The 230,000-nt window shown below is 35.9% G+C and overlaps 13 protein-coding genes across 23 annotated transcripts in view; 7 read left to right on the plus strand and 6 right to left on the minus strand.

Moving 5' to 3' along the window:
- LOC144433251 (iron-sulfur clusters transporter ABCB7, mitochondrial-like) overlaps positions 1–6,445 on the plus strand; it is a 13,282-nt gene extending 6,837 nt beyond the window's left edge. The window contains exons 8-14 of the mRNA XM_078121560.1: positions 104–278; positions 822–979; positions 1,846–2,009; positions 2,660–2,789; positions 4,181–4,352; positions 5,512–5,615; positions 6,184–6,445. Of these exons, the coding sequence (XP_077977686.1) occupies positions 104–278; positions 822–979; positions 1,846–2,009; positions 2,660–2,789; positions 4,181–4,352; positions 5,512–5,615; positions 6,184–6,441 (1,161 nt within the window). The 3' untranslated portion in view covers positions 6,442–6,445. The remainder of the gene's footprint in view (positions 1–103; positions 279–821; positions 980–1,845; positions 2,010–2,659; positions 2,790–4,180; positions 4,353–5,511; positions 5,616–6,183) is intronic.
- An 8,152-nt stretch (positions 6,446–14,597) lies between these two features.
- On the plus strand, positions 14,598–93,255 carry LOC144433454 (phosphatidylinositol-binding clathrin assembly protein LAP-like). Of its 10 annotated transcripts, none has more exons than XM_078121776.1 (22): positions 14,598–14,839; positions 44,706–44,851; positions 45,129–45,204; positions 45,906–46,008; positions 46,388–46,427; positions 47,207–47,263; positions 47,858–47,969; positions 48,606–48,712; positions 52,869–52,910; positions 55,885–55,917; positions 59,163–59,236; positions 59,520–59,646; positions 62,401–62,596; positions 67,264–67,401; positions 72,828–72,875; positions 74,621–74,780; positions 77,039–77,147; positions 78,917–78,940; positions 82,388–82,417; positions 85,274–85,354; positions 87,777–87,974; positions 89,080–93,255. In XM_078121776.1, exons 1-22 carry the CDS (start codon positions 14,710–14,712, stop codon positions 89,089–89,091), a joined length of 2,043 nt encoding a protein of 680 aa, XP_077977902.1. In that variant the 5' UTR covers positions 14,598–14,709; the 3' UTR covers positions 89,092–93,255. The 10 variants fall into 10 exon arrangements, with proteins under 10 accessions (XP_077977902.1, XP_077977899.1, XP_077977900.1 ...); XM_078121773.1 differs by lacking the exon at positions 72,828–72,875 and adding an exon at positions 73,308–73,382; XM_078121774.1 differs by lacking the exon at positions 72,828–72,875 and adding an exon at positions 73,308–73,382 and having other exon boundaries at positions 45,129–45,195.
- Positions 93,256–94,548: 1,293 nt separating this feature from the next.
- On the plus strand, positions 94,549–107,996 carry LOC144433252 (mitochondrial tRNA methylthiotransferase CDK5RAP1-like). Its single transcript, XM_078121561.1, has 14 exons — positions 94,549–94,663; positions 95,704–95,766; positions 96,132–96,288; positions 97,620–97,837; positions 99,288–99,391; positions 101,708–101,843; positions 103,539–103,749; positions 104,176–104,296; positions 104,485–104,739; positions 104,998–105,095; positions 105,737–105,923; positions 106,500–106,649; positions 107,096–107,236; positions 107,650–107,996. The coding sequence occupies exons 1-14, from the start codon at positions 94,549–94,551 to the stop codon at positions 107,824–107,826; spliced, it is 2,133 nt and encodes a 710-aa protein (XP_077977687.1). The 3' UTR covers positions 107,827–107,996.
- Positions 107,997–109,263: 1,267 nt separating this feature from the next.
- Positions 109,264–120,391, minus strand: LOC144433253 (N-acylethanolamine-hydrolyzing acid amidase-like). Its single transcript, XM_078121562.1, has 9 exons — positions 120,210–120,391; positions 118,872–119,036; positions 116,777–116,903; positions 115,732–115,822; positions 115,420–115,508; positions 114,287–114,459; positions 113,469–113,531; positions 112,826–112,924; positions 109,264–111,893 (listed from the first exon to the last, which is right to left on the minus strand). Exons 1-9 carry the CDS (start codon positions 120,389–120,391, stop codon positions 111,815–111,817), a joined length of 1,068 nt encoding a protein of 355 aa, XP_077977688.1. The 3' UTR covers positions 109,264–111,814.
- A 1,230-nt stretch (positions 120,392–121,621) lies between these two features.
- On the minus strand, positions 121,622–124,295 carry LOC144433254 (uncharacterized). The gene is made up of 5 exons (XM_078121563.1): positions 124,253–124,295; positions 123,441–123,796; positions 123,104–123,174; positions 122,408–122,538; positions 121,622–121,868 (listed from the first exon to the last, which is right to left on the minus strand). The coding sequence occupies exons 2-5, from the start codon at positions 123,751–123,753 to the stop codon at positions 121,622–121,624; spliced, it is 762 nt and encodes a 253-aa protein (XP_077977689.1). The 5' UTR covers positions 123,754–123,796; positions 124,253–124,295.
- Positions 124,296–124,587: 292 nt separating this feature from the next.
- Positions 124,588–142,523, plus strand: LOC144432561 (translocation protein SEC63 homolog). Its single transcript, XM_078120801.1, has 20 exons — positions 124,588–124,727; positions 126,367–126,472; positions 127,619–127,733; positions 128,383–128,495; positions 128,721–128,782; positions 129,285–129,343; positions 129,967–130,017; positions 130,718–130,826; positions 131,145–131,239; positions 131,855–131,990; positions 133,056–133,148; positions 133,537–133,688; positions 134,672–134,819; positions 135,391–135,473; positions 136,433–136,492; positions 136,904–137,053; positions 137,481–137,774; positions 139,207–139,305; positions 139,754–139,858; positions 140,155–142,523. Exons 1-20 carry the CDS (start codon positions 124,604–124,606, stop codon positions 140,290–140,292), a joined length of 2,292 nt encoding a protein of 763 aa, XP_077976927.1. The 5' UTR covers positions 124,588–124,603; the 3' UTR covers positions 140,293–142,523.
- Positions 142,524–143,668: 1,145 nt separating this feature from the next.
- LOC144453890 (uncharacterized) lies at positions 143,669–155,082 on the minus strand. The gene is made up of 11 exons (XM_078145238.1): positions 154,899–155,082; positions 154,300–154,392; positions 153,158–153,525; positions 152,688–152,847; positions 151,985–152,181; positions 151,286–151,474; positions 150,803–150,905; positions 149,827–149,880; positions 148,948–149,073; positions 147,548–148,709; positions 143,669–145,548 (listed from the first exon to the last, which is right to left on the minus strand). Exons 2-11 carry the CDS (start codon positions 154,361–154,363, stop codon positions 145,524–145,526), a joined length of 2,448 nt encoding a protein of 815 aa, XP_078001364.1. The 5' UTR covers positions 154,364–154,392; positions 154,899–155,082; the 3' UTR covers positions 143,669–145,523.
- A 281-nt stretch (positions 155,083–155,363) lies between these two features.
- Positions 155,364–159,656, plus strand: LOC144432856 (ubiquinone biosynthesis O-methyltransferase, mitochondrial-like). The gene is made up of 5 exons (XM_078121154.1): positions 155,364–155,629; positions 156,187–156,460; positions 156,855–157,097; positions 157,943–158,099; positions 158,718–159,656. The coding sequence occupies exons 1-5, from the start codon at positions 155,502–155,504 to the stop codon at positions 158,906–158,908; spliced, it is 993 nt and encodes a 330-aa protein (XP_077977280.1). The 5' UTR covers positions 155,364–155,501; the 3' UTR covers positions 158,909–159,656.
- Positions 159,657–166,715: 7,059 nt separating this feature from the next.
- LOC144433401 (microtubule-associated tyrosine carboxypeptidase 1-like) lies at positions 166,716–173,262 on the minus strand. The gene is made up of 6 exons (XM_078121707.1): positions 173,206–173,262; positions 170,939–171,459; positions 170,128–170,278; positions 168,841–169,009; positions 167,729–167,896; positions 166,716–167,493 (listed from the first exon to the last, which is right to left on the minus strand). Exons 2-6 carry the CDS (start codon positions 171,385–171,387, stop codon positions 166,916–166,918), a joined length of 1,515 nt encoding a protein of 504 aa, XP_077977833.1. The 5' UTR covers positions 171,388–171,459; positions 173,206–173,262; the 3' UTR covers positions 166,716–166,915.
- Positions 173,263–173,327: 65 nt separating this feature from the next.
- On the plus strand, positions 173,328–177,370 carry LOC144432944 (EEF1A lysine methyltransferase 1-like). 2 transcript variants are annotated; one of them, XM_078121257.1, is made up of 5 exons: positions 173,328–173,422; positions 174,435–174,666; positions 175,360–175,442; positions 175,844–176,124; positions 177,234–177,370. In XM_078121257.1, exons 2-5 carry the CDS (start codon positions 174,511–174,513, stop codon positions 177,368–177,370), a joined length of 657 nt encoding a protein of 218 aa, XP_077977383.1. In that variant the 5' UTR covers positions 173,328–173,422; positions 174,435–174,510. The 2 variants fall into 2 exon arrangements, with proteins under 2 accessions (XP_077977383.1, XP_077977382.1); XM_078121256.1 differs by having other exon boundaries at positions 173,366–173,422; positions 174,350–174,666.
- A 4,673-nt stretch (positions 177,371–182,043) lies between these two features.
- Positions 182,044–188,108, minus strand: LOC144432908 (nucleoporin Nup43-like). The gene is made up of 8 exons (XM_078121210.1): positions 187,989–188,108; positions 186,973–187,104; positions 186,519–186,596; positions 185,864–186,029; positions 185,383–185,518; positions 184,253–184,404; positions 183,164–183,316; positions 182,044–182,480 (listed from the first exon to the last, which is right to left on the minus strand). Exons 1-8 carry the CDS (start codon positions 188,106–188,108, stop codon positions 182,218–182,220), a joined length of 1,200 nt encoding a protein of 399 aa, XP_077977336.1. The 3' UTR covers positions 182,044–182,217.
- Positions 188,109–197,559: 9,451 nt separating this feature from the next.
- On the plus strand, positions 197,560–201,178 carry LOC144432895 (NADH dehydrogenase [ubiquinone] 1 alpha subcomplex assembly factor 4-like). The gene is made up of 4 exons (XM_078121198.1): positions 197,560–197,700; positions 197,869–197,966; positions 199,092–199,265; positions 199,749–201,178. The coding sequence occupies exons 1-4, from the start codon at positions 197,565–197,567 to the stop codon at positions 199,884–199,886; spliced, it is 546 nt and encodes a 181-aa protein (XP_077977324.1). The 5' UTR covers positions 197,560–197,564; the 3' UTR covers positions 199,887–201,178.
- A 1,682-nt stretch (positions 201,179–202,860) lies between these two features.
- The window catches only part of LOC144432587 (uncharacterized), a 27,234-nt gene continuing 94 nt past the window's right edge, over positions 202,861–230,000 (minus strand). Inside the window, exons 1-6 of the mRNA XM_078120830.1 lie at positions 228,781–230,000; positions 217,373–217,505; positions 209,989–212,703; positions 206,273–206,443; positions 205,366–205,472; positions 202,861–204,662 (exon numbers count right to left, since the gene is read on the minus strand). The exon at positions 228,781–230,000 is cut by the window's right edge and continues 94 nt beyond it. Coding sequence (XP_077976956.1) covers positions 204,162–204,662; positions 205,366–205,472; positions 206,273–206,443; positions 209,989–212,703; positions 217,373–217,505; positions 228,781–229,188 — 4,035 coding nt within the window. The 5' untranslated portion in view covers positions 229,189–230,000 and the 3' untranslated portion in view covers positions 202,861–204,161. The remainder of the gene's footprint in view (positions 204,663–205,365; positions 205,473–206,272; positions 206,444–209,988; positions 212,704–217,372; positions 217,506–228,780) is intronic.

The following is a 230,000-nucleotide window of genomic DNA, read 5'->3' on the forward strand; positions in this document are numbered from 1 at the left end:
CTCTGGGAAAAAAAACCATGTTTTGACAAAATATACAGTGATGATTTTATCGCACGTTTTAAAATATCTTTGATATTGAGTTTTTTCTGACTTTTAATTCCAGTATTTCAACAATGAAAAATTTGAAGCTCAACGTTATGATAAAGTGTTGGCTTCGTATGAACAAGCATCATTGAAAACAACTACCAGTCTAGCACTTCTAAACTTTGGTCAGAATCTTATCTTTAGTACATCGTTAGCTGCTATTATGGTGCTAGCCAGTAAGGGAATCATAGCAGGTAGGAACATTAAAAAACTAAATTTCTGTTGATAACTGTGTACTTGTACTTATACTTGCTAACATTAGTGATTAAGGCACATGAAATTAACACGTTGAAGTCGCCGCAAATCAACAACAAATCAACAACAAATGGCGTACAATAATTAATCTCCTGCTGATTACTGTGTACTTGTACTAACTTGCTGGAAAATAATGGTTTAAGGGGAATACCACTCCTGGAAATTGTGGAATTTTTGTAAACTATGGGTTTGAGAAAGTCGTTTCATGATTTTACATCACCTACATTACATGCTATTTCAGAGAAGCAGCAAGGTGATCTTTGACACGATAGGGGCTTGTAGGAGTAAACACAATGGCTGATGCAAAACATTGACCTTTTGGCACAACAGGGATCATGGTACAAACCAATATGGCCTCTGTAAAACATTGACCTCTGACACAATAAGGGATTGTGGGAGAAACCAAGATGGCCACTGCAAAATATCGCTGTCATAATCATGAGCAACAACTGATGTCACTCTTTTTTACTCTTTCCTTTCAGGTAACATGACAGTAGGTGATTTAGTAATGGTGAATGGATTGTTATTTCAACTTTCACTACCTCTCAATTTCCTTGGAACTGTCTACAGAGAAATTAGACAGTCTTTGATAGATATGACTACCATGTTTAATTTATTGAAATTGGATGCACAAATTAAGGTAGGTATCAGGAAATGATGTATTCATTTTCTTTTAAAAAAATAAGTTTGTCTTTATTTCGGAAAAATGAAAATAAACAATTCACAATAAAAGAAGAAGAAGAAAATTTAATGCATTTAGTAAATTATTTATTCTGTATCCATATAAGGAAGAGAATCAGCCCCATAGAAAGATGCCATCAACATTTCTGTGATTTCACATTTCAAATTTGTTGAACTACAGAGATTGTTTTATTGGGGTGTGATTGGATATAATGGGATTTCTGATGTGCAAAGAAGTTGAAGATTAAGAACCTCTGTAAATAAAGAAGTACTGTAACACCATTGTCATGAGATTGATGTCGTAATTTTTAAAAAAAAATCAACAATTGCAAAGATATACAACAGAAAAAAAGACTGAAAAGCTTTAAGAATGTGACAAATTGCCCAGTGACATACATTTCAAAAATTGTGAATAGAAATACCTCAATGGACATCAAAAAGTGTATCTGGTGATATTTTTACCCCATCCTATCTCTGTCCCTCATGAGTCATATACTTGATAACTTACAGTAAAGTGAAAAACTTACGACATTACTTTTACGTAAGCATAATATTTGTCATGTATTAAGATTCTGTAAGCACTTTCTAATCAAGCAATGTGTTCAGCCATATTTCCACAGCCTCTGTTGTAGGCATGATTGTTGGCTTGGATATACTCAAGCTTGCAGGCTGTATGGAGAGTACGCTAACCTGATCAACCAAACAGCCTTCAACAGAGCTTATCCAGCCAAGGTTCAAACTAAAGAGCATGATGTTCAAGATCATTTTTAAGTTCTAAATTTCCTTTGAAACTAATACCACATCTTTACACATATTTCTCTTCAGGATTCGTTGAATTCACCTGCGTTACTGTGCAGCCCACAAGAGGCTAAGATAACATTTGAAAATGTGGGTTTTGGGTACACACAAGACAAGAAGATCCTTAATGACATGTCATTCACTATCCCTACTGGTAAAAAGATTGGTGTTGTTGGTGGAAGTGGATCAGGGTAAGTGTTACATTGTAATTTGCAATGTTATGTTGTAATGCGCAATGCGATGTTGTTGTGTGCTGTTATGTTATGCTGCCTTGTATTATGCGGTTTAATGTCAAATTGTGATCTGCATTGTTAATCGTTATGTGTTCATATGTTATGTTATGTTGCTTTGAATTATGGGTTTTAATGTCATGACATGTTGTGATATGCATTGTTATGTTATGTACTGTTATGTTACATTGTGTTGCCTTGTATATTGGGTTTAATGTTGAGTGTTATGTTGTGATATGCATTGTTATGTTGTTATGGGGTTATGTTATGTTATACTGCCTTGTATTATGGGGTCAACACTGAATAATTCTCAAAACCTTTACCAGTGCTGTCATTGAAATCCACCTAACAATGTTGAAAGTTAGCACACTGATACCAAAACAGCAAATTTGGTTTGCATTTTCTATTCTATTATTTTCACAAGTGCCTATAGTAATTCATTTGTAGCGTGCAGAGTGAAAGTCATGTCATGGTGTTGACAAGCAAAAAAAATTATCATAATTTGTATGTGGTAAATTTCGATCTCAACTAACAAGAATTATGCACATTTTAGGTTTGATGTCTTTCCTAAAAATCATGCAATAATCTTTATTTATTTCATTACTTGTCAGGAAATCTACAATTGTCAGACTGCTGTACAGGTTTTATGATCCAGAAGTTGGCAGAGTTTTGGTCAATGGACAGGACCTTAAAGATGTATCTGTAGACAGTGTGCGTAAATCTATCGGTGTAGTACCACAGGTAGGGACCTCAAAGATGTCTCTAATAGACATTGTTTGTAAAGCTATCGATGTAGTACCACAGGTAGGGACCTCAAAGATGTCTCTGTAGACAGTGTGCGTAAATCTATCGGTGTAGTACCACAGGTAGGGACCTCAAAGATGTCTCAGTAGACAGTGTTTGTAAAGCTATCGATGTAGTACCACAGGTAGGGACCTCAAAGATGTCTCTGTAGACAGTGTGCGTAAATCTATCGGTGTAGTACCACAGGTAGGGACCTCAAAGATGTCTCTGTAGACAGTGTGCGTAAATCTATCGGTGTAGTACCACAGGTAGGGACCTCAAAGATGTCTCAGTAGACATTGTTTGTAAAGCTATCGATGTAGTACCACAGGTAGGGACTTCAAAGATGTCTCAGTAGACAGTGTGCGTAAAGCTATTGGTGTAGTACCACAGGTAGGGCCCTCAAAGATGTCTCAGTAGACAGTGTGCGTAAAGCTATTGGTGTAGTACCACAGGTAGGGCCCTCAAAGATGTCTCAGTAGACAGTGTGCGTAAAGCTATCGATGTAGTACCACAGGTAGGGACCTCAAAGATGTCTCTGTAGACAGTGTGCGTAAATCTATCGGTGTAGTACCACAGGTAGGGACCTCAAAGATGTCTCTGTAGACAGTGTGCGTAAATCTATCGGTGTAGTACCACAGGTAGGGACCTCAAAGATGTCTCAGTAGACATTGTTTGTAAAGCTATCGATGTAGTACCACAGGTAGGGACTTCAAAGATGTCTCAGTAGACAGTGTGCGTAAATCTATCGGTGTAGTACCACAGGTAGGGACCTCAAAGATGTCTCAGTAGACATTGTTTGTAAAGCTATCGATGTAGTACCACAGGTAGGGACTTCAAAGATGTCTCAGTAGACAGTGTGCGTAAAGCTATTGGTGTAGTACCACAGGTAGGGACCTCAAAGATGTGTCTGTAGACAGTGTGCGTAAATCTATCGGTGTAGTACCACAGGTAGGGACCTCAAAGATGTCTCAGTAGACAGTGTGCGTAAAGCTATTGGTGTAGTACCACAGGTAGGGACCTCAAAGATGTGTCTGTAGACAGTGTGCGTAAAGCTATCGGTGTAGTACCACAGGTAGGGACCTCAAAGATGTCTCAGTAGACAGTGTGCGTAAAGCTATTGGTGTAGTACCACAGGTAGGGCCCTCAAAGATGTCTCAGTATAATGTTCCAAAGATAATGTTCCATAGATGTAATTTGAGCTGAAAATTCATCCCAGGATCCCCATCTACACCAGCAATACATTATTGAAATTTGACTTTTAGTATGATTTATTTTTCATTCAGTTCATTCAGATATCCCATAGACTCTTAGTAATTGAGTATGTATGTCTACTAATTAATTGACAGGACTCAGTACTGTTTCACAATACTATATTCTATAACCTTCAATATGGCAACCTAGAAGCCACAGCAGAAGAAGTATATGATGCAGCCAGGGCAGCTGATATACATGACAGTATTCTAAGAATGCCACATGGCTATGACACACAAGTAGGAGAAAGGGGGCTTAAACTTTCAGGTAAGTCAAAAATTAAGACCACAACACCACCCCCCCCCCCACCCCCCCCCCCCCACACACACACACACAACAAGAACTTTTCTCTATGAACCCCGGGCCAACAACAGCAACTTCTGTCTACCCCATACACCCACCATTACTTATATCTACCCATACACCCAAACAACAAATTGTATCTATCCCAAACAACCATCTGCCACTTACCAAGTATGACAAGTAAGTCAATCGGTTAGACCCCCCCCCCCCCCCTCCTTACCCTAGCAGCTACTAGCTACCCCTAGTACCACATTCATCTCTCTTAGTACAGTATGTTACATGAGCTGCTATCAGTTGATCAGTGTTTATGTAGTGCCTTAGTCCTAAACATTGTTTTAATGTTGACCCAAAAATCAATTTGATTGGATTTATTGCACCATACAGTGTGTACAGCTACATCAATATGTTTACTCATAGATGGTTCAATACTGTGCAGGGTTTTCGATAATACAAATTAGTTATTGTATCTAAGAAAACAGTTTCAAAATATGTTCGAGTTGCAGCCAGTGGAGCTTTATTAGGATGTGAAAATTTGTGGTTGTGTCGTGTTGTGTTGTGTTTTGGTGTGGTGTGGTGTGTTGTGGTGTGGTGTGGTGTGGTGTGTTGTGTTGTGGTGTGGTGTGGTGTTGTGTTGTGTTGTGTTGTGTTGTGGTGTGGTGTGTTGTGGTGTGGTGTGGTGTGGTGTGTTGTGTTGTGTTGTGTTGTGGTGTGGTGTGGTGTGGTGTGGTGTGGTGTGGTGGTGTTGTGTTGTGTTGTGTTGTGTTGTGGTGTGGTGTGGTGTGGTGTTGTGTTGTGTTGCGTTGCGTTGCGTTGCGGTGCGTTGCGTTGCGTTGTGGTGTGGTGTGGTGTGGTGTGTTGTGTTGTGTTGTGTTGTGTTGTGTTGTGTTGTGTTGTGTTGTGGTGTGGTGTGGTGTGGTGTGTTGTGTTGTGGTGTGGTGTGGTGTGGTGTGGTGTGTTGTGTTGTGTTGTGTTGTGTTGTGTTGTAATGTGTTGTGTTGCATTGTGTTGTGTTGCGTTGTGTTGTGTTGTGTTGTGTTGTGTTGTGTTGTGTTGTGTTGTGTTGTGTTGTGTTGTGTTGTGAATTCAAAGTTTTGATGACTGTCAATTGTTACCTTCCTTACAGGTGGTGAAAAGCAAAGAGTTGCCATTGCAAGGGCAATGTTGAAAAACCCAAACATTATTCTATTTGATGAAGCCACATCATCCCTGGATTCCATCACTGAACAGGTAAGCGTTAAAACACAAAGTACTGATCTTGCATATAAATAGCGCCATCTAGAGTCAATCACTGATCAGGAGGGTAAAATAATCCATTTACCAGTACAGACCATGCACATAGATAGCGCCATCTAGAGTTCATTCATGAACTGGTCAATATTTTAAAACTCTTATGAAAATACAGACCTTGCACATAAATAGTGCTATCAAGAGTCTTTTACTGATCAGGAATGTGAAAAACGCAAACTATTATCCATATACAGGCTCCCTCTTGAGTTATCACTGAACAGGTGAATGTAAAAAATAATTAACAGTACACACCCTACCCTGCACATGAATATCGCCCTCAAGTGATGCTAAATTATAAAAGTTTCTTAATCAATATTATGTGAATAGTACATTGGTGAACTTCTCTGATGTTAATAAATAACATTGGCTTCATTTTGAAAACAAATATAGAAATGCTTCAGACTTATCTTTGAAAATCCAATCTTTTGGAACAAGTTGCATTTGAATGACTTCTACAAAGAAATGAATTATGTAATCAATATTTATGTATTTTTGACTTCCCTTGCAGAATATTCTATCATCGTTAGAAAGTGTTACATCAGGGAGGACATCTCTATTTATAGCACATAGACTCTCTACTGTCATGGATTGTGATCAGATCTTTGTTCTAGATCAAGGTCGTGTTGCTGAACAAGGCACACATTATGAACTTCTCAGTAATACAAATAGTATATATTACAATCTATGGACCAATCAGAACAAAGCACTATTTACAGACTACGAGACTGATGCCGGCAATAACACTGAATTGGAAGATAAACAATAGGGAAACCACAGATGAGGGATTGATAGCCTGTCATGGAGTACAACTGCGCCCTCATAGTTCAAAACGAGAAATGTACCTAAGGATCATGGGTAACCTACCACCTGTACTCATCATATCTAGATGGAATTTCTCTACTACTGTGACCATGTCCAACCAGGATTTTTGTTGACAGGAATGTTAACATGCCAGAGAACTCATTTTTGTGGCAGCTTTGTGGCTTAATTTCTGCCACTTTATGATTCAAATATGCAACTATTGAAATAGAACCTGTGCAATCTGACTAGATTTTGAAACATATCAAGGACAGAAAAGGTAGCAGTCTCAATTTTTGGATGAGAATGTTGCCTTCCTTTACCACAAGTATACATTGTCTTGGAAAATTATGTGAATGGAAATTTCATTGCATACAAATACATGTAGTGTAACTTTCTAAATAATTACTACACAGCTTCCAATATGATGTGGGGTTTATTTGATTATGTTACCTAGGGAGCCTCAAGGCACCATGAATTGCCCCAAGTTGTTTTCGATTACTGCATGATGTTAAACTCAATCAATGTGCCATGTCAGTGCAGGGTAAGATTTGGGATCATCCTAATCTAGTAAACCTGGCTCAAAATGACAACAACACGTGAGTGGTTATTGTTAGCAGTTACAATAGAATTGTACTAGATCTTTGCTAGAGCTCTGTACAGGATCAAAACAATGCCCACTTCAGAAGTGTGTAAAATATTTTGTTAAGACAGACTAATTTATGGTACCTGTGAATCACAATTTAATTTCAATTATTTATGTGGCTCTTTGGTTCCCCAAGGCATAATGGTAACCCAAATATGTTCAGTTTTGTGACCCAAGGGCACCCGAAGTGAGTTACCCCAAGCCGAGACACCCCAGAGAGGATAATCAGGAGTGCCTAGGTCAAAGATCCTTGTCAAAATAACAATCACCAGCTGTGACTACCGTGGAAAACAGTCATTGTAAGAAGGAGCATTGACCAGAATTCTCTCTCTATAGTGTGTTGTTGAGGGCACCCCACTGTTGACTGCCAAGATTGACAAAGTGTTGTCATGGCAACCTCTTGAGAGGCTATGACCAGAACAGCTGAAAGCAATGTTGTACTGTGGTATGCATTGATGTGTTTTTCTTTTTATAACTTTGCAACTCACTCCCATCATTACATAAAATAGAGAAAACTGTCAACAGCCAATGTTTAGTCTTGCTTACTCAGACTTCCACCACCAGAATCAGAGAGACTGGGAGAATGCTGTATGTCATGAAACAAAATGGCTGCTTGGAGACCTGACCCATATGACCTCTGTAATAAATTCATACAATGACTACTCCTGGAGATAAGATGGTAGTTGCACAATTATCAAAAATTCTATTCCATGATTTCCGTGAGACGTAGAGAGAGTTGATGAAAATGACAATTATGAATCATCAGTTTGAAACTGACCAAGTTGAGTCACATTCACCATCTTACATGACAATCACTTATGCAGCATTCTCCAACACTGGGACAGAGGAAGTCAGAGAGGAATCTGGGTAACTGAGACTATCATTGCTTAGACTTGACAAATACTCAAATCATGTGAGAATCCTCAAACCAAGAACAGTTTTGATGCTGACAAAATTTTCACTGAAATAATACCTTGTAATGAAATGTTCAGGTTTTTTAGGTGCTGAGAAATTTTGAACTTTCAATAACCATCCATGTTGGCTGTGATATCATGATTCATAATACTAAAGAATTTTTTTTTAAAAATGTAAAAAACAAAACAAAACTATTGTACATGTCTATGAATGTTCTCAGTCATCCAGGTATGAAGTTAATATCAAAGTCATTACAATCTATCCTACTACTGGACTTGCTGTTGATTTGCATGGCAACAGTTTCATGCCCTATCCTGGACACTTCTCCAGGCCAACTGTTAAACAGTCCAGTAGGATAGATTGTAATTACATTGTTATTAACTATTGTACATGCATATCATTGCTCTTAAAGTAGCCAGTAAGTCTTTTTATGTATTTTATTTTCAAATACCCGTAAATGTTTCATTATATTTAATTTGAACATTGTTGCTTTACAAAATCTTTTAAATTACTGTAGATTTGGAAGATATATAATTGTTGGTGACACTCCTGTACTCTTTACTCCACTGTACTGATCACTCCATTGTGGAGAGTGTAGACTATAGTTGTACCACTGACTGTAGTTTAAATGGTAAAATTACCCTAAAGTCCTGTAATGGGAGAAAGTTCAGTTGTCAACATTCTTTCTTCTTTGTTGTTGTTACATATGAAGAATAATCATGTTACTATTACATATATACCAGTGATTACTTGCACCAGTGTGTATGTATTTGCAGTGCAGTGCAATACCGAAAGCAAATAATATGCAAATGAATGCACAATTATTCCCTGTACAGGAAATCATGTAATCGCACGGTATGCTTTTTTCCCGAAAATTTGCTGATTCGGATAAATGAATGTAATACATGAACTGCAACAATTCTAAAAATAGACATTGTCTAAACAAAATGACTGGGCGCTTGCCCGTGTGAGGGCGCTTACCCATGGAATTGCGGTAATAACAGAACCCTTTGCCATGTGAGTTCCAGTGTGGGTACTAGATTATAATCACTTGTCAAATGTCTGTTGTAGTGATTTTACAAGAAGACAGAATGCACTTATTTATCATTGGCTTCTGAGATGTTACTTTACTGCACATCAGATATCTGTCACTCAAATATGATTGAGCATCTTCTTTTTTCATTAATTTTGATTCATCAGGCTAGATAAGTCCTTTACACTGTTTGCCAGTGTCACCCGTAGGTCACTCACTTTGTAGGGTGGGTGGGTGGGCTTTGCCATCAAAAGATTTGCAAGTTGTATTTGTGTCATAGAGTAGTTGTATCAAGTTTGCTGAAATGGTTTGGTGATGAAGAACTACTTTGTAGATATGTAATTAATTTGGGTAATTAAATAATTAATTAATTCGAGTATTTTGCCCTCACTCCTTGTCATCAGACTTTTGCAGCAAACATAAATTGTAATCATGAAATCAAGAAGTGTACAAAAAAGAGGAATGATACTGCTGGAAATAAAGGCATTTTTGTAAACTTTTGGATTCAGGAGAGTTGTGTCATGATTTAGACCACTTACATTATATGTGATTGTTGAAAAATACTGAGTTGAAACTTTTTTCTCATTCATTGTTCAGTGGAGGTCATTGCTATGGAAATGCTTTATCTATGAGTCAGCAGTTTGTAAAATTGCCTTTATTGCCTGCAGTGGCATTCTGCTGTACCGAATGTATAAGAGGGGGGAATTACACAATTTTATTTTACTGTGATTTCATTAAGTACATTTCATATTTTCTAATGTTGAGCATCTGTCCATTAGTGATATCAGTGAAATCAATCCAAAAGTCCAGGTTGGTTTCTCATAGTTTTGTTAGTTATAATAATCATGTTCTGGTGAGAGTTTGTATAAAAATTAGATTTACATGAAAGTTAAGTTTGAAAACACTAACAGTGAAATAGAATATCACAGCTAACCATACATGTATAATAAGACAATTATGTTGATTATCTCAATTATGTTTAAGAGTGCAATTTTATATACACACACACACACATACATACATGCATACATACATACGTACGTACGTACACATGTACGTACATACATACGTACATACATACATACATACATACATACATACATACATACATACATACATACAGACAGACACACACAGACAGACATACATACATACATACACACACATACACACACACACACACACACTTGCAGTGACATTCACACATACATATGCAAACACATGTCATGAAGATCCCATAAAACTACACATAGATATAAGATATAGGTGCATTAGTCACAATCATCAGACGTGCCATGCATGTCACTGGTGAGTCTCTTAAGGAACAGCTGTTTCCCTGTAGGCTAAAGTTGTGAACTAAAAAAGCTTTCATATAAAATTACTTATTGTACATACTAGTATCTAGTTCTTTTTGCAACCATGTCTCTTGAAATGAGAAATAAAGACATGGTGTCCATGGATACATACCAGCTTTGACCCAACTCCCATTTCTGATGTTACATTGGTACTGAAATATTCATTTTACAGTCTTCATGTTCACCATACTACAATCATGACTTTGCTCATAACACATGGCTGATTTTCAGCCCTACCTTGATTCCAATGATCTTGAAGGATATACAAAAATAGATTTTCTGCATTATTAACAATTGGGTGTGTTTTTAGGGAAATAAAGTTGCCATATGGATGAGGATTGGATATTTACTACTTGAAAAATCAATGTGAAATAACATATTCCAAGTCCTTGTTTGTAACTCAATAAATTCAAAAGATTAATAAATGTGTAACATCTTTGTTATTGTACGTACAATAACAAACTTTTAACACATTTTTTTAGCTTTTAGCAGTGTATTGTCAGAGTTACAAACAAGGACTTGGAATATGTTATTTCACATTGATTTTTCATGTAGGACACCATGATAAAATTGTTTTATAAATTAAAAATCCCAAATAAATACCCAATCCTCATCCATATGGCTGCTTTAACCAAGTGTGAGAAAAAAATTAAGTGAATGCAACTATATGGGTGTTGAAATCAGGTATATATTCATTAAACACAGAAAATCTTCTATGGTTAAGGTTGTAGTCCACAATAATACAAGGATGTGTGTAGGGGTGGGGTGGGGTGGGGCCGGGGGTTGGTTGGTGGGGGTTCTCTCCCACTTGCTTTGTTTCAGAAAGTGGTGCCATGTTTGTGAAATGCTGACATCATTTTCTGAAATGAAATATAATTTTCTAAGATGAAATAATCATAGCTGAATTTTAAGCTGATTGAAGATAAGAGAGGTATGCCAGTATTTTTAAAGTGATACATTAAAATTCATATTTTTAAAATGCTGTGTGGTTGTAAAAAAAAAAAAAGACTGAATAAACATGAGGTGAAGTTTTATAATAAATATATTTGTTTCCTGTTCATTATTTTGCCAACTTGGTGTTTCAGTACATTACTTATGAAAAAGGATTTTCGGGTTAGATGAAGAGTTTGTTTCCTTTCATAATCAATTCATTTCTTGTCAAGCTGCACTAACTGTAACTGGAGTTATTTTTTTCGATCAGACAACCAACTGTATCTCGTGCATGGTGTGTAGCAACTTTTGTAGCGACCACGACATGACCCCCGTCGCTTATCCTATATTCATACGTTGCAACACCAAAATAACTTGAATATAAATTACGTCGAACCATGTCAACATTTACAACTTACAACCATCCAAGTGAAAGCAATACAGTACTATAGAAATATAGAAGACAACAAGACACATTTATCACGCCATGAAAAGAATTACAAGAACACAATTATCCTGGCTCATAGGTAGATAATTTAAACAAAATGAAAGAAGAATATGGAATTTTAAACATCAACAATACCACAAAGGAACACTTTTTGAACATTTGTATAGATTATTTACCAAGAAATGGACCGAAGACAATATAGACAAGACTAAAAATAGAGATAGAAAACAGGTTATGTAACATCTGCAATATGATAGAAGATGAAATACACCTCATCACAACATGCAACAACTATAACATTGAGAGACAACAAATGTATACCAGACTATGTACAATCAGTGGTCTAGGCAAATCACATATCACTTTAATGTGTCCAACTGCAAAGAAAAGGTCATTGACTCGAGATGGTGAGCATTTTTGAACTCTTTACTTAGAATTGGTTGAAAATAAAAATAAAATGTGCAGTGTAATGTCAGAAACCATTCATGCCTCAAAAAGGACGAAGAACACCGAGGGTGTTTTAGTATCTCTGTACTCAATGACTGTTTGGTCTATTCACAGGGCACTCAGGCTTAGTTAGTTCTGTTCACGAAAACAAACAAACATCTAAAATAAATAAATAAATAAATGAACCGGCAAACAATAAATAAATAAATAAATAAATACTAACAAGCATCAACAAGAATTACTATATGTTTTCCTATATGCGAAATTGTCACAATAGCACGTTACTTTATTGTTGATGGTTGTCAGCATTGATTGATTGATTGATTGATTGATTGATTGATTGATTAATTAATTTATTGTTTGTTTGTTTGTTTGTTCGTTCATTTGTCTGTCTGTCTGTCTGTATGTTTGTTTGTTTGTTTGTTTGTTTGTTTGTTTGTTTGTTTGTTTGTTTTAGTAAATACTACTAACTAAGCCTGAGTGCCCTGTGGTCTATTTAGTTTGCTCATTGCAAGTTTTCTGAAGCACTATTGGACAAAGTGAAGTTTCACTTTCCTGAATTCTTCAGTTATCAAATGTGATTGCTTATCACTAGGGTGGAGCATCACTGTTGGCAAGTAATACTAGAAGTGAACATTTCATTGGATTGGCTGGATCAGGAGCTGCTGGTGGGATACTAGGTGTAGGAGCCTGGGAGTTCAATGCTATCCTGCTACTGCATTTATTAGGATGGGTCTTTCTACCAGTTTGCATTGCCTGTGGGATATAAATATTCAATAATTTTGTTGTGGATTCAGTGAAATATAAGTTGTCAGTGAGTTAAGTTTCTAACACAAGATCTGGAAGGAGAGCTACCACTTGGAAATTAAAAATTTAAATAAACACATTCTGAGATTTTGTTATCCTGTATTCACCTTTGTAATCTAATGTCAAAACCAGTCCAATAATCAGGCTCTTACAAGGTAAATGTATTACCAGGTTCATTAAGATATACAATTACTATGATAATAGGGCCATCTTAATTATCATTACCACTAATATATATCACTTGATTCCTATTCTGTTAGATGAAATGTGGCTGCCATTTTTGAGTCATACATTTATTTTCTTTTGACATTATATTGAACTAATTTACATCAAACAAGAAGTTTTTTCAGTGTTATTTAGAGCAATTTGATTTCTTTTAGCACACATTTAGGAAACTGAACTGGAACAATACAGTATAAAACTCTCTTTAGATAACATGTGCATCACAATATTTGCAAATACAACTAAAATGACATTCAACTGTAACACTACTAGTATAATGTACTAATGCAATATTGAACAGAAAACAAAGACCCAGTTGGTCTGCTGATCATTTTACAAGAGTTATTCAAAGTGTGATTCATTTACAAGTATATGTTGTTTTTTGGAAAGGCAGTGCACTGGTTAACAACATTTTGTTTTAACTGGTGTTTGTGTATATATATACACACAATATACAAATTGATTATATATAATGGACAAAGTTGGTATTTAGTGTATTATGTACAGTTTTGTACTTGGTATGGAATGTTTTCGCACAGGAAGAGTATTCCAAAAAAAATTTATTCGGGTGGGGGGGGGTACTTGAAAATTTATTCGGGTAGGGGGGGGGTACTTGAAATATTTGGGGCTTTGGCGGGGGGGGGGGGGGGTACTTGAAAAAAAATTAGGGTTTACAAAAAATCTCCCGACCCCCACCCACACCCCCCCCCCAACAAGTTTTTGTGAAAGCAGCCTTAAAATGTAAAGTTTTTATCAGTCTTTGATACGAATGATGTAACAATTTCGAAGATATAGTTTGAGTCTGGAGTTCCAGGTCAAGCCGTCTACAAGCATTTACTATGGGGAGAGAGCATTACAAATTTGGTTGCTTTAAGCTAAAATAAATTACAAGTAGCCGTTTCTAAGTTGAAATTTTCACTACAACCAGCATCTTTGGTTTTTCAGCTCCAGCGATGGGTGGTATATAGTTGAAGTAACTCAAGTGTTGTATTTTTCTTGTCTGCAGAAACTTTAAAGGGCTTTTAAACAAGTGATTTATATGATTTATAAGTGTTCATGGCCTGGCACTTTTTGTTCTCTAAATGCTGTCATGGTTACGTGTCACCTGATAATAGACAGAAATAGCTAGGCTCGAAAATACTGAGTTTGAAGTGAAAGTATCATAATTTTTTTAATGTTTCATTTGATATTTATTTATTCCTTATGCATTTTCATTGCCTATAAAAATTTCACTGTAAAGTGTAATTTGTGAGAAATCATAAAAAAAACTGTCAACTTAGGGGGCGTTCTCCGGTCACGTGATCATTAGAGGTCGATCCGCCATCTTGTCCTATGAAGCACTAATCAATGGTGTTTTAGAGGTCTAAACGCCCAGATTTTTAAGGAAAAACTTGACACAACCAGCAAAGAAGAGGCGTTAGACCGTTTCCACTATGTCGGGACAAAGTGTGATGGACCGCGTTACTGCGGCAAAACATACAGTCACCGGGTCTGGGTTGGCAAAGTCTGTGTGCAAGGCGACAACTGCTGAAGTCATGGGGCCCAAGAAAAAACATTTAGATTGTGAGTACAATTTCATGACGTAATGTTCTGTTCTTGCACATTAATATAGCATTCTTTCCATTCATAAAAGTGTCAAAATGAAACATCAAATATACACGACGTAGATAGAAAAATGCGAACGTCCACCGAATGCTTTAGTACGAAGTAGTTAGGGGGCGTTTCACTAACCCTCTCACACAAGTAGTTGTACTCGCATACCAACACTAACAAAGTGTATATCGTATCGCACCGGTGTTTCACACGAAGAGCCACGTGGATATTTTCGGAAAATCCTATCTGTAATATCGCAAATCAATTTTAGTCACATAATCTGTCTGTGTTGCCCTTGTCTACAAACAGTAGAAATATTTGCTATTTCATATGTTTAGAATTTTACCATTGTAAGGATTTGTCATAAACCTAAATGTCAAATCTGCTGCCGTCAGAATTCATTGATTCGGTTTATAATGCGAATCACGTATTTATTTTATGTCATTCTGTATAATAGCAATGTTAAAATGAATTGGGATGTGTGTACTCAGACAGTGTGCATTAAATGTCATATATGTGCATCTTTTGTGGGAGTTGTTGTAGTGCTGTCAGTGTCACATACAAATTTCACAAAACAAACAAAAAAGATTTGATAATGATATTTTATAAATGCCAGAACGTATGAAGTAGAGTGGCAAGTTGATGACTGACTGTCCTTGGTTAATCGGATGTCTCAGAATGCAATAACAAGTTGTTTACACAAAAGAACAATACATTGTCATATGAAATGATATGTGTGGTTCAGCGCGAAGGCTAGGACCTCTCACCTTTCAGGGGAATGTGTACCATCAGGAAGTCTGCTCTAGGTTAGTACCATCACAGCATTGTACAGCAGAGTATCAACCTTAAACCTTCATTGATAGTTTGTTGCTGATAGTGGTCAGACATCCTGCTGTTCAAATCTCCTATGTAGAGACTTTATATAGTCAATTACTTTTTCTCATTACCCAGCCATTTGAAACAACAATACAATAGATGACACCCCTTTTGGCCTAGCAGTATATTTATTGATCTTTGTACTAAAAAGATGAAATGAAATATGTTCGTTTTCACTCCAATCAATGGACAAAAATATTACTAACCATACAAAAATGTAGTGATTATAAATATTTTATTTAGTACATATCCTGACAAAAAAATGATGTACATGTAATTCTGTTATTGTTTCTATGTTGATGAGTATTAAATAACTTTCCATTTGACTTCTGGGGACCATGTAGAACAATGTGCAGCCATTGAAGACAATACAAAAGAGGTTTGTGCCAGGGAGTCTAACCTATTTCTATCCCTAATCTAACACTAACCCTAACTCCCTATATTTAAATACAATGTGTACATTATGTATGCATTGTACTGCCAATCCGCTGCAGACCACTTCATGTCTGTCAAATTCAATGTCCTGAGGATAGCATGCGCTGTACTTGATACATGTAGGACATCATCATCACTTCTGGGAAGGGGTAGATTTACAGCAAGAAAATTTACATATCATACAGAATCATCATCTTCAGATAAAGAGAAGGACACCATAACTTCATATTACAAAATTATTACATCTGTATCTGAAAAAATTTTCAATCTAAAAAGTGTGACATTATGGGATTTATGCCTACATATTATATATTGTAAGAGTTTAACTTAATACAACACTGTATAGATTATGCTATACATGTATTTTCAAATTATAAAAACAAACAAATTTCACAAGATACTAAGAAGTGTGTGTTCTCCTATTACAAAGTAACATGGGTGCTAAGAGGGTTTTCTAAGTGCACTTACATTACAGTACATGTATATGTATAAGGAAAGTATCAAACAACTACAGAGTATCAAAACACCCACCATATAAGGATCCCCCCCCCCTTCTCGCCAGTGGCAGGTACAACATGTATATAAGGTACATGTAGCCATATTCTGAGCCTTCTTGTGATAAAAAAAATTGTTGGGAGCACACTTATCAGTCAGTATACTACATTATGTACACAGTGCTACATGTAGCATGGATTGCTATACCCAGAGAACAATTGAGTGAAACAGCTGACTTTGCTTGTAGGCAGAAGTTGTTTTAAACAGTTTACTTCCATATTTGGTTTAAAATATTGTAACTTTGCACCCTCCCTGTAGGCAATATACACTGTATACAGGGAGTAACACACAAATGTAGCATACTGAAGTGATATTTATGGATTCTGACCCACACAGAGTAACATGAATGTGACTGTGTATACCAAACTCAACTGAAACCAGTCTTTTTAATTACAAGCCTTTGAACTCGATATTGTACTTTGCTCTTTCCATTACGTTTGTAGCTCCACTTTGTGACCCCACCCATCACAACCTGTTAGACATCAGACAGTAATCAATCATATGTACATTGTATGTGATATCATAACACATATGTACAATGGTGTCTATACATAGCAAACAAATATATGTATACCAAGGATGAGAGTGGGTTGGGCAGAGGGAGGATAGGGGCAGCTTACAATATTTTTTTTGAATGGGCAATGCATGCCGTGACAATGCTTTTGCTAAGGTTTAAGAACCTTGTAACAAAGAATCTATTATAAAAATAAAAAATAAAATTAAAATGTATTTCTTCTTACAATTTTACTCTGGAGAAATCTACCATGTCAATTGTGTGTTTGCTTAAGTTTGACAACCCCCCCCCCTCCCATTAAGACAATGAATGGGGGTGGGGGTCTGGTTATTATAGTGCTAACCATGGCAACCGTATCTCAAGATCTCTCTTTGGAGTGATGAAATGATTCAATACCACAGGTGGATCTAGACTAGGGTCTGACTCTGGTAAAACTGGCATAGATTTCAATCCAGGTACATAGTAAATAAGATAATTTTGAACCCCGCTAAATTGCCAGGGTAAATCAGGTAGTTTATTTACCTATTTACTGCCCATAATAAAACAAATCTGTAAACTCCAATATTAACAATAATATGAGTAGAAGTAACTTGAATACTGGTTGGTCTTAGTTTGACTTGATTGCTGTCGATTAAATTTGCATAATTGGATTATAGTAATTAGTGAATTCATACATTTTAATAAGTGCACAGATGTACAGTTATGTAGTGTAACATTACGTATTTCTAAGGAGTGTTCTCTCTCAACATAATCTCTGCTGCCCAATATAGACTCTCCTCCTGTATGTCTGCCCAACCCTCATTGAGACTTTTTATAACATACTTGTGGTCTGGAATTTCCTGTTTGGTTTTCAAGTATTCATAATTTATAATCTTTTCATTCAGTCTTGTAAGAGGCCACTCTTTGCTCAAAGTGTAGTGTAGTATCTAGTCATGTGGAGACTCTTGCCATTCCCTACCCATCTAGCATTTCACTAACAGTCGTATATTCAAACATAAAATTAAGTTACGATTTCCCAGATCCCCACAGTGACTTTCAACACAGTGTCACCATTTAGGAAAAAAAAGAAGAAAAAGATTGTTTGGTTCCGGTTACCCGACCGACCCCCACCTTATTTTTCAACCCGACCCCAAACTTTTTTTTACGTATTTGAGAAAATAATAATAAAATCGCGAATATTGTGTGAAGTCTCGCAAGAAATAGTGGATGCAGAAACTGATATCAACTTGAAAAGACAATATAAAACTGTTCTTCCAATCTGTAATAGCTGTACATCTGGTGAGAAGAAACCAATAACACAGAGACCATATGGAACACTGCGGGAAACATAACTACCTGAACTAAACACCCGCATATGGAACGAAATAAAAAAATAAAATAATATATAAAAATCTACCTACCCCACATATTCTAAAATTGAGCGTAATCAGAGCCACACATTTTTTTATTAGGCCTAAGATGTCCATCATGAAATCTCTCTTTTTTGATAATTGACTATGGTCATGTGTACATTATATAGAGAGTAGGTTCTGATCACATGGTGACACTATAAACAGCATCTCATTCATCTCAATCTCTAAAAAGAAAAACAATAAGAATTTGCGCCTGCTTTGTTGAAATACTAGACAGGTAAGGAAAGGCAAGAGGCAAAAATCTCCACATGACTGGACTCTAGGCTACTACTGCGCTATATTTGTGTCTTTTATTTCAATCCCAGAGTGTATTATGCAGTTAATGGCAGCTAATAAGATTAGCAAGTGATGAAATTGACTGGTGACCTGTGTTTTTTCTCTGAGGTCTGTGAATCAGGTGATTAAAAATGAAGAGATTAGGTGAAATGTTTTGTGGAATTTTATAAAGTAGACTCAAAAGTTTGTGGTTGTTGGTGTTTCTGTTTACCATGTGTACACAATGGTGAGTCTTCAGTCTTTGTAAATTTTAGTAGAATCACTTCAAGAACCAGGAGGTGGCTATATATTTTAGATGTATGTGAAAGACCTCAAAAAGTAGGTGGAAATATACCTTACAAGACAGTGGAGAATTATTAAAAGTCGTTTGTAAATTGACGAAAGGTGAGGAAAAGGAGGTGGTTGGTTTTGCTGGCTCTAAATCTGGGTGTGATGAGCAGCAGGGCTTAAAGTTAGCAGTAGTCCAGGACACATTTACTTCGAAACGTTGTGTTTAGTCTACAAAATTTATAAGGTTGTAGTCTGTTACCAGGAACTCAATTGAGAAGTGAAACAGTTCACTTAACTATAAACATCTGACACCGTGTGTGTTAAATTTGAGCGGTGATGAGCCCTGTGATGTACATTCACTGTATACTCCCCTGAAAGCACTTCCAGAAAGTACGAAGAAGTTAGTGTTTTGCTAAGTACCACATATATATAATTTCAAGACAGAAGTGAATTCAATCTACACTATACATTTGTATGTGTATGTGAAATACAATAGATGTGACATGGATGAATAGTTTAGCACACATACGTGTACACAGAAGTTAATTTGTGGCTTTTTCTTGACTGTAGGGTGTGTTACTTTGTTTGATTAGGACTTTCCTTCCACTTGTGTCCTGTACTTCCTGTGCGTCAGTCCACAAAACTTGATTCTATTTATATCGTCAGGTCAGAAGGTCAAAGAAAACTTTGACCTTGCAACCCCATTGTTTAGGCTGTTAGTTCATAGCCTTGCATACATTCATATGCATAAAATGAAAGTGTACTATTGAGTTAGAGACACTATGTAGAATCTTATTGACAATGTAGCAGGCATGTATAATCATGACTATTTATATGTGAATCATGGTACAATTACATTTATGTTAGTGGGCCGAAAGAGGTATGTGTAATGTACCATGCATGCAGACATAGAAAGGATTTCCTTACCTCAATGGTAAAATAAACCTTATTATAATTCTAACATAAAGGTATTTAAACTGGACATGACATATCTTCAACGAACATGCACACACAGACACAGACATAAACATACATTACAGAGAGAACCACCAATGCTACCTTTCAGCAGGACGCCCTTTTAATTGAAAAGTAGGTGGGGACAGTGAGACACAACATGCATAACATACAAGTACATTAATTGAGTATTTATAGAATTACAATTGTTGTCTAGGTGTAACTAATACAAGAATGTCTTCAAATTAAAATTATATATTCTTATATTATGATACATATAGGTATTTAAAAAAAATGGTTTGTAACAGCCCTCCCAACATTCATCTCACCAGTACCAATACCACCTTTCAACAAAGCAGAACTATGTTACATGTACATACACTGTCACACTGTAAAAAGGAAGGGGCATAACATGTGTAACATACTTAGAACATTCAATATTTGTGCGTATTTGTTGTCTTGGTGATGCAACAAAAATGTCATCAAATTCAAATGAAATGTTCCATATTTTAATACTTTGACATATTACAAAGTGTTCTAGTTCTATTGCCCTACACATAATTAAAACTACAAAATGTAGTCAGAAATCAATTCTATGGTCAGTAATGTACACATACATGTAGATTCAATAAATGAAATGGAAAAATCAATACATTTGTACTGCTATATGGAATCTCCCATTGAACAGATTACAAAAATGTAGCTGAGAAAAAACCCAAAAAAACCTCGCTTTCAGTGTTTTTGCTAAGGTTTGCTTTATAGGAACCTCAGTAACAGGAAGGAAGGAGTGCAGATAAAATTTACATAGATTTTCCAAAGCTTGCACCATAATTGTGTAAGAGACCACCAAACATCATCGTAAAATTAGGTACTAGTCAGTGTGCCCTCTAATGATAGCGAAATTTTGTTGTTGTGGGTCAATATGATAAAAACTGGCTTTTCTTGTGAGTCACCACATAGTAAGAGATAGGGGAACACCAAATATTGGTGCATCACTAGAAATTGTGTGCGTCAGTGGTGTGTCAAATTGACTAAGAGGGCACACTGGTACTAGTACTACAATAAGGTTTTACCTATTCTAATAAGTGCTTACATGGGGTTTCAATCCCAGGTCATGACATTAGTGTAAGGATTAGATGGGATCATTCTTTTGTTGTGGACCATCTATTTCCATACATCATTACATGTACAAATGTACGTAACTGCCAGACAAATGGTTTTCACACCTATATCTTAATCCTAATCCAAATTCGGCCTTCAATAAAAACACTGATTTGATTTCTAGTATGTTCATGTCAGCTGTTCTCATGTTATATTGAACAGGTGTAACCGTGTCTGAAAATAACATCGTATTTATAGCTCTTCCTCAAAAGGTCCTATTAAAATTTAGGAAAGAACTAGATTGTGTTTATTTAAATATCTAAAAAATATCATTAAGATGGTCCATGGTAAAACTTACATTTAGGTAACTCAATAAGTACAAAACATGAAAATGGCTACCCAAAACATAGTCTAGTCCCTATACAGTATCGTTATGCTTTACACCTCTGCTCAGTTAGAGACCACACTGACATCCAAACTACGCAACACTCAGTTACTAGTAAAACTGTTTTTGCCAGCAATAGTGTTTGCTGTATCATTACTATTCTTAAAAAACAGAGAGAAATCTAGTGAACTTTGTGTAGATTTCCACAACATGTGCCATAATTTGGGTGATGGGGAGACTGTTTGGAGGGGGGGGGGGGGTGATCTGGTAAAATTTGCATAGATCTGAGCATCGTCATATCTTGTACCATATACATGTATGTAATTCAGATGATGGCTAGTCTTGATGCCAACGTTGTCTCTAACTGAGTGGAGGAGTAAATGGTAACTATCGGTACATGTATACTGTATAGAAACTAGACTAATGGTGGGGAATCCAAGTAAAACTAGGAACACAGAAATTTCACCCATTTTTGATAATAATATCACCCTTTAAAAACCATCAGAAATCACAACTATGTACACATATGCTGAGGTACATGTACTATGTAGCCATGTAAACAAACTTTGATATGTCTATTTTAATTTTCAGTATAACTGTTGCTTCAGGGATTGTTTGTATACAGAATCATTTCTTTCAATAATTAGCATTTTATACACACTCCAGTTTAGGATGAAAAAAATGTTGGCCCTCCCTTAAAATTTGAGTGTCTGATAACAAAATTTGTACAGTACATGTACCAGATAAGTAGCATAACGTACGTTCTCTGAGTTTGTCAAATATGGCTGCAAATTTGTCAATTCTGGCAACAAATTGAGGAGACAACAAACATACAATTACATGTACTTGAAAACTATGATTTGACATGCAGGCAAGTTTTGATTGCCTGTATTACTAGTAACACTGACAGTATTGCCACATACAAATGTCAGTATCACATGACCGAGAGTTCAATATTTTCACATACAATGTAACGTGACTGAGTGCCAGCATTGTCAGATATGAATGGCTTTATTATCGCATATATATATATATATATAGCTATCATTGATACTGTACTAGGTCAGATCTCAGCTGCATGAAGGCTATCAAATCCACTTGTCATACATTGTACTATTAATAACGCAAATTTCAAAGTATTAAAAATCATTCAGTGGCCATTTCAAAATTAAATGACAGACGTGTTCCAGAGAAATCCATACTCAGAGTTTTGTTGCAGGCAGTGAGGTTGATGCAACCTGTTTTCTCAGACAGAATGAGGCTAGCATTGTAGCAAATGAAGAACAGAATACACCATGTTTGACCAGGATAGTGAGTCAGTACAGGTACATTTGTACTAGTCTGTGCATCTGCATTGTACAATGTATTCTTGTTGTTCCTCCCCTTTGTGAGGTTGGGGATGATGAACTGGTCAGTTATTATGTTCGTTAATATAATTTGTAATGTAAATCAATAATGAAAGATACTAATTGTGGGTTACATGAGTTATGATTGGAAGTGATACATTGATGAAATTTCATTTGGTTCAATGTACAAATCAAGAACCCAAGGCTATCAAAATTACAATTTGTGCTGTTTCCAGTATTGACAAAAACTCTACATGATTTCAAGGAACAAAGGTCACTAGATGGGGTCAAAGGTCATTTAATTAAATAAGTATACAATATACAGGTCACCAATCAAGGACAACTTGTATGGTTTCCATGTTTGTTTTAAGAGTACTAGAAAACAGAGAAAATGTCTGATGACATGATCAAGGAATCCAGGTGTGTGTATCTGCCTTGCATGCTGAGGAGACTCTGTCTTATCTGCGTCCTCCTTGAAACCGTAGCAACATGTAGTTTCTGATATTTTTAGACAGATTTTAGAAAAATAGTGGCACTGTTCTTCAAAATTTGACATGTACCTAGATACCTAGGTAAGAAATGAAAACGTTATTTTTTGGAATATATTTTGGAGCCTTGGAGACTCTTAATATATTTTAGAAAAATATATGACCTTCAGTATTGAATTTGAATTTGAATTTCAAACCAAAACAGGGTACAAGGAAATGGAGATGTTTTAATTTGATGTCATTGAAGGTTTTTTTGTCCGATTATGTTTGATTATCGAAACATTTCATAACAAATTTTCCATTCAAGTTTGATTAGGGACAAGTATTGTCATTGCACTATGTAAATTTGGTCCATTGTATCAGATCAAAATATGATGGACAGGTATTTAAATTGAACCAAATTTAGTAACTAGTTTTAAAACATATTTGGAATACTGGTTTATTTTTGAACATTTTAAACTGATTCACGCCCAATACGTATTATTGACATGAAGCAAATATATTTCCTGGCAGTAATTAAATTTGGTTGGAATTTATTAGGGTGTGAAGTGGTTATACACACAAAAATTAAGGTACAAAGGAAATAAAGTAGGAACAAAATGTTTTCATGGCTTTTCAATTTTATTTGAATATATTTTGCATGTCAAACATTTCAAGAGAGCCATCAGAAAAGTAAACATTCTCAAAGTACACATGATTAGATATTATTTCCCAAACGTTTTTCTTTGCTGACCTAAGGGGCCTTGTCACTATGAGTCAAACATCCATAGTGACAAAATATTTAGTACATGTATTTTGTAGCTGTATCAGTGTATGAAAAAAAAGAGTAATAATGTCTGTTTATACTTGTGCAACAAGCATGATTTTAATATGAAAAATTAGGAAAAATAACAGTGATTTGGAATGTTTGACTTGGATTTCAAGTGCTATTAAACCAATAATATAGACACATTTTTTCATGACTTAAAAAACCAAGGTGTAGATCTCATAGTTTGCTGTTGGAAGAGTTCAACTTGGATTGTGTGTGGTATACACATAGACAAATAGTAACTGTAAATGTGTTCTAAAGTTAGACCAATGTTTATTTTGAGAATTATTCATCATTGCATAACAGGGTACTTTAGTTATCAGGTGATGGTAAAGTCTAGCTGTACCAATATTGTACTTTAACCCCAGTTGAGGTGGTTGACCTTTATGCCCAGATGTAAGACACTGTTTATACCTAAATGTACGGTATGCGTAAAATTCATCTAGTGTTGTTTGTATGCTGATACATGTGTGTCTTGAAGTCACAAGAAAATCTTTAAGTTTTATTTACATACCTTTTCCATGATCATGTTGTCAATAGCAATGTTTTTCTGCTCCCAATGATTACATCATTGAATTGGTCATTATTAGTCCTGCTTGCAAACAGGAGTTGGGACTCAAGTCTGACAATGTCCTTTAATACTGTCCTGAAGAAAACCCTACACAACATGCCCATTCAAAGCATGCAAGCAAAATGCTTAAAAATATGTAACAGTATTTCTTCATGTGAAACAAAAATAAGACAGAAAAACTCAGATGTGGATAAATGCCCCTTTAATTAATTAAAGGCCCAGTTCAGATTAGGATTAAAATGTAGGTTTGAAAATCCTTTGTCCCGTAGAGCTATGGAAAAACTTGTTCCAAAACAAAAGAATGATCCTGTGTAGTCCCTATAGCTCCAATGGTACACCATGTACTTGTAACAATATGAGAACCTGGGATTGAAATTCTGGCCTTTAAAGCCCACTTTGGATAAGATTAAAATTTAGGTGTAAAAATTGGTTGTTTGGCAGAGTTATAGAAAAATTTGGTCCGGAACAAAAGAATGATCCCATGTACATGTAATCCCTATTATTATATTCTTAAATTCTACCAAGGGGTATTTCAGTAATTTTATTAACACTATTTTAATCCAAAATTTGTTTGTATTTGTTTATACACAACCAACTACAAGTTGGGAAAAATAGTAATAATCTTAAGATAACATTAATGTGATGACCTGGGATTGAAACATTTCCCTTTAAGCCTTGTAATTTGTAAACCTGACAATTGAATTACTTGATGGCAAAGACAAGCTATACCAGTAGTGTACTTTAATCTCAGTGGAGTATGTTGACCTGTGTTTGTGATCTTCAAACAAAGTGTAGTCAAGGGGTCCAATCAATATGTTAGGAATGATAACAATATCTTCTAAACTTGATTTATGTAACGTTGGTATTTCAGTAATTCTATTACCACTCAATAAGTCTCAATTTAGTCCAAAATTTGTTTTGCTATGATAATGTAGAAATAGTTTACTAAATGTATTTTGCCAAGGAGCTGAATATATGGGCGCTATATACATTGGGTTTTAGTTTAAATGCTTAACCCCTCCAAGTTATCAAAAGTAAAAACTGCTATTTATTTTTGTCATACAATTAGAAATATCTGAATTCTACTAGGAACCCACTTAGACAGAAACTGACCTCTCCAGTATCAAACTTCAGCTACTTTTTTATCCTTATTTGTATAAAATTCCTGCACCCTTATGTCATGGTAGAATTCACTCTTATTAATGTTGGTTGAGGTCGTTCTTTAGATTAGAATCTAGCCGTTGGCTTTTGAATGAAGTGATCATTACCAACGGCTAGTGAAATCTGATTTTTTAGACACATATTTAGCTCTATGCAGAGAACATAGTGCATGTCAGTAGTAATTCATTTGACATTGACAGGCACTTAATTGTATTATTGGATCATGGTCATTGTGTTCAATCTATATCTTCCAGTTTGAGAAAGTCATATGTGGCTGCGATAACGATATCAGTTTATATTAATGCTCCAATTGCATGAAATGGTGGGTCACTAGAAATTGCATATTAAAGTGGTATATAAAAGTATCTTAGAGGGCACACTTGAGTCTTGGTGTATACCCATCCCCATCGTACCCCCACCTTATGAACACACCCCTCAGTACAGCCTACATGTACCAATGGTACATGATAGTGGTAGACCCCCTATGTTACTCATAATATTTGCCAAGGAATCCATAATTGATAGAAGAATCAACTAATTCATTTATTTGAAATGACATCAGATACAAACCACTTAAATGTCTCACTAGAATAGTATATAGATGCTATAAAATAAATTTTCTGTACATAAATTATCATGTGAAGATTTTTTTGCAAATAGAGGTATCACTCACAGCAGTAGATTTGATATGAAGAACATTGAACACAGTCGTTATCTCATTTCACCCGAAGGTGTTCTCATCAAAAAGGACTAGGGTAGACAGGAAATGTAGTGTTATCTTGTGTATAATATACATTTTATCTACCATGCAAGGTAGAAGAGATGCCCCAGGACTTAGTGTGTCACTGTCAGTCTCGTAAATAATTTAGAAAATATCGCAAGAATAAATGTGATGTATGAACCAGTAGTACAATGGAATGATATTGAAGGCTTCATATTGTTCCCAGCTCTAGATAGTTTTGAAAATGGTGAAAATATAACAGATGATGAATTATTACCTAATAATGGAAAGGTCATTAGAGTTCATTCGTATTGTATGGTTTTGAAAGGAAGGAATGATTTACTATAGCAATAGAATGTATTTTTTTTCAGATGGACAAATTATGCAAGTTTTATTATTTCATAGAAAATCATTACAAGTAAATACATACATTTTGTAAATTGATTTCTGAGGTTCGAAATAGTAAAATTATTAATTTGAACTGGTATGTCATAAAAAATGAAATATGATTCAATAAATATATCACTTTGATGTTCCCCAGGGTTTCCCCCAACAAAATGATAATACAATGTGTAAGTTTAATGGAAATCTATGTAATTGTGTGTGTATATTATCAATATCCACACATTATTTTGAACATGCTCTTTACATTTTGGCATAAATGTAATGAAAAGTCAATTTTCCACTTTGGAGCCAATTTTACACTGTGCAGGTTGAGAAATGTAGATTGAAATGGTATGTGTTTACTATAGTACAGTAACTCATTTTCTGTATAGTGGTGTGCATCACTTTTGTGGGTTCAATCATATCAATGTCATTTGTTGATTCGCACCTTTTTAAATAAACTTTTCTTTATCCCTCAATTGTTCTTTTAATACCTGTAATTACTCAAAACACACATTGGGTGAAAGAGGTAACAGTTTGCTTTGATTTACATGTAGGTTCCAAATCAATACAGCTAAAATATTGTGAAGCAAAAGTACTGTACATGTACATGTACACCTGGAAATTTTCGCTAACAACTTCTTTCTGCTTCTTTCACTGGAAAACAAAATAAGTAGTGACTAATATAACTGATCACAATTATACTAGTCTGGTAATTAGTGAAAATTAGTCTGAAAACTAGCTGAAGACTGTCAAAAATGCAAAATGTTCTAGTGGTGAAAGTATCTAGGTGTACAGTACTTTGCATTTATATACAAGCAGTATCTGTACTGTACACCTTGAATATGCTGAGTTGAAACTACCAGTAAAACAGCTGCACATGTTTGTATATTATATTACAAATACTGAATAACCCTGTAGTAACAGTTGGCATTATTTACATTGACAACATCTTTTGTTTAATCATGACCACTATATGCAAATTATTGTTTACATGTACAACACACACACAGAAGTTACTAAGGGTGACTGTGTGGTAACATACTACAGTACACTATATTCTACTGCTATCTGAAACCTGATAATTTCATGATTTCATATTTTACTGGCTGTCGTTAGGATCATATATAGATGTGTAGCATACCTCATACATATTTATATAAAGTACACATTTTCATTTTAAAAAACCACTGGTAGTGATATGTTGTTCATGAAGCTATAATATCAGGGTAATTAGATATTATTCCCCAGTCTTTTTCTTCGTTCAGCCAAGGAAAATACGAGTAACCTAAGGGGCCCTTGTCACTACCCGTCGTTAGACTCATAGTGACAACCCTTAGGTCATAAGTAATTTCCATCTGAATGAAGAAAGGGAATAAAATAATTATACCATTGCCAGTTTTTCAAAAAATCAGGAAAAGTACTGTTTTGGGTATTTTAACTCATATTTCGAACATGGCAGAACCAGTGATATAGACATGCCTTGTCGTGTCGTGTGTTGTCACGATGTAGAACAACCAGAGTATTATTTGTTGAACCTGGTTCATGCATGGTATAATGCTACATACATTAATTTTGTACTTCTAGTTCTATAGAACATGTGTAATAAGTAATAATATACATACAAATATAGCAATAGTTTAGAAAAAATAATGATTTGAATAAACAAATACATTTTGTATTCAGTTTTGAAATACACATTGATGATATTGAGTGTTGGTGGTAGTTCTTGTGATGGAAAGAAGTCACAATAGCTATTTTATGTTCTTTTCTGATGAAAATTAGAATGAATAAAGACACATACTTTCAGAATGAGATCGTCATGTCAGAGAGGGTTATGTGACGAGAAAGATGAATTACCTTGATTTCAAAATTCTGAACTTCATTTGTGAATGTTAAGATTATTCTCCCCACCAGACACAAAATTACTAGGTATGCCTTTCTGACACCTCATACCTCCATTGTGTAAAGATCAAAAAGCCCATTGCGTGTTTAGTTTACACCAAACCTATGAAAAATCCTGTGATCATTTCTGACTGCATACAATTTAGTGAACAGGCAGAGGTCGGTTTTGTATTACTCTTTCTCCTTTCATAACTCTCTCTGGCAGTGTCTCAATAGGTAAATTCTATAAGATAACAGTCAACATCTTGCATGCTTCCTTTTAAAATTACTGTTTTACTTTATTGTGACTACTAGTATTTTGAAATATTGACTTCCAAGTCTAGACATGCAAATGATGTTGTGGCTACTACACTACAAGTCACCAACTACTAAAAAGGAATATGTTTTTATTGTTACAGCTAAAACAGGGAATGTTTGCCAAAAGAGTCTGTGTTGAGCAATAAAAATGCTGTACAATGTAGCAAGTAAAACAGTAACTTGCTAAAATTATCAGCTTTGATCATGAAATATGTACATGTACAATCTACTGGCCAACATTTCCTGTTTTAGCCGTAAAAAGTAATCTGTATACTCAATACTGATGTAAAGCTTTACACTTTTATATCAATGAACCAATCAAGTAATTGATTGTATACAATGTAGCTATTAGACTCTAACATTTCAGGAACATAAAATTTGACCACGTATATACACCTACATTGTATTCTGAGTGAAATTTGACCAATTCAATAAAATTAGACCCTACATGTACATGTAGATATGTATGTGTGCATGTAATTTCATACATATTTTGTGTTCTCAATCAAGTAATTGACTTGTAGTTATACAATATACAGTTTACTATTTAATATTAGATGCTGATCAGCTTTTCATGAACGCGAAATTTGATGCTGTATTGTAGATGAAATTTGAACTATTGTATGAAATTTGGCACATTGTATGAACGTAATCCCACACATGTAGATTTTGTGTTGTCAATCAAACAAAATTGACTATACAATATAGGTATTAAACTCCATTTGACCATGTATGTTTTGAATGAAATTTGACCCAGTTTCTGAAATTTGACCCATTCTTAGAAACTTGACTCATTCTATGAAACTTGGCAGATTTGTGAAATTTAAGCCAGTGTGAAACTCTATGAAATTTGACTCTTTGTATAAACATACATGTACCCCCTCCCCCACCATACATTATTTTGTGATCTAAGTATACACGATTTCATAGCATTCAATGAACACACAATATTTGACCCAGTACATTATATGTACATGTATGTATGAAATTTTACCCGTTGTATGAAATTTTACTTTTTGTATGAACGTAATCCCAATCCCACCCATGCATCATTTTGTGTTCTCAGGATAAGCATAAAATATGTCAGTGTAAGCTTGCTGAGAATTGTAATGCCTGTCTTGTATCACATTCCATGTTGAGTCATAGTTTTTACTATTTTCTTGAACAGTAAATGCTACTAAATGTCAATCATGTAGTGAGTTATGATATTAGAACTTTATATATACACATGTACATTTGTACATGTAGCAATTATAGGTTGAACCTGTGGTACTACTGTTTAGCAGTGTCTGCTCTGATTGTGTGCAAGGGAGATCTGACTGTGTGCTCGTTTAAGTTCATACATTGTAATGAGACATCTGTTATTCTCTTAAATATTTTCCCCAAAATAGGCATGTACATTTGTATGTTTACACTGAAAGGATACATGTAGCTTAAAACCTTCAGGATTACAGTAGGCAAGATGATACAAGACAGACACACATACATGTACAGCGTCTAACCCTTTGATATTACCCTCAAAATAGACCGCGTCTATAGAACTGCATGCCTTCACTTCGAAATCTTTAGCATCAATAAATTGTTTACATGTACCCCTCTCTCATTGTGAGTGCAGTATGCTTCTTGGAACTGTTTGTAGACCCCCCCCCCCCCCTTCCCCATCTTGCATCAGCATGTGGCAGTGTGCATCCTACTTCTTCTTGGAAATCTTTAGCATCAATACATTGTTTGCACATGCAGCTTGCACCCCCCCCCCCCCTTATTGTGGGTGAAATGATGCAGCCTGCCTCCTCTCAAAATATTTAGCATCAATGAATCCCCCCCCCCCCCCTCCATTAGATGAGTGACAGAATGCAACCTGCACAATTTTGCAGTTTTCTTCCATCTGATCTCTGTCACATATTAGAAACTGAATTTGTTACATTGTACAATGTAGCAATACATGCAGATTCTTCCCTGAAGCAAATCGGTCAAATAATACATACATGTAGCTGATTATAGAACTGGCTGATTATATATTAGTATGAATGGTGATTTTTGATAACTTTATTTCATATTTATCATTGTATTTTTACTGAATTTTGTACCAAGCTGTCATGTTTTGGCATTATATCATGGGTGCTTGCTAAAATGTAATTTATTGGCGATATGAAAGATCTCGGCAGTAAATATATATCATGCATGTCAGTTGTAATTACATACTATGTGAAACATATGTTCAACATCTGGTTCTTTATAATTTTTGTATATCAAACTTCTTGAAATATAAGTGGGGATTGTACTAAATAATATCCACAATTAATTTATGATTTATGCATCTTTGAAATGTTGTGAGTGAGCAATGTTTGAACCAGTTTGCTTGTATTTGTTTTTATTTTGACATCCATTGAACTCAAGTCATTACGATTGCTGTCAGAATGATGTGATCCATCCTAAAATAGATGCACTTCTGCCTGATGTAAAGAATGAATGGTTACCGAAAGGTCATGTGGGGTCATCTGCCCAAGGGAGAAATGAAAATTCCATATCCACTCAATAGACATTTAGGATCTGGGAATCCTGGAATGTGTACATGTAAATTGTACATTGTATATTATTAGAGCAGTTAGAGTGAGAAAATTACACACTTTTATATTTTGAACACATGCAAATTTTCTAGTATAATCAGATCTGTACAGTCAGTGTTTCAATATTAACAGCTTGACGCCAGAAAAAATACACTAAAAATATCAATGCACAGTAGACAGTTACTGTGTGGATACCTTTTAATGTGTTCAATATATTGATATGTACATACAAATGTACAAATGTACATCAGTCTAGTCCTATATTGTACATGTACATTTTGCGTGCATTACAATCATCTCCACTGTATAGTCTAGTGGATGTCTCTAGCATGTAGAATTTTGTTTGTTTGCCAGGAACTATGCCGAGTAGTACATCAACAATGATACATGTAGTTTTAATATGATGTATAAATGTGATGTTATCATTTCCTCACATAACTTACATTCAAACCGGAAGTTGAGTTTGTAGCATGGACAAAGTAACCAGTTACATTCGGTCTGTCAGTGTGTGATGGATCTCTACTAACATATGATGTTCATTGTTTCCCTAGCAGGAGATTTAGCTAGATTTTCATTAGAATTACTGCTTTTGACTATATGTTAGAAAGAGATGAGATTGAGAGAGAATGAGTACACATACATTTTGTATAGTAACTAGACTAAGAAATTATGTGCTGACGTCTTGAAGGGTGTAAATCAAATTATTCAGTCATTTGTGTCATTGCTTGTTTTGAAATATCAGTCATTTAACCATGCACAAGCCAAGTTGAACAAAAATATCGAATATATTCTCTGATCGTTCTACGTCACAACAGTGCATGTCTATGTCACAACAAAATGATGCATACACACATACGTACGTGTGTGTAGCTCTGTGTAAAGATTTATGATATGATACAAAACAAAAACGTTGTTTCCTTGGAAATGGCGGTATGATAAATTAATATTTTTAGAGGCATGTCCCAACACCATCCCAACACAATTGTTACATACATTTGTACATGTACATGTAGTGTGTAATCGCAATTCTAAGCTAACATTGTTAGGTAGATACATGTACAATTTCATCATAACTTGTTATTATTCTGTTCAAAATATTTAGTTTCAATTTTTGTACGGTAGTGAATGGTGGTGGTAGTCACACGCTTCAAAGTTCATTTGTGATGTCAAAACTGATGACGTACATTGTGTCGTATAGCTGTCATCGACAGATGGTTAACACTGTAAGCTTTCCTGTGTTCAGTCACTGATACTACATACATTGTATTTCAATCTCAGGATTAGGATGTCAGTGTGCTTGTCATACATCATCCTTATCTGAAGAACAGTACTTCCTCCACACCTACAAGTACAAGTAGTCAGAGAAATAAATAGTCCATTTCCCCACAACGCAAAAAATTGTCACATATCTTGTGAAGTCATGATGGTCGAATGGTTAGCGTGACCGGCTTGGAATCTACAGGTTGAAGGGTCAAGCCCTGTTGCTGCCATTTGTTTCTGATTGACTTGGACAAGATTTGAACCACAATTGTGCCTCATCAACCGAGCTGTATAATTGGGTACCTGGTAGGATAGAGGTTGCAAAGCGAATGGTTTAATCCAATGCACTTAAATTATAGTAATATTATACGCTGCAATGGTTTGTACAGTGTATGCTCCCCCAAGGAGTTGAGGAAGTTATTATTTAGGGCTGTAATGCTGATCTACAATGTAGGTCCTGTGCCATGGGTAATACAATGTACATGTAACTGTGCAGTGCTATGATCATGACATCCTCTGTGGAAGGCCCTAACACCATTATTTGTATAATTATTTTTCAATGATGGTTGAATGTTTTACTGATATTACATGCGAAGAATCAAAAAGTTTAGAAATTGATTTGGAAATACAAACAAATGTACATACACTGACTTTAAATATGTTTTGAAATATATTATTTTCAAAGAATTAGAAAATCATGCAGCCTTTTGGCAGTTGAATGTTTTATTAGCATTGTTATTCCATTAGAATCAAAATTGACTTTGAAATACACACTGACAATGAGATTTTAGTATTTCGTATTTTCAAAACAATATTCAAACTGTTATAATATTATGTGTATCTTGGTAGTTGTTTTATCTAGCAACCCACTATTCCAGAAGAATAAAAAAAAAAAAATTATATTACATGTACATGTAAGTTTGAATAAGAATTAATTGATGATGGCAAGCGATCACAGAAATTGAATAATACAGTGACACATAATGGATCACCTTACATTACATATAATAATTAAATAGCATATCGCTGTGTAGCATGTGTATTACAACCAAGTAAGAACTCTACATGCATTCTAAAAAGTAGAATTTCGTCCACATACAATGTAGCAAACACGACCTATTGAAAAGATTGGGCAACATGTACATTTAATTACATGATTAGTAAAATCAATTTTTGACATAATTTGGGGGAAAATGTGTATTTGTTTTTCAAGGTTTTTCTCTGATTTCTCTTTTAGGAGGCTTTGGGAGGTAAGATAAACAAACTTTAAAAAGTCAATTTTGACATAATTTGGGGAAAAGTTCAGTGATTGTCTTTCACTCTAGGTTTTGTTCTGATTTCTGCCTAGTTCTTCAGCATTGAAAGTATGCCATTGTAGAAGACTATAGGCTATATGATAAACAAAGTCAATGTTGACTTTAATAATGTGGTCAAAAGTACTGTGATTGTTTTTTTCACTCAAGGTTTCAGAAGTTTCTCAAATTTCTCGCAAGTTCTTCAACATTGAAAACATAATCCTTTCTAAATACTGTGGGAGATGTGGTAAACAAAGTCAATGTTGACATACTTGGGGGGAGAAACCATGTGATTGTCTTTAGTGTGATGTGGTTTATCTCAGATTTCTGCCTGTAAGGTTTTCCCATTTCGACAAGAATGCAGGGTATGTAACATTGATTAGAAGTATAAGGTAAACACAGTTACTCCATGTACCAGTACCAGTATCAGTATCCACAATACAATAAGTGTGTTCACACTGCACACTTGAGGCTGACTGTAACCTAACTGAAAGTAGTGTGAACAGTTTCAGTCAGCCAAGAGTTAGGTTGTAGGCTAGTACTGTCCCAGTGTGAGAGGGCATTCGTACCAATTTCTCTACAAATCAAAGTTCTTAAATGATATCCAAACTTCGCCACATGGAAGCGTGCTTCTTGTCCTTTTGAAATAATAAAAGAAATTTGGGGTTTCACCTTCTTTGATGTTGTTTTCAAGCAAATTGATAAATTTTTATTTCCCATAGAGTTACCAAGTATTTGGTGGCCATATTGGATTCCAAAATGACTATAATTTGACAACATTTTGACCGCTCTTTCAAAAATTTGTACATTGACTGACTCCCAGATATTTATTCTTGATTTTAACATAATTGGTAGGAGGTTTCTTGAACTGAGTAACAGCAAATTTCAAAGAGTTTATTTTTCTGAGGCCAAACTTATTGAAATTACCACAATGTTATTTGCATGTCAGTCTATGTTTTACATGTTTTCTTACCAATTGGTTATCAAATATTTAAACTTGTATATATATATATATCGTAATCCAAAATTACTTACAAACTAATGTAAACATTTTAGACTAAAATATCAGCCAAATATCAATATCAAATATTAATTTGGTTCAAAATGTCAGCAAATCTGTCATGTACGTCTGAACCCAACCGTTTGTCTACATTTTCAATAAATACATGTATGTCTGCTACATCCTTCTACAAATTAATCCGAAATGTCTGCCAAACATCTTCATCCTAGCATTCACACAAAGATGTCGTAAATATTCTATTTTTAGATGATTTTGTAATTGTAAATTCCATATTGCAAGCAGATGAAATGATGTGATGGCATGGTTTCCTTCACAAAAAGCCCCCAAAGTGCATCAGTATATAATTACAGTATTCTCAATGAAAATGATTGCATCAAAGTAAAAGTAATATAGGCTAGATTCTTACAGTAGTCGTACATGTAGATCGTGTTCATATTTATTTGAAGATAAATGAAATTACATCTACTATATATGAAAGAATAGGAAATGTATGTAATTTAAAATAGATGCAGGAAATTGTAAGCATGTCTCAAAAGCTCCTGTTTGGCAATTGATTATGCCATTCCAAGACCACAGAACTGCTAGTATAAATCTTATTCTGGGGTTGTATTTTACATTAGCCGAGTCCCATTGTGAAAGTCAGAATCAGTCCAAAATCGAATTGAAGTCAGTTCTCCTGTCCTCACATGCTTAAAAAACATTTTGACCTGATTTAGTTTAAATAATTGGTTTGAAACCATATCAGGAAGTGTTCAAACCAATTCAAAGTAAATCAGTTTAAAACTGATGTAAACGCAAAAGTGAATTGATTCACATTCATTGATCAGTTTTCTTGTGTGACCAGAAACCAGTATTGTACTGATAACTGAATTGATTCAGTTTGAATCGGTTTTGGATCGATTGAGGTGGAGACAGGGCTACAGTCTACAGATATTGTGAGCTGTATGAGTTTGTAAGAGACTGTGCCTCTATCCTGGTTCATGCCATCCTAAGGGGTTGGCTGATGTGTGAGGGCACCCTGACATGGCATATTTACATGTATAGACAACATTTAGTTCAATGTATATGTATGCATAGAATTCCAGGTCATGAAATCCAAGAGTTTGGTGACCTTGTACAATTCATTGTGTCTGTACGTACATCTTATTCTGAGTTTGTGTTACAAGTATACATTGTCTAGTCGCATATTGTTTTATTGGGTGTATATAAGTTCAGTTTGTCTACTGATAATTTAGGGTGTATAAGGTCAGTGTACATCACATACATTTGTATACATACATGTAGGTATTGAAGAATTCCATGTCATGAAGTCCTACGCTCTGAGTCTGATGTCCTGAGTTGTAAACCCAGTACATGCATTATGAGTAATGAGTATGCATTAGATAAATGTCATGAAATGCAGAAGTGTTGTTCACCTCATGGTAACCTTTGCGTGCAGTTCACCACAGTCAAGAGTATGAATAGAAAAAAGTCCAACAGTACGCAGATGACATACATGTGGTTCACCTCATACAGGATTGTAACCTCTGCCTGCCTGCTCAGAATTTTTATGGCAACAAACTTCTCACAAGACATGGAACTTTAAAGTTTGGGTACAGTGTATTTGACAGTATGATATACTTGTACTCGAATTTTGAAAAATCAAACTGAGTATATATGAATTTAGTACAAGAGTCTTAGACCAACAGTATAGTTAAGCTCATTGTAATTATTATGTTTGTGTGCAGTCCATCGTAGCATGTTTATCACCAAACTTTCTCAATAATTGCACTTGGGTGGCAAAATTAAAGAAAATGACGCAATGAGTATGAAATAAATACATGTATGTAAGTTTGGGCAGCTGTCTTGTATACATTTGTAGTTCAACTTATTGTGACTTTTACATCCTGTGCTCTGTTTTATGATGCCAGACTTTTTACAACTAAATAACTAATAAATTTTTAGTATTATTCTTGTGCTGATACATTTTGTATCTCTTGACAATGTGGTATTTATGTGTCTAGAAAACTTGGGGTTCTAGAAAATTTGCAGACTTTTTCAATTTCAAATTCAGAAGATCATATCAAAATTCTGAGGTAAACATGAACAAAGTCAAGTAACCATTGTAGAATCACCATGACCTTGATGTGGACCTCTTTTCCAAACTTGTTATTATTATTAAACTTTATTTCGGAGCAAAGAAAAGAATGCAAAAACGTTCATAAACACCCCGTAGGTAAAAATACACACAAAAACATGTCTACCACCCCTCTTAAAATAATTGTGACTTCAAGTACTCTTCAAATTGAAATAGAAGAATTCCAAATGTTTACAAACGCAGCGGCTGTAGACAAATATTATGGTAAAGTCTGATAGGATTTACATTACATATACATGCAAACGTAGATGTACACCAAGTTATTTCAGACCAGTTTATAAGTTGTATTGTTACGAACAGCTTCTCGGTCTTACCCAATGTACGTGAATGACAGAAAACAGGGGACCGACCTGATATCATATTTGATGAAATTTTCACAAACATGTCCAATTTTAGCCAAATTATTTATCTTGAATCGATCAATGCCATTTCTTTGAATTCCAAGAATGGCAAGAGGTGAGGAAAATAAGAAGTTTGTTATCTGCATACTTCATCATAATTTGAGAATAAAAATGTTTGGCCCAGAAACGTGTCATTGTCTTATATTACATACATGTATCTTTAGTGTTAACAGCTAACAGTAATAACTCTCTGAGCTAAAAAAAAAATGTTTGTAGTAATGGCAATAAATGGAAATTAATCCTCTTTCTCCCTAGCGGGTATGTATTTGTATGCAACTAAGTGCATGTGCAAGTTGGGAGAAAAAGGGATATTGAAGCATTGAGATTAATTTAATCTTTAATAGTGAATTATACTTTTCAACTTGCCATATTCAAAATAAAATGATATTGGAAAAGGGTATTGTTTTGACTTCAATATAGAAAATGTTGCATTATTTATAAGTTTATTCATCAAATATCAACATTTCAAGATTGTTTTTCATTAGTCTTAAAATTTAACTGTAATTATTGAGTGATAATATGGCTCAGTGTAAGATTGAACACAATCATAGCACAATAATACAGCTCATCTCAAAATTGACACCAATCATAGCACAATAGTACAGCTCATCATGAAATTGATCACAATCATAGCACGGTAGTACAGCTCATCTCAAAATTGACCACAATCATAGCACGGTAGTACAGCTCATCTCAAAATTGACCACAATCATAGCACGGTAGTACAGCTCATCTCAAAATTGTCCACAATCATAGCACGGTAGTACAGCTCATTTCAAGATTGACCACAACCATAGCACAATAGTACAGCTCATCTCAAAATTGTCCACAATCATAGCACGATAGTACAGTTCAGCTCAAGATTGACCACAACCATAGCACAATAGTACAGCTCATCATGAAATTGACCACAATCATAGCACAATAGTACAGCTCATCTCAAAATTGTCCACAATCATAGCACGATAGTACAGCTCATCTCAAAATTGACACCAATCATAGCACGACAGTACAGCTCATCTCAAAATTGTCCACAATCATAGCACGATAGTACAGCTCATTGTGAAATTATCCACAATCATAGCACAGTAGTACAGCTCATCTCAAAATTGACACCAATCATAGCACAGTAGTACAGCTCATCTCAAAATTGACCACAATCATAGCACGTTAGTACAGCTCATCTCAAAATTGACCACAATCATAGCACGGTAGTACAGCTCATCTCAAAATTGTCTACAGTCATAGCACAATAGTACAGCTCACCTCAAAATTGTCCACAATCATAGTACAATAGTACAGCTCATCTCAAAATTGACCACAATCATAGCACAGTAGTACAGCTCATCTCAAAATTGACCACAATCATAGCACGATAGTACAGCTCATCTCAAAATTGTCCACAATAATAGCACGATAGTACAGCTCATCTCAAAATTGTCCACAATCATTGCACGATAGTAAATTTATTATGTTAGCGAGTCCATATATAATTGCATATGACGAGAAACATAGTTTGTCCTTTGTGACCTTTCAATGCAGTCTATTTCCATTAGGTCTAACTATCTTGGGATGCGATAGTCATCACAAATCCTTCCCATTAAGTGATCTTGGTGATTGAGTCAGTTATATTGTATGCTAGATTCCATTCCTGCGATAAAAGGAGCTTTCTTTCTTCCTCATAAAGTAGGTCTGTGTCGTCATTTTAGATTACTGATTTTACTCACCCAGTCAAAAGGAATATTTACAGTGGTGTTCTCTACAAGACTTCGTCAAAGTTTATTAATTTTATTTGCATATGAAATTATGAATACATTCTTTTGTTATGTTGTTTGAAATACCAAAATCATATTTTATGATAAAAATGAAAATATTCCCAGGCTTTCTGGACTTGTCAGCTCATCTGTAAATATATTATTTTTCCACTGTTATTTATTGTTGTATAGTCAAATGTATGCAAGTATTTTACTCAACTCTTCGATATACACAGTAATTTGATTGTAATGTGATTAATGTGAATGTCTACTTTTCTCTGTGGTTGCCTGAGTTCTCACGGGAATTTCCCACAGTATACTAAAAAAAAAGTATATAACAGTGTACATGCATTGTAATAATGCATCTTATTGTTAGGGAAATGGGTTTCAAACTGAGATGGCCTGAAGGAGAAATACTAAAGAGATGTCAAATATTTTTTGAGTGGTTTTCCAAGTCAGAAACGGTCGTTCTGTGTGATATCGCTTTTGTGTTATTTGTAATTTAGTTTGTATATTTGTGAATAATTTAATATTGTATATGTCTTCTTAATTGCATCACAGATGTGGACAAACTTATGACAGGGATAAGAATTGATGAAGCTTGTGGACAATAGATTTACGTATGATCTATTTATTATTAATTGGAATTTGAAATCCTGTGATGAGTAGTATTCAGTGATACAGTTATTGAATGTATGGGTGATGGATCATATGCTGTGATCCCGGGGAGGCTACTCCCCTTATTTGACTATTATACGTATATGTGCCATCCTTTGGGGTGCGTTTTCTAGCCCTTTGGCCTAAAATAGGGTCTGTTTTTTTCAAGCTGAGAGTCTAAACGGGATCCAGGCTGGTGATGTACATTTGTAATCATGTGTTCATCATAGCCAGTACTTGTATGTCATAATGCTATTTTTGCTAAAGTTGGGATGATTTCCTATGCAAGCTATCAGGATTTTGTGTGGAAACCCTGGTAATATAACTTACGCATGTTGTAATGCACAAACAGTTCAAAGTCTTTTTTGCAGTGAGCTTTCAATCTGTCTAGGTCAACTCATGATCCTCATCAGAATGACAAATTGAATAGTTACAGCTTACCACTAGCATGACTACATTGTAGGTGGTAAAATGACTTGGGAAGCCTTTTACCTACATTTGTAATTTGACTGCCTTTAGCAAAATTGTGTTCATCGTGGCCAATACTTGCATGTCAGTATGTTGGGTTTGTAATGATTCTATTTAATTCAATCATTCAATGGACATCTTGGTAAAATAGATTTTACCTATCTATCTACCTACATGTACTGATTTCAACAAAAAAGACTGGTGGGGAACCCCGGTTAAATAGTTAGGAACTTGAATGGATTTTGCCTACTTACTGTTTTCAACAAAACACTGGTTTGGAACCCTGGTGTTGCCACAGAGTTCATATAAAGTGCTTCAATCAGTATAAAAGAAAATGCATCTATCGGTTGAATCACACGAAAGGGGTAATAAATGAATGTTAAATGTTGATGTACGATGTATGTATAGCAATGTCTTGTCTCTAGAGTCAGTGGTGAATCATAAAATTGATGACTCACATGAGGGCACATTTCAACACTATACTGTTCTCTCCCAAAGATAATGGTAGAGTCACATGAAATTAGCATAACAAACAGACACATTGTTATGTTAATTTAGCCCTTACCGTAATCTATGAAGGCCTTGGGGAACTATGGAGTGTAGAACAGTAAAATAACGTGACCATGTCCATGTACAGTATAATATTCTTGCAAGGGGAAAACAAGATGTGTCCTTATAATTATACAAAAAATGTACATGTCTATATTATTATATATACATTGTTTCCCTGATATTTAGCCATATTTATTGAAAGGAACTCTGGTAAAAAAAATCTTGGAAATTGAATCACTTATATTCTGCAAAATAAATATGTGTACAAACCATACATGTAGATAAATGAAATGTCTTTCTATCCCATGATCATCATATCCCATCTGACTTTTAAATTCATGATATTTATGGGAATGCTTAATAATTTAGAATTATATATTTTTCATGCTGATTTCTTAGAAAGCAAAATCCCTCAGAGATTAGATTTATGCCATCAAAAGACTGTGTTGAAAGCTGATGTAATTGTGTTACTGTTAGTATATTTGAAAATAATGCTATATTCTTGTTATTTTTACCAAATTTTGTGGCCATTGAAAACACTGATATCACTTTACATGTAAAAGTAGAAGTCATTCTCCTGTATGTGCGTGTAGAGTGAAATTCATACCATCTCGTGATAGATGATGCACATTTCAAATATGGCATAGACTACATCTTGTAGTTCTGGATTATTGTTGAAACGGAACCAAAGCCAGGAAAGGTGTAGGGTGAGGTAATCTTGAATTCCAACAAAATAAAATGATTTATGGATGTTAGCTATTATAGCATGTCTGTGAAATGAAGTCCTATAACAGAATTGCCAACCATGTGTTATTTTATGATTTGTGTGCAGTGAAACGAAACAACTGGCAGAAAAGTCCGGGTACAGTGTAATCTTGAAGTCCAACAAAATAAAATGATTTACAGATGTTAGCTATTATAGCATGTCTGTGAAATGAAGTCCTAACAGAATTGCCAAGTATGGTATTTATAATTTATATACTGTGAAATGAAAACAAATTCAACAAAAGATAATGGTATTCTTGAATTCCAACGAAATAGAACATTTATGGATGTTAGATATTACAGTACAATATATATTTGTGAAATGAAATTAGATCGTAACTAAATTGTCAACAATGTGTTATTTAATTGTATGTAATGAAATGAAAACAAACCTAGAAAAGATAAAGGTAATTGTGAATTCCAAGAAAATAGAAAGATTTTACGGATGTTAACTTAGAATTAGATATTACAGTATGTTTTGTGAAATGAAATGATAACAGAATTGTCAACCATATAACTTTTCACTATGAAATGAAAAAAAAAACCCAGAAAAGATAAAGGTAATCTTGAAATCTGAAGGAATTAAAACGATTCATTGATATTACAGTGTACCATTGAAATGAAGTCGTCACTGAAAAGGCAACCATGTGTGTGATGTTATGTAAATGTATATATTACATACTAAGTGAAAACCGTATATTTAAACTAACCAGATACTGGTACATGTAATGCTAATCTTAGCTAAACCATGAATGTGAGGTCAATGTACACGTTTGACGTCATATAGAGTTGAGATGAATTGAAATGAATCTGTCGGAATAGGTAATGTACATGTACATGTAAAATAGACAGACTTACAGCAGTGATCATATTCTTATGCATTCTCGCAAACCAGAGCATATATTCTGAGATAAAATTCATCAAAATAAAGGGGATACTGATAACTTCTACTTTTCTGTGTAATTTGTTGAATAGAAGCCATTAAACGTACAAAGGGGAAAAAATAAAACCAATACACTGTAACACACATCAACAGCAATATAGTGTAATATTGTATTACATTTACAGTGCATACATTGTTGTGCACACTTACACTATAATACATGTGTGACCAGCTTCCTGTATCTAGGTTTCAGATATCAGATATGTCTCAATGCAAGTACATTTTGTATAGTTCACACACACACACACACACACACACACATAATGAATAATAATGTTGGTGTTTTATATAGCGCTTTCCAATTTTTACCCCTGGCACAGATCTTTAGTGGCACAATGGACCTTTATTCCTCCCTCATACAATCCACTGCAGCCTCTATTAGCACATAGGATTAAATCATTCACATTGCAACCTCTATCCTACCAGGTCCCCAATTATACAGCTTGGTTGTCTGGGGCACATTCGTGGTTCTAATCTTGCCCAAGGACTTTAGCCATTCAGAAACAAACAGCAGGGCTTGAACCTGCAACCTGCAGATTCCAAGATGATCACTCTAACCATTCGGCCCTCATCACATACACATCATGTACACCCATGCTTTACAAATGTACATTCAAGTACAATCAAACCCTTGTTTAACTTTAGTCACCACTGTACAAAAAATCTGTTCCCTAATACATTGTACATGTAGCTATCCCAGACGTTTTTTTGATGGAATGTAATTAGTATTCAGTCTTCTGTAACATAGGATAAGGAATGGCGTCACCATACTTTTTATGCTGTGTAGTCAATTTATTATAGGAAGGATGTGTGAGCAGCTTTCACTTTTATGTTTTGACACCATTGTTTTGCAGTTCTTTTACTAACGGACAATTGATACATTTCTGTCTGTGGCAAATACATATCATGTACTACATGTATATTGCGCTAGCCAAGTTGTACACATTGAAACAGAAAATGTTGAATTCAATACAATATACATGTGTACAAGCTTACATGGGGATAATTGTATTATTCTGCAATATTTTTCTTCATCCATCTTGGAAAATAATTGTGACCTAGGGTTTTGTCAATACTGGTATTTGACTCATAGTTACAAGGTCCCTTAAGTTATATATAATTAAGAGCCACTTAGATTTTAGGAGAGCTGTTGGTAGTAATTTCAAATTCAAAACAGATGTCTGTGCTTCCAAGGGCATAAACCTTGGCTTGATGTAGAGAGTTCTTGAGATAGTGACACCAAGACAAGTCTGTTGGCTTGGTGTAGAGAGCTTCTTGAGATAGTGACACCAAGACAAGTCTGTTGGCTTGGTGTAGAGAGCTTCTTGAGATAGTGACACCAAGACAAGTCTGTTGGCTTGGTGTAGAGAGCTTCTTGAGATAGTGACACCAAGACAAGCCTGTTGGCTTGGTGTAGAGAGCTTCTTGAGATAGTAACACTAGGCAAGTCTCTGGGCTTTGTGCAGAGAGCTTCTTGAGGTACATGTAGTAACACCAGGAAAGTCTCTGGGCTACATGAAACTTGTTTTGACAAAAATTTGTCTTTGTATGTTACAGATTTACTTCAGTGTACCAATGAGCCAAACGTGAACATTCTACAGTTAGGAGATTTACTGGTTGAGAGAACCGCTACAAGTACAAATTGGGTGGTTGTATTCAAAGCACTAATCACATCTCATCATCTTATGGTGTACGGCAATGAAGTAAGTCACAACTTTCATATAGTTTGTGTTTCAGTAGTCTTATAACAAGACCTCGGATCTGTGATCAGAAAGGTGAGGCTGGGTGTTAAACAGTAGCTTTTCAAAAAACAAAGGCACTGGGCCCTTGCCCATGTGAGGGCGCTGATGCAGCTCAGCGTGGTAGTAGTGGATGTACACAAATATACATGTAGTTACGTGAAAACAAAATGTTTGTCATTTATGTAATAATGTTATTACTCTGTGTTTAATATACCATTATCTTGTTCTTCTTTTACAGCGATTTGTACAGAACCTGGCCGCCAGGAATCATTTATTCAATTTGTCAAGTTTTCTTGATAAGACTGGTACGCAAGGTAATTTAATCTTCCTGGGAATTAAGTGGAATAACATTGAGTGTTTCTCTCACACAAACACACACACACACACACACACACACACACACACACACACACACACACACACACACACACACAAATAATCACTAAAACTGTATCCCTTTCACTATCAACTATCATCAAAAAAAAATCATAACACAATGAGAACACAATCAGTGAATTATGCTGTAATTGTCTTGTCCTAATAACTCCTAATTGCTTGCTACCTTCTATGTAAACTTCATAAATATTCATTGTTCAACCATTGCATATATATTTCTGCTGACTCCCATGATGCAATGTGGCCCACAGCAAAGATTCCCAAATGTGTGACAACTTCAACGTGATGTTTCCCTGAAATTGCGTGTAATGTTGAATAATGTAATAATATTGTATTGTATGTCCAAATTGTACAGTTTGTATTTGTCTCTTTTGTTTTGTACTATTTATATTTAGAGGGCCCCCAGGGGAGATTGGCCTTGGTCAATTGGGCTACCCTTTTTAAATAAAGTTTATAAATAAATAAATAAATAAATAAATAAATAAATCATGGAATGACTTTCCAGAACACTAAGTTTTATGAAATTGCCTTTATTTCCATGAGTGGTGGACCCCATTACAGGACAAAGGATATTTGTGTATTAAATCTACAATTTCATTTCATTTCATTGCTACTATAGGTTATGATATGTCAACATATATTCGTCGCTATTCTAAATATCTTAATGAGAAAGCCGCCTCCTACAGATCAGTAGCATTTGACTTCTGTCGAGCAAAAAGAGGGTAAGTTTACTTTTCATTTTTAAAAAACATGATTGATATTTCAAAAATGTTGTTCATGACTTTTGCAAGTAATTTGTACCATCATAGCTTGTCCATGGCACAAAAGTCATTTTGGTCAGCGACTCCTTTCCATGTTTGTGTTAGAAGCAGATTGCCAGACTTTGCCAACGCTGCTAACAGCCTTATATGTAGACAGTACAATATACAGTAGTTAATTAATTGCACTTCAAATATCTACCCATGTCTAGGAGTGAAATCAGTGACTATACAATGGTCCTGAATTTTAGAATGTACATATTTAGCCTTATATACACATGAAAGGGATACATTTGTAAGTGCTTTACAATTAGTTCTTATACTTGTAATTTATCTATTGTAGGAAAGAGGATGGACTTCTTAGAACAATGGGATCAGAGAAGGTAAGATAATTATACATATTATTCCCCAATATTTTTCCTCATTCAACCAAAGAAAATATTAACAAATAATTATACTTATGTAAGCATAATTTATGAAAAATTGAGAAAAAATAATCATGGTGATTTGGTACATTTCAACTCATATTTAAAAAAAAACACGCAGAATGAGTGACATCGATGTGAGTTGTTGTGACTTAGAATGAAAAAGATGGTTAAACCACTTGCCTCTTCCCACTCTGCAGGGTTTGAGCCCTTGTTTGGGTTTGATTGATTTTGATTAATTAAATAAAAAAAGAATGTCGTTCAGGTTGACTCTACTCAACAATGTAGGTTTTCCCTGGTCACTCCAGTCTCTTCCTGCACTAACACTGAACCCATAGCATGAGGAAAAGCTGCCCTCACTAGACTTCTTGGGAGAGAAACACTAAATTAAATAATATGCTTTAAGAAACCTATCTGAATAAAGATGAATAAAACCATACAGCTCTTTTCAGGACAACCAGGTCCTCATAAAAGAGAACTACCAAGACATAACCTTGAAGAGGAGAAAAGAAACCATATATATGGTGTAATTATTACTATTAGACAAACAATGGAATCAATGCAAACATATATAGTGTAGGTTAAAGCAGCTACGCTGTACTTCTGTGTTTCATGACCTGCCTGACTATATTTCTTGAATCTGACCACACCTTTTTGAGAAAAAAATAATGCCCTTTCACATGCCATGTTTTCTTCCGTAAGTAACTATATAAGTTTCTCTCTATATTGCAATACAGCTGTTGCAGACAATACCAGTTATACAAGTCCAATTGGATGCTCTACTAGACTTTGAAGTGAGTATAACTTTGTGTCACTGTTACCCATATTATCCTTTTTGATGTACGGTAGTGAGGATTCCATTTCCAAAGAATTTCCACTTTCTAAAAAGCTACCAGATCCTGAAAAGACCCTAAAAACCTAGCATGTAGTGTGAAAATGTTTATGTTAATCACTTCCTATATGCAGAGAAACTCCTGAAATGTCAAAGGACTCATGGAAGTGATTGACTCCTAGAAACTCCTTGAAAATAAATTAACTGATTGATCGATGTTACTGTCATCAAGTGTTGATTAGATAGGAAATAAACATGTATTTAAAAGTAGGTATGTTGACAAATAAAATGTAATTTTCTGGTTTACACTTGGAAAAAAACCAAAGTTGATCTGAATACTTAGGACTGCAAAACTGATAAAAAAAGCTCCTGGAAAGTTTTGATTTGACTTTAACTTAAGTGTATGAATGATGATTTAAATGCATCATAAGAAATACAGCCTTCATCTATTATATGTACTAGTTGATAGAATGAAATATATACATTTAGTGTCTTGCTTTCGCATGTCATGTGATGGGTGAATTAACAAATACTTGAATATTTTGATTTGTTTCAGTGTTCCACAAATGAATTAACCAATGGTGTCATAAACAGTGCTTTTCTTCTCCTCTTCAAAGATAGCATTAGACTTTTTGCTTGTTACAATGACGGCATTATTAATCTACTCGGTGAGTATACAATATATTTGCAATTCTGTGGATCAGACAGCAGTCATACTGTGTGGGAATGTGTTGGTAGTCATAAGTAAATGACTATGTTAGGCTGGAACAGAGCAGAAGGGACTGTCACGTGGTGTCAGGGATATTCTGTATTATCAACTATTCATCACAGCCTGAGAATAGCACACTGTACTATTACATGTAATCAAAGAGTATGAAGTCAATGTGTTCTTTGTGGTGTTAATTAAGGGCCTGCATTTACTTTGAGTGTGGGGATGCTTATGTCTGCATCAGTGGGATGTCTGTATATGTTGCTAGATGTATGTGTAAGTGTGTTGTGTGTGCAAATGGATAGATAGATGGATGGATGCATGGATGGATGGATATTGAGGAGAGGAAAGGAAAATGACATGTAAAAGTATTATGTACATGTGTGTATGCATGTATGTGCACAATGTATTTATAGTAAGTGTGTGTGTATGCATGTATGTGTGTATGTGTATGTGTGTGTGTGTGTGTGTGTGTGTGTGTGTGTGTGTGTGTGTGTGTGTGTGTGTGTGTGTGTGTTTACTCTGACAAGTATAACCACAACACCATGTGATCTACTTATATTTATGCTCTGATTTTATAACACTTTCATAATAGAAAAATATTTTGATATGGCCAAGAAGCAGTGCAAAGAAGGCCTGGACATTTACAAGAAGTTTTTGATCCGAATGGAAAGAATGTCAGAATTCCTGAAAGTTGCTGAGGTAGGTATTATAGCTAGAAAAACAATAATAATTATGTGACTATGATTCCTTGACATTAAGAATGTATGGTGACAATATACCAATGTGTATGATTATATATGACTTCACAATACGCTATATTCTGCTAACCCACCATAGTCATTTTCAAAAGCAACATCATGTTAGTGTGCCCCAGATTTGGGAGAATGATGATTAAAATATTCACCATTATGCCAAGTGCATGACGGTTCTTAGAAGGTATACACAAAATAGCTTTAAATTAGATTCATTTATACCTAAAACTTAAACAATTGAAAACTAAGGATCAGAACTATTTGAATTAACCAAGAATTGTTCTCTACATTGACCATGAAATGTTTGAAAGGTTGATTTTCAAAGTGTAACATAGTACTGAATGATTCCCATCAAAATCTGCTCTTTGTTTGGTATGATAATCTCCCAGAAGATCAGAGATAAAGCAAATTGTCATGGTAACCAATCCTCCTAGTAATTATAAGATTAGGGGTGTTATAGATTAGATACGAGGAGGAGAAGAATGGACAAGATGTCTTCATTCAGTCAGTAAAGAATGAATTACAGAGAAAAAACTAGCCAGGGAAGGAAAGGAAAAAAGTTTTATATCACCACAAAAATCAATCAATTGATCAATATCACAGAAAAAATTAGTTATATTTGACCACAAAAATTAATTATTCAATCAACCATTCAATCAAATAATCAATATATCGGTCATTCAATCGATCAATCAATTACATGCTCACTGCTCCCTGTGGTGGAACATCATCCCCTTACTGGCCAAACATATAATCATTTATTTCTCCACTAACTGGAATATGGCCTATTACAGATCGGTACACTTGTAGGACTGCTGGTCAAAAGATCCATTGTAATAATGCTGTCTTTTGACAGGGTTGATTGCTACCAGTTTATTGCATTGTATTGTATGAAATATGGAAACAAATGATAGCTTTCACATAGACATATACCGTTATTACAATGTCATTGCCGCAAGTTGTTTTTGTTGATGATCTTTTTAGTTGTCAGGGTTGATATTATCGACTCCTCTGAAACCAGTTTCATCTTGACTAAAACCATTCATAAGCTTAACTTACAAAGATGCAATATGACACACAATATAATAATATAATATAATTGAACTACCCAACATCTATGATCAGCTCATCATACCACCACCTAGAAGTCAGCTGTGGCTATAGAATTTGTCATATTGAATTGTATTGTAAACCAGGACAGAGTGAAAGAAAGCTACTAAGTTGAACTGTTTGTACATCATAACCTTTGTATTCCATTTTCAATGTGTGAATGCTCTAAGACTTTGCATAGTGGCAGTGCTCTAAGACTTTGTATAGTGGAAGTGCTCTAAGACTTTGCATGTTACACTAAGTGCACAGTTTACCTTTTATATTTTAATGACAATGACTGAGTATTTCCATTTTGTAAATCTTTATATTGTTAACATGAAAATGGGTAAAGATTGATTTGTTAAGGGACGATCGTACAATGTCTCACAATCTCAACAAATGAGGTCAAACTATGATGAAAACTGTAGCGGTCACACCATGATCAATGAAATGTAAAAAGACGATTGTAAACACATTAAAAAACTACCGTAAACCCAGTACCATATCTGATATTTTAGAAGTAAATTTTTATCAACTTATGATGTCAACATCTCAGTAGAAAATACAACAGCTGTTATCATTGAAGGAATGAAAGATTTCCATCGAAATTTGGGTTAGAAGTGTGAAAATGAAGTTCAGCAATCACATTGACACCAGACCCCCTCCCTCCTAAATGAACGAAGTTCGCTCATTGAGCTTGTATGACATTGCGCAATCATCACTAAGAGAAATGTGTGCAGTTAGATTTAATATTACATCTCAGAAACGTGAAATCGTATTTCTTGTGAACTGTATAATTTTATTACTTTCAGAAATCGGCAAGTAGAGTTATTATGCACTTTAGTGCTTCTTTGATAATTATTGAATTTCGTCTTCAAAAAAATATGTTCAAGAGTTTTTCAGTCCTTGTATATGTAGACAGTGCACCCGTATGTATTCCAAAGATGCCCCAAAAAAGTGAACAGACATCATAAAAATGTAGACAAAACAAAGTTTGACAAAATTTATTCAAATTTTTCTCCAAAACCCTTTGTTCTTCTAAATACATACAGCTACCGGTAAGTAGGGCATAGGCATTGTGTAGTTTTACATGGAAACCAGTGTTTGTATAAGCAGATAGTGATATGCATGCAGCCTTAGTCTGAAGTGTGTGTGAATAGTTGTTTGTATGTATGTATATAAGTACAGTGTCATTTGGTTATGACAAGTGTTACAAGTGTTGGTCATATTATTGTGTGCCTCACCAAATGGAGACATATGTTTAGATATTATGGTGTCTATAGGCCAAGGAAAATTGATGTTTCATCCATCTATAGTGTAGCCTTCATAACGTGCTGGATGGTTGACCCAGCATACAATCTCTTAACATAGTCTGCAGTAACAGTATGGAAACGCAGTAATTTGATATAAGCATCATGTGACTTATTCGGCCAATCAGGTTATGCAGATGATATCCATGCAAGCAACTGGATTTTCATTGTGGAGGTTGCAGGCTATGTGGAGAAAATGCTTGCAAGGTCAGGTCACCCATTCGGCCTAGTATGGAGGCTTTCTATACAATTGTGTCGAACACTCAAAGTTTATGACGGTTACAAACGTCATTAATTGTACAGAAACCTGTAAAAGAAAGTATTAAAACAGCAATTTACTTGGTCAAATTGATAGACACCATTTCGTATTTTGGACCAAATGTTGCCTTTGTAACTTACCTATGGTACTCCAAGTCTAAAATAGTACAGTAGTCCTATTGTGATACGATAAGTTACACTTGAACCATTAACAAATAACCAAGACATTACCCATATGCTGTGCTGTACCCTAGATTTACTGTTGATGTACCTGGATTTGTACACTGGTATATTTGAACTTTCCTCAGTGTCGTGTTTGATATAATACAGCAATGTATTTCTAGATCAGATGTAATAACCACTGAACATGACAACCAGTGACAGGCAAGCATTTACAAGTGAACTTGTTACAAACAGGGAAAGTAAATAAATGAGAATTGGGTAACGCTTGATGGTACAGCGTGTAGGAACTATATACAGAGACTTGTATTACATTTCATGGTTTGATATGAACAGTTTTTGGCCTCTTTATGTCTACTTGAAATGCCAAAGGAAATCGAAATTCATTTGGGAATGTGAGCTGTTATGTAAAACGGCAATAAAACTGTCCATGTGAAACCATTCCAACATACTGAGCCAAGTGTTATTAATCCAATTCATTTATTTACTTTCCCTGTTTGTAACAGATTCCACTTGTTAATGCTTGGCTGTCACTGGTTGTAGTTACCCCAGATATTCTAGACTGTAAGATATGTTGTGTTATTCCACCCCATGATCTGTTCTTACAGGGGTTGGCCAATGTGTTAGGGCACCCTCACATGGTGCACCTAACAGACAAGGGTTACATGTATTTCTGACTGTAGATTAGATAGTTTGTTAAGACTTCACTCAAGAAGTATTTTCTGCGTTTTTGTTTCAAAGGTGTTCATGCTTTTGAAACTGATTCATAATTCATATACTGATTAACATGCAAATATGACCCTGTCCTGTTCATACACTAACAATGTACATGCATGCAGTAACTGCATCTTTATTGTAATACATGCAATACATGCAAAAAGTCTATTGAAAAATGTTGATTTAGAGATATGACATGCAAAAAGTCTTGAAATTTGTAGATTTAGGGTACCTGATATGCAAAAAGTATATTGAAATATGTAGAACTGTAATATTCAAATGTGTACATTTAGGATACACAACCTGCAAAAGGTCTATTGAAATTATGCAGAACATGTATTATCACAGACTCTACATGGTATCTTGTTCAAACAGTTGACATTAATAATACACATTTTCTATTTATCCCTAAATACCAGACCCCCCCCCCCCGCCACCCCCACCCCCCCCCCCCCCCCCCCATGAACAAGAAATAACACCAGAATTTCTTTGTCCAGATTGATTGTGTCAAATTTGATGTTAACCTGTATTCATTTGTTTCGTCTACAGCAAGTAGGAATTGACAAAGGAGAAATTCCAGACTTGGCAAAGGTGAGTGGTATAGTTTTGAACTTTGAACTCTAACAGTTTAAGTAATGATACAGAAATGATAGGTACACCTGCGAGAAGTGGTCAAGATAAAAAATAATGCAAGATTTGAGACCGTCGAATATTCTGCATTGATAAGGAATCGTTATTGCCTACCTATTGCCTTCATTTATAGTATAATAACAAGTCATAAATGAATTCTAATTAGCCATGCAATGCAAGATTTGAGGCCATTGAATACTTTGAGCCTTAGCATGCAATATGCATACCAAAACACACTAATTAATATACATGAATTTGAAGCTGTATGTCCTGCATTATGTTCTTGGTTGATACAGTAAACTCTGTGAAAAAAAAACACTGTCAGATTGATTAGATTGCCACTCTTCCTTTGCTAGCAGTATTACAGTCAGTTGAAGGACCAGGAACTCATCCATTTAATAGCAAAATGTTAAAAATATTTATGACTCTAAGGGGTTGTCATTTGAATACATTTGCATAATTTATGTATCAAATATTAGCTTACACATACCAGACCACTTCTCTTGGTGCATACTGTTTTCACAAGGTTAATATTTCATAATAAATTAACTTGTCATCACTAATTATTCGTATCTAGTATATGTTACTCCATGCAACATTCAGCATTGTGTCCCACCTGATGCATGGTTGGATGGATAAATTATAAAAAGTTAAAGACAAAACTCTCTCCCTAACTTGGGGCATGAAAGAGATACAATACTTCATTTATAGGAAGAAATAAGTTTGAGATGTTTATTAATAATTAAATGTTTGGGTTGGGGGGAATTGGATGAACCCTTACTGAGGAAAGGCGAAATAAATACATATATTGTAACTTGTAAGTCTTTCGGTGTGAAATTTATCTAGTGGCTATGTGTAGCTTCAAATTGTAAGATCTCACTTCACAAGAGATTCAAAGCCATGGATAGCCTAGACGAGTATGAAATAGAGATACCATTCATTGCAGCAACTAGCCCTGTTAATTCTTCCTAAATATAACAATGTATTTGTTTAAAAAGGTAAAGAATTTTCAATCCTGACATTAGTATAAATATGCTCATATCATGATCATGTAAACAGCATGTCAACAAAGATGTAGAATTAAATCTTAACGTTTGCCGCAAACAAGCAACTGTACCAGTAAAGGAATATTAATGCATGTATGGATGTTTAAAAGGGAACACCACTCCAGGAAATAAAGGCATTTTCATGAACTTTGGCTTCTTGAGAGTCATTTCATGATTTTGTATCATTTACATTACATGCGATTGTTTTATATGAAGTGCTTATTTAACCGCCAAATAAAGACAGTCATGAATATACAAGTTCTGCAATTACTCACCCATGTCTGCTGACTCCCATAAGGCAATGCATGTCCATGGTGAGAACCTCTGCTGAACAATGAATGAGGAACAAGTTTCAGCTCGATGTTTCTCTGCAGTTGTGCATAATAATGTATGTGATTATGAAATGCCTCTCGTAAACCCAAGGTTTACAAATTAGTTTATTTCCTGTAGTGGCATGATTCCTCTTTACTTTCAAACCTACATTTGTTCTGTTGTGATCCTGTTGTGATTCCCCTATCACTATACAGCTATACACTCTTCTTTCATTTGACAAGCGAAATAAATTTAACAGAAGTGGACTAATATTGAAAAGCCAAACTTTTACCTCGTAATGTCAGCCTCAATATTGTCTTTGCTCTGTCCCCAACTTCTTGGTATTCCAAAGTGGTGAAATATGTATTGTCGATAAAGTATGCCCTCTAGAGTTGTAAAATAAACCAAAAAAAATGCCAGTGATTGCAAGTGTGTATTTTATCAATCGGAAGTGTAGACTGAAGGACTGATTATTGTTTACATTCACATGTTACAAACTTAGCTAAATGTTATAGGAGTGCTAAAAACGAATGAATTTTTCAGTGTACCTGAAGTATAACACCAATGATAGGTTAATATGTGTCTGAACATTGTGTAACATCCTTCACAGCACAATATACATGTCAGTGCTTTAATGTAACGTCTTCTTGCTTTCTATCTTGCTTACTGCTGTTACTCTTAGCTACCCAGTCTTAACTGTTTATGGCTTATTTGTATTTAAAAGTTAATGTTGTATGTGGCCCTGACATGACAAACCTTTGCTGTTACTTTGTTCAAGAAAAGCGCAGTTGAGAGTTACATGACTGCAGTTGTATATCACGAGTAGCAATCACATGATTAGTGGCGAATCACAAGACTAGCAAAAACATGACTGCTGTGGAAAATCACAAGACTAGTAATCACATGACGACTGCATAGAATCACATGATGAGTGGCGAATCATGTGACTGTAGTCATGACTCACACAGCTAGCAATCACATGATGAGTGCAGAATCAAAAGCTAGCAATCACATGACTGCTGCATAGAATCACATGACTATCAATCATATGACTGCTGCATAGAATCACATGACTCGCAATCATATGACTCCATCAAAGAAATGTAATGTTAGCATCATGAGAATAACTGCAAGCATCAAAATATTTCTGTAAATGGAAAGATGGCATCAAGAATCACATGACTGCTCCAAAATCACATGACTTCCATAGAATCACGTGATTATGCCAAAGAATCATGGCTAATGAAGAAGTTGAAATGAATCTCTGGTGTACTTTTTGTTTGTTGGTGTAGGAAGGAAATGGATATATTGCTAACTTTGCATTTCAAGAAGTTGAAGTGAATCTTCAAATTGTGTGCTGATGTAGGATTTAAGGAAACGTATATGTCACTAACTTTGCATACCAAGAAGTTGGTTGGAGCACTGATATTAATAGCTGTGCATGTGTTGGAGAACAATGCCATAGTTAAATGTCAATCTAACGAATGGGGTGTATATGCTGTATGTGTGTAGGGGAACACAGTAAAAAGTTACTGTTTGTGTGTCTGTTTGTTTGTTTTATTACTCCACAACTACAGGTAATCCAGCCAATACCAGACATGCAACCAGGTGTGAGTGTTTCATTTTACTCCGTTACAACATCATAGTGACTTCCTGACTTGAAAGTTATCGTTAATGAAATTACAAAATAAATTTCTTTACCCCTTAAATTTAAAGCATGCATGAATACAGTATAATTGCAAAGATCAAATTAGGGTAATGTCACCATTTTGCATCAGGAAAACAAAAGTATTAAAAACTTAAAATATGTATTTGGCATGACTTGAATTTTCTTTTTAATCTTTTGCCTGCCTGATTTTGTTCCTATGTCTTTCTTAGACCGATTCTAAAGTTCTACAAGTAAAGATAAAAATTGATGATCATAAAAACAATAAAAGTCACTATGTTGGTCTGTACGTTATTATTTTTTTGGGGGATAATTTTCCACATTTTTTCAGCTTCTCACTGGGAGCACTCACTAACCGTACTAAAGTCAGCCAGCACTTCTTGTTTGATTCAGACTTATCTGCATTGTCATTCTTCTTTCTTTCTGTCATTCTATCTTTACTTTCATTGATTTAACCCCAAATGCAAACTTAGCAGCAAAGCTGTAATGTGCTAATACCACACCTTGTCCCATGTCTGGTTTAGAAGGGTTTCATCTTAACATTGACTTGGTACAGTTGAGTTCTTAAATATTTCATGGAGTACAGGAAGATGCTATGTCATGAGAATTGTCAATTTTTCAATGTGAACACGTGAGGGCGCTGTCTCCAAGGGCAAAAGCGTAAGATACATGAACATGTGATTTCAAAAGCTTGAACCTGGTTTACACTACTTGTAGTATATCAAAGATAAATGAATTTAAGAGTGGTGTACAACCACATGTCTTGTATTGTCTTTTGTCATTTAGAAATTGTTAAATTCAGGTAATCTCGGTACACAAACCTTTCATTTTAAAATGTACAAAGATGCTATTGTCATTGGCAGACTGCAACTTGACAAACAGGTTTTACAGTTACTTACACTCATCAAGTAAAGTTTTGTTTTATTCTTATTACACCACCAAAAGTTATAGAGTGGTTCAAAGAACCTCTGAGTAAGACATCACCTTTTGTGATCGAGGGCTGTATGTCATTTGGTTTGTTTGTATATTTGTTTTGGCATGTGGTCGCACAGTCAGAATTATTAGACTATATGTCTTACCCACACCATAAGGAACATTGCAAGAATGTAAGTATCAAATGTGTTGTACAGTTAGAATATAGCTTTGTAATAATTCCAGTGCAGAATTTTATGTGTACACACATGATTGCTTTAAAGCTTATTTTTGATACTGTAATAATCAATACTTAACTGCTATGCCTATAGCTACATAACTGCTATAAAAGTTTTGAGAAGTTGCTGTTTTAGAGCCCCACTGCGTGAAAGAGTCCTAGAATTCAAATTCACTTCTATAATTGCAATGATATGCTTGATGACTTCATACACAATACAGTCATTTCTGTTGTGAATATACAGGTGGGAAAATGAGTAGTCGACATTAAGTTAGAATATTAAAACAACTAAATGGTATAGATGTCTACTAGTCTTAGATTATGATTATTCAAATGAGTCATTATGTAAATGAGCATATGCAAATGTGATGTACATTAGAGTTATCATAACGAAAATGTGTCGCCAGACTAACTTTCAAACGAGTCAATATGTAAATGGACATGTACAGATGTGATGTTCACAGGAGTCAGCATTAATGAAAGTGTGATAATTTACATTTAATTATGTAAATTGAACATATGGATACACTGGTAACAACTTTTTGGGTGTGTGGCTACCTATTAAACTTAGTATTTTGAAACCACATTGACTTGACAATCGGAGTCAGTCATTTAGTTCTGTAAACAGGCTATTGAGCTTGTCTACAATATAGCTATCAATTCAAATCATTATTTTCAAAACAAATAGATTGGTCCGTAAAAGATTATTGCATAGCTGTATGCAAATGAACATGTAATCATTCTATGTACAAGAACAAACAGTTGCATTTTTAAACAAAAAAATGCTGTTCTTGGTAAAATATATGTGGTAATAATAACATAAACCCAATGAAAAGGATGTGAGTGAGTATCAGTTTCAGTCTTGGAATATCTGCACTGTACTTGTGGTGTTTCTGCTACACTCTCACTTGCTACACCTGTGAATGTATGGCCAAAGAGAACATCACAATCACTTGTGTAAATACCCCGAGTACGGTACACTTAGACTTATGTGTGATGGGATTCTGTCATAGATTAAGTATAGGACAATCACACCATGTTTATGAAAGTGTCAACTGTACCAAGCCATTGAATGTGTACTTATGTTATATCTTTCTATTGCTAGACTATATTTCCATTGCAGTGCATTGGTGGTGGTGTTAGATACAGACAAATACTACTATTGAGTGTTATATCAGATGTGAAAGCCAAAATATTCATAAGACCATTTGAAATATCAACTGATTTAGTTGTGTACCGTGGGTGTTTGGAAGGAAGGGGGTTGTTGTGATGGAGTTATCTTATGTGTTTGTATGGTGATTTTATATCGCTTTGCATTACTTTGACATGTGTGATCCTTTCACTATTAAAAAAGCAAAAACCGCTTCTAATTCTCTCCTTCAAGCTCACAACATTATTAAACATACTAACACATTAGAGTTGAGTAAGTTGGCCTAATAGATGCCATAATTCTTATTCCCCCCCTCCCTTATGTGGAATGGACTGGCCCTACTGTAGAGAGTGACAGGGGCAGATCATACCACAAGGTCTGAGGGGTGGTAAAGTTAGGTTGCATATTAAAGCTACATGCTAAAGTACAACGAGTGTTCTCAAATCCTGTAGGTTTTGAAGAATCATATTTTATTGAATATCTTGGGGTTAAAAATTCAGCAACGTTGTTGCTAGATAGGCAATTTGATATTTCAAATATAATGACCTTCTTTAGTTATAGCAATGCCCACATTTGGATTGCATTTCCATCGCCATACTCAAAAGAAATTAAGATATACTAAGTCAAACTGAATGATTACAATTCTTACTTATGTGTGCACAACTGGTCTGATTGTGTACTCCATTGCTGGAATAAATATAGAATTGATATAATTCAATCCTCATTCCACTTGGATAAAATGAAAGTATAGGATTGTCATACTCATTATCTCATTGTCCACATACATAAATCCATTACATTGATAATATACATTGCTATAGAGTGACTGACATTGTCTTACAGTACATTGTATATATAGCATATCTTACTGTGTCTTCTTGATCTGCAGGCTCCAAGTAGTTTATTGGATGCATTGGAACAACATTTAGGATCACTGGAAGGGAAAAAGGCACCAAGTGCAAGGTAGGTTTGCTGTAAACATTACTTAGACCTGTAGTATTAGGAGAGAGAGAGAAATAGTATTAAAGGACATAGTCTGTAACATCATGGGTTTCAGAGATTGCTTTTGTCTCAAATTGAATTACTGTCAAGTTGTCTCCACAGAGCTATTGAAACAGTTTATCTTGAACAAATGTATTATCCTGTGTAATTTGTATGCTGTACTGATAAGATAACACTAACGTAAAAACCCAGGATAGAACCATGGGCCTTTAATTACTAACTTAATTTTCATTTGACATTTTAGGAATGTGAACATATCATCACAAGTTGCAGCATCCCTAACACAGACTAGTAATTCTCTAGCCAGCATTGAAGCAGAAGAAAAGAGGAAAGCACTGGAGGATGAGAAAAGAAGACTGCTACAGTTAAAGGTATGATTGAACAGAAAGAAACAACAGAGTGTATGCATTGAAGGAGATGAAAATGACTGTATTGATGGTGTTGGGGAGACAGCAGGTAGAATGACATACCTTCATTTGCTGTCAAATTTAAAGGCCCAAGTCGGTTAAGGATTGAAATTCAGGTGTGAAAAATAATTATCTGACAGCCGTGGACAAAGTTTCTCCAAAACAAAGGAATTATTCCCCAATATTTTTCTTCATTCAGCCAAGGAAAATATGAGTGACCTAAGGGGCCTTTGTCACTAGGCTCGCAGTATAAAGAATCCTTCGGTTAATATAGTCAGTATTGTTACAATAAAAGTTGTATGCACTTTTTACACGGATTTGAATGAAGAGATAGTGAGAATTGATGCTTACCCCCTTGCTAAGGTCATAGTTCATTGTTATGTCTACCAACACCAGTCAATACAGTCAGAGACATCTCCAGAGGTAATCAACTGGGAATAAAGGGCTTACAGGTTACAGCCCATGGTGTCCCGCATCAGTGCATCCATCCACTGTATCCCATGTCTGTTTGTCTGTTAATCAATCTTTCCATACCTGCACCATGTTGTTAATTTATCTAGTCACCCTTCCAAATGATAATGTAAAATCAACATCCTAAAGTGTTTTAGATTAAACTCCCAGGAAGTCCTATTCAGTGGTCATTTATAGATATGACAAATACAGACTGCAATAGGTTGACTGTGAGGGCGCTGTTCTTCCATCGGTGTGTCCCATTGGGGGTAATATCATTATGGTTGTAGTATTGAACCACATACGTAATGGTCATTAATAGGAGTTGTGAAGACAGGAAAGGTTTTGTAGCATGTGAATATTTACTGAAAACAGTTTGGTGTTATGGAGGTTACAACTTTAATAGTTAAGATGACAAGGTAAGAAAAGGTCAGCTATGGAAATTGTTGACATGGAATTACACAACAAAACGAAAAATTGTGAAACTTAAATAAAGTGTAGATAAAGTTTGAATTTCAAGTTATAATATTATATTATGAAGTATAACTTTAACTGTGCAGGTGAATAGTTACAGATAAATTTAAACTTTGTACTGTGGCAAAATATTTTGAAGTCATGCGTGCGTAAAACAACGTGTGACTTCACACCCCTGATGAGGACCTGAGGACTCTGGTTGAAAGCTAGAATTGTCCAAGTATGTTGGTGCAGTACAGAGTTTAAATTTATTTGTAAATTATATAACTTTGTTTTTAAAAAAGGGGAAATACTTATGAGATGACAAATTTTGACAAAATTGAATTTTGATTACAAGTAATCTTTCGACTGATTTTCACGTAATGTAAAATTTCACGTAATTTGATGCATCCTCATCGTTTGCAGTGATGATACCAATACGCATCATATCAAATGAATTGACTAAAATCTTCATCATGTCCTGCATCTTGTGTCCAATGTCTGCATGCTAAACTTACATGGTTGTTTAATATTAGTATCTGTTGCTAAAATAGGAAATCAGGAATAAAAATGGTCATGAATTATAACACAGTAATTGTAGGCAGCACTTCTTGTACCCTGTAAATCAATAGCATGGTGTAGTGATTGTAAATCCCAGAAGTTAAAGTTCAAAGGTGAGGTCACCAGGGTTAAAGGTTAGAGATCGGGTAGGTTAGATTTTTACGCAAATTATGATTCTTCGCAAGACTCAACAGCTAGACCAAGATAAAACCCAGTTACCCCTGGACTCGCCTGATGATGTGCTGACCAATCCACTGGAGTTTACTGCTTTTGATGATGTCGTTAACATTATTCAGGTACAAGGATTAATCTTTATTAAGATGTATTTCACAGGAAAAATGAAAACAACTTGGTTTTCCTTCTCTAGAGTTGACTTTCTCCTTGTGTCCCAATAGGATTTTTCATGAATTCCTACCCGCAATGTCGTTCTAATGCAGGGCTGCTGTAGAGATTAAGCAGTGCTGTAGCACTGAAATTCAGCACTGTGTATTCCTGCTGCAATGAAGAGCTGCTGTGGAGATAAAATGGCTCTGCAGCAGTACTGAAAGTCAGCATTGTGCACATTCATTGCTGTTGCAGTGAAGGGCTGCTGTAGAGATGCAATGGTTATGTAGTAGTACCGATTCAGCACTACACTGTAAACGTTGCTGCTGCAGTGAAGGGCTGCTGTAGATGTAAAGTAGCACCATAGCAGTACTGAAAGTTGGCATCTTACTTGTATATTGCTGCAGAACAGGACTGCTGTAGAGGTAAAGCTGCAATGAAGCAGTATTGAAAGTTATCACTGGACATTGCAGCTTTACTACAGGGCTGTAGAAATACAACAGCACAGTTACAGTAGCAGTAGGAAAAGTTACTTTTTATGGTGCAATGAATATTTATATTTATATATTTTGGTATTAATCAATGTATCATATATGATAGCTATTGCATCCTTGTAATTGGTAAGATCCTACTTAATTTGAACTTTTGGGTATTAAGCCCATGTAAAATACTACTAAAACCTAATTTATGTGCAGAATAGTTCAGACTTTACTGATCATAAACTACATGACTGTACTATTAGGTTGTACTCAGTAAGGAAGTGAAGATAAACCAATAAGTATTTATGTATTGCATTGTTGCATGCAATGTACACACACCTGTTTTTTTTTTTTTTTTTCGTCAACATGGATCAGTCATTGTGATTTTTTTGACAGCGATGAATGTTAAAAGAACTTGGTCAACACCTAATGTCACTGATTTTTTTCGCAGGAACAACGTTTGAAAGAGGCCAACCAACAACAAGTTCCAAGTCCACAGAGTTCACCCCAAACACAGCCAGCAGTGATCACAGCTCCACCTGCCACCAATCAAAACCTATTTTCCACAGCACCAGCTACCCCTCCACAACAGCCAGCACTGCAGGCTACACAGCAATCAGATCTCTTTGCCACATCACCACCTCCAGGTAGGGCTAGGGTCGATTTCATGCCACGAGAGGTCGCTACACTGTACAGTGGCCATTTTGAAAATAGCTAGTCATGATTTACCTTCGACACTCTGTTAACATGCCAACTGATGTTGTTTATAGAGTGAACAGTAGTCAGGTGTTTTTGGAAACCATTGAGTTGAGTTTTGTTGAGGCCATTTGTAACAAGTCCCTTTTTATGAAGGAAAGTTGAACTATCTCATTTAGATCAGTGAAAAGTGAATTATTGAGTAGGTTTGGGCAGGATAGGAAAAGTGAATTATTGAGTGGGTTTGGGCAGGATGGGAAAAGTGAATTATTGAGTAGGTCTGGGCAGGATGGGAAAAGTGAATTATTGAGTGGGTTTGGGCAGGATGGGAAAAGTGAATTATTGAGTGGGTCTGGGCAGGATGGGAAAAGTGAATTATTGAGTGGGTCTGAGCAGGATGGGAAAAGTGAATTATTGAGTAGGTTTGGGCAGGATAGGAAGAGTGAATTATTGAGTAGGTCTGAGCAGGATGAGAAAAGTGAATTATTGAGTGGGTTTGGGCAGGATAGGAGAAGTGAATTATTGAGTGGGTTTGGGCAGGATGGGAAAAGTGAATTATTGAGTGGGTTTGGGCAGGATGGGAAAAGTGAATTATTGAGTGGGTCTGAGCAGGATGGGAAAAGTGAATTATTGAGTGGGTCTGAGCAGGATGAGAAAAGTGAATTATTGAGTAGGTTTGGGCAGGATAGGAAAAGTGAATTATTGAGTGGGTTTGGGCAGGATAGGAAAAGTGAATTATTGAGTGGGTTTGGGCAGGATAGGAGAAGTGAATTATTGAGTGGGTTTGGGCAGGATAGGAAAAGTGAATTATTGAGTGGGTTTGGGCAGGATAGGAAAAGTGAATTATTGAGTGGGTTTGGGCAGGATAGGAAAAGTGAATTATTGAGTGGGTCTGGGCAGGATAAGAAGAGTGAATTATTGAGTGGGTTTGGGCAGGATAGGAGAAGTGAATTATTGAGTGGGTTTGGGCAGGATAGGAAAAGTGAATTATTGAGTGGGTTTGGGCAGGATAGGAGAAGTGAATTATTGAGTGGGTTTGGGCAGGATAGGAAAAGTGAATTATTGAGTGGGTTTGGGCAGGATAGGAAAAGTGAATTATTGAGTGGGTTTGGGCAGGATAGGAAAAGTGAATTATTGAGTGGGTCTGGGCAGGATAAGAAGAGTGAATTATTGAGTGGGTTTGGGCAGGATAGGAGAAGTGAATTATTGAGTGGGTTTGGGCAGGATAGGAAAAGTGAATTATTGAGTGGGTCTGGGCAGGATAGGAAGAGTGAATTATTGAGTGGGTTTGGGCAGGATAGGAGAAGTGAATTATTGAGTGGGTTTGGGCAGGATAGGAAAAGTGAATTATTGAGTGGGTTTGGGCAGGATAGGAGAAGTGAATTATTGAGTGGGTTTGGGCAGGATAGGAAAAGTGAATTATTGAGTGGGTTTGGGCAGGATAGGAAAAGTGAATTATTGAGTGGGTCTGAGCAGGATGGGAAAAGTGAATTATTGTGTGGGTCTGAGCAGGATGAGAAAAGTGAATTATTGAGTAGGTCTGGGCAGGATAGGAAAAGTGAATTATTGAGTGGGTTTGGGCAGGATAGGAGAAGTGAATTATTGAGTAGGTTTGGGCAGGATGGGAAAAGTGAATTATTGAGTGGGTTTGGGCAGGATAGGAAAAGTGAATTATTGAGTGGGTCTGAGCAGGATGAGAAAAGTGAATTATTGAGTAGGTCTGGGCAGGATAGGAAAAGTGAATTATTGAGTGGGTTTGGGCAGGATAGGAGAAGTGAATTATTGAGTAGGTTTGGGCAGGATAGGAGAAGTGAATTATTGTGTGGGTCTGGGCAGGATAGGAGAAGTGAATTATTGAGTGGGTCTGAGCAGGATGGGAAAAGTGAATTATTGAGTAGGTCTGAGCAGGATGAGAAAAGTGAATTATTGAGTGGGTCTGGGCAGGATAGGAAGAGTGAATTATTGAGTGGGTCTGAGCAGGATGAGAAAAGTGAATTATTGAGTGGGTCTGAGCAGGATGAGAAAAGTGAATTATTGAGTAGGTCTGAGCAGGATGAGAAAAGTGAATTATTGAGTGGGTCTGGGCAGGATGAGAAAAGTGAATTATTGAGTAGGTTTGGGCAGGATGAGAAAAGTGAATTATTGAGTAGGTTTGGGCAGGATAGGAAAAGTGAATTATTGAGTAGGTTTGGGCAGGATAGGAGAAGTGAATTATTGAGTGGGTCTGAGCAGGATGAGAAAAGTGAATTATTGTGTGGGTCTGAGCAGGATGAGAAAAGTGAATTATTGAGTAGGTCTGGGCAGGATAGGAAAAGTGAATTATTGAGTGGGTTTGGGCAGGATGGGAGAAGTGAATTATTGAGTGGGTCTGGGCAGGATAGGAAGAGTGAATTATTGAGTGGGTTTGGGCAGGATGGGAAAAGTGAATTATTGAGTGGGTCTGAGCAGGATAGGAAAAGTGAATTATTGTGTGGGTCTGAGCAGGATAGGAAAAGTGAATTATTGTGTGGGTCTGAGCAGGATGAGAAAAGTGAATTATTGAGTAGGTCTGAGCAGGATGAGAAAAGTGAATTATTGAGTAGGTCTGAGCAGGATGAGAAAAGTGAATTATTGAGTGGGTTTGGGCAGGATAGGAAGAGTGAATTATTGAGTGGGTCTGAGCAGGATGAGAAAAGTGAATTATTGAGTAGGTCTGAGCAGGATGAGAAAAGTGAATTATTGAGTGGGTCTGGGCAGGATAGGAAGAGTGAATTATTGAGTGGGTTTGGGCAGGATAGGAGAAGTGAATTATTGAGTGGGTTTGGGCAGGATAGGAAAAGTGAATTATTGAGTGGGTTTGGGCAGGATAGGAAGAGTGAATTATTGAGTGGGTTTGGGCAGGATAGGAAAAGTGAATTATTGAGTGGGTTTGGGCAGGATAGGAAAAGTGAATTATTGAGTGGGTTTGGGCAGGATAGGAGAAGTGAATTATTGAGTGGGTCTGAGCAGGATGGGAAAAGTGAATTATTGAGTGGGTCTGAGCAGGATGGGAAAAGTGAATTATTGAGTGGGTCTGAGCAGGATGGGAAAAGTGAATTATTGAGTGGGTCTGAGCAGGATGGGAAAAGTGAATTATTGAGTGGGTTTGGGCAGGATAGGAAGAGTGAATTATTGAGTGGGTTTGGGCAGGATAGGAGAAGTGAATTATTGAGTGGGTTTGGGCAGGATAGGAAAAGTGAATTATTGAGTGGGTCTGGGCAGGATAAGAAGAGTGAATTATTGAGTGGGTTTGGGCAGGATAGGAGAAGTGAATTATTGAGTGGGTTTGGGCAGGATAGGAAAAGTGAATTATTGAGTGGGTCTGGGCAGGATAGGAAGAGTGAATTATTGAGTGGGTTTGGGCAGGATAGGAGAAGTGAATTATTGAGTGGGTTTGGGCAGGATAGGAAAAGTGAATTATTGAGTGGGTCTGGGCAGGATAGGAAGAGTGAATTATTGAGTGGGTTTGGGCAGGATAGGAGAAGTGAATTATTGAGTGGGTTTGGGCAGGATAGGAAAAGTGAATTATTGAGTGGGTCTGGGCAGGATAGGAAGAGTGAATTATTGAGTGGGTTTGGGCAGGATAGGAGAAGTGAATTATTGAGTGGGTTTGGGCAGGATAGGAAAAGTGAATTATTGAGTGGGTTTGGGCAGGATAGGAAGAGTGAATTATTGAGTGGGTTTGGGCAGGATAGGAAAAGTGAATTATTGAGTGGGTTTGGGCAGGATAGGAAAAGTGAATTATTGAGTGGGTTTGGGCAGGATAGGAGAAGTGAATTATTGAGTGGGTCTGAGCAGGATGGGAAAAGTGAATTATTGAGTGGGTCTGAGCAGGATGGGAAAAGTGAATTATTGAGTGGGTTTGGGCAGGATGAGAAAAGTGAATTATTGAGTGGGTTTGGGCAGGATAGGAAGAGTGAATTATTGAGTGGGTTTGGGCAGGATAGGAAAAGTGAATTATTGAGTGGGTCTGGGCAGGATAGGAAGAGTGAATTATTGAGTGGGTTTGGGCAGGATAGGAGAAGTGAATTATTGAGTGGGTTTGGGCAGGATAGGAAAAGTGAATTATTGAGTGGGTCTGGGCAGGATAGGAAGAGTGAATTATTGAGTGGGTTTGGGCAGGATAGGAGAAGTGGGTTTGGGCAGGATAGGAAAAGTGAAGTATTGAGTGGGTTTGGGCAGGATAGGAAGAGTGAATTATTGAGTGGGTCTGAGCAGGATGGGAAAAGTGAATTATTGAGTGGGTCTGAGCAGGATGGGAAAAGTGAATTATTGAGTGGGTTTGGGCAGGATGAGAAAAGTGAATTATTGAGTGGGTCTGAGCAGGATGGGAAAAGTGAATTATTGAGTGGGTTTGGGCAGGATGAGAAAAGTGAATTATTGAGTGGGTTTGGGCAGGATAGGAAGAGTGAATTATTGAGTGGGTTTGGGCAGGATAGGAGAAGTGAATTATTGAGTGGGTTTGGGCAGGATAGGAAAAGTGAATTATTGAGTGGGTTTGGGCAGGATAGGAAAAGTGAATTATTTAGTGGGTCTGGGAAGGATGGGAGAAGTCTCAGGTTGAAGTGTTATATAAGTGTCATATTTCTGTTATCTCTAGTTCCAACCCAGTCCATTAAACTATCAGATGATCTCATGGCATTAACAAGTAATAACCCATTCGCACCAAACATACAGGCAGCAATGCAGCAACAAGCCATGCCTACAACAGCACCAAACGTCTGGGGTGCCCCAAATGGTAAGTATTACTTTGCAACAGTGTTGTCATATTTTATCTAATGTCCAATTTGAGTGTAGGATAATGAACATTGTTATGTTTGTTGAGGTGCTTCACTAATAATTTGTCTTATTCCAGTACAAAGTGAAACTCAATAAGTAATACATCAATATATTCTGTATCTACTTTTACATTTGTACTCAACAGTTTTAGCTGGATACAAATATCCCAGAACAATAACATTATTATGGGTAAATTTGAGTCAATTTAGTCCTGATACAACCCTGCTAAGTGTGGATCTACCACTTAAAAACTTCTCAAAAAAGCCTTTGACATGTGAAATTAACCTTAGATTCAAGCCATTTTAGTACTCCTTCACTAATGAGCGTGGATCTGACACTGACAGAGAAATACAACTGACACTTTGTTTTGTTCATCTTATGATTTCCCCTTCCTGCTGCTCAGAGTTTACCGGTGTCCAAACCAGCTCCACATCTCTACCAGCAGCTGTGTCATTATTTGACACCGACACTGAAGCCACGTCTGTCTTTTCACCACCACCCACTACTGATGGTACTAACTTTACACTCTTTGGTGTCAATACATATCGTCTATACATCTCTGTCAAACCTCCCTCCAACCCCCTTATTGTAGTGATTCAGTATTATCTGTTGTCTGTAAGAATTACTCCCATGTTGTTTCTCTATCACATTTTCTTTACCAAGGTAATATCAGTTTAACATCCCTACCCTTGTACTCACATTTGAGGTACTCATTATGGTGTGGTATTGAATACTAGTATTTTTTGTTACTGTGTCTTTGTCATTTTCCCCATGTGTTGTCTGAATTGGTTTACTAATGGTCTGGACTTACATAGCAGTAGCAAATAGTGAACTTGCTATGATACTTATTAAGTTGTCATTCTTGTGAGATATTCTGTAATCAGGTCACCACCTGCCCCAAATCACCCCCCATACCTATATAGTTAAGTCCATTCCCATTTTTGTAAGTGGAATGGATATCACCACCAACAGAAGTATAGGGAGGACAGCATGCCTTGCAGCACAACTGTAACTGTAACTACTGCAGGATTTGGTGGCAACACCTTTTTGTGATGATTTTGGAAAATTGAACAGTCTATGTGGAGGTGTAAAATATACTCAGGACAATTAGTTGAAAAGTTGTAAAGAGTACTGGGCAACTGAATATCAAACAGACCGAATCATGTCAGTGACTTAGTTGTTGAAAAATAGCATTTCATTTTATAACGTAGGTGTCACATTGGATGGTCTGTATATACTAATATATGTAAACTGTCCTTTGTCTCTTTGCTATGCCAAGTTTTGGATCCATTAGCACCAACTGCTTTGGCTGCAACAGCTTTGCCTGGCAGCACAACTGCAACTGTAACTGCTGCTGGAGGTGGTGGCAACACCTTTGGTGATGATTTTGGAAAATCGGAGACTGCAGCTGCATCAAGTATTGCATCACTGCTCAGAATAATTTGCATGTTTTATATATAAAGCTAGTGCATCAATGGCTGTAGGAGTTTGGCAATGTAGTAAATTGTTGTGAATAATACTATACCCCACCTGTACCACTTCTAATATCAAGTATTTTGTCCACATTCCCTGAATGAATTCCACATGTAGATCACCATGTTGGACTTTTATGTACAATGTGACTGTGTTGAGGTATAAAATGTTACTATTTGTGTTGAGGTGTAACATGTTCTTAGTACTCTTGTTTGCTATGAATGGTGTACAAGAAACAACATCACTTGGTGTTGACTTGTCAACACTGTAACTACCATCTCATTCATGCATGTCTAAAGTTCACAGTTTATGTCGTGGTGTACCAACAGTGCAGTTGTGAATCAGATTATGTACATTCAAGTGTGTAATCGTGTAGACAGAGGAAAAGTACATGTCTCCCACTTCATTTTAATACATGTCATCCCGTAGAAGTAGTGTGCAAACGTTGTAGATAACACAGTCCCTAAAATTAGTATTATCGTGGAAGTTAGTTGTTCTGTCGTGAGAAGTTGAGAACTAATATGAAGAATCCCTGATTTCCAAAACAGTAGCCAATCACAGATGTATAGATAATTGATAATTGTGTACTAACGCTTAGACCGTAAATGTAACAGTAGTCTAACAACATAGGTCGTTTAGGTTTGTGTAGTAACATAAAATACTTGTGAGTAGATTGCATGTAGCTAATGAAATTTCTTTACAGAACAATATAAGTACACAAGAAAGAAACAAAGGTTGTATCCAGTATGGTTTACATAATAGTATAGATGATTGTTTGTTGATATTAACTGTTATCATGCCTTAAAATACCATTTCTTGCCTGAAATATCTACTTTAGGTTTCTTATGAAGGGTTATTTCATTGAAGAGTGCATTTGTAGTTTGTTATGCACTAAATTACTATCAGGGCTGGAAATTGGCAGTAGTCCAGGGAATATAGACTTACTACTAAACAGCCTACCAAATTTATAAGGTGCATGTGAGTCTGGTAGACCAATGGAAATCAGTGGAAAATTGTAACTGAAACAATTCACTTGGCTAAATATAACCACCAAGTGTAGAAATTAAATTTAAATCTGAAGTCTATACAGCAGGTATTTTATGAGATGACATTCATAAAAAAAGATGTAATGTTGGGAAATTGTGATAAGATTTGCAATATGTAGTGTAATGTAGTAAAGTGTGAGTAGCATTGATATAAATGTGGTCTGTCTATAGTTTACCATGTTTGTGCAACAATTTGACTGTTGATTAATGCAGTATATTCCATTTCGAACTTTATCTGCTTGCTGCATGGATAGGCTTCGGCATCATTGCAAGCCCTAATTTAGGTGCTGCAGCACCAATGATTGCAATGCCTCAAGCTACAGCACCAATTGCTGCATTGCCTCAAGCTGCAGCACCAATGGTTGCACCAATGGCTGCAATGCCTCAAGCTGCAGCAGCTGCACCACCACCACCACCACCACCACCAATATTCAATCTGTTGGATGACAATGCTACAGCACCCAGTGTATTTGATACTGAAGATAAGGGCATAGAGCTGCAGACAGTCTTTGCACCACCACTGTCACCATCTACTGCAGCTAAATTTCCCAAGCCCACAGAAGACACACCAAGTATATCAAATCTTGTATTTAGAAGTTCCCTAATGGTTTATGTCCATTTGCAGTGATGCTTTGAAACATTCTTTCCCTAGAGTAGATATTCATTGTTTTGTTCTTTCCCTTTCTCCGGAGTGAATATCAAAATCTTTTATGTAGATGTTTCCTGGTGTGTATCTATGTCCGTTTGCAGTGATGCTTTGAAATATTCTTTCCGTAGACAATAGAAAACCTTCATTCTTTTGATTTTCCCTTTCTACTGAGTGAAGTTCCACTACTTCATCCATGCAGTCCACAATGTTGACTCCGTTTCGTGAAGTGAAGTGCTTCTTGCAGTAGTTTTATGAGTGTGTTACTAGATTTAGAATATGTTCCCACTGTTATCATCAATTACTTTTTACAAAGTGATTGTTATTACCTTTTCCTATATAACAAGCAACAGACACCTCTCCATAAGTTGATGTTCAATGATTGATGTTTGATGTCAACTCCTAGCTTTATGACTTCCCTTAGATTGTCCATAATATTTGCAACATTCATTCATTCCTCAATGCTACGGATTTGCCTGCCATACTTTCAGTAGCATTTCTACAGTTTGTGCCTCACATTGACTGCAATCTTCCTTTATTTGTATCCCTTCTACATAACAAGTGCAACACAACATACACAGCTCCACATGTTGAAATTACTTGGATTTCAACCTCCACTTCATCTACCCATCCTGTCCAGGGCACATACACATGTCCATATATTGAAATTCCTTAGCTTTCAATCTCAACTTCAGCTACTCCATTATGTACACATCCGTATACACACATTCACACATTGAATTGTGGTCCTGTTCAGTATATCAATGTATGTTCTCACCAATACACTGTATATTTTGATCAGTTATACACTTAATTTTCTCTCTACCCTTTGACTCTTGTGTTGTTACCGTTGTTGTTATTTTATCATATTTCTTATCAATTATTGTCTTTTGTCAAACATGATAATTTTGATTCAGTTTGATATAATATGAATCTTATTTGTTTGTCAGTTTGATGTTGTCTTCAATACAGAGTTATTACCTTGTTTCTCTCACCTTTAATAGATTCCCTGATGATTCTTAGTTGTCTTTAACATTATTATTCCCATTTAGTTTATCTTGAGTACTACTGATTATTCAAGCAACGTATATTGTTTGTCACAGTGATTTCTATGTCATCCCTATCTCCTTTCAAGCAGATTACCGTTATATATTTTTTTGATAAATAGATATATAATTTAGTGTCATTTTAATTTTGAATGATTTAAATTTCTTTGTAATATCACATATTTTTGTATTGCTAAGTGTTTGATAGTTCTTCTGTAATTGTGAATGACTATCTCTGTTTCACATTTATTGTAAGAAGTATTTTTTTGTTAACAAGTTGTTTTATGCTATATTTAATGACACTGTTTGAGCACATGTTAAGCAACAGGAAAAAAGGCATATTTAGTATTTCACTTATTTATGTTTAATACATGTAACTATTCATGCATAAAACAAATGAATGTATCTTGATTCTTATATCATTTCATAGTATTTGATGTGTTTTTAATATGCTTTGTAATCTGCTTGTTTCCTTCTAAGCTTTAGAACATAATGATTGCATTAAATAAGTACCTGGCTTGAATTGGCTGCTTCTCCTATAAAAGCTGATATTTACATATAGCAGACATAATTTGATTCTTTCATTTGAAACTTTCATTTGTTCCAAACTTTTGCTTTTTAATGTAGAATGCACCTTGGAAGTAAACTGTAAATTTGTTATTTTACTTTTTTCAAGAAAACTCAACCCATCCTCATTTCAAGTCAAGGAAAAAAATAACAGCTCTCCATACAAATATAGAGGTCAAAATGATAAAAAAAGAAGTCATTTTAGAATCCAATATGGCCACCGAATACTGTACAGTGTATTAACTCTATGGGAAAATGAAATATTGATGATTTCCTTGAAAACAAGATGGAGGACCCCAAATTCCTTTTACTATTTCGAAAGGTCCAGAAACAATCTTCCATATATGGCAAACTTTGGAGAGATTTTAAGAAGTTTGATTTTCAAGAAAATTGTTCACTGAGGCACATTCTACCATAATCTAGATTATTCCCACCAGCCTACCTACCTTGATTCCCACCATCCTACCTACTTTGATTCCCACCAGCCTACCTACCTTCTCTTTATAACTTCCCTTGTCGACCTATGTATGTGTATATTTTCTTTCCTGTTGTGTTGCTTTCTGTTTTTTCTTTGTTTTAACAGGACAACTCTATTATCCTTCTTCAGGTTTTCAAGCTAACTTTCCCACTGCTCAGCAACCAGCGTTGGGTAAAGGTAGTGGCTTATTACTAACCTTTGAATGATTGTGGGTGTCAAATGGATGATAACAGAATTTATGTACACTATTATTCACTTTGTCTAGAATAATTTCAACATTCGTCAAATAATTAATGCTTCCAACATTCTCGTAAGAAATTGGTCTTTTTACCCAACCAAAGCTTCTAATTACTTTCAGGTTATTGTTCAGGAGAAACCCAGAATCAAAATCCTGTTCTATTGTATTCTTTAGAACCTTATCAAAATATTTCCAATGAAAAATAATGGTCGTCAAAAGTTTCAGAAACAAGATGTTTTGAGACATAAAATAGTGTACATTGTTTGTGTTATCATTGATTTTCATATTTTAATATATTGAAATTTATGTGTTCATACAGAAAAGCCCTCCTTAAGTGTATTTGGCCCTCTACCTTCCTTTTCCCACCACAGGTTTTACAAATAATAATCAAATAGGGGCCGATTTTGAAAAAGCCTTTGGCACTCCTGTTGAACCAGTCAAAACAGGTAAGAGTGGCACTGAAATACAAAAAAAAATGAGCTTGCACGCCTGGGAAAAAAATCTTTGGGTATTGAATTTTAACTCTTCACTAATCTCAACGATTGATTCAAATGGTTTTGTTTTCTTCATATTTTTGAAAAACTTTGCATACTAATTTCTAATACATGATGTCTTTTTTGTACTGTTTTCTGGTTTACATATACTGATCATAGGACACAATGTTGTAACTGCTAACATTGTGACTATGCTGTTGATTAAACCTCAAACACAAACAATTTGCAATGTTATCACAACACTAAATGCACACCTTGAATCTGAACTGTTTGCACTCAGTCACAACTCCTTATTTGCCCTTTATTTCCCTTCCTTCATTCTGGTATTGCACATGTTTGTCTTATTTGCATATTGTACTATGTTGATGTATGTGTGGGTGTGCCAGTTCACGGATGCAGTTCACAGATGCAGTGTGAGTGAACACTTGTATTGTCTTTTGAGTTACTGAGTCTGAATTACCGAGTTCACAGGCTGTGTAGAGAGACAGTTGTCAAGTCGAACATCCAGCTTCTACCAAGGCTATGATAAAACAATAACATGAATGAAATAACTGCAGGTAGATCGGAAGGAACTTTATGGTCAGAAAATATACTGTCTGAGGCAAAAATGGTAATGCATGTAAGATAACAACAATCTTGGGTTTACATAGAGTTTACTGATAGTACAGGGCAGTGTATTGCATTGTATTGCATGAGAATATGTGGTTTGTTATTTATGGTGTCCATGAAGCTGCAATAGCAATATCTGGAGGTTTTTGTAGACAGTTTTGTTACACATAATGACTTAGTGGTGATGTTGTACACCCTGTAGGATGTTGAATCACATCATGCTTCAATTAAACCCAATGTCACTTTTAATGCAAAGTTTTGTATAATGTGTACAGCATCACATAAAAATTTACACCTGTAGACATTGTAATATGAGAGGGTGTATAACATTTAGTATGAAATTGAAATTGAAAACAAATTCAAAATCACATATCATGAAAAGTGAATAAAATATAACGATTTAAAACAAACAAACAAGTATTGGATAATAAGAGTCAGAAAATAGCTGTGCTAGTCACGTCTGAACCCTAGGAATTACCGAGTATTTGTTTCAAAACTGTCTTCCAAAATGATTCAGTTCAGCAATTTGCAGATTAAGAAATGTCTTTGGTAGACTAATTCATATTTTTGAATTGTTGTAGATGATGGTTTGGGTGATATTTTGACACCCATGAATAGTGCTGGATCTGTACAACAAGAAAAGAAAGCTGCAACCCTGGCAGATGCAGATAAAAAAGATTTAGACAGCACATTAGCTGAACTTGCTGGAAGTCTGGAGATGAACAGCAGGGCACCAAAGAAGTAAGATTGATAAACTCATTCTTTTTTTTCTTTTTTTTTTTTCATTTTTTTTTTTTCTTTTTTACAATAGAAGCAAATTCATTCAGGAGTGGGTATGTGGTCACCAGTTTGCAATCTAAGCTAATTTAACATTTGTGATACACCCAAATTTAGTGTTCTTCTATTCCATACAATGTAGTGTCTGTGCGCTTTCTAAGCCAATACTCTGTTATCAATTTTCTGACCATTTTGCAAGTAATAGTTGTGTGAGGGGACACCAGATTTGCCAAAATGAGGGCTAAAATTGGTCATTGCTCCTGATTGTATAGCAATATACAAAGCTGTGAACAATAATGTCTGCGAAAGAACCCATTTCAAGCATTACAGTAATATTTAGGCATGTTTTGATTACTGGTAGTCACTAATAAATCAGTACATGCTTTGACAACAACATAGATGGAATGAGTGGTAACTTCAAGTCTGCTATCTTTACGCTTGAGTATTAAACTATTCTGGCCTTCACTTGTGGCTCCAAACTGGCTTGAAAACAGCACTTCAAGTGGCCAAACCATGACATCTTTCATCTCTCTGATGACCGGAATATAGCGTATTGGACACACCACTGACACACAGCAATTTCTTGTGACATCAAAGTATGGTTTCCACTATCCCTTACTATATGGTTACTCAAACTGTTCATCAATTTGACCTACAACGAAAAAATCCTGTCTTTCATTTACAGGGCACACTGGTGGTCACATACTGCTGTAAACTCTGAATTCCAGTTGACTTTAATACTTGTAACATGCTTTAATGAATGATTTTTCCCCAAATATCAGATTTATGAAATATTGTATATAGACCAAGGACACATACTTGACTTGTGAATTTTACACATCATTGTTTGTCAACAAAAAACAAAATGTTAATGAAACTTTTAACAGTACTAACTAGCTATTTATATTTTTATCTCTCTATTTAATTTCTTTCATTTCATTTCACTTGCTACACATGATTCCCACTTTTCAGTATTGAGTTTGATTTCCAACTTGGTCCAGCAGACAGGATTAAGTATGTTTTTAGTCAGATATTGGTATTGAAAGAAAAACTGTTGTTTTGTGTCTGTGAAAGTTTATGAGTGTAGTTGTAGTATTGTTTCTGTTAGAGTGACACCCCATATGTCTTCTGTAGAAAGTTTCCTTCCAAGTGATTTGTAACAGAGAGTGTATCCCCCTGTTAACCATTTTGTGTATATTAAAGTGAACTAAGTGAGCAGGTTGTTCAAAGAGTGTAACCGCTTTTCTCCAACAGTGTTTTTATGTATCTTTAAAACATCCCAAGTGATCAAAGAGTGTATCCCTTGCTACCTACATCCTAAAAGTTTCTTTCTGAGTGATTTTATCACAGAGTACATCCCCTACAGTTTGTATTTTTGGAAAAGTTTTGTGTAGTGATTGTAATTGAGAGTGTATCCCCCTGTCTAATACAAGGTGTACTTTCAAAGTCCTTCTCATCTCAGATGATGTAGTGTAGTGTATCCCTGCATCTAATACAATATGTACCTTTCGACAAAGGGTGCACCCCCTGTTCCATACTTCTCATCCCCTGTCTAATAGAGTGTGTACCTTTCAACAGAGTTTATCCCCCTGTTCTATAAAATGTGTGCCCTTCAGAATTCTTATCAGATGATGTAGTGTAGTGATGTAGTGTGTGTCCTGGAGATCCATCCAAAGAGACATCAAAGGTCAAAGGTTATAAAGTCCTACTCTTGATTGCAGTTTTATCATAGTGTATTTTTACCAGGATAGAGGTGTGACTTGACAGCATGTTTTAGTTTATCGAAAAAAAAATATATATAAATATAGCAATCATTAAAAACTGAAACCAGATGAAGCACTAGATATTGCCCTTCACTCTATAAAAGGTCTAAGGTCATAAGTAAGAGCGAATCGGGCTAATAAAAGTTGTAACGAAAACATTTTGGGTACTGTAGTTTTATAAACATGATTAATGATGACATTTGGAATGGAGAAAGTAGTGTTTTCATCCTGTTTATCATGAGTACCTGTAGATGTACTTTAGGATGTACATTATCAAACATAAGCCGTTACTTGTTTATAAAAAAAGCGTCTCCCTAAATGTTCTGATTACTGCTGTTACAACTTTGATATGGTAGATGGTAATTACATGCAGAGTATGTAATTGGCTAACTTTATATTTGTATGACACATGGTGAGATGTGTAGAGGACTAAAATGTATGATGTTGGTTTTGTAACAGAACACAGCACCAGTGGACAAAAAGCAACACTCAAGTTCGGACAGGTGGTGCTCAGTGGACTCCAGCACAAAGTGTAACCACAACATCCACATGGCAGGCCCCATCAATGGTAAGATAGACAATGTATGCGTGGTGTAAGTATGGATGGTTGTCAGTGTGGGTCAGTTTTGAGGTCATGTTTATGACAGGCCACATTAGTAGTGTCAGTAAGATAGACAGGGTACACTTGATGTATGGATGGTTGTTTGAGTGAGGGTTAGTTTTGAGATCATGTTGATGCATGACAGCCACATTAATGGTAAGATAGTATATGTGTTTGTTGGTGTGGATGATCCAAGTTGTGAGGTGTTGTTGTTGGCAGGCACCACCACTAGTAAGGTATATAGTATATGCTGGCTGAAAGTATACATGTACATGGTTGTTGGTATGGATGATTAGAGTTGTCTGTGAGGTCTTGATAATGGCAAGCCCCAACAATGGTAAAATATATACATATAGTACATGTATATGTTGAATGTAAGTATGGATGGTTGTTGGTGTGGATGAGCAGAATTGTATGATTGAAGGCAGGTCTTATGAATGGTAAGATACACAGTACTGTAAATTATTATGGTTGGATAGGGTGAGGAGAGTTGATAGATCTGTGTTGTGTTCGTGGATTGAGTACAGGCAGTCATAGATATGCTATCTTGGGAGTTCACTTTTCACAAAACTATTGTCAGTTATAGTTGTTTGTTGACACATCACAAAGTGTGTTCAACCAGAGTAGTGAGATTTGTTGTTGGATTTCAATGTTAGTGTCTAATGTAAAGAGAGTTGGCTTGTACATGATAATTGATCTTGTTAACAAGGTTGGTGTTTTCAGTTTTATGTGTGCAGTGTAATGGATAAGGTAGCTGGAGAATTGTTGGTGGTAATGTTCTTGGCAACTTTTTTTTGGCTAGAGACCTGATTTTTGAGTATTAAAAAACAACTTGTTCTGAATATTTTGAAAATTGTTACGATTGTACATTTTATTGTAGACTTTGTTGATCGACTTTTGTGGGATATGTTATTTGTAACAATAAGGTAACAACATGACGTGGTGTCTGTCAGTTATTCATTTATATGTCTTCACAGGTCATTATTCTGATATACAATTGAAATCCCCAAACCTGAAACAAAAGGTTGTCTGGCTCAACAAAAATCTTACTAATACTGCTACATTTTATCGTCTGGCTCAACAAAAATCTTACCAACAGTGCTACATTTTATCGTCTGGCACAACACAACAAAAATCTTACCAACAGTGCTACATTTTATCGTCTGGCACAACACAACAAAAATCTTACCAACAGTGCTACATTTTATCGTCTGGCACAACACAACAAAAATCTTACCAACAGTACTACATTTTATCGTCTGGCACAACACAACAAAAATCTTACCAACAGTGCTACATTTTATCGTCTGGCACAACACAACAAAAATCTTACCAACACTGCTACATTTTATCATCTGGCACAACACAACAAAAATCTTACCAACACTGCTACATTTTATCGTCTGGTTCAACTAAAATCTTACCAACACTGCTACATTTTATCGTCTGGTTAAACAAAAATCTTACTAATACTGCTACATTTTATCGTCTGGTTAAACAAAAATCTTAAGAACAGTGCTACATTTATCATCTGGCTAAACAGAAATCTTGCCAACAGAATGTATTTTGAGCAAGATGACAAAATGTTGCTGTTTTAGTAAGATTTTTTTGAGCCAGACAATAAAATGTAGCAGTTTTTAGTTAGACTTTGTAAAGCCATATGACATTTGATTTCTGGTTTTATGATCTTAATTGTATACACACACAGTAAGCTAACTTATCTATTACTCTTGTAGGACCCAGAATACTCTTCATCCTATGTGAGTTGTATGCATGAATTTCAGACTTCTCTTATTTTTCACCCACTACTGTCAAGTGTTTTGTTGGGTTTTTTTCAGTCGCTAGAATGACTAACACAGGAAACACCTCTAAAATCAAAGACCTGAAACTGATCATATAGCTGTAGCCAAAAACCAGGCATGTTAGTTTCAAATAAAGGAAAAGAAATAACAAACAAATACCACATTCCATTGCGTTTCATTCACAGTTGCTACCAAATCATGCTGATTCACCTGTTGTAAATCTCACATAGGTTGTGTGAAGCCCTTGGAATAGTATTACCAGATGTGTGGTAATAGTGCAGGATCATCCTCCAGCTATCAGTATTTCTATGTGCTTCACACATGTACAGTCACACTATACAGTGAGAACCACTGTAGGTGTACTGAAAGTATTATAGTGTACATTCTGTATATTCATATCGTGAAAGGACTTTTGTACAAATGTTGTCATTCTTAGAGGTGTTTCCTACTTTACGGTTATGCTTGATTTTCTCATACTTGTACTTTTTTTGCAAGAATGGCTATGTCAGCTCATTTTGAGGGTTTCTTCGTCTTTTGTGTGAGTTTCAAGTTTCATCTTACCGGTAATGTTTGGGGTTTGGTCTTTTCCGTACAATTATGTGCAGTGTCTTGCCTTTTTCTTTGGTTTAGTGCTAGGTATGCCATCTTCACAAGTCTGATGTAACACAATTTTCTGTCAGATTGAAAGATTCATGGAGCTTCCATATCTTGATGTCACTTTCAGCACGACAACATGATATGGAGTGCCCACAATGAGTCATCAGTCTAAAATATCTCTGTGTATTCTTCCCAGTTTGTCATGTCTCATTTTGTGCCAAGTACATATTTGTTAAAGTTAGAAGTTAAGTTCCTGATTCAGGGTCAACCCAGTTATTTTACGATGTACTTTGGACTCTCAGTAGTTTGTGTAGAGGGTGGTTGGTTGTTGTTAAGGTAGTTGCTTCGTGGTTACTGGTATAATAATGTTGATAAGTGTACGTTGCAAAGGCATGGTGGTGGTTCATGTACATGGAGTTGCTTGGTTTTGGAATGTTGTAAGGTGCGTGGTCAGTTTGGATGGAGTACGGAAGGTTGCTTACATCCAAAACTTTAAAATTGGTGGTGGGAGCAAATGGCTGCCTGATTGAAGTGATGATCACATTGTGTGTGGCTTAGATACCCTGTATGGTGTGCAGTCAAGTTGGGATGTGGATTGTTGCTTGCATAAGATTTTTTTTTATAGTTTTAGGGGAGTTGAATGGCTGCCTGGGTGAGGCGGGATGTTATTGCTTGGTTGGTGTCTAGTTTTGGGGAGAGTAGTCAGAATGTGGGTTTAGGGATGGATGGTTGCTTGCTTTAGATATTTATAAGAGGTGTATGGCTGTCCTGGTTAAATGGTTATGTTAGAATTGGGGTTTGGGAATTGATGGTCACTTGTATTAAAACTTTATGGTTGTAGGGGTGAATGGCTGCCTTAGTGATTTCGTGTATTTATTGCTGCATGTATTATATCTGCAAATACTGTGCAACTTGCTCGGAGGAATGCTTAAAAGTTTGTTTTATGTGTGCTTGTCTATTTAATAAGAGCTTGATCAATTGATTGCTACATACAAATTCCCCATCGTTGTATTTAAGTGAGTACTTAGGTACTTCCATACCATCTAGTATTACCCCCACTGGTCCCTCAGTTCACAAATTTGTCTTGCTATAAGTTAAAATTTTCAATGATACTCTGCGAGGATTATTACACCAGTGTAGAGCTAATGGTAGGGGTGATGTACCTTTGATCTCACTACCCCTAGCTTTACACTGAACTATGTGGTATGATGCAAGCCTTGTAAGTCTAGATTCGTACCAGCAGCAGAGTCATGTATTTATACATCTGTGATGTTCTATACTAGAGTACCGTTACAAGAAGAGTTCATGAAAAGGAACTGTAAATCCACCCTTATATTTAATACACCGTGGGGAATTTGTAAATTTGCATGTCGATCAGTTGCATCAATACCTGCTTTTAGAGCAAATATTACTGCATCTTAGTATGTAGCTTGATATCCAGAATGATTGATTAAGAAAGTACTCTGCAGAGCAAAATGTATTCATGATATGAAATGATGAAAGCGTAATATGCTGCAGATATGAATGACAAGTATATGGTCATAATTCAACAATGTCCATTGTACCATACTCTACAATTACAATACAGTGTCTTTTACATTCTTTATCATTATCTCTGAAAAAACACACTTCATAACATTATACTGTCACCAACCTTTTACCCCTATGTCACGTGTGTTCTTTGTGTGTTCTTTCTCTGTATGTTACTCCTTGAATAACTTGAAATCATAGCTGAGCACATAGTAAGCATATTGCAGGACATCACAGCCAAAGGCCAAAATAAAATTAAACACAATGCCCAATCGTAATTGCTTACTACTACTACTACCACCAGACTTTTACATGTTGGTTGTCATCTCAGTGAAGTATGTGATGCTTTGATCTCCAGGCTTCAAAAATTACAAAATATTATTATATAATATGAACAGAGAAAAATTTTACAAAATAAATGATGGTGTACGTTTTTTCTGCACTTCACAACTTTTCTTATGCTTTTTGTTGTTCATTTCTGTTCCATTCAATGCAGATTTGGAACTTTGGAAAAAACAGTTGTACGATACTTGAGTGAAATCCAAAATAGTTGTAGTAAATTAATCTTCTGTCTTCTAAGGAGGTACATTTGTATTATTTGTACACTAGTAAATACTAGTTGGGCAAACAATGATTAAATAGCAAATGTAGGAGTCAAGAAATTTGTATGAAAATATGTTACATGTAATGAGAAAGAGTAAGATATGTGTGTTATAAGTTCACAAGACTCTTACTGTAGCAGACTATTGTAAAATGCTACATGCTGTCCAGTAATTTTGTTACATCGAATATTTAACTGTAGCAGACTATTGTAAAATGCTACATGCTGTCCAGTAATTTTGTTACATCGAATATTTAACTTTAGCAGACTATTGTAAAATGCTACATGCTGTCCAGTAATTTTGTTACATCGAATATTTAAAGATATTTATAAAGATAACAAATCTTTGAGTGGTCTTAGACTAATACCTTTGTATCGCATGTACACACAGTAGCTTTGAATTGGTGGGAAACCTTACAAAATGCCTGAGAAACTCCGATATATTTCATTCACCATCCTTCACAAAAACACTACCATCATGTACAAGTCTGGCTGTAGTATGTATGCCTAGTCCTTTAATACCACAAGCAATTAGTGGGTATCCCTTTCTTACCCATCCTCTGGGCGTAGTGTGTTAAGGTACTTACTGACTTGCCACAGAATAAAAGTTGCTGTACACTGACACGAGGCTGTGTGTTTTCTGTGCTTATCCATGTTTTGCCCTTCATTCTTTAAAGGAGTCCAGTAACCAGCAGAAACCCAAGTCGGTGAGTTTTCATCCCTCTCAAAATGCATTGTAGGTTTTAGATCCCATTATGAATGTCTTTGTGGAACCCAAAAGATGCAATATATGTAATATCCCCCTCGTACTCTAGATGTGAACACATGAACCCATAGTAGTGTATATCTGTGAAACCCAGAGTTTTGTATATACCCTGTGAACCCATCCTAAGAAACAAGAAGTTTTCATATACTCTGTGAGGCCAGAAATTGTGTACACCCAGTGAATCCCAAAATAATTGTTTATACCCTATGAACCCAGAAGTAACTACACATTGTATGCCCAGTGAACCCAGAAATTATGTATACCCATTGAACCTAGAAATTGTGTATACCCATTCAACCTATAAGTAGCTGTGTACATTGTATGCCCAGTGAACCCAGTAATTGTGTATGCCCATTAAACCCAGAAATCATGTATAACCATTGAACCCATAAATTGTGTATATTATATACCCATTGAACCCAGAAATTGTCATCTATCCTAAGATAGTTCAGTGTTAGGCCCATTGGATCAAAAAGCTGCCATGCTGTAGCAGGGCTAACACAGTGAACCTATAAATGACTGGTTGTACCCAGTGAACCCATTAATTGTGTATGCCCAGTGAACCCAGAAATAGCTGTCAATATTTTGTGAACCCAGGAAGTAGTTGTGTATACCCACAGTGGGACCAGAAATCGAAACAACATACCCTGATTGAATGAAATGGGCAAAATCATTGCAAGAATTTATGTCCACAGACTCCATGTTGTTTGTATGAATTAAAAAATCTGTACAAGTACTGTCTGTAGACATGTGCAATGATTATCAGTATTGCTTATATTTGCATATTCATGAGGACTGCGTTGGTTGCACCATCATCATACAAGTTGATTTTAGAGAACTGAGTTGAAACCTAAATTTCTATTGGGTTTCACATGCCATATCTTAGTCTGTCAAGCATTTACAGCCAATCAAAAAACCTAAAACAGCGAACAAGTCCTCAATGTGTCACCAACTATGCAAGACAATTTCTTTATTTTTAGCAAACTTCTGCAGATAATTATGCATAGTTTATATTGTATAGTTATCTCAGTAACGCTGAATCTTCTAAAAGAGAGCAAAACTCAAAAAAAATGTGCAGCCTGCTGTTTGTCATGAATATGCAAAGTGTTAAGACTTTATGAATTGTACACTGGGCTTCTCCTACTGTTGACTACCATACATAGTATGATGGATGCACGTGAACCCAGCATGTGACCCCTGAACCCAACTTGACCCCAAGTCACTACCATCATTACTTTCTGCACCTTTGGAATGTGAACTAATTATGCTGGTTATGGTGTTCTGGGATGCCTTTTCTTTGGTGGTTGTCTGTTCAGTCTATTGTGGGTAAATTCTGACTTTTTTGTTGAACTCGTATATCGTCTTTGCGCACATATAAAATCAAATGAAAACGCAGTCCTGCTAATCACAATGCATCATGGTCAGACTGTCTTTAGTTAATCAAGAATGAAGACAGAAGTAGTCGCGGTTACCCAGATTCTCGCCACTGGGGGCGCTACTATGACAGCACCCAGATGAGTCTGGGGAAACGTAATCCAAAATCACCTGCACTGAAAGTCAAACAGTACATTTCTTCGCATGAGAAATGGGCTTACGAGGCCTGCTCGATGTAATTAAGATGCATCAGTTGCTTCAGACATGATAATCTGTCGTCAACATACATGTACTTGGATCATTCAACCTGCAATGTTGGACGTGAAGCATTCCCCAGATTGCACTGCTCTGGGAAAGAGATCTGTGCAGGCGTTTTGTGGTTACATTTCTTCAGACTCTTGTCTGGGTGGTCTCATACCGGGGTAGTAGCACCCCCAGCGATGTGAGTCTGGTTAACCGAATCTAAGACAGAAGTGACCAGTGCAGCTGCAAAGCAGTGAAAAAAACTAACATTTTACATAGGTTTTTACATGTAAACAACAAACATACTAATTTAGAAAGCATATACAGAATCATAATCTACCCTTGAGAGCTAACTTTTCCCTTCATCCAATACTGCGCTTTTTCCCCAATAACAGCCCTTGTTTATATTTCCATCCCTTCCTATTTATACTGTTTTTTTCCCTATACCCCATTCCACTTTCTCTAGTAAAATCATAAAAGCACTTCTATGCAGCCTGTTCTTGAACTCTTTGAGGTCTAAGTTATATGTCAAATTTTTTGTGACGTCTTTCTCAGCATGTTTTCAAGGCTTTTTGATATACATTTTATTTTCCATGTTTCACATTATGCATTATTTTCGTATCTCCTTTCGGCTGTCCATGCACATTTTTTTCTCACACTGTTATAGCTTTAATACCGTATCAGATCTAGTCTTCTTCACAGGGCAATTGAAAAATGATGAATGTAATATGTCAAAATTTTAACAGAGATATGTAGCAGAATAGTATAATACTAGTGATATCAGATGATGTGTAAATATCCTTTTGTTTCACTTGGTTCCATCCCTTTTGCTAAGATGGCCTGTAATACAATCTGTGTGGCTAAATTTATCTATAAAATAGCCCCCTCCCCCTCCCTGCTTCATGTCATTTAAATATCATCCAATCACCTAGTCAGCATCCAAACTGGCCTGTGTAAAATTTACCAATATTTTCTCTATGCCATTAACATTACGCCAAAATCAACTTAACTTTTTATAACCACTTTAATCCAAAAATTACTATTATCTTTACTCTTTCAAAACTATCAGCTCCTAAATCCTATAATATTTTCCGTAATTTTTCAGTCATTTCTTCATTAGATCAAAGTTGTCATTTGTAGAAATGTGTGGTAATGTAGGGTTATTCCATTTCATTTCAAGGGTGGTCAAGCAGCAGATTGGAGGGGCAATGCATACTCAGGACATTTTGCAACCCAGCCAAACCCTTCAATACAACCCATGGTGAGCTCCCATATAGCTTTTCAGTCCACCAAATTCTAGTCAGCCAGACCCCCTCCAACTTTGTCCTCCCCAAAAATAAATGTGTAAAAATAATGAGAAAAAATTATATGCAGAGGTAGTAAGACAATGCATGGTATGCCCACCAAAGACTATCACATAATAGATAATTAAATTAAGTCAGCGTAAAAGGAATTGGAGTTTTAAAATTTCACTGTAGTTGTAAGGATTGGTAGCTGTAAGAATGATACATGCACTGAGATATGTCTGAATCAACGTAAAGTTTGCATGCTGCTGTAGACATAAATCTTTTATTTTTGAACGACTGAAATAAGAATGTGATCATGAGAAGGACAAAGTTAGAGGGTTCTGGCTGACAGTTCTTTTTCCATTTATTAGAGATATCTTTTAAGACGGTCTGGTTATGAAATTGGCAATATGAAAATGACATCATTAATATTCTCCCTAAGTTGCTTTTGTTTACCCAGCTTTTTTCCCCAATTCCCCACTGTTTTAGTTGTTTTTTGCATCAAACTTTCCCTAATAGTAATATGAATTGAATACATCGAAGGGTAACAATAGGTAATGTCAAAATGATATAACGAATATCTTATGCTACAAAAGTCTTGAATTGAAGAGGAAAAGATTTTGATAACAACACAAGAATTATGACAAGACAACTTCAAAGGGAAATACTACCTAGGAAATAAAGGCATTTTCATAAACTTTGGGTTCTGCAGGTTCATTTCATGGATTTTATATCACATGACTGTTTAATATGTGAATGCCAAGAAACACCGAATGGGGAATTTTTTTCATATTCGTTGTCCGAGCAGTGGTCCTATGTTGCCTCGTGGGTGACGGCAGACATGTGTATATGTATTAGATGAGCAATAAAGGTTTGTGACTCCTGAGTGCTTACTACTACCTTCAGTTGAATAGTCATGAATAGTAATTGTTCACCTAATAAATATACAAGTCTGCTAACTTCCATGTGGCAACACTGGACCAAGTTGTCAGAAGTGTGAGTGTGAAGCCAGTTTGAATTTGGCGTTTCTTGACAATTGCATGAAATATATGTGATGTGAAATCATGAAATGACTCTCTAGAAACCAAAGTTTATGACTGTGTGTCTCTTTCCTGGACGGCTGTTCCGCTTTAAGAGTCCACATTCTAAGGTCCTTGATTTGAAGTTTCAGAATTCATCTGCAGTTACTAATATGTTGTCAGATATCATCTAGTGCATGATCCAAGGTTGATTAGTAATTATCTATGTTAAATGATCAGTGATGCCATATGCAAATCTGATTATACTGATGAATCATTATCATTGAGGAATATTCATTGGCCTCAGATTGTTCACTACATACACAAGTGTGGTTACACTAGAATTGGATATACAGTGGACAAGCGGAGACCTATTGATATCTATTTATGATAATCATTGTTGCCATATGCAAATTTGATTCAATATCAATGGAAAATAATCCCTGCCCCCCGACTAGGCACTGTATAGACGAGAGGTTATGCAAGGATGTAGTGCACAATCTGAGGCCAATTGATATCTATGTATGATAATTGAATTAATAATTGTATCACTGACCTTACACTGTTACACAAGTGAGGTTATGCAAGGAGTGAGAAATATAGTGCACAATCTGACAATTGACGTTTCTTTATAAGTATGTTAATGAGTATCATTGATGTATGCAAATTTGATGATAATGATTCATAATTAATGATGAATATTCATTGACATTGACAAGAAAGAATGTTTTCAACCACATTTTGTTCTCTTTTTTAGAGAATTTTGCGGGTTTTTTTATGAAGGATTATTTTCGATCCGGTATTAGGTATTACAATCTGATGATTATTGGTGATGATTCATAGAAAAGTGATCTATGTTGACACTATCACAAACATGGACATTTCAAACCCTTCACCACATTTCAATTACATTGTTTCATTCCTGTGATTTGCATATTGTTAAATGACACCTGTGTTACCGCTTGGAAATTTGCATGATGTCAAATTATGAACACCTGTGACAGTACAAAGGTGTTTCTTGTAAGCTTTATGTCAACAGTTGAATGCAAGATGGTTAAGTAAACAGAGAAGGAAAGCTCTGTTATTGTGTATATTGCATGAATTGAATCACCCCCATTTCTCCTGAATATATGTTGTGTTCCTATTGTTCCTTATTATGTGTGGGGTATTCCACTGTGAATGGCACACATGTTTGGGGTAGGGAAGAGGGTATTACCAAATATTACAAAAACAGGATTGGGGGAGGGTATAAATAGGAAAAAGTGAATCGTTCTGTCTTACATTTGCAAGTTCCAATGTTTATTATTTCAGTTCCTTGTGTGTATTTGACGTAATAACTAGGTTGGGTTTTCCAAAACTTTTGTCATGTAATTTTCAGACGGGTACTGGTGGTGTGCGACCAACTGGTGTTATGGGCATGGGTATGCAAGGAGCACCTATGCCAGCTACAGGCATGTTTCCACAGCAACAGCCATTTGGTATGGCCAGCCAACCAGCAGCAGCACCAATGAATGCATTCGCACAGCAACCAATGATGGCACCTACAATGCAACCTACACAGCCCCCAGATCCTTTTGTAAGTCCAATTATTCTCTCATTTATTTCTAATACTCCATCAGTGGTTGTCAGGTACACATGTTTAGATGAAGTGTTTCTTGATCTTGTGTGTTGACAATCATGATACATTGTCATGATTGCAATGTAGGCCTAAGAGTTTCTCCAGTACAAGCTCTGACCACTTTTCTCAATTTGGCAGATTTGCATGACACCATACTTCACTTGGGGAACATCTTTCATAAATCATGCGATTTTTTGTCGAAATCAAATGTTTGTATGAGTGTCCTTAGTTACTGGTTTGATTTTCATAACATGGGACCCAGAGGTACTTGTACATGTGTGTGGATCGGATAACTGCTGATTTAATACAATAGCCTGCAGTGTAAGTCTGTATTGTAAGTCTTATTACTCTCACAGGAAGCATTCACATCAAAATTGATCAATGTCATTTGGTAAGTGGAGGTTGTTGGCTTGCTAGATAAGAGTACTTTTTCAGTAAAAGTGTTGCCATCCAGCAAGTAACACAACAACCTCAAGTTGCGAAATGAATGACTTTGATCACAAATGTATAGTCTTCTGATGAGCAGTTCCTGTTTTAGCTGTAGATATATCATATGCCTGTTTACCTACTCTGTTGCCATTTTCAATAAATATATCACATAAGGGCACTTAAGAATAGTGTTGTGGAATCAACTACGACCTCATTCAGCTGACTTGTGTCACTTGGCAGCCACACTTCACATTCTTGTATTCGCTTTGGCATGCTGGTTTCAATGGGAAGACATCCGTTATTCTTGCAGGGAAATCTATCCCTGGATCTACTCTGTGTGGAATCCTCTGTACTATCTGTATTCCTTAACATCTTATCTACTCTCGGCGAAGGTTTGGGTCAAATCTGAGGACAATCAATGAATTTACACGCCATTTCTTTGTTGTGCTTCCAACAGAAACATAGACTCAATGTTCTATGTTTAAGAAAATTAAGATTAGCAGACGTCTGTCCTGTGGTATCTCATCAAATCAAAATCTTGGCCGTGACTCTGGGTTTACGTTTCTTTACAATGAGGAAAGTTCTACAGATATATTCTTACTAACGATTATTTTTTCCTTTCTCTTATTTCTAGGGAAATTTGTGATATCCGGATTCTTAACAAAAAATTAACGAAAGTTATTCACAAGCTTTACAAGAAAATACAACCAATCCTTGTGAGATTGGAATACTGGTGATACACACAAAGAAGAAATTTTGAAGAGGGAAGAAAGAAAGATAACAAATCATGTAAATTCTGATCCTCCTAATGTCGTAACTAATAAATCTTTTTAACACCCAACATTGTATTTTTAAGATACAACTAAGCAATATCTGCATGGAAATTGATGATGAGTATAAAAAATGCAGAAAGAGAACGTCAAATTTCGAGAGAAAGAAAACAAACGTAATCTTAATATATTAATTACAGTGGCTTTATTTATAGTTATACCATTTATAACATTGTTATTCAATTAAACAGTGGCCAAAATTATGATTTTTTTTTTCCCAGTTTCATTTTTCGTGCATGCATAAAGTCAATATTTTTGTCTAGAGAATTTTCTCTAGTTTACGCAAACCATGCAACATGGTTGTGCAATGCAGTCGTTTACTTTTTTTGAGTGATTATGATGACGATGTTTTCATAGAAAAAAAAGGGACGAAACATTATGTATACTTTAAAGAACTGTCGCCTAATCTTTACAGGTGAATATGGATGCGACTTGTTTCATTCAGCTAGCAAAATTTCACTTCTGGCACAACTGAACTTCACTTGTGCTGCAGTGCCATTGGCAGTATTTTTGTTTGCAGGCGAAATAATAGTTGGCTATTGGCATTTTACCAACATAGCCTGCTGAGAATTCTCACGGGGCCTGACTATATTGGTACGTATTATATCACAAAACTATATCAAATTTTTCAAATAATACTTACAAATCATTGCCATGGAAATGACAAATTTATTGATTTTTGTGGTGGCAGTTTGTGCAGTTTCACAGGAAAATAGTTGCTCTCGGCTCCTCTATTTAAGTTTGCTAGTTGAATGAAATTAGTCAACGTGATGAAATATTTGACATATTGAAAGAGCTGCACCAACCAGCGCATTTATTTGTAATTTTAGTTGTACAATTGTATGATATGGGTAGTCATACCGGTACTGGCTACTGGTTTCATAGCATAATCTCAACTCTCAAACTTAATCTCTGTTATTATCTAATGATTAAGTCATTCATTTTAGTGTAGTTTGTGTTACTCCATGTTTTTTCATTTACCTTTGACATGTTCAGCATTTTCACCTGGTGTATTTTTGACAGCACACAACACGTGTGCACACGTAGATTCATTTATCCAGTAGAATGCAGTGATGAAATACATTTTAAAGTTCTATGGTAAGTTTCCTTCATATTATGAAATGTCCATGTGACATTCATCAAATGCGCATGTGATAGTCAGGAGATGTCCATGTAACAGTCATGAATGTGCATGTGATAGTCATGTGGTGTCCATGTGACAGTCCTGAATATGCATGTGACAGTCATGAGATGTCCATGTGACAGTTAAACAGTGTGCTACACCAATAGTACAGGGTGGAATTTTAAACCACACTAGATACATACCATGAGTGATTTGATATTTTAGAACGTGACATTTTCTTTTCAGAATATCAAATAATTTTCATGATTAAATTGTCCAATGGCATTCAAGATGTTGTGAGTACACATTTGTTTGTCTTTTTAGCCAAATGTTTTGAACTTGAAAACCCAATCAAGTTTGTAGGGTATTAGAAGTGAGATATTGCCCTTAAGTGCCATTACACTGGAATTTGAACAGATGTGTATATGTTCTTTCACTTTTCTGTACAAAAAAAAGATGAATGTGACGTACCGGTAGTAATAAACGTTTGGTCAATTATGTATTGATAAAGATATAGGGAGTTAAATAAACTTGTGAAATGCTATCAAAGCTGCCCAGCAGTGAGGATCAATGTGTGTGGGGAGGAAAAAGCACGTGAGAGTAACGTCATGATGCATTGTTCTCTGATTTAGTAAATATGGAATGTTTTAGGTCAATTTCACTGAGACAGTGTTTGCAATGAATGATGATTGAAATGGGACGATGTTTAAAACAAATATTGATTGTCTGACAACAGCCTACCAGAGGGATGGTTGTTTAGGGTTTAAAAAAATGTCAGCACACCTCACACTTTGAGCAGAGGATGAAGGAACGTTAAACTTCAATAATATGTGACTATTTGAAGAAAATTATACCAAGTGTGTGAAATTGTGAACGAATTGTGCTGTAATTTCATACAGGAGGTAATTTTGTGATTATGATGTGGTGTCTGAAATTGTTTTTTTTTTTCTGTGTAGAATACTTGAGTGTGTGTGTTGGGTCTCATATGAAATGTATTCATTTCTCTATCACAGTGTATGTTGCAATGTATCCAGGGTATTATATAAAGCAATCTTCATTTCTAAGGGTGATGCATGCACCAGTAGCATATGTAAGATGCTATAGAATAATGATGTACAATGTATCAACATTGTTGTACTGCATGTTGTCAACTGAATCTTTTACCCAGTTCACACATTCCTTTTGTTCAAATTTGTGAGTTAAGGCAAAAAAGACAAATGAAAAAGACCCAAGTGTAGTTGACTTAACTTATAGTGCACAATTTTGAAAGGAATTGAAACAAGGGAACAGACTTGATGCATTATGGAAAATTCAGACCCAAACACAGTGAATAGCAATATCATACCATATATAAAAGAGTAGGTTCATCTCCTCTAGCAGGATCTCAATCTCCAATGTTGAAGGATTTCATGTCAGAATCGATATTCTCTGAGATTTCCCCAACTGTTTGTTTTTTCAACCTTTGTGTGCATGTACACTAAGTCCTATTTGAACCTGATGTCAACATAATGGCTGCCCAGAGTAACAATTCTTGGTTGTTGTGTTTTTTTTTAGGCTACAGATGATTCATGAGATTATAACTTTATCTGTGTTGGAATTGGGATTCATTATCAGTCTGAATGTCAGTGTAAATGGGTGTGAAGTCTGTCTGTACAGTATTTTGCAGTGACTACATTTTGTATAGATTGACAACATATTGTCTAGTTTGTATGGCTATCTGTAGGACCCAAAAGATCCTACTTTAGAAATCAGTTATGTTGCGTCACTTTAGACTGCCGGTGGTCGTTGAGGGCGCTAAAAATGTTACAGCGCCATCAACGGCATGTACTCTCATGTTGCGTTTTATAGTACATGTATATGCTGCTGACATCGTGCATTCAGGGTACATTAAGAAGCATTACACTTAGTCTTCCTTTTGTGATCATTTCTTTCTGAACATGTATTTTATGTGAATTTTGAGAACTCTATACCCCAGAAAACTAGTTTGGACCAACTTTACTGAAAGAAAGAAAAATTGGGTTTGTAAAAAAAAAAAAGAGTGTTGGAACCTGTGAAGTGAAAATAAGTTTTACTAGCAGAACTATTTGGATAAAGTCACTGCTAAGTTTGGCAAAAAAAATCGACTCTTATTGAAGAAAGTACAATGTATACTTGAACATTTATGTTGTAATCCAAAATAGATGACTTGTCTCCAAGTGTGTGTTCAAACAGTAGAAGCAATGTTTGCTTCTCATTTAGACTAAGATGCAGCCGTTATTGGCGCTACCTCTGTTTTCACATCGTGTCCTCGCAATTCCCTAGACTCGCCGTTGGGAGCCCTATCCTAGTATCGCCGACTTTCAAGTTGCTTTGGTTGTCGTTAAACACCTGTGAGCCCTCAACGGCGAGGCTGTATATAAACAGACACTCTAAACGTGAAGTGATGGTAAACGAACCGCCAGAAACGATTGCATGCTAGTCTGTTTGCTACCGAAAAATGGGAGACGTCTGTCTATAAAGGGTAGCACACATTTATTTCTGAAAATCAGCGTGACATTTATGTAGAATTTAGAAGAATTGTAAGGCATATTCCGAATTGTTGGATGTCTGTGCTGTACATGTGTGTGTACATTGTAGAAATTGAACAAGTGGAGTACAAAATGATGGTTGTGTGATTGCCAAGTCCAAGATGTTTGGTTATATAAACGCTGTAATAACGCAGTCGATAGATCGTTGCTGTATGTATGGTGTTATTAACTTTTTCTTTTCATATCTTAGAAAGAATGACTTGATAAAACAGAGGTAATTTTTGTAGTAAATTCTGTTTAAAGGAGGAAACACAGGATGTGTTCCCGTGAATAAAGTATCTGTATCAGTAAATATCCAAAAAAATGTGTCGATTTTTTTTGTTGCTGTTTGTTGAGGAACCTCTGCTGAATAATGCTGGAAGTTCATCACAGCGCAGTCACCTTTAAGATTGGGAAACTGGTTAGTCTGTTTACCTCTGGCGACTCTTGCCGTTGATGACTCCACCCCTCCCCCTCCCCAGCAGCAGAGGGGTTGAGTCATCAACGGCAATTGTCTGGGTAACTGAGACATGGACCATAATAAGAACGAAATGTTTAGTACATGTACAACTGCCCTCAGATCGTCGTAAACCACACTCTTTTACGGCACATTTCGTTATTTTGCAGTGTCGCTGAAGAAATAACAGCTCTGGTTTGCGATAATGTTGCCCTCAGTGTATGACTCAGTAGAGATACGTTAAGAAATCAGCTGTGCAAACCATGGCGGTATGTAAGGGGAGGACTTATACCTCCACATGCAAACTGCGAACAATGTCTTTCTCTATGATGTGAGCTGTATAGTACTATCGGTCATTAAATTTGTATATTAACCTACACCTGCAATTAATACAAGGACAAATCCAAAGGGTAAAAATCATTGAGTACCTGACAACGTGTGATTTTCACAAAATTTGTGAAATATAGGAAAAGATTAAATTTCGACAAGTGGTCATTACAGAGAAACGAGAATCCAGGAAATGTTCGATTGCCATAGTATAACAGGTTAGGAATAGTGTACAATAATGGAAATGCATTATTTCCATGCATTTGCCGTGTATGCATTTGAACGCGGTCTTTCACATGCTGCACGCACCTTGCAGTGCACTAGCCTCTTTACGGCGCTTACGCCTTTTACGGTAAATCCCGTTTAATCTCCCAGTCCCATGTGACAAGCTAGGGTAGTAGACCTAGGTGTACACGTATATATGTATTTCGGTGGAGAGAGCTATTTGGTATATATATAGCTCTAGACTCTATAGAGTCATATTTAGAATATTATTCATCTTTAAATGTTCTTGAATTGGATTGAATTTGACAGTCTGTGAAAAGTGAGTTAGTAGCGTTACTATAGCAACGGTTTGTTTATATTCAAGCCCGGTGATATCATATCCACACCGGTGTTTCCCCTTTTCGTCACGCACGGGAGACTATTTATACATATTACCTTCTATATATGGGTCACTTTCACAATCGGCACCGAATGCAGCAGTTTGATAGAAAACAGTGTCTTATATGTAAGAACATCTTATAGGAAAAACAGAGCGTACCTTGTAAACAAAGCATCTGAATTTGTAAAGTATTAATATCTACAATTTACCGCCAATATGTTTTCAGTACGCTCTGTGACGGCGATGTTGATTTTCATGTACATGTACAGCAATATGATGTTACTGTGTTCAACTGCGTCAGAGCCTTCACCAAAGGATGCTGAGACAAACGGTAAGTATTTTATTCCAATTTGTCTATGATGTGGCCTCATTAGAACCCTGGTAATGCATTCACATTCGACAAAGGTGTTGAAAAAAATGGCTTTAATAAATTTAAAAGCCCGAAGTCACAATTTATTTCAACACTGCGTGTACGGGAAAGTCCCCGGCATTAGCAAACGTTTTATACCGGTTCGTGCGCCCTCTACGGCCTGGTACGGTGGGTTTTTTTTTAGGCGAGTGGTACATGGTGCATGTGAAAAAATAACTTCGGACATGCCAAGCTCACTCACGGAACTAAACAGAACAAACCGCGCGACTATCTTAGGAAGTAGATTTAAATAAAGAAATCGAGCCGAATTCACTATCAGATTTAATCAGAGAGAAATACCAATACTTTTATAAATGTCCATGGAAGCACAGGGGCGTGTAATATTTCATAGATTGTTGTTTTCCAGGTCTACAGACTAAATATGACAACCTTTTGATTATATATTCCCACATGTATTAAGGGGAAGGGACTATTTCTTGGCCTGGTAGTATAGAGATTGATACATTTGTAGCAGCAAGATTCGTACGATATTTTCCTAAGAAAACGGCATTCTAAGCAATAAGAAAACAACAATCTATGAAATATTACACGCCCCTGTGCATACATGGAAGAGGTACGTTATCGTCGATGTAAAGGACTGTACATGTAATATGGACGTGTTTTTTTTATTTAACCCTTGGGCAATATACATGTACAGTGAATTAGTCTTGACGGTGTACATCGACATATGTATAATATACAAATTTAAATCCAAATTGACCAATCTTGGGCCGGAATGAATAAAGTTTCATATTAATTAATTAATCATTAATATTGATACTTTATTTCATAACGGTCATCACACGATTCATTAACATGGAGAAAGCATACTGTTTAACTGAAGTACGGATATACTTGAAACCATCTATGCGTTGAACTGGTGTGTGTTGGCCAATCTATTGTACATAATGTGAACATATAAAGTGGTCAATATATAATACTACTAATGTGATTCGTTTCAGGATCAGCGATGAACGACACGGCAGAACGCAACAGACAGAACATAAATGATACCGCAACACAGGGTAGGTAAACAGACATTAAGTTGACAGTCACTTCACAGCAGTGTACTGTCATCAGCCATAGAATTTATTTATCATTATTGGATTATTCTCTTGCAATACCTCGTCGAGTCGTCCTCCTCGCTCTCCGATTTATCTTGTTATATTGTTGTATACATTTCCGCTTTGATATATTTTTATTGTTTTAATTTCTGACAATCGTAATGTAATTTGGTAACAATATACTTTAATGTTCTTGTGTAAAAATAAATAGTCTTCACCGACTTGTTTTGAAACTGATTTAATATTTATATTGTTAATCTTCATTAAATACTAGTCATCATACAGAATACATACTTCGGTCTTTAATTTCTTTTCCTTTCTTTCAGGAAACACATTGCCTATTAAGTTCGTCCTTTTCTTGGTATTAGGAGCAGGAGTTGTCCTCCTGTGTATGATTGGATTTGCATATTGCTCGGCGTATTTCTGTTTCAAGAAAAACAATAAAAACAGTGGCGAACAACGTGTTAACAACGAGGGTGTACCGTACGTGTGAACTCAGTGTGAACTTGATATCCGACGATCGAAATGCGCCCTCAACGGTACTTTCGACAGAGTGAACTACTAGTATTAGACACGTGATACAGAATCTTCTTTCACGTCACGTATATATCACGTGTAGAAAAAAAGCCCCGATGTCTAGAAACTGTTATTGCTACCGGCGTCTGTCGATTTCTTTGGAAACGATGTTAAAATGTAGACGTGGTAAAAAACTACTATTGAATGAGAATCCATGTAAAATAGTCAAACATACATTGAAGTTGACGTATTTACCATTATATCAGTCCTTTTTGTGCAAATTTCGAATATATCATTTTACATGTATATATCACTAGATGTAACTCTATATTCAATATTTATAACTAGACTAATATTCATAGGCAGTAATTATTCATGTCGATTGGTACTATATATATTTACAACCATTTCAGGAATATTAAAATATGCATACAGTTGAGAGAGAGAGAGAGAGAGAGAGAGAGAGAGAGAGAGAGAGAGAGAGAGAGAGAGAGAGAGAGAGAGAGAGAGAGAGAGAGAGAGAGAGAGAGAGAGAGAGAGAGAGAGAGAGAGAGAGAGAGGGGGGGGATTTGAGAGAATATGGTGTGTGTGTGTGTGTGTGTGTGTGTGTGTATTTGTGTGTGTTTGTGTGTGTGATCGACTACACATATTTGTATAGGCTACAGTGTGTTTTTTTTATTAATAAAACCTGTGACCACTGATGTCATATACAGTTGCATCTATTCTTCATGTGAATGCATACAAATGTAAATAGACGACAAAGTGGTACTCTTCTATGTGCAGACGACTAACAAGTGCTTGCATTACAATGTAATTGGCCTGGGCATAGTAAGCTTAATGCTGTTTTAAATCCCCTATAAAGTATAGCTAATTATAAGCTTACTACTAGACAGAAATCAGTAGTCAAAATGCAAAGTCATGCAAATATAAAGTTTGTTGTTGAATGCATATAAAATATATTTTTTTTCAACTAATGAATTCACGATTCTGGCAAAAACAAAAATGCATTTTCAGTCTGTAATATCTTCAGTGACAACCCACTTCGTCTTTTCGATATACCGAATTAATAATCACACACTGACACAGTACAATGTGACATTAGATTTCGGTCGTGTGATGGCGCCTTTCGTTGGGAAGGCTCGAAAGGAAATGGCGGCCTCCATGAGGTATTTTGCGAGGTCTCGTGCGAAAAGGACTTTTCTTTCTCCGAACAGGTTACAACCACCACATATACAATGTTCATCTAGAAATGAAACATTCAGGACTTACGTGACATGTTGTACATGTACAAATGTTAGAACAATTAGTGGACATGGTAGTCAGAGGTGGAATACTTTGTCGTCTGCAGCGAATGTTAAAACGAAAGATTTTGACAACAAACTGAGGACAGGACCATCGCTGCAATATTTTCTCGCCAATTCTAAAAATCAGGAGAAACCAGAAGAAATAGAAAATTTGAAACAAGAATATATACCATACGTTAGCAAGGGAACCATAGCAGGTCAAGGGAGAAAAGGTAAGGTCGTATCCCGAGGTCATGGTTAACTGGGTCATACATGTTGAAGGCATGTTCAAAGGCACCAAGGAATGACAGTATGACAATGTCCGTGTTTATTGTAATCGTGAACCCCGGGGTTCATATATTTATGTTATCTTTTATTAGATGTGATGGAAAACAAGAGAAGACTCTGAAGAGATGTTTGTGTTAACACCTTGAGGCTTGACCAAGTGGTAGTCGAGCATACTATTACTACCAGTGTATTTTCCTAGTAAAGTTTGAATTTGGAAATATTTTGGACTGAAATTAAAATGCAAAACTTTCATTAGCTCTTGCTGGCAGACATTGTCAGAATTGAGTCCTGACTAATTTACTCTGTCTAGTCTGCAAGCAGCACTAAAGTTTTATACATCGGTAGCTGATGATAGTTTAGATCTTGTTCTCAAAATACTAAAATATTGGATATGACATTGAAATTTAAAATTGTAATTTGTTAAATGATACAACTTTAACAATGAAACTTAAATCTCAATTTACTTTATAATAGTATACCAACAAACCTTGATTGCCATAATGTGTCTTTATACCATGATTGTGTGGCTAATATAACTGTGGTCATGGAAGCTTTGGTTTTCTAAGATAGACACAAACTAAAACTGTTGTCGCAACATGTTGATACATGAGTGATAAGCTATTGAATGCACATTGGTTGAATTATAGTTTCAGTAGAGCGACTCGCTGAAAGCTAGTTCCATAAACTTGCAGTGTACTGTTTTGGGACTTCCAATATTTACACTATCTAATATCTTGATCACAGGGTACACAACAGAGGAACTGCTATCACCCACTTGTTTAATCTACCACATTGAACAACAGTGGTTTTAGTTCGTGTCAGTTTTTAGTAAAATGAAACTGATTACCAGAGTTGTTAGACTGTAAGATACGTTGTGACGTTCCGCCCTCACCGCTGTCCTCTTGGGTTGGCCAATGTGTGAGGGCGCCCAGTCATTGCGTACCTTACAGACTGCAGAGTTGTATATACCATTTCAACTTCCACTACATAGCCCTAAAACACAAGTTGAAATAAATGTGTATTTCTCTTTCTTATGAATCAATGTATAATATACTTCTGGGGTGCTCATCAGACAAAAACTTTGTTCGGCCAGGACAAGCTGTCCCTTTTTTGGACAGTATTATACTTCTGTATTCTCAACTGTGAAATCTGAGTGACATCGCATTTAGGGCCAGCACAAGCAGTGAAATTGTACAACAGTAAAAGTCCCATTTTGGATTTGGGATTACATTTCTCCTAGACTCTCACTTGGCTGGTGTCACAGTAGCACCCCCAGTGGTGAGAGTCTGGGTAACCAAGACTAGACAACTAGTTAACTACAACAAAAATTGCAGTGACCTTTGACCCGATGCTATGCTAAAGTCTGGATTAATTGACTTTCTGTTTTTCTTTCAGTACATTTTGAAACATATGGTTGTCAGATGAATGAAAATGACACTGAGATTGCATGGTCTATCTTAAAAAATAGTGGATTCCAGAAAACAAACAGCATACAAGAGGTAGTGTATATGTATATTGTTGGATTTGATTTTATATTTCATTTCTGAGTAGCTGTTACCAGCAGTCAGCCATACCATTATATCAAAGGTGTGACTACCTCCACATTGAGGGACACCCTTTTGAGTTGACAGGATTATGCAGTATCATGTCACAGCTGAGTGAGATAATTGCTTCAGTTTTATCCAGTGTGTGAACTTAAGGGAAAATGACTACTGGTCATAAGGACCGACATGTAGCAAATACTGCTGGTCCTTAAGGAAAACTGCTGGTCCATACTCAATGCAGTTCACGACCTATATTTATATACCCTCCATTTACAGATTAAATGATTTTGAACTTTAATATGATACAACATATCTTTAGATATACTAAAGTAAAGGAGAGTACAACGAATTGTGCACTATCCACTATTATTTCATAAAATTTCCACTCACAGAGTCAACAAATAACTTGAAAGTAAATTTTGATTCACTACCAAGTAATATTTGACTCTATGAGTAGATATTTTCATTTGTAACTATGAACCCAGAGACTATGAATATTCATTCTCGCATAATCTATTCCTATAGACTATAGTGGTCTGAGACTGAATGTATTCATTACACCATAGAAATACATATCCATAGATTGTAGATAATATGGATGAATGAATCATTAAATATACATTATCTGCAATCTCTAAGAGATCACAGTCCTCTCCTTCCTCTCTGTACGATTCACTAAATTCTGAATCACATATCCAAAGTCAGATTCCTCGTCTGTGGCAACAGCTGATGTAGCTTTCCAACTCTTAGCGAACGTAGACCCACAAATTCATCATAGCAGAAAGTTTTGTCGCATAACTATCCCTCTTGAAAACTGTGTATTCACTTTATTTCAATTTCCATCCACAAAAGTGACACGGAGCGGTTTCGTCTGCCTTCAAATATGTACTGAAGCCCCCCCCCCCATAAAGCCCTACCCGTATACCATACAGTGGTGTATTGAGTATCGTCTCTGACTCGACTGTTTGTGTAAGAAATCTGACCATGATGAAGAGAACTATGGCTAAACATGTCTTACAATGCAAGTTTTTTTGACGTGGGAGCGTGATATGGTAACTGCACTGTAATGTGTCATCCACTATATGTACCCGTGTTTGGCATGATGCAGTAATTTTCCAGATACAACAATGGCAACAAATATGCAACATTTCTAAGTTTATAGGTTGATTACAAGACGACAGGACATACATTATCATATGCATCAAATTGAAAGCAATCAGACTGCATTTTTTTTTACTGTTTTACAAAAAGAAAACTATCGTACTGAAGATATTTTACGAAGTGTACCTGCCTTCTTTATTAGTTAAAACGCCATTTTCAGAGTAGTTTATATGTTTTCTGTCAGTTTGTTTTGATCATGGCCACACACATGGGGAACTCCGGTAAATTGATCGGGAAACCCGCTAACATTTACCGGCTTTTATCCCAGCCTTTAAAAAAACAGTGTCTGTTTAAATTCGTCTCCTTCTTCGGAAGCTCATTGCTGCCTTCTAAATATCGCCACATACTTTATAGATACAACGTGGAACTGTGTCTGTCTCAAACACATCAATTATCATGGTGGGAAAAGAGGCATGCGCTGAATGCGTAAAATGGGTCTGAATGTCAAAGACGTTCTGATTACTCAAGACACAAATAATTGGAGAAATTCGGTCAATCATGTGTTTGCTAACATAATTTCATAAAGTAAATGCTGTATGCTACGTCATATGTAGACATGATATCAACATTGACAACAACACGTAGCGAGCTAGCTCTGTGTAGCTTGACTTGAACGAGATGATGTCGAGAGTAAATAGGTAACACAAGATCAGATTCATGTAGGTAAAATTGGATATATATTTGAATAAATGTTATTATTTACTCCAAATTTCAGTCGGTCATAAGGACCGATACGTTGTTGTAATTCTGAAAAACTGTCGGTCCGAACGGAAATCTGTTGGTCTCGGGCCGAAGGACCGGCGTTAATTTCGCACGCTGGTTTTATCTGGATATATTAATATGTGATCACTTCCTACATGAATATGTATGTTTTTAATTCAAACTAAATCAGTAATGATGATTCATAAATTGGCTTTGTCGTGAATTTTTACCAAATATCTCTTTGATTGACTTTCAATAGACTAAAGCCTGACATCTGTATCCAAATCCAAATCTAAGTCACTTTACGCTTACTACTTGAATTGAACACTAGAGGGCGCTATAGTTCATAAAGATGTATGATCACAAACATTTCTGTAACTTTTAAATATTTTTACTTGTGTCATACAGGCAGATGTCATATTTGTAGTGACTTGTGCTATCAGAGAAAATGCAGAACATAAAGTATGGCAGAGACTAAATTATTTACAAGCAATGAAAAGAAAGAGAGGTAAATCACAACCACAGCTGAAAATTGGTGTTCTTGGTAAGTATATGAAATAATTTAGATAGTTAATAACTGTTCTTTTGATTGTTAAGTTTCTAAAGTACCAACCCCAATTACACCTTGGCATTGTATTGCTATAGGCAACATTTGTGTTTCGCCATCTTGAACGCCGCACGGGGTTGTGGGATTGCTCTCGCAATGCGCACCAGGAAATCTGGAGACGACCGAGGGGGTGTAATCAGTCGAAAGCCATCTTTACTATGGACAACACCATACGAATACCGCACATTGATTACCGAATTATTTTGAATTTCAGTAAAAGTTTGAAGCGACAGCCACTCCAGTAGCTCAATTTCATTGTCTTGAATGTACTAAGAAGTTTTTTTTCACTGTACGTCGTCATACAACTAAGGAATTAATCAACACGAGTACGGCTGTAAATGCTATTTGTAGCATCGCCGTATCATGTGTTCCGTTAATACGGCGTTATTACTTCTGGTAAATTAAGCACAATTTCGGTAATATTTCTTTGTCTACATGTATGTCATGATTTCAACATTTTACTGCTATATTTTGACGAAATATACGGAAGCGAACGATCACGCACGAAAACATGAGTGAGAGAAATTCCGATTCAATTCAATCATTGCATGGCTTCATTGTCAAATATACTAAAAAATAAATTTATATAATATATACATGTATAAATATTGTCTCACTATAGTTCATTGCACATTCATGTTGTAAAACACGTACAAATAGAGAGCAATACGACATCAGAATACTGATTGTAAGTCGAAAACGCGTCATAAAATGATGTAAACAGTATTCAATTACCGCTGACACAGTCGATCACAACACGTCCAAATCGCCGATCGTAAAAAAATGTCTTGAAATGACGACGTTCGGTGAAAAAAAAATCTTGGTACATTAAAAACGATAAAAAGAAGCTTATGGAATGGTTATCTCTTCAAACTCTCACGGAAATTCAAAATAATTCGGTAATCAATGTGCGGTATTCGTATGGTGTTGCCCATAGTAAAGATGGCTTTCGACCGATTACACCCCCTCGGTGGTCTTCAAATTTCCCGGTGCACATTGCGAGAGCAATCCCACAACCCTGTGCGGCGTTCAAGATGGCGAAACACAAATGTTGCCTATATTGAATTATCAAGGACCATTTTCCTTCATAAAAGTACCATGGAGATGCCAGGGAGATTGTAATGTTTGTAGCATGTCCACTTTGCCTATAGTTTCCATATGTTCTGTAACTTATTCACGAATAAGAAAGTTACTTTACACAGGCTACTTAGAGAAGAAGGGTACCTGTAGTGTTCAAGTGGATGCAGCTATCTTGAAGTGCATATTTGTTTCCTTTGATTCGAATGAAAATGTTTATCCAGATGTTGATAGATTACTAAGTATTTGTTTGTAAGTTTAATCCACATTTTCTAAAACAGTGATAGACATTGATGGAGTTATGATACAAATCTTTTAACATCAATCACAATAAGCAGGGGGCGGGACACAACAAACAGTAGCCGTTGTCCAGAAATACAAGTCAGATGAGTTTGTGTTGGTAAACGATATGACTGCTAGAATAGTATAGAAAGTCTACTCTGACCAAGTACGAAGAAATGAGATAGATAGAAAAGCAACAACAACAAGATTTGGTGTTTGTTGCCCCTTTTGCCGAAACACTGATTGAGTTATCAAACTTTGACATTTGTACAGGTTGTATGGCTGAGAGACTCAAACATGAAATCTTAGAGAAGAACAAAGCAGTGGATTTGATAGCAGGACCCGATGCTTACAGAGATTTACCCAGGATGTTAGCAGTGACAGAGTCTGGACAACCAGCTATCAATGTTATTCTATCCTTAGATGAAACATATGCAGATGTAATACCAGTCAGAATGAACACAGACTCACCATCAGCATTTGTGTAAGTATGCTCTCCCAGAGTAAAAAAAAAGTTATGAGACATAAATATGGTGTGTTGATATTTGAAACTGACTGGTGTGAGGTTGTTTCAGGTGTGGTCACATATATGCATTTCTTTGGAGGTGTACATTATGAAATCATGGATTGCTACTTCGGACAAGAATTTTCCTTCCATTATTCTTTGGAGATAACAGACTGGTTTTCATGTGCTATTTGTTACATGCAAATTATTTTTTGAGAGTGAATATAAGTAGTACTATAACATCTACTTTGCCAGATATGATTGCTGTTAGCAATATTTATCTCTGTTCATACCTCAACAGAACTAAAAATTCTGTTAAAAAAAAGTGTTTTTTCTCCACTGGCCCAATCAAAGTATTCAGAAGAATGTCTTCATTGTCAATAATTTGAACTCGTTTGTTTGTAGATCTATTATGAGGGGATGTGACAATATGTGTAGTTACTGTATTGTACCATTCACCAGAGGTAGAGAACGAAGTCGTCCTATCAGTTCTATTGTTGATGAGGTGAAAGCATTGTCAGATCAGGTCAGTTTGAAACATCTTTGTCTCTATTATGCCTCTAGCATTTCTCTGTGTTTTCTGTGTGTATGGATATGGATCTCTTTTTTAACAGTGTTGGTGTACTGCACTGCAGTGAAAATATCACTAGTATGCATGCGCTCCAGTGCAAGTAATCTCTGGTACATATTTAATAATATATGTTATGTTTACAGGGAGTAAGAGAAGTCACTTTACTAGGACAGAATGTGAATAGTTATAGAGACACTTCAGAAGTCATGTATTACAACGGTACCAGTAAGGAAGAACTTACAAGTAACATCACTAAGCTAAGTCGAGGATTTAAGACTATCTATAGAGCTAAGAAGGGTGGATTAAGATTTGCTGATTTATTGGATAAAGTGTCTCAAGTTGATCCAGAAATGAGAATCCGATTTACATCACCACATCCAAAGGACTTCCCTGATGAGGTAGGTATATTTAATAAGTGTTGTTAGTAATACAGTAAATATATGAGGTATGTATACTTATATGTGTTGTTAGTAATATAGTAAAGACAAAGTAATGGTTAAGGGCCTGGTATGGTGCAAGTCTTGGAGGGTATTGGCCTTCAAGCCCAAGCTTATACCGTACTCTTGAAAACACATTGCACTTTTTGAAATAATTCTGATACAAGTATGTTGTGCAGCAACAAATACAGTTAATTTATGAATGTTGTTTGTTTATAGGTTTTACAGGCAATCAAAGACAGACCTAATATCTGTAGACAAATACATCTACCAGCACAGAGTGGTAATTCAGAAATATTGAAGAGAATGAGAAGGGGGTAAGTTTTTGCTAGGAATGGCTCCCATTGATTATTACTAGTATATACAGTAAAACGCATATGGACACTCAATTCCATAGTTTTCCATTCAGGTTTGGGACTATGTAACAGTGTTATGTTGCACACTCACTATCACATAGAAGGCTTTCCCAGTCAGTTCACAGTCTATTCCAGAGTCACCCATGCCTGGCAACACATGCAATGTAACACCTGCAGGCTCTGTTTTGAGTAATCGTCCCCAACTACTCAAGTCATTACTTGCTATTACTATTCCTACCTCCAACCTTAACATAATCCGAACTCACTAGCTTTGATACAGATATGTGCAATTAGTCAACTGTTCTACATTCTTTGGTTTAGTTCATTTTAGCACAGTTTAAATAAAGTGTTTCACAAGACTTGCAAGAGTGCAAGGCTACACATTTTGCGGTATCCTAGCATGTGCCTTGTGTGTGTGTGTGTGTGTGTGTGTGTGTGTGTGTGGAAAAATGGTTGTTTCACTAATGACTATGACTGGAATAAAAAGCTCTATGTAAAGATGGCAATGATTTGATTGTTAGAAGTACAAAACTAGCAAACGGCATGATTAAACATTTTAACTTAATTCTCGTCAGTACTTACATTTATCTCTCTGTGTTTAGGTATACAAGGGAAGCCTATTTGGAACTAGTGGAACACATTAGAAGTGTTATACCAGACGTGTCATTATCCAGTGACTTTATATCAGGATTTTGTGGTGAAACTGAAGAAGCTCACCAAGATACATTGTCCCTTCTTAGACTTGTCAAATATGACTTTGTGTATGCATTTGCCTATAGCATGAGAAAGGTGAGTCAAGTTTTAATGCTTTACTAGTTTTAACTGGAGTACTATTTTTGCAATCAGTCAACCAACAATATATTCACTAAAAAATTATGAAAATACCAATAATTAGATATAATACATGTTAATTAGGGGTTGATTTTATAAACAAGTAGTGTAGTAACTAGTTGAAATTGACATCGCAGCCGGTGCTGATTTTAGGGTGCGGACCCAAAAATCAATTTGATTGGATTTATTATACCATATTATGTATACAGCAACACAAATGTACATTTACCCACAGGGTATACAGTACAGTCTTGGGTGTACAATGTTAAGATTAAGTCATGAAATCTAACAAAATATTTTCAAGAAAATTGTTGCAGGTAGTACAGCTTTAAATGTACGCTAAAAGATGTGTACTGGAAGTGTGTATACACAAATACCACTGCATTGGTTGGCTGATCCGTTGACATATTCATGTCAACTTGTCACATTGATTATTTAAGTTTGTTTCTGTCGTTATCCTGTTGAATGTGATCTTGTCAAAGTAATACATGAGTGTATCATTTTGAGTCTAATTTGCAATAATTTATACAACAGAAAACCCATGCTTATCACAAGATGGAGGACAATGTACCACATGATATAAAAATACAACGATTAACAGAAGTAGTGGATATATCTAGAGAAGAAATGGCTAGAACAAATAATACTAAGATGGGAACTCAGCAATTGGTGTTAATTGAAGGGGTAAGGATCATTATTTTTAGTTTAGTATATGGCATGTTCCATGTAAGCACTGCCTTGAGTAGGCCATAGTTATATGTCCTGTCTGTATAGATATGGTATGTCTGTATTCTGCCATATGTATGGTTGGCATGCATAGATGTTTTCTATACACATTTAAGTTAATGTATAATTGGACTTACTGTCAGGCATGTGTAGTTGTATTCCATGAAGATAAATGTTAATCAATAAACAGTACTGGGATGGTATCACTGTTATGTTCAATGGTGAGTGACATCCCACATACCCTGGCCCACACACTTCCACTTCAGCTGTTCTCAATATTAGAAATACTAGGATTTGCAAGGATTTAGTATTTTTGTAATTATTTTTTTTTTATTTTATGTAAACTTTATTTTACTTTAAGAGGTTTACCAGTCATGACACTGATAAATTTTAATCTTATTCAGCCAAGTAAGAAGTCTGCTGATGACCTAGCTGGCAGATGTGATGGTAACACCAAGGTCATTTTACCATATATGGACATACCATGTGATAGGGAATCATCCAATCATAGACCAATCAAAGTTGGAGACTATGTTGTAGTTTGTGTAAGTTGTGGATTAATTACCTGTTTGCTATCAAAGTTGTTTTGTACAATTTTTTTTCAAAATTTCATAATCTCTGTAGCATTTGTGTTTGTTTGTTTGCATAACAGAAAATCACTGGGAGCAATTCCCAGCACAAAAAATAATTTTTAAAAAAAGAAAAGAAAAGGAAAGTTGAGAAATACTCAAAACCTCATATATGTGTTGGAGTGTATGGACATCAGGATAAGAACTACTCCATACAAACCTAGAATTGAATTACATGAACTGTGTATCATACTATGACAGAACTCTATGGTGCACACTCGAGATATTTGCACGAGTGCTTGTGATGTTGTGTGTGGCTGCATCTTCTCCAGTATAGCAAACAAACTAATACACAGTTTGGTGACATCACATTTCCTTCTTCATTTCAGATACATGACACCAACTCCCAAGTGTTGAAAGGTATACCACTATACCACACATCATTACAGGACTATGCTAAACACAGAGAAACTCAACCATGTCTACAGAGACTTCGGAAATCTAACCTTCCATTTATGCATTATGCTTACTTACCTGGAGTACAGGACCCAGTCACTGATAGATGATAGTACATGAATGATGAAATGTAAACATGTCACTTTGTAAGACTTAACCAGGAATGAAGCAGTACATATGTTTGCCAAGAGACTGCAGTTTATGGCCAGTTTACAAAATTTCACACAATAATATTTTGACATGATAGACAAGCCGAAAATATACAGGTGCTAGCTACAGATTATTTACATGTTATACTTTCTGTAATATGTTGTGTACTTCTAGACTGTACTTGACATAACCCTCAAGATTTAAAAATGACACGCCTATGGACTTTCCATTACATTGCTGCAAAGATCTATTGCTATATGTATCTAGAATGTATTCCCACTTGTGGGAATATTCATTGGAATATTATGGGAATATCCATGCAGGTTTCACACAACATCAACCAGAATTTCTTTTCCTTTGGAAAGTTAAAAGATCGTTCTTGTGATTTACAGCAATTTTAGTATTTATAAATAGGAATCAACTAAAGATGTGTTTGTTAAATGACTTTTATTCTGATGATAGGGAAACATTTTGTACTGCCAAGGTATAAAAAACCAAAGTTCCTATTCAGTGACCATTGCAGGGACCTTGTCTTACAGCAAGCATACTTTTATTCAATTGACTTGATAAATGCTCTGTTCTGATTGAACTTCAAGTAAAATGCTGCCTATGTTGTGGAAAGAAGTTGTAAGGTCAACAAACTGCTCAAGCTCAATGGTTCACCAGAAAGGTCATGACAGGTCAAAGGTCAAAAGCTCTAATGAATTCTGATATGAAAGCTCACATGCAATCTGTAAAATGTTAGAACTCTTGCTATTGTGTGTATGCAAATGAAAGACCAAACAAATATGAGGGATGCATTGTATGTGTGGATTCAGACAGCATGCGGAAGGGATATCAGCATGAAAAGTACACACCAGTTGTGACGTACAATATACATAATGTGTGCTGGTAATTGACTACTGAAAATTACATCCATCACATCACATCTCAAAAAGCTCCATAATGTATATTTTGGATGTGGTTGTCAAACTATTTCTTCAAATATTTTGTTTTTTTAACTTCATTCAAGAATGATAGTCAGTGTAGTGGTATCTTTCTGCATGATTTTATCCAGAGAAGTGATTACTAAAGAAAAGTGGATCATCATATGAAAATAAATTTTAAAAAAGTTTGACATAATTATCTCTGCAGTTTGACCAATTGTTAGTTTAAGACCTAGTGACATGCAATGAGTCCACTATTAGGATGTGTGATATCTGTGAACATCAAAGATTATGGCTGCTATAAGTTAGGTTCATTTCTGACATTTCTCTGTGACTCTTAACTGAAATGTATCATTTCTTAAAATGTTGTTTATCTATGAAGAAGCAATTCCAAACAGGACTGTTGATGGTAAGTTTGAAGAAAAATCATAATTTAATTGATAAATAAAATTTACATTTCATGAATAAAATCAAAGTTTTCATAGTACTATTTTCTATGTAAGGAGCTAAAACATTTCTAGTTTTGAAATCTACAGGAACCAGCAGGGTTAACACATACAGTACTTGAGTGTTTTTACCTCTAATAACACAATTCAATGTGCTGTCTGCCAATAAGATGAACCAGTGATATACAGTACTTTCTTGTGACACACAAAACTTGTGTTCCCCTAGACTGAAAAAATCTGTTGTGTTATGGTTATGTAACCATTCAAAGCTTGTGGTTACATAAACAGACACAACAACAGATCTTCTAGGGTTCCCCCTTCCCATCTACAACAATGTGATGATTCTCTAGAAAACAATTTCTATCACTTTGACCCACACAAAAATTGACCCATCCAAAAACAGCACACTATGAAGTAGTCTAGAACTATACATGTGGGCTCCTCCGTGTGGGCTCCTCTACGCATATGATCTCTCTATTTGAACATAGTCAGATGGACAAATTCTACTGAAAACCTAGCTAAATCACCTGCTGGGAAAAGGGTGACCAGTGCATGTCAGAAGTACATGTAATCTATCACACACACTGACAGATGGTTGCAATTGGTTACTTTATGCAGTTATACCACAACACTCTAATAGCATTAAACTACTGCTGTCAGTAAGAATGGAATGTCGTACTTGAGAAAGCCATCTGACTATACAGTGGAGAGAGAGAGAGAACATAGATGAACCGATACATGTAGTTCTAGACATCAAAAGTATAAAGCACTGTGATGGCACTACTATTCATAATTCATAAAAGTGAAAAATTGCCACTGTCTTTACCTGATACATATGTATGTCGAAATGTAAGTAAAAAATCACCATGAGGTGTAAACGACATGTAAAAACACTGCTGTAAGACCCATTTAATAGTAAAATATTGAGTTGGGGTAAAAAATTTTAAATAGCAATGTGTGCATTCCAAAATAGATGTAAATAAAACAACACAATGGCACATTTTGTGTCAAAATCACAATATATGAACTTACAACCACTTTCATAGTTTTGTTTTGCCTGTGATCAGTTGTTTTATCATTGTGTTGGATGATTCTTGATACCTGCAATAGCATTTTACCTCATGGTAGAGGGTCAAAATAGAACAAGAAAGTTGACATATTCTCACGTGCACCTACAGTAATGTATGTGAAGTGCGGGGAGCAGAAGTTATGATGTCAACCAAGAAATCAAATGTTCATTTTTTTTTATGATGCGCCTAGGCAGTAATATTCTATTTCAGGTACCACTGTCATTGAAGGTGCCAGAAAATCTTCTCATCACATCATTAAACTACATTATAGCATACCCACATGGCCACAGCCCCATCAGTGCAGACTTGAATATTATGTGTTTAGTGTTCATATTTGTGTATGTTGTATCCTGCTGTGTGCTGCTGTGTCTTTGAGCAAATTGATATTACAATGTAGTCTTTGATAGTGTGATAAGGAGGAGACTTCATGGCACCTTCAAAGTCCAGTTTAATATTGTCAACCACTTATAAAATGACATTCTGACCACAGGCATTTCTACAAAACTCTGAAATTGGTTGAAATTCTTCTTTCTTGAATATTTTGAAGGTTTCTTTTTAAAGTTTTTCCTATTCGATAAGCAAAGTATTTTCTCCAAATTATCCATTGAGGAATTTCATAGTAAAATACAATGTACAACGGTCCACAATTATCTAGAAAACCTGATATTTTGAACTTTTCTAAAAATTAACATTCTATATCACTAACACTCTATATCACTACCTCTCCACTTGATTTTTTTCAAGCCAAGTGGCTTTGAAATATTTTCATTCAGGAAATTTAATATTTTCATTAAGGGACGTAATATGAAAAGTTACCTGAATTACCTGTGTATTTTAATATGACAGCACCAGCCAAATATTAACCATACATGCATGAAAAAAGTACATATGTATTTAATATGTAAAAGATTACCAAAATTTTCACCGCTCCCAAAATTACTGAATCTATACAAACTTTTACTATGTAACTTGCCTTTCACTAGATGTACTCTTTCAAGTTGTCAGTTTCCTACAATCCCATAGCAAAATCACTGAACGTTCAGAAATTGTGATCATGATCATCACGATATTATAATCATAGGTTGACCGTTTTGAATTCTCTGTTTCTCATTCTGTGTATGGACATGTTTGGGGATGCCTTCACATTCATACTTTTAACAGTCTGGATGTCTTAGAAATGACAAATAAAGTTAAAGAAAGGATATTGCAAACCATTTCCTTCAATAACAATCCCAAATTTCAGTAACAGACACTGCCATTGTTGGTGTCAGTAAAGTTGAGTTTTTTTCTGATCTGGCCACAGAGGGCGCTATTTTAAAAAAATGTTGGTCAGATTCAAGAAATGGTCGGTAAGAAACAGAGAAATAAATAGGGTCAATCTAACAGCACCACTGGCTTGAATATTAGTTGTTTCCATAGTTGAACCATAAGATAAGATATATGGTTGGTTATCAATTTCCCACTACATCATATCTCAGATATGTCACATCACATAGTGGTAGTTTATCAATCTACATCATATCTCACCATTGTGTTGTACATATCTGGTTCAGCTGCACTTATTGTTGTTGTATAAACAGTGTGACTGTAATAAAAAAATCAAAATATTGTACTTTGATTAGTCAGCTTTTACTTAAGTTGTAATATCACCAAGTCTCCAACAACATGTTAACACTGAATTTGAGGGTTTTTTTTGGCCAAGTGATGGGCACTACTGAGTTTGCAATCATAGTGTGACCAAGTGTCAGCCAACATTATGGTGTTTTTGTTAAAGGTGGTTGCAAAGGTATTTCATGATGTTTTCCATCAAATGAATGTTAGTTTTATAAGATTTCCCTTGCCTGTTACTAAGGTTCCCAGATCTTCATGAACACACATTGCACTAGACTAATTTTGGTCTAGTCACAGTGAATTTTCAATTATGTGCATAGCTTCTGGCAAAGTGTTTCAACGCTCTGTCATCGAAAACCCTCTAAATCAATCTAAGTTGATTACAGTTTTTGGCAGAGACCAAGTTTTTGTTGACTTTTAGCATATTCCCAGTATCACTTCCAAGGTAATACAATGGAATGTGTGTGTGTACAATGAACCAATGCAATAATGTTCCATATCATGCCCTGGGACTTTGTGCCCATACATGGCAAGTGACACGGTCGTTGATATCCATTCGCTCAGTGTTCTGTCTTTGGCTTCTTTCTGATTTTACATTTTTGTGCATTAAATAATGTTTCACTATCAATGTATGTGATTATGATTCAAATGATGGTTCCATGTCAATTTTATATTACTGGCATATGATGAAATCTTTACAGCTCAGATATGGGTTTTGCAGACTTCGGTAGTACTGCTTACAGGCCCTCTTAAAGTCAGTGCCTTAATTTTGCCATACAACCTTAGTCCGTAAAACCCATATCCAGGCTGTAAAGATTAATAGAGTGTATACTTGGTATCAGTATGCCCAGCTCCATACATGTCATAAGTTTGAGAGTCAAAGCAAATCAGTGTTCTATCACTCACCTAGCTAAAACTGGTTTCAGTGAGAAGACTTTGTTATACATGGTGGTAGCATTGACACCAGACTGAGTAAGTCCATTCATAGCTTTATTTGCAGGATCTCTGTAATGTTATCAACAGGGTTAAAATATGTCAGTAGAAAAGACATACAAATAGGTAAGAAATGATTGAAATACGATTATCAAATGTTTTTTAGAAATTTAATGTAATTTTATATGACTGTGTGTGTGTGTGTGTGTGTGTGTGTGTGTGTGTGTGTTAGGGGACATTGTTAGTATGTTGTGGGAGGAGTGTAATGCAGATGTGTAGGGATAAGTGTGGGGGAATGTATGTAGATACAGTATGGAGATGAAGTAATGAAGAGGCTTGTATGATAGATACAAATTAGGAGTGTAAATTGGTGTGCAAGGGTGGGTTGGGGGGTTAATGTATGTTATAAATGTATCTGGGAATGGAGAACTGAAAGGGTATTTGTGTTGGGTGGTGAATGGATGATACAGCAGGCTAACTGTGTTCTGTGTGAGGGGGAGGAAGGGTTGGAGAAGGGGATGTTTCATTGATTTGTTTTATAGATGCCCATTTTCCAATCACACCAATCACAAAATACAATATGTTGATATATAGAGCACATTTTCATGAGACATACCTTCTATCATCACTCTGTGGAGCTGGTTCCCAGTGATCATAGTTGGTTTCAACTAAAAACCACCTGTCAATAGAAATAAATATATAAAAAAAATTGTGTCATCGCACCACTTTAGACAGAATGTCCTGTCCAGAAAACAATTCTATCTTTTTGGCCTAATAGACTACAGGTTATTTTGGCCTAATAGACTACAGGTTATTTTGGCCTAATAGACTACAGGTTATTTTGGCCTAATAGACTACAGGTTATTTTGCCCTAATAGACTACAGGTTATTTTGGCCTAATAGACTACAGGTTATTTTGCCCTAATAGACTACAGGTTATTTTGCCCTAATAGACTACAGGTTATTTTGCCCTAATAGACTACAGGTTATTTTGCCCTAATAGACTACAGGTTATTTTGCCCTAATAGACTACAGGTTATTTTGCCCTAATAGACTACAGGTTATTTTGCCCTAATAGACTATAGGTTCATTACTTTAAAGGCTTATATTGGATAATGATTGAAATTTAGGTGAGAAACACTTGTCTGGCAGAGATATAGAACAAGTTGGCCTAGGATAATCCTACCTAATCCTCATGGCTTATAGGACTAATACAAGGGAATATGGGATTGAATCATTGGCCTTTAAACAAAAATGATGCATACATACCATTGGTAGTATTAAACAAGCATGCCACATTTGGTTGAAATTGGCTCAAGAATTTCATGGCTATATATATCATTATTTCAATAAAAATATTGATTTTTCTAGGTTTCACTTTTCATGAATAAAACATGATTTTTAAATCATAAGTTTCTGTTTCTGTTATTATACCTCTCATTACTGGAGTCCAGTTTCCAAACATCTTTAGATGCGAGTCTGTCTCTGGTGATGACAGCGCCCTCTCCAGGCTTCATTCCTCCTATGATGTAATACACTGGTGCTATAATTTGTTCTGTGCTCAACATGTGAACAGCTTCATCAAAGTTATTCATATTTGCAATTGCCTGCATAATATTTGACAAACACAAAAAATTAAGAAACACAAAAGAACTGAGAACATGCATCAAATTTGTAAACTGGTATAAACTTACTTTGTAATACCTTTTTTTTTTAATTATCATTTTTTTTTTTAGAAATATTAAAACCTACACTAGTTGTAATTGTATTAGTTTTTCAATCAGACAGTCAAAAATATATTTACTGAAATTTGTTAAGTACCAATAATTAGATATTGTACATGTTAATTAAAAGCTTGACTTTATCCATACATAGTACATTGAAACTGTGATTGTATCATGGTGCTGATTTTTGCACATGGACCCCAAAATCGCTTTGATTGGAAATATTGTACCATACTATGTGTACAGCTATACAAATATGTTTACCCACAGGTGGTTCAATATTGTGCAGTGTGAACGATATTGTGATTAATTCATTATATATGTGACATGACATCAAAATATCTCCCAATTGTAAGCTAGTATAGCTGTAAGAGTCACATGCTAATAATTCAAAAAATAACATTTTACTAATAGCATATTCTTATCAATATTTTGGAGCTCAGATATTATACTACAAGTCAATAAGTTTTGTTTTTTAGTGAATTTCAAGTTGTCTTTTTTTTTTTTTTTTTTTTGCAAATTAAGTTTGTGCCATACTATTGTCTACAAACGTTCAGGACATATTGTACTTTTAATAGTAATCAATAGTGAACGTCAAGTTTTTGGTTTTGGTTTTGATTTCTATGCAAATCAAGTTCGTGCTTTTTTTTTTTTTTCTTTTTTTTCTTTTCTCAGTATTGTAAAGCGCATTGAGGCTGTTGCGTAATGCGCTGATAAGAATTTATTATTATTATTATTATTATTACAACAATCAAAAGAATTCACTAGTATTTCCCCTCTCCCCATAAAAAAGAAAACACAATTATAATCAACAATAAACACCACAGTGGCGATATAACTTACATCCCTGATAAGGAAACTAACAAATGATGCTTGACCAGTTAGTAATGCATTTATCAATTCCAGCATATTTTCCCACTGCTTCCCTTGATCTGTAATCAAAAACAAAAACATTTTCAAACATCAAAATGTTCTTCCAGTAGTAATTTTGTTGTCAAATTGTTACAGATATAACAGCTCCATAATTTGGTGTTTTCTAGTTATTTTGACCAGCAATAAAAACTCTCCCTTATTAGCGGGCACACTTAATGAGTTTGACAGCATGAATATCAGGTTATTTGTGATAAGATACTGATTGATAAGGTTTCCTCTCACCTCTCTCGTCAGCGGATATTGAAAATGCTTTTGGTCTCATACCAGTCATTGCACCAATGTAACCAATAAATGTTGTTGCTGTATACACCGTCTAGAATAGGGGAAGCAAGTGAATCAATTTCACATTAGCAGTACTTATAATTTATGACTCCTAAGTGCTTATTACCTTCAGTGAAAACTTCAATAATATTTATTGTTGCATTTGTACCGACTCTCAATAGGCAATGTAGCCCACAGCAAAGACACCCTGTAAAGGAACTGGTATTTCTCTGAAAGTGTGCACATGTAACTTGTCGGTGATGTATAAAAATCACAAAATGACTACACAACACAGTTATGAAAATGCTTCTATTTACTCTTTATGATAAGTTAGACATGATAAACTAAAACTATTGTTGTTCAATGTGGTAGATTACACAAGTGGTTGACAGTGGGTGGTAGCTTCACCTTGGTTATAGGGATATATCTCTACCATCAAGATAGTGTAAACATCAAAATGTAAACTTTAGATAATAGAAGTTTATAAAAAAAATAAGCCCTGGAGAAAAACTGGCTACCTGAAATTCTGCCTTTAATAGTGTGAGTGTAATTACATCATCCTGTAATAGCTTAAAAGTGACCACATGGATGAGGGTGTGGATTTTTAATTCATAAAACTATTTTATCATGGCTTCCCACTTGAAAAATCAATGTGAAACTATATAGACCAAGTGTGTGTTTGTAACTCAATACAGTACATAAAGCTAAAAAAAACATGTACAAAGTTTGTTATTGTATGTACAATAACAAACATTTTATACATATATTAACCTTATGTAATTTATTGAGTTACAAACATGGACTTGGTCATTGTTGTTTCACATTGATTTTTTCAAGTGGGAAGCTATGATGAAATTGTTTTATAAATTAAAAATCAAAAATAAATACCAAATCTTCATATGGCCACTTTCATACTAGGACACCAACATGTTATTATTAATGTGTATCTTTACATTGCTTTAAACTGTCTTTCAGCAGCTGTAATACTTTGCATAGTAAAACTTACTGTTCCATTCCGCTGTGCATCATATATGAAGGTCATATCACGTAACATTTCGGTAAACGTATAATCCAAATTACGTCCATGCCATATTTGACCTTCACTATCCTCTGCCACAATACTTGTACAATATCTGAAAAAAAAATGAAACCAAGTTTTTTCAAGTATTGGTACTGCAAAATTTAAATATTTTGTCATTGATATATATTCAATTATTTCATGGTGGAAAGACATATGTACTGGTCATTAACATGTCTTTTGTAACCACATCATACAGTAAACTGACAAGAACATGCATAAATTATAGAAATTTAAACAGGGGGTGTCTATTTAGTACGCTGTCATATCATACAGTAAACTAACAAGAACATGCATAAATTATAGAAATTTAAACAGGGGGTGTCTATTTAGTACGCTGTCATATCATACAGTAAACTGACAAGAACATGCATAAGTTATAGAAATTTAAACGGGGTGTCTATTTAGTACGCTGTCATATCATACAGTAAACTGACAAGAACATGCATAAATTATAGAAATTTAAACAGGGGGTGTCTATTTAGTATGCTGTATTATCATACAGTACACTGACAAGAACATGCATAAATTATAGAAATTTAAACGGGGTGTCTATTTAGTACGCTGTCATATCATACAGTAAACTGACAAGAACATGCATAAGTTATAGAAATTTAAACGGGGTGTCTATTTAGTACGCTGTCATATCATACAGTAAACTGACAAGAACATGCATAAATTATAGAAATTTAAACAGGGGGTGTCTATTTAGTATGCTGTATTATCATACAGTACACTGACAAGAACATGCATAAATTATAGAAATTTAAACGGGGTGTCTATTTAGTACGCTGTCATATCATACAGTAAACTGACAAGAACATGCATAAATTATAGAAATTTAAACAGGGGGTGTCTATTTAGTATGCTGTATTATCATACAGTACACTGACAAGAACATGCATAAATTATAGAAATTTAAACAGGGGGTGTCTATTTAGTATGCTGTATTATCATACAGTAAACTGACAAGAACATGCATAAATTATAGAAATTTAAACGGGGTGTCTATTTAGTATGCTGTCATATCATACAGTAAACTGACAAGAACATGCATAAATTATAGAAATTTAAACAGGGGGTGTCTATTTAGTACGCTGTCATATCATACAGTAAACTGACAAGAACATGCATAAATTATAGAAATTTAAACAGGGGGTGTCTATTTAGTACGCTGTCATATCATACAGTACACTGACAAGAACATGCATAAATTATAGAAATTTAAACAGGGGGTGTCTATTTAGTACGCTGTATTATCATACAGTACACTGACAAGAACATGCACAAATTATAGAAATTTAAACAGGGGGTGTCTATTTAGTATGCTGTATTATCATACAGTAAATTAATCTTCTTTCTACCAGGGAGGTATTTGTTTGTACACAACAAACGATGCGTTGGGAAAAACAGGATTAATGGGATCGATAATATGAAATATAGAAACAGGGGGTGTCTACTTACACACAGACATCATAGAATAAATTGACAGGAACAACAACAACATAACATATATAATTTATAAACAGGGGTGTGTACTTATGCAGCGATATAATATGTACATTGACAGGAACGATCACATGAAATTAAGAAACAGGGGGTGCCTTCTCATTATGTTGTGATATCATAGAGTAAGTTGACCAGAACAATAACAAGATATAAAAACAGGGGGTGTCTACTTAGGCAGTGATAACATAGAGTAAATTGACCAGAACAATAACAAGATATAGAAACAGGGGGTGTCTACTTACGCAGTGATAACATAGAGTAAATTGACCAGAACAATAACAAGATATAGAAACAGGGGGTGTCTACTTACGCAGTGATATCATAGAGTAAATTGACCAGAACAATAACAAGATATAGAAACAGGGGGTGTCTACTTACGCAGTGATATCATAGAGTAAATTGACCAGAACAATAACAAGATATAGAAACAGGGGGTGTCTACTTACGCAGTGATATCATAGAGTAAATTGACCAGAACAATAACAAGATATAGAAACAGGGGGTGTCTACTTACGCAGTGATATCATAGAGTAAATTGACAAGGACTATATCACCAAGACTCATATTAAAAGCTTTAGCCATTCCCATCAGTTCACCACTGTATGGACTCGGAATATATTTATCAATATTCCCTCCAATCATTTGTACAACTGGAATTAATACCTCTGGAACTTCGGTCCTGTCAAGACAATAACACAATGCATGTTGGGTATTAGATACAACTTAGTTTGATGTGTATACCACATTGCATGTTGGGTATTAGATACAACTTAGTTTGATGCTTATAACACAATGCATGTTGGGTATTAGGTACAACTTACGTATAACACAATGCATGCTGGGTATTATATACATCTTAGTTTGATACTTATAAAAGTAGTCTTTTAGAACGCTATCCATAGTTTTGATTAATTCTCTTTGTTCTCTTTCGTCGTCTACTCAAATGGATGTAACAAAGTGACCAACACACCCCTACATGTATAAAGTACCTACATTAGTAAAAAAAATTGTGTGGTTCCGGTTACACTAAATTTTAGAATAGGTGGGGTAGGTAGATTTTTTTATTTTATTATATTTTTTTTCATGTGTGAGTGTCTAGTTCAGGTTTTCCATTGTTTTCCAAATGGTCTCTATGTTGTTTATTTCTTCCCATCAGATGTACAGCCATTACAGATTGGAAGAATAGTTTTACATGTATATTGTCTTCTTAAGTTGATGCATCCTCTATTGCTCGTAAAACTTCACACAATTTTTGCTATTTTATGATTTTTTTCTTGAATACGTAAAAAATAGCTTAGGGTTGGCAGTGGAAAGCTAGGTGGGGGTTGGGTAACCGGACCCGAATAATCATTTTTTTTAGGCCTATTAGGGAATATAAATTTTGGAGACTGCTTTGATTTTTAACAAGATGTATATACACTATATGGTCTGGTGGTCAACGTGGTATCAAATCACCTCTAAGATTGGATGCAGGATAGCACCCGGGCACTAGATTATCAGAATATACATGATATCACTCAAGGTCAAGGCTAGTATTGATAAAATTCAATAATATGCCAACCCATGTAATCCTTCCATTGTGGCAAATCATCGGATAATTTATAAATTTATTCCTGATCTGACACTGACAGTGATATCAATAAATCGGTGCAAAGTACACATTTAAAATTCTTGTCAAAATACAAAGTCTATTTTTTTTACCAACGATTTAATCTAGAAAATTACTATTTTTTTGACATGGGAAGTTCGCAAACATCTGTGCAATGGCTAACTGTAATAGATTGTTGGCATACTGAATCTATTTATATATTTATAATAATTGAAAGTGACGAGCGTCGCGAGTCCAACTTACTTGATAACAAACTGGAGGTTTTCCTGTAGCTTGGTAACATTCCAGTGTGCGACGATACTCTCCCATCGTTTCTCTGGTGGGAGATCTAAGTTGAGTACGTATCGTGGAGCTTTTTTGGCGATATGACATGAACATAATGAAAATACTGACAACAACAAAACGAATACCTTTACAACTTCCATGGTACTACTACTACTAGAATGCATAGCTCCGAGCGAGCAGTATCCCGGTCAGGTCACGGGGAGTAGTTTTGGTCATGTGACAATGAAAATCGAAAAACATACAAAACAGATTTGAACTGTGGGGGCGCTATTTAGAGAAAGGCAAACGTAGACCTGAACGTAGACATCACACAACACAGCTGACATATAAACTGTTTGTTTCACTCTTCCCATGGAAGTAGGTTCTACTTCCATGCTCTTCCCAATGACAACATTGTGTTTCCTTATTACAAGCCATTGACACTGAATATATAATGTTATATCATACAGGTACCTTTATTAATACTTCATATAAAATCATTAAAATATCAAAAGTCACACTCCAATATGAAGTTATTTATGTTATTTCATAATACTTCTGTGAGGTTATACAATTCAATTCTATATCATATGATCTAAAATTAATTTGACTGACACACATGATTTGTACCTATGCAATATTGTTTCTTTATATTATGTCCATAAACTCTGTAATACAATATTTTGTTATAGTACTATTTGATCCCTTAGTTATCCATATTGTTTTCTAGTATACTACAAAAAGCAAGCTATCAGCAAACTTTAGTAAAGATAGACATAAACTAAAACTTTAAGTACAACATGTTGACATAAGCTATCTCTGAACTTTGCTGTAATTACACTCACAGTAGGGTGGTGTCTCAGATGGCAAGGTTTTTTTTTTTATCAACCTCATTCACTTGTTTACACTATCTTGATTACAGGGTGATTATATCCACATAACCATGGCATCACTATCATTCACTTGTGTTATCTACCACATAACAATAGTTCTACATATGCTTGTCTTCTTTATAATTTGATATGCTGTATAACTTGATTTCATTAGTGTAGACCATCCTAGTTGACATCATCTCAAATCTCAAAAAAAAGGTAATGAGGTAGTTTTTACTTTAATATCGAATAAAATAATAAGAACAATCCCTGAGAAAAATTTCATTCAAACTTGTACTCTTTTTAGTTTTAATGTGAAAAACAAAGATACACGTACTCTATACTGTATTTTGAAGTTAAAAATTCTGGTTTTTGACTGAACCCTCCCTTGTGAAAGTTTATGTACTTGTCACTTGTGCTCATGTGACATCACAGAAGGTCATCCAGGGTCAAATTCACTTCATAAAAGGTCATGTGACCCTGAGTCAAATCTACTTCATACGCCACCCAGGGTGGTATTTACTTCTTTCCTTGTCTCTTAGCAACTCTGACAGCACCTCTTTCATAATCTTCCTTAGTAAGTCTATACCCCCAATGTTGTAGTGTTTGTCTGACAACTGGTGAAATAGCAGGGTTATCAAAGGCACATTTACTATTGTACACTTTGGTGATAAGATTGTTTCTCCACCGTCCTGTCAGACTAGCACATCGACACCAACGTCCTATCTGCCTTTCATCATCTTCTGTTCTTCTGCCTTCGTAGAATCTGACAAATTTTGAAAAAAATACAAAATGACAAAATGTGTTTTTTTGAGTAAATACATAAGTGATACTAAAGGGAAAAATAAGGTATAGAACTATAACCCAATGTTAATTCACATTTCATATGAAGCCATATTGTGAAATATTCTGTATAGAGAGCATGGGTTAAATATTTAGCAGAAAATATATCTGCCCAATGTATTATGCCCTCTAGTGGTGACATAGTGCAGTGATAGAAATTGGTGAAAAGACTAGTCAGAAGACATTTTCTTTAATTATTCCCTTCTGGTGTAAAGTATAGTAGTGGATTAATTGTTAAAAACCCTAACGACAATGTAACCCCCCCCCCCCCCCCCTCCCATCCCATCGGATGATCCATACAATCTTGCTCAATCAATAATTTATTAAACCAGTGGTCTTCTATGTTTATTGACAACCTCCTTCATGCTAAAGCCTTCTGGTGCCAAATTAACCACATGTACATGAATCCTGCTTCCATTGCGTTCCAAAGTTACCCCTCCAACATCTAACACCCCCTCTTACCTGCAATACCACATAAACCATCCATACGGGTCCTGTTTGTCAATCCAACCACTGCTTTCCCACATTTCCAGACTTCCACCACATTTCACTTTATAAGCATTCACTTCTGGTCTGTACGCTGATGAGGATACCTGGATATCACAGAAAAAAAGTCAGACAACTCAGTCACTGCCATGGCAACACTGATAATTTACATTCAAAAATTACATTTCACATTTTAAAATTACACAAATTTACTCTGTATAATTAAGACATCACAAAGCATGTATTTCCAAAGTAGTCATCCAAAGTTTATATTACCGATTGATTTGTTAATGAATAATAAGTAATGCTGAAATCAATGTTGTCCATTTCTCACCAAGATGAGATGAGCCTCTGTAGAAGGTTGGATAGTTGCAGTGTTTTTGCTAAGGTTGGGGAACCCTGGTAACAGAAATGGAGTAAAAATGGCAGTGTTTCCCAGGTATATGATATGGGAACCCCGTAGATTTTACCTACTTACCGCCCTTAGCAAAAACATTGGGTTGACCCAGTAAGCATTTTCTCAAAAAGTGTAAAAGTTGATTGGATGAAATAAGTGACATGGTAGCTGCTTACCAGGTTGATAATGTACCTGCTCTGTACATAGTGGCTAGTAAAATGTACCAACATATTGTACATATACCAAATCTAAAATATTGAATTTTCCTTTCTTACCTGTTTGCTTACTTCAAGTCCCTCCAACCAATCTTTAGGAAGCTCCTTCCATACACCAGAGTATTTCTCACCTGTGTGGTGGTTAGAAATAAATTTATCAAATAAACATGTACTGATTACAAGTTGGAAAGGTAACACATTTGAAGATGACTGAGAAAATGTAAAGAAACGATAGCAATATAACACTATGGAATGGATTAGTGGATTACAAGTAGTATCACAAGTACATCCATAGTATTAACACTAACTGAGCTCACTTCACTTGGAAGAAAACAATGCATTTGCACATCTGTTCCTGCAGATCGGAGGGGTGGGTTCACATATATGACGTCATTACCTGTGACTCCTGACTTGATTGGTCTGAAGTATGTTCCTCCAAAACTGCCTGCCTGTAGAACTTCTTTTGGTGAAAGATTTGGTCTAAACATGGGATAATCAGGAAAACAAATTTCTCCTTTTTTATTTCTTCCGATGTGATTTACGAGCAATTTGGCATCTGGTGGTTTAATGGAGTACACTTTCTTTTGTTTCTTAGCAACTGAAGGCGTGGTATCTGACTCAGATTTCCTCTTAACTCCCTTTGGTTCCACTGGTGTTTTCTTCTTGGCATTAGATTTGGTTTTAGTTTTAGTGGTTGCATTCTTCGGCATGGTGAAGTTATGGCTGGTTTCAACAATTACTGAAGAAAAAAATCTGAAAGTACAAAATGATAAAAATGTTGAATTATGTATTTACAAAGTCTCGTTGTTTTCTGAAACAAACTCCTCTTCTGACCAGTTTGTTTGTTTTTAATTTGTTGTTTTTACATTTTTGGTTGATGAGTAGAGTACTCGAAAAGTCAACACTCAATATTTTATTGTCAAATATTGTCTGTCATCGGAGTGGACCAAAGTGATCGTCATCGGAGGTTACCGGTACCGTCCCAAGGGATTACACTATATAACGCGAGATGACGCATGGGTGTTATGAAACGTACGACGCTTACGTTGGTTTATACATGTTATACCCGTTATAACATCGAAAAGTGGACTGTGAACTGTAAATTACTCTCTGGCATTGCAAAATAAGGTATCAAGAAGACAACAAAATATGACGGATACTAAGTGTTGATCGAAAAATTATATCAATTTCAAAGAAAATCAAACTTACCGCGTTATCTCTACGTGCTCTGTGGACGGCAGTGCAAAGTTGAACATGAGAAGTTGTGTAATGAATAGAAGTTGACCTGTGAGAGGCACCCTCTAGAGGCAGGTCAAAGAACAAAACGAAAGTAGCAAGTAAACTTTAGTATTTGTATTCGTCAAAAAACATCTCTTTATTTGTTATCCGTAATTTGTTTGGTTATAAAACCATGTACAATGTATATGTATCAATATTATTTTTTTATTTACATAATATATTTAGACATAATAAAGATAAAATACTTCTTATGAAGCACAGTCGTATTCTGTACTGTGAAAGAATGCTATCGATTTTCACCCGGATAAGCGTGGATAAAAAATGGCTCGGGCCCAGTTCGTATACGACGAATCTGGCGGAGCATTTCTATATTTTGTAGTGTCCGTATATGCGTTAGTTCTTATACCATTGACGTATCTAATATGGCCGTCTAAAGAAAAGAAAGGTAAGAAAAATCTACGACAACCGTCCTCATATCTCTCCGTTGCGAAACATATTGCGTCTATTTTGAACCGTAAACATATTAGGATCAGGATACGTGTGTCTGATCTTACAAAAAACTGTGGTCCCGGTATATTCCAGAATTATCCGTGGACAGCAACATTTGGAATTTCAGATTTAGTGATTTTATTTTGAATATGATAGTCGTGGTCGACAATTTCAGACCCCAATAACATGAGGAATTTTAAAATTAAAAAACAAACAAATTAATGTAAGGTCAGGACGTGTACAATGTTTGCTTGGTCTTTTAATAGTAATACTAAGTAATAGTTTGATAAATATTTCATTGGTATTAAAACTAAGCTATTTTCTTTGTAACATTGGTTATAAAGTGTCAGACACAATTAGCAGAATAGCAGATTTTAATTGCTAATTTTTAAATATGAAATTTTAGTAACTTGTTGCATCGTACTTTAAAGGCAGATCTGACCATTTTGTGTACTGCTGGTTAGTTTAATAGTTATGTCTCATGTGAAAAATTACACGTAATGTTTCACTTACTGAAAAGTATATGGGGGGGGGGGGAATCCTTTACATCACATTCAAGGTTGTCAGTTGCAGATTACATGTAAGTTTTGTCATATTCCTAAAAAAAACTTCTGAAGTATGTTTTAACTTCTATTTAAATACTAATTGTGTACAAATACATAACCTATAACATACAATCTAATAGTCAGCATGTACAATCCAAATACAGAATGCTCACTACTCACTGAGTAGTCGAACACACAAAATATAGTCTTGACTTCATGGAATGTCCAACGCACACCCATGTTATGTTTAATTCTATTAATTTCAATGACAATAGTATTAAAGATAAATTACAAAAAAAGTCTAGACAACTGTTGACAGTCTAGGTTGTCAGGTGTGGACATCGAGAGAGGATGTACATTAATTAACACACACACACACACACTGACACAAACATATGTGTGAATCAGAATGTAGACTTGCAGTTCTTTTAGTGAGGTGAGGCACAGTCACTTGTGTGCTGAGGATCAGTTCTGCAATATTGATACTTTGAATTTTGAGTATTACAACAGATCCTCAGTGCACAAGTGACTGTGGATGAAAGCTGTACAGTACAGTTTGGGTAAATAGTACAAACCATTTATTTCTTTAGTTAGTTGATCTCCAGCATACAGATTAGTCTGTAAGGTATGCTGTGACGGGGCACCCTAACACATCAGCCAACCCCTACCAGAGGAGAGAGGAGGCCGGTGAGGGCGAAACGTCACAACGTATCTTACAGTCTACATAGAGATTACTGTGGTGAAAAGCTCTAGTGTGGACAGATAGTGAAGACCGTGTACCTACCTGTACAATATACCTTTTAACAAATTTACAAATTTGTGGAATGTAGATAGAATTTGGTCACTCGTGATACCAGCATACTTTTACAGAAGCTCAAATAAGTCAAAAATACGCACACAAGTAATGAAAAAACTAATTCCTGTCATGTGCAGCAGGTATGGTTGTATTAGAGTGAACATTTTTTTTCTGTATGAGAGATTATGATGTCACCACACATCTACAAATTTGATGTGAAATGTAACTTAATTTTTTTAATTTTTTTTCTCCAGAGGATCCAGACAAATTGAGTAAGCAATGTCATTGTGAACCATGTGAAAATAAAAGGGGACGGCTTAAAAATAAAGATCCTAGAGCCCACTTCAAAGTCAAATTCAGGTACAGTTATATTATATTGTGTACTAAGTACTATGCAACTTTTTAGTCACCAATAGCAAGAACTTGTTGAGATCATGGCACTACTGCAGGAAAATCCTATTGTCAGTCCATCTGCCTGTACATGTATACTTGTACATGTATGCATTAGACATTGCAACGTAAACCAAACCTGGCATAGTTGTCCTATACTATCAAGGACATTTGAGTTTTATATTGTATTTAATGATATAGTGGTGTATCTGCAAGCTAGACTGTTATCAGTATATCAGTATGGCTAAAATTGGTTTCAGCTAGACTGCAAGATACTGGGTATGTTACATGTTATTGGTCTTTGAGAAGGCAAGGTTACTAAGGGTGTCCCAATATTGTATACTAGCATACCAGGGTTCAGGGTGTGTCCTTTATATTATTCAGTTAAAGTGTACTAAAGGCAGAAACACAAAATGTAAGTCTGACTTGCTGGATTTTTCCTTTCATAGAAATTATACAAGATTTGACATGTTTTATCTTTTTTTAGTACATGTAGTTGTACAACAAAAGTTAGATTCAATATTAAATGAAAATAATTCTGTACAAATAAAGTGACAGACTGTGTCCCTTTAAACATCTGTTCAGACTTGTTTTCCTGTGGAATTGCTATTGTGTGGTCCCCACTCGTGAATTGGGATATTGGGTGAATTGTTGGAAGTGTATAAACTTTTCTGTTGACATTACTGTCTTTGATGTAGCTACTAGCTGTGTTAGTAAACTAGGATAATTGTGCAACTTGTAGAAGGGTAGATATCATCCACTTCTTACTTGTGCATTCTTGTAGTCAGGTCACTGACAGACAGTTTATCAGTTGGCTGTGGTGCATGGTGGGAAAGCTAAGTTCTTACCACATTTGCTTGACTGTACTGAGTGACACAAACTTTTCCAGCATAATTGAAGGATATTGACAACTTTCCCTACTGAAGTGAGTGCATGTGATATTCTTTCAAGGGAAGTAATGAACCAAAGTCAAAGTGTCTGGGTATACTCACAGTCATTGTGTACCAAGCTAGGACAGAGACTATGTCATAATACATTTATTCAAATCACTACTCTACCACCAACTACAGATATAAACAAAAGAGGATTAAACTTGTCTTTGGTTTTATTTTTCAGAAAAATTTTCCTATTTGCAGCATGGATTATATTTATAATATTAGCGTACAAAGCATCCCAAGTAAAGACAGAAACTGTGGAATTTGATCCGTATGAAGTACTACAAATTGACAGGGTATGTTTATGTTTACGCATTCTGAGAATAATCACAAGATTTACTTGTGTTGAAGGGCGGGGTGGGGGTGGGGGGTGTATAGTCAAGCAGTGTTTTGCTAAGGTTGGGAAACCCCAGTAACAGAAGGGGAGAATATGGTAAAACTGACATAGTTTCCCAATACATTATACCATGATATTCGTGACAAACCCCAGTAAATGATTGTGGAACTCGGACAGATTTTATGTGCGTACTGTAATGTCAAGGTCAAATTTACTATGCAGATAGTAGAATAGAAATTGATATCGGAGTGATTTTATATAGTAATACTATAGTAATAAAGTTACCCTTTTGGAATCTATTTTGAAAAACCATGTTATACAAAATGTAGCTGACAAAACTTTTGTAAAAGATTACTATTGACTTCAATAGCTTTTACTAATTTTATTTTGCCAATATTCAAAAGTGTTATTGCTAAATGTGTGTGTGTGTGTGTGTGTGTGTGTGTGTGTGTGTGTGTGTGTGTGTGTGTGTGTGTGTGTGTGTTGTCATTTAATTGTTGGGAACTCGGGTACATTTTACCTAAGCATGGCTCCTAACAAAAAACACTTTCATTAACATTTGCTTGTATTTATTTATTTATTTATTTATTTGTTTATTTGGTTGACAGGGGGCAACCACTGGGGAAATTAGGAAAAAATACAGACAGTTGAGTAAGGTACATCATCCAGATAAAGGCGGTGATCACCTGACTTTTATGAAGATAGCAAAAGCTTATGAAGCGTAAGTAGAGTTTAAGACTGTTGTTTTGGTGGATTGTAGTCATTTCTTACTTTCCAAACAGTGTCATTTATTTTCCATATTCCCGTGACGTAATCATAAATGGGTCAAGTGGCCGAATTTTGACCAAACTAGTTATTGAAATCTAATTTATCGTGTGATGATGTGTGTCAGTTTTGTTTTTCTGTTTCTCTGGTTGTTTTTAAATCCTCTGTTCTCTTTCCCCAGATTAACAGATGAAGAAGCAAAGAAGAATTGGGAAGAACATGGAAATCCAGATGGTCCTCAAGGTAGCATCCTGTAGTAGATGTACACAGAAAATAGCCAACATAGAATAGAAGCACTTCTCAGTAATTGTCTCATAAATTCTGTAATGGCCAACATACAGTATATTTGACATTTGTTTGACATTGTAATTTTATCCAGTAACTTGAGATTTAAAATTTAATTTACATCTCACTACTTTAAGTGGATTTTTGTGACATGTAAGTGTAAGGGGATAATTTCAGGCATGGAGATCATACAAACATACCTTATATAGAATTTTGAAGGTCAAATGATTGTGGTACAGATGTAGTAATGTGTATAATATGTTAAAAAGAGTGCTGGATGAGGAAGGGAGGGATATGGTAAAATTAAAAAAATTTTTTTTAATATCAATTTTTTTTCTTCACTTGTATATTAAATTAAAATGTTTTAAGGAGTGTTATCAAATTAAGATGTACTATTTGAACTTGTCTGGATTGTATTACACGAATATGTAATGTTTTTTTGTTTTTTTTTCATCTGCAGCCACTAGTTTTGGTATCGCACTGCCAGCATGGATTGTAGAAAAACAAAACTCTGTGTGGGTAAGTCTGTGAAGTGATAATCCATTCTTCACCATTCATTCATTCAGACATGATGAATTCAGTATTCTTGTATACGGTGAATATATGTATTTTGGTACCAGATTATTTTGACATATTTAGCTGAAATTGTTTTTGTGCCATAATAAATCAAGGTATCACGTTCACATGTTAATTACCAAAGGTAATTATACAGACAGAAAATTTTAGCTAAATGTATTTACTCACAAAAGTACATAGCATCGTCGCAATTCGCAAACCACGACTGTTTTACAGCACCGTTCTTAACGAGTCGGTCCCAACTATTATTTAGAAGTGTATTGGAAGAAATAATAACTCTGGTTTGAGAGAGAATGTGTACATAGTTGAAAATTATTTATTTTCCAAGTGGAGCCAAACTGTCTTTGTGTACAAGATAAATATATTGCTATTTAACCATGACAACCATGTTATATTACAGTGTCTTGATTGGTAATCCATGCATTAGAATTTTCATTTTGAATTTGGCATAGATTAATGTATCTGACATTCAGTTCATTAGAAATGATTTTGTTCTGCTGTTGATGGGAACAAAATGATTGTAAAAAATTTGTGATTTTGATATTTTGTTTGTTGCATACCCATAGGTACTTGCAGCATATGGTATAGCGTTTATGGTGGTTTTACCTGCAGCTGTGGTATGTACATATTCAGATGTGTGTCTAATAAAAAAACATATCCAAAATTATAGTATGAATTTCAGTGTTGATCTAAATTTAACTTTAAATGAAGAGGAACGAGACAGATTCATTAAAATATTTTAAGCCACGTTTCGTTGAAAACCTAGATTAAAATGTCAGTGTGAAAATTGTTACCGGTATTAATGTTTTTATTCTGTATGTCTGAATTCTTACTTGTTCCTAAAATGCATATTATATTATACCAGTATATTGAGGATGCAAATTGAGAGGTATGATTGGTCTAGACAGCAAAATAACTGTGCTTAAATTGTGGTATAGCACAGTTGGCATGCCTCCAAGTGGCCCTGAATGAGAATAGTATTTGACAGTCAAAAGATGTCGTCTGCATCCATCATGGCTGCCATACCTATACTGCTTATGCTCATCCATATGTGTGATTAATCGGTCAAAACCTTGGGGTGTATTGCTTATGGATATTCCATCAAATTGTGTATACAAATGCATACAAATACAATGATAAAATAAACACAGACATGGACACACACACACACACACACACACACACACACACACTTGCATGCATTCATACACACAAACAAACACACACACACACAGTTCCACATACACAAACACATACACATATAAATTGTGCCAAAGACACATAACAACACTGTTAATATCATATCTCCTCCTACAGGGTACATGGTGGTATAGATCTATCAAATTTAGTGCTGACCAGATTCTACTGGATACAACACAGTTATTCTTTTATTTCTTCCATAAAACTCAAAATATGGCAATCAAACGTAAGTAGGCAGAAGTTGTTCTAATCAAACGTATCACTTATATTCTACTACTTCTATACATGTTTTACTGGCAACTAGACAACAATGTTTTACTGGCAACTAGACAACAATATTCACTAAAAAAAAATCTCAGATTATTGAAGATTAAGATACCCACAGGGTTGACATCAAGAACTTTTTTTTCATCTACTTTCACTGCACATCAAGAAATTATATTCTCCCCCTTCATATTCTTGAGTTTCAATGGTATAGTTTAAATTCTACCCAATTCTAATTATCACTGTACGTAATACTTTATTTTGTATTGGTGCGTATCAGGTGCTATGATGGTCCTCACTGCTGCATGGGAGTTTGAGAAAGGACATAATGCTGAAATTCAGTATAGACCTAGTGATAATGAAGAAGTTCCTATGGTAAGAGTAACGCTTAGTTTCTTTCCACCAAAAAGGATAACAATCCTCAAAAGTAGTGTGTGTGTGTATGTGTGTCTGTGTCTGTGTCTGTGTCTGTGTCTGTGTCTGTGTCTGTGTCTGTGTCTGTGTGAGTGTGTCTGTCTGTCTCTGTCTGTCTGTCTGTCTGTCTGTCTGTCTGTCTGTCTGTCTGTGTCTGTGTCTGTGTGTCTCTGTCTGTCTGTGTCTGTGTTTATCTGTCTGTGTTTCTGTGTGTCTGTTCTCCCCATGCAGTGTTCATCTTGAACAAGGTGGTAACAAGTGCACCAAGTCCTCGTGTGAATCCTGAGTGCTTTTATGCAAAAAAATGAAATAAAAATAGCTACCAGACCTATTTTCCTGTAACTGGTAACTACTAAAGGTACAACTTTACTACAAGTATCTATCTTAACCATCTAATGAAAAAAAAAAAACATCGAGGGAGAACATTGACTTATGTGTTAGTACATATTAAAGGTGGTCCTTTCTCCACGGGTAGACAGGGTATACTTGTGATTCAGAAGGAGGATGTTTTGGTATCCCATATAGTCTCTGTTCAAGCTTTTTGTAATAATGAAATTAAATTGCATGTTCTTACAGTTGATAAGGGATCTATCTGGTGTGAATGAGAAAGTGAAGGAGAAACCTATGTGTTACCCCTATGCTATCAAAGCCAGAGCCTTGCTACATGCTTACTTAGCCAAGAAAGAATTGAATCCCAAGACTTTGCATAAAGGTAATTATGAAAGATTGATATGATATTGAAATCTTGAAATGAGATTTCTCAATGCAGATGTGATTGTATAAGTTCAAACATGGGTTTTGTGTTTGTTTAGTATGTATCATTCTCATTATAGAAAAATAATAGTCACTGATGTGATTGACAGTTCTAAGGATTATGTTAAAATGGATATATGGATGAGGGTTGGGTATTTATGTAGGATTTTTAATTTATAAAACTATTTTATCATGGTGTCCTACATGAAAAATCAATGTGAAACAACATATGCAAAGTGTGTGTTTGTAACTCAAGACACTGCAAAAAGCTAAAAAATGTGTAAAAAAAAAAGTTTGTTATTGTACGTACAATAATTTAATAACAAAGATTTTACACATTTATCAGTCTTTTGCAATGTATTGATTTACAAACATAGACTTGGTCTATGTTGTTTCACATTGATTTTTCATGTAGGAAGCCATAATAAAATTGTTTCACAAATAAAAAATCCAAAATAAATACTCAATCCTCATCCATATGATCTCTTTAAAGCAGCACTAGTTGTAACAGGGTATCATTATTTCGATCAGTCAACCAAAAACATATTCACTGAAAATTATTAGAATATCATCAATTAGATACAGTACACGTTAATTAGAGGTTGATTATATCCATAAGTAGTACAGCAACAGGTTGAAATTGTGATTGCATTTGGGCGTTGACTTTTAGGTACTGACTTAGAAATCAATTTGATTGGCTATATTGCATCATACTATGTGTACTGCTACACAAATATGTTTACCCACAGTAGATTCAATACTTTTCAGGGTGTACAATATGACAAGTAAGTCATTACATCTAACAAAAAAGTTTCAAAAAATGTTCAAGTTGCAAGTATAGTGTAGCTTTAACTCACTGGTAGGGTTGATTGTTGGGATGAAATATTTTAATTTTGTTTATATCAAACTATTTGATAAATTCTGATGGTGTACAATGTATGTCTTATTATGGCAGTCTACTAGAGTAAAGCCATTCTACATTAATCGTCTAATATGTTCATATATTTCTTATACTTCCTTGCAGATCTGGAATACATGCTGAAGAAAGGCCCTATGTTGGTTAATGAAATGATCAGTGTTTGTTCACAATTGTTTCACTATGCCAATGCAGGCAGAGGTAAGATAGAAATGAGTATACAAGAATCATCAAAGTGTGTCGTTTCATTTGTCTCTGCTTTTCTCAGGTGTAATGTGATTAATTTGACATTTTTTATCTCGCAAACATATTCTCTCATTCTGTCTCACTGCTTCTTCAAAAACACACTAGCCTGGGTTACACAGGCAATGTAACAAGCAACACATAGCATCATCGGTCACTGTTATCTGTGTAACCCCAGTGGCAGCATTGCCAAGACTGGCTTGGCAACAATGCGAAAATATCCAACATGTTAGATTTATGGCAACACATTGCCAGAGTTGCTGTTCTGTGTGTAACTTTAGTTAGACATCTGTGTCCATACAGCAAATATTGTTGAATAATTAGATCTCTTTTCTTTTTATTGAAGTTCAACCTGGACGTGAGCCTCGCCTGGAAACATTTGAAAATTGCATGAAGTTAAGTCAAATGATTGTGCAGCGTTCCTGGGAACATAAATCTCCATTGTTGCAATTACCTCATTTTAATGATGATGTACTAAGGCATTGTATTACAAGAAAGGTTAGTACAATAGCTCTTTGTGCAGGAGGTTAGTACAATAGCTCTTTGTGCAGGAGGTTAGTACAATAGCTCTTTGTGCAGGAGGTTAGTACAATAGCTCTTTGTGCAGGAGGTTAGTACAATAGCTCTTTGTGCAGGAGGTTAGTACAATAGCTCTTTGTGCAGGAAGTTAGTACAATAGCTCTTTGTGCAGCAGGTTAGTACAATAGCTCTTTGTGCAGGAGGTTAGTACAATAGCTCTTTGTGCAGGAGGTTAGTACAATAGCTCTTTGTGCAGGAGGTTAGTACAATAGTTCTTTGTGCAGGAGGTTAGTACAATAGTTCTTTGTGCAGGAGGTTAGTACAATAGCTCTTTGTGCAGGAGGTTAGTACAATAGCTCTTTGTCCAGGAGCACATTTTCCATAAAAATTCTTTCCTAGTAATTTCCTTTATCTAGTTGGTTTTATTATTTTCTTAAACTTTGGGTTCTGGAGTGTCATTTCATGATTTCACATCACATAAAGTTTGCTCAATTGCCAAGAAACACCAAATCCTAAGTGTATATTTCCTTCAGATAAATAAGTTATGAATATGCATTGTTCACCTAATAAATATTTGTGTCTGTCGAGACCATGATGCAATGGTGTATCACTGCTAAAACAATAGAGATGAAAAAGCCGAGCAAAATTTATGTGATGTGAAATCTTAAAAAAATGACTCACCAGAACCCCCAGTTTATGAAGTATCGTCATTTCCTGGAGGGACGTTCCCTTATCTCTATGGTATGGTTTGCTGGACAGATATTAATTAAAATTATGAATATGGAGCATACAATTACATAATTTGTAAACATTATACACACACTAAGATAAGAAAGCAAACAATTACTATGTCACAATGAATTATTTAATGCTTCAAGAAATTATGTAGTGTTACTTGACTCGTTTGACATGATCTGAGTACTAGTAGTAGTAATGTAACCAATGTGTTTGATTTTTTACAGCGTAATATACGCAACCTGAGGGCGTTAGCTGGCATGAAGGAAGCTGATCGACGTGCGTTGTTGAGGAACTTAGAAGATGACAAGTATAATGACGTGATGAATGTTTTAAATTCAATGCCACATGTAGAAATGGATGTCAGATCTGAAGGTAAGAGATACTTTGTTATGGCAGGTCAAAGGTCAATAGCTTAGTGTATTGGATGTTAGATCTGGGGTAAGAGAGACTTAGACCTGGTCAAAGGTCAATAGCTTAGTGTCATGGATGTGGAAGGTAAGAGACTATTAGGTCAGGTCAAAGGTCAACAGCTTGTAATGGATTGGAATTTCACCATTATAATGGAAATTTTCTGTAGCCTGTGCCCAGTCAACCTAGGGGTAGCTCTCTTCACAGTTTTGGGGTTTATTAGATTTCCATTCTCCCACTCTACATCTTTCTAGAAAGGAAAGTGAGTTTTTAATGGATTTATTGGAGTTAAAATTGTGGTCCACTTAGTGATCGTGAAGAGATAGATTTGAATTGAATCTCAGAAGTGATGTGGAGATTTTCTGTAGCATGCCAAAATGTAGTGGATAGTTTATTACAAGCTTCAATGAAGGATTGTGTACATTTATATGATTTCAATGTTCCATTACTGGACTTTTATCATTAGAAATGTATCTAGAATTTTGCTATAGTTCAAATTCAAGTTCAAGAGAGAATGAAAACTTTTATCTTTCAGTTTTGGATGATGAAGATGGTGCACATATTGGAGCTGGTGATATTGTCACCGTTACAGTGACTTTGACTAGAAAAACACTTGAGGTGAGTCATTATTTTCTGCATTCACTGCTTCTATTGATAGTTTGTTTTCATTACATATTTTAACACACTTCTAAAAGGGAACAATACTGCCATTTCATGACTTTACATCATATACAGTATGCAGGATTGCTGAGAAATACCAAGTTGAAATTTGTTCCTCTTTCATTGTTCAGTTAATGCCTTTGCCATAGACCCACAATATCTCATGGAGTCAACAAATATACTGCTAAGTGCTTAATACCTTCAAATAAAATAATCATAAATATTTAGAAATGGCAAGGTTTAATTTGTTGACATAAACATGGGTTGTCGGTGGCCGAGTGGTTAAACCACTTTATTCTTACCACTGCGGTAGGGGTTTGAACTCATTCAGGTTTGATTAAATTTACTACACTGTAAGTAAGAAGAGTGTCGTTCAGTTTGACTCTACCAAACAACGCAGCTTTTCCCCGGGTACTCCGGTTTCCTCCTGCATTAACACTGAACCCATGAGGAATGGCCCTCACTGGACTTCTTGGGAAACAACTGTTTATACACTTAAAGAACTATTCAGCATAAAGAAATTTATTCCATTTATTCCATATTGTAGATTGTATTTTGTAAGAAATTACTGGTATGTTCAGTGTGGTCAATAGTAGGATTACCGGGTAGATGTTATCCCCCAATAGTTTTCTTCATTCAGCCAAGGAAAATAGGTCACTGAGTATTTTCTGGCTGAATGAAAAAAAAATAATGGAGAATAACATAATTATACCAGTGCCAGTAATATCAAAGAAAAATCGGGGAAAGTAATGACAATTGTGAACATTTTCACTCATATTTCGAACATACGTGAAAGAGACACGTATTGTTATAATGTAGAATGACCAGAGTATATATTCCATATTTTTGTTCTAAATGGTTCATGCATTGTATAATGTATGATAAATGATAGTATAATATATATATATACATTGTAGTTTTTTCAGCATGATGATATCAATGAGGATGGTATAGGGGAAGAAGATGAACAAGAAAGGGTAAGTTTACTCCTCTTTATGATATAGTACACCCCTCAAAACCAAGAATGGACTGATCCATCTTCAGATAATAATAGGGATATACCCAGACATAGGGTTGTTTTTGAGGAGAGAAATATATCGACTACCCCCTCAAAACCAAGAATGGACCAATGTATCTTTAGGTAATAGAGGAATGTATCAAGACACACGGATGTTTGAGCTGAGAGGAGAGAATATACCCATTACTCCTCCCAAAAACCAAGAATGGACCAATCTCAGATAACAATTGAATAGGGACATACCAAGACACAGGGCTGTGAGGAAGGAGAGGATAGCAAACCTGACTTGTGGTCAAATACGATGAGATTATTGTCAAATCTTGATATTGTGAGTAATTTGTGTAAATATCTTGTATGGTCTTAATTTCAGAATGATTCACCCAAACCTACCAAAAATAAACCCAAAGTGTGGGAAAAGCAGAGGAAAGGCAAAAAGAACAAACCTAAAAAAGGTAAACAACAACCTGCCAAGAAACCAGTGAAGAAAGCAGTACAGCAGAACAAGACCAACCAAGTCAACGTAAGTACAGTTTTAGACTCTCAGTCTTCACTCAGTTAATTGTACATATGTATCTATATGATCAACGGAGAGAGAGAGGGTAATTAGTCAAGCTGGATGGATGCTTTGAAGGCATCAACAGACCCAGTCTTTACTTATGTTATTTTCCTGTTAGATCCAGTCTATTATTTGTGGGAAGATTGGGTTTTTGAAGATGTCTGTGTTACAGTGCAGTATCTGGAAGTTGTTTGTTGCATTTCTCCATGGGTTTTGTGCAAAACAAATCCTGCAAATTTGCTTCGCTTTATTGACCTCATTGGCCAGGTTCACCAAGCAGCTATATACGGTAGTCCAGTACCCTTTATAGTGTACCCTCATTGGTTGGTTACATATGATGGTACATGTATTAACATAATGATCATGGCTACATTGTATTACTGCTACACAGAGAGTTCAAGATGTACATGGGAAGGAACAGAACCAAGAGTCAGATGATGAGAGCAATAGACATAGTGATGCTGACGCAGAAAGTGATAGCGAAGACAATAGCCGTGACAGACACAGTAATAGATCTAGTGATAGTGAGGATGATGCACCCAGACCTAATGATGATGAAGATGATGACGAAGATGGAGAGGAGGATGATTGGGATGGGTTACAAGCCAATATTACCAGGAGAGAAAAAGTTTTAGAGGCTAAATCAAAACTTACCCATGAAGTGCACAGCCCATTCTATCCAGAGGTGAGAACATGCTATATTTGGTGATCAAGAAAAACAAAAGATTACATAGTTTGGCCACTAGGAGTGCTATTCTGAAGCAGCTTTTGGACTGGCAGTGGGGGTCAGAATAAGTCAGTACGTTAGAAACATCATTATTTCCAATCATTCGACTGTTTTAATCCATGACATTCTCAGCCAATCTGAATGCAACTGGCTTCCATCACAAAACTTTCATCCTCATTTCCCTTGATGTGAAACCATGACAGTCACAAACCATTAGCGTTCCAAGTGCAACAAACCCGTGGGCTTGCCTGGCGAAAACGGGTGTCATAAAAGTTGTTTGCATCTCTAAAGCTGTTTGTAGCGTTACTTATAATAGCCTAATAAATTGATAACAACTGATATAAGACGGAGATAAGGTTTGCCTCAATTGCAGACCATGCAGACGGCCGAATAGAGGTTTTACAGCTGTTTACTTGTGTTATGTAAGAGCCCATCATCACATGTGTAAATATTGGTACTCTTTGATAACAAGTCCACTTGCTTGGCTAATGGCTTGTCCCAGTAATGACTTCTTTCAATTGTTGCAAATTGGGAGAAACCAGAATATCAATCACTGGTGTGAATGTATATTGTTACAAATACCATGTGACCTATCATGAACTTTGAACTATGACTTGAGTTCAGAAAGAAGAGAGAGAAAAAATGTAACACATGGTCAGTCCATGGGAAAATGTTAGCAGGTATTGATACGCGCCACAACTACATGTTCTACCATACATGTTCAAAACTATACAGTTCAAGGATTGGGATAAACGGATTATCTATCCGTATCTTTAGATAATCTTGAATGTTATTTTTAAGTGTCCAGAGATGAGACGAACAAGTATGTTTGCCCATTGGACATTTGCTATAATTAGCTTTGTAACTTTACAACTCATTTATTACTCGAGAATATATTGTGTATCATTTATTACTACTGTCCAGTCTGGAAATGATATATATGTATATATATATCTAAAAAGCCATAGCATTATGTATCGATCCTCATTGCTTTAGTATTAACGATTCCTAAGTTGTTGACTCATAGGCAGGGTCCCTGTGAATTCAAATTTAGATCCTTAGGTTGAATAACAGGTTAATGAGTATTGGCTTCACACCTGCTGAGGAATAGAAAGGTACACATCAGATCGGCACATGGAAATCTAACAGTTGGCAGGTTAGCTCAGCTGGCTAGCGCACTCTGGCTAGTATTCAGGCCGGGGATGTGGGTTCGAATCCTACATGTTATTTTTCTTTCCATATATATATATATATATATATATATATATACATATATACACATACACCCATAGATGTGTAGGATGTTGTATTTCACAGAAATAAAACTGGCAATGATCTAGTTTGGCTTGGTGAGATGTTGATGTTTTAAGGTCATTGTTGTATTCCACAGGAAAAGCAAGAATGGTGGTGGGTTTATATTGCTGACAAGAAGAAACGTACCTTACTGACAACCCCAACACAGATATGTACACTTAGAGATGAGGAAGAGGTGAGAAATACCTTGTGGATATCAGTCAACATAAAGTATGACAAATTTCTTTTTTTACGTGGTGTCGTTTTCAAATGACAACAATTATTTTTGTTGCGTTCACACCTACCTTTTACATGGAGATGGCAAAAAAATGCACAAGAAAACTGAACAATTTGAAAACACTACTTAACGCAGATCAGTTTCAAAATTATCCATTTTCATTCTAAAATAAAGTGTGTAAACAGGCAAAAACAGAGAGGGTCAATAACAGCATTGTTGTGTAAACGACTGAAAATGCAATAATTTTTAAACACATATTTGACCCCAGGAATGACCCCATCCATGACGTACTTATGCATGTGGCTCTTATCGGATATGATTAAAACCTGCATACAGTATTGATATTCTGCTGTACATGGGATTTATCTAGTAAATATAACTTTACATAGTACTATTTTTCTCACAGACACAGATAAAGTTCCAGGCTCCCCCCAGACCAGGCCAGTATCAATATCATGTCTGCCTTAGATCAGATTCCTACTTTGACTTAGACGTACAAAAACAGATCAAGGTGAGAGGTCTTACAACAATATTGTCATGCACACTTGATGCCTATCATGCTAGTATTATACACTAACTGTCTGACTATGAGGGCGAAAGTAGACATCTATTACTCTGAGGGCTGTTATGTAGCAGGTACTTCCCAAGGCTGAAAGCTGAGGGAAATAGTTGCTACATAACAGCAGAAGGGGTAATATGACGTCTACTGTACTACAGTAACTATACAACTTTTTTCCCAACTATATTGTACCTATTTCAAAGCTTGTGTGCAATTCTAATCTAATATTTCCCCATCACTGTGGACAGCTTGATGTGCATGAAGCTAAACAAGTGGAAGAAAGCCATCCACAATGGGATATTTCAGATGAAGATGATAACAGGAATGATAGTGAAGATGAGATGGACTACACCACTGATGATGAAGGCAGTGACCAAGATGAATAGACAGATACGCCAATCATGATCTGGTTTACTGGTTTTAGAAAGTTGCACGTCATATTCTTCCGATATAAATTTCATAGGTTTCAGAATTGACAAGGCCGTCAGTGTTTTTACTAAGGTTAGGAAACCGTGGCAACGGTAAGAGGGGGTATTTTGGTTAAGGCCTGGAAACCTCCAGTAACAGAAGACAGAAATGATTTCAGAAATCTTTTCATACCATATATCATAATTTTGGTGGGGAATACAAGTAGATTGTACTTGCTTACCTCCCAAGAACAAAAACACCGATGTGACTGAGGACCTCAGGTAGATTTTACCTACTTTATACCGCCCTTAGTGAAAACACTGGATGTGTACATGTTATGCAATTGACAAGAAATTCATCAGGATTTGGGAAAGTGTAGGGTGTCAATGTTTGATGAACATGATGGGACAACTAAGGAATTGATGGAATTTTTATATTTGGAAAATATTAAACACAATTGACTTTACATCGTTTACAGACATATCACAGCCTAGGTTAGACTGAAACATTTACCATAGTAATACTGTAAGGGCGCCCTCACACATTGGTCAACTGATGAGAGAGGAGGCCTGTGAGGGCAGAATGACACAATGGATCTTACAGTCTACCATAGTGGGTACTCCTTGTATGTTGTAATAAGTATACCCGTGACAACTAATATCCACAACAAATCTTTCAGACTAATTCTAGGTTAGACCGGTGATAGACATTCTTGATATAGGTTACAGACATGATATCCCAGGTAACAGACATAGTGTAACATCGTGGGCTACAGACAACATTCATACAGATTAAACAAGACATCCATGACATTTAAGGTTACAGACACAGCACTCGGTGTAGTACATTTACACGTTTGACATCCTAGGTAACAGACACGACATTCTAAGTTACAGACATGACACTGCAGTATCATATTTACACACTTCACATCCTAGGTAACAAACATGACCTGGCTTGACGTTGGTTACAGACACGACTGAACTCCTTGAACTGTCTGGTGATGTAGAACCTTTTCTAAATACGAACCATGTTGTTTTTGTAACGCACAAGATTGTGTTTGCCAACTACTTCATCCTTGCTGACATTTACAATATGTTATCATGCTACACTCCATTTCTTAGAGAGAGAACACAAGTAACGCTGATTTCATCATAGGGTGGGTATGGGTGGCAGTACTTGATTGTATGTTTCACATGACCTGATCAACTCAATATTTATTAAATCTGGGAAAATAATTTTTTTTAAATTAATGCCCTCTGCAGATAGATTAGAAAAAACTTGCACGTCACTTACTGTACAGTGATTCCACTAGCACACATTTGAGCAAAAATTGTTTGTACCTGAAATTTTGGAACTTTTAAGAAAACAAAATGGTTGCATCCTTGTGACTTTTGTAATTTCTCAGTCATTCAGAATGTTAACGTACAATTATGAAAGTGTTGCCCACATGTGCACCATATTTTTAAAAATATTTGTAACCTTTCAATTGTTTGCAAGGTGTTCCCTTATGATGAGAAACAGAGATATAATTAAGGCTGCCCTTACCCAGACAAGCTATATGAATTTGGTAAATATGGGTGAGCAGAACAAAACATGCAGTATGGTTACTAGTGGATCATGGGAAATAAACAAAAAGTTAGGTGCTTCACAACTCTTTATCCCATGCCCATGCAATGCATATACTATTGTATCATAGAGGTGTGAAGCTTTAAAACTCTGTTTACATCCCATACTGCCTGACCCCCCCAGCTTACAACAGGGTCTCTTTGAAGTGCAATTTGCCAATTTTAAGTAAGTCTCGTGTAGAGGTGTTGCAGTGCAAGATTGATAAAAAATGGCTTTTACTGTTTCCCACACACAACAACTGCAGTCAAGTTAAGTCAGCCCCACCTGTTGTTGAAAATATAAAGTGTCTCGATGTCTGTCGCTCTGGTTCATGTTTCCAGTAAAATCTTGAAAACACAAAATTGGATTTTGAGATTCAAACAAGTGCTGAATGTAAAAACACATTTTAAAGAAATTGTTTCAATTAATAGAATTTATATATGGATTACTTATTAAATTTTGTCCCCTAAGTAAAAATTAATAACACATTGCCTGGTGTAGGGTTTCCAAATTCATACAAAAGTAATGTAGTAATAAAGACATTTGACACCCATTCCTTCATCCTATATTAGCAATTTTCTAAGCTATGTCATATGTTGAGTAGCCTCTTCAATAAATTTAATGTATTGTTAAATTTGCAATCTTTGTTTGGACTTTATGTATGTGATACTGTAAGAGACTAAGAGTGGGTGGATTATGCATATTATCACAGGGCAAATACAGACCTCTTTAGTGTGTATGTACATACAAAAGGAATTGCTGTTTTACATTCTATTTCCAACCTGATTGTATACTTCTCGTCCCATGGCTAATACAAACCAACTGATTGAGGTAAGCACTAAGCTGTATTGCCAGACTATAGAGGGCAGTATACAAGTCTAGATTCTGTGTTCCCACTTGGAGGCTGTCCTCCATCTCCACAGACCAACAACTGTGGTCCGACTGCTCCAACAATCTTTATAAGTGCCATCCTCTTCATCCAGTTAATGCAACTTGTATGTCGACAAAGTATAAATGCATGATCACTTAAATAACACAAAAACTGTGCTGTAGTCATTTCATCAATTTTATCTCTACCTGTCAAATGTTTCAAGTGTTTGACTCTGTTGAATTGCCCATCGTCGTAATAATTTCTTGAACTCCTGTAAAATTTGTCTATAAAGCATGTGCACTAAAGGAAGTAACATTTGACTTCTCTCATATTTTGAATTTTTGGGTTGCATGTGTTATTTTCTGAACGGTGTGCTTATGAAGGGATCTTTACAAGTACATCGTCACACAAAATCATACACATTTCACAAATCCTATTATTAATCACCCAAGTCAAGAATCTGTGTTACCCAGACTCGATATTGATTGGGGCAGCTTGTTTAATGACCCCTGCCCTCAGTCTGGGAACTTACAAATAGAAATGTATGAGACTTATAGGGATGTGCAAATCATAGGAAAAAGGTCATTGATTGAGTTAGCAAAATTATACCATTTGAAGTAAAGGGTATGTACCTGTTGCTCCAAGCGTGGTACTAGAGCTTGGAACGCCAAAGATTTCACTCTGCACTGCATTCTTGGTAGTCTAATTATCATCATGGTTATTTATCCTAACATATTTTTGTTTACTATTTCCACATCCTCTCTTTTGGGTGGTAGCGATTAAGTGAGAGCCCCAACGCCAAGAGTTTAGGTAACTCGGACTATAAAGTCATCACAAAAAACACACACTCATCAATACAAAGGCAAACAGATGGAACTACTTAATAAATTTTATTTCACATTACAAAATACAAGAAGACAGTAATATATCCATTATATCAGATTTTGTGGCTGAACGGTGAATGTTGTGCTATTAGGAGGCAAGTGAATTTATCGAGCAAGGAGAGTTTTGAAGTAATACATAGTACAAGGAATACAGAGGTTTCAAACACGTATATAAAGTTTGTCTCAGAATCATATTCAACCTCAGATTTGAAAAATCACGATAACACCAGACAAAAGCAATCACATAAGAAATATTAAATGTCGAAGCTGCGCAGGAAATATTCCCCCTTCACACTCACTGGATGGGAGAGGGGATGTCTCAGCTTGTATGAGAAAAAATAACTTGAAAATCTGAGATAAAAGCTTGTCACCAACACATTTGAGAGGTCAAAGTTCAGCTAATGTGTTTCTTGGTAGGTGCACTATTCAATGATGTATCTGTATTGAGGCTGATTAAAGAAGACTTTAATCTTATTTAAAAGTCTGTAGAAGTAATATTTTACGGTGGGTGTGAAGTGTGACATTTCCTGTACCCCGGTAGTACCTATGGTATTTTTTCTTGTTTGGCAGCTTTCATTGCGTGTTATCGTCATTTTCCATATACAAGACTGAATCTGAGACTCAATATGAGACTATTCTCATATCGTCCTCCAATGTGAATCTGATTCTGAGACTAACTTTATAATTGTGTTTCAAACATTCATACACAACTTGCATGTACATGTATCTAGCATATGATGAGAGCGTAGAGGCAGGCAGAGAGGGAGAGAGGGAGGGAGGGAGAGAGAGAAACAGGATACTTGGAAGTACATGTACTATATACGGTGATTGTGACATTTTAACATGCTGTGCACAATATTCAAGATTTAAAGGACCATAGTATGTAACATGAACCTTAGCAATCTCACTGATGGAATATATACAAAACAAATTTTCTGATATTGAACAAACCCGAAGACAGTTAGAAATCATTTAGTTCTTTGTATTTCTTTTTAATTTCATTTCAATTTTGGGAGAACACATACTATTTGCATATGGTTACAAATTATCAGTAATCACTGCCATCTTTCCTAAGAAATTTCTGATATTTTTGCATTATTTGATACAAAGGGGTTGTGTTGGGTCAGTACATTTTGTCAAGGAAACAAAATCTTGTATGCAACATACACAGTTGAATGTTTACATATGCACCTTTACACCTTGAATACTGTAAATAAATGTGTAAGAAAGAACTGACGTGTGAAGATGTAATGCTAGTATGACCTAGCCTAGAATTTTTCTAAATATACACAGGTACTCCATCCATATAAAACTGGAAGGCCTTATATCATTTGGCCACTATTTTTGCATTGACGATCACTTATTTCATATTTGTATTGGATACCAGCCAATCTAAAAATTATGAAATTATTGTGTTGAGGGAAGTTCTTGGCGAGTATGAATGATATTTTGTTAGTCAGGGGGGAAAAGTAGCGAGTAGATGACAGCAGTGGGAGGAGTGATGGTAGTAGTAGTAGTACAACATGCTGGCCACAGTGGAATTTGTGTATGATTTACTACTTGGAGATGTCAGAAATGCAATTTTAGTTCGAATTCCTGATAAACTCAAAACTTAGTCTATGCCTTGTATCTCAAAAGTATCGATGTGGATGCCATTTGATTTAGGAAAATAAACCGTATGAATGATTTTCTGTACTATTTAAAAGGAAGTATATGTCAGAGATGGCAGTCAATACAACTGGACTGTAGTACTATAAAAGTGTACATGGGTAAAACCTGGTCGGTTAAATTGATAATTTACGTGTATGACTGAATTCCACTCCTGGTGGGTCTTCTTCAGAGCTGCTTAGTATTCTCTTGGTGTGGCCGATCTGCAAAAAGGAACCGATACTAATTCATAGCAAAGTTGCTCACCTTTCTCTACAAGGATAGGCTGTAAGGGAAACTGTTTGTCAAGTAACTGGGGTAAACAAACCAATCAAACGTTAGACATTTGAACGTATTACAACCCTTAACACTGAAGTAATCATTTTCTGTATGTGCCACACTCATTTATAGTGTTTGTATCAAGTGTAAAAGTATATTCTTTTAATTATAAGTCTCGTATTTGGCTTTTCTAACGTGGTCAATTTGCAGACAGTGTTTTCAGTTAACCGACACCAGACTTATTACAGTAAATGAGTGGTTACAACAGCGACTTTACTAATATTATGTTCAAGCCATGTTATTGTCTTTGAACTGACAATATGGATAATATATACCCTGGTTGTTCTACGTCACGACAACCTGTGTCTACCTCACTGGTTTGGCAGTGATCGAAATATGCATCAAAATGTTCTACATCGCCATTATTTTCCCCCAATTTTCATAAATTATGCTTGGGGAGGTATAATTACATTATTCCCAGATATTTTTCTTCATTTAGCCGGAAAATACTCATGAGCTTAAGAGTTTGTCACTACAAATGTACTTGTCTAGCGACTGTCACTCAGTGACAAGACCCCCTTAGGTCATTCACATATTCCTTGGCTGAATGAACGAATATATTGGGGAATAATATCTAATTATATTTAGCTCTCAATGAGATCTAGACAATGTTTATTTGAAATCTCTGGTTACACTCTAGTCATTGAGATTCCCTTGCTTTGCACTATTAACATTTTTTACAGATGAATGAAACAGAGACACCACACTGGGTTGATGATTAAAGCCATTGAAACAGTATACTTTTACACTTGATATGGATGCCATAAACGATTGATGCCAATAACGAAAATGTTTTACACAAGTATTACAGGTTGTACTTAGCCCATCATTCTGATGAGGTTTTTTAAAGCAGATTCTGTGTTTTGAAGTGGCATTGTTTAAGAAACATAAAAATGTAGTTATGAAAGCTTCCTGATTTTCTCTAGGGAAAGAACTCAGCCAAAGCGTTAATTATTGTAAATTTCTTCAGTGGTCTCCAAATGAAGTAATATCTTAAAGTAATTATTTCAGTGTCTGTTAGTATCGTTGTTTTCACTATGTTTACGGGAGACAATAGGAACTAAACAACCACTGCATTTCTATAAAATAAATTAGATCAAGCCGAGTAAAATGTATACTTGTAATTAACTCCTCACTATCAGTTTCTGAGTATACGTTATCATCTCTGACTGCAATCCAAAGATGCTTAAAACAAAATCTAAAAGCCCCAAATATCTTTTTTTTTTGGTCAGTATTATGAGAATAAGTGTTCATAGACTCTGGGTTCATAGCATCAAATGAAAACTTCCACTCACAGACTCAAACATTTCTTGCAAGTGAATCCCAAATATTCACGGATGTCCATCATAGTATACCCCCTCTGACGAATGATAATGATATTCATGTGGCATCAGCGAAAATTTGTGATCTGCTTTCATGAATTGTTTTGAGACTGTGAGTAGAAATTTTCACTTGATTTAACTGTGTTGTCATTTTTTGCAAAATCATCAGGTCCACTGGCATCAGTGATATATTTTTAAGTGAATCACGCATGTTATCCCATCTATTGATTAGTGAATATTAGTCTGTCATTAAACATATGTTGGTGTTACTTTCAAAAACACATGATCAAAGCAGAATGGATCTCAGTTCATACAAAGCCTTTGTAATCTTGAAATACTAACATTTTTTTTCATATTCAAATAAGGCATTAGATTTTGTGGTTGAAAATTTCGTTTTAATTTCCTTTGTTCATAATGCCAATCATGTTGATAATTCAAAGGATATAACGTAGTGATAGATTTCTGATCCTTTGCTAGCTTGTCATTTTCAAAACAGCCTGAGGTACATCCTGCCTTGATGAAGTCAATTTCATGAAAAGATAACAATAAAGAAAATAGCCACCTTGATCTGGATCTAGACTTGCGTTTGCGACTTGACTTCTTACCAGACCTGCTTCCATGTGACCGTTCCAGTGAACTTTCACGTGAATAACCACGGCGACGATCTTTCTTGCTTGAGCTTGAGTACCTTGGAGACTTGGAACGACTTCTCTTCTTGCTTTTCTTTGACTTTGCCTTCAATCGGGAGGAGGAACTGTCACTATCTTTATCTTTAGAATATGACCTGCGGCTCTTTCTTGACCTTTCCCTGGAAGATGATCTACTATCACTTTCGGAAGAGATGCTTCGGCTGTGACGCTTTTCCTTGTGTTTCCTCTTTTTTCTGGAACGTGACGTACTGCGACTACGACGAGAAGAACGATATGAGTCTTTCCTAGGTGATCGACTCTTTGAGCGTGAACGTCTGCTACTGTATTTACGTTTCTTAGATCTTGTTCTAGATGATGTGCTTTCATAACTGTCACTTCTATATTTGTCATAATCCCTATCTTTACTCCTTCTGCGATGCCTTTCCCGTTCCCTATCCCGTTCTCTATCCCTTTTCTTGTACCTATCCCTACTTCTACTCCGTCTTCTTGATGACTGTCTATCATAGCTACGGTCATATGACCTGGACCTATCCCTTTTCCTTCTCTTGTCTCTGCTTCTATACCTATCACTTTCCCTATCCCTTTCCCTATTCCGACTCTGTGATCTTGACCTCCGCCTATCCCTACTGCGAGAATTGCTACGACTTCTAGAGTACGACCTATTACGATTCCTACTTTTCTTGGGTGTTGGTGAGCTACTACTTCTGCTGCTAGTGCTACTATTACTGCTACTACTACTACTACTGCCACTATCAGAGTCGGACTCACTGTCTCTTTTCTTATCTTGTTTAGATACACTTCTCTTTAATTTAGATTTCATCCTATCCTTATCACCGACTGGACTTTTTAGTTCTGGACTCTTTAAAGCACTCTCAAGGAAAGGTATACTACTACGATCATAGTCCTCTGGTAGTTTAAGAAATGGTTTGGTTTCTTTCACAGGGCTCAAAAGTTTCTTTTGCGGCAACTCTAACTCTGATTTCTCATTATGATTCCTATCTTCTCGTTCCTCCTCCCGTTTCTCATTTTTATCTCCTTCTTCTTCCTCCACCTCCTCCTCTTCCTCGCTTGATTCTATGAGAGAAACAATGTTTCAAACTTAGTACCTCAAACAGCAAATACATGGATGGGTGTAACTGACACAATCCTATGTGATTCAACCAGGATTGAACAAATGTCTCTCAAGTGTCACATTTCACGTCTTGGTCTCACCCAAAGTTTACTCTTTATCTTCCCTCAATATTGCGACTCCAAAGTGGGTAACAAGACCTAAGCCAGGAGGGGTAGAGTTGAACATAGTAAATGAAACTACCTTGAAGACTTTCTTGTTTCTTTTGAAATGCTAATTGTTTTTGTCTTATTCTTTCCTGTAACTCTTCATCACTGTCTGTGTCATCTTCTTCCTCATCTTCACTTGCTGAACCATAAGCTGCCACACCTGTAACAGAGGGCCAGAGGTCAGTTCTAACTTATGCCTTCGTTTACACTAAAAATGTCTTTGTAAGCGTCACAAGTATACAAGATCTGCCTGAACTATCCAGCATTTTACAATTGATTCCTACCTACACTTATGATACAAGGTACATAAGATAATGTGGGATTACTAGACTACCCCCCCCCCCCCCCCGAATATTAATTTATCGTACCTGACAGGACATTTATATTAAATGTAGAGTTCTAGTTTTCAACAGTAACGCATCTAGATAAACTTGCTGTTATAGACCTAAAACCATTAATCTTATAAGACTGGGTACAGGACTCATCTGAGTTGCATTCAAAGGTGGTAATCTGCAACAAATTTTCTAGAATTTTTACACTTTCCTTTCCCACTTATAGATATTCGTTTGTAGCATTCTAACTTATAACTGTACTTTGTTTCCATGACTGCATCAATCTTTGACACAAGTAACAAGTTAAACTACAGTTTAGAGTCAGTAACTAAATTATTTCTGTGTCAAATTTTTGCTCATACCAGTGATGTAGAAAATTTCACCTACAACCGGGTAAACAGGACAGATAGCCAGAAAATGAGTGTTTGGAATTAATTGAACTAAAATGGTAAGAATTCTCAAATGGATAAATCTAGTATTTTCATAGCCGGAAATTTGTTGTACGACAATGGATTATTCTCGCCTGCTTCCGGCATTTTTTCTACATCACTGTCAATTATCTAACTGAATTGATGACTTACCCAGTCCTGTGATAGAAGCCAGTGCTCTTGACTGGGAGAGCTGCTTTGCAGGTGCTTTATATTGTAATAATACCACAACAGGAATAAAGGTAAATATACTTGTACAATAACATGACAAGATGTGGGTGGGGGTCGAGACAAACCCACACACAGATACTTTACACGACCTGTGGACTATCTTCTAACTTCACAGGGTGATGAAAAATCATAATGTTCCATCCTTCTAGTGAAAGAAGCCTCGTTAGTATATATTTCAAACAGTTCTATCTTTATGACATTTGACAAAAAAATTTCAGATCAACTGTGCATTTCATCTAGATTACACATTGATGTCAAATACAAATGTACAATCATACTTATTTACTCAAAACATGCGTCAAATTTCTCTGATATAAATAAATCGTAGCGTGCGAATTATTGAATTTGTGTTTATTGATGTATTCAGGCAACACTCTTTGTTCAGATGTGATATATGTGGTAAAGTTGAGCACCATGTAGCAGTACTTAGAATGTGTGGTTCAAGTATGACAAATTTAAAATTTAGATAATATTCTCGTAAAGACATGTGCAGTATTACACACAGATATGAAAGTCTAGTTATTAAGAACTAGAGGGATCAGCAAGAGTGTGAGTGAGTGAGTGAGTGAGTGTGTGTGAATAAGAGTGAATGTATGAGGGAGTGTGTGTGTGTGAATGTGTGTGGGTTTGTTTGTGTGTGTGTCTGTGAATGAGTAGCTACCTGTGTGTGTGAATGTGTGTGGGTTTGTGTGAATGTGTGTGTGAGTGAGTGACTATCTGTGTGTGCACGAGTACTGCATAATACTGCATACAGTTTTGTACTGCATAATAGCTCTGAAACAAAAGCAAGCCTTTTTAATTCATTTTGACATCATTTGTTTTCAAATTGGCCGAGGAAAAGAGTATTGCTTTCTTTGAGATGACAATTTCGTATCCAAATGGTACCAGTCTGACTTACCCCTTCTCAGGGCCTTTGTATAGACTTCTTCAGCAACACTTTCCATCTCTTCACTTGTTACTTCCAATAATATCTCGGTCAACATGCGACGAGTTTTAATCACCTGTGTGCAAATAGTACATGCAAATATTTTCATTTTATAAACATACAAGTACAGTTTCTACAGTGACAGTACCACCCACTACACATGAACAAAGAATACAGGCTTTTTTCACAACTGTACTTGCAGGTCAAGATTTGCAAACATTTCGTTTTCTAGACATTCTTTTATAAACACGGTGCAGGAAATATAATGGCTAGCAATAATCTAGAAGAACAAAAATAACCAATTACATCATTTTTACCCTTTCGGTTTACTACATTGCATCCACTGAAACTTGGCTTAGTCATTTTCAAATTTAGATTTCTCCCACACACACTCAAAACCTTTCTTTCACATAAGTGCACATACGGATGTACACACAAACATTCCCACACACTCACCAATTCTTGCTGCCTTTCCAATTCACTTTTAGGTTCTTCTTCAGGAGGAGGAGAATGAAACCTAGATCTCCTCTGCCCCGGAGAAGAAGAATCTCTAGAAGACTTTTTCATCTCTGCCTCTTCATCACTTTGGTCACTATGGTGATCAGATTTGCCTCCTTCATGTTCCTCATCAGATTCTTCAGAATCCTAAATTAAAAGAGCAGGTACTTGTAACTTCGTTATCATATCTACAACAAGCTAAGCACACTGGTTATGGGCAAAGGCTGAACCGTGTCTACTCATTGCAAAAAAAAAAAATCAGGTTTATGCTAGCGAGTCTAACTCCATTTCTATCCCTATCCCTAACCTAATCTGAGCTCCCTAGCTTTCATATAATTGTATATCTATTCTACAGTTATCCCTCTGTTCTACTTATCATAGATGACTTCATCAGGACACAACATTTTATAAACTCATTTTTGGGGGTAAATTACATTTGAAGTTAATATAATTATCGATACCTGCAATATACCATGATCGGCATCTTATGAAGTCCAAAATAGAATGAAAAGTTCAACCTATTCATAGCATGTCTATAGTACTTGGAAAGGAAGTCAAGGTGTTAAGAAAGGTATTAACAAAGAAATCAAATGATTGGGGTTTCTCAGATGTACTTAGGGAGTAAAATTCCATTTCAGGTAATGAGCACTGACTTACATATTTAGATTTAGGTGGTAGTCCCTGTGCAACCCTAGCTTGGTTCATCATCTCTTGCTCTTCCTTCTTCTGAGCTTCCAATCTCTCTTTCCTTTCTTTCTCTTGTTGCACCTTTTCAAGCTTCTTTTGTTTTTCTTTTTCCATTTTCTCCAGTCCTTCCCGAATCCAAGCAGGTAGTAATTTCCTTTTGGCAGTGTCTGTATTATAAAAAATTCACATGTTACTAAGTACTGTACGCTATGTGTAAATGGTACAATGTTTCTTCAGGTTACAACTTTTTATGTGAGGAAAATAAATTATTTCTTCATTTCCATGGTAATTTGTCATACTATTAGTCATATATTTTTTTACACAGAAATGACAATTGGAGATAAATGTAAAAACTATTGTCGATGAAAAACTGCCATATGTTCACAGTTCCCAAGTTTGTCCTATTTTGAAAATCAAACAGAGAAACTGTGATATGAGGTGCTAGGGAGTCAGCACTGTTATTTGTCTATTCATCCTTATCTCAGCAGCATAAAACTGAAACTGATGTTCTTTCTGCTACTTAACAACTGCGAGATGCCTTCGGGTATCTGCTTTATGTACATTAATTGTATGTCTTTTTTATCAAAATTATCGCACCATGTATGTAAAAAAAAAAACACCCAGACTTCAACAGACATGCCTATCGGATAACAACTGAACCTAATTCACATACCTAGTACAGGTGTAGGTTCACTTGATGGAGGTGGGGAGGATGGAGGTGACCTGGTTCTTCTGTCTCTGTTGTAGTCTCTGAAAGGTATATCTCCACCACTACCTCTACTGTCGTCACCACCACTCCAGTACTGATTATTATACTCACTAGGACCACCATACTGTAAAACAAATCACAAGACTTCAGTATTGTCACTGGTTTTACCTTACAAACTGTTAACACAAAGTATAACAGTATATTCATATGAATTCTGCTGAAAAAAAGATGATACAATTACCAGTTTCCATCAGACTTCACTTATGACAGTAAATGTAACACCAACCTCTGGGACAAACCAGTCATACATGATTGGCAAAAGTTTGAGAAATCGACATTTGCTTGACTGAATTCAATGTCAGTCATACAGATAATATAACAAAATAAATTAACACTAGCAGAGGACTAATCCTTTGGTTATTTGTGACCTTTACCTGTTGATAGTTATATTGATTTCCTTCCATAGATTGGTGATTGTAATCGAAACTCTGCATGGGCACTGTTGGTTCAACAGGAGGCTGACTATGATTGTAAGTCTGAACGCCATGACCATAATCAAATGTCTGTGGCTGGCCATCTTTCACTTCTGCAGGGGGAGGCCATCCACCAACTGGTGGTGCCCATCCTGGTCCCCATCCATACTGCATGTTGGGTTGAGTAAACTGACCATCTGCACCACCTGGTGGCAGTGGTGGCTGTCCATCCTGTGAATTGTTCTCACCTACTGGAGGCCCATCAGGCATTCCCTTCTCCTGAGCCTCTTTGGCTTGGATCCATTGTTGTGCCAGCACAGCCCAGTCGACTGAAAGATTATGACAAAGGTGATTATCTGTTTAGAATATTCACCAGAAAAAATTTTCAGAAAATATAATAATAATGCTTTTAACCATACAATGTAATATATTGAAACTATAGAGAATGTTCAAATTCCCAATTTCAAACAAGTCGTTTAATTTACGGCACTTTTATCATAAATTTATGAAAATGATCACTTCACTTCACTAATTCATTCATATTGGAGCACAACTGACCCATTTTCCAGGGTACCCAGTGTACATTTATTTACATAACATTAGGGGTCACCCCCCCCCCCCGTTCATATATTCAAACATACACTGTGGTAGATATTTATACATGTATAAAACATGATTCTCTAGCATTTGTGTTTTGCCAACCCTGATCCAAAATTGGTACAGTATTGAGTTCAAAGCTACTGCAATAACATCAGTGCCTCAAAATTGCTGTCAAAAAACACAGATATTTCATCACAATCGACTGTTTATTCTCACAATGCAAGCATTACCTATATCTGCCCTTCAGACTCAGACCATCAAGAGCAATATTTGAATGGATAGCATTTATTCATATATTTATGAAAATACTGAATTAGTAACATTACGCAGTGTTTTTGATATATCAAGGGTTCCCCAATCATTTTACTGGAGTTCCCCACTAAAATGATGATGCAATGTAAGGGAAATGCCAGTTCTACTCCTGTTACCAGGGTTCCCAAACCTTGGCAAAAACACTGTTACTTGTCATATTTATTCACACGAGTAAATATATATATATTCACCTTCTCCACCTTGTTGCATAGGCATTCCCCATTGCTGGGCCTGCCACTGCTGATTTTGCCACATCTCACTGCCTTGGTGGTACTGGTGAGTAACTGGAGTAAAAAAAGAACATATACATAAACCTTCAAATGCAAATAAACGTTCAAATAAATAACCTAAAATAAGACTCTATCATTAACCAGAAATAGACTCTCTGTTCCTGTTTAATAATTTTTATTTATTTTTACACTCAAATTTACTTCACATGAAAAAAATGTCTATCGCACATTTTTTTCGCAAGGTGAACCTGGAAGTTCACGACCTCACCGCACTCCTCTCCATGCTGTTGGTCTCTTGATTGTGCGTCTGGACCTGGCAACTTGTGTTTTGTTGTATGTTTGAGTAACGTAAATAAAAAACAGCACATTTGACACATGATATAAATATCACTTGTGCATTGTAAAATAACACACGATTTACCAGTTATATCAATACTTCGATGCAGTTTCGCATAAATTCGCCAGACGATCGCAAAACGATCAACCTGTGAGCGTGACACATGTCATTGAGACAAACAAGAACAAGTCATGGCGGCGCGGCGATGAACACGAACACTTACCTCTCAAAACTAGAAAGACAAATTTTACCTTGCAAATGCGATCGAATCGGACCTTTACCTACAGATATTGACGGTTCGATAGTTTATCTTCTTTTTGGATATATTACAATACACTTTTCTTCCAAATATGTCAAACAAATAATGAATTCCTTGCGCCCCTTGCATGACCACACCGCATGAGCGCCATTTTGAAATTCAATTAGCCGGATGTTCTCGAACATTTCCGACCAGTAACGACTCTGAAGTAATGACGATTTTGTGTGTATGTGTCCTTCTCAGACACTGTGAAGCGAAATAAGATCATCTCTAATTACAGATTTATTGTTTTTAAGAAGCCCTCAACAATAACGACATCCCTGTCGAAAACGAATTATTACTCGAGTATTCTTCCGAATATTTACGAATTATGTTAAAATTCAAGGTGAGGAAAGGTCAAAGGTTATATTATTTCAGTCGGCACATTTTTACACGCACCAGCATAGAGTGCATTTTATTACAAATACCGTGTTTTAGCTGCAACACATCGGTGCATTGCTGTCTGTAGTGTTACTAACGACGGGTTGGCGTTCACTGGTTTATCCAAGTCTATGCAATTATTCTAAAATGTCTCTCAGAACTTTTTGCAATTTTTGCCTCCGTCTTGGAAGACAGCGACTTGATGGGACTAATCTGATAAGACCAACCCTTTCCAACTTGCGGAGAAGTGTCTCAGTCACCAAAGTTCCTTCACGGTATGTTTCATGCAATCATTATAATTATATCTTTGTACTTTCTTTGTCATTTTTCATTGTTAGGAGAGGATGTAACACAATGGTGGTGGTGATGATGATGATGATGATGATGATGGTGCCGGTGTGGTGGTGGTGGTGGTGGTGGTGGTGGTGGTGGTGGTCACAGGTACTCGAATCAATCTGTATAGTGTATGGTTTTTAAAAAAAATATGTATAGTAATATTTACTATACATATTTTTTTTTTACAAAACATACAGATTGATTCGAGTACCTGTGGTGGTGGTGGTGGTGGTGGCGGTGGTGGTGATTTAATTCTGTACATGTCTACAGTGTATTTATTTATTTATTTATTTATTTATTTATTTATTTATTTATTGCATCCTTTTTATATAAGGGGCTCAATAAGCATGTTAGGAGCAACACTAGCAGTAGTTGCACTAGCAGAAAAATTAAAATACATACACTACTGAAAAATGAGAGAGAAGATATATGCTGGCTTTATTTCACCTTCTACATAATCAAAATATTTTCAGAAAGCATTTTCTTTCCTTGACAGATGTGTCTATATTTTGAGTGATGATCCTTTATTGGATGAACAGAAAAATCAAACCAAAACAACGGAAGAAGAGGTCAAAAAATTCCAACAGTTTTCCCAAGTTTGGTGGAATGAGACTGGTGATATGGAAGCCTTACATCTTCTGAATAGATTAAGAGTTCCACTTATACGGGATGGTCTTCTTCAAGAGGATGGACGGTCAGCAGAAGGACCACTTCCTCTCCAAGGATATCGAGTACTTGATGTTGGATGTGGAGGAGGGATCCTAAGTGAGGTAATGTCATTGTGATAGGGTTTGCCCCATGCCTTGGGACAGTAGAGTATAAGAAATGCATATAGAATACACTTTAAAAGACAAACTTTTGTGTGGATCTGCTCTGCTTGAAATCCCCAGTCCACTTTTCATGTAATATGTCAACAAATAGTTTATCCCATTTTTCCCAGTAACTCATTAATTTTCATTCCCAGTAATGCATTACCGCATTGTTAAAGTTATAGAACATGATTTCACGTGTACATGGAATGGCAAAGTGGCATTTGCATACAGATATGCAATAATGTTTATGATGTTGCACTCCAGTGTAAATACCAATAGTTTGTTTGCACATTGATGCAAGTAATCACTGGTACATATTATAAACAATTAAAAAGCATCTCTTTATTTCCAGCCCCTGGGTAGGTTAGGTGCTAATGTGACTGGTATTGATCTGTCAGAAGAACTCATTGATGTTGCAGAACTTCATTCACTTCATGATCCACTGGTAACTCAGAATGTTAAATATGTGTGTGGTGCTATTGAAGATTTATTGGCTACAGAGATGGAGAATTATGACGCTGTTGTTGCATCTGAGGTCCTTGAACATATTGTCGATCTAAGGTCCTTTGTTGAAGTTTGTTGTGATATGGTTAAGGTGAGTTTGTTCTGCTCATGTCTCATGACCTTTGAATCCATTATGTTGTTAAAGATGTTCTAAATTAAAGACTTTGTTCCATAATCTTACATTTAGAAGGACAGGAAGGAAGGACTGATATCTGTCAAAATTCCATGTTTGTTGATTTTCTTTTAAAATTGAAAATCATAAGATCAGTCTTCTATTAAAGGCAAGCTGTTTTCCAATTGCCATCATACTTTGTGTAAGACATGCTTATTCAGTGAGACATTCCTAATAATTTATATTTTTCCTTTATGATGAAGAGAGCCTTCAACCATCATTCTATAAAGTATAAATAATTATCATGAATGATTAAAGAACTATTGGAACAAAGTTAAGAGGGTCTTCCATGTCAGCTCTATCTAGTTCTGATATCTACAATATTGTAGAGTCATGATGGTCAATTGGTTAGAGTGGCTGGCTTGGATTTGGAATCTGCAAGTTGCAGATTTGAACCTCCCAGTTGCTTTCTTGTTTCTGAATGGCTAAAGTCTTAGGCAAGATTTGAACCATGATTGTGTCTCAGTCAACCCAGTTGTATAATTGGGGACCTGGTAGCACAGAGGTTGTAATGTGAATACTTTAATCCTGTGTGCTGACAGAGGCGGACTGTATGTTCCTTAGGGATTTGTTGAGGATGGAGTATAAAGGGTCGTTGTGTTACTATAGATCTGTGCCAGGGTAATAATTGTAAAGTGGGAAAACAGTATATAAAAACTAAACATTATTATTATTATTACACTAAATTTGAAATCCATAAATGTATGGACACATGATCATTTTTTGGTCAGATTGATATTGAAATCATCTTTCTTTTCCTATAGCCTGGTGGTTCTTTATTTATAACAAGCATTAACAAGACTGCCATGGCCTATGCATTGGCAGTAGTTGCTGCTGAAACTTTCAACATTGTACCAAAAGGATCACATGAATGGGACAAGTTAGTTAGCCTGCAGGAACTTGAAGCTCTTCTCGAAGGCAGTAAGTGGAGTGACTTACCGGTATTTCTATATCCAGAAATGTTTTATGAAATGATTTCGAAAGTAATGGAGTGCTAATATCTTCATAATTATCCACTGTGATAAGTTTGGAGTAAAGAAGATATATTAAGAAAGTATTATTGATATTCTGTAAATTATTTAAACTAATATCTGATAACTAGAACTATGAAAGTATTCCCATAAGGTTTCGACTAGAATGTCTCAACATTTTTCACCAAACAGTGTGCATAGTTACACTCAGTTCCATTAGTGATGAATGAAGCAGTATTTTGAACTGTTACAAAATTGCAGTGAACTTGTTATCTCTATTCTGTATCTGTACCTGTAAGGTACGCTGTGACGGCGCCCTCACACATTGGTGAACCCCTCTGGTTGGAGGCCAGTGAAGACAGAGTGACATGATGTATCTTACTGTCTACAAGTCTATCCAAATCCTTACAACAGCTAAACCAAGACTTGTAATAAAAAATTAAGCAATTCAAAAAAAGAGAAAAGATTTAAGGGAAAAAAGAACAAGTAGCTTTAAATATTGACATGATATAGTTGTCATCGAATGCATTTCTAAATAGTAAGTAAATGAATTCTTTTTTTGTCTTAGATGGTTTTCAAGTTCGTTTGGTGCATGGTAGTATTTACAACCCAGTGTGCAAGAAGTGGTCCTGGATTCCAAGCACCAGTGGTAACTTTGCAGTCCATGCAGTGAAAAGAAGCATGCCAGCTGTGGATGATACAATAGTAGAGGAACCTATAGACACACAAGAACCACAGAAAGAGAGTACTAGTACATAAACTTGAAAGGTAGTTTTTCATTGGTGACTGAACAGTTTTCATATTTCAATCAACCAATCACTGTACATGTATATCTCAAACTCACTATAGGGAGAGAATGCATACATTTGAGAGGTAATTCTGCATTGGTCACTGAACAGTTATCATATATGAATCAACCTATCACTGTATTTCTCTCAAACTCCATGGGTAGAGAGTGCATCTGAGATGTACCAAAGGCTTTTCATTATTGGGCACTAAAATCAACCTATCACTGTATGTCTCTCAAACTCCATGAATAGAGAGTACATAACTTTGAGATGTACAACTACAAGAGGTAGTTCTGTATTGGCCACTGAACAGTGGGACACATTCAATGAACCTATCATTTTGTGTCTCTCAAACTGCATGGGGAGAGAGTGCATTTATTAAATTTAGAGGTACAAGAGGTAGTTTTACATTGGTGAATGAACAATTAGCATGTATGAATCAGCCAATCATTGCATATTTCTCAAACTCACTTACATGTAAAATATCCACCAAGAGAAAATACATAAGCTTGAGAGGTAATGATGGTAGTTGCACATAGGCAAATGAACAATTTGTCATATTTGATTAAGTCAACCACTGTGGCCAAACAAAGTAAATTATTTGCATGATTTTGCCAATACTTTTCTTAAGTATATTGTTATCACGTCAAGTGAACTTCTTTTTAGTCCATTACCAAGGTTTTGCTTAATTTGATAATATTCCTTGGCATTATTGAAAATAAGTTGTTGTTGATTTAGTTATGATGAGTTTTGGATTGTGTTCAAATCAAATCTACTAAATTTTTGTTTGAACTAAAATTTTGATTTTGTACATAAAATTACAAACATATTTGACAAAACTGATGTCGATTTTGATGCATTTATTTTGAAAATCAGAATTGCTGAATTCTTTACCTTATATTTTTAAATATAGGAAGTGGTTTTTTTTTAAAACCCACACCAATAATTGGAATTTGCTTTAAAATTGGGATGTTCTTTATCTGATTTACATGTTGATAGGGTATATCACTGTCAACGTTTAGTATGAAAGTGAATAAATATGTACTTTTATGTCATTTCATATTTTCTATAGATATCTGTGTTGTTATATCAATCAATCAATATATCAATTTCTTCACTTGGGGCTAGGCTTTACATAAACCTAGATATTTTCACCATTTGAAAATTTTGCCATTTTACAGTCTTCAACTAGTTCTCTATTCTATTTTTTTAAATGAATTACTAAGTGTGGTGCACTGTTTATGAAAAGAAGCATGTTAGCCATTACTTATTTTTGTGTTTTTTGTGGAATGGAGTGGAAACGGATGAACCATTGTGGAATGAAATCCAAATGACAGCCACTTATATTATTCCTATTATTATTCTTTGTTCAGCCAAGGAAAATATGAATGACCTAAGGGGACTTGTCATTATGAGTTGTGACAAATCCCTTAGGTCAAGAATATCTTCTGGCTGAATGAAATAAATTAATTTGGGGACTTCTGGCTAAATTAATAAAATAATTTGGGGACTTCTGGCTAAATGAAATAAAATAATTTGGGGACTTCTGACTGAATGAAATAAAATAATTTGGGGACTTCTGGCTGAATGAAATAAAATAATTTGGGGACTTCTGACTGAATGAAATAAAATAATTTGGGGACTTCTGGCTGAATGAAATAAAATAATTTGGGGACTTCTGGCTGAAGGAAATAAAATAATTGGGAAAAATATAATTATACCTCCTCAAACATAATTCATGAAACTTGCAAAAAAAATAATGGTGGTGTGGAAAGTTTAGACTCATCTCAAGTTGGTTTAGAGGGCACATCAAGTCCAACAATCAACATACCGTCCGTTTCATATTATTGTTCACTGGCTCTGTTTGATACAACCACGCAGAAACCAATAAGAAACTGTACATGCTACACTTTCAGATAGCAAGATTGAAAGAAATCGAATATTGTATTTTGCAAACATTTTGTCAAATAAAATGAACTAACGTGCCACCATGCAGATATCAAATGCAGACATCAAAATATTGAAACCATTTGTCTTCATCTACATTGAAGTTTTTGTACATTTTAAATTTTTTTTTTAATTTAGACAAAATGGTGATCTTCCAAATTGTGCAGCTTCTTAATTGGTTTCTGCATGGTTATATCAAATAAAGCCAGTGAACACTAAAATAAAATGGGCTGTATATGATCTATAAAATAAAATTAGGCAACACGATATATGGAGTGGAAAGTTAAGAATGGTAACACTTTATTTCACACATTAATTTGAATTTCAGATGAGTTAAGTCAATCAAAGCATTGATTAATATCAGTGAAGTAGTATTCTTGAGTTTAAAAAATAAATAACTTAAAAAACCCAAACACGTACAACAGCACAGAAATGACCAATCTTACATAAAAATCAACTTTGGCACTTGAAATTAAAGTAAGGATGATGAATTTTCACACATTTCAACTTTAAATTTGAAAAAAAAATGGAGAAATTTTGTCAGAATTAGCCACATGAATACTTAACCCTGTCATGTAATATTGTTGAGTTTTGTGTACAGAATTTATATAACAACAAATCACTGTAAGGCCTAACAAAAAAAATTGTGTGGTTTCAATTATGCTCAATTTTAGAATAGGTGGGGTAGGTAGATTTTTTATTTCATTTTTTAAATATATTTTTTTAATATATGAGTGTCTAGTTCAGGTAGTTATGTGTCCTGTTGTTTTCCATATGGGCTCTGTGTTATTGGTTTCTTCTCATCAGACGTACATCCATTACAGTGTGGAAGAACAGTTTTATATTGTCTGTTAAGTTGACTTCACAATTTTCGTGGTTTTATTATTTTTTTCTCGAACAGGTAAAACTATGGTTTTGGGTCATCATGAAAAACTAGGTGGGGTTGGGTAACTGGAACCAAACAATTTTTTTATCTTTAGGCCTTAGATTATTTTTTCAGGAATGGGAATCCTTATTATATCACACGCTTTTCCCTGATAGAATGAAAAGAAATAAAACAATTGTGGAAATTCATTTTAAGTTAAAGGCTATTATTTTCCCATTGAAGAATTCTTCAATAATGTACTAGTATTTGTCCTAGTTGTTCCGGTCAACTTAGCAAGTATACACAACAACAAATCTGTCTATTTGAATGAACAAGAAGTTCTGGTAAAACATAGTAATCGTGAAGGTAGCTGGTCTACATTGCAAATAAATTTGTAATATTCATTGTGTATTTCTCGAATGAATATAAAATTCAGTCCGTTTGACAATTTAATTAGAATGTAACTTGCCATGCTGGAGCTAACAACTAAACAAATTACAAGTGGTTACAAGTACATTGTAATATGGACATGCAATAGTTGAACAACCTGTCACGAACTGCACTTAACATTTGTAATAATGAAATGTTAAACAGGAAATTACACAGTGGAAGGGGAAGTGGAGGGCTTCCTTAATCAACAGAACAAATAGGATGCAGGTGTTTTTACACTGATTAATACAGTTCTATATAGTAGTTTTAGATGTAATTAACTCTGAATGTGAACAACAGCTCTGTTCTTTACGGTTGTCCTCAAGGTGCACCATGTCAAACTACATGCCTTGTTGATGTAACTAGGCATTGCTAAGCAATGGTAGAGTAACAATTTCTCTACTAAGTGTTTGTACTTTGTATCATAGTTTCATGTGAGTTATTAATTCACAAACTTGGCTGGGGCTCGTTGGACAATGTTGAGCCAGTACTCAAGCCAAGTCTCAAGGTTACATTTCCTGTAGCATAATGTATTGATTTAGTGTTAATTACAACATGATAAGGTTAGAAAAAACCCAACAACGGGCTTCATAAGAAGTTGATTAGATTTCAAGTTATGATATTGGTTAACAAACTGTGTTTGCCCTGAGTTACGTGATCAGCCAATGGTCATGATTTGTGGATACTCTACGTTTTGGTCTCTTAAAACTGCACTAGCTGTAACTTGAGTATTAATTTTTCAATCAGACAATAAATATTTACTGAAATTTGTTCAAATACCAATAATTAGACATTGTACATGCTAATTAGAGAATATTTTACAATTGGTTGAAATCATGATCACAATGAAGACTCTGATTTTAGGGTGTGGACCCAAAACTCAATTTTATTTTATTTATTGTATCATATGATGTGTATAGCCTGCACAAGTACATTTACCGCAGGTGATTCAATACTGTTTAGGCTGTATATTATGAGTAAGCCAATATACCTAACAGAACGGTTGCAAAAAATATTCCAGTTGCAGCTAGTATGTGCAGCTTTAATTACCAACTACCGGTATTTAGCACACTTGATAATTTTCATGCTTAACATATGTTCAAAGCTCACATAATCAAAAAAATTAACATTAAAATACTGACAAATTAAACATCGTCATATTTGAAATATTTCCTCACAAAATAATCAATCTTCTAGAGTCCTGAATGAAGGAAAAGATTGTAATAAAAAAAAACTTGTCAATTCTGAAACAGGTGGTGAATATCCTTTGCGGATGTTTTGAAACATTAGTTTACACTCTGTCAACTTACATTACAAGGTACTATGCTGTAGAATGAGTCATGACGTTACAGTAACATAATGCAAAATATTAGATAACCATGTATGAATTAACACCCTGTTTTCCGATGTATTTTAAACATTTTAGCTGAATACAGAGAAAATACAAAAATCCAGACATGAAAAAAGAGAAAGTTGTGCTGGTCCAAAATTATATTCTATAGTAAGTAAAATTGACACGTAACATGTTAAATCTAAGACTTACTGTATTTTGTAAATCAACCCTGTTCACCCCAAAGTCGGCAAAATTTATAGTTCATTCTATTTGTGAGCATGCACAGATGACTTGAGTAGCTGGGTGGAACAGTAATTCACAAAAGCGAAACATATATACAGGAACAATAGATTTGGTAACTTAAAGAAAGCTTATTAATACTGCAAGAATTAATTTTCATGATTTTTCGGTTTTAAAGGTACAAATGAAATATTTTACTCACAGAGTATTAAAACCAACTTTAGGAAGCGAATCCAAAGATTTCACTGATGTCTCATTAGCATTATTAGGGATGGACTAGTACACCCCTACAATTCTTTGATGATAACCAGGTGTTTAAATTTGCAAAAATTGGGATTTGCTTCTGGAGCAATTTTTTGACTGTGAATAGAAATTTTCATTTGTAAGTCTTAATACTATTAGTAGATGAATATTTTGTTTCAAATACTGTCTTACAGGAGAAATGAAGATGCCTTGGTGTTTCACTTATAAGACAAAATGTTTTTTTTTACACACACAAAGACAACATCAAATGCAAAAGAAACAAAGGTACCATGCACAGTGGGGATGTAGAAGTAGACAAGTTACCATGTTGATTATCAGTTCAAACCATGAAAATTGTCAGGTCCATGTGTAATTTTTTCAGCAGCAGCCTGTTTCTACTGCACTGTAAAAGAATAGCAATGCACGCTTTATCACTTTTCAACATGATTGGGTAAAAGATCCTGCTGTGTATGGTGTCTCTGTTATTGTTAGTCTAGAATTGAATTGTGTCTATCTTTGTGTTAAAAACATCATGTTCAATGAGTAACTTCATTTCTCCTGCATTTTTTTAAAGCTTCATCACATGTTCAAATTATACACAATGGTAAATAATACTAGTTGTAAATGCACACACTTATGCGAAAAGACTCAGAAAATATTGCATCATAATATGGATAAGTGTAAATTCAGACTGCATTATATAAAGTGATATATGTACAATCTAGCTTCATTATTGTACAATTATGCAAGTAAATCTAGATATGTAAGATAGTTTTATAGCAAAGTAATTTTTATGATAAATTTGAGCAAAATATAGCTTTATATAATAAATGTGAAAGTTTCTAATTTTCTATGTTTTTAAGAGGTAGCAAACATGATGACACTAATAACTAGAATTCTAAAAATACATGTAAAACTTTGATGTCTACATGCATGCATATCATATATATATAATACTAAAAAAATAAGTTTTGTATAGTTACAATTACAGCTAATCATTTTTAATTGACTTATTAAAATAAAGTAGAATTTGCTGAAGGCTTATACATATTCAATCCATGTTTGTTAAAATTAGTATATGGACCACAATTATAGTTTGTTGAGTGATATGATATGACCTTTGTTATAAGTGATATATTACATACGTACGTACGTACGTACGTACATACATACATACATACATACATACATACATACATACATATATATATAATTACATCAGACGACAGTCGTCTGATGATCGCAACAGCGTGAAACACTGTAACGCTCCTGTATATCTTGTTTGATACTGTGTTATTTACACCACTCCGTACATATGTGTTGAGTACTGTTTACTCCAACAGACATTTTACATATTATGACTTTATATATGTGTGTGTGTGTGTGTGTGTGTTTGTGTGTCTGTGTGTATGTGTGTGTATGTGTGTGTGAGTGTGTATGTATGTGTGTGTGTGTCTGTGTGTCTGTGTGTGTCTGTGTGTGTATGTGTTTGTATGTGTGTGTGAGTGTGTATGTATGTGTGTGTGTAAAATTAAATATGAACCTACACTATAAAAAGAATAGGTCATTTAATATTTCAAATGACTAATTAAACTCATCACACTTGCATAAGTAGTGAAATTAGTATATGCCAAGTTGTAAAGCAAAGTGTAATTTGAGGGAAAATGTTAATTTTGGTCCATATACAAGCTTGCAACAATTTTTATACTCATTTACAAGTTTTGTAGAGTTAACACTATAAATCTTAAATACTATTTTATGTTATATACACTAAATCAAAAATAATTGTTTTTGAAAAGAAATTGTTCAAATTTCTAAAGGAATTTTTTCATCATGATAGTTTTAAGTCAATTACTGACAATCTTAATTAAATCTAAAAGTACTTGTTTGTACTTCTGATAATAATATGTTGGCAAATTACTTACAAAGAGTTTAACTTACAAGTAACTTGACATCGGCAATATCTACTATTTTATACATTTGGTATTCTCTTAACTAATGGAAGAGGGTAGTTTACCTTGTATTCTCTGTATGTGGTATGGTCCAAATATATTTGATGTATGTCAGACCATTCCATAACTAATGGAAAGAGGGTAGTTTACCATACACCCCTTGTATTCTCTGTATGTGGTATGGTCCAAATATATTTGATGTATGTCAGACCATTCCATAACTAATGGAAAGAGGGTAGTTTACCATACACCCCTTGTATTCTCTCTATGTGGTATGGCCCAAATGTATTTTATGTATCTTGGAACATTCCATAACTAATGGAAGAGGGTAGTTTACCATACACCCCCTGTATTCTTTGTGTGTAGTATGGCCCAAATATGTTTTATGTATATTGGACCATTCCATAACTAATGGAAGAGGGTAGTTACCATACACCCCTTGTATTCTCTATATATGGTATGGTCCAAATGAATTCTATGTATATTGGAAAATTCCATAACTACTGAAAGAGGGTAGTTTACTGTACACCCCGGGTATTTTCTGTATGTGGTATGGTCAGTCTATGCGATGGTCAATATTTGTAACTGATCTTAAGATGGGGATGCTACTAATACCAATCTGGTATGTATTTAGTGACATAGTAGCAAATATGAAGTAATACTGCAAATTGATAATGTCTATGGCATAAATATAGAAAACAAAATTGACACATATAATGAAAATACACAATGCATGTAAATCTATTCCTAACACTTGTAACTCTCATCACTTCAAAGTTTTGATAAAAACGATAAGATAAAAATGGTAGATGGACAAATATTGTGTAAATCTTAAACCTGAAATCTTGTGGATAGTCATAAAATGTGAAGGTCTTGTGTAAATTAAGTAGTTTAAGTTTTTAGATGAGATTGGGCAATGCTGATGGTGCTGCTTTACATATGAGTGTTTGTGATTTCAACAGGAGGTTGTTAGGCAATGCTGATGGATATAGTAGGAATGCTGTCATTACGCCTCAAGTACCCGTCCTCAGAACAATGCAGATCGCTCTGAGAGCATTCTTGTGACCCATCCATGGATGTCAACTTTTGTGGTGACTGTGTCCTCCTGTCCAGTAGACGTCTTGCAGGTGATGCACTTTTTAGCGGTGACATGGATCGAAGTGGTGGAATAGATGGTGGCGGTGATGGCGTTTTCAGTACTGGTGAATCGGTCGGCAGTTTCGGTAAAGGACTGCTGGAACTACGGCTTGATAAACTTGCCCTTGGTACCAAACTTGACGTCGATGACATCGATGATGATACCTTCCTGTTTTTGGTTGACCTTGATCTTGATGATTGTCTCTCGTCTTCGGGGATCAAGCCGTTCAAGCGTGCCATGAATCGCAGTCGTTTCTTGTACTTGTCAACATTCTGTAAGAAGTGTGGTAACTTGATACACTCCATTCTTGCTATTCTCTTAACACGACTTGTTTCATCTACACACAGCTTACCAGCATACAACAATGGGAAATCAATGTTGTCGATATTACGAAGGATTTCAACGGCACCTAAACACACATCAAAAGGGCAACAGTCAGTTAATTACAGAGGTTTCTTTGAAATTGTGTTGATATTACTCATTTAGTTGCTGGAATTCATTTCCTCTGACTTTCTTACTTTGGAAGCAGTAATATCATTGTGACTGTATTATGAAATATGTTAATATAAACATGTAGATGTATCTATAGATGGAAATTATACATAAAACATTTCTATTACTATTACAGGAAGATGTATTTTCACCTGCAAAGTAGCACTGGTCTTTGCCGTATCCACCCAGGTCATTGGGGTTTTCTAAACCACGCTTGACTCGCATCACATGTTTCCAGCGTTGTTCAGGATTTTGTACATAATGTTGCAAGTGGTCATAGAGTTCTTCAAATGTCATTTCAGTGGCTTTACATGAGGTATCTATTAAAAGAAGAGGATATAAAGGAAATAATGATATACAAGTATATATGTGGGGAATTTTACTTTCTGTAGCACTTTATTCCTTTACCTCTTGTGGCCAGTATATGCAATTATTATTATTATTATTATCACTTTATTTCAGATTATAAAAAATAATCCATACCAAAACAAACAACAGACAAAACACATTAAAATAGACGCTTACAGTGCTTTTTTGCCTTAAGTTTATGAAAAGCCTTCTTCTTATCTTTCAGATTATTTTTGATGCTTGTATTGTTCTATTATTATTTGATGTAGTTATCTAAGCCTTGGGTGACTGAATCAAGATTTGTACATAACACTTTGCCACTAATGGTTACCATGGATATGTGGTTCAAGGTATATATTGCACCCTGATAATTATTTTAGTTCTCTCGGCATAATACAGGTATATTGTGAAAAGCATAATTGATGGACCATTCATTGGTTGCCTGGCATTGAGGTCTTTGTCAGTCCGTTCATAGTATATAAAGATATTGTTTGGTTAGAATTGTGTCTATTTGGAATTCTTACAATTCCAATATAAAGTACATTGTATATTTGAGCAGAGTAAATACTATTGTTATATTCAATGAAGGATTTATACACATGACAAATGAATGGGGGCAATATTAAATACCTGTCCTGTGTGCCAAAATACAATAGACAATGCTCAGTATACTTTGAAGTCTGTGAGAACAGTCATATGTTTCTAGGAATATAAATAAGCTTCCAAAAAATATATATGGTTTTGGGGGGTGGTGGCAGCTTAGCTGTTTATGTACAAGATATCCAGCCTATACCTCAGTTACATTGGATTTTGTATCACCAAATGATGCTAAGTCAATATGTGCTATCATAGATGAATCTCTCCAATGTCTGTGGGGTTATGTATCAGAGCAATTGTAATTTGCTCAAATACTTACAATAAACTAAAGCTGGCATAAACAAGAATGGTATTTTAGCTTGGAAGTGAGTGTTGATGGTAGCCAAGCCTTCCTCTGTCTCCAGCAGTGGTTGTGACTTGACGCTTCTCAGACCAAACCTATCTCTACTTGAATACCATGGTTGTAAACCATCATTCAATGACCGGAACTAAACATATGCAGTTAAGGAATTTACATATTTACTGACTCTTAAAATAAAACACAGCTTTTACACTCATACCTTTATCACTTGGCAAATGGTACAAAGGGTTATTTAAATTAACAATATATACCAAAACAAACAATTCAAATTAAGATTCAAATGGTAAAAAATTTGAAGAAAAAAATTCTTGTGTCTTTTTCCTTACAAATATTGAGAGAATTCAAAATGAATAGCACAAAATTCACAAATGGATTTAACTGATGTGGTCTTGCTACAATTTTTTGCTTCTTTTGTCATAAATTTTTGATTATCGAAGAGGTGAGGTATATTTTGATGCAAGTAATGATTTGATAAGTGACAGCTAGTAACATGAAACAGGTAAATGCTATCTTTACTTTGGTAAAGTTCTAATGTAGTGGAGACTATAAACAATAAAAACTGTCACAGCTTGAATAGAATTGAAATGCACAGGATATTACAGAATAATAATGTTATGAAGAGGTAAAATTTACATGATTCACATCGACCAGTATAACAAATTTTAAAGACCTACTCTGCATAAATAGGGGTTGAATTCAGATGACGCTCATTGTGCTAGATGACTTTGACCATGCAACATGCTCACAGAGCTCATAAAGCAAGTATGAAACTGGCATTAATAAAAAAAACTGTAATACTCTCTAAAACAGCAGTTTCATAGGTGCTCTATGAGGTCTGTGAGCATGTTGCACGCTCAAAGTGTTATATATTGTCAGCTAATGTTGAAAAAATGTACAGCTCCTGGCCAATCTTGAAATTTTAGATGCAGTTCCTGTTTGTACTGGGATTCATGTGATCTGATAACAACTTTTAGATGTATTCTTTTGTGTACAATACTGAGCTGTCACTCAATCATTTGTACAAAAGTCATCCAAAATCAACCTTAAGTTGCTGTACAGCAAAAGGAAAAGTTGTAAGGATCTGAAATTTTGGAGTGAAATTGTGTGAAATATAGATCTCAATATTTTGCGTACCGATGAGCAATTTGCATATACATGTATATGTTTAAAGAGATGAAGATGATATCTTTTGCATACCAATTATCTAATTTGCATAAATAGATTAAAATGAATATTTAAGGATACAAAGTGTGTTCCAATCTCATGATCAGCCAGACATGTAATTCCACGTTCTCTGAGATATGCATTATCAACTGAGTCCTTCAACCACAATGAAAACTTTCTTGCTTCAGGTTTATTCAGCCTTGTGTTAGGTCCTGTCATAGCCATCCTCCCGCTGAAACAAATTATATTTGTATTGTGTACAGGTACATTAAAACTCAAACAAGTGCCTAAATCAAAAATGTACTATTTGGCTAAAGTTTTTTATTCGATGATTTGCAATTGTTGAGTACAAACTTCATATAATATGAACATTATGTGATGACCAATTTAAAAACATTGAAAGGAACTATTATGTAATTATTACAATAATTTAATTTGAGACTGGTCTTATAAAGTACTGGAAAAATACGACATACTCCGACTAAGCAAACAGGTGTTAAATTTTTTCAACTTTCATTTATGGCTGACACTGTCTTTTTTTATATATATAAATATTATGATTGCTTAACTTCCAGTGCCTATACCACATTTGACACCATTTAAGATATAAATTATTTCTTTTACTTTAAATCATCATTAGAAAATAAATGGAAAAGTAGAAATATAATTCATATTCATATCATATCATATCATATATGTTAATTCAACTCTTTGAGGCTAAGAGCATAATCAACTGACCAACAGCCAAATGACAGAGAAATATTTGTTAAATAATTGGTAGAACACTGAAGAGATTTGATTTGTTTGAAACATGTCTGTTTCTCAATCAGAAGTGGAAGACGAGAACTTGTGTATGAATTTTCATTTTTGGTCAAGTATTTCAGATTATTACCTGCAAGAGAGATCCTTGGTCCAGCCAACTGATAGCATACCATCCACCATATTGAGTTTCAAATATTCACTCAATAAAGGTGTTGCTTGGGCAGAAGAGATTCTCTTTCCAAATGATGCAGTTAAAAAATCCTCACCATATCCAAATTTTTCTGACACATGATCGAGTACTCTTCTTGCATCCTTTAAGTACAGAAATCTAATCTGTGCTCTTTTTGTATTAATTATATCCTGCATTCTGTCTGGTGAGTATCTTAGTTCAAACCTCGGCACCAAACCATATTTTAGAAACCGTTGTTTCTGTTCCTCTAGATTCAGAGGATCAATCTTGGATGTGAATCTTTTTGGCGTGGCATCGTAAGTTTTTATTGTAGTACTCGTTCGGTTGGGTGTTATTCGGACTCTGATGCGTAAACGCCCGCTTTTCTTGGATTTCTTTTTTTTCTTCATGATTTCAAGAGTTTTAAGTTATGATTGTTGGGCTTCCTGATGGTGAATCATGATTTCATTACAAGTGCATCGCTGGAAAGTAAGAAGAAAAAATTAACGATGTGAAATGATATATAGATTATATTAATTCTCTTTGATAATGTGTCAGAGTATGTGCATGTGTGTTTATATTATTTTGTTGTTTTTTCCCCGTTTTGCAAACGTATCCACAGCTGTTACACTAGATTGGTTGCTAGGCAACTGCATCTAAACTAGCCTTATTTGTTTTGCTTGCAAGAATATTTTATTTAGGATTATAATTTTTGTACTGATAAACAAACTGAGTCTAGCTATTCACAGTATATTAACTTTCATGACAACATCACACATAGAGTTATAAATGAACATTTCTAGTCTAAAGATTATTGGAAACCAGTGTTTTATTTAAGGGCGGTAAGTAGGTAAAATCTACCGGGGTTCCCACATCATTTTACCGGGGTTCCCCACCTAAACTATGATACATTGCATGGGAAGCACTACCAGTTTTACCTCTTTCCCCCTTTCTGTTACCGGGGTTCCCAAACCTTAGCAAAAACACTGGAAACATTTCAGTTTGTTTATTCCGGGAGTAGAAACTGTAGTATGTAACTATGCTCACTTATTAGAGTCTGTGAACAGTCACTCTTAGTACTGCCTAATGGAGAAGCATTGTGAACAACTTCATGGGGTCTGTGATACACTGGTGACTCCTTGGCTAATAAACCGGTGAGTATGAAACGGTACCGGTGCCTATATATCTGGACACATTCAGACCAGACGAAGTAAATGCACGTAAGGAGTGTATTGTTGACTTTTATGAATAGTGAATAATAGAGAGACGCGTCAAGTTGATGAATAATTAATTGCTTTTCAGCGTCCTAACAATGAGCAATTGTAAACAAGAACGTTCGCACTGAGTTCAGACAATCATGGACATATATATACACAATACTGTACCGTACACCTTTTAATACCAACCACAGGTGATCGTCACCCCGGAAAGTATCTAATTTCGACTTTCGTTTCATTAAGCAATTGTCCCGGGTTTTCATGCTTTGCAAAATACACAATGTCACAATGGTCAGGCAAAGGAAACTTATCTCACACAATACACATATATATAAAGTAAACAATGTAGAAAATACTTGTGAAACACACCCCCTGGTCAGATTTTTTTTAAAGTACAGTAACTTAGGCAGATGCCCAGACCACTAATTTATAACCAAATTTAGAAAATTAGTAACCATACACCGGGAAAATATTTGAATTAAATTACTGTTCAATTTCAAAGTCGTATTTTTTAAATCAAGAAATAATTACAAAAAATATAACTTAACTATTCCGCAAGATATTGTACACCGGGACCCACACATACACACACTTAAATTTTCTTTGGCAAGTAAAACAAATTTGGTGGAATACACGAAAAACAACAACAATATTTTTACGATTGCAGACATTGAAAATAAAACGTTGCCATGGTTGTGATACGTGTGGTGGCCATTTAATTTTTAAATGGACTGCGGAAAATGTAGTATTTCCCGGGTTCGCGAAATGGGCGTTCGACAACATCTAATGTCTGAACAATAAATATCAAGGTATAGACAGTATCGACGCAGATATTTTGAACAGAGCTTAAATTTACGCCGAGTCACTGCATATGCGTTGCCAATTATAGACATTGGGTATAACTGTCTCATTGAATTGTTAGATATCTGAGAAACCATACATTGTACCCAGTGCCGGCGAAACTAAAAGCTTTGAATAAGAAATTCCGTCTGAAATAAATTCTAACTGTACCTCTTAACGTCTGCTTCGGATGAGACACTTGGGATCCATCGGAATGAAGGCACCCCATGTAATTGTCCACTCGGCAGTGCAACGCAACAAGTAGACACTACACTACTTACGCAACGAGGGACGCCATTTTGTATCCAAGTGAATTGAGCATGCGCTTGAACTTTGAACTGGGAAACAGCTGCTGGCGCGTAAAAGACGCATGGCTGATTGTTTACAGGTAACCACTCTCTTATAAGCAATTACGAGAAATTTATGTTGCATGCGACGATTTCACATGGCCTACATTTGCAATAGAGTATTTATGCAATGAAAACCTGTCAATATTGTATTTTTGAATAACACAATGTTGAATGTGTATGTATTGTATGAATGTGTATGTATTGTATTATGTATAACAGTATATGGCTTTGTATTTGGGCTCAGATCAGTTTGGTGGCATGAGAGTGAGATTTCGGTAAGCCCAACTACCGGTATTGATGTTGTATGTTGTAAAATAGTCGCATTGCATTTTAGTATTATCACAGGGGACAGGAGGAATGTATGCTAAGATTTGCATATGTTTTGACTACTTTATATTCATATGAAGATGGTGATATAAATGTTGGATGTATTTCATTCCCAATGCTTGTCATTAAATAGCTGTTATCAGCTAATTCTCTGAGTGTTCATACTGTTCTGTACCACACTCTGTTCCCTTCTGTAAACATTCACCGTCTAGCATGTGCAAATATTCGCATATATTTCTCCTGTCCCTTGTGGTACTACTCAATATAAAACTTGCCAAGGAGAACTATCAGGCACATTGATATTGTATGGTTCTGTGTGTGTGTGTGTGTGTGTGTGTGTGTGTGTGTGTGTGTGTGTGTGTGTGTGTGTGTGTGTATGTGTGTGTGTGTACATGTGTACATGTACATTTATCTATGTGTGTATGTGTATGTCTGTCTGTCTGTCTGTGTCTGTCTGTCTGTCTGTCTGTCTGTCTGTCTGGCTCATTGGTTGTCTGTCATGGCTGCATACAAATGTGTCTATAGGTATGTCTGCACTGTGTGTGTGTGTTTTAATGTGATATACTACTTTGATGTTCGAATATAATTGTATAAATGCTATATTTAATTTAACACAATCGCATTTTGTTTTGTTTAAGGGGTCACTAAAACAAGGAAAATGGACTACGTGTTTTGATTCCTGGACAGAATCTCACTTATTTATCAATAATTCATTTTCACTAGCCGTCTGAAATTACTGGTGTTCAGAAGTTTTCTTTGTTCCACCACCAAACACCCCAAAATAAAAAGTTAAATCAAAATGTCCGATTCAGATGATGATGTACCTCAACTCCCAGCTGATACTTTGGCTGCTTTACAAGAGTTTTATGCTGTACAAGCAGAGAAGGAAGAACAAATTAAATCAATGTTGGCTGGTAATGTTGTAGAAGGAACTGGTGTAATTGATGAAGATTGGGTAAGATAAAGATACCTGTCACCCATCCCTCCATCCAAGACCCACCCACTGCAGAACCCCACCCTCTGTCCAATGCACACCCACCTTGTAACCCCTCCCACCATGCAACACATTCTTACTATGGAACTCCTCCCTCCAGCAAACATCCATGATGTAACCCCTCCTCATGCAAACACACATCTACTGTGTAATCTCCACCTTCATCTCCCATGCACCATAGCCCTCTCTTCAATACCCACCCACCACCAATGTCCATGTAGCCTCTCTGCAACACACATCTACTATGTAACCCCTCCTTGTAACATACAGCCAACATTTAACTCCTCCAATAAATATCCACTGTGTAACCTCTCCCCCAACACCCATCCACCATATAATCCCCACTCCAACATATTCCCATCATCTTACATCATCTTCTATTCCCCCCCCCCCAAAAAAAAAAAAAAAAAAAAAAAAAAAATAATTCCCACTCATACTTCATTCTGTTTAGAATATCTTTTAATTTCAGATCTATATCTATTACTATGGATTTGTTGACTGTAAATGTACAATATAGGAGGGTGATATAAATTAGAAAGAATAATTCTTGCATGCAAAGTGATGTAGTAATATAATAAGTGGTATTGTGATACTATTCCCTCCTATTTTGTCTCCAAATATCTAATAAGCTCTCTAATGTTTTTATTCAATCAGCAACTGTCACAGTTCTGGTATGATGAAGAAACAGCCACAGCACTGGCCAAGGAAGTATTGAGTGTTATCGGAGAAACTGGCAGGTTAGGGCACACAGAGGATCAATATGACAGAACCCATGACTCATGAGTGGAAGTGTGACTTAGTCTAGTTATTTGTACAATTTGTTGCAGTGCTCTCTGTGAGCTTACTGTCATGAACATAGAATGAAGTAGAAAATGCAACATAGCAGTAGAAAACACTGCAACCATGTGTGTAAATACCCACACTGACACTCAATGTGATGAGTTTCTATTATCATCATACTTTCCATGATAGTTTATCAAACATCAAAATTCATAAAAGAGATATAACAATGCATTTGTGTGACTTTGTTTACATGGAACAGCCTAACACTTAATTGCATACACACACTCATTTGAATACAGGTATGCAATAATGTTTTTTGATCATTCTAAACTACAATCTCCTGTTTACATTACAGAGTAGCTTGTTTGTGTTGTCCGACACTTTACCAGAAACTTAGAGAGTTGAAACCAGACACCTGTACATCAATCCTTTTTGAATTTGACCCACGATTTGAAATGTATGGAGAGAACTTTGTTTTCTACGACTACAAGTCACCACTTGATTTTCCGAAGTCTGTCGAGCCACATTCCTTCGATATTGTTGTTGCTGATCCACCATTTTTATCGGAAGAATGTCATGTGAAAGTTGCCCAGACAGTCAAGTATCTTGCTAAGGATAAGATTTTGTATTGTACAGGTTAGTTGTTATCACGTTGTAACAGTAAAAACAAAAGTGGGTCATTGTGTGTCAGTGTCAATAGAGGGTGCACTGTACAAAAAAGTTCACATTTAAAGTGGAACAGGCTGAGTTTGTAAGCATATTATTCAAGTGAAAATACTTAACTAAAACGACATTCCAGTGTTAATGTTAATGTTGATGCCTGTCTTCTATAACATTACGATTGTCTTCTGGCATGGTTGGAACAGCTGATTGCATAGTATGGATTTCATGAACATTTTTTGATATGTAGGATAAATTACGTCGTCAGATTGTTTATGGGTACATAATACCAGGTTTCATTGAAAAAGTGATGGTTTAGTGTGCTTCAGTAAGTACAACACTGTGAGAACCTTTTAAATATGCAGCAAAAACTACTCAAGAATACTTATCAGTTATTGATATATTAGATCAATATATGCCAGTTATGGAATGTTGACAACTTTTATCAGTATCAGCTCTCAAAGTCTGTAACAGTCTAGTCGTTAAACCATATTTGGAAGTGCTCAAATATGGTTTAACGACTAGACTGTGGTCTGTAAGGTATGCCATGATGGGGTGCCCTCACACATCGGTCAATCCCAGAGGAATTGAAGCAGTGAGGGCAGAATGACATGACATATCTTATAGTCTACAACTGTCACAATTATATCTAGAAACATATTTCCATGATGATGTAGTGCTTTAGTCAGTGATTATGTTACAGGTTTATGTTTTTGTTCTGATCACCACCACACGAGAAAAATGCAAATTACATGTCATCCAATGACTATTCAAGCGCAATCTAATGTAGTATGATTTAAGTGAACAACTGACTGCCTCGTCTAGGTCCTATACAGTATTGTAAGATTTACACCTCCACTCATTGGTTTAGTTAGAGAGACCACGTTGGCATCCAGACTACTGACTGCCCTCAACATAAGATTTTAACCAGATTGACACAATATACTAAAATGGTTTAATGGCATCACACTCCTATTGATTTTAGCAGTGTCTCATGCTTGCTCTATTACCGGTAATATTAATGATCAGAGTACAAAGGTCAATGGTCAAATTGTGGGTAATATTTTCTGTTATTTCGTTTGTAGGTGCTGTGATGGAGAAAGCATTAGAAGAGAAACTTGGACTCAAAATTTGTAAATTTCAACCAAAGCATGAGAGAAATTTAGCAAATGAATTCCGGTGTTTTTCAAATTATGAAATTGGACTGGATAGTCAATTGTAACAAAGTTATTATTCTGTCGTGCTTGCTATGTATGGTTTTCATAAATAAAATAAATAAATTTTGTATACAAAGACATAAACCTAATTTGGTGATGTATAAATATGTTGCATACACAAGTATGCACTTGATCGTTGTCCCAGGTTTGTGGTTCTATCAAGGTGGGAACAAACATTATTTTGTAGTAATGTACTAGTAAACAGACAAAAACGATATTTAAGATATATACAATTGTGGACATCAGGACCATGGATGAATAGAATGTTACAAATAGGGAAAGTAAACAACTGAATTGGATTAGTAATACTTAGCACAGCATGTTGGAAGTACAGACTTGTATTATATTGCATCATGTGATAAAAATAGTTTTATAGCCACTTTACATAATAGTTCACATTCACAATCAAAGTTCCAGTTCCACTGTCACTTCTTGTACACATAAACTTGTTATCAAACCATGGTGTGTAATACAAGTCTCTGCTGTTCCAACTTGCTGAGTCAAGTGTTATTAATCCAATTCATTTGTTTGTTTTCCTTGTTCGTAATAGGTTCCATTCATCCAGTCACATGTAGGAACATTCTCCATTACCACATCATTTTATGGCGACTTACAAGGCCGCCTTTCCAACATTTCACCATCTTGGCTCATACTTCACGGCAGATACTCATCAAACACAAAACTCAACAACCACCACCACTCTTGAAATCTAGATGCACCAACGAGTTTCATATAATTTGACTTTTATTGATATGAAAGGAAAACATACTTTGTCACAGTCAAGAAATAAAATTTGACTTTGGTTGTATTTCAGTGTATGCACATTTGCATGTGTTTATATAAATTTGTCATACAGCATACATAATAAAACACTCCTGTACGTACAAATCCATCATTTTCTGACGAGGGTTTTCAACAATATCTAAAAAGGGGGCATTCATTATTACCTACTACGACTACGAGTATTCAACATTTCCTAAATTGACATATGCTAATATGGATGTTTCCTAACTTCTTAAGATGACCATTCATGAATACAGGATTCCAATGCTATTACTACAGAAAGCGAGATATCGACAAACTAAGAACAGACACACACTAAAACTATTGAGTGGTTGATTACACAAGTGGGTGATAGCGGTGACTTGGTTATGTGGATGTAATCACCCTGTAATCAAGATAGTGTCAACACTGAATGAGGTTGGATATGAGGCCATTTGAGCAAAACTGGTTATCAGAGATGCTACCATAATATGACTGAATTACATCAATATGTTGCAATAGTAGTTTTTGTTTGTGTCTGTGTTAGCTAGCCGATAGTTCACTTGCCATTGTTGTTTGTGAAGTCAAAGGTATATAAATGACAATTTCCCGACGGTGGGTTTTACAGAGGAATCATTTACATCATCAGAACATTTCATCAACATTTTCTAATCATCATCATCATCATCATACACATCTAGACTCATGACCTACTGCAGCCCAAAGTAAAGTTTATTAATATTCATTACTTCCTAATATGGACAAGGTCACACAGCCTGTGAACTTTGCAAATCAAACTTGCATTTTTCATGGACACTATGAGTAGAAGCTGATTGGTTGAATAAGTCACATGATGCCTATACATGTTGACTGTTTCAAAATACCCAGATGTGGAATTGACCTCAAACTTCAACATGAGATATGTTAATTTTATGCTAATTTTTCCATGCAGACAATAGCAGTAGACCGTAAGGTATACCAAAAAATACTGACTTTGAATTACCAAGTTCAGTATGTGTGGAGAAAAAAACATGCCGGGTTCACCATCAAGCCAGTTTCAGAGGCTACAAGCAATTTGTATTTTTGGCAGCAACACCACACAGCCATGTATCCTACATATGGAAATAATGATGGATCATATATGACAGCGATATTAGCACCATAATCTGGTCAAATGTATTCTGATAAATTCAACATAAATGAAGCAACTGTAAAACACACTTACAACCCATTTGGTAACTTTGCATCACCAACACGTACTATGCTGTAAAACTAAAGAGTCTGCAAAACTACTAATATAAATGGCAAAATAGAAATGGCTACCAAAAAAATAAACAAACTGACTTTCATTCATTTTAATAATATAGAAATAATCTGTATATTGAACAATGGTGCTTTGATTTCATCACATAATTCCCTGAAATTCTATCCATGTCTTAATTTTGATTATATAGAAATGATATTATATGGCACAACAAAGATGACATACAGACTACGACAACTTACTCAGGAATAGTGTATTATGACAGGTTACTGTGCTATTATACAGTGTTCTCCGAGAGGGTGGGGTAGGGTGGAGATATACTTCCCATACTTGCATATAGAGACAAGCTATCCCCTTTGGGGTATATTTTTTTCAGCCCATTGCAATGATCCAGTGGGGTGGATATACACTACCCATATTTGGATTTATGTTGTCCTTTGGGGTATATTTTCAGCCCCACTGGTCTAAAATGGGCTACAGATATTCCAGATGAAACTTTCAGAATGCCTATGAAGAGCCAGGGGGAACTGTACTCTCAAGCTTTTGCTCTGAAATGGGGTATGCTTTCCAAAATATTGCCTTGACCTTTTAAGGCAAGTGTTCTGTTCACAAAGTGTAGAATCAGCCTCAGATTTTGCCCCATCAAGCACAGTAATATTGATCATATGTATGATACTGCTCCAGATAGATACTACTAAAAAATACAAAGCCTACTACATGTTGGTTAAACAGGTCTACAAAATGCAATGGTGAGTTTGTTACATGGGCACCACACTAATCTGGTGTTCTCTCCCCACTATTCTTTTTATGTTTGAGAGGGCTCTGAGACTACACATGGTATGTTAACATCATCTGTAGTTGTCATAGAGATCTGGAATAAATATCTGTGTTCTGGACTTGTGGCTGTTTTTTTTTTTAATTTTGACATGGATAAAGTGGCCACATTTGTATTATGGTTTTAAGTGGCCACCCCAGGAATTACAAGAGGGCTTCATGTCCTAGTTACTTTGCTGTGGAGAACACTGTCACAAATAAATCATACAAAACAGTATACCTATCACAAGATTTAGGTGTACATTACACAACATAGTCATTTGATACAAGCTTATATACAGAATATGAAAAACACATCAAAGTTTGTGAACCACCTCTACATATGACACCACGAACAGTTAGGATATTATTAGCCAATTATTCAAGGTAGGAAACCAAAATACTGGGAGTATTGTGTTTTGCCTGAGAGATTGATCAAAGTATTTACATAGTCATTTCCCTGGGTTTGAATTTTAAACTGTTGAATTTATATTCACTTGTGGTCCACTTGTTCTTACTGTACATGTACATGGCAGTGAAATATTCTACATACATATAAAACATTCAGTCACACATGATACCATTTACTACATACAACTTATATTGATCTAGTAGTCTTTTGTATAGGCTACAGACTAGTAGTCATTACCTGTCAAATCTAACCTTCATACCAAGGACTAGAATGTTGGCTTTGTAAGAGCTGTATTTATAATCTATTTCATGTTATTGGAGTCTTAGGCTAAAAAAAAAGAATTGTTTTTGGTCAGGACATTTTGTCACAAATAGTGTGATGACACAATTTTTTTTTTTAAATTCTCAACAAACCTGTCAAGCAATCTACTATTTATGGCAGTTACTGTTCTTTTTATTTAGTACTTTAGAGCAAGTATGTATGTGGGAGTCGATGTCATTTGCTTGTTCATGATTGGCTCTGCAGTTGTCTTCACTGAAGTAGGGAGGGCTATTTTTGTGTTTCCCCATGGATATGCAGACTGCATGGGCTGGACAACTTGATGTCTAGCTAGATTCATGTGTAAAAAATAACATAACAGTTACTGGTATGATCACTAGATTTGAAAGCCAATGACAAGTCTGGAGTCTATCTTTTGTATGGAATGTACATTGTGAATGCAAAGGCACTGTGTGTCTTTACATAGTTTTATGGAAGTCAAATATGCAATAGACCTTTTGCATGATCCATTTGGTCTTTTGCATAAATCAGAATGGTAAAAATATGTTGACCAACATTAAGGACTTTGACAGTAATCAAGTGAAGTCAAGTCTGTTTTCCCTAACCTTGCAGGTCACTCATCTCACAAAAGACTTGCAATTTGTATCTTACTGGAATGTTCTTATTTGAACAATGCAAAAGGTCTATTGATACAAACGCCCTCTAGAGTTGTGTTGCCACTATTAGATTAAAGGTCCACCTCAAAACTTAGCTCAAAAACAACTGACAGTAAACATAGGAGCTAACCACAGAACTGAGACTTGAAATTCCTCTTCTCATGGTCTTTCAATAATTTATGAAAACATGAATATGCTAATGTTCTGTACTTTCCCTTTGACCCCATGATGTCATAATTTTAACGGGGTAACATCCAATCTCGTGCTGTACTGCGGTGTTGTTTTAGTCCTGATGGGGAAATTTCCATTCACACGCTGTATTCTGGTTTTGATTTAGTCTCAACATCTCACCATATTCAGTCTCTGTGTCTTTGCATTTTAAGTACTTAGACAAGGAGTACATACCAGTCATGTAAATTTCTTGTTCATGTCATGAGAACCATTATGTTAAACACCTTTCAACCCACTTTAGTTTGCAATCGTCCACTCACTAAAGTCAGTCGAATACAGCCACCACACATTCTTCAGATGTGTATATGAAGACACTACGAATATGACCTTTGACCTCTGGGTTAAGTATTAATATTAACTGAATCATTCAGATATGTGATACAAACTTCTAAATGGATCAGTGTATTCAAAATTGGTAGCTACATATTCTCTCTGCTACCGAATAGTAAGATTCCTAATAACATAGATGGCTTCTCCATCAGTCCCACATAAAAGGTGATTGCTCTCAATGTCTATAGAGTTCACTGGCATTTTGTTGTGCGGTAGTAGAGTGGTTACTTCTAGGTTCCGATGTTTGGACGTGTCGCTACTTAGCCAGGCACTAGACGTGACTGGACTTGATAGACTGGGTTGACTACTTGCTGCTAGGGGTTGTGATCCCAACCATGATGTGATGTCTCCTCCACCTGTACCAACACCTGAAAGACAAATCGGAATCTTTAGGAACTCACAGATATCGATAGTAACGACAAACAAAATATCCAAGATGTCAGACTTCTAACGTGTGCTTCATTACTTAATATCATTTTGACTTCTGCTTAAAAAAATGTGCACGGTAACATAATTTTGTTCTTGACTTAATGGGTTTGAAAATTTTCTCGAATAAAACTTTTAAGATTTTCATTTCTGAGGTACATATAACCTGTTCTATTCCAAAGTAGAATACACAAAGAACATTTTACAATCAAAACTAGTATATTATCAAAAACTATATTTAGCAGTATAAGGAGGAAAGTGGTCCTAAATATTGCTATAATCTGTAACCTTTTAATTGCAAGTCAACTTTCGAACCATCAGGAAGACAGCCATTTACAAACAACATGGCAACATGGCAGATGAACTTCAACACACTTGCGATCAACCACTTTAAAGTAAAAAATCTGTGCACCACAAGCTTTTTTTGACAAATTTTCATTCAAATGACTGTGAACATCTTAACTTGGGTCTTTTTTATTCCAAAATAAACACTGATAATTATGAAATTTCTGAAAAGTATGATTTTTGTGAGTCACAGACTGTAACAATGGAAAAAGTGAAAAGTTTGTTTCTACTCTGTTACTACTTCTACAGACTAAAACCACAAACATGTTATTGCAAGTACCATTGCGAGTACCTGACCCAGCTGACATGGAAGTGGATAATTGTGTTGCCATGGTAACTTGTGATGACGTATTATCCCAGTGCCACACTGCACCATCTTCAGAACATGTAAATAAATTGTCTGGATTGAATGGATGGAATTTCACTTCCCACACTGAAAATAAAAGGACATATTACAAATATGGTTGAGCGGAAAATTGCGGTATTTTCTTATAACATGGCAGAAGAATACAATGTAATACAATTATTTATTCTGGCACAAATCTACAGTAACAAAATCTGTTAAGTTTCTTAGACTCTCTGAGGAGCATACAATAACATTGCTTTAATATTGGCAATCTACAGTCACTGACAACAATTACAGTGTTTCACTTTGTGTCATTTTCATAAGAATCACATTCTCCAAACCAGGTGCAAATTTCAATGACTGGATAAACCAGGCCTTTAGGTGGTTCATATCATGACTGACTTCACACAATCAGAAACACAAGGATGGCCGTTTTTATGGCCTAACCACAACCAAGTGTTTCACTAAGGGAGGTACATGTAAGTAGGTAAAAGCTATCAAGTTCCCCAGTTATTTTAAACCTGTGGTACAGTATATAGGAAACTTTGGAAGTTTCATCTGGATTCCACCTTCTGTTACCAGGGTTCCTAAACATTCAGGGTCATACACTTACATGCAAATAAAATTCCAGGACTTTTTTCATCAGTTTTCCAGGAGTATTCAGATCAACTTTGGTTATTTTTTGGAGTGTTGACCAGTAAAATACATTTCATTTGTCAACACACCTGATTTTTGATACATATTTCTCTATTTCTCACCTATATAACCAACACCTCAAAGCAGTAAGGTGAATCATTCAGTTAATCGATTTTCCAGGAGTCGATTGCATTTTTCGAGGACTTGCCAGGAGTCCTTTAAAATTCAAGAACATTGCAGGAGCATGCGAACCCTGAATTTAGTAGCCCACAGACTTGGCTAATTGAGTAGACAGACACTGAAATCCTTGCACATGAAAAACCAAGACCAAATGAAGCTGCACACAAGCAATGTCACATACTTGACAAAGATCTCACTCCTACTTACTGTTTGTACTGTGAGCATCAAGTAACGTGACTGGATATTTGTCTTGCCTCATATCCCATATTGCTAGTACTCCATCTTGTCCTCCTGTAGCTACTATATGTGGTTGATTAGGGTGTTTGTCTATACAGTGTAAAGGTATCCTTTCTCCAGTGCTGTAAAACAACATGACATAAAAACAATATTATTACGTATGTACCAGAGATTACTTGTACTGGTGCAAGCGAATACTGGTGGTGTTTGCACTGTAGTGGAATACCGAAAACATTACTGCATACATGATTGCCAATGATATGAAATGAGGGAACAGTTGTCCATTGCACGCGAAACCTAGTCATTGCTAGGTATGATTTTTATGGAAATTTGCTGTTTGGGATAAACATATGTAAATAATAACAGATCCCCATGCCGCGCGAGTGCCAGTGTGGGTACTCTGAACTCTATGTAATCATGCCTGTCATGTTTTCTGTTGCACTTTCACTCCCTACACTCGTGAAAGCATTGCCACAGAGAACATTGCAAGCACTAATGCAAATACCCCAAGTATGCCACACTTGCACTCGTGTGTCATATCGCATAGGCTATTTTCATATTGTAATGATTGTTAGATGACAAGAAATACACAATCAACACATTACTTTATTATCTGCAAACTTATCATTTATGCCACCACTGATCTAGTTGTGCTGTTTAGATTGCCAAGTAAGGCGTACAGCAACTTTTGTCATGACATGGTGTAAAATTGCAATTCATTGTGAAATTTGGTAGTAACAATTTTGCATAGAATAGAAGTTGACTTATTGAATTTATAAGTAAACAATCTGTGGCATGTTCTAGATTTTACTTGATACTAAATAAGTCATAATACCTTGAATAATGTTGCATTTATCTCTGGTTGCAATTAGAAAAAAGAAACCATGGGTTACGATTTTGGCCATCTGATTTTAACCTATTTTTGTGAAAATATTTTGTCAAGTTTGACAGTTGTTTATGTTTATTTCATCTTCTCATCTTTGTATGGTAGGTATTTTCTGGTGTTGTTTTTGTTGTTATATGGACTTGTTATTGAAATAACTAAATAAATATATTACATATTTGTACATGGATATAAAAATAATACTAGTGGTACTTACAGTATAAATGTTCTACTTGGTTGTGAGGTTGGTTGTCTTAAATCCCAGACTTTTAATTGACCCGTTGAGTTGACTGTAATCACTTCGTATTGCTTTAAATGACACACTGCATGTATTGTACAACTATCTGCATTATCTGTGGGGAAAGGAATCAGTGATAAATATTTATTCTATAAAGGTAAAATGTGCCTCGGGACAAATTTCCTGGAAATCAAAGTTCTTCAATTTTCTCCAACCTTTGTCATATGAAAGATTGGAATGTATGTACACACCCATCCACCCCACCCCGACCTCCACACACATATACATACATGCATACATACATGCATACATACATACATACATACACATGATACACACGCACAAACACACATACAGTGTGACATGCACACACATACATACACACACACACACATACATACATACAGTGTGGCACACACACACACACACATACATACTGAGTTATCATAATTGCACCTACCTATTGTTCTAACAGGGTATCTCTCACCTAATCTAAGTACTTGAATTCTACCATCTTCACCCACTGTGACTACGTCGGGTACACTTAATGCTATACACGTACACGGACAACTTTTACCACTTGGATGGTGATGTACATTGTCCCATCTATGCTGGTCTGTTAATGTCTACAAATGAAAAGACAATTATGTGTCATCGCTCATCATTATCAATACATTCAGTATCTAGACACTACAGCCAAGTGGTTATGGGCGAACAGGAAACATTTCAGACTGACTAGACAGCGAGTATGATTGGAACAGCACCCTGACAGGTGATTCAACCACAAACACAAATTTTGACATTTTTCACATGATTGAAATCTTGAATCAACACTCCCATGTGATCCAACCAAAAATATATTAAATTAGGGATTAGAACAGCGCCCTCACAGGTAATTCAACGACAAACATTATGGAAAGCTTATGCAAAACACTGAAATTACTTCTCAGTACATGTACCAAGCATCATATCTTCAGGGAATACATATATTATTGATCTCAGAAATCCATATTTCAATTTAAAACTATTTCACTTATCTGAAAAGACACATGCATCTAGAAAATCTAGCAAAAAAATCATGCCTATTAGAGGCAATAGAGCTGAACTGTTCTCACCTTAGCATGTTCATGATATTTATATACAGTAACTGTTCCAGTTGATGAGGATATTAAAAGTCGTTCATTATCAACAAACTGAAATATAAATACATGTCACTCTTGTTAATTATTTCATAATAAGTTTGAATCAAAGCTATCACTAACAGTACGATACATGTACATTGTGTTGTTCTACCCTAATTGGCTCGTCTCTTTATGAGCATTGACAGGTAGGACAGTATAACATTATATCTTACAGTCAATAAAATGCAGACTGGGTTCTTTAGCCCATGTGCTTTAGCGGCTATAGCCATTCAGAAACAAATGGCAATGTTGTGGCTTGAACTAGCTGACTTGCAGATCCTGAGCTGGTCATTCAAACTATGTAAATATTATGACTTCACAGACCCTAGCTGAAATGATGGTTCTGTGTTTACATGTAAGTAGTAAATTCATCTGATAACACACTGACCTTTATATCTGTCACGTCTCCAGCATGACATGTTTCACTGAGAAGCTCAGGTTCAAGTTGATCAGCCAACTGATCACTAGAATTTCCTTGTAACAAAGCTTCAGAACACTTCCAAATTGATATCTTGTTTTCCTAGCATGAATGAACAGAATGATGGGACTTGAGTTATAAAAAAATACAAGCAAATTTTTAAGACTAACACACAGTGTGGCTGTGCTCACCCACTGTTGATGTAAATATCACACCAAGTATGTATAACATAACAGTGACTGATTGTACAATGTAGTGCAATGCAGTGTACAGTATATACATTTGTACAGACCCAAGACTTGGCTATCTGACATTGGCTGGACAGTCAAGCAAATGACATTGTCAAGTCAGATAGACAACTCTCATCTGGGCTCACATGTGTATTAAAAGCTAACCAGCATAATCCTGGTTTCTATCATGCCACCAAGGAGTTAACTGCTCAATCAACACCGTTACACGTACAATGCACATCAAACATGTGTCCCTGGAGGCTGGAGGCTGGAACCCATGTTTTACGACACTATACATGTAGAACAATTTCAGTTTGCTTGCCTATGCTCGCTTAATGAATCAATTACTATGTACATAACGATGTCTTGCACTGGATTTAATGCCGACAATAGTCAAGGTGACCTTGCGTCAACTGTAAATTAGGTCAGACTAATTGAATTGGTAACCGAAACAGAAAGGTCACTGTTCAGCCTAAGGTCAAATGTCACCGGACTCAAAGTCACGAAACTACTCAATCACGTGTTAATAAACAGAGCCTGTTTCTGTCCTTGTAAAAGATGTTTACCTACAAATCAAACATAGAGAGTCTACTTGTCAATCTTGGCATGATTTCCTGATAGGATATATATTCTTGATAATTATCGTACAGCATTTTTGAGCGCTTCCGGAAAATCACGGAGACCTGTCATGGTTAGCCGACACGTGTTTTCTTTATTTAAACGTAGTAACACATTTTTCTGTGTTATCGATCTTACCTCGTCATCCCAGCTACCTGTCGCAAAAACGTTAGGTGCTTGAAGTCCGTGGTGAGCGCTTGGTCGCCACCTAATTTTACTGATCTTCTGTGACACAAATTTCACTACAGGGTCCGCCATTTTGAAATTTGGCACATGGCGGGAACATCCGGGAAATTCCCTCTGGTCACGAACTGAACGAGAATAGAATAAGTCTCGCAAAACACGAGAAATATACAACCTGATCGAATTGCCCATGTACATAGCTGGCACAATAAAGTAAATAAGTATGTGATTTGCCACAGACATGATGCATTTGATGATGGGGGTTGTGTAGTTCTGTGAAGTTCTACAATATAACCAAAAATCGATAAAACCATAGGAACGTTCACAATATAATTATAAAGGTAAATAAAAGTGAAATTTAGTGACTCACAAGTTGATGTAGGCACATGCACTTGAACCGATATCTATGAAAATATGAATAAAAGAGAATAACGTACTCCTATTGTGTCATTGTCTATCTTCGAATGTAACAGAAGAGCATATATCTTGAGTATGTATACTGGATGCAGGCTAGCAACTCTCACTAGTAACCACATATTGCAAGGATTTGTTGTAGTCTTTATGAAAAAAATATATAAATGCATATCCACCATATTTCCGGTTGGAACAGTGGCATATTGCAACTTTTGTGATAATATCGGAAACTATTTTTCTGAATTACTGACTAGCCTGAATATGTATGATGGAACAGGTTTCTGTTACCCGACCGTATAATTCTAATATGTATAGTCGACGGCGCTGCTTTTGACACAACAATCGACAATCCTGAGGGCAAATATTTCCCTCCAGATTAGCCTAGAGACTAGATATTGGCTACTAATCTGAAAGTAACGACTAGGAGGATCGTGCATACTTCAAATCTGATTTAAATCTGATGACGTAGGAACGAAGGAACTTCAATACGGCTCGATGATGCGGCTTTGTTTACCTTTGGTATTTGTTGCTTGTTTTCGCGTTTTGTTTGAGAGTCCTTTATACTTATTATACGGCCCTCGAAATCAGTTTGCGATTATACTATTACTAGTGTTGCGCCGGACCGGAGTTTAGATAAAACGTAGGGAAAAAAGGCGCGAGCGACTGTCGACAGTCTACAGGAAAACTACAAACACAATAAGACATATAAAAACAGAAAAAAATATATACAGGAAAGAACAGAGTTGATTAATTGACTAAATTAGTTAAAAATCGAATGTCAGCCTTAAACGTATTAATATTACTAAAAACGTCAATATCAGGAGAAGATCGAACTATTTCATTGAAAGTATTCAAACATCTGTTAAGCGGAGAAAATTTAAAAAAACATTTATTCTACACCGAGGGGGTCTAAAATCTTTTAAGTGGGACAAGAGCGCAGAAGTTTTCCTTTTCTGCAGAACTAGTCACAAAACTGCTGACAACAACGAATTAAAAATGCATGTACATCCTGAAGAATCAAAACAGAAATTGTCAAAGGGGAAGTTGTAAAGATCAAAGCACAGCATGAAAAAAGGGAAATAAGTTAAGTAAAGGTAACCGACGAAATTACGACAAATATACATCGACTTGCTGTGTGACGTTTGGTGCCATATTTACTGCAAACTTACGTGGCTTATCATCTGCACCGTTTATGGGCACTTAAGCCTTGACTGAAACGAAATTAAATACACCAATACTTTTACTTAATTCCGATGTATTTGCCAACATAAGCCGTGACTGAAACAAAATTAAATGCAACAATACTTTTACTTAATTCGAATGTATTTGTCATCATACACCAAAATTACTTTTCATTATTTTCAGCAATAAGCGACAATGTCGTCAACATACATCAACATACATCCCTTATCTGCACCATTCCGGGATGGAAACAAAATTAAATGAATCTATACTTTTACTTAATTGAGATGTATTTGTCAACATTACACCAAAATTACTATTGATTATTTTCAGCAATAAGCGACAATGTTTGCATGTAAATACATATTAATTGGGTCATAATTGCGACAATTATGACTGTTTATTGTTACCTTTACGTCGCATTATCTTGACAATGTGTAATTAAGTCAACGTATTTAGAAAAATAAGGTGAATTAATTACACATTTATTTATAAATGTGTCCTCTTACGGTGACATATTTGTTTGTAAATACTGATAAATTGGGTAGTAATTATGGCAATTATATGTCTCTTTATTGTTACCTTTACGGCACATTATCTTACTTAAAACATCAAAAATGTGTTTGTACGTCGACGTATTTTGGGAAATATAGTGAAATAATTATGCATTTAGTTCTAAATATGTCCTCCTATGTCGACATACTGTTTGTAAATACTGATTAATTGGTCGTAATTGTGGTTAATCTGACTGTTTATAGTTACCTTTACTTTCATCATAAATGTGTTATGAAGTCAACGTATTTTGGAAAATAAGCTGAATTAATGGTACATTCATTTGCAATTACGTCGACATATTTGAATCTGAATAACCATTACAATGGTCGTAAATGTAATAATTACGACTCAGACAATGATCGCACTATGTGTGAAACTCCGAGTTACAACCAAGAAAGAGTTCCAGAACCACCAAAACTATTGCCTTTTTGATACCATTACGTCCAACAAAACCCGGCATAATTGGAAAATTACATAAGGATTTACGTGATAATGCCTAACAATAAGTAGACATATTTGAAAATATATAACATGGATCATAAATCAATACTCACTACTATTCACACACACACACACACACACACACACACACACACACACTCTAAAAATTGTATTACTACTAAATAATGTGAAGTACTGCAAAGCTGTATAATTTCACTCTCATACACTAAAAATATGCAGAAAGGTATTGCTTGCAAAACTCCCCAATTTATGAATGGTGTCTTTTCCCATCAACATTAATATTATACGTGCTTGAATTGATGACTCCATAAACAGCTGATACTGAATTCGAAAATTGCATAGGTTATAAAATTACCATCATGGCCACTGGATGGCGCTATCTGGTGTTACTAAGATCAAATTAATACCGGCCTGAAACATGTTCAATGTGTGAACGTTACAAGTTTATTTATTTTAGTCCGAGGTTACTGCACTGGTTGAGCTAACGTTCGAAATAGCCCAGGTTGGACAATTTGGAGGCGGCGACCGCTTTGATAGATTAGTACTGTCACTGCATCTCACTAATTCTGCCATTGAAGCCCTATGGCATTGGCTTGCTTTTCCTAGGAATGCTTTATCAAGATCAGTTTTGTAAATCCCTAGTTTTTTACTCTGCCATGCCAGTCGTCGGACTTTTCTTGGCGGAGCCCCGCCACCTCTTTCGGGTCTTTCAAAAGGCACATCCTCCTCTGACGACATATAATCCATTGTTAGCGTTTCCTTGACTTTTTTGACCTTAGACTCACTCCAGGTCACCAGCTCAATTGCCGACATTCGGGTATGTAATTTCTGAGAACCAAATTAAAAAGGAAGAACGGAGTGTAAAGTTTGTGATAATCACCTCAAATGACCTGACATGAAAGAAATTGTTATCATAACTTATTATTATGATTGATTCCTATCCTTTGGATGTATGTATGTATGTATGTATGTATGTATGTATGTATGTATGTATGTATGTATATATGTATGTATGTATGTATGTATGTATGTATGTATGTATGTATGTATGTATGCATGTATGTATGTATGTATGTATGTATGAGAGAGAAGACGGTGTGTGTGTGTGTGTTTGTGTAACGGGTGAACATAGCCAGCAAGCAAGATATACCAACTCAACATTAACATTTGTAGTATACTATAATGTGCATAGTTAGCAAATCAAAGCCATCATCACATTCATCATCCGACAGCATGAATAAAAAACAAAGCACAAAGTTCAATAATAATCCAAGCTATTTTAATAGACCCTGGATGAAGGTCCGTTACCTGCCATATGCTAGATTACTATCAGTTATGAACAAAATCACGTTATCGTTGATAGTAATTATCAATGAAAAACGTAAAGAGTTACTCTCTTCATCCTCTCTCTTCTACACACACCGGCCCTATGTAACTCCAATTTCCCTAGTCTGGCCCTGGTGTCCCTGTCTCTTTTCGTCTTCCAGTATGTCCTCTAGTGTAAGAAATATTTAAGTATTATGTTTGTAAAATATCACAGCAGTGGTCGATATTGTAAAATTGGCAATATTCAAAATACAAAATATGAATGGAAATACCCAATACACCCATTGATGATTACTGCATCATATAATGTAAACTCTGGTTTCAAAATGGTGTAAGTATATGTCATACTCAGTTCGAAAGATTCTACAAACGTGAGACCATTACATTTGCATACCATATTTCATGTCATGATCAGCTTGCCGTAAAATATAAATAACAATCGCAACAAAAGAAACATAAATAACGTAACTAGCTTTATCGTACAAGGGTGTGAAACTAAAAAATTACCTTCGATTTCATCATTTGTCCATTTATCTCCCTCCCTCCCTCCCCTCTCTATGTAATACACTCCGAACAATTCAGGATTGAACTCAAACGCTCCGATTTTCTGTCTGTCTGTCGGTCTGTCTGTCTGTCTGTCTCTCTCTCTCTCTCTTCTCTCTCTCTCTCTCTCTCTCTCTCTCTCTCTCTCTCTCTCTCTCTCTCTCTCATATATTGAAATAAGGATTTGTGTTAACTAGTATCTCTCTGTTTGCCTGTACAATAGATAAACGCAAAATTGTAAATAGGCTGCTCTTATTTTATAAGTTTGCTCAAGATGTCAGTTTATCACTGTTGTCAGTCAGTCTGTCTGAATCCTGTCTCTGTCTACGTATTTCTCTCCGAACAATTCAGTAAACTCAAATGCTCCGATTCTCTGTCTGTCTCGCTAGATCTCTCTCTGTAGATGTATCATCTCTCTCTATCTCTCCCTCTCTGTATGTCCGTCTTTCTCTCTCTATCTCTCTCAGCCATTAAAATGAACAATGCTTTAATCTCAATGTCGCAAAGACACTATTCCAATCACTTCATGTCGCTCAAAAGTCAGCTCTCTCATAGCAACGAGACTAGAATCATCTAGGTATTTTTCTTTTTCTTTGTGGGAATCCTTTCATCTTGTTTCCTCTTACTTGGAAGTTTAAAGATTTTTGATTTTCTTTTTTTTGTTTCTGGTGCATCTTTTACAGTAGGTTGGTGATCAAAATTACAAAGTTTCACCAGAATTAAAGTTGGTATGTACAAATAAAGGAAAAGTTGGAAAGGGTTGTTCTCAAGTTCAAAGGACGTCACAACCACATGTGACCGAGATAGTTCAACATGTGAATGACATGGCTCAACATCTGAAGGAGGTGGCTCAACACCTGAAGAAGATGGCACAACTTTGGAAGGAGATGGCGCAACATCTGAAGGAGGTGGCTCAACATCTGAAGAAGATGGCACAACTTTGGAAGGAGATGGCTCAACATCTGAAGAAGGTGGCTCAACATCTGAAGGAGATGGCTCAACATCTGAAGGAGGTGGCTCAACATCTGAAGAAGATGGCACAACTTTGGAAGGAGATGGCGCAACTTTTTTTTGCACCATGCAACCCTCCTTCATTTTCTTAAGGGTGCTCTTTGCAACGTGTGTACGAGTGATAACAAACTTTTCTAAACCCATAAGAGAAATATGGTACACAATTTTATAATCATCTGTTTCAAATACAGATTCATCTGCAACACTGACAATATAGAATTAATCACAAGTTACATGTTATCTGAAAACATCAAACTTTTATAGTGGGTCTGAAGTGTGATTTTAGTGAGTACCGTTGCTGCTTGGTGTGGAAAATCGCCCGGTCAAACGAGGTCAGCTTCAACTTCCAGGTCAAATCAGTTGTTTTCTACCGAAAATTATTTAACGGACTCGTTACACAACGATCCTACTAAATTTACTTACCATGGTTATTTAAAACACATAAAAATCAACTTTTTGGTGAAATTTGTAAACTTTCCGGTCCGTATTAAGGAAACTATGAGAGAAAACTGGGTCAAAATTTCAGGGCCTCAAGTATGCATCCCGAATTCGTTGGAAAATCGGTATTCCTAAATGTAAATGAAAATGGGTATTCAGAAATTCATCAGTTGCAATTCTACGCTTGCCAAATGGAAAAAATGTTTTTACAAAACCCTATACACTGGTGAGATTTGTCTGACTTCAAAGAGATGATGTCCAACACTACAAATCAGAGAGAGTTGTGGGTAAAATGTTGTACAGTGTACCCTCTGCGCATCAACACACCAGATATCAAAGCAATCTGACAAGTAGTATTTGAGGAGATGATGGAAATATCATTTTTGAAAAAAAATCGTAAAAAATTGAAAATGGCACAGATCAACTTGGCATGAACAAATCTGAACAGCTCCTCCCCCCCCCCCCCCCCAGGTAACATGCACACCAAATATGGCGCCATCGGTAACCTCTCATGAATATTTATTAAAATATGTCATCTTCGGCTTCGTTCGGCAAGATTTTTCCACGTTCGGACTAATCCTTTGACCCAATTTTGCATATTAGCGGGAAGTACCCGGATGATAATGTAGTTCTATGGTAATTCTTCAGACTCTGCCCTATCGATGTTTGGTACTTGTTTTTTCAATCGGATCACTCGTTACAGATTTACGTGATTTCGTCTGGGACTTGAAAATGACAACATTTGGACTCAAAAATGGACCATTTTCAGTTTTTACTTATAATTAATTGGGAATTCACCTATTTTTTTTTTTTTAAATCAAAAATTGATATAGTATGTTGTTTTGAATGTGTCTAGGTCACAGTTCAGGGTGTATGCCAAATACATTTACAGGAAACGCTCGCCGAAATTTTCACCGATTTTTTCCCAAAATGACATTTTTGTCAAGAAAATTGCTTCCACCAAGCAATTATTTTTTCATACATCGATTCACTAGGTATTTTTAAGTCTGTATTCGAAGTTTCATGAAAATTAAACGGCAAATTTCCATATGAGTGGCATGTGAAGTCAACAATGTATGTCAGTAATTGTTACAGATCTCAGCATAGACAGTATAGTAGAGGGGCTGATTGCGATTCACTTCGTCCCATTTTCAACTCGTCCCATTTCAACTCGCCCCAATTTCAACTCGCCCCATTTTCAACTCGCCCGATTTTTAACTCGTCCCATTTTCAACTCGCCCCAACAACACTAGGAAACGTTTATAAATCTAAACGATACATGGACTCGAAGTACAGGGACCGAAACATTTACATGATTTTACCTACGTAGCCAGTCGAAGCGTAGCAAATGTAACATTTCGTAGCAGAAAGTGGTGTGGGTTTTGGCTAAGTGTTTGGTAGATCTAGAACTTATACTAGCACAACAACTTTAAATTTCCTCAGTCATGGAATATCACTTTTCACATTAGGACTTAATGTTTACAACCCAAATAAGAAATAATAATGATAATAACCAGGGAGAATATTAGTGACTGACACGCTTACGACTTCCGCGCGTACGGGTTTTGGAGACGTGTCTCCTCTCCCTAGTTAACGCAACTAAGTATTGTAGTATGTGTTTACAGCGCAAGTGTTACTTCATTAGTGGAATACGAGATACCACAGACCCTCCAAACTGAGTACTACTAGCTTCGATTTCATATATGCACAGGTAAATTATATTGAAAGAGTTGGGGCGAGTTGAAAATGGGGCGAGTTGAAAATTGGACGAGTTGAGTGGGACGAGTTGAAATGGGACGAGTTGAAATTGGGACGAGTTGATCCGTCACCGAGGGGCTCCCCCTCTACTGTCTACGATCTCGGCAGCGGTCCTTCCCCGCCCCGTGTACCTTATGTACCCTTTATCAAAAAAATGTTTGACTATAAAAACTGAACGCTTGATTCGGAAGGGCCGTGTCAGGTCACGCGCGACAAGCCAAGCATGATGCTTACGCTTACAGAACTTGGGTTCAACATGTTCAAAGGGTTAATGCACATACTTATCAAATGTTTCAATGTTGACTTGTCCACACCATCTTGTAAAATTCTTGGTGGGTCTAATTCGAAGGTGTCATTTAGCGTTGGTGTGGACATAAATAGTACGTTCATCATACGATGTATGATGACATCCAGGTGGTTATGAGAATAATATCCTTTAGAATCCTTTCTGCCCCTGTGTAAATTGAAGTTCAATAGACGATAGTGAGCTGCATCCCACGTACTAGTAGTACTAGTCGAAGGACCACGAACACTCGATTCCGAATCAGTAGCTGTTGCTGATCCGCCGCCGAAAGGGCAGGTGGGCGACGAAGTCGGACGTAATGTGGAAAGTAGGCTTCGTGTACGGCTACTGTCCATACTTGAAGTTGTACTTGAAACACATTTCCTTCTTTTCGATAACCCCACGTCATCACTCAGCTCGTCATCACTCGACATAGTGGACGCTTTCACGGTTATTGTCACCATCTTCGCCATCTTGGGGGCAAATGGCGCCGGTTTCGCCGTCAGACGGTGGCGCGCTTTTTTGTTATTATCCGGATCCAGACGACACTCCGGCGGACAAACCAGGAAGTACACGGAGTCACCGCTCGCTCATTTCTCTCCCAATTTCGTAAATTTTTCACCGTATTTCATGCTAGAAATAGAGTAACTTGTTTTATTGCGTTATAAGGGATTGTACACGATTTTCATATCAAAATTTCGTACGTGAGTGAGTGGCTGGGTAATCTATAATCACGACAACTTAAAATTTCATGTTAAAGATAGTGGAAATGCTTTAGCTAATTCCGTTTATTTAATCCACAACTTATTCTAGTTTAATATTCAGTTCGCAATTACAGCAACTTAAACATGCTGTAAATGCTTCAGCTAATTCCACCTGCTGTGTAATCGACGACTTATTCAGGTTTAATTTTATTCACGGAAATACACCAACTTAAACGTGCTGTTTAAAGACAGTGTAAATGTGTAAGCTGCATGTGTAATCCACGACTTATTCAGGTTTAATTTTATTTATGAAAATAAATCAAGTAAACATGATATTTAATTAAATAAACTTATTCGGAGAAAACCTTAAATAGTCAGCTAACAGGTGCGGAAACAGAAAATAAACAGTTTAGCTCAGGTAAGTCAACAATTATTTGAGCAGTAAATCCATATTGAAGAATTTACCTCGAAATAAGCCGGATTTAAATGAGCGTATTTCCGCTTTTTCATGCTGTGAAGTCGACTGCAGTCCAAATAAGTTTATGAAACAAGAACACCCGACGATCGAATGACTCTTCTTATTTTCTGAGGTGAATTCCCCACAGTGTAGCATGTGAAATTGGAAGGTAAACTTTCGGTGCAGTAAGGATGGAAGTAGTCTGTAAGATACAGACATTCCTGTCACGCTATCAGCCAGCACTCATCAGCACGATAGGGATGAACAACACGATGTACGAGGATGGCGGTAAGAAACAAAGGGAGTTCCTACCAGGTCGCCAGAGGTCGCTGTTTAAAATATCCCGGCGAGGCGAAGGTCATACGCGTGGGTCATACGTAAGCATCCCATGTCTGAAAATGGGTGCTCGGATTACTCGGGCTGTTAGAAACATAAACGCTGAAAGCAGAGCACACAGAATTATTGGAAAAGAGAAACCAACGGCTGCACCAAAGCATGCGACATCAGCAAAGAGGATAGATGAATTTATTCGCAGTAAGTCGAGACATACATCGTGTCACAAACATAGCATAGTGTATGATGTGATGATGTGTGTACAGTGTACGGGTATTTTGATTTCGTAGCTAGCTACATACATACACTGTATGATACAGTTACTAGCTGTTTCTTGATGCAACAAAGTCATGATTTTCTTTATTGTAGGTACTCCTCAAATAGCAGAGGAAATATCTGAAAAGCACAAGCAATTGAATGAATTCCTGAAAGAAGTTAGAGTGGAATCAACCGATGGTCCAGCTAAGGTAAGTGTTATGTTATAAAGGATAATACAGTATTGTAAGTACATGTAGTTACAGCTACAATGATGTAGGCTTGGTGTTTCACTCATGTAACATGGCATCTAATACAGCTAAAATGATGTATGCTTGGTGTTTCACTCATGTAATATGACATTTATTACAGATAAAATGAGGTTGGCTTGGTGTTTCAGTCATGTAACATGACATCTAATACAGCTAAAATGATGTATGCTTGGTGTTTCACTCATGTAATATGACATTTATTACAGATAAAATGAGGTTGGCTTGGTGTTGCACTCATGTAACATGACATCTAATACAGCTAAAATGAGGTTGGCTTGGTGTCTCACTCATGTAACATGACATCTAATACATATATGAGGTTGTCTTTTTAAGTTTTTACATGCATTTTGATGCCAGTTTATGGCTTGTAATTCAAGTTGTGTAACTGTTTACTATACCACACACAAGCCAGGTTGAATGAATTGAAACAAAAATATGGGTTTTATACCCAGGTTGTTTAACATCATAACAACTGACATCATAACAACATTGGTTCTGCTCAAAATATGACTTAAAACATTCAAATTTGTCACTATTTTCCCCAGATTTTTCTTAATTGGTGCTTGCGGTATAATAATATCATTCCCCAATATCTTTGTTCATTGAGCAAGGAAATACTTGTGACCTAAGAGTTTGTCAATACTCCTCTGGTGACTAGACAAGGCCCCCTTAGGTCACTCTTATTTTGCTTGGCTGAACAAAGAAACATACAGTGAAATCTGAAATAATAGCTAAATTCTTCGTTGACACAGTCCATTTCTAACCTAAACTAGTAACATCTAATAATAGTAATAATTAAAGTCTCATTTGTTTATATATTGTGAATGGTTAAGGTTAGCAAGATACACATTCATGCAACTAAGTTTACCAAGAAACTCGACCATGGTAATGGGATAAGCCCCCTGACAACTGACAGACAGTTGCCTAGGAACACATTCATAACTACTGTTTATTTTTTCGTTTCTCAAAAACTTGATCATGGTAATATAATAAGACCTCCTGACAACTGACAGACAGTTGCATAGGGACACATTCATAACTATTGTTTATTTATTCATTTTCCAGACACCTGACCATAGTGATATGATAAGACGCCAGGCAACGGCCAAACAGTTGCCTAGGAATACCAGTAAAAGAGATATATCAGAATCATTTGATGCACCAGTAGTGGTACGTCAAGGCAGATTATCTGTACCCATGGCACTAGATCTATTATCCAAACATAAACGAAATCCTGACGTAAGTATCGGTATATATGTTTCCTCTTAGGTTGAACCTTTATGTGTCGTTTCCACTAAAAGTGATGTTGGCAGTCAATCAGTTTAAAAACAAAAAATGTGTGTGTGTGTGTGTGTGTGTGTGTGTGTGTGTGTGTGTGTGTGTGTGTGAGAGAGAGAGACAGTGCATGTGTGTGTGTGTGTGTGTGTGTGGCTGTGTGTGTGTGTCTGTGTGTGTGTACATTTGGCCTTTAGTTTTTGCTCTTTCCAGAATTGTTTTCTATTTGTTCATCCAACATACTTCACATCTCAAGTGCATTCGGACTTCTTTCCAGGATTTGAAAGTTTGATATTAGTTACTGAGCAGCTATTTTATCACCCAAAACCATATTTAAGTTGATATTAGTACTTACTATAAAAGAGATAAATCTGACTGGGTTTTTTCCTTTAACAAACAAGTGCTTGTCTTAATTTTTGTTTTGTATATATCTGATTTTACCTACAGGAGTGGCCAGTAGAAAGACTTGCAGAAGATTTTAAGTTAGATGTAGAAATAACAACAGATATACTTCATTATTTTAAGGCATTACGGTTGCATAAATTAGGACTACCCCCGACTTTGCAGCATCAGCTTGAAAGCTAATGCACTTGTGAAACATGCAGGAGACCAGAAATTGTGTTGTAGTATTTTGAAAGTCATAACTGAAGACTTTTCCCAAAATTTGATGAACAGTAAATACTTACTACTGCAGAAACTGAGCTATCAGGTAACTAATATTGACATAGTAAGTGTTATTACGATTTGTTGAAGTATTAGCTACATTGTACTGAATAGACATTTGGTTTAATGATACTCACAGTGGGGTGGCATTGTGATGACATCGATGATCTTGCAGTATACATGTTTGGAGATGTACAGTGTTTACACTATCTTGATTACAGGGTGATTATGTCACCACAAGAAAAGTCACCGCTATCACCCACTTGTGTAATCTACCACATCCAACAACAATAGTTTTAAGTTTGTGTCTACTGTTAGTATTCCGAAAGCTCAGTTTCCACAGTAATATATCAAACTAATCTAGTATTTATTTACTGATGGATATATGTCCTATACAACGTTACAATGCATGTTCTGGAGTTGTTTCCACACTACATAGTTTGGGGTGACCTGAGGATGAACTAGTGATACATGTAGTTGGGGTAACGTTGGGGTGATTAGTGACTCACCATGGTATAAAAGAAAGGCTAATCATAATTGAATTTCTCACTATGTTTGAAAACAAATATTCAAAGTTATGTTAATCGAAAACGCTTTGAATTTTTTATGGTATGGATGGTGTAGTTAAAAGGTCCAGGTGTTGTTTCTCCACATATATAATGCACTCACACAAGTGGATGGCGAGTGATTACACAAAGCAGACCAATAACTGGACCTTTCAGACTAGGGAAGGTGACAATGGAATTATTCAAATTAACATTTGTAAAATTCCATGTACTTTTTAAGTTGAGGGGGAGTCAAGCGCAAAAGATTTCATGTATAAATGTGGAATTAATCAAGTCTAAAATTCTGTAGGAGTGATTACTGATGCTTAGGTATGTTTCAGTAAGTAGTAAAACAGAGTGCTATATTTTGAAACAAGAATGACGAAATATATTCACACGCTCTAGATCATGCCCCTTTTTAAGAGTAACTACCCTCTGTTATATAAGATTTGTTTTCATAGATGTGTGGACAGGTACGATGTGATGCATGTTGTGAAGGAATGTTGGGGGCTTTGTACATAGGAGTTGCACTTGGTTACATTTTACAAGCCAGATTGAGATGTGTAAGTTAAAAAAGTGGATATTATATTTTTGTTGGTGTTTTATAGATGTTACTTTGCTGTAGGCAATGTAAAAACATCTCATGTTAGTTTAATATGGTTTTATGGATATATGTAGGGTAAAATGTATGGATTGGATTCTTAAGATTTTAAATAAATGTTATGTTCATACATGAATGCACTGTCTGATTCTGTTTGCATGTAAGTTTAATACATCCATGGTGTAAAATTGTGTTTAATATGGTGTGCACTGTGCACTATGTGTGACAGTGAGTGATTCACATACACATCTCTGCTTTTAACATAACAGCATCAGGTAGACCATCATGAAGGTCGCCACCAAGTGGTAGAAATGGAAAATCATAGCCTAGTCTGTGAATTCAATATTCAAGCCAGAGCTCTGATTCGAGGCAAAGGAGGTGAGCTCTGCAGAGTTCACGCGATGACATCCACTGAAGTATGGGATAGAGTTGGTACAGTGGACAGTAATTTCAAATATAACTATACTTAATAAATTTCTTGTTAGATAATATTTCATTACAACAGAGATAAACTGGGGTGATTGATGTGGGTAGTTTATAAATTTCAAGAATACGATCTCCAAATATTTGAATAATATGTAAATCTAAAGGAAACAACTTAGCCAGATTACAAGAACAAAACATATACATAAATTAGTTTTCATATACACAGATTGGGTACCCTACCCATACCTGTAAACAGCGCCCTCTATGGGTTGATCAGTAATAAAGGTGTATGTTATCAGTAAATGCCCCAAGTCACTAAATGAATGTCTTGTACCATACACTACTATTAATTTTTCAAGCCATGACATCACCAGATGGTTATGTTTTGGGGAAATATATATAGGATTGCACAGTCCATTAGAAATGGGCCACAGTTGAAGGGACAGAACTTGAAGATTTGGTTGGTCGGTTGGTTGTACGGTGGGTTATAAAAGTGTATGAGATTGCACTGTGGGTAGGAAATGAGCAGTAGATAGAGGCAATTTTGTAGAAACACAATTTGTAGGTATGGTGGGTTGTGAAAGTGTAAACCATTGCACTGTGGGTAGGAAATGGGTGAATGATATATGTGGTCAATTTTGTAGAAACACACTCTGTGGGTTTGATTGGTTGCATGATGAGATACGAATGTGTATGTGTGGGTACAATCTGATTAAAATCCGATGTAGATGTCGGCTAATCGTTCATTGCTATTTTACCTTCGTTATTTTGCCTGAATTGACCTTCTTGGTACATGTTTACATTTTTTAGCCTGATCGCCTATCAGGCTAAAAAATGTAAACATGTACCAAGGTCAATTCAGGCAAAATAACGAAGGTAAAATAGCAATGAACGATTAGCCGACATCTACATCAGATTTTAATCAGATTGGTGTAGGTAGGAAATGAGCAATTTGATGTAGGCAATTTGTAGAAACATAACCTGTAGGTTTTTTTGGTTGTAATAATATTCATGAATGAAAAGAGATGTTGCAATTGCTGCCACATCAGTTTCCTTCTAAATGTTTTCTTCTTTGATCAATTTTTCAAGCCATTTTATTATTTTCTTTGGTAAGTTACCCTTACACAGTTGCATATAAAGGGGGGCAGCAAACCCCCTCCAAGTTATAATCAATCGGAAATTATTGTTTTCTGTGTGGATGACAAAAATAACTCGTGTACACATCACATTCAGAATTATTCCTGATTCAAAACTTAACCCCCTGAGGTTTCATAATGGTACTTCCAATGCATTAAATCAAGACCAATCCATTGTATTTTCGGGTAGGTTCAGCTATGTTATGACACTTTAATGCAGATACATGAAAAACATGACATAACTACAGAACATTAAAACGCATGGTAAACATTTGAAAGTAAATGAAAAATAAACAAACCATTAGTACAAATAAAATCTGGACAGTGAAAAGGATAAAACACAATGTATTTGTACAAAGTTTGACCCTGTATAACCCCAAAATTTAACTACACTGTGATGTGTCCTGGATTACCATAGTTACTGTAGAGAGCGCCCTCTGGTGACAATTTAAAGCATTTGAGGTGCTAAAACTAAGACCTCTCTGCAACTTTTATTGTTTCTATACATTAAATTTTACATTTCCATTACGGAAAACAACAGCATATTGCATATTAAGCAAACATATATCCTTTTCTTTTTTTTTGGTAGGTATTTTATTCTATAAGCTTCTTGTAAGTAATCTGGAACAAATTTGCGTTTCATATTTTCTCTCTTCTATACAAAAATCTGTTGTTTTTTTTGTAAAGGTTCACCGTGACATTATTTTAGACAGACATGTGATAACCTTTTTTCAAAAGGTGAAGACAAAATATTCTCAGCACTTTTTATCAAGCCAGTGCGAATAAAAATAGGGGGAAAAAAAGGCACTGCTTATATGTACAGATTTGTATTTACAAACATATTCAAATATAATAGAGACTATGTGTCCTATCTTTCTTGTTGGCGTACGAGACAGCTGACAAAATTTCTACTCAACACTGTACAACTACTAGTAGGGGTAGGGGGGACCCACTTTCGCAGACATTCAAAAACAACAACTCTCCCTTCACTCTCATATGGCATGAAGATCAAACGCCAGAAAACTTCCATATTAAATCTGGAAAATTGTTTAGTCATGATATACATCAAAACCGTGCCAAAATATTCATTCCAGTTTCTATGTCAAAAGGCCAGCTTTTGACAACAAAAATTACAGAAATTTCTGTACCACGAGAATAATTATCTCACCCCTCCTCTATACAAATAAATCCCAAATTCAGCTGGATATCCCAGAATCCTTTGCACAGCACAGAATTTGCTATTCAAAAGAAAGAGACATCTTTGATCAGATTGTCGATTTTTTATAATTTCATCTTCAAAATTATATTTCAGATTAGAAGGATTTATTACAAGCCATATCAATTTCCAATGATTAATAAAATTTACCCCGGCAAGTAATTCATACGCGAACAACTCCTGATGGTAAATTTTCAAATTATTATCCAAAAGAAATATCTTCACATTTTATACAAAATTTATTTGTAGCATTGTTTCGTTGACAAGTCTATTTTACACATAGACCGGGTTGTCTTGTTCGGTTTTAATTGTCTGTACACTGTCTGCACTACTACTGTGCGACTGAGATGGACCGTCCTCCTCGCTTTCAAACGAGCTCCACGCGGGCAACGGGTGACCACCGTCATCGAAGAACCGCCTGAAAGTAAACTCGTAGAAAGCATGGTCAGGATGTTTGCCGTTCTCCGTCTCTGAGTACCGTCTGTAGTAGGCGTCTTCTTCCTCTGAGCCGTTTTGCAACTTTTCCGGTGGCACTTCATCAAAGTTGGAAGTGTCCGTCGGATGTGCTATCTTTGGAATATGAGGGGCTCTCATACGCCGCAATCCCTTCTCCCAGTCTACGATGTCAAAGAAGGGATGCGCTTTGATTTCAGCAGCTCCGCGAGCTCCAATGCGTTGTTCGGCACAGGTGCAAAGCTTCAGAATGAGATTCTCTGACTCCAAGGATAAATTAGCTGCTTCCGGAATGTGTAACATTGTGTCCCAATTAATAACCTACAAACAGAAATATCATGGCTATTAATTATTACAATATCAAGTAACTGTAAAACGAACCAATGATTTTAGACAGACTGAAAGAGGTACTACCAAACCGAAGAGACTATACAGTTTCAATTAGGCTGCATAATGTTTTTTACATATCACACGTTTTTTGTTATAAATTACACACACAAAATGTTTGTATTTCGTTTCGTGTAATTTGTAACAAAAACGTGTAAGATGTAAAAAATTCATCTTGCTTAATTGAAACGCTAGTCACTCTGGTTTGGCAGTAAAATCTACTTTTGGTCATCAGAAATTTACTTTGTAGTGAAGCATTTCACCAAAAAGAACAGAAGTGATTCAGAAACAATAGTTAATTTCATTCATGAAGTTTTCATTAATAAATGTGTTGTTTCAGTTCTTGGTCCCTGCAATATCAGTTTACCTCATGCTAGATGTTCAAAATAGAACAAGAAAATTGACCTATTTATAGCATGTATGTGTAGTGCTTAGAAAGGAAGTTATGGTACTAACCAAGATGTCACATGATTGTTGTTTCTATGATGTCCTTATTAGGAAGTAAAACACTATTTCAGGTAATGAGAATTGAAAGAATAGATTTTCTAGCTTTACATTTCAAAGATCCCTGTTCAATCTTATATCCCAATTTTCTAAATATTGTTCTATAAGTTATGTGTATCTATCCATACTTTACCTTGAGTTGTGTTTCAGCTGGTGAACTCGCAAGGAATGGTGGTTGTCCGACTAGCATTTCATACAAGATAACGCCAACACTCCACCAATCACAAAGCTGAGTATAACCTACGAATGAAAAGACAAATATAGTCATTTCAAAAAACACAGCAATTCCATGAAGCAAGCATTATTGTAATCTGTAAGATATGTCATGTTGGGGCACCCTTATCGGACAACTCCACATCTAGTGGTGGCTGTTAGGGCATGACTGCCACACCATGACGTATCTGAGATATTCTTAGTCTAGCATTGTGAAGTCTGTAAGATATGCCATGTTGAGGCACGCTCATCAGGCCAACCCTAATGAAGTGGTGGTAGATAGAGGGCATGGCGTATCATACAGTCTAGCATTGGCGAAGTCTGGAAGGCATGCCATGTCAGGGTATCCTAACTGTCCACCCCTAGTGAAATGGTGGTTGATAGGACATGCTGTATCTTACATTCTAACATTAGTGAAGTCTGTTAGACATGTCATGTCAGGACACACTCATTGCCAATCCCTTGTGAAGTGGTGGTTGATAGGGCATGGTATACCATACAGTCTAGTTCTCTGGAGTTTTCAGTCACTTTCCAAGAATTTTGTGGCACAGTAATATTATTTTCCAAGTGAAAGTACATTGTCAAACATCTCACAAAACTGACAAATTTTTGACTTGACAAGATTTAAACTTCATTTGCCAGTAAATAAAAGTTCTTAACATTTTGTTCTTAATCATTTCAAAATATTTCATTTTCTATTGGTTTCCACATGGGGTAAAGGGGGTGGGCAGTTGCTATGCATATTCCTGGCCTTTCGAAGACTTTCCCATTGTGTGAACACTGTTACTGGCAGTCAAAGTTTAGAATCTATGAATCTATTTTCATACCTGTTTTCAGTAGTACCTCTGGAGCAATATAATTTGGTGTTCCAACCAGAGAGTGAGCTTTGCTCCGTTGTCTGTGTTTCCTCCTTTCTAAAGGTTTGGAATAATCTGCAAACACGAGACCAGTCTCACCCCACTCTGATGGATCCATACTGTCTTGTCTTGCATGTCCATCTACACACACACAAAAAAAGATTTGGTAAACATTAGTAAACAGTTCTAAACTACATGTACATAATGTATGACATCACTTTCGTTTTTGTTTTTTTTTGTACCTATTTTAGCTACAACATCCAAGACCTTTATACATCAAAAATGTCAAACATCTTTTCAGCTGACTCAACTTCCATCCAGGGCTCAAATGTAACCTCTTAAAACCTCATCATAGTCAGATTTAGACAAGTGAACTGTTTCAGCTAAATGTTTTATTGATTTCCATTGGTTTAAGAGACAGCCACCTTATAAATAAATCTAGTAGTATAGAAACCATGTTTAGCAGTCTATGTGCCCTGCACCACTGCTAATTTGGTAGTACAGATGCAATGTTTAGTTGTTTATGTGTCCTGGGCCACTGCTAAGTTGGTAGTCTAGATACAATGTTTAGTAGTCTCTGTGTCCTGGACGAATGCTAATGGGGGGGGGGGGGGGTGTCTAGATACAATATTTAGTAGATTATATACCCTCTACTACCGGTACTGCTAATTTGGTAGTCTATACAAATGTTTAGTAATCTATATACCCTCCACTACTGCTAATTTGGGAAGTCTAGATACAATGTTTAGTAGTCTTTGTGCCCTGGACTACTGCTTATTTTAAACCCTACACTGTCTATCATTTTACTGACATACATACATACATACATACATACATACATACATACATACATACATACATACATACATACACACACACACACACACACACACACACACACACACATACATACACACATACACACACACACACATACATACATACATACATACATACATACATACATACATACATACATACAGTAGTATGCTATATCAGCCTCTTGGCAAAACTCCACACATTCAGTGAGGTTCATGACTGCTGGAATGACAAATCTGTTAGCACTCCCTCATTGAAACATACAAAGATGTTGTCATGAACGAGTTCAATCACCTCTGGGATAGTTTACAACCAGGAATCTGAGGTATTTTAAGAGAGGAATTATGTATGTAAATAATTTACGGACACAGTTGGATAGTTATGGAGTGCATACATTTTACTGTCTTTCTTAAAAAGACCCCTAGAAAGACCTGGATATTACAGGTGTAAAATTACTGATGATGAACGTAAATAGAAATTTGCTAGCTATATTTTGTAACAGACCTAGGCGTGGGACATCATGCCTAGTCCTAAATATACATTATGGATGTGCACTTAGTTATCTAGAGAATTCTAAAGGCCGGGGTTTGAATCCCAGGTTCTCACATTAGTATTAATTTATCACTTGTTTGTTCTGGACGAAGTTTTTTTACAGTTCAACCAGACAACTGTTTTTGGCATCGATATTGGAATCTTAATCAGAACAAGGCCTTGATATTTGTAAGTGTACATTGCAAGTGGCCTTTGAAGCTGTCAAGCCATTCTTCTGTTCTCATGATGACAATAACTGATGTGTCATGCTCTCCTGCAGTTTTATTCCACAATTTTGACATAACAGAAAAACATGTTTCACATCTTTTCTAAAACAGGCACCAGACCACACAGATCATGAATTTAGCTTATGTATTTCAAAATCCCTGCCTGTGCATGTGTGTGTGTGTGTGTGTGTGTGTGACTAAGACACAGAGAGAGAGAGAGAGAGAGAGAGAGAGAGAGAGAGAGAGAGAGAGAGAGAGAGAGAGAGAGAGAGAGAGAGAGAGAGAGAGAGAGAGAGAGAGAGAGAGAGAGAGAGAGAGAGAGAGAGAGAGAGAGAGGGGGGGGGGAGGAGGGGGAGGGAGAAAGATAGTGTATGTGTGTATGTTGGTGTGCAGGGGAAGGGTTGACACCTTCCTCAAGGCCTCCAACTGACGCCTGTTGCAGCAGACAGTAGTTTACAGGCATATATTGCATAGTTATGTCCTGGGGAGTACAGTGTACTTGGTATTCTATTCAGTATGAATGTAAACTAAGATTTACATGAGTAAATTGATGAGTTTATGGAAACATTAATCTAACTACACATACACATCTACATTTAGAACTTGCAGGGGCAATCTTTCAGTGAGTGCTTTGTTTTGTGTTACCTCCATTTACGTCACACATTGAAACATAAGTTCTGTGTAGACCCTTTGTTTCGCAGTGCCTACGTCAACTGTTGATACGGGTAGGTAGTTTTACACTGTGAAGTCATTCTCAACACTGCTATAGAAATGGTACTCGAGATATAAATCATGTAGGTATCTAATTTTAGAGACAATTTCTTAGTGGATGGTTTGAGTTGATCTATTAAGTACGCCACATGTTACAATATACAATGCATACATAACCCCTATCCAGTATGCGTTCTAATGAACAGCAAGTCTAATTTGTGGGTCAAAATCCCAAACATTGGGTTTCTTTGTGAGCCTTTACAGTGTAAGAGATGTGAACATCACATTTTGGAGGATGTCAAGAAACTGCTGTGTGTCAGTGGCACATCAATGTAGCTACATGTAGGTGGGTATACCGAGTCGACACTACATTTTCGTGAGTCACAAAAAATTGTTGTTAGTTAGTGGCATATTAAAGTGAATTAGAGGGCACACTTCCAAGTTCTAATAACTTAAACACATTTTGAGTAGATCATTTGTTTTGGTTTGCCTACATCACTTGTTTAGCTGGATAGTTTTAAACTACTTAATCATTCTCAACACCAGTCCAGGACATAAATCATAATTATTCTAATTTTAGAAATTCCTGAGACAGTTTCTCTGTGGATGATTTTGTTCTGATCTCAGTAAATCCTTCGTTTGTTTTCACCTGCTTACATCACTTGCTGACTTGGGTAAGTAATGTCATTCCTTGTACAGACTTTTAAGTTACAATAGACTGATGGCTTAAGTACGAGACATCACAATATTAATCTCCTTATCTGGTCTAATTTTGGAACTTTATTTCAGGACAATCTCTGAGTGACTGCCTTGTTTTCTTTGAATCAACGTCACTCGATGACATGGCTAATTACAATCTATTTAGTCAGTTTCGTGGCAGGCTGAAATATTGCGGCTATGACATTTGAACATAGATTTTTATATGCAATTTAATTTTGAAACTTTCATGACAATCTTTGAATGGTTGCTTTGTTTTTTCTCAAGCCTACATGTATGTCAGTCGATGACATGGGTAGACCCATTATTAGACTAATTGGCAGCTTTACTATGTCACATGTGTGTATTGGTGGATATTGGTTAAGATATTGAGGAGTTTAGCCTGTGCAAGAGCTAGAGGATCAAATAGTAAGAACAGAGCAGAAGTCATAGTGTTGACTTAATAGAAATCGAAAGATTGCTACTTTTATGATGTGCCTAGTGGTAAAAATTCCATTTCAGATTAATATTACATGCATCTGTATTCAATGGTAGTACTGACAGCTGATATGTAGGTCATATCAAAAGTTGTTGGAAAAGACAAAAAAAAATCATCTTCTTCAATCAACTCTATTCCCTCATCTATACTTGCATAGTAACTCAAGGTCATTGAAAGTGTACATGTATATATAATGTGCTTACCTGGCTGGTAATATTTGGAGTCATGTGTCCATCTAAATCCTGTACATAGTCCAAAGTCAGTGAGTTTGATGTGACCATCCTTGTCAATGAGTATGTTGTCAGGTTTGATGTCCCTGTGAATGAACCCCATCCTGTGTACACTCTCAATTGCAAGTACAAGCTCTGCAATATAAAATCGGGCCAATTCCTCTGGAAAGATACCGAGTTTGATTAGCAAACTCATCAGATCTCCACCAGGAATATAGTCCATGATAAAATACAGATTGTCTCGGTCTTGGAATGAGTAGTATAACTTCACTACCCATTCGTTGTCTGCTTCTGCTAAAATGTCCCGTTCAGCCTTCACGTGCGCTGCCTGGTTTCGTCGCAATACATCTGCTTTACGCAATGTCTTCATCGCGTACAAAGCCATTGTATCGCTCTTTTCAACAAGAGCTACTTCCCCGAAAGCCCCAACACCCAACGTTTTCAGTTTCCTAAACATGCCCTTTTCCATTTTGGCTCTCTTAAGTCGAATGTAGTTGGATTCCTTTTGTATTAACATTTTTCTCATTTGTGCCTGCGCTTCATCAGACAGTCCAACTTTTGCCATTTCTGTTTCTAACTGCACCCTCCGATGTACCCTTTGGTGGTGTGATTTCAATACATTCTCTACATGTTGTTCCATGTAAAATTTATATGCCTGTGGTGAAAAACCTTTTATTCTAGTTTCTCTGGCCTCATTGAAACTTTTCCGTTTCCGTTCTGGCACGGGTGATTCAATCTTATGGTGTACAGGAGAATCATAGGGAGGCGGAGGTTCACTTGGAGTGTCTGATGTTGAAGAGTTTGTTTCAGTTATTGAGATCGGTGAATAACTTTGGGAAATTTGTGATATTGGAGAATCAGACCTTGGGGTTGAACTATGTGTACTTGCACTGTGTGTACTCTGTGTGCTAAGGGCATCAGGTGACAGTCTCCTCTGCAAGGGCGGATGGTCAGGAGCATGAGCTGTTTGCAAAACTGGCTTCTGAACAAGTGTACTTTTAACCGATTGCATTATTGGTGTTGGTGAGTATGACGTAGGTGACAGCGCCCTTGCTGGAACTGGGTTTTGGTTCATACCATGTTGGGTGAAAGATGTCCGTACCGTTTGTGACGTTGTTGTCGTTTGCTTTGTTGTTGTTTGAGTCTTTTGGTTTCCAGCTGATTCAAGAGTAAACTTTAGTATTGGACCTTGGTTTGGTGGATTCACGCTGGGTATAACAAGTGTTACTCTATTCTGTTGTTGGTCCTGTCTGCTATTTGGGTCATTGGCCTGAAGTGCATAATTTTCATTATCATAAAACATACTCTGAGGTATGGGTGTCCTTAGTGTTTGTTGATTGGCCAAATGCTGTTTGTACTGTTGGCTTTCTTCATAGCTAGGTGGGGGCGCTCTGCTTAGAGCGTTAATAATCGCACTAGTAGCTGCTGCTGAAGACTGTGATGGATCAGGATGGTTTTGAGTTGCACTAGCTGGTGGTGAAATTAAGATATGAGCAGTACTCCTGAACTGCTCTGTTGACGCTTGCTGTTGGAGATGTTGATGATTCGGGGGGTTAGCTCCCTGTGACTGCATTGATACTTGTGGTGGGGTCAATTGCGACATCGACGCAGTTGACACAGGCCTTTGTATGCTGTACTGTTGGTTAACTGGTGCTGCAACTTGGCTGTAAATGTGACTGTGTGTATTAGTAGTACTAGTAGGTTGATGGGAATTTTGCAGCAACGTAGCCTGGCTATAGCTGGGAGGTGGTGGTGGAGGAGCAGCTTGCCGCATGTGGTTATGTTCGGGTTGTGGTGCTAGATGAGTTTGATACTGCGGAGGTTGATTCTGTGGATTGATCAGCTGAGTCTGTACATGTTGCTGTGACTGTGGGGGTTGAATAAGAATTGAACTCTCATACTGTTGATTGTTTCTGACAGTCTGTTGTGTTGTCACAGTCTGTGTTGTTGTTTGCACTGTTTTCTGATTTTGGATGAAATGGGCATTAGACTGTGGCTTAGACTGTACATTAGCGGTCACAGTCACTTGTGGAGTTTGCTGAGGCTGTCCACTGCCACCTGGCACAATGGGTTTAAAGACTTTCTCAGTTTGATACACTGTCCTTCCTGAAGGAACTGTCGGCTGCATAATAACTGGTAAATGACCCATGGCAGTTGCACCAAGTCCACCCCTTTGTGACAAATGTGGCATGCCAGATGATGCTGATGACAAGCCCGATGACGATGATGTTGTACTTGATGCCTGCGACCAGTTTTGCGGAACTGGTGAAAATCCCCGTACTGGCGCTTGCCCCAAACCTGTACCTAGAGTATATTGCTGTGGACCATACTGTTGTTGTAACTGTTGAATAGTTCTAAAGTCTGTACTCGGGGGAGGTGTATGGCCTCTAGTCACTGGAGGTGGTGTGTGTCCTCGTTGTAGTGGTGGTGGAGTCTGCCCCCTTGGAGGAGGAGTTTGCCTCCCACTAAATTGTCCTGCATTTGGTGAATACTGCCTTGTTAAGTTTATCGGCTGGCTGCCAAATAAGCCTCCTTGTTCACTGTAGTAAGGATAAGGCCTTGTTTGAGGAATGGCTTGGTCACTACGAATTGAAGGACTATCTGATCGATGGCTAGCAGTATCTCCATAGGGAAGGGGACTTCCTTGTATCCTGTCTTCAAAACTTGGTTTCCGTATGACAGGTTGTCCTGAAAGTCAATGAAACAGAAAATAAACATTTAGGTCGAGAAAAATATGTAAAACCGAAATTGAAAGCAGGTTTCATACAAAGATTGTACAAACTTTATCACAGCAAAATTGTACACTATACAAGTACATATTGTCTTCTAGAATAGTCATTGTGGGTATTCCTCAGTTTGCCCTATATTAATGATAGCTAAATTTTGTTGTTGAGTCAAAATGAGAAAAACTGGCATTTCTTGTGAGTCCTCACATAGTAAGAGATAGGGGAACACAAAATATTGGTGTGTTAGTGGCACGTCAAATTGTCTTAGAGGGCACACTGGTACTCCGTGAGTTATAAGTCAGTTGCCGAGTGACAAGGAGTGTGGCACAACAAATCTTTCAGTATATCACAGCACAGTAAGACTGCATCAAAGCTATACTTTTCTTCATGAAATGTTGTCTTTATTTTTCTCTTGCACCTAAATCACTTCAAAGTTCTCCCAAGCAAGACTTGATGGTAAATTTCATGTTATCATGAAAACCTAGTCTGTACGACAAACATACATGTACATGTACGGCATGTTGTTTCAACTCACAACCATTACAATGGCCAATGAGGGCACAACAACATGGCATTCTTTCCAGTCAAATGAAAACCAGGAACATGACATACTGTCATTTAACGACACTGTCCAAATATTACTTTGATGTTAATTGTCAATATTTAGCTGTTCATTTATTTCATGGTTCTGTCCAGACTGAGTTGTTTGTCTCTTGTTCAACATTTGTAGAATTTAACCCACTTCCTCGACAATATGTCATACCATTCAGCCTCAGCCAACATGTACATTTGCAATTGTCCTCATAAATGCTGGGCTGGTTGATATGGTGATATCACATGTTGTATCTTGCAAACTACCCACTTTTCCAAGTAAAATCATAAGAAGTGCTAAACAGCACAAGTTCTAGCAGTCTAAATATAACTTAACAAATCTCAAAGGCCCAATTAAGAATAGGATTAAATTTTAGATGTGAAAATCAGTTGTCTGACACAGCTATACAAAAGGTTGGGCCAGGACAAAAGTATCCTATATAACCCTTATAGCATTAATATGATAGCACAAATTTTGAGAACTTGGGCTTGCATTGAAACCCTGGCCTGTTCAATTCGATTTAAATGTTACAATCATCTTGTTGGCACTCATTATTCTTTACATAGTGGATATCAGAAAGGAAAAGTGTGGGTGATGTAAGAAGTTGATCTCAGTTAAAAATCAAATTTCAATTCTGAATTATTCTTGCCTTTAGTTTGTGGTCAAACATTCCTTTTCGTGCACCTTTTTACCTTGAAGAAGACTGTCCATGTGACAGTCGATGCGATGGAAATAAAGTTTTACATGTAACATAGACGTTTAATCAAACTCAATTTTTACATATTCTCAAATCCATGTCTCCAAACTGGCTCATCATTGTGGTTGAACTGACTGCAGTTTTTGCAACAAACTCAAACTTTCCTGCAAACCATGGCAAGTCCTACAAGTACGTGTCTTGCATGCAATGGCCTATGATCCCAGACTACTTTATTCCCTGGATATACATACGTGTATATATATGTGTACTGATGAGTCAATGAACCAGCTATGATTGAGCCAATCTAAGGAATGATAACTAATTAACTTTGACATGGCATGTATAGAAATTAAATGATTATAAACAACACGCCATCAGCTCAGATAACCCAAGTGTTCATAATAATTGATATTGATGTCCTATACAACACACTGTATTCTTTACATGGAGTGTATTGCTCTTGTGAGCTCAACCTAGACAAGGACATGAAAAAGGTCGGAGACAAGAAAAACGCTCACCCGGTTCAAAGGACATTAGTTTGAACATTCAATGCATTTTATTTCCATTTTCAACACTGCTACATGTTGTTGTTGTTGTTGTTGTATTTTATTTATTAACGTGTCCTATGTGGACTAAAAGTATACATTTGTTTATATGATCTGGTTCTAAAGTTATTAAAACTTGCCACATCCAGCCCCTTGGGCTTATAAGACACAAATCCAATTTGTTGCAAAATAAATATGTAACTGTCTTAGTAAAATCATCTAATTTTGAGAGTTGACCAGATGACAGAAGTGTTAGCATTTTAATCTCAATATTCAATGGAGAAGGAGGAGGGGAAAGTACAAATAAGATGCCTGATCATATACATTTGTAAGTGTGCACTTATGTACATCATACTACATGTATGCAGTATCTCAATGACATGGACCATCCCTGAATTTTATGCTGAAGGGTTTAATTTATTTCAAATTTATTAATTAGCAATATTTTGTGGGCGATACAAATTTTGGGAAATATACATCACATGTAACAAAGGATTTATTCAGAATTTATGGAAAGAAAGCAAGAATTAGTTTAAAAACATGTATTTCTTTTGTTCTCTCTTCATGTACCAATGGAAGTGTATCTTTTAAAATACTACCATTTCAGAGGTGAACAAACATTATTATTATTATTTAAATAAGGTTACTTTATTCATACACAACAAAAAAAGAGAGTACAAAAAAGGTATACTGACAGAAACTTGAGAAAGGTACACATGTTATTACGTCCCAAATATTTCATTACTTTTTCAGAGTGACAACCTTCAATTTTGATAAATGGGTATTTGTATACATGTACATCCACTCTATGTATGTACATATGTACAGGTAAAAATCACCGTTACTGCACTTGATAAGAGCCACCACAAATCCAAAGGCTGAGAACGCCTCCCAAATCTAGTCATACTTTATGTGTAGGATTACATTGCACATACCAGATTTCCCATTCTCTGAGACTGTTATTGAGAATACAGGAACATGCCTAAATGTGTGATGACTCACAAGTACCATATTAAAATGTACATATTACTACATCATGTATGTACTAACAAGACTTGCTGTATACCAAATATCTATGCAACACAGCACGTACCAAGAAGCCATCTACTACACACATCATCTATGAAGTGTTTGATGAACTAACACACTAATAATACACAAGCTAACAAGAGTTCATTGCAGTGCACCACTACAGACAAATATTGTTTTGACATCCCTGGCAAACACTGACACTATACGTCAGGAGAGGTCAGAGGTCGGACTTCAAGAGTACAGACGTACAGCTATCATTCTGTTTAAAAATAAACAGCATTCCAAAGATATGAGGTAATGTCCAAACACAAGCTAGAGAATATATGCCAAAGGATGCCACAGATGCTGCCATATACTGGTGAATGACATTTCCAAGCTAGATAGCTAAGTTTCTGGGCTAAGGGCACATAGACTACTCTGCAATATTATGTATCTTCTGGACTACAAAATCTATAAGGTGGTAGTCTGTTAGACCAGTGTCATTTAAATAAATAGCTGAAATAATTCACTTGGCTAAAATCTGACTACCATTAGTACCAAGCCTATGTGTAAAATCTGATCCCTCTGCGACATCACACCTCTTTGTTTTCCATTCTAAATTTTGTATCCCTGTATACCTTGCATGTATTCATAATAAGCCATCTACATCTGCAATGTATTTTGATATTCGCAAATGAACTATACTTCTGTCACATGCAGTGTGCCTTCTAACTTAGTCTATTAAAACCAATTTGATGTGCCACTGATGCACACAATTTCTAGTGATACACCAAAATTTGGTGTTCACGTATCTCTTTACTATTTGGTGACTCACCAGAAATGCCAGTTTTATCATTTTGACTCACAACAACGTTTGGCTATCATTAGAGGGCACACTGGTCATACATGTATGTACATGTACATGTATATGTATTGGTATGGGGAAATTCCATTCAGTCGATGGGAACAAACCTGGGTAATAATAACTGGGTATATCATAGTCATATGTTCATGTGATATCTATAATCTACACTACTAAGTGATGAGTCACATACATATGGAAACTGAAAATCAAATACATTAATGCATGACTGACCTTATAATGTCATGTGAACAGGGTAAGTTTTCTTTGTACATGAAACCGTTTTGTTGAACGTTTTTAAACATGCACCATGGGGTCCATGACAAGACTGTTTACCCTCATTTACTCTATTCTGGGTAACTGATACATTGTCAAACATCACTTACTAATCAATTTGACAATTTACACCCTTTAAGTTTGAAGCAGGACTTGTGTCTTGGCTGTTTCCAGACACTGTTCAATATCACTGAGTTGTTTGGAAAGTTGCACAAGGAAGCAGAAAAAAAGTGCGACATGAAAGAACCCCTTGAAGTGTTCAGACAAGTGTGGTGTACCAAGGGAATTCATGCAAGTGCTTTGTGGTGTTCTCTGTGGCCACATTTTCTTGCGTGCAGCGAATGAGAGTGTGGTAGAAAACGCAGCAAGCATGATTGTAAATATTTTGAGTGCCCACACTGGCATTCACACGGCTTACACTTCTTCTGTTATTATTAATGTACATGTATGTTTATCCAAAACAGCAATTTCCTAAAGAAATACAACTACATGTACACAAGTATATGTTCCCATGATTTTGTATGCACGGAATGATCATACGCTCATTTGCATATAGATACAGATATGGACTATTGCACTACAGTGCAAATGCATGATATATCATATGCTGTTGCAAGTGATCACTGGTACAGAAGTAGTAATAATTACCTGTATTTCTGGGTACACCATTTGGTATGGTTCTAAGGTGGTCATTTTTCACGTCTGCAGATCTCTGTATTAATTCGAGAGCAGCTTCAGCACTCTTGTTGTTGCAGGCCCTGAGTGCCCTCGTAGCTAGTTCCTGCCAAGACAGAATACGACATAAGTTACGACAGGTATGTATAATTATATCACATGTATGTATGTATGTATGTATGTATGTATGTATGTATGTATGTATGTATGTATGTATGTATGTATGTATGTATGTATGTATGTATGTATGTATGTATGTATGTATGTATGTATGTATGTATGTATGTATGTATGTATGTATGTATGTATGTATGTATGTATGTATGTATGTATGTATGTATGTATGTATGTGTGTGTGTATGTATGTATGTATGTATGTATGTATGTATGTATGTATGTATGTATGTGTGTGTATGTATGTATGTATGTATGTATGTATGTATGTATGTATGTATGTATGTATGTATGTATGTATGTTCACCATGAAAACACCATGTTCAATACAAGAGTTCTTTTCCTCCATCAAATGGATTTAGAAAAAGACAAGTTCTTCACTCAGTGTCCATACTGGATCTGACAAAATGATCCAAATGAAGTCATGCAATATCTGAAAGTTCTACCAACATCATTGATTCTACACACTTCAATACATGTAGTTGGTTCCAGTACATGGTTTCTAAACAAAGTGCCTTTGTCTACATAACAATACAGTTTTATTATGACCTGAAAATCATCAACAATTTAACATGATTCTGAGAACACCCAACAAGACAGAAAAGTATTGGTATTTCAGATATATATATTTTTGTACGCTGACATCCATCTGTTAATTGTACAGCAATGAACAGTTAATGGGAATTAGAGGAATGCATGGCACTAATAGAAGTAACACCATAAGTACTTTGAGTACATTTACAAATATTTGATAGATTCCCACTGACACACTTCATGTTGTTATAAATTCGTTACACTAGTATCTATCGGAGTCTTATACAGTATTATACCACATACAAGTTAGGTCGTACATGTCCCAAACGAAATGCAAATTTTCATGTTTTTCAAGACAGCATTGAAATAGGAATCAAACCACTTACAACTGCCATAATTTTCCTCACTTTCATTCACCTAAATGTATATAGTTATTATAAACTGAGCACTGAGCCAATCAGTCAGAAATTACTCATGACAAGCATTTTGTCATTACTCCTCTTCAACTCGTATTGACAAGGCCCCTTAGGTCAATCTTGTTTGCCTCTTATGAAGAAGAATAAGAATTGGAGAACAATGTCCAATTGTACAAATGCAATGTATATACAAGAAAACCCAATGTCTGTCATTTTAATCAAATGTCCACCATTTTATTACCTAATGTCTGACATTTTCACCTACAGTAAAAACTCTTATCTTTCAGTGTCTAGAGGACATACTGTCATATAAGTGGGTACATAATTTTTTCTAAATGTTCTTAAGATGTTCTAGTGTGGATTACAATTTGTATGTGAAGACATACTGTTAAATGTGTTATAATTGCTAGCCATTCAATACTTGCCAATTTAAGACAATTTGAAAGCCATGAATAATTAAGCAGATGACCTAGTTATAGGTGACCCAGACAAGAAAGTCTGTCAGATACCAAGTGTATCATCAGACCAAACAATAACCAGCTGCCAGAAGAAAGATGGCAAATATCTAGGCTGCCGACCTGATTTCAATTCGTCTCAATGTTAAACACCAAATGTATGTGACAGCAATTAAAAGAAGACCTTTGACATCAATAAACACACAGTACCCTGTTTTACATTTCTTGACCTTGAGGGCAGTATTCAAGACATGACCTTGGCACTACTTGACCTCAATAACTGTGACAAAGAGATGTATATGTATGCACATGTTATGTTAGTACGTGATCGTGCCTGCTAAAAAAAATAGTTTGCATTTTTTAAGGTTGAGATCAGTTGAAGTTCATATAGGGATTACTAGTATCTCGCTGTCTATGAACCATGATGATTTGATTACTGTGGAATGGTGGACATGTATGTTGGTTGTATACAACATACAAGCTGATTGGCTTCTCAGGGCATTTATTATAGAGATATGGTTTGGCAAGCAAATGAAAATGAGGGTTTCATTCTGTGTGGTTTTAGTAGAGATAAATATGGCAATTACATTTCGGTCAATACAGTAGACAGTTTCACTGGGTTGAAAATCACCCAACTGCTGATACATACAATGTTCAGGCCTTTAAATATAAGTTATAGAAATGTATTTTCAAAAATAATTTGAAACAAGGTTTTATTGGGCAGACCATGACAACTACACATGTACATGCTGATTGGTTTCTATACTGTTATTTGTACAAATGTCCTCATCATCAGCCAATCATAATGAGTGTTTCATGGCGTTCAAGCAAACCATATACTCTTAGTTGATTGACTTGTAGAAAAATGTCCTTATCAGCCAATCAAAACAAGTGGTTCCATGGAGATGAACAACCTACATTCGTAATCTTAGTCTTAAGTTTGATTGGCTTGTACAAGTAAACTATACAATTTTGTTTTTGTTCAGTGATTCAAATGAGGTGTTTGATTGAGTCTAACATAGCAACAGTAAACTTGGTCAGCAATGTGTGTCTTTTACATCTAGCATTCCTCATTTCTAAAGAGACACACATAAAACTTTTCTCTGAGATTCTGTTTATAATTGGTACACTATGGTTCCGTGACGATATACGTATACAATGCCACATTGTGTCATTTACTTGGATGGGAATATTTTTTTCAGCTATGAACCGGCCTTCCGCCATAAAACTTTTCCACACTTACAGTACTACTGTATCCTTCCGTTTTGTCGTTTTTTATCCGTCCTTTTGTCCTCTTGATTTTAGGAGCACTCGTGAATGTTTTACATTCCAATGTTTTTATACATATGGCAATATAAAGTATCTGAATCTGCCTCTTTTGTTCATTTGATTCACACTGCATATAAAAACAGCTGACAGCAAGATTAACACTCTCAAAGCTTCCTACGTGTATATAATTTCAAACACCTCTTAAAAATATCTTTTTCATCACTTCCTGACAATATAAATCATGATTGTGCAGTGCGACCAGATTTGGTTGAAGCCAATCAACTATAGTTATGCTGTAAAAGGTCACGATTTCAGTCTAATATATATGTTTTCAGTATTTACCGTAACCCTGGCTGCAAAATCACAGAAATAACGACTCATTATTTTTCAATCAAATACAATAATTTGACACACAATAGTAATCTCTGCACAATTTTCCTCATTTTGATGAGGCTGATAGTGGGAAAAGTGTTTTTAACTAAAAATTCAAGAATCCTCATAGTATGAAGGGACATTTGGAAGTTTGTATTTTATGTCTTTCTCGACAATATTTTATGTACCGTACATATTTTATGTATTACAGTGTATCAATTTCACCTTGTGTCTTGTAAGCAAGCCATCCATTTCAGATTCCCTTGCAGGGCTCGACATCATTCAGTAGTACCATGCCCACAGACTACTACATTTGTAATTCTTGTCATGGGGCTGCCATAATTTGTAGCTGGTAGCCCACTCAGGCTACCACTGATTATGTGATGAGGATGGAAGATTTATGGACATGAAAGTATCTTAATAACACATACTTCCATTAGAGGAAATCTGTTTTCAGTTTTTTCAGTTCAAGAATATGGGACTAGAGGTCACAATACTTGGGCTACCAATTTCTGAAATTGGTAGCCCACTAGGACTACCAAAGGAAAAAGTTAAGTTCAAGCCCTGCCTTGTTTTCATATTTATATGTGGAGAACATGGTTTGACATATTTGAAAACCTGAAATTTGAACTATTTCAATAAAGATATCAATCTATAGTTTGTATGGGAACCCCTGATCTATGCCTGAACTTGTCTAGATAATACTTACAATAAGTAAATACTCTTTTGCTAAAAAAAACCCAACTGGGTTATAAAATACCACCTTGAAAAAGGATTAAACATTAGGTGTGATAAACAGTTATCTGACAAACTATTGAAAAAGTTGGCCCAGAACAGAAGAATAATCCTATGTACTCCTCGTGGTCACTGATCAGATAACACTAATTCGAGAACCTGGGATTGAAATGCCAAGTTTCAATCCAAGTTTCTCACATTAGCATTATGTTATGGGTGGAACCATAAGGATTAACAGATAGGCTCATTCGTTTGTTAGCTCTTCCACACAAATTTTTCGCAACTTAATTTTCACCGTGATCGAAACTGGGCATTTAAGCATCCATAGTCTGTGGCTAGGAAGCCTGATAGGGCTGAACAACACGACATATCTTACAGTTTAAAGCATCTGTTTTAAAATCTGTACACATTATATCAGGACATGCACAGTACATAAACTGTTTACGGGTCAGTGCTATATATTAGACTTGTAACCTCAGCACTTCATTAGGAAGGCACACAAAACACATATATCTTCATTTATGCTTTTCACTGCAGTACGTCTTGAGTTAGAACAGTCTGTTTTCTCTCCTGCTTTTTATCCACGCATAATCTGGCAGTCTGTTGCCGTTCAACACATGTAAATATTGCATCAAGCATAAATGGCAAGTAACCATACAAAAAGTAATCCATTACTATGCCAATTCTCACAACAGATTTCAGTCAGATTTTACATATAGCTATCACCATAACCCAGGTCCCTAGGAAATTAAATTCCAGCTTGCATTACTTAAACGGTCATACGAGGTCACAGAATGAAAAGAAAGCTGGGGAAATATTTTACACAACATGAACTTTGTGTGGGAGAATTGATGAGAGCAGAGTTGTGACTTCTGATGTAGTGTATGGGTTTATTTCTAGATGGCCACATCAATCATAGTCACTGAACAAAAGACTGAAGTAAGAAAAGCAGATATGCTTTACTGCAATACTTTCAAGCCATCCAACAGAAAATAAATCACATGTGCTTCTTTGATGGTATGGGCGAAGCAGACAAGTATTTGAATGGGATCACTCATGCACTAATGTAGTGTCCTATCAAAGAAAAATGCATTTACCTGTGGCCATCATGTATGTGTCTGTATTGCTGATTTTATTCCCAGGCCCAAGATTTGCTCCGTTGGACCCAGGTGATTTGAATTCAAACAACTTCCTTCTCGTAACTTTTCCTTTTGTTGGGATAAGATAAAACATGGCATGGATTTGGACAGATGTAGGTTGCTATTTGATTTTTTTTTTGTGTTGCTTGGCTTGGCATCTGTGCTGGGGTATATTATTTCAATATTAATCTCTTTATCCTACATGTAACTTCAAAATGTGTTTATTTGGCTCTGTGTTTTTAGTAATGATTTAGATAAAACACTGCTACATGTAACTTCAGTTACAGTCACACAGGGAAATGTTCAAACTTGCTCAGACATTATTTTCATCAAACTAAATACTCTCATATAACTTACCTACTATAGTATTGTATTAATGCAAATTTGCAACTTGAAGTAAGTGTAAAATTTCTACATTACACTGACAAGTTATAATGGCAGTTTTCTATAATCTTTATCTTGCTGGTAATTTTTATCTTGCTGGTAATTTTTTGGTAAATTCAACATTACATTTGTTTTTTTTTGTAATTTACATGTACAATATCGAATTGTACATTTAATTTTCCTAACTACTTAGCTACAGATCTCACGATTACTGGTGATAATTAGACTAGTTTTAGTGACTAAAATCACATGACTATTACTGTAAATCATCTTCCTAATGTAAATAATACAGAAATACAGTCAGGTCTGGACATGTCTCCTTAGGGGATGAAATTTGGGGAAGCAACATAGACTGTTGTAATACTGCAGGAACACTTTTACCTTGTATGGCTGGAATTATAGTATAATACATTATACACTGTCACAATGTGTGTGCTTAACATACGTTTCTGATGTATTTTGAGCTTGTATGTCTTTCATGTACATGTTTGGGCTTCATTGGAAAGGTGCCAACCGTTCAATGCTGTGTGCTATTTGTGACACTTACTAAGTTTTAGAATAAAAAATAGATATTAATAATTTTGCATGGTTTTTAGAGACATTTTAGTTGCATTCTATCACACCTTAATGAAATGTTAGTTGGATTTTTAACTGTAACCTGGCTGCCTTTGATTTGGTAACTAATGCTGAACTGTACTAGCAAAGGTAAACCAGGGGACAGCTGAGGTGATCAAAACATTTCTTTCGTTCAAACTGACCATCCAATTAAATCCTCTTAATATATGTGTCACAGGTATAAAGCTGATCAACTCTAGCTGGCTAAAATGACATTCCAACGCTTGAATGAATAATGCATCGTAATTTAGAATAATACACAAGTACAAGATGTACCGGATAGGTATTAAATGTGTCAATACTTACATGTATGTGGCATGTATTTTTCCCAGATTTTGAAAGTGCAGCTTTTTTTCTGTATTAAAGAGTAATTACTAAATTATATAAATTAGACGGTGGGATTAACTACCTGTACATCTTCCATCAAATTCACAAACACATTTTTTCTCTCTCATGTTTTAGATCTATGAGTAAAGCTGACATGTAGTAAAGCATCATGGGATATACAAGAAGCACCCCTTTCCTGTTATGATTATTACACATATCCCAACATCCTTCCTTGAATATTTTCAGTAAATCATGTGAACAACCGACATCAACTCAGCGGAAATCATTTAGTGAATAGGAAAAATAACAAAATAGGAAAGGGAAAGGAATCTCGCATTTTCAAAGAAATCACAAAGTAACATACAAATGTAAATGTATACAGATGAGAACGGAAGCACGTTTTAGCACAGATGAGAACAGAAGAACATTATTGGCAAAATTGTTTTGTAAATAGAGAAAGTAACATTCATGTTCAACTTCTTAGTTAAGAACGGGAGCATTTTTTTCACGAAATCGTATTGTACATAGGGGTTCTGGCAAAGTAACACACATGTACATAACTGAGAACAGAAGCACGTTTTTGCACACGAGAGAACAGAACATCAGAAGAAATAATTTTGTAAAAGAGGAAAATAACATACACGGATAAGAATGGGAGAGCATTTAAGCATGACAATTTCTCACGTGCATGTCATCCAGAATCAATCCTTTTGTTACAACCATCAGACAGGATGCCTTGGAGCAACAAGTAATATACAGTACCATCTGTCTACACAGTTGGGAGAATTACAGTAAATACTACAATTCTATGGACTATTCAGAATTAACATGACATCAATCAACTTCTAATATAATGTCTAGACATGAATACAGAAAACTTGACTCTAGAAAGCCAGACAATGGTTGCTTAGGATACCACCACTCAAGAGCACAGCTACAGAATCTAGCTCAGGGCATGGGCGAAAAAAAGGGTGAGAAAAGGGAAACAAATATGTATTCACTATTTTGTGGTCAAGAACATTTCATTGTTGTATCAGGTAATTCTAACCTCTGGTACTAGGTTGTCATTGTGGTACTTTATATGTACCTCATGTTGCTGTAAAATGTACTTTTCTTGTCAGAAGGACAAACTCTTGGTGGGACACCTTGCCGACTGGAATTGCTACTGGCAATATTTAAGACAGGAGCTTGTACATGTACAAAATTAATGTAGTTATAGGCAGCCATTTGGCCAAAGTATTGAATTTTACATGCTACATAGGCAAAGTTAAAATAAGTAAGTAAATAAATATATATGCAACTAAATAAGCAGCTAGATACACTTATTATTAGTATCTCTGTCCTTCTTACTAACCTTTGTATATTAATGTTTATGAAAATGTCAATTTTGTCTTACAAATAAATTAGATATTATTCGAACCCCAATATTTTTCTTTGATTGGCCTTGGAAAATAAGAGTTACCTACATGTACATTTAAGGGGCGTGTTCTCTCTGAGTCACCGACAAAAAGTCACAAAACCCTATCGTTAGTATTTTTCAGGTGAAAAATATTGGGAGAGCAATATATTTATACCTGCACAATTATGAAAAGTTGGAGAGACTCAGAGTAATGGTTGACTTTGAATGTTTTGACTGATGCTTCAAACACTGCAGGAATGAATGACTAACATGTACATGTAAACGGGGTGTTGTCATAATATAAGAAGACCAGGGCTTACAACATGTAAATCCCAAATGTTTCATTCGGCGCATTCACATTGGCTTCGAGCCTTGTGTGTGGTACAATACAGTTTGTGTGCTGATGGTTACTATATGTATCAACTGGTCTGTTTTGTGTCAATTTTGGGGGATTTTTTGCCAATTCCAGCAGACCAGTCTCAACACAAGCCAATACTACATGTAAATGTGTCATTTATTGCTTACTCTGACAAACCTAAAGTTATAGAAGTGTATGTATTACTTATGCACCACTAAAGAATTACATGTATGTATATTAATTTATTTCAAGAAAGTTTTCAAGTCAGAGGTCACAGGAGGTCAGCCACTCTCTGTCTTTCTCCTGCATAAATTTGCATATCATTAGAAATATTGTCCTGGCTAGGTTTCTCTCAACTCAAAATCTTTACTCTTTCAGTAGTATTATTCGTATGAAATAATTTTCATACATCATTAAACATTTCAGTTTCTACTCATTGGCTTTTTTCCTAAATCACCAACTTTTTCAAATCAAAATTGAAAAACACAAAAAAAGGAGCTGGTTATAAAATACATCAAATGTTTACATGATATGGTTCCGTCTCTATCTAATTAGCATCATTACAAAATCTACCTCTCCTAGTCGTTCATGGTAGCACTGTTTACAATAGTTTGATGTTGGATGTAAATAGTCATGCATGAACTCAAATACTTGACAAGAAATGAAAATTTGATAATTGTTGTACTTGTAATATTAATGCATTTGAAGCTACAGCTAAAAATACTTTTACATATATGTAGATACTTTGGATTATCAGTGCCTGTATTTGTACACTGTACAAATTACAACAAATTAAATTTGCATTGCTTCTTATATCCCACGCAAGCCAGGCTGAACTTTAAATGTACAAAAATATGGGCTATACATTATGATCACTTTACGTCATGTCACACCCACATACATCTATGATATTGCTTCTGTGGCGCTTGAATATAATCATGAGTCTACGTTTTCTGATTTTTCAGAAAATACACTTGGTCAGGAATCACTATATTTTTCTTCATTCCGCCTGAAAACACTGGTGCACTACGAGTTTTTTCACTACCCGTCTTTGACTCATAGTGACAAACCCCCCTAGGTCATTCATATTTTCCTTGGCTGACTGAAAATCAATATCAGGAAATAATGTCCGGTCATTAATGATATCAACTAATACTGGATAAATATTCAATATTAATACTAGTTAGTACGATTATGTCTAATTTGTGTATTTTGCTTCAGACAAGTACGGTAAGCCATAAAAAAGGAAAATTGTTTGGTTCGGGTTACCCAAACCCATCTAGCTTTTCACTGCTGATCCCAAACTTTTTTTTATGTATTTGAGAAAAAAATAACGTAATCACAAAAACTGTGAAGACTCGCAAGAAATAGTGGATGCGGAAACTGACATCAACTTAAAAAGACAATATAAGACAGTTCTTCCAATCTGTAATGGCTGTACATCTGATAGGAAGAAACCAATAACACAGTGACCATATGGAAAACATAACTACCTGAACTAGACACACACATGAAAAAAAAATATATAAAATGAAATAAAAAATCTACCTATCCCACCCATTCTAAAATCGAGTGTAATCGGAACCACACAATTTTATTTAGGCCCATACATATTTATTTTGGCACATGAAAAACTTTTCCAGTGACCTGCATGCAGTGCAACTGAAACCTTTCCAAACTACTGAATATAGAAATATGACAACTAATAGAGTATGTTAGCAGACTTATTATGCAGAAATAGCTTTGTGCATATACAATATAGCTAAATAAATCCAGCACCAAAAAAACCTAAATGACTAGTATTACCTAAATCAAAATAAAATAAATAACTTCGACTCATCACCTGCACCAAGCCTAGTGAGTAAATTTTAAACCTAGTGAAAACAGCCAAATATTAAAAATAAGAAAGTTCAATTTGGTTTAGTTTAGTTGATACGTTGGAAGATTTCTCATATTCTTTGTTGTTTGTAGACAAAGAATCATACATTGATAATTGTCTTCATGGGTTAGAAAATATATTTTTTGCATATTTAGACTCTTGGAGTAATTATAATTTTGATGTGTACAGTTCAAACAAATCTGTTTTGCAATAAAGTTAAGGAATAACTTTACCCATTCTCTTTCATTTGATCAAAACAATGGTTGTATTACTGTGACTACATATCCATGATCTAACAGTGCAGAAAAGGTTGATTGTACAAGTGGATGGTGTGAATGCCTTTGTTTTAGTCATTGTTGTTATAAAAACCAGTATCATGAATGTGACAAATGCTTTGTTTGTCTCTGTAATTGTTTTGTGTAGCTACTGTAGAAGTTCATTATTCACTGTTCTACTAGTAGTACTACTACACTTAGCCTTGTTTGTGGGTTTAAATATTTGTTTAAACAAGACAGCAGACTTTGTAATCATGTCATCATAAGGAAAATAAACACCTGAAATTATATGGAAGGTTTCAGAATAATCTTTGGTGAGTTATGCTGAGAATGTGTATTGGCTTTGGCTGGGCTGGCTAAAATTACACAAAAACTGGTGACTTCACATACCTGTATTGCAATATTTTGCACAATACCCAAAAATCAAATGAAAACTCTACGAAATACTTCTGTACTTTCTATTTATATGAGGATTTCCCTACAGTACCATTATAAATTTGACTCCAGTGATTGCTTATTTTTTCTCATAAACATTTTCAAAATGAAATCTGGCTGATGTTTAATACAATGCAATTCTACGACATGTGACATTTTCTAAATCTATTCATCTACCCACACATACTCACTCTTCACCATATGCCGACTGTTACTATCATCCAACCTTCTGTGACCAGGACAAAGAAAAGACAATACTGCATAATCAATTGTCTAAAAATGATGATTCATCTCTCTGAAATCTCCCCTCATCTTTAATGAAAATTCCCTATCACCCATCCTGTTGACTGCTAACAACACTATACTTCTGTTTAAAATATCATACCTTAGTCATTTCATTTTGTGTGTGTCTTATTCACCATGTTTTATTGTTTGAGACTGCATGGTCGCCATCAATGACCCTCTTTTTGTATGTATTTTGTGACAAAGAGAGGGGACATTAATGACTTGCATGTAACAAGCTAAGCTTGGTCTACACATTTTCACATTTACTGTTATTAGTGTGATGTTGTAGAAGTGTTGAAACATGAAAAAAAAATGTAAAAGTGTACAAACCTCATCAAAGCCGCATTGCACCAACTGATACAGCATGGCCCTATTGACCTGTAGTGTTGGTGTTATTGTTTTTGTTGGTTGTGGTGGAGGTGCCATGGCACCCCCTCCAGTAGCACCCCTTTCAGTTGGCTCAAGTCCATTCTGCTGTAGAGTCCCTGTTTCATATTGTTGAAGACTTTTCTTGATTTTGGCAAGAGCCTTCTGATGCGAACTAAATCGCTGTCGAGCAGCAGTATCGACGGTCTGTTCGGGCAGCCCTAGTCGATGTGGTTTCGCCGACTCCTGTGGCATATCTTGGATATGCAAGTGTTTCAAACTGTCTCGTATCTCCTTCAACATCTGTTTATTATTTCCTACATAGGTTGTGTTAGGGAAAGTTTTGGGACGGTTTTTCCTGTCCTGCCTCATTCCGTCGGAAAATAGAGAGCTCCAGCTTCTCTCAACGTGATTTCTGCAGTTCTTCTGCTATCACTTTATGTAGCCCATTACTTGGTACTTTTCTCGAGAAAAACAACTGCGCACAACAACAACATTTACGTCAAGTCAACCTGTAGTCAAAATTTGTCACCCCTCGGGCTAAACCTCTCTCAAAATTGAGAGAAAATTCCTTAGAAATAAGTAAATATGCAGGAAGTCGAACTGGCCCAGTAATCACAGTGACCTCTCTGGAATGCAATATGGCGGTGACGGACAGACTATTATGATTGAAACGCCACCTACAGCTCCAGACTTCGGGAAATCAACTTATAGTTGTAAAAATGTTGATGGTCACTTCAATTTTAGTTCAAATATAACCGATGCAATACAGGCGAATGTAAAATTCACGGTTATTTGGCAGTGAACAGCCGCCTGCCAGAGGCAGCCATTTTTACTGTACCGTTCGTCCAGTGCTTCGTTGCTTATTGGAGTGGTTTGTAAATCGACATCAACAGATATTTCTCACCCGAGGGAGGCCTCAAAAATACATAATCCGGATACTTCAAACATCAAGGTTCCATGCCTGTCTCTTGTATATTGATGTGAATGACTAAGACAGACGCGGAGATGGTATTCCCTGTCGTGTTGCAGCCGTCACTACACTGTACACACGATGAACCGTGAACGGTGGTGTGTACACTTGACTCGTTCTTACTGTCGTGTAGTACAAATCGTCTCCACCCCAGATTACTCAAAATATTCTGTTGAATAAAAACACAATATCAAGGCTCTATAAAAGCGTA

The sequence above is a fragment of the Glandiceps talaboti genome, chromosome 3 (assembly GCF_964340395.1).
Source record: "Glandiceps talaboti chromosome 3, keGlaTala1.1, whole genome shotgun sequence".
NCBI classification, from domain to species: Eukaryota; Metazoa; Hemichordata; class Enteropneusta; family Spengelidae; genus Glandiceps; species Glandiceps talaboti.

Bases quoted from the DNA above. Each gene is read 5' to 3' on its own strand.
- LOC144433253 (XM_078121562.1), bottom strand. From the start codon at position 120,391: ATGGAAGTTGTAAAGGTATTCGTTTTGTTGTTGTCAGTATTTTCATTA. The intron at 115,823-116,776 runs GTAAGTTTTACT...CCCCTATTCTAG, and splicing joins ATGCACAGCGGAATGGAACA to ACGGTGTATACAGCAACAAC. The intron at 113,532-114,286 runs GTATAATAACAG...TTCTATTGACAG, and splicing joins CTGGACTCCAGTAATGAGAG to GTGGTTTTTAGTTGAAACCA.
- LOC144433252 (XM_078121561.1), top strand. From the start codon at position 94,549: ATGTTTTCAGTACGCTCTGTGACGGCGATGTTGATTTTCATGTACATG. The intron at 96,289-97,619 runs GTACGTGTGAAC...TACAAATGTTAG, and splicing joins GTTAACAACGAGGGTGTACC to AACAATTAGTGGACATGGTA. The intron at 99,392-101,707 runs GTAGTGTATATG...TGTGTCATACAG, and splicing joins AAACAAACAGCATACAAGAG to GCAGATGTCATATTTGTAGT.
- LOC144453890 (XM_078145238.1), bottom strand. From the start codon at position 154,363: ATGTGGCAAAATCAGCAGTGGCAGGCCCAGCAATGGGGAATGCCTATG. The intron at 150,906-151,285 runs GTGAGTGTGTGG...ATTTGCACACAG, and splicing joins TGGAAAGGCAGCAAGAATTG to GTGATTAAAACTCGTCGCAT. The intron at 149,881-150,802 runs GTAAGTCAGACT...TACAATATAAAG, and splicing joins TACAAAGGCCCTGAGAAGGG to CACCTGCAAAGCAGCTCTCC.
- LOC144432856 (XM_078121154.1), top strand. From the start codon at position 155,502: ATGTCTCTCAGAACTTTTTGCAATTTTTGCCTCCGTCTTGGAAGACAG. The intron at 155,630-156,186 runs GTATGTTTCATG...TTTCCTTGACAG, and splicing joins GTCACCAAAGTTCCTTCACG to ATGTGTCTATATTTTGAGTG. The intron at 158,100-158,717 runs GTAAGTGGAGTG...TTTTTGTCTTAG, and splicing joins TGAAGCTCTTCTCGAAGGCA to ATGGTTTTCAAGTTCGTTTG.
- LOC144433454 (XM_078121773.1), top strand. From the start codon at position 14,710: ATGTCGGGACAAAGTGTGATGGACCGCGTTACTGCGGCAAAACATACA. The intron at 46,009-46,387 runs GTAAGTTTACTT...TATCTATTGTAG, and splicing joins TTCTGTCGAGCAAAAAGAGG to GAAAGAGGATGGACTTCTTA. The intron at 77,148-78,916 runs GTAAGATAGACA...TTACTCTTGTAG, and splicing joins CATGGCAGGCCCCATCAATG to GACCCAGAATACTCTTCATC.
- LOC144432895 (XM_078121198.1), top strand. From the start codon at position 197,565: ATGGGTGCTCGGATTACTCGGGCTGTTAGAAACATAAACGCTGAAAGC. The intron at 197,701-197,868 runs GTAAGTCGAGAC...TCTTTATTGTAG, and splicing joins GATAGATGAATTTATTCGCA to GTACTCCTCAAATAGCAGAG. The intron at 199,266-199,748 runs GTAAGTATCGGT...TTTTACCTACAG, and splicing joins AACATAAACGAAATCCTGAC to GAGTGGCCAGTAGAAAGACT.
- LOC144432944 (XM_078121257.1), top strand. From the start codon at position 174,511: ATGTCCGATTCAGATGATGATGTACCTCAACTCCCAGCTGATACTTTG. The intron at 175,443-175,843 runs GTTAGGGCACAC...TTTACATTACAG, and splicing joins GTTATCGGAGAAACTGGCAG to AGTAGCTTGTTTGTGTTGTC. The intron at 176,125-177,233 runs GTTAGTTGTTAT...TTTCGTTTGTAG, and splicing joins TAAGATTTTGTATTGTACAG to GTGCTGTGATGGAGAAAGCA.
- LOC144433401 (XM_078121707.1), bottom strand. From the start codon at position 171,387: ATGAAGAAAAAAAAGAAATCCAAGAAAAGCGGGCGTTTACGCATCAGA. The intron at 170,279-170,938 runs GTAATAATCTGA...AATTTGTTTCAG, and splicing joins ACCAAGGATCTCTCTTGCAG to CGGGAGGATGGCTATGACAG. The intron at 167,494-167,728 runs GTGAAAATACAT...ATGTGTGTTTAG, and splicing joins AGACCAGTGCTACTTTGCAG to GTGCCGTTGAAATCCTTCGT.
- LOC144432561 (XM_078120801.1), top strand. From the start codon at position 124,604: ATGGCTCGGGCCCAGTTCGTATACGACGAATCTGGCGGAGCATTTCTA. The intron at 129,344-129,966 runs GTAAGTCTGTGA...GCATACCCATAG, and splicing joins AAAAACAAAACTCTGTGTGG to GTACTTGCAGCATATGGTAT. The intron at 131,240-131,854 runs GTAAGAGTAACG...ATGTTCTTACAG, and splicing joins ATAATGAAGAAGTTCCTATG to TTGATAAGGGATCTATCTGG.
- LOC144433254 (XM_078121563.1), bottom strand. From the start codon at position 123,753: ATGCCGAAGAATGCAACCACTAAAACTAAAACCAAATCTAATGCCAAG. The intron at 123,175-123,440 runs GTAATGACGTCA...ACCACCACACAG, and splicing joins AATCAAGTCAGGAGTCACAG to GTGAGAAATACTCTGGTGTA. The intron at 121,869-122,407 runs GTAAGAGGGGGT...AAAATTTGTCAG, and splicing joins TGGTTTATGTGGTATTGCAG to ATTCTACGAAGGCAGAAGAA.
- LOC144432908 (XM_078121210.1), bottom strand. From the start codon at position 188,108: ATGGCGGACCCTGTAGTGAAATTTGTGTCACAGAAGATCAGTAAAATT. The intron at 187,105-187,988 runs GTAAGATCGATA...CATTCATGCTAG, and splicing joins CAGGTAGCTGGGATGACGAG to GAAAACAAGATATCAATTTG. The intron at 186,597-186,972 runs GTCAGTGTGTTA...TTTATATTTCAG, and splicing joins GAGACGTGACAGATATAAAG to TTTGTTGATAATGAACGACT.